The sequence below is a fragment of the Mauremys reevesii genome, linkage group 10 (genome assembly GCF_016161935.1).
Source record: "Mauremys reevesii isolate NIE-2019 linkage group 10, ASM1616193v1, whole genome shotgun sequence".
In the NCBI taxonomy this organism is placed as follows: Eukaryota; Metazoa; Chordata; order Testudines; family Geoemydidae; genus Mauremys; species Mauremys reevesii.
The window spans coordinates 55,669,812-55,892,933 of record NC_052632.1 but is presented as its reverse complement, the minus strand read 5'-3'; the positions used below and the strand labels follow the sequence as shown (position 1 = coordinate 55,892,933).

General features: G+C 52.9%; 3 protein-coding genes and 1 long non-coding RNA gene across 9 annotated transcripts; 2 read left to right on the top strand and 2 right to left on the bottom strand.

Moving 5' to 3' along the window:
* Positions 1-866: 866 nt before the first annotated feature.
* Positions 867-21,442, bottom strand: SMIM22 (small integral membrane protein 22). 3 transcript variants are annotated; one of them, XR_005585741.1, is made up of 4 exons: positions 12,327-12,943; positions 7,466-7,637; positions 5,052-5,134; positions 867-3,225 (listed from the first exon to the last, which is right to left on the bottom strand). XR_005585741.1 is itself a non-coding variant. In XM_039492751.1 (4 exons), exons 1-4 carry the CDS (start codon positions 21,085-21,087, stop codon positions 3,178-3,180), a joined length of 342 nt encoding a protein of 113 aa, XP_039348685.1. In that variant the 5' UTR covers positions 21,088-21,442; the 3' UTR covers positions 867-3,177. The 3 variants fall into 3 exon arrangements, 1 of the variants encoding a protein (XP_039348685.1); XR_005585742.1 differs by lacking the exon at positions 12,327-12,943 and adding an exon at positions 10,326-10,431; XM_039492751.1 differs by lacking the exon at positions 12,327-12,943 and adding an exon at positions 21,049-21,442.
* A 171-nt stretch (positions 21,443-21,613) lies between these two features.
* On the top strand, positions 21,614-60,560 carry LOC120373822. Its single transcript, XR_005585743.1, has 3 exons — positions 21,614-21,817; positions 57,136-57,245; positions 58,691-60,560. It is a non-coding gene; the product is annotated as an uncharacterized LOC120373822 (long non-coding RNA).
* Positions 60,561-101,452: 40,892 nt separating this feature from the next.
* On the bottom strand, positions 101,453-116,115 carry LOC120373715 (galanin receptor 2b-like). Of its 2 annotated transcripts, none has more exons than XM_039492509.1 (3): positions 116,058-116,115; positions 108,414-108,814; positions 101,453-103,446 (listed from the first exon to the last, which is right to left on the bottom strand). In XM_039492509.1, exons 2-3 carry the CDS (start codon positions 108,785-108,787, stop codon positions 102,696-102,698), a joined length of 1,125 nt encoding a protein of 374 aa, XP_039348443.1. In that variant the 5' UTR covers positions 108,788-108,814; positions 116,058-116,115; the 3' UTR covers positions 101,453-102,695. The 2 variants fall into 2 exon arrangements, with proteins under 2 accessions (XP_039348443.1, XP_039348442.1); XM_039492508.1 differs by lacking the exon at positions 116,058-116,115 and adding an exon at positions 109,087-109,100.
* Positions 116,116-130,654: 14,539 nt separating this feature from the next.
* SEPTIN12 (septin 12) lies at positions 130,655-220,596 on the top strand. 3 transcript variants are annotated; one of them, XM_039492578.1, is made up of 12 exons: positions 130,655-130,705; positions 165,171-166,520; positions 196,515-196,709; positions 211,540-211,668; positions 212,530-212,611; positions 213,139-213,276; positions 213,855-213,972; positions 215,101-215,196; positions 215,432-215,528; positions 217,579-217,611; positions 218,219-218,270; positions 218,684-220,596. In XM_039492578.1, the coding sequence occupies exons 1-12, from the start codon at positions 130,687-130,689 to the stop codon at positions 218,826-218,828; spliced, it is 2,454 nt and encodes an 817-aa protein (XP_039348512.1). In that variant the 5' UTR covers positions 130,655-130,686; the 3' UTR covers positions 218,829-220,596. The 3 variants fall into 3 exon arrangements, with proteins under 3 accessions (XP_039348512.1, XP_039348510.1, XP_039348511.1); XM_039492576.1 differs by lacking the exon at positions 130,655-130,705 and adding an exon at positions 151,708-151,988; XM_039492577.1 differs by lacking the exons at positions 130,655-130,705; positions 217,579-217,611 and adding an exon at positions 151,718-151,988 and having other exon boundaries at positions 218,684-220,593.
* The last annotated feature ends 2,526 nt before the right edge of the window (positions 220,597-223,122 follow it).

Below are 223,122 nucleotides of genomic sequence, written 5' to 3'. Positions count from 1 at the left end.
CAGCAGGGGAAATGCTGGAACCTTTCTGGCTGCTAGATCTGTACTGGGCTGTAGGAAAGCATCCCCTTCTTCGCTGCCACACGTGCACGGATAATAGGTGTTCTGACTGCACGAACGCCTAGTGCTACCAAACGTTGGCTGTCTTGCTTTTGAGTTTCCTTTCAGGCAGAGTTAAATGTAAGTTGCCCTCTCCTATCTGTGTTTGCTCCTTTCGATTACCAAGCCCTGCAGGAGGTTGTCTGTGTCACATGTAAAATATCTTCCAGCAGTGCTCCCACCCAGCATGCTCGTTCTTTCCCTTAGTAGGGCATCTCCAGTTCTTCCTCATTGTGTGTGCAGGGAGGGGTAGCGGTCTCAGAACCAGCGTGGGCTGCAGTTCTGGTTCACTGCTCCTAAATAGCTCACAATATTATAGTCCTAGCAGCCAGGTCCTTGCCGCATGGAAACTGGCAAGGTTACGATCTCCGTGGGCACTGAGCACTAGAACCTAGGCTGCTACCTTTCTAAATGACCTTGGGAAGGCTGCTGAGGGAAGTTGAGGAAGTTCCCAGCAGTGGCATTCTAGCTGGCACTAGAATCATGCACCAGTGACAGAGTTGGGCTAGCAGGAGTGCCAGGAGCAGCACCATGAATTGGTCCTAGAATGATGAGCACCAGGCAGAGAAATGTAAAGCCGTGACAGGTGTTTATTTGATGCATCTGTTGTGTGCATCTCAGCCTCAGCAGTTAGTCCAGCATCCCCCATAGAACAGGGACCGACTTCCAGCCAAATGAATACCCCACGTCCCATGCTACATGTATATGTATGTCCCTGCTCCCATATAATATCCAAGGGGTTTAATGTACAAAAACGCCTGGCCAGCTGATCTCCATCATGTGCTTTTTATTTATAATCATGAGTCTTCCTGGATTCAAAGATGAAATTAGAAAGTTTTATGAACATACAAGTCGGGGGAAACCCCAAAGGACATTGTTTGGAATGTTATTGAACTGACCCCAACACCCTCCTTTCAGCTTTCCTATGAGCCACTAGTCAGTGAATAAACAGAGCTGGGCGGGAGAAGGCAGTCACAAGCGCTGGAGCAGCTGACCAGCAGGAAGGGTGTGACACTCCCTGTGGTTGACTCTAATTAGCACACAAAGCACAGGGTTGTAAGGCACCAGTCAGTGGCTCCGCTCAGCCAGAAGCGCTGCTGAAATTGATAAATGTTCCAACCAAAGGGACTCCTGTATTTCCAGCATGCCCTGTTGCTAGCTGGGTTTGAGAGCTGCCACTGAAGTCAGTGGTCTTACTGAGCACAGGATCGAGCCCACAGGGAGAAGAGGCCTTTTCTTGTGTGTGTGTCACTCACCTCTGAGCCAAAGCGAGTGCGAAAGGGGCTGGGGAAGATGAAACCGTGTACCTTGTGGGCCTTCGCTTCTAGACACACTCCCTAGGCAGAGTGCAATACCACTGCAATGCAGAGATTATGCCATATGGAATAAGGCTCTGCAGGGGTGTTCACAGGCCAGTGGGTGCGTATGTAAAGACTGTACTGTGATGAAGGAGAATGTGCAGACTGAATAGAAGCACAGATCCATTTGAAGTCCCATGTGCTCTTTGAACACTGCTTATTTAGAGGGCTTCATGGAGGAGTCAGAAGCGGCTCTCCTGCCCAGAGCACGGCTGTCTCTGTGACTCCGGCTTCCCTTCGCAATGCCAGGCAAGCTCCTGTCTAAACTTAGTCCAGTGGCTAAGTGAGGTCTGTTCCCGAATGCCATGCTCAGGATGTTCCTGAGTACCAGAGAGGGGTGGGGGTGGCAGAGGCCAGGCACTGACAGGCCCTTTGTTCGGAGCTGGAGTGCTCAGGCCCCCTCACTTTCCATGGCTTCCAAGCCACTGACCGAGTTACTCTCTTATTTGGCTTGTCCTGCTGCAGGGAGTCAGTGTCTCAGACAGCGGATAGGCTAACTTAACCTGGTCCTGCAATACGCCTCCCCAGAGGGAGACAGCAGTGAGTTCTAACCCCTCCCCTACCTGCTGAACAAAGCGGTGTTTGTGGTAGTGTCTCAGGGAGCTGGACAGGGTCACTGGCTAATGGGACGTGCTTGCTGGCTCCGTAGGACTCGGCAGAAGGCCACTGACCATGCACTACATCCACTGAGTTCTGTGTAAAACCAGCTATGCAGAAAAGAAACGACTCTGGGCTTTCCTGAGCTCCCTTAACTAGAGCGCAGTGCCCCTGGCTGGGGACTGGCCTCGCCATTACAGACACAGTGAGCTGGGCTCTCTGAGCATCAGGCCTGCACCACCACTACCCTAGTTCAGTGGTGTTCTGCAGAGCTCTGTCCTCCTTCTGCTGGATCAATGGAGACAGCAGCACGTCAGTGCACAAGACGTGCTTCCTCCCCTGAGCCTGTTCTCCTTCAACTGGTCATATGGGTAGTTCTCTTGGCTATCAGGGACTGTGCAGGTAGCAATTTAACTCCTTAGCTGCTCCCAAAAGGACCCAAGAGCCTGTGTGAATGGGGGCTCTATAGGAAAGTGCTGCCAAGACATTTGCCTCCACTGTCTTCAGCTAAGCCAGGATGGGCTTTTAGGGGAGCTGTTCCTTCCCTTATGGTCAGTTCTGATCTGGGGCATGTTCCTTTCCAGGCTCTGGACGTGTCAGATGACAGGTACCAGCAAGGGACCTGGAAGAGTCCCTGGGGGCACTGTTTTAATTGGTGACTACACACACAGGAGTTGCCTTTCAGGACCAGCCCAATGGCCCATCTAGTTGCAATCCCTGATGCCTGTAGTGGCCTTGGAAGGTGTGAACTCCCTGTTATGTACAGTACTCTACCACAAGGGGGCAGACTTCCTCAGCTTACCCTAGGCTGATGAGCAACTTCTGCCCTGTAGTTTGAGGACCAGTGGGTCTAATTGTACAGTGTGAGATCGCTGTAGGTGCTATTCTTATTCAGCATCATGGGAGTTCCTTTTAATCTTCATCCGTTGTGCACAGAGAAGGAAGAACAAGTGCTGGAGCCAGTGCAGCACAGCTGTGTGAGGCCAGGGCCCCACCAGGCCAGCACTCAAAATTAACGCAAAGAGTTCGATCTGCAGTTGATTGCTGTGTAGCAGAAAGAAGCAAGCAAAGAAGAGTCTTTTGCCCGTTGGCTCCAGAATCAGTCTGTCCAAGGGAGGAGGCGGGACTATGGCTCCATGGCCTTGTTATCAATGCCCACTTTCTTTCTGGGGACCTAATTGTGGTTTAAAAGAAAAACGGTGAAAAGGAAGAACATGTCTATAGTCTAGTTACCACGTGATGGGAGCAGGGTTCATCTCCCAGGCTCTGCCCACACTTACAGTTTGAACCCAGTTTTGCTTGCATGGGCCTAGAAACTATGATCTGGGACAGGGATTTCTTGTCTGAGAACCATTTGACGGGAGGTGGTGTCTGCTCAGTCCTTTATGGCCCCCCATCACCATATTGCGTCTGCACATCTCCTAGTCCTTAATGCATTACAGCTCCCGTGGCGGGTAGGGTAGTGTCCCCATTTTGCAGGTGGGGAACCGAGGCACACAGAGACTCAGTGACTTGCCCAGGAATGGAACTTGTGTCCCAGATCAACCCTGTAAACACAAGGCCACCTACCCTTCTGTTCACACCACACTGTGAAAAGTGTAGGTCATGGAAAGAAATTCCTTCCCACCCCAGTCAGAGGAAGCTGCAGGAACCATGCCAGCAACCGCCATGGTTAGACAGGGCTTTCATAAAATCATAGAATATCAGGTTGGAAGGGACATCAGGAGGTATCTAGTCCAACCTCCCACTCAAAGCAGGACTAATCCCCAACTAAATCATCCAGCCAGGGCTTTGTCAAGCCTGACCTTAAAAACCTCTAAGGAAGGAGATTCCACCACCTCCCTAGGTAACCCATTCCAGTGCTTCACCACCCTCCTAGTGAAAGTGTTTCCTAATATCCAACCTAAACCTCCCCCATTACTTGAGACCATTACTCCTTGTTCTGTCGTCTGGTACCACTGAGAACAGTCTAGATCAGGGGTAGGCAACCTATGGCACACATGCCGAAGGCAGCACGTGAGCTGATTTTAAGTGGTGCTCACACTGCCCAGGTCCTAGCCACCGGTCCAGGGGGCTCTGCATTTTAATTTAATTTTAAGTGAAATTTCTTAAATATTTTGAAACCTTATTTACTTTACATACAACAATAATTTAGTTATATATTATAGACTTATTGAAAGAGACCTTCTAAAAAGTTTAAAATGTATTGCTGGCATGTGAAACCTTAAACTGGAGTGAATAAATGAAGACTCAGCACAGCACTGCTGAAAGGGTGCCGACCCCTGGTCTAGATCCATCCTCTTTGGAACCCCCTTTCTGGTAGTTGAAAGCAGCTATCAAATCCCCTCCCCCTTCTCTTCTGCAGACTAAACAATCCCCGTTTCCTCAACCTCTCTGCCTAAATCATATGCTCCAGCCCCCTAATCATTTTTGTTGCCCTCCGCTGGACTCTCCAATTTTTCCACACCCTTCTTGTAGTGTGGGGCCCAAAACTAGACAGTACTCCAGATGAGGCCTCACAAATGTCAAATAGAAGGGAATGATCACGTCTCTCGATCTGCTAGCAATGCACCTCCTTATACAGCCCAAAATGCCATTAGCCTTCTTGGCAACAAGGGCACACTGTTGACTCATATCCAGCCAAAAGGTGAAGAGCCCCCCAGTCACCCCTTTATAACCCAAGTCCACCACGTAGCACAGAAGGGACAGAGCCATGTGATATGCCAAGGCTGTAGCATGACTCAATCCTGTCTGTGCCTCAAGACTGAGCTGTGTTTTAACAGTGGGGGGACCCACTCCTCCCCAGCATGACGAGTTTGCTGGGGGGAAGGCTAATTGAACATGCAACACTTTCAATCCAGCAGAGCCGAGGAGGTTTGTGAGGAGCCAAGCTCTGCCTCTCTGCCGTAAGCTGTGGGACAGCTGGCTGCCTGAGTCCAGTGCCAGAACACCAGGCACAGGATCAGACTCCACTAGAGACAATTTTTTTTTTTTTTTAACCTTCTTGTGTGATCCCTGGGAGTCGCAGCAGCAGCAGCAGCAGCAATGGATCAGAGCCAGGAGAACCATCAACAGCACGGTACCTGGGGGAGAATCAAGCAGTCACGTCAACTTAAGGTCCCTTCCCATGCTGCTAGCACCAGGGCACCAGCAGTGACTGCACCTTCTAGAGAGTCAATCAGGCCTGTGTCTCACAGTCCCTCTCCAAGCCTCTGGCAGGATCAAATGTACATGCCCATTGCAGGTGCCCTTCCTGGACTGATGCAATACTCTGAGCAGTAGCACGAATGCCTCCTCCTTATGTTGTCACCTTGCTGACCCTTGCATGCTCCCTAGTGCTGCTGAGTCACCCAGCTGGCAGCATGCCCTGAGCACAGCAGCTGCTGAATTGCGAGCCCTAAGCATAGTTAAAGCCACTGCGCATTGCTAGAGACAGGAGATGTGGAATCCTTGGACTATAGATCACTAACCAAGGCAGTCGTCATCTCCAGGGTCCCTCAACCCCCCGCAGTAAGTGATGGAGGGCCAGGAAAACAGCCATTGGCAGAGTGGGCCAGGCGTGAATCCAGCATCTCAAGGAGCCAGGTACTGCCTGGCCTACACACACAGCTACACCAGTTTAGTTACGCTCCCGTGTGGACACTCTTATTGGGGTCCAAGAGGTGGCTTGTTTCGGTTTACCTTAAACCAGTTCCTAACTGATGTAAACTAACCTGAACCAAATCTGGTTTAAACCAAATTAAGAGTGTCCATCCAGCCTTTTACATCTGTTTAATTAAATCGGTTTAAACTGGAACGTAAAAGTTGAAACTGCTGATATAAACAAGTTCTGGGAGGTTAGGCCCTCAGGCAATAATTCCCACCCATTCCCATTCCTCCCAGAACAGACCATTGGGGAGCCCTTTGCAAACCCATGATCTGATCTGGTGCTGGCTGGATGCAGCCCCCCAGAGGAGGCTGGGATGCCACCTCTCTCGCACCTCTCCCTCAGGTTTGTGTTGACCTATTTCCTATCTCAGGGTTTTGATCACCTAGACTCTGGCCATACTCACAGGCCTTTTAGTTTTGCTGAGAATCATGCAATAAGCCATCCCTGTGATAGCTTCGCACTATGGCTTAATGAGTTGGGGGAGGAGGGATTTCTGTCTACTTTGGACAGAGAAAAAAACATGCTAGGAGGAATAGGTTTAGACACAGCTGTGGCTGGCCAAGTGGTCAGCTGGAGCATCTCCACTGCTGTCTCCCTCCTGTCACTCCTCCCCTTTCTAGCCCTGAATGGTTCATCGGTACCTAGGAGTAATGCAGCTGTCAGCACAGGGTATGTAGTTGTACGCGTTGCTACACGGTCACATACACGCTGAGGCTTTTGGCATCATGTCGGTCCTCTCTGTGCTAGAAAGTACCATGCTGGGACCTGTAACATGGTCGAGGCTAAAATACAGCTTGGACTTGGGATCAACACTTAGTCTAACTGCGTTCTTGAATGATGCTACACAGATGGACTTGCCTGAACTGCAGTCTGTTGGCTGCCATCTTGGCTAACGTACCAGGGACTGAACTGGTGACCTGCAGCACTAAACGTACAAGCTGCTGCACCTTGAGTGAAAGGTTCCTAACTGGGCTGTAACAGACTCACCTCCTCTGCTGACTGGCTCAACGGGGCCTGTGACAAACACTCACCGGGGGTTACAGCAGCACGGTTTGGCCAGTGTTTTAAAAACTGGTTCCCTTCTGTCTATTCCCCAGCGCAGACCATGCTTTAACTCAGTCTGGTGGCTGGATCCCCGGACACAGTGCTTCCTTTGGTGGAGGTAAGAACTTTCTATTGTAATAGGCAGATGACGACCCAATGGATGGAAGCTAAAGTGAGACAAATTCAGACTAGAAATAAGATGCAGATTTTTAACCGTAAGGGTGATGAGCCACTGGGACAACTTCCCTAGGGATGTGGTGGATTCTCCTTCATGTAAGTCTTTAAATCAGCACTGCAGGTCTTTCTAACAGATCTCTCTAGCTCAAACAGAGGTAGAGGTCTCTGGCTGTGATCTACAGGAGATCAGACTGGATGATCTAATGGTTCCTTCTGACCTTCAAGTGGACAGACTGTCTTACAGTCGTAGCACCTATGGGCCCCTAGTCCAGTTGTGCTAGATGCTGCACACGCTACAGACCATCTCTGCCCCCAAAGACTGGAATTTGCTGGAGGTGCCTACTGCAGTAACTCCAGCTGCTTGTGCCCAGCGTCTCTAGACGAGTTCAGAACAGCCCTACAGACCCTGCACAGATAAGGGTTGGATGGAGGGGCTGGGTTTGCAGCACACCCACAAGTATCTCGTCTGCCCTGTGTGGGAATAGAGAGCAGCCACGGGCCATGGGCTCCTAATCCTATGCCCGTTGCGTGGCCCCACACTTACCAATGAAGATGAAGAAGATGGCGAAGGCAGCAATGTCCCAGTCTGACTGGAACATCTGTTTGGTTGCCAGTCTGCTCAGGACGTCATTGAACTGGTTGTTGAACTCCTCTCCCAAGTTTTGACCTTCAGATCCCATTTTTGGTTCCTTTCCAAGTTTCCCCTGCGGTCTGATCTACAAAGGAAGAGAGGGAGGATTGGTGCTGCTAATAACCGCTTCACCCCAGCTGAATGGCCTCCCCATGCCCAAATGCTGGAGTATCACTGAGAGACACAATCGCCTTGTCCCTAGCTCTGGCTGCACTGGGCTTTACCCATATTGGCTGCTGGTTCCCTCTGATACAGGGGGGCAGAGGTGCTGTGTACAAGATGACTGCAGCAGTTCGGGCTTGCTTCCCCGCCCCACAGGCCACTGATCTTACTGCTCCAGGGCAGGAAGGGGCCAGTGCATTCTGCTTGTGGAGTTCCAGCCCCCAGAGTGGGGAGAGGAGGGTCTGACCCAGTCTGCAGCGGGGTAACCAGGGTGAAGTGGTGCCGGGTGGCCACAAAGGGTTAACAAGTAACATACCACAGCAGAAGCTGCGGAATGTCTGAGGCCTTGGCCACACAAGAAAGTTGCACCACAACCTGCCTAGAAGCAGACTGTCATGCTGTTGTGACACCCCCTCCCCACACACAGGACACGCTTGTTGCAGTTTAACACTGTCTAGCCATCCCTTTATCATGCATGGGTTAGAACGTCCCAGGAGGAGCCAGCTATGAATTTGTTGTGTGACCGTACACAAGTCACTTGTCTTTTTGTGCCTCGGTTTTCCCAGCTGTAAAACCAGCTTGCTCTGGAAGACACACAGATGCCGCAGTGACGGATGTGTTCTAAGAACCTGCACAGAACAGCCTGGAGAAACTTCAGCGCTGTTTACCAAATGCCTGCTGGTTCCTTCCAGCCAGCCAGAGCTGGGAGCACAACACATTTCAGACAATACCAGTCGTGCCAGTTAAAGATGCAGGAGCAGCTCTGCGAAAGCAAACAAACTCTTGTAACTTTGCAAGGCCTGAGTAAAGCTGAGCCCAGCCGGAGCTCACAGGGTAGTCACTCCTTTGGCTGCATGTAGGCTAAGGGGCCTGGAGGGAATTTCTCACACACTCTCCATTATGATGTTTGCAGCAGCATGGGAGCAGTGTGCTAGAGACCCAGGCAGCCTGCAGCATGAGAAACAAAGATGCAGTCATTCATATTTCCCAATCTGAACCAAAAAGCTGGCGATTCTGCATCCTGGAAGCTGCCCCTATTGCAAAACTGAAATAGGATCAATTCCATAGCGCTGGGCCAATCCCCTGCAGTACCTGTGTTATCACTCTAAGGGGGTGTGGAAGGGTGAGGGATAGAAGCAAGGAATCCTCCTCTGCTCTGCCAGTGCCATGCAGGGAAAGCCACATGGTGCAATTTGGGAAACCTGCCCAGATTTCTTAGGGATACGCCCAGCGAGTCTCAAACAAGCCCCTGTAGTTCCCAAGGCTGCAGCCTGACACCAGAGCTGCATTCTCTCTAGTGGCAGATGTGACCTGCTAGAAACATTCACACCAAATAGCAAACCACCCCTTGTGGGCTGGGCCAGGCCAGTCCCTTCCGTTTAGTAACTGACTTGTAATGTATTGTAGGGAAGGGGAAACCATTTTCACACCGCCAACTCATGAAAGTCTCCTGCTCTGTCCTTTATCAGGGATCTGTCCTGAGCCAGAGGGGGGAATCCAGAGATAACAAAGCTTAAAGGGGTACGATGCCCTCTGGAAACTATGGATAGTAGAGGGGGAAGGCTGGAGAGCAGAACAGTAGTGCTGGCCTAGTGATTAAACACTGAACTGAGGCTCTGCCACAGCCTCCCTGTGTGTCCTTGGGCAAGTCACTAGCTCAGTCTGTGCCTCAGTTTCCCCACTTGTAAAAAGAGGTCAATACTGACCCATCACCCACAGATGATGTGAGGTGTTCCGATACTACAGTGATGTGGGTGTGTATATAGATATGTGCATATATGTAGTTACTGTGAATGGTTCCTCTCTTACCTTGGCCCCAGTCAGACACTGTGTTAAAGCCAGGCACTTGAAGTGCATGGACATGGCTGAGGAAAATGGCAGCTCCCCCATCCCAGGGCAATGCCTTGAGGTAGCAGAACGTCAGTGATGGGGGAAGGAAGGTTAGTTCCTAGTTTGCCTATGGCAGCAAACCCCCTGCAGCCTGGCTTGCTGCTTCCAGTTCAGACTGAACAGCCTGCTAAATGTAGGGACAGGACCTGACTGCGGACTTTCCTCCAGACCAGCAGCAGTGGCCAAATTCCCACAGCTCCTGTGAGCCGCCGGCCAGGGGCGCTCTGTGCCTAGCCCTTTCCCTTGCAAAGCTAGTCTTGATTGAAAACAGGCTCGCAGGTTTTGGCACCCCTCCTCCAGGCTTGTCACGTTGATTAATTGGAGAGGGCAGAGGACCTAATCTAGGATTCCATAGCACGCCTCAGTCCACAGCAGAGCACCCATCAATAACGGAGGGAGGGTGCCACAAAGACTTCCCATGACAGTCAGCATCACTCAGTGGGGAAATATGGCTGCCATCAGGATCACGGTTATTTCTGCCTTTTGTTTCTCTTCCCTTCCCCTTTCTCTCCCTCTCCCGCTTCCCTGTCTTTGTGTATCTCCTCTGAACTCCTCTCCTAGCCATAACATCCAATTCCCCCAGCGCCCTGAGCTTCCCTTCCACTCCTTCCCCTTTTCCAGCTGCTACAATGATCAGCAGTGAATTAGCAAATGCTGACATGTAAAGTGTCATCATTACACTCCAGAGCTAACAGCAGACATGCTGATGACACAAACATACCCCTGCTGTAGGTGAAACTGAGACATTGCTTCAGGCAGCTTGCATGCTCAGGAAGACAGCACTGCATCAGTTCACCGCTGCCTCATTGTCTGCACGGTGAATGTTACAACCCGGAGGGCTAGAATCTCTTTTATATGTCTATAAATGGAAGCTGAATCTGGACTATGCCCTGCTGCCCCAGGGACACGTCGGAGAGGCCAGCTCTGGCCTGTGTGTTTGCAGTCACTGCCCTAGTCACTTTCAGATGGTGATGAGTGCTAAGAGGCAACAGAAATAAACCCGGCACAAAGTGCATTTCAGATCACATGCAGCTGCTGAAAGCCAGAGGCCCTCTGTACCGGTGACCAATACGTGTGCCTGCGCCCAGTGAAACTGCTTCTGGCATTGCCCAGCAGTTGTGAGGCTCAAAGTACAAGCAGAGTGTGGTTCTAGCCTCCCTGCTGAAAGCTTGCTGGGTAGCACTTGCTTCCCCTTCTAGCACTGTTGCATGGTGCTGCCGTGAGAGAGATCCAGAGTTCCACTCCAGAGGAGGCTGCATTTCAGCACAGGGGAAGTGACTGCTCTCTCTGAATGCTGATGAGCCTGGGAGAGCTGCGTGAGCCCTCTGTTAGCAGGTCCAGCCTTTGGTTCCATGAAGGAGAAGCTCAGCTTGCAGGTACAAATAATTCGCTCTCTAGCCCTTTTTCCTTGGGAAGCTCCTTGAAAAGATGACTGACTGTGATGGCAGAAAGGAACACAGCAGCTGAGCAGAGAGGAGTGGGGGAATCTAAAGATCCCCCACATACACACACAGTTTGGGGTGGTCTCCCCAGAACCATTTCACTGGCCCTCCCCTCAGCCCGGCCCTGTCTGCAGCACGGGGTGGTGGGCAGCAATCAGGCTTGCAGGCCGGGGGTAGTTGGTTCTCAGGCCCAGCTAAAGACCCCAGGCCAGCCCTGCTTAGCAGCATTTCCGGCCCTCTGGGAGGCTGGGACCAAGCAGCTGCTGCTCTCACTGCATTACCATTGTGACAGCCCCCCTTGTCTCCAGCCAGCCTCACTGGCAGTGCGTAAGGGACGCCCCGCGGAGTTCTCCCATCTCCCTTCCCGGCATCTCCCTTCCCGGGGCTGTTCCAGCAGGGGCTGGGCTCCAGCTGCTGCAGCTGGGAGTCCTGCAGGCACTGCTGCCCACCTCTCTCCCCACGCACTGCCAGGCTGGGGTGTCACAAGCCAGCATGAGGAGGGAGCCCGGAGACCTGCTCCTCCTGTCAGGGGAGACCTCCCACCCCTGGGGAGACCTGCCTGCCAAAAGAGCACTGGTTCCCTAGCTGCCAGGGCAGGGAGCCAGATGTCTGCGGGAAGCAGAGGACGGACCAGGAGGGTCTGAGCAGCTCCACTTATGTGCACCCACCTAGCCAGCCTGGCACATTTTTGGATGTGGCCCCTACTTGTGGGCACCTCAGGGCTGGGGCTCCGGACCCGAAGGCCTCCGCCAGCAGAACCTCCTTGGAGCGGTGAGATCCTGCCAGGGGTTCCTAACTCCCCAGGGACAGAGCGCCGTACAGCTATGGAGCACCCCGCAATCCCACCACGCTCTGAGGCCCTGGCCATTGCAACCCCCCGGCACTTCCTCCCCGCTGGGCCCTGCAGTGGCTCCCGCACAGAGAACCCCCTGGAAGAGGTTCCCTCATTTCCTTTTCTTTGCAGCATCAGGATTTTCCTTTAGCAGCCCCAGCCCTCTCAGCGCCTGGCCTCGTACTAACCTTGACCCTATGCCTGGGCACACCGCCGCAGCCTCTTGGCTGGCCCTGGCCCTGGCCCCCGAGGATCTGCAACCCCAGAGTAGGCTGCGGGAGCTGGCTCCTGGTAAGCAGAGAGCTCCCAGAATGAGGAAGTAACTTCAGTTCCCCAAACTCGCCTCTGAGACAGACCCAGAACTTCAGCCCTGGCTGAGCAGCACAACCCCCAGGGGGCAAATAACCCCCCTTCCCTGAGAGGGCAGTTTCCTGCGCGGAGTGTTTACCTTGGGACCACTCCGAGCGCTTCTTCCAGAGCACTTCTTCCAGCCGATCTCCTCTGCAGCAAGCTGCGCTCCCTGGCCTCCACTTCCTGGTTCCTTCTGGTGCCAGCTGCACAAGGATGTTGATTGGCATCCACCTGAGTCCAAGGTGTGGCAGACACACCTCCAGCGTCCAGCGTCCTCCCCCTTTGGGGAAGGAAAGGCTTGTGGGGGAGGGGGGTAGTGTAGGCTGCTTGTTTTGCTTCATCCTGGCAGCATCCACCTGCTGAGGGCTGCTGTTGGCAGAGCTTTCATGGAGATCCCCCTCTGCACCTTGCAACCAGGGTTGGCCCGGGGCTTCAGAAGCCCTTATGCCTTGGTTTTGGGAGCAGTGGCTTGTGAGTTGTTTGAAAACACCAGGCTGTGCTTTGTCAGACTGGGGCAGTGCCGGACTTGTAGCTTCCCTACTGCTACAAGTAGATTGTAGATTGCCCTGGTTCAGCTGAGCTAAAATCCTTGTCCCACACGGGGGACGTTATGGCCCAGGGTTAACAAGCCTGCAGGATGGAGGCCTCCCACTGCTAGGCTGGCTCATAGACAGCTCCATTCTCACTCATAATGCCACTTATTTCCCTTGCCCTGCAGCACAGCACCCAGCCTGGGACATCTGAAATGCTGCTTGCCGAGCATGCTCTATGCACCAAGCCCCCCACAGGGGTGAAGGTGGGAGGCCAGCGACACAGAGCCCTGAGAGACACCAACAGAGGGACCTGGGAGAGGAGGAGACAAAAGGAGAGGCTAGCGGAGAAGCCAGGCAGGGAGAGGCAACCAAACTACAAGGGGGGAACAATCAACAGGCTGCAGAGCGAGTGAGGGAGATGCGGACAGAGTCTGGGTCCTGGGCTCCATCCTGAAGAGGTCGCTGTGGACCTTGGGGAGCAGTCTGAGGGGGGTGGAGAGAGCGGAAGCCAGACTGGAGGGTCCCAGAGCGACGTATCACCAGCGCCAACGTCACTTAAGAAACCCATTAAAGGGAAGGAAAACAGCTTGGGTGGGAGCTGCACCTTGGCTCTCTTCTTACTTGACGGGAAGGAAAGGGAGCCACAGAGCTGACCCCCCTCATTGTCCTGGGCACAGGAGGAAGGAAGCAGTGATGCAAGGCTGGGATGGAGCAATGACTGGCTCTTATGCATCCTCTGCCCCCCTTAATAGGAACTGCCCCACTGAGCAGCTCTCTGCCCCTCCCCCCGGGTGCTCCTGATGCCCTGACTTGCAGGCTTTCCTGAGACCCGCACAGGTGGGAGCTCCGCAGGAGAACAGCTGATCAGACTGGAGAGGCGCTGGAGCCGAGTGGACCTGGCCTGCAGTCAAATAGATGCAGGGCAGGCCAAGGCAGCTGATGGGTGTGGGCTGAGCTTTGGGGGTGCGACAGAGAGCTAATCAAATGAGGCACATGGAAGTGCAGGGTGTCTTTCACACCAGGCAACCAGGCTGCTTCTTCAGGGGCCAAAATATGGGTTTAGCAGTGTAACTTCCAGACAGAAGGGGTTGTCCTGAGTCTCCAGCAGACTCAGCTGAATAACGAAAACATAGATTCACCCAGAGATGCAACTAAACAGTTGGCTTCTCCATGCTGCTGCTTGCACGAGTGTGTTATTTGGGGTGGCCAGGTGGCCGCTGGGCAGTTGAGAAAATGTTTCTGAATTGCAGAGATTTCACTGCGTTTTAAAATTCTTCCAGGAAAAAAAAAATCTTCTCAGAAATATGTTGCTCTATTTGTCACCTAAAGTAGGGTGCTGGGTGGGCCAGTGGTTAGGTCACTCCTTTGGACTATAAGAAACCAAGGATCAATTCCTGCTTTGCCACAGACTCTGAGACAGGGTGACCTTGGCCAAGTCCCTTGGTTGCTCTGTGCCTCAGTTTCCCCCTCTGTACAATGGGAATAATAGCAGTGCCCTACCTCACAGTGGTGGCATGAGGATAAATACATTAAAAATCATGACTGATGCTATGGTGATGGCCAGATCCGTACAAGAGGGAAAGCACCTCACATATGTTAATTCTCAAATCCTTGTGAGGGAGCTTCCTATTAACCCCTCCCTCTTTTGCAGAAACGGAGGCACAGCACAGGTAGGGGAGCTAGCCAAGGTGGAGCTGGGAACTGAAGCCAGGCAACTGAGGTGGTGCAGTGCCAGTGGCTGGAGAGGATTTGAAAGCTGTTGTAAAGGAAGCACATTTGGCAACAAGTGGGCTGTGGGGAGGTGACTGATGGGTCAGCCCCCGGTGGGCACCTGAGGCCAGCCTGCAGGGGAGATTGCATTAACTTTGTTGGCAACGGGAAATTCTTCTCCGTTCTCAATTGACCAGTCATTGCTGCACGGCTCCGAGGATTAATCCTGCCAAATTGGAAAGCAGGCACACACGGCAGCAAAGTCCAGTGTGACGGGGATGGTTTGACGAACCACTTTCACAGGGCTGACAGGTACATGGCTCAGCTCTACTCCTGCCTCAGGCAGCTCAAGGGAACTCAGGTGATTCTGCAAACATGAGGCCAGAAGGCAGGCCGTGAGGAAATGGAATTGGCTGGAGTGGGGCAGGCAGCCTTGGGAAGTCATTTCTCAGGTACACTGGCTACTGGAGAGATCAGCTAACCAGCTGTATGGATGTCACACTGGCTGGGAAAAGCTAAGTGAGATTATTCCTGCATCATAGGCTTCCCGGTGCGAGAGAAAATGAATGAGAGAAGCAACAGATGGAAAGGAAATGGCCTGGAGTGGGAGGAGAGAGGCAAAGCTTTGATGATAGGAATGGCAGTTTGCAGATGGCCAGGGATTTTTATAGGGATTTTTTAATGGAAAGAGCAAAGTGAATTCTGATGTGTAACAAAGGTACAGTTGGCCTGTGGAACTCACTGCCACAGGATCTCAGTGAGACCAAGAGATTAGCAGGATTCAGAAAAGGATTGGACATTTCTGTGGACATCCAGAGTAAATTCCGAACAGGATACAAACCCTCCAGCTTCAGGGCATGAGCCACGCTCTAGCAATTATGGATCAGGAGGGAACTTTCCATGGGGGTAGGGTGATCCCATAGCTGCTACTGCAGGGTTTATTGCACCTTCTCGTGAATCATCTGATAATGGCCACAGCAGAGCCAGGATACTGGGCTAGATGGACCCCAGGTCTACTCCCATCTAGCAGTTCCTGCATTCACATAACAAACGGGCAGTACAGATTGAGTGTCCTTGCAGCCAGCTTCTAATTATCCACACGTAGACCCGTGCCCTTCCTAATGCATACACAGAAATTAACTCCTGAACAACAGAGATTGGGGATCAGCCTTCTTGGGGGCCACGCTTTGTACACAGAGGTTTATTAGAAGCACTGCTTAGCAGCTTCCTCATGACCATGATCCCATGATCCCATTCCCATGATCATGCATGGGACAGTTTTGTGTGCTGACGGTGCAAGCACACCCAGCTATCCTCAGCTTAGCTAAAATGTTGGGATGTGTCTGTGAAAGAGACTGGTACGTAAGTGATCTGCCTTGGCACTCAGCTCAAAGAAACCCTGTTCTGATTGCTCGCCTTGTAGCCGCACTAAGGTGGCCTGGTGGCCTGGCTCCCTGCAGTGCGATAATAGAGGAGAGAGATGTAACCCTGCAGCCCTGCAGAGCCGCCTGACATTCTCCATAACAAGTGGGATCCCAGAGGTTGGTCTCCAGCAGATGGCCCCATTGCACCACAGTTACCAACCCTGGCAGGCTGGGCAGCGTGCACAGCATTGTATGCGCCCTGATATCCCCCTCTGCCCTGGCTAAATGGATTTGCCATCACTCTTTGGAAGGGGCCGGTCAGTGTTGCCCTGTCACCTTCCCCCTCTCGTCTCACCTGGCCCCTGTTGTCAGGAACTAATTCCTCCCTCCTTGCCCTTCTGAGCTGGAACCGCGTCCCCTTCTCGCTGTGTTCGTCTTGGCTCCAGCGCGCTGAGCCTGGGTGGGATGGAGAAGCTTGTGTCCAGCTGGTGCTAGGGCAGGCCCGTGGGACACGTGGATCCCGCGCCTGTGAAGCACGCTGAGTCCCGTGGTACATTCGGAGAGTCAGTGTGTCCCGGGAACCTGGCCCTCAGCTTGTTTCCTGGCTCTGCCGCACCCTTGGGCAAGTGCCCCAGGGCTGGCTTTAGGGCGATTCAGCCAATTCCCCGGAATCGGGCCCCACACCCCTAAGAGGGCCCTGCAATGTCCTGAAGGAGCTGCCGCCGAAGTCCCGCCACTGTCTTCGGCGGCAGCTCATTCGCTGCTGCGGAGGAAGGTCCCTCCACCGAAATGCCACCGAAGGCACCGGCAGCCAACTGAGCTGCCGCTGAAGTCCCGGCATTGTCGGCAGCGGCAGCTCAGTCGTTGCCTCTGTCTTCGGCAGCATTTCGGCAGAGGGACCTTCCTGCACGGCAGCGATTGAGCTGCCGCCGAAGACAGCGGCAGGACTTCGGCAGCAGCTCCCTCGAATCGGGCCCCGCGGTGCCTAAAGCCAGTCCTGAGTGCCTTCCCCACTGGGCCTGTTTTCCCCTCACACTCTAAACAGACGAAGGGGGAAAGCTCTCCAGGGCAGGGACTGGCTCTTGCTATGTGTGTGTTTAGCCCCAGCATGCAGGGGCAGTGGCAGGTTTACAATGGCACCAGTGGTGCCATGGAGCCAGACCTATGCTCAGAAGGGCCCCCAGCCTGCTCTGCTTGCACTGTGTCCTGTGACCCCGCAGCCCGCTGGCTCCCCGCACCCTGCCCACCACTTGCTCCTCTCGGCCTGTCCGCCTGGCCTCACCCACCAGCTTCTCTCTGCCCCCTGACAAGCCCCCAGTGCACCTCCAGCTCCAGCCAGTCTCTGCTTCCCACCACCTGTGGGGCCCCACCTGTCTCCCTGGAGCTGAACTGCCTGGGACTGGTGCAAGGCCTGGCCAGTCTTGGCCAGTTGGGGGGGACAGTGTGGGGGGCTTGACTGGGCCCCTCCAGGCAGGTGGGTCCTGAGGGAGCCCGGCTGGGGCAGGCCCTGGCCTGGCTGATTGCACCACTCCCGAGGGGCCGGTGCGATTTCCCGCCCTGGGACCAGCCCTGGCAGCTCAGCTCAGCTCAGCAGACAGTTGCCTCCCAGCAGGGCTGGTGAGTGTGGCCGGGAGGCAGGGCGTGGGGGAGTGGGTGTCTGGAGGGGGTGCTGGGCTGTGAGGGGACGGGGAAGATCTGTGTGGGGCACTAGGGAGTGGGGGTTCTGTTGGGGGGTGGGGCTGTGGGCAGAGTGGCCCTGGGCAGGGGTAGTGTTGTGCAGAGCGCTGTGCATTTGTGGCAGGGTCTGGTGGGGGCACTGGGCATAGCGGGTCCGGGGGGGCTCTGGCCATAGGGAATCGGAGGGCTGGTCTAGTGTTGGGTGGGGGGACTCTGTGGCATGGCATAGGCCTACCCCCAAGGGGAAGGAGCTTGCTGCCCCTGGCCAGCCACTCACTCCAGGGACCAACTCCCCTGCACCATGCTCCATTGCCCCCATGGGGGCCCACAAACATGTTGGGCACCGGGCCCACAAAAAGTTAATCTGGCTCTGCGCAGGGGCCCTGCTCTCGGTTGAGGCCTGCTAGGTATCGCTGTGATTTAACAAAGTCTGCCTGGAGCACCACTCATGTGTGGGTCTGAGACGTGGGACTGTGCCATGTCAGGGGGCAACCCAGCTGGGGGGACTCGAATTGACTGTGTGCAGCATCAGCAGCAGGGTTTGAATGCGGTTAGCAACCAAAGCAGCTGACGGGGTTTCCCTCCTGACAGTAGCCTGGCGCCTGGCTGCCTTCCTGTAACCAGTTTAATAAGCTGATTTCCACTCTGGCTGGGACCCTCTGATCTGCTTGGTGTAACCAGTTCAGCTGGTCTTGCTCCCACTCAGTTCATGGTGCAATAGGGCATCCCACAATGCACTGCTGCTAGTGCTGCTCTGGACTCTCTCTCATACTGGGGCACTATGGGAGAGTTGCTCAGATTTTCCCACAATGCACTGATACAAGCCTGGTTACACTGCACAGGAGGTGGGGAGGCACAAAGTCTAGTCTATCTAGCAGGGATGGGCAACTTTAAGTTAGTAGAGGGCCACAAGATCATGAAAACTCTTTGGTGGACCAGGAGTGGTGATATAGGGGTGTGATGCGGGGAGGGGAGAGTGTCAGATCCTGCCCTCAGGTGGGTGGGAGGCACTGCTGGATCGCCAGCTCTCAGCTGGTCTGGGGCAGGCCAAATAAAATAACCTGGCAGCCTGGATGTGGCCCCCGGGCCGCCAGTTGCCCATCCCCGCTATACAGGGCCTTACACAGCACTCATCATTGTAGAATCTGAACGTCTTCCAGTAGTGCATTAAATAACATGCCTACACATCTGTCCCATGTTGTGTGTTCTCTCGTCCTCTCCCCGGCGGATTCTCTCTGCTGTCTGGTTCATCCTGGCAGTGGAAGATGCTTCTGCCCTGGTGAACGTGTCCTGCAGAGAAAGCAGCCTTGGACACACTAATCACAGAAATGATTCAGAAAAACCTGCCATCCCACAGATTTCCAGGCCCGTGTCACCTGGGTCCATTCAATGCAGAGAACATGAAAAGTAGAGATTGGGGCTGATGCTGGGACATCCAGAGCTGGTCAATGGATAAGTGCTAAATTCCCAGGGGAGAACAGTGATGCAGCAATGGGTGTGTTCTTCCGCTGGCCTGCTGGACCAGACAGCTTAGAGACACAAGGCATAGAAAGTGGAAGGAGCTCCTACCTCTGCAGGTAGTTTGTCCGTGTCTCACTGCTGTAGTGTCCTTCATGAAGCCAGCAGAGAGCGTTTGGGTCCTTGGGGGCCATGCTTTTGCCCAGCATTTCCCATCGGGCATTGTAGCTTGTCCCCAGGTACAATGCTGCTATCTGAATACAGTGAATGGCTGATCCATTTGTGTGACTCCAAGTCCCCCAGCCAGAATAAACCATGAATGGATGTGCTGGCTGCAGCTGATCTTCCCCGGAGGCTGCTGCTGGCCTCTCTTTCTCTGACTCTGTTTTGCCTCCTTCGTGTCACTGAATCGCTCTCTTTTCCTAGTCCCTCAGGAACTGGATAGCGCCCCTCCAGTGCCTTCTGTGCAAGGATCTCAAAGCACTGCACAGACATTAGAGAATTCAGCCTCACCACGCCCTGGGAGGCAGGTAACATTTCCCCGATTTGACAGATGTGGACACCAAAGCACAGACAGCACCTTGCCTAAAGTCACACAGCGAGTTAGCAACCGAGGCAGAAATAAAACTCCAGATCTCCTGACTGCAAGTCCTCTGCGCTAAGACATCCTGCTTTCCTGAAAAGTCACCTGAGCCATTTCCTCCTTCGGCTGCTAGACAGAACAAACTAACCAGTTCCTAATAAAGTCTTTAGAGGAAAGATCATTTGGATCCGCAGGTGGCCTGTGCAAGATTACAAGAGTTTGCCGCACCGCCCTCAATCAGCGTGAGGCCAGGGAAATGGGCAGCAACTGCATTTGCTCTGCCTGGGAGGTGTCAGCTTGAAATCTATCCATTGCGCAGTTTCATCCCTTAGATTTAAAGAGTTGTTCAAAAAGCCATTGTTGGTTGGAGATGTTCCATCTACAACACTTACAGAGAGAGGCCTTAATTTAAACCCCTGTTGGTGGGCTCCATATACACCAGCTCCGCTGGAAACCTCAGACTTTATGTGTTGAGTGAAATCTCCCGACGTGGTTTAAAGAGCTTTAATACAGCAGCCGGAGGCAGGCTGATTCCCTGTCTCCAGAGGAAGGTGGGAAGGACACGGCACTTTCTTTACAGCACGTGTATGGCGGGAGAGTGATTCACTGTCACTGTGTCTCAGCAGCCACAGCGGGGACTGGAGCGATGCACCGGGAAGCAGTGAGAGCGTATTGCAATTAGCAGCATCAGAAGGGAAACTAAGTCACTGGTCTCTGCTAGGGAAGGTGAGTGGGGAAGAGGGCCGTGTGCAGTTGGGACATCTGTGCCGCCTCTTCATGGCTCTGAGAAAGCAATTCAAGCCCCAGCAGCCCTGGGAGCCAGTTCCTTCTCCATCGGGTCTCCAGTCAACAGGAGTATGGGGACATCTACCAGAGCACTGAGTCTCAGAGCCCAGGTCAATTGACTTGGGCTCACCTGGGTCGGGTGCTGGGTTGAAAATAGCAGTGTAGACGATACTGCTTGGCCTGGAGCCCAGGCTCTGAGGCTGTCCCCCCTTGTCGGGGTGCAGAGCCTGGGCTCCATCCCAAGACCAATGCTCTTTGCAGCCTCAGGAGCCCAAGTCAAATGACCCAAGCTCTGAGACTCAGCCCCAGGAGTCTTTTATTGCAGCGTGAGACACAACAGACAAGCCGCTGGCTGGAAAACAGCCCTGCCAAGAAGCCACTTCTCAGGCAACTGAGCGACAGTCTTCACTGCGGTGTTAGCTCAAGAGGGGAGAACTTGCTCTAACCCAGTTGGAGTGAGAGCAGTCACACTGCGACACAGCACTGGGGCAGCACAGGGGGATGGATTAGGAGCACAGTGGGTCTGTCTGCACAGCAAAGAAAAACCCACGACTGGCCCGTGCCAGCTGACTTGGGTTCATGGGGCTGTTTCACTGCTGTGTAGACTTCTGACCTTGGGCTGGAGCTCACCCCAGTGTCAGCAGTTCTCAATCATCAACACACACACCCCTGCCAGGCCAGCTAGCCGGAGTTTACAGCACCACTTACCTTAAGCTGGAGACTTGTGAGTGTGGATGGAAGTTGCATTAGGGGCAACACTCACATTATAACTCAAGCTAATGCCACAGTGAAGACAAGCCCTATGAACAACAGGCCAGATCCTCAGCTTGTGTAAATCAGTTAGCTCCACTGAAGCCAGTGGTACTTTGCCAGCTGTGGATCTGGCTCAGGAACAGTAAGAGAAGGTCTGCTTGGAGAGCAATGGCTGGCACTGGAGATGCATGCTGAATGCAGACAAGTTCACAGAGACAGCAGCAGCCAAAGAGCCTGGCTCTGCTCTGGGAAGTGGCTTTGTAATAATGGCACCTTCTCACTTGGCAGCTCTGCTCCCTGGGTGTGTCAGAGTGAAGGCTGCAGGGACAAAACTAAGTGCATCCCTTTTCTTTCCTGGTGACCCTGCTAAGGGGGTCAGCTGGGCTGTATCCTGAATCAAAATGGTTTATTAAACTCCAATCGGTTACAGCTGTGCAAACCCACTCAGGGCTGATCAGGCTGTGCAGGTGTTTTGAGGACAGGAATTGGCCTGCAGTTTCTTTATTATTGGTGAGATGTGCAGGGCTCAGTATATCTCCTACATTCTGGGCTTGGTTTGTAGTTAAAAGGGAGATTTTTTTTAATCTATAAATGGATCTCATTTGATGTGAAATTGCTGAAGGGTGATAGCCATAGGGTGCCACCATGGCATTGTTTGGACTCACAATTCAGGGCAGAACCATGCTTCAAAGAAATGTCTCTGCGTGTGGATCTCCCGACCAGGGTGAGGAAGGGTGGCTGCTCTGTAGCATTTGCACTGGGGGCTGTGATTCTCAATAGTTCAGGTGTGGTAAACAGGGCTGGTTTGGGTCAGAGCTTGTACAGGAGCCCTCTAAGAGGTGGCAATGCTCTTCCCTCTGAGTTGATGCTAAATATGTGTCTGTGCTGCTGGAGGTATCATTGCTCCAGTGGAACTAAATGGAAACTCCTCTGTCTTTAAGGTCACTAAAACTCCTGAGACATGTTGACAGGAGCAGCAGTGGGAGGCCTTAAGTGCTGGACAGCTTCCATATGGGTCATTGCACCTACCTGCCTACAACCCCCAGCCCAAGTGGTTGGGTTGTGTTGTGTTGCTGTGTGGTGGGTGTTTCACCCCTGTGGTGCTTAAAGCAATTCCTCTATGTCTCTAAAGTGCTTTGGTGGTGCAATAAATGAAGAGATTCTTCTCTGGGCCTTGGTCTCCAGCTTTCCAGTGCAGAAACTGTCATTAAACAAGCTACCCATAAATAGACAGCTCTTTAATACACATGCCTTGCGTTAGATTCCCCTCTCTTAGACAGCCTGCTGATACATTCTGTACGGAGACCCACACTCGAGGTCTGGCCTGCATTTAGAGGGCTCAAAGCTGCAAGGGCTGCTCTATTTTTTTTTTGTCCCCCCCGCCCCACTCTTGACAATGGCTTCTGCCTCTAGTGCTGTTCCACGTTGCTTTTCATTAAAAGGTGTAAAAGCAAGTTGAAAATTCAGGCCCCAGTAATTGAATCTCACACCCACGTACAGAATCTCTCCTTTTCTTTCCAAGTGTGTGTCACTCCAAAAAGCTGTGTTCCCAAGGGGACGCCACTACATAAACAGAGAAACAAACTACTGAGCGGCAATTTTTATTATTGCACAGCGGGGTGTGGGGAACCCACAGTAAGAAGTGTTTCTAAAGCACCCCAGCTACTGGAAGGAGAGTATAGCTTGGTTTCACTTCTGCGTACCATACGGAAAGTAGCTAATGCAGAGATGGGACCCGGCGTGGCATTTCAGCTCTAGCTTGGGTGGGCCTAGCTCAAGATTCGAGGCTTCATTCGGATTTGAGTTCTGATTCAATAGTACGGGAAATCTTGTGAGCATGGGACCCAAGTGTGTGACCCCAATGATCACTGGCACCAATGAGACAGCTACTCCATCTTCATAACCCTCGCGTTCTTGATAGAGTAATACAGGGTGGTGGCTGGAGTAATAGTGCTGGAGTCTTTAGATCTGATCCAAAGCCCTCGATATCACTGGACTTTGGATCAGGCACCCAGTGAACACTTTGGGCTAAATTCCGCATTCAGGATCAGAAAGTTCCATTTGTGTCAATGGGCTTGCGGTGCTGTCGCTGAGAGCGGGCTCTGGCTCTCTGTGCCCTGCACTGAATGCTGTTTGATGTGAGGTTTCTAGAATTAAATCCGTCCCTTGGAGCTGGTATTCTGGAAGAAGAGACTCACCTTAGTGCCGCTTTCTGTGTGCTGCAGACCAGAACGTAAGCAGTCATTACATACGGGCCACCTCTCCAAAGATGTAGCGGATCCTGATGTGCTGGGGTTGGGACCAGACCAAAGGGCTTTTCCCTCTAAGGATGTGATCTTGGAGATGAGCTTTCTGTTCGCATGCATCTCAGAGCTGCCAGTGCTGGGATTATCTGATCTGACAGCAGATAAGAGAATCTGACAGGCTGTTTATTGTCTCATCTGAGTGGCGTTTCACACCTGTCTGATCCCATCTCCCAAAGTTGATCAGCGGGAGGGAGGCAATGCCCCAGATGGCAGAGCATTTACACAGTGACCTGAAGAGAGGCTTCTGGTTAGAAAGGGACTTTCTCAAGGCCTTGCGTTCTTGCATCTCAAAGTTGGTAAGGCTGGAATGTCCCCACTCTGCTGCTTTCTCCTTCCTTCCCACTGCAAGGCTGAGAGTGTCCTGTTGGCACTGGCAGGAGCCATGGGAAAGGGGTGAAAAGCCAGCGCTAGTGCGCAGCAGGGTGAGGCTGTCATTTTGAGTCCTGGCACTTTGAAGCTACTGCAACACAGGATTCTGCTGAGCTAGCTTGATGTTACTCCAGCTTCCTCCATTCATTTAAGTCTAGAAACTGGCTTGCCACATTTGGACAATCTCAGATTCCATGCACAAACAACGTCCCATGGAGAGCGTCTTCTGCAGGACCGTCAAGATGCTCCTTCCTGGGGTCCTGTATCTAAATGATGCTTGGCACCAGCATGCTGGAGATCCCTGGATGAGAACGAAACACGTGGATAAAGGCTTTGTTGGCTTCTGCTTGAAACGTGCAGCCCAGCCCATTGCCCACATTCAAGTCTGCAGCCAGCCTCCAGAACATAGCCCTGCCCCCACCATATCACTGCTGCCTACTGAGCACCTAGTCACACTGCAGTATGACTGGGACAGGGGCTAGAGTGAACAAAAACCCTCGGCAGAGCAGAATGGCCACTTGCCCACTTGTTTTCTTCACGTGGTTTTACGTTCCTCCCAGCCCTCCTGGCCTCACAGCTTGGTCTCATCACCTGGTCACACCACTGCTTTTGCTGGAATATTCCAGGAAGCACCCCAGTCCTCAGCCTTTTTAATTTTTTTCCTGCTGCAACACTGCTTGCAGATTGGTCAGCTGGATGGTGGCATCACAGCATGACTGGCCAATCGGCAAGGGACACCAGAGCATGGAATTCAAACAAGGGTGTGAGTTTTGCAGGAGAATTTCCTTGCACTGGATGCAGCTGGGTTAATAGTTGTGCATCCTGCTCTGCTTAGAGAACTAGGGCATGAGTGACAGCCCCAGGATTCCACACTCGCCCTCGAGGGAATGGACGCAGGCATCCGCATGACTCCAGAAGCGGGTGCTGTGTTGCCCAAATAACTGTCAGCTGATGCAGCATTCTAAAGTTTGCTTCTTAAAGACTTGATCTTGCACTCGGAGTCAGTGGGAGTTCAGGGCTGAGTAATGAATGTGGGATTGGACTCTAAAACTGTGTTACATTGTGGGAGGAAAGCACCTAGGCAATTTAAGCATGATAATATCGTAAACAGGGTAGGATTGCCCCAAAATGAATGCTTTGGCATGATGGCTTCCAAATGGGCATCTTCTTTGCTATTAAATAAAGCAGGCCTGTTTCAGGAACAAGCCAGAGCTCAGAGGAGAATAAGTGGCACTTTCCGTCTCCAAAATGCTTTATAAATATTAATGAATCCTCCTGCGAGATAGGTCGTTATTGTCCCTATTTGATGGATCGGGAAACTGAGGCACGGTGAGGCAAAGTGATGTGTCCTTGGAGGGGGAGAGAGGTGCTGTCAGACAGGCTCAGACCTCTGGGTCTAGAGCCCATCTGGGTCTAGATCCCACCTGTGTCTAGTGAGCTGTCCATGCTGGCAATGGCCTGTTCACTGCCTGCTTGCTGATGTTGTACAACCTGCCACAAGTTATCACTACTGCACAGGAGCTGGAGAAATGGGACCAAAACATGTGGCTGCTAGGAGGGGGAAACCAAGCCCTCAGCAATGCCCATGCCGATCTCTGTGCCTCTCACCACTTCGGGCTATCTGTGCCTTGGGAGGTGTGTGAGCAGGGAGACTGGGCAGCCAAATGAATGCAACTAGCACTTGAGTTTAATTTTGCTCCTCAACCCCTAGGCATGTCTGCACACACACAGATCCAGGGCAGGGGGGCTTCTGGCACTGTTGTGGCTCCAGCTGTACTCAGAGGCAGGGGATGTAAAGCCTGACCCTGGCGGTAGCAACCCTTGTGAACTCAGCAGCTTGGGTCTGCAACTACTGGGTAGGGAGTTGCAAGTGTGAAAATCAAGACAGAAACCCTAATATCAGGATGGGGCCAATAATATTGGGACATCTGGTCACCCTACTCCTGGCACTAGTGCATTTCGTGTGGGCCCTACTGCACTGAGGGATGCTGGCTCAGCCTCCCACCCCGAAGCACCGATTTATTGCTCTGTGGACTCCCAGGCCTTAAATGCTGCTAAGGGAATGTGAGGTTGCTGTGCTTTGCTTCAAGGCTAGCAATAGCAGCTGTGTTTTGATTAGTCTGACGCCTGCAGCACAATCAATTAAGACATTTCAACAGAGAGCTCTTAGGGCCTTTCCACCAGGAAATGCTGGAGCAAGTGTTGGCCAAACAGTTAATTGTGCTTTTTGATCCCCTCCATCCTTTGTCCCAGCTCCTGCATGGGGCTGCTCTGCACAGGCCCTCGTGCATCCAAGAGATTTCTCTCTTGGAAATCTGATGGTCCGTGGGTAAGAGGAGGCAACAACTGGCCTTATCTGCATGACAAGTGTGCTCACTGCAGCATCAAACACTCAGGAATTCATCCCGCTGCACGCCCCTGTTCCGCACAGGCAACTTCTGACCCTGCCGGAGAAAGGCAGCTCTCCGCTTTAGTATGGCGGGAGGAAGGAAGGACAGAGCAGGTTTGCTCTATTGCACGTGCGGGAGGCAGGCACAGGTTTTTCAATATGTTAATGTAGGCAATTTGTGACTGTCCTGCAGCTGATGTCAGCTGTTTTCCCCCCACCTCCCCCAGCCTTCCCTTGTAGGGAGCTAAGGGCTTGATCTTGTCCTTCTTACTCTCACACCAGCAGTCCCACAGAATAAGCATCGCAGGATCAGACCCCCCAGGATTTGATCCTATAAAATGAGCTGTGGTAACGCCCGGTGCAGGCAATGGCCTTTGGGGGGTAGCAATGGTAGGAGGTGCTAATGCCGACCACACACAATGGTCTAGACCTTCCTCATAACAGGCTGAGATGGGAAGGGGCTAAAACCTCAGCAGCTGGTCTATGCTGGTGCTGTTGCTAGCAAGAAAGGGGCTGGCATGCAGGTCTAAGGGCCCCAGTACAGGGGGTCTCTGTGTCCCAGCACAGAGCCGGCTCTGCTAGCTCAGCACTAGAGTGGGGGAAATTTTTTTGGACACAGGTTATTTGCCAAAGAACTGCAGTTTTGGTCAGCCACAACTCTCTGGGACCTTTTCCCTGGGGTGGGCAAAAGAGGGAGAGAACGAAAACGAACATCCCCCTATAACCTTTAGCACAGTGGGTAGGGCACTTGGGTGGGCTGTGGGACAGCCAGGTTTGAATCTGTACTCAAGGCTTGAATAGAGAGATCCCCCCTCCCAGGTGAGCACCCTCCCCACCTGGCTATAGGTCAGTGCCTTAACAAGGGCGAGGTGAGTGAGGCACTTGCCTCAGGCACACAAAGCTGGGGGGCGCAGAAAGAGGTGGAGAGGGGGGAAAAAGCCGTTGGCACGGAGGTATTTATAACCCAGGTGATCTAACCCCCTGGCCCCACCTGCCGCCCCCCGCACGCCTCCCCCGAGTGTCTCCCGACCCTGACTTGCTTCCCCCTTCCCGGGTCCAGGAACAGAGAGTCCCTGTCTTTCCCCTGCAGCAAGTGCTGCCTCAGGGTCCTTAGTGCTCCCCATCTCACTGCCAGGGCAGACTGACTGTGAGCCTGCCCTTCCCCCTCAGACCCTTTCATTTTCCAATGGGACCCTCCAGCAGCCCAGCCCCCCCCCTCCCCGCCCACAGTCACTGCTCCTGCCCCATGCTGGGTAAGGAGGCAGCCCCATCCCTCACCCCCAGTGAGGCTACAGTCAGGGGCAACGGCAGGGGAGGAGGCGCACGCAGCGCCACACGGCACCCACCACGGGGGAGGTGAGGGAGATTCCTGGACCTGAGAGGGGCTCTGGGAGCACATGCAGTGACAGTGGTGGGGGTGAGTGTGCTGCTGGGGGGGCAGGAAAGGGGGGCTCTTCCCCCAGAGCTCGCTGCTGCTTGCAGGGAAAGGGCTGGAGGGATTCCTCCTCTCTGGCCCCTGTCCCGGAGCAGCCTGCCTGCACCCCAAACTCATCTCCAGCCCTGCCCCACTCCAGACACCCCCAGTCAGAGCTTTCACCCCCCCACCGCACCCTCTGCCCTAGCCCTGTGCCTCTCCAACACCACAAACACCTTATCCCCAGTCCCAGCCAGAGCCCTCATCCCCCCCACACTCCTACTCTTGCCCTGAGCCTCTCCCACATTCCAAACCCCTCACCTGCAGCCACAGCCCTCACCCCTGCACCCCATCCCTCTGCTCCCTTCCCATCCCCAAACTCCCTCCAAGAGCCTTGGGCGGGTGGGGGGCGGAGTTTGGGTGGGGGCAGGTTCTGGGCACCACCAAAATGTCTACAAACCTGCCACCCCTGATCCTGCCCCGCAGACCTGAACTCCCAGCATTCTCAGGACACATGCTGATCCCTAGTGGCCACTGCTGATATCCAGCACCTCCCTCTTCTCTTAACCTGTGAGTCCCTCTCTGGACTGGAACTGAACTGGAACCAAGACCATCTTGGAAGCAACATTACCAGCCCAAGCAGTCAAAAATCATGAGTTGACCCCCACAAAATCACAGGCTCTACCACCGCCCCTTCATTCATTCTTCAGCGGCAATTTGGCGGCAGGCCTTTCTCTCCGAGAGGGACTGAGGGACCCGCCGCCGAAGAGCCGGCCCTGGGGGAGTGTGCAATTTTATATTTTTGCCTCTGGTGCAAAAATACCTAGTTACGGCTCTGCTATAGGTTATTCTGCTCTCAGTCTCTCCTGTGGATGCTGTTCTGCTTTATATAGATACTTAAATAGTCATTGAACTGAAGAGAGACTGAGAAAGATCTGTAGCCCGGTGATCAAAGCACTCCACCGAGGAGATGTTGATTCAGATCTTTTCTCTTGTTCTGCCTCCATGCCAGGGCTGGGCTGAATCTGGCTCAGAGGATGAGATATAACATACCATCAATATGAATGGGCAGGAGAGAGGTTATGTGGGCTGTGTCTGAGCAAACGGCCATGTTGGCCCCAGAGGTGTTACCAGGCAGACGCATTTACGGGTTTTGCGAATGTCATTTTTATTTAATGTTGCAAAAATAAGTGTCCATAAATAATCCAGCAGACCGGGAGGAAATGAGCAACACAGACATGCCCTTAGCGTAATGCAAGGTCACTGCTGGCTCTAGCCAGCAAATCCCGAGGCATGTCTGGTACACAGACGCCTGAGTCCAGAAAGGGGAAGCCTGTGGGGTTCGGGTCACTGTGCCTCCCAAAAGGGGGAAGAACCCTGTGTGATGAGAGCAAAATCCAGCCCTGCATAGGAGGGGGGGTGTGTGCCAGTGCATGGGTGAGCTCCACCCACTTCAGCCCATAAAGGAAAGGAGATCTTTCCCCTTTCCCCTGTATTTGTCCCACCATTGTTTCCAATTGCCACTTTCCCTGTTGCTGCTGTGCTTTGTTCACTTATCCCCTTGAGTAGAGGAGTCTCGGGCCTCCATCTCCTCAGCCGGACTCTCCCGCACCACTGCACACAGCTGTCCATGGATTCCCTCTGGCAGTGGTACTCCACCAAACCCCTCGTATGCCCAGCTGAGTGACGGTTGGATGCAAAGTGCCTCGCACTGAGGCAAGAGCTCTGAATGCTCTGTTTCAATAGGTGTGCAGTTCATGGCAGGAGTGGACAGCATGGGACCAAATTGGCCTGCTGCTGCCTGCATCATCTCCAGCAGTTGCTGTCCATGCACAGGTACCACACAATGACGGTCGCGGACAGCTCTTAGCATTGTTGTTAGCTGCATTCCGGCAGCGCCCATGATGTGCCAGGATTCCACAGGAATGAATGGAGAAGTAGGAGGAGAGCCAGGACCGGCTAATAAAGAGGACAAGAGTCCCAGTAGGGACTCAAGGGCCTTCGAGAAGTGGGGTTAGCCCCCCTGTGCTGAATTAGCTGCCTCCCAGGTGATAGGACCAGGTGATCTGCAGGCTTAGATAAAAGGCCAAGAAACATTCCATGGGGGCTGGGGCTGGCTGGCTCACTCCTGCAGGTCAAGCAAAAAGAGCTGGAAGCAGGATCGGCAGCGGGGTCTTTGGATTTCCATCGGCCTGCTTTTATTTTGAGACATAAAGCCACCCCTGACGATAGGGACTGATATGCTGCTGGAGGGAGCTTTATTTGCTGCACTGGATTATTATTTATATTGTGCTGGCATCTAGGAGCCCTAGTCATGGAGTAGGCCCCCATCGTGCTAGGTGCTGTACAAACACAGGACCAAAAGATGGTCCCTGCCCCAAAGAACTTACAGTCTAAATAAGACATGTGATGATAGGTGGATACAGACAGGGGAGCACAAGGAGACCATCTTGGTCAGCATGACAGGCTGTGGTCTCAACACACCAGCAGATGAATCATTGCCAAGATTTTTGTAGGCCGCACAGCAAAGGAGAGTTGATGGGTTGGGCCCCACCGACTTCCATGGACTTAAACAAGGAAAACTCTTCCCCAGATCATCTTAAGCTGACCACCAAGGCCTTGTGCATGTGGAGTAGGTTACTTGCTCCAGCCTTGCATTAAGGCTCAGCTCTTTACCAGTCCTTGCCCAGCGGTGGATGGGGAGATGCACATCTGAATCCTGTGAGGTCTAGAGAATCTGCTTCAATTGGCCTCAGTGAGTGAAAGAAGTGATCAGCAAACCCTCCAACTGATCAGGTGTTCAACTCACTCCTATGAACCAGCCAATAACCCACAGTCCTCTAGCAAATGTAACAGCAAGACTGGCCCTTGGATAATGCTAGGAAATGGCACCAATGTTCTTCCCTCCTGCCACAGCTGGAGTGGCCCCTGAAGACATGTCTACCCCTCCTTCCCTGGGATGGAGAAGGAGAGGCAAATGAAAAGTTCTTAGATTACTAGGGATGATCACTCTGATGTTCCCATTGCAATCCTATCCAGCCAGGCTACCTGTCCAGAGCCACTTGTCAATCACAGCAGCCAATTTGACCCAGGCTTCTGCCAAGTATCTGTCAATCACAAGGCAGTACAAACACCTATCCTCTCCGATCAAACTAGAATACAAACATGCTTTAAATGCAAAATTCAGGTCAACTGTATTCAGGGCCGGCCTTAGGGAGATTGGCACCCTGGGCAAACTTGTATTTTGGTGCCCCTCACCCTCATGGACACCCCAGGCTCTCCACCCTCCTGCACCCCAACCCCTGCCCTGTTACCCCTTTGCCCCTAATCTCTACACTCCCCACCTTCACCCCAACCCCTGCATCCTCCTGCACCCTAACCTCTACACTGTGTCCTCTTAACCCCTCCTCCCCTAACCCCTGCACTGTGCCCCCTTGCCCCTACTCCCTGCACTCCCCACCTTCACCCCTAACCTCTGTACCCCCTCCTGTGCCCACGTGAGGAAACTGACCTGGATGCATGGTGCAGCTGGCACTCCTGATCATATTTCCCTTTCCCCCCCCCCCGAAACCCTGCTCCTCTGTGCACCCTGAGGGGGCTGTGAGGAGGGGAGCGAGGAGCAACATCAGGGCTCCCTTTATACAGGTCACTTTCCCCACCTGGGCTGCATAAGGGGTGGGCAGGACAGCAGCAGCTCCTGATGTTTCCCCACCTGGGCTGCGCTGGGAGGTGAAGTGACCTGATGTGCCGAGTGCGTGGTGTTGCTCAGGGCCGCCCAGAGGATTCAGGGGGCCTGGGGCAAAGCGGGGGAGCTGCGGCGCTTGTACTCATCTGGCAGTGGTCTGGGTCTTTGGCAGCATTTTGGCGTCGGGGAGGGCCCTTCAGTAGCTCCATGTCTTCGGCAGCACTGAAGGGCCCCCTGCCACCGAAATGCCACCGAAGACCCGGACCACTGCCGGGCCAGGGCTCACGGGGCCCCTGAGGGGCCTGAGGCAAATTGCCCCACTTGCCCCCACTCTGGGCAGCCCTGGGGTTGCTCCTCGATTTCCACCCCCTCACAGCCCCCTAGTGGGGCACAGAGGAATGTTGAGGGGAGAGTAGTATCTGTGTGTCACCCTTCACCCCCCTCCCCTGCATGTTCCTCCTCTGGGGGGGAGCAGGGGGAAATCTGGGTGCCCCCCCACGCAGCACTCCCCTGCCAGCTGGGAGCAGTTTCTGACGCTACACCAGCAGCAGGTACCTCTGCAGTGCCACAGGGCGCCCCCTTGACCATGGAGCCCCTGGGCGGTCGCCCAGGCAGCCCACCCCTAAGTCTGGCCCTGACCTTAATTATGGAGTTGCAACCTGTGTCTCCATAATGTGAACTGTTTTTAGAACTGTGCTACCCGTACACAGGAAGTGTGTGCGTGGCTGATGGATGGATCCTGTTCCATGAATGAATAGTAGAGCTAGTTGCAAAGCTTTTAACTAATTTTTTTGTCAAAAATACCAGCTTGTTGAAACCAAAACTCTTCACAGGGCTGGTCTTGATGAATTTCTCAACTTGAAAAATTTGAGAAAAAAGTTTCAAAATGCCCTGTTTTTACATTTTTAAAACAAAAATCAGTGTTCTGGCTTGAAATGACTTTTCTCTTTTGAAATTTAATTATAGTACATTTTGGGGGGGGGAAAAAGTCAAAATGAAACTTGTCAAGTGACCTGAACTGAAGATGTTCAGATTTTTGGTTTGTACAAATTTCAGAAATTTTGACTTTTTTTAGTCTGAAATCTCAAACTCCTGAGATAGGAAACCATTTCCCTCCCAGCTCTAATGTGCACATTTGTGTGTGTGTGTGTGTGTGTGTGTGATCGTTGTGACCAATGCTCCCTCTAATTTTTTCCATCCATCTGCAGAATAAATTGTTATGTGCACTGAGGGATGTGCACCACCAGTAGAAACACAAAATCTAGATATAATATATTTTTAAAAGTTACCATAGGGATAATTACTCCATCCAGGACAGGTTAGGCATTTTAGAACTCACTACTCAAAGAATTAAATTTAAATGTAAGAGAAATAAAACTTATGAAATTCATAAACTAGTCATAACACTAAAATAACACTTTGAAAGAATAAAATTACAGAGAATATATGTGCATTGCAGGAAGTACTTGTATTATTGTTTAACTTCTTGGTATAGGTTGGGAGGGGAGTGTGACGCACAGACTGTGTGTGCTGGCTGCTGGGGAAGTTTCTGAGGGACGCCATGCATTGTCTCTTTAGGGCACTCGGTGAAAGCTCTCCTGCTCTGTCCTGAGCCCTGTTGTCTCCCCTCCCCTGCTCTGTGGAGATGGGGTACATGGTGGGGGAGCATGGGTGGCAAGTTTGTAGAAATTTTGGTGGTGCCCAGAACCCGCCCCCCCAAACTCTGCCCCCACCTGCCTAAGGCTCTGGGTGGGGTTTTGGGGGGAGGTATGGGGTGCAGGTCCTGGGCTGGGGATTAGGGTGCAGGAGGGGTGTAGGCTCTGGGAGGGAGTTTGGGTGCAGGCTCCAGGCTGGGGCAGGGCATGGGTGTGCAGGAGGGGGTGAGGGGTGCAGGCTTTGGGACGGAGTTTGGGTGCAGGCTCTGGGCTGGGGCTGGGGGTGTAGGAAGGGGGAGGTGGTGCATGCTCTGGGAGGGAGTTTGGGGATAGGAGGGAGTGCAGGGTGAGGGCTGTGGGGCTGAGGATGAGGGGTTCATGCTGTGGGGGCCTCAGGGCTAGGGCAGAGGGGTGGGGTGAGGGCTGTGGGGCTGAGGATGAGGCGTTCATGCTGTGGGGGTGCTCAGGGCTGGGGCAGAGGATCAGGGTGCAGGGGGATGAGGGTTGGGTCAGGGGATGAGGGGTTCATGCTGTGGGGGGGCTCAGGGCTGGGGCAGAGGATTCGGCGCAGGAGGATGAGGGTTCTGGCTGGGGCTTGGGGATGAGGGGTTCATGATGCAGGAGGGGGCTCAGGGCTAGGGCAGAGATTTGGGGTGTGGGGTGAAGGCTGTGGGGCTCATGATGTGGGGGGACTCAGGGCTGGGGCTGAGGATTAGGGTGCGGGGATGAAGGCTCTGGCTGGCTGGGGCTGAGGATTAGGGTGCAGGGGGATGAGGGCTCTGGCTGGGGCTGAGGATTAGGGTGCGGGGGGATGAGGGCTCTGGCTGGGGCTGAGGGGTTTGGGGCATTGGGGAGGCTCAGGGCTAAGGCGGAAGGGCAGGGTAAGGGCAGCCTGCTTTGCCATTAGTGGAGGGCAGGCGCTAGGACCCTGCGGCAGCAGACAGCAGTTCTGCCGGGAGCAGATCAGCACAGAGCAGGCAGGGGACAGGCGCACGCTGCTTTTTGTCAGGCAGGGATGCGGCGCGGTGGGGGGGGGACACGCAGGGGGAGGGGTGGCAGGCGGGGGCTGGGACCTGCTCCAGGCAGGGACGCGGCGGGGCGGGGAGGCCCACGGGGGCTGGGGCCCGATCCAGGCAGGGCCAGGGGAGAGACCCAGCTCCAAATATTGCTGGAGCAGGGCACCCGGTCCTGAATATTCCTGGAGCCCGGGCACCGCAAATGTATATAATCTGCCACCCATGTGGGGGAGAGAAAGAGAGACTGTGAGCTGTGGAAATCTCAGAAACAGTGCGCTGTCTCTTTAAGACAGGCACTCAGCCACTCGCCATTCAGACCTCAGACTGCAGCAGCTCCCAGTTCTCCTGAGCCAGGCTGTGTCCCCTCTCCCCTGCTCTGCGGAGATGGGGTACAGGGTAAGGGGACACCCTCCCCCTGCTCTGCACAGCCTGCAGGAGGGCCCCAGGAACAGCTGCAGGACAGAGCAAGGTGGCCGCAAAGCAGCGGGGGGGAGGGGCAGCTGAACACATGCTGTGTGCACTCTGCTAATGGGCAGCACTTGAATCTCTCCTGGGCAGCTGCCCAAGCACGCAGCTTACAGGGAACACAGGTGGTGACATACTGGGTACAATCTGGACTAATAAGCAGCTGTGTCACGTCTGCCCAGTAGCCTGGGGTGCCTTTTACACTGCCTTGCTGCTGTAGCTTCCAGCTCACAAACAGCCTCCAGCAACCCAGCTATAGCTGTGTGTGTGCTGCAGCCAGCCAGCCACACCTGGGTTCTTACCAGCCTCTGTTATATTGCAGGGTGACCCCACCACACCCCTCGTCTCGGATCTTCCCCCAGAAATGTTTGTCCTGTACTGCTCAGCCCTCTTCTGAACAACAAACTTCCATAAAGTCCGTTGTAGCTTGAATAGAAATAATATGCCCATAACTTGCCATCCCAAGTGGAGTTGCCCAGACACATCAGTTTAAACAAATTGGATTAGATAAAACAGTAAAACAAGTTTATTAACTACTTGTACTCACTTAAATCTCATTCTTTGTAATGAGGCATAAAAGTCAGAAATGGTTACAAGAAAATAAAGTTAAAATACAACAGGTGCCTAACTTAAAAACTTTATGAGATTCAAGCAAAGTTTCTCACCATACACTTTCAGCAGTCTTAGGCCTTGGCTACACTTGCAAATTTGCAGTGCTGCAGCAGGGTGTGAAAACACACCCTCTCCAGCGCTGCAAATTACGGCGCTGCAAAGCCCCAGGGCTGCCCAGTGTGGTCAAAGCCCCAGCGCTGGGAGCGCGGCTCCCAGTGCTGTACGTTATTCCCCACAGGGAGGTGGAGAATGGACAGCACTGGGAGAGCTCTCTCCTAGCGCTGGCGCTTTGACTACACTTAGCGCTTCAAAGCGCTGCCGCGGCAGCGCTTTGAAGTGCAAGTGTAGCCAAAGCCTCACTGACCAAACTTCTTAAGTCAGGACCCCTTCTCTCAGTATACAACAAATGCTTCTTTTGTCTTGTTGCTTCAGGTGCCATGAATGTAATGGGCTAGGAGAGAGGGAGGGGATCCCTTGGGGGTGTTGGTTCCTCCTTTTTTTTAGCATCATTTCCCCTCGAAAAACACTTCCAGCTGAGATTCAGGATACAAAGAGTCTATAAGGAAGGATGTTCCCTGCTGCTTATCACTCACCTGTTTGAGCGTCTTTTGTTTCCCTTCCTGCTTGATGACTCTGTTTACTGCTTAAATGCAAATTAAGCAGAGCATACATTCCTTTGTTGGAGACAGACCTGTTTGCCAACCTCCGTTTGGAACATGTGTTAACAACAACATGCAGTGGAATCTTATGACTTCACATACAATGTTGCCACACACATTTTTTAGGACAATAATGATCAGCAAATTATGAGTTTTCAAATGATACCTCACATGGCATACTTTGTACAAAGATGATTGCAACAGTGTGTGTGGTGTGGACATGGGTACCATCTGTCACAATCGGACATGTCTGTGCAGTAAGGGCTGTGTCCAAGGCTGTGTGCTTGCACACAGAAGTGTGTCTCTTTGTATGTGTGTATATATAGATAGATTATATACAAGTTTGTGTGTGTGTGTGTCTACGGGTCTCTACATTGGTGTATGTCTTTGTTCTTGAATGGTTGTCACTTCCTGTGCATTCCCATGCAACGGCGTCTGTGTGTATGGATCAGCATATGAGCAAGTGTATATTTGAAGTGTGAAAGAAACTACGGTATATTACCTGCTAACCTTTCCAGAAAGAGAACTATGGCAGGAGGAAGCATTGTCTATCCCTGACTGTGGTGTACAATGGTGGGTAAGATCTGTCCCTATTTCTATGCAGCAGAATCCAATTAATAAAATAACACCATCTCCATGGGTTTGTCAGAATTCTAATATTACCCTGCTCCCACCCCGCAAAAAAGACTCCATACAGTGGTTAATTTGAGCAAATGAATCTCTTCTCACTCAGCTTCTTATCCACCAGCTAAATACTCCAATTTGGAAAGCTGAGAGGTATTTCATATTCATGCCGGCATGTTGGAAGGGTGATATTGATGTCTCACTGCTGAACTCCTGTCTCTTAACCTCCTGTGCTGATGGGCAGACGCGTTTGAGTGACTCTAGTGAAGGAGAAAAGGGTAGGAATGGATTATGGATGGATGAATTTACTCATGCAGATGGTTAAATGAAGGGGATGAAAACTTGATCTGCTACTGAACAGGTAAGTGACGAAATGATGTGATTTATTAGGTGAATGACTAGAATGGTGTGAAGATTGATGGAGATGAATAAGCAGGAATTGGAGCATAGTGCAAACACATATGGTTGGTCAGTGACGTTATTGTCTCAGTAAACTGAATGGAAATAGGGCAGGGTAAAAAGTGGCTGCTGCGGGGAGTTTGAGAACTCTGATGTGAGCTGAGCTGAGCTGCGCTACTGGACAAAATGGGCCGAGCCTGAGCCAAGATCCAGTTAGGAACCAAGAACTGGAGCTGAGGGTTAAAATGGGTCTCGTGCTGCATGTGAACAGGGCCCTGGCCAGAGTGTCTGGGGCTGGAGAAACAAAGAAGAACCCCTCTAATTGTCTGGGAAAGGAGATGCAGGGCAGAAAGTCCATTAGTGGCTGTGTGAGGCACTCGATCCTGCCCTAATGGGGGTCCTAGAAGTACCTAGGGAGAGAAATAATGTGTGGGTTGGGGGAGCTGGGTGCTCCTGGGCATGCCTTGAGAGAACCCTGAAAGGACGTGGCCTTTCCCAGCGTGCCGCAGTTCCTCTCTTGGGAAGTAACTTGGAGCAAATTTGGGGTCGAGGGCAGCTTCCTGACACTGGTAGAAAGAGACACCCCTTCCTGTCACTGGGACAAAAGGAGCTGTCACCCCCCATCTGCCTCTGGTTATAAATGGACATGGTACCATTTACTGAGCTTGTGCTGGTGTCATTGTGCCTGGGACTCTGCCTGGCTGGGCTCACCCACCAATGGCATCACCTGACCTCCCTGTTTCTCTACGTGGAAACCCTGATGCTCTATTCTCCTGAATAGCCCTAGCTCTGTAGCTTGAACACTGCAGCCCCCTCTTCCTGAAATGTGGCTAATTGGATACAGCTGGATAAGTGCAACCTCTGCCATTGTCCTGCAGTGATGCGGCTGTACCCCACTCACTGGCTTCCATGGTGTCATGTATTTGGTTGTCATGGTTTTTGTTCCTATGGCAACTGAGTTAGATTATTAGGGGATAGCCCAGCCGGTTTCGGCCGGTTGGGTGAGCTCTGTGTCTGTAAATAAAATGGTAGTTTTGTTAGCTGCCTGCTGTCTGGCCTCAAGTGATTTCTTCCTAAGCCGGCTGCCCCCCCAAGGATATAACAAGTGGCGACGAGGGTGAGATTCCAGTGCTGCTCCAGTAACAGAAGGAAGTAGAAGTCAAGGTAAAGAACAAACAAACAAAAAAGCTGCTTGTTTGCACTGACTGTGAAAGTGAAACTAAAATCATGGCTACTCTGACCAGGCCACTGGAACCTTTTGATGAGAATATAGAGCAGTGGCATGTGTATACTGAGCGTTTTGAGCTTTTTCTTATTGCAAATGACATTACAGAAGCGAAGAAGGTGCCAATATTCTTAAGTGTTGTAGGGGCTAAAACCTACTCCCTGCTACGCAGCTTACTACACCCTGTTAAGCCAGCAACTAAATCTTACAGTGACATTGTGGAAATCCTGGGGTCCCATTTTTCCCCAAAACCACTGGTAATTGCTGAAAGATATAGGTTCCACAAAAGAGACCAAAAGGAAGATGAAACAGTTGTACAATTTGTAGCCATTTTAAAAAAGCTAGCAGAACACTGTGAATTTAAAGAGATGTTAAATGATGCCCTGCGTGACAGGTTAGTGTGTGGCCTCTACAGTGAAGCTATACGGAAGCGCCTACTGACAGAGGCTCAGCTTACCTTACAGAAGGCTGTTGATATTGCTCTCTCCATGGAAGTGGCTACAAGGGAGGCGCAATACATCGGTGCATCCCCTAGGGTGCAAAAAGTGTCACAAGAACCGACCCACAAAACTGTGCAGAGTCAAGAATGTTACTGCTGTGGTAAGCCGGGTCACCAGGCATCAGAATGCTGGTGTAAGGACCTGGTGTGTCGACACTATGGCAAAAAGGGACACATTGAGTATGCCTGTAAACAAAAGAAAAAGAGGCCTGTGGTCTGGCCGACAAAAAGAGGAACCCTGCATACCCTAGAGCAGACCCAGGATGATCAAAGTGACACCTCATCGCAAGAGGAAGTGCCACTGCATGTTTTGTCTTTGGCAATGGGCTCACATGAATACTGGGTAACCCCGTTGTTGGATGGCAAACCTATACGCATGGAACTGGACACCGGTGCAGCCGTCTCGCTGGTCTCCGAGACTGTGTATAAAGAAAAGCTACAGCATCTTCCGCTTAAGGCAACAAAAACTGTTCTGAAGACGTATACGGGAGAAGTTGTGCCCATGTTGGGCACTATTGATGTTAAGGTGGAGCTCAATGGACAGGCTGCTAAATTGCCACTGTTTGTGGTGAGAGGTGACTACCCAGCCTTAATGGGTAGGTCTTGGCTTGGGAAGATTCAACTGAACTGGGCAGAAGTGCACCAGATGACTAAAGAAGAAACCAGTCTAACCCCTATACTAAGGAAATATGCTGCTGTTTTTGGAGATGATTTGAGAAGTATGAAGGGAATCACTGTGACATTGAACATTAAACCTGACAGTCCACCAAAATATCTGAAAGCCCGAACAGTGCCATATGCCATCAGGCCGAAAGTAGAAGCGGACCTGGAGCGCCTGGTCACCAATGGAGTCCTAATACCAGTTACCCATAGCTCATGGGCCACTCCGATAGTTCCAATAGTGAAGAAAGATGGCTCTCTCCGGATTTGCGGTGATTTTAAAGTCACTGTCAACCCAGTGTTGTGTTCAGAGCAATACCCGCGTCCCCGCATCGATGACCTCTTTGCAGGCCTGGCTGGGGGACAAAAGTTCAGTAAGATTGATCTGAGTCAAGCATATTTACAGATGCACGTCGATGAAAAGTCCCAAGAGCTGTTGACTATTGTGACTCATAAGGGGCTTTATCGATACTGTTGGTGTCACTAGGCCTAAGTAAACCAAAGTTGTGACTTTGGGCCTGAAGTGAACCAAAGTTCTTACATGCTGTGAACTTTAACCAGCCTGCATGCTAACAGCCTAGAAGCAGAATTTGTGAGAGTCAGCTTTTTAGCAGATAGCTGCAGTTCCGCTTAAACTAGCAATAGTAGTGAGAAGGCGGGAGAAAGAGGGGGAGAAGGCTTCATGCGTCTGTGCTGTTCTGTGAAGGCCAACAGATAAGCTTATGGATGAGAACTTTTTCTAACACGCTGAAATGTAATGTTTTAAGTAACTGCTGTTGGGAAGGGAGGGGTGAGGGGGAAAACCGAACAAAAGGCTTACACAAACAAGGGGGGTATAAATGTTGGGACCCCGCCTGTGAGCGGGCGTGCAGGATTTGAGAATGCTTTTCTCCCTGGCACCTATTTGGGCTCAAATAAACCTGGTTTTTGCTTCTCCACCCTGGTGTGATAATTAGTGCGACGCACACCGGGCAACGAACCTGCTGTTGCTCCGCCTCGGGCTCTTTGAGCCGGCAACAGTTTTGGCGTCCCTGGGTGGGCTCGAGGCAAAATTGTGCCTTGCCCGGACTCCTCCAATGGCCGGTGGACGATGGTCACAGCCGATGCCCAGCGCGCACCGGTGCCTTTACCGGGGGCCTCGGCAGAGACACGTCAGGCTGACCTTGGAGGACACAACGGTGCAACGCACTCAGATAGTGGAGAAGCAGCTGCGGGCGACGGTGAGGAACCGGTCTAATGGATAAGGTAGGAACAGTCCAGTGGTGTAGTCCAGTGGTGTGGACTTTTGCCCGAGGCTCGGGACGCCCAGCCGTTGTAATTCCCACTAGACGAGAGAGCGTCCTATAGTGGGTCAAGGGCAAGCCCATGGTATGGGGCAAGGACAGGGTAAGGTTAGTAGGGCAAGGTATACGCCCCTAGAATGCATTCTAGCAAATTGGAAGGTATTTGGTTTGGATCCAATGACTAAGAGTAAACTGAAAAGATTTTGTACAGTAGACTGGCCTCAGTATCAGTTAGAGGACCAGGAAAGGTGGCCACCAGAAGGATCACTTAATTACGACATGATCCTTCAATTACTTTTGTTTTGTCAGCAAATGGGTAGCTTCTGAAGCTGTTTGTATGTAGAGCTCTTGTAAAAATCCCTCATCATATGCCCCAGAGCTGCACTGGGAGGAGAACTGTCCGTGGGAACGTCTGTCTCTGCTGGGCTCATGCCATTTGAATTTATTGACTGTGCAGCAAGATAAGATGCATCGTGGTAATAGGAAACAATGGCCTTGGTGTGTGTGTGTGTGTGTGTGTGTATACCAGTGTGAGTGTTCGTTACTGGAAGACGCCCAGATTACCCTGTGAAGCGATTGCTAATGATCAGGAGTAGTCTAACGCAAGCCTGGTAACTAGTGGATCTTTAGGAGATCCGACCCACGGTGGGCTGACTCGGCCTGGCATCGTCCGGCGAGGAAGCTGCCTGGGTCTAGGAATGTGTGAACCCATCTTCCCTCCCCCCCCTTGCTTTCCGTGTGGGCTACTGACAGTCTGATCATCTCACTGGATGCAATCAGAGTATGCGGCGCTGTGTCTCCCAGAGACTAGTCGACGCTCTTTGCTGAAGGGAGGTGTAGGAGAGTCCGTCATCCTCGTTAGTCTCTCCTGTGTGAGTGTCTTGTAGGGAGAGATTCTTAGTTTATGAGCCGCTAGCGCGGACAGGGCACCCTCTCTGTGTGTGTAAGTGGAAAATGGGTAAAGGACAGTCTAAAAATTCTACCTCACCCCCTAAGGGTACCCCAGCATAGTACATGTATGTACATTATGGTCCTAAAACCTGCAGGTATTTAGAGAATTGGAATCTTCACATGCATGAAGATCCATCTAAACAGTGCCCATTAGAAGGTATCTTCAATCTAGATAAGATCATATATCTCAGAGGAGCTTTTAATCACAAAGAAAAGCCTCTGACACGGTGTGAGCAATTTGTCTAGGAACAGGTTAATTTGAAATTCAGCTTGTCCCAGAGATGAAAAGTTGCTTTATGTTCAAGGTCAAGAACCAGCACAGACTATGCTAAGTAAAACTGCTTTCAGCCCCAGCTGGTTGTGGAAAATAGAGACAGAGGCAAACCAAAGGCAGTACAAGTTACAGAACTGAGATTGCATTTGCAAAGCTTAATTCTCCAGTGAGATCCAACAGTGTGCTTCTGCAACCCTGTAGCTGGTATGGCTCGGTGACACTGGAAAAGCCATAGGGCAGCTGACCTGAACTGGAATCTCTGAAAGAGATGCCACAGGAGAGTCCAGGGTGTAAAAGAACAGCCATCCCAAGAGCGGAAGCATGTTGGAAATTCTGGACAAGCTGTATACAGGATAATCTCCCGTCCACCTATTTCCCTTCTTTGACCATTATACACAGACGTGGCCAGTCTGGATATGTGTAAGTATTAAAGTGGCTTAAGGCTTGGGGCATTCATATTTTTCCTGAGTGATGTGGGAGTGTTCCCAACACTCTCCATTGTTGTTTTATTATTTTTGATGAAGCTTTAAAATTTGGATATATGGTGTGCTTTCTCTATCCACCCCCCCCCACCGTCCTGCAATGTCAGTTTGATCACCTGACATGAGGGATAATTGGTAACAGAAATTTGTCAGTTTGGTGAGCAATAGAGAATGGGGGAGCCCTGCAGAATTTACACCATCTATCTGTTTTACCCTTGTCATTTTATGTTTGCTTTGTTTGGTATTGTTGGTATTATATGATAAGGATTGTATGGTTAAAGGTGAGCCCTAATAGAATAAGGAAACACTATCTGGTTTTGGTGCACTATCTGGTTCTGGTTCTATTCTGTTTAACCGGTTACTGTTGTTTTTCTGCTCTGTTCATTTGGGCGTTAGGTGTGTGGGCGGAACTGAACTTCTCGTTCGTAATTCCTCAGGGTGGAAGCCATGTGTGCGATGAAGCTCTGAGGTTGTATTGAGATAATTCTGTCCCGCCCCCCTGTGACGGACAATGTAATAGAAGTGGAAAAATCTGGCTTAGACTGTAATTTTCTCTCTCTGTGTAATTTTCTTTTCTGTTTAAGTGTCAGCAGACAAATGGGTGGGTCTCTGGGTAGACCCCCTTTAGGAGTTTGGATTGTGTGTTAAGTAAATGGCCTTTACCCAATGGCCATGTATTTTTGCCCAGGTGGCAAGCCTTACTAGGGAGGACACAAGTAGTTTTGGGAGTAAAATGTTTTAGGGAAAAGACCAGAAGGGTGGGGGCTAGTTGTGAAGCCCACCCTCCTAGCTAAACTGGTAGTGGAATAAGTTTGTGTCCAGGATAGGGCCGATTCAGCGAGAAAAGCAGGATTGGGCCCAGGTGGGCAGGCAACAGAGAGATGGGAAAACAGGTTGGAAACTTTTGAGGGTGTAGTGGAAAGAAGGAGTAAGTGAGTATAAGCATGGAAATTTCAAATACTCAGGAGGATATTTGAAATGGTGATTTGAATTGGTAAAGTGGCTGTTGAAGGGGAGAGCAAGTGATTTTTAAGGGAAAGTGAAAAGTTAACTCTTTAGTTGCTTGAGGGAACAGCAGTTGAACTTTGTAAAAATGCTAAAGAGAAAAGTTTTTGGTGTCTTTGAAATGTTTGTAAATTCAGGCAAAGAAAATATGGGGTAATTCTCCTGTTTTGCCTAAAATTAACAAGAGTATTTGTATATTTTAAGTAATGATTGACTGCCCAGAAGGGGTAGACCTCTGTTTTTGTCTTTCAGATGATCAAAGAAAACTAATGCCAGCTGAACAGTATTCAACATATCATGCATTTACTGACAGAGTAACAATTATGTTTTGTGTTCTATGTTCTGTCTTGTGGTGTTTGTCTCGTGGCCAGAATTGTTGTGTTTAATATTTTTATGGGATGGTCTAATTTAAAATCAAGTGGCAGTGTTAAATTGAAATGCAGATACTTGTTTTGTTCAATTTAGAATACAAAGTGTTTGGATATATCAGAAAAATGTGATATACTAAAGTCTTATACATTTTCTTAAGTAAGAGAAATTTCATTGGCCAAATCTTTTAATTTAGAATGGTTATTAAAATTTGCATACTAACAGTCTTTAAAAGCAAGGACATGGAAAGTTAACCCACTCCCCATATTGTACATGGGATCCTTCTGGCTACCTCAGACTTCTAGCCAGAGGGCTGGGGATGGTGGAAAGCTATTGGACTAGAGGTTGTATTGAATGAACTCATCAAAGTGGGTGTGCTTGTCTTGGCTTGTTGTTCTAAAGCTCTGTAATAAGGTTATTTTAGTGAAAGGGTATATGTGGCATACATTAAATAAGACTAATGTACTGTGTATGTGTTCATTGTTAACAAAAGGTGTATAAGTAAAAGTTTCCTTTATAGGTTAAAGAAGCCAAAAATGGGAAAAGGAAAAAGAATGAGTTAACTGAAAAAAAAAAAGAATAGTTAACATGCTAAAAATAAACTGGCCAAGATTAGTGCTGAGACAAACTTAAAGTGGCCAGATGCCCTTCCTTTGGCACTAATAAGTATAAGAACCATTACTTGGCTAAAAACCAGAAAAAGGGGGGACTTAAATTTGCCCATGCAGCTATAAAATTTGTAAAATCTGCAAAGACACTAATGCAATGTGTTAGGTTTTTTTTCTCACAGGTAAAGAAGAAACAACCCAAAGATCCTAGCAGCCCTGCCACTCCTTGGAACCAGAAGACTGGGTCTACATAAAGATCCATCAACAAAAGACTGCCTTGGCTCCACGCTGGAAAGGCCCTTTCCAAGTCCTGCTGTCTACCAACACTGCTGTGAAGTGCCAAAGACTGACTGCTTGGACCCAGGATTCTCACTGCAAAAAGACCCCTCCACATCAGAAGAATTTTCCTATTGATGATTAGCCTATTCTTTCTTCTAGTTCTACTGTGCTTCTGGACAGCAGGGAAAAAGGACAAGGTGACGTACTGGCAACCTCTCCCTTGTCCACTGACAGACCAACTGTGCCTTTAGACTTTTCTAGAAAAAGCAAAGCCATTACAGGGTGATATGTGCTGGAAACCTCTCCCCTGTAGGATGCTAAACCACAATTGTTTTGGGAAAGAAGAAGAAACACTCACTCCACTGACATTGCCAAAGTCCAGGAATTCCTGACTAGAAAGGATATTAAGAACTGACCCTGGTGAAGAAGCAAAGAATTATACACTGGCAGAAAGAAATTTGTGGAACCCATGCTTGGGAATGTGGTATTAATTGGATTTTGGGGTTTAATCTACAGGCTGTGCCTTGTGTTTTGGATAAATCCTTCAGTATGTATTGCCCTCCCTAATTGGATTTTAAATGACATTGTCCTTATCAGGTTTTCAAATCACTTCTACATACCCAGATTGCTCACAAGGGGCTGCCATTAGATTAGCGCAACAGAGGGCCTGGGTTATTTCCTCTGGAAAGAAAGAGAATTGAGCAGATCCCTGTGGGCTAGGGTCAATATCTTAAAAGACAAGAACATGATAAGAAATTGGGCCAACTAGAAAAGGCTACTAGCCTTATTCTTGAAACTCAGTTATCTTAAGTACAGGCTGGAGTTGGTAAGTTAAATGTCATTTCAGCCCTTAGTTCTATGACCCAGAAGTTACTGACAGAGATGGTATTGAATATCACTGAGGCTGGGAAGGCATCGCAGTGGGATCCAGACCAGACTTGGCCCACAGCCCTTACAGATGCATTAGGAGTACCATCTGATCTGTGGTCATGAAGACATACTTGGACACTTTCTGGATGGAAGTGTGGACATTCACAGTGCTCCTTCCAAGCATATGGACCGGTTAGGGTGGGTGTGGCTTCCACATACCGAATCCTGCTGGGTCCATGGGGAGGATGCATGTGGCACTAAATTATTCACCAAGACATCTGGGAAAATTAAACCACTTGGTATACCTACCTGATTTATAGTCAGTGCCCCAATCCCTTAGTTGTTAAATGAACATTCCCCTCTTTTGTCCATGCATTCATTCCTGGGTTGGGGGTGACTAAGCTCAAAAGAGCAGTTGTACATATATCTGTAAAGTTTTATTGTTTTTTGTTTTTAAAGTTTGAGAAAACTCGCCAAAAGTTTGAGTATTCTCAAAGGGGGGAATTGTTGGTGTCACTAGGCCTAAGTAAACCAAAGTTGTGACTTTGGGCCTGAAGTGAACCAAAGTTCTTACATGCTGTGAACTTTAACCAGCCTGCATGCTAACAGCCTAGAAGCAGAATTTGTGAGAGTCAGCTTTTTAGCAGATAGCTGCAGTTCTGCTTAAACTAGCAATAGTAGTGAGAAGGCGGGAGAAAGAGGGGGAGAAGGCTTCATGCGTCTGTGCTGTTCTGTGAAGGCCAACAGATAAGCTTATGGATGAGAACTTTTTCTAACACGCTGAAATGTAATGTTTTAAGTAACTGCTGTTGGGAAGGGAGGGGTGAGGGGGAAAACCGAACAAAAGGCTTACACAAACAAGGGGGGTATAAATGTTGGGACCCCGCCTGTGAGCGGGCGTGCAGGATTTGAGAATGCTTTTCTCCCTGGCACCTATTTGGGCTCAAATAAACCTGGTTTTTGCTTCTCCACCCTGGTGTGATAATTAGTGCGACGCACACCGGGCAACGAACCTGCTGTTGCTCCGCCTCAGGCTCTTTGAGCCGGCAACAATACTGTCGCCTACCCTTCGGAATAACGTCTGCTCCCACCCTGTTCCAGAGGGCTATGGACCAGATCTTGTGTGGCTTGTCAGGAGTTCAGTGCTATCTGGATGATATCCTGGTCACTGGAAGAAATGAAGAGGATCACTTAAAGAATTTAGAGGCTACCCTACAAAGACTGGAAGAGTATGGCCTACGAGTTCGCAAAGACAAGTGTGAATTCTTCAAGCCCTCTGTTGAATATTTGGGACACATCATTGATTCTGCAGGTCTTCATAAGGCCCCTGCAAAAGTTAAAGCTATTGTGGAGGCTCCCCCACCTCGAAATGTAAGCCAGCTGCGCTCATTTCTAGGACTACTGAACTATTATGGAAAGTTCATCTCACAGTTAGCCACACTGTTAAAACCACTTCATGAGCTCCTTGGGCAGAACAAGGCCTGGAAGTGGACTGAAGCCTGTGATATTGCATTTAAGAAAGCTAAGGATGCATTGCTAAATTCTGAAGTTCTCACGCACTTTGATCCATCCTTACCCCTACAATTGGCCTGCAATGCCTCCCCTTATGGAGTGGGAGCAGTCATGTCACACATTATGCCCACGGGAGAAGAGAGACCTATTGCTTTTGCTCCACGCACTCTAAGCAAAGCAGAAACTAACTACGCCCAAATCGAACGTGAGGCATTAGGAATTGTTTTTGGAATTCGGAAGTTTCATCAGTACCTGTTTGGGCGAAAGTTTACTCTTCTCACAGACCATCGACCTCTGACTTCAATTTTTGGACCCTACACAGGCATTTCCCCCATTAGCTGCTAGTCGTATGCAACGTTGGGCATTGTTACTTTCAGCACACACATATGAAATCAAATATCGGAAATCCACTCTGCACGGCAATGCAGATGGCCTCTCAAGGTTGCCTTTGCCAGTCAAACATCAAGATAGTGCCCAAAAGGAAATCTTCTACTTTGAGCAGGTAGAGAATACACCCATCACTGCTACTCAGATAAAGAAGGCAACCCGCGTTGACCCAGTATTGTCCCAAGTTATGGACCTGGTGATGCATGGAAAATCTCAACAAACCTCTCCGGTCTCATCCGACCTTGTTCCCTACATGTCCAGGAGGACTGAGTTATCGGTCCAATCTGGTTGTTTGTTGTGGGGGAGACGTGTCATTATTCCACCACCACTGAGATCACAGATGTTAGAACAGCTACATTCTGGTCACTGTGGAATAGTGCGCATGAAGGAAATTGCACGAAGCTATTTTTGGTGGCCTGGATTGGACAGTGCTATTGAAGAGAAGGCAAAAGCTTGTATGTCATGTCAGGGTGTGAGGAATGCACCCCAGTGGGCACCCCTACACCCATGGGACTGGCCTGAAAACCCGTGGCAACGTATTCACGTTGACTTCGCTGGCCCCCTTGAAGGAAGCATGTTCTTGGTGGCAGTAGATGCCCATTCTAAATGGCCAGAAGTCTCTATAATGCAGTCCACTATTGCAGAGAGTACTATCCAAAAACTACGAGGACTCTTTAGTCGTTTTGGTCTGCCAGAACAACTTGTGAGCGACAACGGACTGCAGTTCGTCTCTCAGGAGTTTCAAAATTTTATGAAGGCAAATGGGATACACCACATCACGTCAGCACCATATCATCCGTCCACCAACAGATTAGCTGAAAGATTTTGTGCAGACAATGAAACACGCTTTGAAATCAGCAAGGGGACAACACTCCATTCAAAAGCGTCTGGATACCTTCTTACTTTCCTACAGAAACACCTCATGCTACGACCCACGCATCTCCGGCCTTTCTAATGATGGGACGACAGCTGCGCACTTGCTTTGATCTGCTGAAACCTTCTGAACCCCGACAAATTGTGCAACATCAGCAGCAAAATCAAGTTATCAGACGAGCACCCAGAGCAAAAGAGCGAACCTTTAGCCCGGGACAGCCAGTTTTGGCTCGGAATTATACTTCCAGAGCTAAATGGGTCCCTGACACAATCATCACTCAAACAGGACCTGTTTCCTACACAGTCCGGACTGCAGAGAATCTTACCTGGCGGCGACATGTAGATCAGCTGTTGCCAGGTCATGCCGGTCCTCGGGACACATCTGCAGTTGAGGGGTCTGACTTCACCACTTCTGGTGAGACACCGAATCACAAATCATCTGTTTCTGACTGTTCTCCTCCATTACTGCTGGCGGCTGAGATACCCCTTTGCCCAGCATGAGCTGATACCACCTCCTCACCTGTTCGTGCTGCGGACCCAGAGCCCATGGTACTTTGGTGGTGTTGCACCCGAGAAGTTTGCCGTAATCCACCTAGAGACAGAAGGCCTCCTCATCGGCTGGATCTTTAGCTAGGGCGAACCGACGGTTATGGGGCAAAATAATCCCCAGGGTTTAGCCGGGAATGGAGGCAGTCTACCCTCCTTCTCTAGTCTAGTGTGTGTTTTATTTAGGGGATGTTCTTATTGGGGGGGAGGAATATGTTGTGTATTTGGTTGTCATGGTTTTTGTTCCTATGGCAACTGAGTTAGATTATTAGGGGATAGCCCGGCCGGTTGGGTGAGCTCTGTGTCTGTAAATAAAATGGTAGTTTTGTTAGCTGTCTGCTGTCTGGCCTCAAATGATTTCTTCCTAAGCCGTCTGCCCCCCCCAAGGATATAACACATGGGGGCGTCATGCATCCAGCACCCTTACAGGGGGTTATAACTTACTCCTGTGCCTGCCTGATCCATGCCTGGTTCTGCCTGGTTATTGCAAAGGTGTCTGCTCCTGCTCTGATTAGGCACATAGGGGATGAAATCAGGATGGAGTCTCTGCTTTTCCTGAGCCCTGTGGCTTCCCTTGTATTATAATCACCCCTTCAAGTCTGTCACAAGCAGGAAGCCAGCCCTCTCTCCTGTTTGCCTTCACCGCTGGGTTAATGTCCAAGCAAAGCAGCACAGCCCTTGCCTTTGAACGCAGCACTCGCCTGGGCTGGGAGGGTGGATGATTAAACAGGTTGCCAGAGTGTCTCAGAGCTGATGGAGAGCTGCTAGGCTTACCAGTCACCTGCAGGGCGACGTGAACCAGGAGTGGGTGTGATATGCTCAAATTAACCCCGGCCCCTTCCTTGCTGGGTTGTTCTGCCTGGTTAGAAGAGAGTGCGGTAGAGGTGGGAAGCTTCTGGAGTGGGCTGTTCTATCCCCCGTCAACGAGAGCACCATGCACACCGAGAATCAGAGGAGCAAGTTACGTTGTCCCACTGGGGCGGTGATGCTGTCCCATGCTGTGTATCCTGATAGTGGGGAGCAGAGGGAATCCCGGAGGAGTTGAGGCAAGTTCCGATTAAACAATCTAGGGCCAAAGAGCCAAGTCCTCCCTGGGCCAGGACACCACGGTACTAGGCTCTGTGAAAACACAACAAAAAGGCTGGTTGGTCTGCAGCTAGCTTTGGTGTGAGTGTGGGCAGTTTCAAGTGCTGTTGAGGGCTTGGCTTGGCTAAGGGAGCAGAGGTTTCTGTTAAACTCTGAGCTGATCCCACGTGTGCCATCTGCAACCCTTTTGCAATGAGAACAAAAGGGCGATGTGCGGATAAGGCTGAAATTCTGGCTTTGGGCAGGAGAACTCCCAGAAACTCCTGGATAACAGCTAGGATGTTTGCGCTACCATTCAATTGTTCAAATAAGTTCTCATACCTCATTGACAATCTCCTTCTTACACCAGCCAAAGACGCCTAGTGGCCTAGGGCAAAGGTCTGGCTTATGGTATTGGAGGAACTGGGCTCAAATCCCAAAGAGGCCTTGGTGGTAAGGTGAAATCTGTAGCAGTCTCACTTTCTCCAAAAAGTTCTTGGTGGCTAACATGCGAACTCTGTTGCACGAGAAGCCAGACATAGGTCATTTGGTTAGAGGTACAGGCCTGGGTGGGGGCGTGGCAAGCTCTGAGTTCTGTTTGTTGTGATGAGAACTCTGTGACATCTGTTACCTGACTTACAAATACAGTCCTCAAATCTAAGCATACGTTGTGTCAGGCTACTGCTGCACCTTACTTTGACACCTTGAGTTATCTGCAGAGCTAGGTTGCCTGCGCTGGGAGCTTCCTCATAGTAGTGGGGCTCTGGGGTGAAATCTTCAGACCTGGGGTGCCAAATGTTAGATCCCTAACTCTTTCTTTTTCTATCCCAACCTAAAATGTGGCCTGACTTTTCAGAGGTGCTTGACATAGGTGTGGGAAGTAGGGGTGCCAGGGATGCTGCAGCACCCCTGGGTTTTATGCAGGGTCCCGGCTGCCAGCCCCACGCCTGGGGCTCCATTCCCGGCCCCACGCCTACCCCTAGCTGTGGCCCAGCCTTGATCCCCTTACTCCTGTCCGTGCCCCCCTCCTCCCGGAAACACGGCCCTGCTCCTGGCCTCAGCTTGGGGGAGGGGTGGAGGGTAAAGGGGGCACGAGGTAAAAAGTTTGGAGATCGTTTTTTGGTTTTCAGCACTCCTACTATATAAAGCATTCCAATGCTTGATGTCTGAAAATATAGTTTCAAAATGTCTTCCACAGAAGATGTTTATTAAACTAAAGACTACAATCCCAGACATGCAGGCTTCCACTTAGCTTGAGTTCCAGCTTTATCACCTTTGTTTAACAGGGACCATTCCTTGTCTGGAAATCTTTACAGCACAGAAACCTAACGGCTAAATAATATGTTGCCAGTAAACATATCCATTGCAGTGGGGACACAATGCCGAACTGAAATCAATGGGAGCTGCAGGTGCTCAGTGCCTCTGAAAATCAGGCCATTTTTAAGGGCCTAAATATAGAACTTCAAGTTTGGAGGGGGGGGAAAAAAACCCTGAAAGCAAAGACACAAGCCAAAAGCACAGCTAAAAAGAACTAGTCAATGTTTTGTGGCACTAGTAGTTCTGGTTTGTTCTCTGGCAATGGAAGAGTCCTGTGTCAGTTAAAATGTCTGTAGGAGTGTGTAGCTTTTTATGGAATAAAGGAAATTTATGAGTATCTAATGATCAGAAAGGAAAAAGACGCAAGTCCTTCCTAATGTAGACCTAATTATCCCAATTATGATCATTAGACAAACAGACCCTGGTTTGTATGGCTGTGTAACTAGGCTAATCTCTTAGATACAGTTTGTAGCATGGCCTGAGCAATTACAGCCCATCTTCAGTGCAAATGTTTTTGATATCCAGTGTTCTAATTGCTAAAGCTCTGGGGCATGATGGGAAGGGGACTGTGAGCGCACAAACTGGCGAGGGCTGTTCAGTAACTGTTCGTGAATCGGTAACTGGTTGACAAATAGGAAACAAAGGGTAGGAATGTGTGGTCCATTTTCACAATGGAGAATGGTAAATAGCAGGATCCCCCCAAGGATCTGCACTGGGACCAGTGCTGTTCAACATGTTCATTACTGATCTGAAAAGAGGTAGCAAAACCTGCAGACCATACAAAATTACTTGAGATAGGCAAGTCCAAAGCTGATTGCTAAAGGTCACAAAGGGATCTCTGTAAACTGGGTGACAAAATGGCAGGTTGATTAAATGCAAAGTAATGCACGTTGGAAAACAAAGTCCCACTATACATACAAAATGGTGGAGTCCAAATTAGCTGTTACCACTCAAGAAAGAGATGTTGGAGTCATTGTGGATAATTCTCTGAAAACATCGGCTCAATGTGCAGCAGCAGTCAATAATAACAGGAGATATACCAATCTCCTAGAACTGGAAGGGACCTTGAAAGGTCATCAAGTCCAGCCCCCTGCCTTCACTAGCAGGACCGATTTTTGCCCCAGATCCCTAAGTGGCCCCCTCAAGGATTGAACTCATAACCCTAGGTTTAGCAGGCCAATGCTCAAACCACTGAGCTATCCCATGCCAATAGAATGTTAAGCACCATTAGAAAAGGGACAATCACACAGAAAATATCATATGCCCCTGTATAAATCCATGACTACCTTGAATACTGTGTGCAGTTCTGGTCACCCCATCTCAAAAAAAGATATATTAGAGTTGGAAAAGGTGCTGAGAAGAGCAACAAAAATGATTAGGGGTATGGAACAGAGTCCTATGACAAGCGATTAAAAAGATGGACTGCTCAGCTCAGTAGACATATGACTAGGGGGTCTATAAAATCGTGGAGAAAATGAATAGGGAAATGTTATTTACTCCTTCACATAACAAAAACAGGGGTCACCCAATGAAATGAATAGTCAGTAGGGTTAAAACAAACAAAAGGAAGTATTTTTTTCACACAATGGACAGGTGACCTGTAGAACTCATTGGCAGGGGATGTTGTGAAGGTTAAAACTATAATTGGGTTAAAAAATTAGATAAGTTGATGGAAGAGAGGTCTATCAATGGCTATTAGCCAAGATGGCTGGGGACAAAACCCATGCTCCAGGTGTCCCTAAATCTCTGATTGCCAGAAGCTGGTACTGGATAATGGGGGATGGATTACTCAATAATTACCCTGTTCTGTTCATTCCCTCTGAAGCACCTGGCATTGGCCACTGTCGGAAGACAGGATACTGGGCTAGATGAACCATTGGCCTGACCCAGTATGTCCATTCTTATGATCTTTTGTATATTTTAGCTATGGGGCTTGGAACAAACCCACAGATCCAAACACCTCAGTTTTTGGGAGCTGCATCTTGGGACTATCTCTAATTCAGGTGGTGGCTGTTGCTTTAGTGTTGCCTAGTGGAGAGAGCACTGGAGTGGGACTTGGGGTTCTATACCCAGCTGTGCCACTGGCCTGTCACCTCACTGCTCTGTGCCTCAGTGTCCCCAACTGTACAATAGGGATAATGATCCTGACATCCTCTGTGAAGTGTTCTGAGATCTGCTGATGGACCATGTAGATAAGAGCCAGGTATTATGTGGTAGGCACTGTACCAGGCAGAAAGGCTGGGGTTTTCAAAGCAGCCGAAGTGGATTAGGCACTCAATCCCCACCAAAAGTCAATGTGGTTTGGGCATCTAACCCCTTTTGGCTCCTTTGAAAAACTGAAGCAAACTCCAGGTACCCCCTGCCCCGAAGAGCTTACATTAGGATTGGAGGGGAATGTGAAAGCAGCCAGGAGCTCAGTTCCACCCTCTCATGCCCTTCTGCCACTGACCTCTCTAGGGGTTAAGTGAGCCCCCCTGAGAGCAGAGCTGGGCCTGCAGCCTAGAAGTTGCTGAGCCAGAAGTGGTGCTGGGTTCCAGCCTCTTGACCTCTTCTAACTGAACCTATTCCCACTTGGCTGGAAAGGCCCACTCCCCGCATTCAGATGGTGATCTGTACCAGAAACAGTGTCCCTGGAAAAACTCCCTGTGTAACCTGCCACAGGGACACACTGTGGGCTGAGGGACAGACAGGGCCATTGCCTCAAGAAAACAGCTGGTGCATTGCAACCCTGTCTGCTACTCTCCATGCATACGTGGCTGCAGGATGTCACTTCCTGTTTGAAGCGCAAAGGAAGCTAGATACCACAACAGACAGGTGCATTTATCTGTAATACAAAGTAAATATGTATCTTGCATTTTGCAGAGGGAAACAGTATCCTTTGTAACTGTCGGCTAAGATTAAAGGCTTGATTTGCTTTTGTCCTAAGGTAAAGATTATCTATCTGTCTCTGGGCCAGCTCCTGAGCTGGTGACCAAGACTTTCACTGTGCTATAATCGGATCCACATGGCAAGTTAGTGTGCAGGAAGTTGGTGCACTGCAGATTCACACCCTAGTGTGCCATGCATTAACTTGCTGTGTGGACTAGCCATGAGTTATATTTTGCTGTATTAAGTCTTTCCTAATAAACAAGCATGTGCCTGGTTCTTCAGGGAGCTTGTGTTGCTTGCACTAGAACCTGCATATGAAGGTCATTGGTGCAAGGAGTGGAAGGCTTTCCCTCTTCAAAGCACAGGGCAGACATCAACTCAAAACTATAATCCCCTGAAAGGTTAGGGCTTGAGTATTAAAGGGGCCATGAAGTGCACACAGACATAATGGCAATTGCTTGTCAGATCTCATGTTTGCTTACAGTCTGGATGTAAATGGAATAACCACACTGGCTAGTTAGAGGGATGAGCCAGGAACCTTTTGTGCCTCAGTCTCCCTAGCTTTAAAACAAGGTTGGATTATTTCCCACCTTTGTAACGCCCCGTCATACCATCAAAGGATATAATGGTTGCAGCAGATATTTTGTTGTGCAGGTAGAACGGTGTAGGAAAAGCGGGGCTAGCTCTGTCCTTGTTCTGTAGATAAATGTCAAAGTGGAAGTATTTCTTTGTAGTTAGTACACTGGCCTGGGATCTTGGCTCTGCCATAGGTGACCATGGACAAGTCACTTAATTTCTCTGTCTTGGGGCTCCCTCAAAAAGGAAGCATTGTCCCCATTTTACTTGTCTGTTCCGATTGTAAACTTTTAGGGTAAGGACTGTTGTGTTTGTCAGGACCGGCTCTAGGCACCAGCAAACCAAGCATGTGCTTGGGATGGCACAATTTCAGGGGGTGGCATTCCGCCCCACCACCACTTTTTTCCTTCGGTAGTTGCACTCTCAGAAGGGGTGTGTGTGTGTGGGTGGGTGTGTTTGTTTTGTTTTTTGTTTTGCTTGGGGCAGCAAAAAACCTAGAGCCAGTCCTGGTGTTTGTACAGCTCTTAGCACCATGGGGGTCAGGTGCTCAACTGCAGCCTCTGATGCTCCAGTAATCTAAAGGAGAACTACAGGGCTAATTGCTTTGGGCACGTGTGGAATACTCAGGACTGCAGGATGCTCCTCTAAGACATGGGCCACTTGCTGTACTCCTCTTGCTGCCAAGTGGCAGTGAGCACCCAAGGCTCTGTGGAAATCCTCCCAGCCTCTCTTTGGGCCTCATCCTCCCCTCTGTGTCCCCATCTCCTTTTTGTCTGCATCACAAGTTGATAGCTACGTTATTCAGCCATTTAACTGCCGGATCAGCAAGGGTAGCTAGGTGTTGCAGGCCCCCCTCCAACCTTCTGACTGTGCCCTCCTCCACCACGTTTCCCCAGCTGCATCTCTGCTCCGCAGTCATGCTGGGAACTGGGCTAAGCCAAATTTCTGCATCATGGCAGCCACTCGGCCATTCCACTCATCAGCCTGTTAAGCCCAGTCCAGGATCTCTGTCCCAGGCTGCAAACGGGTGGACGTGAGCTGGATCTTCTGAAGTTCATCAGCATGTCTGTCACTGTATGCTGGGGCTGCTGCTGCTCTGTGAGGACACAGCTGTCAGCCCTCATACACCAACGGTCTGTCCCCCTGGAAGGAGGGAACAAGAAGCCCTGGGGAGGCATGTTATGCCCACTTGGCCCTCTGGCCTTTCAAAAGCCCCTCCATGTGGGTACTGCAGGGTCAGGGCAGTGCAATGTGGCGGGGGCCAGGATATGATGGGGCAATGATGGGAGATGGCTGCTTCACGGTATCTTACCCTTCTGGAGACACACAGGGCTGTGGCTGCTAAGTTAATGCTGGGCAACTAATAGGAGCTAGCTCAGGGTTTCTCAAACTGAGGTCGCCACTTGTGTAGGGAAAGCCCCTGGCGGGCTGGGCCAGTTTGTTTACCTGCCCCGTCCACAAGTCCGGCCAATCGCAGCTCCCACTGGCCGCGAATTGCTGCTCTGGGCCAATGGGAGCTGCTGGAAGAGGCATCCATGGCCAGTGGGAGCCACTATTGGCTGGACCTGTGGATGGGGCAGGTAAACAAACCGGCCTGGCCCCCTAGGGGCTTTCCCTACACAAGTGGCAACCCCAGTTTGAGAAACCTTGAGCTAGAAACTCCCTATCTCTGGGCAGAGCTGCAGGAAGCTACAGTGTAATAGGTAATAATAATAATTGGAGACATACCAATCTCCTAGAACTGGAAGGGACCTTGAAAGGTCATTGAGTCCAGCCCCCTGCCTTCACTAGCAGGACCAATTTTTGCCCCAGATCCCTAAGTGGCCCCCTCAAGGACTGAGCTCACAACCCTGGGTTTAGCAGGCCAATGCTCAAACCACTGAGCTATCCCTCTCCCCTTATGATGCACCACCAGCCCTGGAGATGAGGCCTTGTCCATACACAAGAGGGTCAGAAGGGGCATGTCAAGGGGGCACCCCCTCGTACCCGGATATAACATTGCAGGGGACTTGGAGTCTCACACCCCTCTGCTGGCTACATTCCTGGCTGCAATGTTCTCCGCAGGGGCGGCTCCAGGCCCCAGCACGCCAAGCGTGTGCTTGGGGCAGCATGCCGTGGGGGGCGCTCTGCCGGTCGCCGGGAGGGTGGCGTGCCTGCAGGGGGTCTGCCGGTCCCGCAGCTTCGGTGGACCTCCCGCAGGCGTGCCTGCGGCGGGTCCGCTGGTCCCATAGCTTCGGTGGAGCCGCGGGACCAGCAGACCCTCCGCAGGCACGCCTGCGGGAGGTCCACTGAAGCCGTGGGACCGGCGACCGGCAGAGTGCCCCCCGCGGCATGACGCTGTGCTTGGGGCGGCAAAATGTCTAGAGCCGCCCCTGGTTCTCCGGACTTTCTCCCTGGTCTTTTGCGGCTCAGTCCTCCAGCCGAGTCCCACAACAGTTCAGTCCCCCTCCTGGTTTGACTTCTCCTCATCCCCCTTGACAGGGCTCTGGCCAGCTTCTCTCTGCTGAGAACTTCAGCACCATTTAAACTGGCTTGCACCCTTGAGGGGCTTTTCTCTCATTCCTGCTCCTCACAGACCCTTGTTCAGGGATCCTCTCCTCTCTAGGCTCCCAGGAATAAACCCTGCTCCTGTAGCTCAGCCAGTCCTGAAGTACAGGCCCTTCCCAGCCACAGAGAGCTCTCCCTAACTCCTCTCTCTCCTTCCACTGCCTAGTGCCGCCTCCTCTGGCCAGGAGGCAAGCGGCTAATCCCCTCCCAGGTGCAGAGCATAACTAATCAGGTTCTTTCCCTTGCCTTACAGGTGACGTGGAGTAATAAACGGCCATCACATTTGCTCACCACTGACTGTGTTGGACTGGAGCGTGGTTCTGAGTGCTTCTTTTCTGAGCATTGCTTCCCTGGCTAACCCTGGTGAGTCACAGGGCATGGTGCACTCATCTAGGTGTGGGTTCTGTAAATGGCATGGCATCTTGGGGTCGGTGGTTAAATGTCCAGGATCAGGAGAACTCTAAGCCAAGGTGTTGTCAGGAAGGCAGGCAGGCAGAGGCTGCTCTAGCTATAGGCACTCTACCCAGGGGCGGCTCTAGAGCCCAGCGGGGCAAGCACCCGCCTGGGGCGGCCCTTTCCCAGGGGGGCGGCAGGCTGGGCCGGTGGACCTGCCGCAGTCATGCCTGCGGGAGGTCCACCGGAGCCCCGGGACGACCGGACCTGCCGCAAGCATGCCTGCGGACGGTTCGCTGGTCCCGCGGCTCGGCTGGACCTCCCGCAGGCACGCCTGCAGCAGCTCAACCGGAGCCGCCGGACCAGCGAACCGTCCGCAGCTGCGGGAGGTCTAGCTGAGCCGCGCGACCAGCGGACCCTCCGCAGTCATGCCCGCGGCTCGGGGGCGCCTCCCGGGCATGATTGCTTGGGGCGGCCAAATTTGTAGAGCCGCCCCTGACTCTACCTAAAGTGGCAGAGTTGGCCTGGCTGCCCCTCAGTCATGAGGGAGGGGTGGCCAGGCTAAATTTGAGCAGTGGTGGGGAGGACTGAAGTATTACCTAGGGCGGCAGCCTGCCTTGAGTGGCCTCTGAGGGCCAGTTAAATGTGAGCTGGGCCTAGCTGTGCACTTTTAAGCACACGTGTGGCTTGTCAACGTGTGGAGCTGGTCCTGATTAGCTCCATGTGCGGACACTTGTATTCCACACAGTTGTTCCTGATTGACTCTGTGCATTAAACAAGCCTCTAGTGTTTAAGCAGCAGTGGTTGCGTTCTGCTTGTCAGACGGGTGTTGAGGATGGTGATGGGTGGGAGGCAGGGACTCGCTTTAGGGCTTTGGGTAAGTCACAAACCTTCTCTGTATCCTGTTTCCCTGACTCAGCGTTGGCGCAACAGTAAGGCAAACCCTGACTTTCCTGACCTCTGCTTATGTCCCACCGAGGTTGCACTGACTGAAATCCTGCTTCTGCCTAGTCCTTGCGCTCTGCAGAAGTGAGCCCATTGGCTTGAGTTCTGCTGTAACGCTGGGAGATCTGTAGACCTGACAGTCTCAGCTCTCCAACCCTTCGCTCCTTGAATGTCTGACCAGATCAGTAGTCTGTTGAATGCTGGCATCTAGCTCTCTGTGCTTAGCTGACGTAATCAGCAGGTGAAGAGCACTACAGACGTGCCACGTGGTACTATAATTTGGCCGCTGCAACATAACAGATGAAATCACTTCATAGCAGGAACTGTGGCCATTGGCAGCAGGAGGTGCCTGTGTGAGACTTTAACTAGAAACCTTAAACTACACTGGATTTGAACATTCATGGGCAGAGAGAAAAGTCAGCCCCCGACCATAGTACTGAACAAAACCGGTTCCTATTTTGCTTTCACAGACCCGGTGTTCCGCATTGCTCTGCTTCCCATGTAATTCTGATGACCTGGAAAGGAGACCTCACGTTCGTTATACCGACGATGTAGTTAATTAAGACTGTTTACGGGTGATGCTAACAAAGGGCCCGATCACTGTATTAAGATAGCAGGGGGTCAATAACAGTGTTGCCTGCCTGAGCGCTCTGGAACTGAGCTCAGAGCTAGCTGGCTGGTTTTACTGTTGCTGCTCTGGCTTTCTGCCTGATGAGGGTTGCTGGCTGTATGGGATGGGGTTTCCTCTTGGAGGAGATGCAGTGTTAAGACACTGCATGAAGTCATGTCTCCTCCTGAGCTCTCGTCTTACAGCCCTTTAAGCACACCAGCAGGAAAGTCTCAGGGAGTTCTCCGCTGTATGTGCTGTGCTCCATCCAAAGCACTCGTTGACCCAAGTATTGTCCATTAAAAGGCTCTCCCATGTTTACTGCTACTTCAAGCCCCTGATCCTTGTTCCAGATCCTTATTGTACTAGCTACTCTACACACAGTCCCTGCCCCAGACAGCTCAGCCTAGAACTTAGGCAACAGGTGTGAATAAGCTGACCCCCAGAGGAGGGTGAGTTAATGGTAGAGACAGGGGCTCTTGCATAAATCAAGTCTCAGGCAAACTCTTTCTCTTCTAAATCACTTAAACCTCGATCAAACAAGGCACTGAGAGCAGAGCTGGGCCTAAAATAATCAAAGTTGAGCAAATCCCCCAATGTTATGCATCCACAACCTAGGATAGGATATGACCCCACGGTGACCTAAGTGATGCCTTTGAGCTCTAAGATGGCTTCCACCTTTGGCCTCATTGACCTGTAAGATAATTGCTCCCACCCTATTGTTTTAGCCTTCCAAAGACCTATTTAAGGGTTGTGTGAGGTTTCTTTTGCTTGGTGTGTCTTAAATAGAGCTGGTTGGGAACTTACTGATGAGACTTTTTTTTTTTCTGATTCGTCCAAGTTGAATTCTTGCAAAGATGGGTTGGATTCCATGCAACTTTCATTGGGAAGGTCTGTCAGGTCCAGGATGGAATGTCTGCTCAAAACGAGAGCTCCGCCCTCTGCCAATTAGCCAATAGCATAGTGGTTAGAGAAACAACTTTGGAAGTCCGCTTTTTATCCTGATGTGGAATGAGACCAAATGCTGTGCTGGAACCTCTAAAGCTTTGGTGAAACACAACCCTTGTTTGCCAACCAGCCTTCTCTTTAAATGTGCCTGTAACACATTAACCTAGAAAATTCTTTTCTACAAGGCTAATAAAACACACCATCTAGAAAGCACCGGCTGTAGGAGAGAGAAGGTAATTCTATTGATTGAAGATAGTTATTAAGCGAGGCTGCAATTTGGCTCTTCAGAAGTGACAGCCAATGAACACTCTGATTGCCCAGCACCCTGCAGTTAGAAGATAGACACAGCAAATCCATTTAAGTAGTGCTAGATCTGATATTTACAAATGACTTAAATGTTACCAAGGAACTTTTCAGCCACCTGACACTCCTTTTCATTGCTCTTCTGAAAAAGTCACATAGTCCCAGTCCTTTGAGGCTGGGTGTACTGGAACCCATCATAAACCAAACTGCAAATAAAAATGTGAAGTGCTGGAGATGGCAAAGGGGAGAATGAGCCGCTCACAAAGCAAGGAGCAGAAATCAATCTGGCTTCTTCAAAGGAGAGTTGTAGCCTTGAAGGCAATTGTGCGTTAAAGCCAATAATAGATGTTTTTCTAACAGCTGTTAACAACAATAGAAGGACCTGGGAATAAATAGAGCTGGATCAATTCTTCATAGGAAATGCTTAACCTAACAAATTATGCTGCTTTTTCTGCTGACTCTTCCATGAGAAGATTGCAAACCTGTGGGATCTGTTAATTGTTCAGAATAATCTGTGAATTTCTTCAGCAAATAATTGGTCTGCAGGATGTTTGTAAGGCTTGTTGTAAATATTCAAATGTTGCATTCTGCTCATGGTGTGGTATTGGTTTTTGTTCCTGGATTGGATCACTTATCTAACCAGCATACTCATTGCATATTTCAATGTAAAATTTCCAAGTAGAAACTCTCACTACTTAGTTATTGGAAATATTTTTGGCAAACCTTAGTATATGGGCTGAATTTCCTCTTTGATTAAAGCTCACTCTTTAAAATATGCCTGGAAAAGAGGCACAAGTTGATGTAAATTCATCTGAGAAACTCCAGAGTTTGGGGGGAAGAGGGGAACTGTGAACTGAGATTGGGGCTCCATTGTGCTAGGCACTGGACAAACTTATAGGAAGAGATAATCTCTGCCCCAAAGCTTACAATCTAAATATAGTTTCTAATTCTATTGCAATGAACGGGAAGAAAATGATTAGTTGTTGTGATGGGTGCTGTGCAGAACCTGTGCTAGACAGAAATACTGGTCCAACAGATGGAGGAGCATTTCATTATAATTGGCATTAGAGCAGTATGCACATGCATGCACCTATGTGACGAATCCCTCAGGCTTTGGGCAAGTTTTCTGGTGATCTAATTTAAGGCTAAGGTTTCTCCGACAGCACTGCAGTAACCTTACAGAACAAGCATTTTACTGGTACTTGTGTGGTGATGGAGCGGAAGGAAGTGTGGCTGAACCTTTCTTAGTTTCAGGGTAACTGCACCTGTTTCCCTCCTCTATTGTTCCCCAAGAGCATCCACTTAAAGGTTTCTATTTCCCAGCTGCCACCTCTTGGGCAGAGACCTGTGTCTCTCTCTCTTGACTGGGGCTTTTGCTGGCTGCACGGTTCCCTGCCTACACTGTGATATCCCCAGCAAGCCAGACTGTCTAAACAGGCCAGCTGTCCGCACTTTGCTCTCTCTGAAGGCTATGAACAATGTAATTGCTACCACACAGCTCTTTCTAAGCAAGCACACCTATTCTTACGGTGAAAGCATTACAGAGAAAATGTATAGAAGAACCTAACCACAAATTAAAAGCTCACCAGAGGTCACCCATCAGTCTTATGGGGTCCCAGTAGGTCAAGTCCTTCCAACCCTTCCACAAAGATTGGGATGGGGAGCTTTGAATAGAACCTTCTGTTCATTGGAATGAGAGCCCTGTGTCTGTTAAACCTCAGTCTATGTATCCAAAAGGCCTTTCTTTGTCTACTGGTCTCTGGAGAATCCAGTTTAAAATAGTGTGTGTGAACTTCCCCAAGTGGTGGTACCTCTCGGGGGTGGGGGTTACAACCTGGGTGATTTTTGTTTCAATCACCACCCACTGCTTTTTTGTTCCTGGAGGAGCTGTGATAGCCATTCCTCCAGGGAGTAGAACACAACCATACAAAACCATTCAGTTAGCACAACGGATCCCAAAGATACTGCCTAGCATTGCAATATCTGTCAGATCTCCCCCCTAGAGAGAGAACCTACAATCCCATCCCCCAATACTACATAGACTTAATGCCTTAACATCTTGCAAGGATATTGCTGGATATCTGTCACACAATCCCTGAAGTATTAACTCAGATAATGAAGAATCATCCTTAATGGGAAATATTTCCCCATGCATCAAGCCCAAATATATTACATCTGCCTTTTAATGTCAAATGCCATAAGTCCCTAGATTGTAAGACTTACAGTCTAATGCCACTTAAATCCCTGACTTCCTGCTTCAGGGCCAGATCCAAAGCCCACTGAAAGGAGTGGAAAGACACCCAGTGACTTCAATGGGGTTTGGATCAGGTCCTGGGATATTATTTCATGCGGTGGTTTGAATTTCCAGTTAACCAGGCTATACAATTGCATGTCCTGCTTGGCTAGTCTGCACCACAACCATGGCCCTGAACCAAAGCCCGTTGAAGTCAATCGAAGGACTCCAGTGGGCTTTGAGCTGGGCCCAGCGTGAACCCATGAAATAGGGATAGCGTGGAATGGCTGTTGCTCTCTTTAGCAGAAGAATACAGGGTGGGGATGCCTCTGAGATCATTTGAGTTTGAGGAAAGCTGGCTCCCTCCATAGAAAATTCCAGATTGTGTTGACAGTGGCAAACTGATATTGGTGATTGGCTTGACTTTAGCTGGTCAATTTTTATGCTGCTAGATCTTGATAGAAGGCTCCAAGGGATTTTAATTGGCTTTTGGTCACACCCCCTGGCAGGGTCTGGACTTCCAAAGAGCCCCACTCCCATTTAGGTACCAAATGAAGCATCCAGACTTTCTAAAATGCTCTGCAACCTGCAGCTCCCTTTAAGAATAAGACCTGGTCTATGCTAAAAAGTTAGATCAACCCAGCTACGTCACTCAGGAGTGTGAAAAATCTGCACCTCTGAGTGACCTCTGAGTGACGTAATTAAGGCAAATTAAGGCATGTGTAGAGAGTGCTTGGTCCATGGAAGGATTCTGTCAATCTTGCTACTGCCTCTCAGGGGAGGTGAATTACCTACGCCGACTGCAGTTGTGCTACTGTAGTGTTCCAAGTGTAGACAAGCCAACAGTATCCGTACTGATGACTGACAGGATTTGGGGGCTTGAATGAGGATTACCAGCTGCCACTTTCCACCTCAGAGATGGCCGTGTTCCAGTAGTGGGGGGAGAAGCCATTTGTATATGGAGTTTGGAGTCCTGTGTCATGAAAGATGCTCTGAATACAGTCCTTTTTTCACACACACACTCATTGAAATTGCCGAGGGAGGTTGTGGAATCTCCATCTCTGGGGATATTTAAGAGTAGGTTAGATAAATGTCTATCCGGGATGGTCTAGACAGTATTTGGTCCTGCCATGAGGGCAGGGGACTGGACTTGATGACCTCTCGAGGTCCCTTCCAGCCCTAGAATCTATGAAATGCAGCCTCTTCTGGGCTAGAAGGTGGTAACTGCTTAACCCCAAACCTGCCAAGACCATAACAAAAATCCTTAGGAAAATAGATTGTAGATCATGATCTACGTGGCACATGGACACTTGGCTCCATGAATGCATCCCAGGCACGTCCCCGCTGCCTTTGATTAAAGGACAGCCGGAGCTGCGACGGTGGCTCCGAACTGTCACAGCGCTGCCCTTTGATGGCTCTGAAGTAGACAGAATGACGTTTGAAACCTCAGGGGCGATTTCTGTTGGCTTGTCTCCCACAGGAGCATCAGCACCTCGACATTTCCTCATGCTTGCAAGTTCCTCTGTCACACACAGCAGGGCTATTTACAAACTGTCTGATACAGTCTCTTCCCAGGGAGAGGAAGATGCTTCTAAACTGTGCTGTTCTCATTCAGTTGATTTAGATTCTGATCTTTCCTGTACCCAGTTCAATCCAGAGTAATTCAACTGACTTCAGGGCAGAAACTGGTTCTTGGTGAGCAAGCACTGAGGCACTGTGCTGTGCATAGACCCTGTTTACATAGAAATACAAAAACAAGGGTCTGTCTCCTTCGCACCAGTAAGCACAGCTGGCTGGATCAGCATTTACAGCTTGTTTGCTGGTGCTTTCTAAGGGGTAGTGAGACATCTGCTATAGGCTATCCTGGGATTGGAGACAGACGTGTGATACAACTTCCGGACAGCTCTGGGGCAGAGCTGTGTCTTTCCAGCACAGCAGTATTTGTGTTGGAGGCACAGCTGGTCTCTCCTACTAAAGCCACTTGTGCTGTGGGCTACACTTGACTCTGGGACATGTGTGTTCTTAGCATAGCAGCATGGGGAGTTAGAGATTTTGGGTGGAGCTGCAGGTCTGGGACAAACTGTCTTCTCCTAGGACAGCATTGTTGGGTGGATTACACCCAGCTGGATCTTCCCATAGAGCAGCATGTGGGATCTGGGATACTGGCACACAATGTGGGTTCTGCTTGGATTGATGAAACAGGTCTTCCAGTACAGTGGGATATGGTGTTGGTTGGGTTTCAGTGTGGCCCAGCTGGGGCTGAGGGCACCTGATAGAGGTTGCCTGTGGCTCTGCATCAGCACTGAAGGGACAGCATGCGATATTCCCTGTTAAGTAGTTGTAGCTGCAGCTGAATCTGGTGTGGAGCTGCAGCCTATCAATGGAAGAGGGGCATTGAGACCACACTGCTAGGAGTCCTCAGTGCCACTAAAGAGCTGCTGCTTGTGTCTCTGTTTAGTTGGAGACTTTGACTTCTGTTTCAAAAGGGGAAAGTCAGGCTAGTGCTCTGTTATCAACAGCCCAGACAGATAACCCGCCATAAGTCCCTACAGTCACTAATTTTAGCCAGTCCTGCTAATCAGTGTAAATGGAACGCCGAAGTCCTGGAGGCCAGAGGGTGGGACCTGAAATCAAGGCCAGAATACAACTGTCATATTCCCTGATTTGTGATATGCTGGGGAGGAGAGACCTTCCACTAAGCACTAAAGCTCAAGGGGTGCACACAATATGCTGCACGTGAGAAAGGATTATTGGGTAACCAGATGGACAATGGAACCCGGCAGCATGGATTGGGCTGGAGTACAGCAGCGCACCCTGGGGTGTAATGCTGGTGCCATGGGAGGTTGTGGGGGGTGGTGTCTCTGCATCTGTCTTCGAATTAGAACATCCTCCTGCACTCTGATGCTGGGGTGGGGGTGAATCCTGGTGCTAACAAGCTCTTTCTCAGCTTTCCTTGCTCCTTTCTGATCTGCGTGCAAGACAGAAACACACAACGTGAGTGTCTCTGCATGACTGGAGAGAGCTAGTGGTGAAAGCTAAGCCATACGCTAGATAACACCAGTATCAGTGCAGGCCAGTTATCCTGGATGGAGCTGCAGTTCTGCTTATTTAGTGGGGGCGGGAGGTGGGGGAGATGCTCTGTGGAATATAATGTGTGTTCCTATAGCATCTACCAGCTGAAGAACTCCCAGCAGTTTACAAACAATGAACATATTTCTCACTGCCCTGCCTGTATTAATGTGAGCCCCTTCTGCAGATGGGGGAAGAGAAGGGGGGAAGCATCCCCAAGACCTCAGTGAATCAGCAGCAGAGCAGGGGGTAGATCTCGTGTCTCCTGATGTTCAGTCCCCTGTTCTGACTACTAGACCCTGCTCCCTTCATTTCTTTGTGAGGGTGGCACTGCTATGCAACAGGAAGCACAGGGGGTCTCTGTGGAGCTCTCTAGATGTGCAGGAGGCTGGCCAGGTGGGGCAGACCCAGGACAGGCACCTGAGTTTCTGGATGGGCAATCTTCATATTCTGGTGTGCATGCTGTGGGATGGAGAGATGTGGGGACACAGTTCAGGGGGAGAAGGAGGTTCTCTCCATGCACATGGGTTGCAGCAGGGGGGAGTTGCAGATTTCTGAGGTCAGCCCCACAGCTGGTGTCAATTGGTGTAGTTCCGCTGACTGAATGATACTGATTTACAGATCCAGATGTGGTCCCTGGGCTCAGGTGCTCATGCAGGAACAGCCTGAGAGGTTTCTTTGTTTTGTTTCTGCTCCTGCTTTGCTCAAATATAAAGCAAGAGACAAATTGATTCAGTGCCGTCCTGGCCGGTTACAGAGAACACAGTGTGCGACCTAGGCAGGGGGCTGTCATTGGTTAAATTAAAGACGTCAGATAACTAGTTTCAGAAGTAAATGAATTACCTTGCATTTCATTAAAAGAAAGGGATGGGGAAGGCATCGTTAAGTGCAAAACCCACACAGCAAACCCCACAACCTGTATCAAGATTAGCTGGAGACTTAAACACACAGTGGAGTCAGTGAAGTTTGCATAAACTTACCTAAGACAGAAGGGGTGTATGAGGGGGTCAGGGGGGAGGTTGTGAGGAGCCTGGGGTTGGCTGTGAGCAGAGGCAGAGGGATGGAAGCGCTGGGTCTGGGTCTGACAGTAGTTTCATGACAGAGGTCTCTGGGCCCTAGCTCTGCTCTGCATGAGTTTCTCGGTCCCTTCTCCTGCAGTTGGGCATATCTGTGGGGTGTGAGTCCTGGCTCCTGCTTTGGTCTGGAGAGCTGCATTCCTTCACCATCGGGATTCAGCTCACGCTGGCGCCTTAAGAGTAAACCAGAACTGCCAGCTACCAAACGCCAGGGTGGCCACCAGCCGATGCCAAGGAGCCCCCGAGAGGTGGGGGAGAAACCTCAGAGCAGCTCAGCCAGCTCCATGGAATGCTAGTGCTGTGAAAGGTGGAGAGGGGGCGTGTGTGTGGATGTGGGCAGTGTAACTCATGCCTGCTCCTGGGCTAGCCCTGCCCTTTGCAGGTGTGTAGTGTATTTCTCACAGGCCTGTACGGTGCCCTGGGCTGCTCATCAATATCCAGTGAGATTGAAACTCCTCCAGGTATCCAAGTCCCCACACGGGGCAGTTCCAGGAGGTGACCAGCTCATGTGGCCTTTGGCTCCATAATAGCTCTGAGGCATGAAAAGTGTCCATGACATGTAAATACAAATGGTAGCAATGGTGCCCTCAGGTCTTCCCCATGCCCCCCACTGACTGCAGCCAGCTTCCTCCCAGCACCTCCCCAGGAGGAGCTGCATCTTCTGTCAGCCTTGCCTGCTCCAGTCTTTACTGCTCTGACACCCTCCCCCTGAGTCAGAGCTCGGCCTCCTCTCCAGAGGAGACGGTGGGAGGAATGGCAGGGGGCAGCTGTGAGAAGCTAGGGAGATGAGGCTATGGGTGGGTAGGGAGGGGCTGTGAGGAGTTGAGGAGACCAGAGTAGGGAGTGGCCATGAGGAGCTGGGGGGATGAAGCTCGGGGGGAGGGGTGGTTGTTTCCACCAATCCAGGCATTAAACAAACCAAACCTAGAGAACAAAACCAGCCCAGCTGGAGTGACGCTGTGCTAAGCAGAGCTAGCTGGGCCCCAAACCAAGCGACAGGTGGGGCGACCACCTTTGGATAGAAATGAAGGAAAACAACTGCAAAAAAATAAGCGACAATGCTTTATTTTAAGGAATGTTTTAGGGAAATGCTATTTCCCTTAGCAGATCATGTCTTCCTCTCAAGAGTGTGCTTCTGCTGCCCTTGGGTATATGATGCATGTATCATTAGCTTCAATGTAATGTATAAAATGTTTTAAAGTAAGGAATGGCTGGCACCCTAAGGGATGAAATAAGGGATGGTCCCTTGAAATAAGGGATTGGTGGTCACCCTAGACAGGGGTATTGTTTGATAAACCTTAGAGTTTTCTAAAGTCTCACTTGACTTGTGGCTCGAAAGCTGTCTCCCTCAACCAGAAATTCCTCCTGTACTATGGGAGGTCTCTATACTTGGAGGACAGGCAGTTCTCTCTGCCTGCCCCAACCCCTCCTTCTCCTCGGTACCCCAGGGCTTCCATTCCACACTGCACCACTTCCCAAGCCAGCCCAGGCCTGCCTCAGCCCCCAGCTGGCAGTCTGCTCTTGCACTGCTTCCTTCTCGCCCGGCATAGTCCTCCCACCACCAAGGGGACAGGGTCTCTTGTCTCCAACCTGTCTTTGATGAACTGTAGGGTCTCATCCAAAGCCCATTCTGGTCAATGGGCATCTTTCCAGTCCCTCCGATAGGCTTTGGATCAGACCCTTAGTGACCTTAGAACAGCAACGTGGTGATGGGTCTTTCATTAGCAGGACTCTGGTGGTCCCTTTCTGTGCACCTGTAAACAGTAATGGCAGCTTTAACCACCTCCTTTCCCCACCTCCAGCAGCTTGTGTGTGTAGAAGGCACATCATGGATTCTACAAAATAAAACCACTTCTAGGATCAGTGCAGCATCCTAGAGCCATTACGTACAAGTTCAGAAGGGTGATACAGAATGGCAGCCCAAGTGTCCCAGCGCAGCCATCCACAGACTGGGATATTAGGTGTGACTATCGAGGTTCATCTAAACATTATTTTCCTATGAAATCTGAATGCAGAGCCCCATCTGAGACGCTGGCCAGCTTGTGTGCATGGAAAGGATGGAACCTGGTGTAAGAGCAGTGGGGCTATTCCTTGCTGCTTCAAAAATGATCACCTCTAAGGTGTTGGATGAGTCATAACGAGTGCCCCTTGATATGTCATTATTGCCTCAGAGTTTCAAGTGTTCTGTTTTCATGGTAGCATTAGGTGACTCTGCACCTAGCTATGTATTTCAAATTTTCTTCCATTTCTTCACTCTGTGAGATGGGAGCCCAATGAATGCAGCCCAGCCGCTCCAATAGCTCCAAGAGATGACCCTGCCCATTTTGGAAGGGGTTTCCCTTGACACCATGAATTCGTTTTGTCGTTGGAAATAGGGTTTCCCTCGGGTTATCTGTTAAAGCAGGGGTTCTCAAACTGGGGGTTGGGAACCCTCAGGGGGTTGCGAGGTTATTACATGGGGGGTCACGAGCAGTCAGCCTCCACCCCAAGCCCCGCTTTTCCTCCAGCATTTATAATGATGATAAATATATAAAAAAGTATTTTTAATTTGTGTGTGTGGGGGGGGTCGCACTCATGCTTGCTATTTGAAAGGGGTCACCAGTACAAAAGCTTGAGAACTGCATTAACAAGGCACCTAATGCCCTCGTTCAGTACCCTCCTGGCCTCTCTGTGGGCATGGCATTGTCTTGCCCCAGGCTTGGCACAGAAAGTGCTCTGAGCCTGCAGGGTCCTTAGCTCTGTATGGGGATGGTAAAGCTAATCTGAGTGGGGTAACTTGGGTGGCAGAACATCAGGCCTTTCATTGGAGGCCTGGAGCCCAAGGCCTTGTTCAGCTGCTTTGTTCTTGGTTCATAAGGGGCCTTTCTGGGGGAATCTCAGCAATACCTATGGTTGTCAGCTGGAGGGCTGAGCTCAGGGCTGCAATCACACACAGGGAGACCAGCAATACCCCTGCTCCTAGAAATGACTCTCTTCTCATGGACTCCTGCTGGTTGAGTGCAGGCTTCCCAAGATTGGTGATTATGGGCCAACTTGCCACTTCTCCAGACTCAGCATATTCCAGCCGGGGTTATGTTGAATGTCTGAGAAGCTCAGAGTGGAGTTAACCCCAGCTGAGCTCATGGTGGAATGGAACCATGGGCCTCAGGAGCTTGCTCCTCTTCTAGCCACCACCGCCCCCTGCTTGTCTACAAGCCTACGTACTAGCTATTGTCTGCGGAAGTTCTACCAGGTCATATCAAACGCCAACCTGAGACCTTTTCAAACTATAGCTTGTTTTCATGCAAACCTAATCTAATCAGCTCTCTGCATTCACATGGTTTGCTGTTAGTGGAGAGGCATGTCATAAACAATTCTAAACAATCAAATGCCATGCATCTACCAAGCTGTAATTCACATAAGGCAAATGTGTATATATAATTTCAGTCCATCTGCTCAACAGAACAGAAACGATCACCACACTTGGTGAAGCCTGGAGAACTTGGGGGTGGGAGGAGTTAGAGAGTGTGTGCGCGTGTGCATGCATCCCACAAGGGACTGCCTTGGAGGATGTGCTACCAGGCACTAAGGAAAGGTGCAGGAGACAGTGCCACAGTGGCTAAGCCCCTCTATCTGTGCTCGGGACAAAACAGAACAGCAGTGTGCCCACCTGTCTCTGTCCTCTGCTGACTTGTCACTCTGTGCATAGTACTGGGTGGTCTCTAATATCCGTGGGGCCACCTGGAACCCCCAAACCCACCATCTCCAAAGCGAGGCAGTTCCTGCTGGTGAAGTACCCCCCACTCCATGACTGTCAGCACCTTCCTGCTCAGCCTCTCATCCTGTTTCCTTCACCATCACCCCCTTACATGTGGTGCCAACGTGCTGTACCACAGGTCTCTTGCTACCACCTCACATCCCCACTTGTGTTCCTTGAAGCCTGGCCAGGTGGGACCATAGTGGGGAGCGTCATGTGCGTTGTTGCAGCTGGAGGCCCAGCCTTGGGTGGCAAGAGAACTGGAAGGAGCCCTGTGCATCTCACTCTGCAGAAGACCCAAGCAGGGCTGTCCTTACCCATATGCAAAGTACGCAGCTGCATAGGGCACCAGGACAGTTGGGGCACCAAATTGCCCCAAATTTCCTGGTGTCTTACACAGCGGCATGCTGCTCCAGCAGCCAGCCTGATCCCCCTGGCTGGCTGAGCTGGCCAGGAAAGCTGCCCCCCCCCGTTCTGCCCCCGCCCCGCCTCTTCCCACCCCTGCTCTGCCCCAGCCCTGCCCCCACTCCACCCCTTCCCCTGAGCTACGTCCCGGGGGACTGCAGCAGGGGTTGGGCGTGCCCTGCACTCACCAGGCGGCAGGAAGTGGAGTGACCCGGCCCCAGCCCCAGCCCCAGCCCACTCCGCTCTGCAAGTTCATACTGGGGGGTGGTTTCCCTCCTGCCCCCCAAGCCTGTTCTTACCCCCCACAGACCTTGGGTGCAGTGCCTCCCCACCGTGGAGGCCTGGGGCCAGCCCCCTCCCCCCCCAAGGGGGTGCTGCATAGGGCACCACAATGTCTAGGGATGGCCCTGGACCCAACACAACCTTGGGTCACTTCAGCTGGTGGCTCCTTGGCTTCAATACAAGTTCAGCCCCTCCCTCTACCATGCAGCGGGCTCAGGGTGTAAGTCAGTGCCATAGCCCGTCCCCGTCATTCCTTTCCTCTGTTGTCTCACTCTGTCCCACTTCTCCTTCGCTGCTTCTGCTCCATTCCCCCTCTGTCTCCTCTCCACCAGGCCTCACTTTCCTCCTGCTCCTCTCTCTCCATCCCCCGTCCCTTTCTCCCTCCTCATTCGCTGTTGTCTTTCTCTGACCTCCAGCCGCAGCTGGTCTTGTCCATCTCTGTCTGACTCTGCTCTTCCAAATGCAGGCCCCTGCACCACGTCCCGAAGGCACCCGCCGGCTCTGACTGACCCTGGGTTGGAGCAGACAATGTTTGCATGTGGCTAGTGTGCTGTGTGAAATGAAATGACAGCATCCCGATGGGGCCTGCTCTCCTCTGCTAATGCAAGAAGACAAGCTGCCTCTTCAGGCAGAGCTGCCTTCTCTGGCAATTTCTCACCCACAAAAACATTCTCCTTCTGCAGTTCTTCATAGTGGTTAAGAGGCCCTGGGAAACCACTGGAGGAGAAGTGAAGTTAGCCAGTGAGGGGATGTCTACACTGCAATTAAAAACCTGCAGCTGGCCTGTGCCAGCTGCCTTGGGCTCAGACTGGGGGGCTGCTTAATTGCCATGAGCTCTGGGGGGCCCTCCCACCTTGCAGGGTCCTAGCCCCAGTCCGCTGGCATGGGCCAGCTGCAGGCTTTTAACTGCAGTGTAGACACTCTGAATGGCTTAGCACTGGTGTGCAGCTAGGAGGGCTGGAACCAGCACCTGAGTGCAGAAGGGGGTGGGGGTGGGCATTGGCTCTTTCCAAGGATACGCAGGGGAATACTAGCTATAGGGCACTCTTATCTCTGTGTAACACCGACAAACCACAGGCGTTGTTCAGGTGGGATTGAACCTGGGACCTCTGGAGCTAAATACACAAGCCTCTACTACAGAGGTGGCCAACCTGAGCCTGAGAAGGAGCCAGAATTTACCAATGTACATTGCCAAAGAGCCACAGTAATATATCAGCAGCCAGCTAGTTTACTAGGCGCTAGATATTTATGTCAATGTATTTCAGCTAGTACAGCTACATCCCAATCTAGTACGAGATAAGGTGGTTTGACGAAACAGTGAATCAGGATGTTGTGTCCAAGATATCTGTAACCTCTCCTTGTTCCTATCAGATGACATGACGTAGGTAAGGCGGTGGGGAAGTTCTGTATGTTAGCTGTTTCTTAGCCTATAAATGTTGGGGTACTTCACCTTCATTCTTTGTTTGGCGGAGGGAGCAGTGGACAGTCCCAATGCTGACTGAGCCATTATCTGCCATGGGGCACTCATGTGTTAGCAGGGGCAGCTCCAGGCACCAGCACGCCAAGCGTGTGCTTGGGGCGGCAAGCCACGGGGGGCGCTCTGCCGGTCGCCGCAAGGGCGGCAAGCAGGCTGCTTTCGGCGGCTTGCCTGTGGAGGGTCCGCTGGTCCCGCGGCTTTGGCATGCCTGTGGGAGGTCCGCCAAAGCCGCGGGACCAGCGGACCCTCCGCAGGCATGCCGCCGAAGGCAGCCTGCCTGCCGTGCTTGGGGCGGCAAAATGCCTAGAGCCGCCCCTGTGTGTTAGTGTACATGTAACCATGGAGCCAGGGTGCTAGGACTGTGTCTTGATGGCCATAAACCTGGCCGAGTGCCTTGTCACCGAACCGTGCCCGTGGTCGTCTTTATGAGTGACATCGAAGTGCAGCATGTTAATTCAGCAGACTATCTACTAATAACACTGACGCTTCAAGGACAGAAGTACTGAGCAGCCTAAGCAGTGTTACTGAGGTAACGACATCCCAGCCTTCAGCACTTAACAACACTGGGTAATACTCTTGAGGTCTGATAAACCAGATGCGTGCACAGAGCTGGACAGAACATTGAAAGAACACACACACGCATGCCAACTGACACCACACTGCAGCCATGGGACTGCTGTGCTGCACCACCTCCCCTCTGAGAGAGGAGAAAGTGGCGCAACATGGGAGATGTCATTCAACCAGGCAGCCCAGCTTAAAGAGGGGAACAGGACCATGAGGCACTGTGGTGACATTTCAGAATTTGAAATATTTCAGTTTTCAATTTTTTGCTGAAAAGTCACAATCTTCTGCCGAGGAAAACCCTGCATTCTCCAGCCAGCTCTACTGCTGTCGTGGCCTGCATTCACTCTCTGAAGATGTAATATCTCCCTATCACAATTGAATGGAATAACTTTTTCAGTGGTTGCAGTCCAAGTAGCTCTGTGGAGGCAGGAAGTGCCCTTTGCTATATATTTGGTAACGCCTAGAAACCAGTCAGGTCAGGGCCCCATACTCCTAGGCACTGTAAACGTAGAAATGTTGAGGAAGAATAATTCACAGAAACTTAGTGAAGAGCTTCAAGTAATGTGAGCTCAAGCAAATCGCCATCTTGGACAGGAAAAGACCAAATTTGGTCTTTTACTCTGTTACAGATTATCTGCCCAGCTTGGCTGCCGTGGGCCAAACATGCTGACAATGTCCCAGAAGACTGCCCATCTGCTGAGCACAGCAGGAGCTGTGCTTCCATGAAGCAGCGGGTGTATTATGACCAAGGTAGCATTGGTGGAAAGCACACGTAGCTGCCGCCGTTGGAGAATGTCAGTCCCACAACAGGAGACACAGCTGCTGTGGTGTAGAGCTTAATCAATGCTAGGGGACTCTTAAGAAACAAAGAGTTGATCTGATGAACAGTAATCTTCCTGGGCTGAAATGTTTAACCTTCAGATGATGTATAGGACCGAGCATTTGAGGCACACTCATCAGTATGGGGAGCCTGTAGCTTTGCAGAGAGCAATTCAGCCTGCAGGCCTCTTGTGAGATAAACCACTTGTCTTGCGTCTTTTCATGAAAACTAGGCCGTTATGAAGCGCTGTGTGTAGGTGACAAAGGCCCTGCAGCACACTCTTCCGCTCTGGGGTTTTGTTTGTGATGATGTCCAGAGGGGGAAATCGAGTGTGGGTTTGGCATCTAAGCGAGTACCTGGCTGAGAGAAATTGACTGACATCTGGTACATCTCTCTCTTCCCCCACCCTCTCCTCTCCCCCGGAGCAGGTTGGATGTGCCCAGGAGAGAGAGAGGACCTCCTCCTTCACTACAGTCCAAGGGGGAGTTAGGGCTATTGCAGCACTTAGACCTTGTCTACACTTAAAATTCAGATTGACATAGGTATATCCCTCACGGATGGGAGAAATTCACACCCTTGAGCACCGTAGTGATGTCAACCTAACACCTAGTGTATATGTGGCTAGGTCACCTCGGTTGGAGTAATACGCCTGACTGGAATATTGGTATAGAAGGGTGCAGCTTGCTTAGGAAGGACTAGAAGGGGGAAAAGGGAGGATTAAAAATGTATACTGGGACTGAGGCTGAGATGGAAACAGGAGACAGACTTGTCGAAAGTCTCTGGGTAAGGATAAAAGGGGTAAAAAACAAGGGTGATGTCATGGTAGGGGTCTACTACAGACCACCTAACCAGGAAGAAGAGGTGGATGAGGCTTTTTTTAAGCAACTAACAAAATCATCCAAAGCACAGGACTTGGTGGTGGTGATGGGGGACTTCAGCTACTCAGATATCTGCTGGGAAAATAACACAGCAGGGCAAAAATTTATCCAAGTTCTTGGAATGTATCGGAGACAAATTTTTATTTCAGAAGTTTGTCAAGGCTGATTTCCCCACTCTGGCACTTTGAGTGCAGAAGGTGGGGGGACCCGCAAGGATTAAAAAAAATTAATACTTGCCACTCCAGGCTTGTATTAAACTCCCAAGGTTACAGCTTTTCTCCGACCTTGGATTGGTAAACGCTGCAACCACTCAAATGCAAAACCTCTTTTGAAACCAGGAAGGCGCACTTGGGAATTCCTTCCTGTGGGGTACACTCAAGCCCTTTCTCTCTCTCTCTCTCTCTCTCTCTCTCTCACACACACACACACACACACACACACACACACACACACACACACACACACACACACACACACCCTCTCTCTCTCTCTCTCTCTCTGGGGAAGAGCTGAGAAAGAAAACAAAGGAAATTAGCTGTTGCCACCAGCTAATTAAACAACATATGCACAAACCTCTTAGGATACCAAAAATCCAATCCTGTTCTTAAAAAAAGAGCATAAGAACGGCCATACTGGATCAGACCAAAGGTCCATCTAGCCCAGTATCCTGTCCTCTGACAGTGGCCAATGGCAGGTGACCCAAAGGGAATGAACAGACAGGTTATCATCAAGTGATCCAGGCCCTGCCACCCAATCCCAGCTTCTGGCAAACAGCCGCTAGGGCAAGGGCAGGCAAACTTTTTGGCCTGAGAGCCGCATCGGGTTTCACAAATTGTATGGAGGGCCAATTAGGGGACGAGGTCATGGCCCCGCCCCCACCTCCTATCTGCCCTCCCCACCAGGACCCCTGCCCCATCCACACACCCCTGTCCCTTGACCAACCCCGGACCCCCGCTGCCCCATCTAACCCTTCCTCTCATTCCTGATGCCCCCCCCGGGATCCCTGCCCCATCCAAGTACCCCTTCTCCCTGTCCTCTGACTGCCCCCGGAACCGCTGCTCTGGACTCCCCCCGCTGCCCCATCCAACCCCCATTCCTTCCTGACTGCTCCCCTGGGGACCCCTGTCCCCCATTCAACCCCCTGTTCCCTCGCTGACCGCCCCGACCCCTATCCACACCGCTTTCCCCTGACCACCACCCTGAACTCCCCTGCCTTCTACCCCACCCTGCTCCCTGCCCTCTACCCACGCTGCCTGGAGCACCGGTGGCTGGCGGCGCTACAGCTGCGCCGCTCGGCTGGAGTCAGGCCATGCCACCACCACCACCATGCAGCTCAGAGCACCGGGTCAGGCCGGGCTCTGCAGCTGCGCTGCCCCAGGAGCTCATCACCCCACTGCCCAGAGCATTGCGCCGGTGGCAGAGCAAGCGAGCTGAGGCTGCAGGGGAGGGGAGACAGCAGGGCAGGGGCTGGGGTCTAGCCTCCCAGACCAGGAGCTTGGGGGCCAGGCAGGATGGTCCTGTGGGCCGGATGTGGCTTGCAGGCCGCAGTTTGCCCACCTCTGCGCTAGGGACACAATTCCTGCCCATCCTGGCTAATAGCCATTGACGGACCTAGCTTCCATGTGCCTATTAGCTCCCTTCTGAACCCCATTATAGTATTGGCCTTCACAACACCCTCTGGCAAGGAGTTCCAGAGGTTGACAGTGCGTTATGTGGAAAAATACTTTCTTGTGTTTGTTTTAAACCTGCTGCCTATTAATTTCATTTGGTGACCCCTTGTTCTTGTATTATGAGAAGGAGTAAATAACACTTCCTTATTTACTTTCTCCACACCAGTCATGATTTTATAGACCTCTATCATATCCCCTCTTAGTTGCCTCTTTTCCAAGCTGAAAAATCTTTTAATCTCTCCTCATACAGAAGCCGTTCTATACCCCTAATCAGTTTTGTTGCCCTTTTCTGAACCTTTTCCAATTCCAATATATCTTTTTTGAGATATAGCGACCACATCTGCACACAGTGTTCAAGGTGTGGGAGTACCATGGATTTATATAGAGGCAATATGATATTTTCTGTCTGATTATCTATCCCTTTCTTGATTATTCCCAACATTCTGTTCACTTTTTTGGCTGCCACTGCACATTGAGTGGATGATTTCAGAGAACTATCCACAATGACTCCAAAATCTCTTTCTTGAGTGTTAACAGCTAATTCAGACTCCTTCATTTTGTATGTATAGTTGAGATTGCTTTCCAATGTGCATTACTTTGCATTTATCAACATTGAATTTCATCTGCCATTTTGATGCCCAGTCACCCAGTTTTGTGAGATTCCTTTGTAACTCTTCACAGTCTGCCTGGGACTTAACTATCTTGAGTAGTTTTGTATCATCTGCAAATTTTGCCACCTCACTGTTTACCCCTTTTTCCAGATTGTTTATGAATATGTTAAATAAGACTGGGCCCAGTACAGATCCCTGGGGAACACCACTATTTACCTCTCTCCATTCTGAAAACTGACCATTTAGTCCTACCTTTTGTTTCCTATCTTTTAACCAGTTACCGATCCATGAGAGAACCTTCCCTCTTATCCCATGACTGCTTATTTTGTTTAAGAGCCTTTGGTGAGGGACCTTGTCAAAGGCTTTCTGAAAATCTAAATACACTATATCCACTGGATCACCTTTGTCCACATACTTGTTGACCCCCTCAAAGAATTCTAGTAGATTGGTGAGGCATGATTTCCCTTTACAGAAACCATGTTGACTATTTCCCAACAAATTATGTTCATCTCTGTGTCTGACAATTTTGTTCTTTATGATAGTTTCAACCAATTTGCCCAGTACTGAAGTGAGGCTTGCTGGCTTGTAGTTGCTAGGGTCACCTCTGGAGCCCTTTTTAAAAATTGGTGTCACATTAGCTATCCTCCAGTCATTTGGTACAGAAGCTGATTTAAATGATAGGTTACAGATGACAGTTAGCAGTCCTACAATTTCACATTTGAGTTCCTTCAGAACTCTTGGGTGAATACCATCAGGTCCAAAACCTCCTCTAATGACACCTCAATTTGGGACAGTTCCTCAGATCTGTCACCCAAAAAGAATGGCTCAGGTTTAGGAATCTCTCTCACATCCTCAACGGTGAAGACCGATGCAAAGAATTCATTTAGTTTCTCCGCAATGGCCTGATCGTCTTTGAGTGCTCCTTTAGCATCTCGCTCATCCAGTGGCCCCACTTTTTGTTTAGCAGGCTTCCTGCTTCTGATAAAATTGCTACACCTCTACCCCGATATAACGTGACCCGATATAACACAAATTTGGATATAACACAGGGGATGGGGCTGCACGCTCTGGCTGAGCAAAGCAAGTTCGATATAATGCGATTTCACCTATAACGCTGTAAGATTTTTTTCACTCCCGAGGACAGTGTTATGTCGGGATAGAGGTGTATTACTTTTGGAGTCTTTGGTTAGCTGTTCTTCAAATTCTTTTTTGGTCTTTCTAATTATATTTTTACACTTCCTAGGCCAGAATTTATGCGCTTTTCTATTTTCCTCATTAGGATTTATCTTCCACCTTTTCAAGGATGCCTTTTTGCCTCTCGCTGCTTCTTTTACTTTGTTGTTTGACCACAGTGGCTCTTTTTTGGTTCTCTTACTGTGTTTTTTAAATTGGGGTATTGCTTCGGCACATAAGAGAACTGCCAATTTATGGGCACTCATTGACTATTACAGGTTTTTTTGTTTTGTTTTTTAACCTGCTGTGCAACATCTGGCATGGGCCATTGTCAGAGACAGGATACTGGACTTAACAGTGCAGGTACATCCATATTAAACCATTTAGTGAACACTTCCCCACTGCGCTTGCCCAGGGGACTCTGGGTTAAAATGGCTTTCCTAGCAACCGGGGACCTGCCGCACTGTTGAGTCCAGTATTCAGTCTCTGACAATGGCCCATGCTAGATGTTGCACAGCAGGTTAAAAAACAAAATAAAACAAAAAACCCTCAAATGGTCAATGATTGCCCGTAAATTAGCAGTTCTCTTATGTGCCAAAGCAAGCAGGGTTAGATATCTTAAATTTTATCCCCTTTAATGCAACACTAGATGCTGTTATTATTCAGCTGAGTTTTCCTAACCCTTTTATGAATATTAAGATCTTCCTCTCCATCTCAGCAAGCACCTTTTTTAAAGGACCAGAGCAGCACCCACTCTTCAGATAAGATTTAATCTCTTCCTCTTCCAAACAAATGAAGACAGGGCTGAAAGGGAATTTGGTCTTTGACATTTTCTCATTGTTGCAATGCGTTCTTAGTCCTTCTCCCACTATTGTCACATCCTATAAGTGCGGGTTAGTGCCTCTGTTACAAACATTCTGCATGGGGTGATCCCACTGGCTTTTATCACAGCCCCCATACATGTGATGCACGACTGTCTGTCTAACCTGGTTACTTGTTGAGGAAGCCGTGATGGCCTGTAATGCTTCAATCCAAAGTGTGGGGGTAACTTCAGCTGTAAATCCCTACCCTGATTTGCTTTTGCTTTGTGCTATTAGATTTTGTGTAGTCTGGACCTAGATTTGTCTGTTTTTCTTCTAAAACATGGCACACAGGTTTGGTTGAGGTAATTGCACTACTCGTGTCTTTAAAAAAAACAGTCATTCTGTTGAATGCATTCTATACAGATACAATCATTTCTTCCCAGAACTGCATTTATTTCGTCTCTAGCTTTTAATTGCTTTTGCCTCGAAAGACCTTGCGCTGCTTCCCACTCTCTTCAATGATTAAACCCCCCCGTCTGTGGAGGGAAGGATGACCTTGCAGCTGAAGCACAGCACTGTGGGACAGGAGATCAGAGTGGTATTCCTGGCTCTTCTGTTGCCTTCACTGGGCCACCTTTGGCAACTCATGCAACCTTTGTGCTTCTGGTTTCTCGGCTGTAAAATGGAGATACCACCCTATGGGGTGGCTCTGAGACTGAATTCATTAGTGTCTGTAAATGACTTGGAGATCCTCCAAAGATGCCAGAGCTAGAGAAAGCTGAAGTATTGTCATAAGGATTTCCTAGGCTAGTAGTTTTCAACCTTTTTTTTCATTTGCAGACCCCCTAAAAATTTCAAAGAGAGGTGCAGACCCCTTTGGAAGTCTTAGGGTCTGCGGACCCTCAGAGGGTCCACGGACCACAGGTTGAAAGCCACTGTCCTATCATAACGACAACCTTTTCTGGACACTGTAGACATAGTCCGCAGACCCCAGGTCAGAAACCACTGACTTAGGCCAAAAATACTGGTGATAACACAGATCCATCTATCTGAGACTTCATTTGCTACAATTGGCTGAGGATATGACTCACCTGTGATCTGCCCCAGGCCAGTCAGGGTATGTCTACATTTAAACCACTACAGCAGTGTGGCTGCAGCACTTCAGTGTAGACACTACTTGCACTGATGGGAGGTTCTCCCATTGGTGTAGGTAATCCACCTGCCAGAGAGGTGGATTAGCTAGGTAGATGGAAGAATTCTTCCACTGACATACTGCTGTCTACATCAGGGGTTAGGTCAGCGTAGCTACATCTCTCAGGGGTATGGATTACGTGTAAATTCCTAGTGTAGGGTAGCTTTAAACCAGTCCCACTGATGAAAAGGCCTCCACAGTTGCCTTCGTGTGGGCATGCAAAGGGCGCCTGACAGGCATTCAACTAGGGCACTTGGAAGAGATGCCATTTCATAGGACCCATGTGCTGGCAAAGAAGCACTCAAGAGACGCACAGGTAATATCTTTGGCATGTGACAGCTGCCATCTTGGCCAGCCCACTAGGGACTGAACCATGGGCTGCTACAGCTAAAGCTGTTACAGGCGTCTAGTCTGTGGATCAGGCTCAGAGGAGGACCTGTAATACAAACTGACCAGTAGGTTACCTGTACAGAAATGGGGCTGTTCCTCTGTGGGGATTATGTGTTTGGGTGTATTTACGTATGCAGGGCTGCAGGTCCGTGTTTATGTGCCTGTGTCTATTATAATGTATCTTTCCATGCATAGGGGTGTAAGAGCCTGTTTCTACATGAAGCATGTGCAATTTGATGCGATGAATTGGTTTCCCTGCTAATTGATTTGAACTAGCTAATCTGGCAGGTTCAATTATAATGTTTGCTAGTTAATTAGGATTTCACCATGCATTTGCTAACTGAATACAATATGCAGTACTCCAGCCACACTGTGTGTGTGTGTGTGTGTGTGTGTGTGTCTCCATGGAATTATTTGTGTGTGAGGCTTAAGTATCTTTCCTCAGAATCACCGTGCCCCCATCAACGCATTCAGTCTGATCTCTTGGATTACGAGCTCTTAGTAATTATGCTATCCGGTTTTTGGAAGTGGTTTCCATCTGAGGTTCTGGTAATTGCTGTTTCACTCCATGATTTCCAGACAAAACAAATGCACCTTTCTGCAGCTGCTACTCTAGCTTTGAGTGTCAAGTACTATTTTTATTGTTTTCCTATATAGTAATGTTGTGGGGTAGGTCCACTCCATTAGGGGGTGTTGGGTTGGGGGGCAGCTGAAGTAGAACTGGGGCAGCCCAAGTGTCCTCGTCTTCCCCAGCCACCACAGCAGCTCTGTGTCCTAGGGCACTGTGGCCTCATGGTCGTGGTCAGTGCAGCAGCTCTTTGGTGAGAATCCGCAGCCTGATGGCCCAAGTCGCTAGGGCTACCCTTCTAGGTAGGGCAGTGTGACCTAGCAGCCGGAGCCAGTAGGACTACTCTCTGTGGCAGGGCAGCGTGGCCTAGTGGCCATAATTAATAGAACTTCTCCCACCTGGGAGAAGAAGTCTGCATTTTGTGTGGGCCTTCCCTGGCCCCGATGTAACACGCGAAAGTCATAGGGTTGGAGCGAGAGGTACTACCTCATGATTCAGGCGTTGGTGTCCTTCATGTGGTTAATCCATCGGAGGGGTTGCATGGTCAGTGACCAGTTGAAAGAGACTCTCCAGCAGGTAATATCTCAGGATGTCGATCACCCAGTTGACATCTAGGGCCTCCCTTTCTATAGTAAAGTAGCGGGTCTCCTGGGGGAACAGCTTGCAGCTGAGAGGAAAGGATTGGGTGCTCCTCCACGTCTACTTCTTGAGATAGTACCACTCCCAGCCCTACCTCCGAAGCATCCATTTGGAGGATGAAGGGCTTTGTGAAGCCTGGATGGGATGGGTCAGCTGCTTTTGCAGGGCCTGGAAGGCTGCCTCTCTGTCCTGTGACCACTGGACTTTCCGTGGCTGGGTGTTCTTTGTCAAGTCCAATAATGGGGTGGCCCACTTGGTGAAATAAACCCACTCTACCATCATGAGAGTAACATAGCACCTGACATCACCCCTTCTACCAAAAGCCCCAAGCAACCAATTAAAAAAGATCCTAAAAAATTACAGCAAAATGAATAACACTAAAAATCCAAACCCCCGCACCCACAAGCAAAGTTTCCCTTTTACCCCCAAAAGGGAGAAGAACCAGAGATGCCCTGAAGTCTACTAGGGACGTAGCTATTACTAACCACTTGATGTGAAAGGCCGCAGCTGCTTCGGTGATGGGGAGCGTTATAAACCCTGCTCACTACGTTCTTTCTGCTCTTCTCCTGGCCCAGGTGAAGAGCAGCACTGAGAGCCCAGGAGAAGTAATGTTGTTAAGGAAATGAAAATATCGATTTGTTCTGAGCTGAGAAAATCAAATCCTCTTTCCTACTGACTGAAGAAAGTGAGTCAAGGTGGTTGCTGATGGGACAGACCAGCTGGATGCTGGATGATCAGCTTGGCCTGCAGCGGGTGAGTTAGCAGGCAGAATAGGCGTCCTCGTTAGCACCACAGACGGGGGGAAGGGATGCAGAAGTAGCACATACGGGCGTGATGGCTATTTCCTGAATCTTCTGTACTGACGCGCGCACCTTGGTCCCAGAGCCGGAACTAGAGGGGGAGATCCACTTTCTCATCAGTAATTGGCTGAGAGAGTTGATGAGGGTGGTTAGGCAGCTGGGGTGCTGAGACCGCAGCCTACAATGCTGGCAGTATTGTTTCCTGGTGCTCCCCCTGCCCATCTACAGCGGTTGTCTTGTCTTATACTTAGATTGTAAGCTCGTCAGGGCAGGAAATGTCTTCTTGTTCTTGTATAGCACCTAGCACAATGGGATCCTTGCCCAGTGGCTGGGGACTCCCAGGTGTTACGATACTCCTAACAATGAATGAGGCAGGAGAGGCTACCGCTGCCTAGAAAAGCCAAAGAGGGCCTGGCTCTGTAAGGGGCTGAGCAGAGACTGGGGAGAGCTCCATTTTGTGCAGGATTTTGATATGCTGAGATTGGGTTTCGTGCAGAAGAAAACCCACCACTTTGGAATTCCCCAAAAAGGAGCAGAGTGGGGCAGGGACCAGAGCCAGGAAGTCAGGGGCTCCCCACCAGCCACTGGTGAGCAGGCTCCAAACCAGGCAGGTTTCTGATGGAAATCTACCCGGCAGGCAAAGCTTCCCAGGATGCCTTGCAGGCATTTTGACCGGCTCTAATGCTGATGCCGCTTGGCTCCCTACCAAGTCAATAGGAGCTATGAGTGCTCTGCTCCCAGCCACTCAAGGCCTTGGAAGCTCTTTGGTGTGAACCCTAGATAAAGGGATAGGATTCACGCACATGTTGGGGGTGTTAGGGCCTGGCTGTGCATCACCCTGCACCTGGTGGTGGTGTTTACACCCAGGCAAATTGCTACCAGGTCCCTATTCTCCACTCTCTCACGCCAGTGACCCATCCTACATTTCCTCTGCACATCCACAAGCGTGCTACACAAGAGTGTGGAGAACCAGGCTTGATGTGCACTATACATAGCTCTGGCTAGTTCCTCTTGATCTTGTTCTCGGGGATGGGGGCTGGCTTTGGGAGGATCTTTCCATCTATCTGCAGTGGCGCCTCACAGTGGTGTGGATGGTGCAGCAGAAGCGAGATGGAAGTGTGAGCCACCAGCCCAAATCCATAGCGAGGACCCCCGTGTTCATGAATCCGCAGTGTTTGAAGAGGCCACAGCCCTGAGAGTGGGGGCGGGGGGGCCTTGCAGTCACCTGGTCCCATTGTTTAGAGAGAGGATCTTGTGGGGAGAAACAGGCTGTCTGTCACTAATTACTACAGCCTGCCACGAGCCACCAGGGGATCCCTCGCCCAGTAGTAAACAAACCACTAACTAGCTTTTTTAATGTTCCCTATGAATTATGTGTGAATACTGCAGCAGCAAATCCGGAGAGGCCCAGAGCCAGACAGTTTGTTGGAAACTGTCAGGAAATTTATTCTGGGATATTAATTTGCTAGCAACTCCTTAAAGATTGATCAGTCCACAAACCCCAGCCCTGCTATTCCTTCCAGCCCGGTGGATCCTGGGAGGGGCCAACCTGCCATCGGGCGATCAGTGGGGAAAGTTCATTCAGCCCTTGGATCTGCATGTTGCACCCCTAATGCACCTGGTCTCTGGTACACCCATCCTCTCTGGGGCACTCCGTAGCCCTGTGTATCCAGGTATGTCTCTGCTTGGCCTGCCATGATCTCAGCGTCACACAATGCCAGTGCTTGTGAGTTGGGAGGGGTGGGGAGGGAGCACCACCCAGCTCCACTCCTGGCCCCACACCCAGGGCCTCAGTTGCCGGCCCCACTCCCCACCCCCAGCTATGGCCCCAGCCTTGGCCCCCTTGCCCCTGTTTGTGTCCCTCCCTCCCGGAGCCACAGCCCCACTCCCGGCCCTGTCCCCATGGGGAGAGGGGGGAGACGGATGGGGGGGCATGAGGTAAAAAGTTTGGGGACCACTGGTTTAGAAAACCTGACCTAGGAGAAAAGGTACACAAAATTGGGCATGTTTAGTCTTGAGAAAAGACTGTGTGGGGGACCTGGAAAACAATCTTCAAATATACTAGGGACTGGTATAAAAAGGATGGACATCAATTGTTCTCTGTGTCCACCGAAGGTTAGGAGAAGTAATCAGCTTAATCTGCAGCAAGGGAGAGTTAGGTTAGATATTAGGAAAAACTTTCTAATTCTCTAGACTAGGCTTCCAAGGGAGGTTGTGGAATCCCCATTGTGACGGGTTCCCTCCAGGGTGCCACCTGGAACTGGGGTACCACTGAGCCCCCGACCCACCACATGGGGGCTGCTGTGACAAGCTGCCCTTGCTTTACAGCTTGGACTCCCCAAGTGTTTCATACACCGGCTAGAAATCCCTTTAGCCTGGATCCAGCACTTCCCCCAGTTCAGTCTTTGTTCCTCGGGTGTTTGCAGGAGTCTTCTTGTCTAGAGACGTGCTCTCATCACATGTCCTTACAGACCCCTAGCAGCCATTAGCCGGCTGTAGCTGTAGCGTTCTCAGGAAGGCTCCCCAGGTGGGAGATAAGCTTCTCCTAAGGCCTATTGTTCTCCCTAATGGCTCGTTGGCCTGAATAGGCCCTTCCCAACCAGCTGTCTAGACTGAAAGCATCATGTCTAATGGGCGTTACCCAGGTGTAACTACATTTGAAATACAGCTACATAGTCAATATTCATAACTTCACATACAAAAATGACACATGCATACAAACAGGATACTCATATTCAGTAAATCGTAATTTTTCCAAAGACACCTCACATGACTTGCCTAAAATGCATCATAATTATGCTATAAACATATCATAATAAAATTACTATGAAGAATATGGGGTGCAGTGTCACACCCAGCACTGGAGGTTTTAAGAACAGGTTGGACAAACACGGTCAGGGATGATCTAGGGTTACTTGGTCCTGCCTCAGCAGAGGGAGTCGGACTAGATGACCTCTTGAGGTCCCTTCCACCCTGTAGTTCTATGATTCTGTGCTCCCAAAGGTTCTTTGCTTTGGGCTGGGTCTCCTCAGATAAATAGCAGGCTTCTTTCCTCACGGAGGATTTTCTTCTGTGCCAGCAAAACTTCGTCTGTTTGGGGGCAGGGCCGTGCTGTGTATGGTGGCCACCGTGGAATATCTATTTCCCCTTCTGTGCAGAGAGAGAACATGGAGGCATTAATTCCATGTTTGGCCCAGCAAAGACGGCTTCACCAACAGTGCTGGAAGCACAGAGGGCAGAGCAGCAACTGCTCTAGCGATCACAACCGGGCGTTCAGCAGCAAGAGCTGTTCTAGGCATTGCTGGGCCAGAGGCTGGCAAACCCCATCCATACTACAACTCCAGCTGCCCGTCCCAATCCACAGGTGTTGCCGCATTTCCTGATACTTTTACATGGGGTTGGACTGAAACCCCTAGACTACAGGGCATTCAAAATCCAGATCCAGCCTGAGCTTGTTTCTAATATTAATACAGAGGCACGTGAAGGGCCAAATTCTCCATTAATTTGCTATGGTACCATTAGAGTCAATGAATGGCCCATGCTGTGAATCAGCACAGATTTTGACCCTGTGTGACTCTCAAGGCATGACTGCGCTGACCACATGGCCTGCATGTCCCCCATGAAGCTTGGCCTTTCATGGTTTAGAGTAGGGAGATTCAGTTCCCCTCCTTGGCAACATCTAGATTAGGAGCTGCAAGCTGTGTAGGGAAATACCATGTCCCAAGCTGCTCCCTGCTCCATCCAGAAACCACCCTGCAGGGCATTAGACAGCATAGACTGGCCTGAGGGGACAAAATGTCACGTGGTTCGGGGTGCAGACCAGATCAATGAGGCTTGTGTCACTGCCTTGCTGCTGTAGCTTCCAACCTGGGATGCTCACTACCGGCCTATCAGCATACAGGTCACATGCTGAGTGTCTATGTGCTTAGACAGCCCTGGTTCAGCAACTCTGACCCCAGAGCCCCATTCTGGCTTCCACCAGCCTTGGTTATAGCCAGTGAGGGGACCCCAACACACTCGCAGTCCTAAATTTCCCAAAACCATGTGATCTGCAATGTCCAGCCCTCCCCTGGATGGTTCAGAGAAATAATAAGATTTGTTTGTTCCTCTGAAGACACACAAACACATAACTTATTCACTCAACTGGGGCAAATACACCCTTCCATTTAAACACAGCACTGAGCTGATTTATAGTAACAAAATAAAACAGACTTATTAACAATAGATCAGAGGTTAAGTGATGCCAAGTAAAAAGAATACAGTTAGAAAGGGTTATAAGCAAAAGTGAAAACACTCATCTAAAACCTAATCTAGCAAAATACAGACGCTGTTTAAGATATTTTTTTCTTTCCTACATTCAGTTCCCAGATTTCATTCCCTGCCCCACACACACACACACTTGGCTGAAGGACCCATCTTTCTCAGCTTGCAAGAGCTCTGTTCCCCTGTGTCTAGGATGTCTAGGATGACCAGATGTCCCGATGTTATCAGGACCACCCCAATATTAGGGGATTTGTCTTATATAGGCAACTATACCAACTACCCCTGGAAAAAAGTGTCCTGATTTTTCACCCTTGCTATCTGGTCACCGTACCTGTGTCTGTCTAGTGATGGATGCCAAAGATGGCTCCTGTCTTTGCTTATATCTTTCAGAGTTCAATGACTTTGTTTCAAGAGGTAGCATGACCTTGTGCTGTTCTTCCCTTCCTCTGGGCTTCCCATCCCCCTATATGTAAATGGGGCTTCCATGGTTTTGATGCCACCATGCTTAATTTACATAACAGGTCAATAGCTTCCTTCTCTTCTGTCTGGGAGGGAACCTCTTCCTTCCTGTTTCGTCACTGACTTCAAAGCATAATATCATTATGTAGCCATATTTCCTCATATAGTGTCAATACAGACATTGCACAATGATTTTAATCACCAGTGTGGTCTTAGCTTTCAGACAAGATCTCACTCTATACACTTGTAGACTACAGTGATATTGTTTACAGTCAGTGGAGTCACTTGCTTATCACTTGAGGATCAGCCCCACCTGTCTTTATAGACCAGTGAACCTTTGAAATGGATTCTTCTGAGGGTTACCCCTCAAGGTAAAGTTTATTCAAGCTGTGAGGAAGGCAACATGAAGGCTGGTGGTGAAGGAAAGTCCAGGTTTTATTCCTCCACTTGTGTTTGCTGAAAGGCAAATTGTCCTGTTTCCTGCCATCTCCTCCCCTGCTGCCTTGATGGGCCTGTTTACTGCTTATATGTAATTTGAGGCAAACACACATTCCTTCCCTTAGGATGGATCTGATTAACAACTCCCCCTGCCATACCTGGTTCAAACACACTTTAGTCATAATGCTAGCATATAGCCATAACTCTGAATACCCACTGTGTACATACATCACACAAGAATATTAATGGTCAATGAGTTACTAGTTTTCATATATCTCACAAGGCATATTGTGTACAAAGATTATTACACTAGTGTGTAGGGTGTGAATACAGGGGTGATCAGGGTCCCACAAGGGTAGCAGCAGATAGCGATGGGATTGATGTATCCAAGCATAGGAGGCTGGGGTCGTGTTCAGGCCACATCTGCTCCAGTGAAACCACACACCACTCAATGAGTTACAGCTCTGATGTGGCATGGGTATGTTTGCCACCTCTTGGTCCAAGCATGAGGATCTCGCTCTCATGGGCGATGGGCTATTGGGGGATTTTTCCATACAGCTGCTTCAATGACTCTTTTTGTTCATTTGTGTTAAGAGCTATTGGGTTGGTGCAGTGGGAAAGAAACATGAGTTATGCTAAAGCACTCTTGGTTAACAGCTGTTAATGGGCGGTTGGCTGGGAGCCCTCTCAGCTGGGAGAATGAGTGAGTGGATTTCCAAACCTCATTGTATACACTTAAAGAATAGATTTGACCTAGCTACCTTGCTCACAGCTGTGGCAAACTCTACACCCTGAGCACTATAGTTGGGGTGACCTGACCCCCGGTGTAGTCACAGCTAGATTGATGGAAGGATTCTCCATTGATTTAGCTACACCTCTTGGAAAGCCGGATTAACTACATTAACAGAAAAATCCCATCTGTTGACGTAGGAAGCGGCTACACTTCGGCACTACAGTGGCACAGCTGAGGCTCTGTAGAAGCTGTTGTGTAGATAAGCCCTTGCTTGTAGCAGAATTGATCTTCTGCATTTGGGAAATGGGAATGAAATCCCCCGAGGCACATCCGTTGCTGGCTTGAGCAGGCCACGAGTGTGCTGCAGGGAACATACTCACCAGGGGAAGGAAATCCTTCTCAACAGGCACTGCCCCCACATCTCCCATTAGCCGTAGTTTCCAGCCAATGGGAGCTGCGGAGTTGGTGCTCGAGGCAGGGGCAGTGCATGGAGATGCCCTACACACACCACTCCCCAGGGGCCACAGGGATGTGCCAGCCACTTCTAGGAGCAGTGCGGGACCAGGGCAGGCAGAGAGCCTGCCTTTGCCACACTGTGCTGCCAGCCTTTCAACACCTAAAATCTCCCGGTTTGGCTTCAGTAGCCTTCGGGAGATAGGGCTTGATTCTGGGAGACTCCCCGCAAAGCCAGGAGGGTTGGCAACCCTAGCGACTGGAGAGAGAATGAGAGCCACAGCCATGCTGTGTTGCTATGGGCTACACTTCTCTATGCCCCAGGCACTACGGAAATGGCTTGAGTGAAATCCAAGAAAGTAAGGGCCAGCGCAGGAGGGTGAACTCCAAAGCTGCCCAGCAGCCTGTGGAGAATGGTATTGTGCAATCCCAGAGACAGCTCTGCACTTCTTTATTGCTCTGCCTCTTCAGCATCTACCCCGGAGCTCTTGTGCTCTTAGTGGCAGATAGTGGTTGTGATGGGTTAGACCCCCCCCTTCTGGGATGCCACCTGATGTGCTGGGGTTCCACCCAGCCCTCCAACCTCAGTTTCCCTTGCACTGGGTTGCTGTGCCAGGCTCTCAAGCCCCTTTCCAGCACACACCCAGGCAAAACCACACCCAGCTGCAGACACAGACTGCAGTCAGATCTGTGTGAGAGGATTCACCCAGCACTCACGTGCACACCCACTGTAGAGAGGTAAACCCCAGAAAGATCTGCACAGCGCAAGCTCATAAAATTCACCCTCTTCCTCAATGTGAAGAGAGATATGCACAGCTTCCTGCCCCCCTATTCCCCAGATATGAATTGCACAAACTGGGTTATGTTATAAACAAGAAATACGTTTATTAACTACAAAAGACAGATATTAAGTGATTATAAGGGATAGCAAACAGAACAAAGCAGATTACTAAGCAAATATAACACAACACGCATACTAAGCTTAAGATCTTAAAGAACCTGGTTTCAAGAAGTAATTTCTCACCCTAAATGTTATTTTAGGCAAGTTGCAGAGTTTCTGTAGCTTAGAGTTCCAGTTATCGCTTCTTACGGACTGGACCCCTGTCTCAGTCTGGACTCATGCCTGCCTTTCCCCTCAGGTTAGTTCCTTTGTCTCTTCAAGTACTTTCAACAGTCTTTCTTCTTGGCACCCCTACCCAGCGAGTAGGCAATAGAGGCAGGGGCAGCTCCAGGCACCAGCACGCCAAGCGCGTGCTTGGGGTGGCAAGCCACTGGGAGCGCTCTGCCAGTTGCCGCAAGGGTGGCAGGCAGGCTGCCTTTGGCGGCTTGCCTGCAGAGGGTCCGCTGGTCCCGTGGCTTCGGCGGACCTCCCGCAGGCGTGCCTACAGGAGGTCCGCTCAAGCCGCAGGACCAGCAGACCCTCCGCAGGCATGCCACCAAAGGCAGCCTGCCTGCCGTGCTTGGGGCGGCAAAATGCCTAGAGCCGCCCCTGAATAGAGGAGAGTCTTGTTTGCCTTCCTCCCCAGCCTTAAATACAATTTACATAAGGCGGGAATCTCTTGTTCCCCAGCCTTGACCGCCCCCTCCTGTGAGTGGAAAATTACTAGAAGTCCAAGATAGTGTTCAGTACCAGGTGACAGGACTGCCTGACCTAGTAGTGTCACAGCTACGTCCCAGGATGACTCTCAGGAAGGAGATAGATTAGTATCTTTAAAGTCTTATTGTTTCTTCCTAATGGTCCATCAAAGCTGATGGCCTGTTGTCTGGTGGGTGTCTCCCAAATATACAAACAGTTGTAATTGTTACACAGTCAATATTCCTAACTTTAGATACAGAAATGATACATGCATACAACTAGGATAATCACATTCAGTCAATCATAACCTTTCCAGTTATACCTTACAAGACCCGTCTTGCATAAAACATATCTTAATTATGCCATATGCATATCATATCAATATTTCTATGGAGAATATGGAGTGTAACATCACAGTGGTGTTCCTTCCTCTTTTATAACTTGGGCTGTAGGACTGTGCCCTCCACAAACAGCACCATCGTGGCTGGCAGGACCGCAGCGGGGGATGCTGTAGGGAGTGGGGAGAGGGACATCCAGTGAATTTACAAACAGCTTCTAGAAAGATCCAGACAGCTGAAGGCTAATTACTTCTGTCCCCAAATCTTAAGGTGTGGTGTAAATAGGTCGGTGGTTCTAGGGGGGAGCAGTGGAGCAGCTGGGCAAACACTGTGCCCTAGAACTGAACGCACACAATAGTGGCAGTCAAATATATTGTGACAGGAATATGATCCCTGCTGGGCTTTGTTCAGTGTGGTCCTGGAAATCCGCTCAGTGTCCTTGGAACTGGAAACTATTGATCTTGGGAAGAGACTGATTATAATAATTTCAAATCAGGCTCCTGACAAGAACAGAGGCGTCCCGTGCTGTCGGCTCCAGAGTGCTCTCTGGTGTGTTGTGGGCACCACAGAGACGGTGTAAGATGAGTCACAAACTCGGACTCCAAAAAGGAGTAGCTGGCTGTAACCCTCCTGCCCATGTTAACAGGTCAGGCTGGATGGTCCAGTGGTTTCTTCTGGCCTTGGAATCTATGAAAATAGGCATCAAAGCTTCCTTTGCGCTCTCCGCTATGTTGTGTAGGGCAAGTCAATCTCTCCTACCCCTGGGAAAGTCCCCTGAGATCCATCCAGTGCATGGCGGCACCTGAGAGGAGACTGGGACCACCTCTCCGTCAGAGATGGGCTGCTTCGGCAGGAATTGCATCCAGGTTTTAAATCCTCCCCGAAGAGATAGGATGGTTGGATTTGGGGAGGGTTGTTCTAAGTGCTGCTGTCACCATTTTCCTTATTCTGAATTAAGGCTCTTTGCACTCAGTATTTCAGTGCAATACAGTACACGTGATGGAAGCTCGAGCCAGAGATGAGTTAGAATTTTGCATAATATTTCTGAACCTATTTCTATTATTTACATGGTCCGATGGGTCTCAGGTGACTGGCTGCCCAGGTTATGGGTCCAGACTTATCTTCCAATGATGTGAATTTAAAGTTAGGCAGCTGAGGTGCTGAGACCACCATCTATCATGCGGACCAGAACTGACTCACTGTTTCCTTGTGCTCCGCTGTCTGTCCTTCTGGATCCACCCATTCTGACTTCTCTTACACTTACATTGTAAGTTCTTTGGGACCTTCTTTTGGATCTGTGTTTGTACAGTGGCTAGCACAATGGGTCCATGATGGGTGCTCTGAGGTGCTACAGTAGTACAAATATTTACAAACAAAAAGCCGACCCCCCCCCGGTGCTACTGGAAGTAGATATGTATGACCAAATGCACCCTGTATTCACACCCTACACGCTATTGTAATAATCTTTGCACAAAGTTTACCTTGTAAGGTATTGTTTAAAAACTCTGTAATTCATTGGTCAATTATATCATGGTGCATCATTATATGTCAAGTTATGAAATTCCCCCTGAAATGACATTGGTGGGGCATAGAATCATAGGGTTGGAAGGGACCTCAGGAGGTCATCTAGTCCAACCCCCTGCTCAAAGCAGGACCAATCCTCAGACAGATTTTTATCCCAGTTCCCTAAATGGCCCCCCAAGGATTGAACTCACAACCCTAGGTTTAGCAGGCCAATGTGCAAACCACTGAGCTATCATGTAGCAACAGTTAGGCAAAACAGGTCAAGCTAGTCTTAAATAAAGGGATGTGTGTTTACCTCAAACGTACATGTAAACAGAGTCCTCGGACAACAAAGGGGGGAAGAGAAGGGACAAAGGAGATCCGCATTTCAGCAAACGGGTGAGAAAAAACAGCATGGGACTTTTCACCAGGAGATGCCTAGCTCTCAGCTGGAAAGAACTGTTACCTAGAACACACTCTCAAGAGCTTGCATTTCAAAGAGGAAAATGAACTATAAAAGTGAGGGGCAAACAGCCCAAGACACCTCCCCTCCTTTCTCTTTTCACCTAAGAAGACAAAAGAAACAGTCATTGGACTTCAGGGGAAGGGTCCTGACCAAAAAGACCAGTAATGCTGATGGGAGCATGTGGGTAAGAACTCTGCCTTAAGTCAAGCCTAGTTTTAGGACAGAACATGTTCTCTCTCTTTTCCTTGCGACCATGTCTAACCATCGTGCCTACACTTGAATTCACTTGATCCTGTCTTCTTTTGTTAAAACACTTGTTTTATTGTTTAATCAACTCCAGCATGTTCGTTACATTGTTTGGGTAACTCCATTTAAGGGGGTAAGCTCTTGCGTGTCGTATCATTAGAGGAACAACGGATCTAACGTCTGATCAGTCCAGGAAAGGGCTGGACAGTGCAGATTATACATTTTGGGAGGAAATTTGGGACTGGGAGTGTGTTGGGGTCATTCTGCAAATAGTAACCAAGGCCAGTGGGAGCCAGGGTGTGGCAGGTGTTTGCTGACAGGCTGTTGGGATCAGAGGTTCTGGACCAGGGCTGTGGCTGCACACAGACAACATGGGGAGTGAATTACATGCTGGCAGGCTGTTTGTGAGCAACTCAGGGGAGAGCTACAACAGCAAGGCCTTGTGAAGCACCTTAGGTTGCAGGGCAGGTGATGACATGGCACCTCACAGGTCTGAATTGCACCCTTCCATGGTCACCCAAGGATCTATAATACTAGCCAAGGATCACTAGAGTGCAGGTGGGTTTCCTCTCCCACGTGCATCCAGCATTCCCCACGGAGGGTTAGGAAATGAGTAACGCAGGGTATTCGACCACTTGTTCAGATTCAGTTTCCAGCAGGAAGGCATCATGCATAACCAGAAAGTAGCAGATGAAACTAAGAATAACATTATTTATTGCCTGTAACTTCCAGAAACCACTCCATGGGGCAGATCTTAGAGAGCTCTGATCCTGCTCAAAGTTTCCAGTTTTCAAACTGAGTAATTTCTGAGTTCTGGCACAAAAAGAGCACTGGATACTCTGTGAAAAATCTGACTCATGCCTAATAGTCATGTAAGTAGGGTCTGCATGAGCTCACCCCAACATACATCTAGTGATGAGCTGGAGGAGGAGACTTCAGGAACTGACCTTGTTTGCATAGACATGCCTGCTCTGTCTAGGATGCGCAGCAGAACTGTGCTTGGCATGCCCTGTTTGAGGGGTGCACACTCAACTGAACTGCACTCGCTGGGTAGGGGTGCCAAAGCCCAGTGGGGATGAGAGAGGAGGGGGAAAGGGCTTTTTCCTTTTGCTCTGCCTAAGGGCCCTAGACACCAGTTGACCCTCTTCCTTCTCCACTGTTTAAGGGCAGAGCTGATTAAAACTCAATTAGAGTCTTTTGCTGTGGATCAGTAGAACTGAAATCACTGATAATGAGGTCTAAGTGCCAAGCCTCAGACCTGCTTATGGGACAGTGTCCCTAGGGAAAGAGACTGCCCAGCCTGCACTAGTAATGAGGCTCCCCCACTTATAGCTGAAATCACTGAGAGTTGTGTTAAGTGGGGGGACCTCAGAACACCAGCCCAGAGGCTGCAGTAGAGGGCAATGGCAGAGTGAATGACTGCAGAGAAGCTGACAGGGAAGTAGATCTGGAGTGAGTGAAAGCAGAGCTGTCAACACAGAGAGAGTGGCGAGGCAGCAGCAGCTGAGACATTGCTCGACCCCTTTCCTACCCCCATCCTGGGGTAGGAGGTTAACTCATGTGAACGCACCTCTGAATTCTGGTTTGTCACCGACCAAGGGCAACAACTGTGAGTGGGGTGCAATGGAGGGAGAGGGGAGTGGTGTGTTAAAGGAACAGTTGTTTGTCAGACTTTTGCACCACCAGGTGAGAATCATAGAATATCAGGGTTGGAAGGGAGCTCAGGAGGTCATCTAGTCCAACCCCCTGCTCAAAGCAGGACCAATCCCCAACTAAATCATCCCAGCCAGGGCTCTGTCAAGCCTGACCTTAAAAACCTCTAAGGAAGGAGATTCCACCACCTCCCTAGGTAACCCATTCCAGTGCTTCACCACCCTCCTAGTGAAAAAGTATTTCCTAATATCCAACGTAACCCTCTCTTACTGCAACTTGAGACCATTACTCCTTGTTCTGTCATCAGGTACCACTGAGAACAGTCTAGATCCATCCTCTTTGGAACCCCCTTTCAGGTAGTTGAAAGCTGCTATCAAATCCCCCCTCATTCTTCTCTTCTGCAGACTAAACAATCCCAGTTCCTCAGCCTCTCCTCATAAGCCATGTGCTCCAGACCCCTAATCATTTTTGTTGCCCTCCACTGGACTCTTTCCAATTTTTCCACATCCTTCTTGTAGAGCCGGGCCCAAAACTGGACACAGTACTCAGATGAGGCCTCACCAATGTCGAATAGAGGGGAATGATCACGTCCCTCGATCTGCTGGCAATACCCCAACTTATACAGGCCAAAATGCCGTTAGCCTTCTTGGGCACACTGACTCGTATCCAGCTTCATAGAATCATAGAATCTCAGGGTTGGAAGGGACCTCAGGAGGTCATCTAGTCCAACCCCCTGCTCAAAGCAGGACCAAACCCAACTAAATCATCCCAGCCAGGGCTTTGTCAAGCCTGACCTTAAAAACCTCTAAGGAAGGAGATTCCACTACCTCCCTAGGTAACTCCCTAGCTTCTCATCTACTGTAACCCCTAGGTCCTTTTCCGCAGAACTGCTGCCTAGCCATTCGGTTCCTAGTCTGTAGCAGTGTGTGGGATTCTTCCGTCCTAAGTGCAGGACTCTGCACTTGTCCTTATTGAACCTCATCAGGTTTCTTTTGGCCCAATCTTCTAATTTGTCTAGGTCCCTCTGTATCCTACCCTCCAGCATATCTGCCACTCCTCCCAGTTTACTGTCATCTGCAAACTTGCTGAGGGTGCAATCCACGCCATCCTCCAGATCATTAATGAAGATATTGAACAAAACCGGCCCCAGGACCGACCCTTGGGGCACTCCGCTTGAAACCGGCTGCCAACTAGACATGGAGCCATTGATATTGGCTGCCAACTAGACATGGAGCCATTGATCACTACCCATTGAGCCCGACGATCTAGCCAGCTTTCTATCCACCTTATAGTCCATTCACCCAGCCCATACTTCTTTAACTTGTCGGCAAGAATACTGTGGGAGACTGTATCAAAAGCTTTGCTAAAGTCAAGGAATAACACCTCGGCTGGTTCCCCATCATCCGCAGCCCTAGTTGTCTCTTCATAGAAGGCAATTAGGTTAGGCAGGCATGACTTGCCTTTGCTGAATCCATGCTGACTGTTCCTGATCACTTTCCTCTCCTCTAAGTGCTTCAGAATTTATTCCTTGGGGACCTGCTCCATGATTTTTCCAGGGACTGAGGTGATGCTGACTGGCCTGTAGTTCCCCAGATCCTCCTCCTTCCCTTTTTTAAAGATGGGCACTACATTAGCCTTTTTCCAGTCATCCAGGACCTCCCCCAATCGCCATGAGTGTTCAAAGATAATGGCCAATGGCTCTGCAGTCACATCCGCCAACTCCTTTAGCACCCTCGGATGCAGCGCATCTGGCCCCGTGGACTTGTGCTAGTCCAGCTTTTCTAAATAGTCCCGAACCACTTCTTTCTCCACAGAGGGCTGGTCACCTCCTCCCCATGCTGTGCTGCAGAGTGCAGCAGTCTGGGAGCTGACCTTGTTCATGAAGACAGAGGCAAAAAAAGCCTTGAGTACATTAGCTTTTTCCACATCCTCTGTCACTAGGTTGCCTCCCTCATTCAGTAAGGGGCCCACACTTTCCTTTCTTCTTGTTGCTAACATACCTGAAGAAACCCTTCTTGTTACTCCTAACATCTCTTGCTAGCTGCAACTCTAAGTGTGATTTGGCCTTCCTGATTTCACTCCTGCATGCCTGAGCGGTATTTTTATACTCCTCCCTGGTCATTTGTCCAATCTTCCACTTCTTGTAAGCTTCTTTTTTGTGTTTAAGATCAGCAAGGATTTCACTGTTAAGCCAAGCTGGTCGCCTGCCATATTTATTATTCTTTCTACACATCAGGATGGTTTGTTCCTGCAACCTCAATAAGAATTCTTTAAAATACCGCCAGCTCTCCTGGACTCCTTTCCCCCTCATGTTATTCTCCCAGGTGTTCCTGCCCATCAGTTCCCAGAGGGAGTCAGTGTCTGCTTTTCTGAAGTCCAGGGTCTGTATTCTGCTGCTCTCCTTTCTTCCTTGTGTCAGGATCCTGAACTCAACCATCTCATGGTCACTGCATCCCAGGTTCCCATTCCACTTTTGCTCCCCCTACTAATTCTTCCCGGTTTGTGAGCGGCAGGTCAAGAAGAGCTTTTCCCCTAGTTGGTTCCTCCAGCACTTGCACCAGGAAGTTGTCCCCTACACTTTCCAAAAACTTCCTGGATTGTCTGTGCACCGCTGTATTGCTCTCCCAGCAGATATCAGGGTGATTAAAGTCTCCCATGAGAACCAGAGCCTGCGATCTAGTAATTTCTGTTAGTTGCCGGAAGAAAGTCTCATCCACATCATCCCCCTGGTCTGCTGGTCTATAGCAGACTCTCGCCTTGTGAGAGACTGAGGCAAAGGACACTGCCCCACATACTCTGAGGTGGGTGTTTTGCTCATGGTCACATGTTTTCGATTCATGCTTGTGGTGTTTTCTCAAATTAATGCCAGGCTCCTTTCCCCTTTTATTAAAAGTTTTCTTTTCCCTACACAGACTTGGTGCTTGTGAGAGGGGAAGTGTTGTTGCCGCTTGGTGGTGCCCAGGGCTGGTGTTTAGTTTTACTGGGTTGGGACTTGAACCGGTTCTGGGTTGTGTTGTCAAAAGGAATTCTTCGGTATTGAACCCGGCCCCTGTTGCTGCCAATTCCACCTGGCAGAAGGGTTCATCACTTGCCTCTGGAGTAACTTCCTCCCAGCTCTGCCCAGCAATAGTCCAATGGCGTGGGAGCGAGCCAGAACATTTATTGGGCTCAAAGGTGGGGGGTTTCATTCCCCTCCCTCCCCCACCCACCCAAGCTAGAGGGAAGTTGACTCTATAGGGCCTGGAGCGGGTTTCAGCTTTAATTAGGGAGCTTCTGAGCAGCTCAGTAATAACATGCCTCCTGAGGCACTGCTCTGTCTCTTTACCCAGCAGCTCTAGGTTGTCTCTACAAGCCGCTCATCAGTTAATTAAAGCTACTTGACTGTGCAGTTTGCTGTGGAGACACCTCTGCCTGCGGGGTGGGGGCGCATTTGTAAAAACAAAAAGGAATCTGGAGAGGTCACCATGCAGCTCTCAGTTCTGGAGCCAGGCCATTCACATCTTCTTTCCAATCCATAAAGCAGCTGACTCCTAATAAATCTCTCGGACCCAGCCGTACCCTCTCTGGGAACCTGGTGTTATTAATTATCAGCTGTTTAATTAGCCTTTCTGCCAAGAGAAGCCATAACATCTGCACCTCCCCCCGGCAGAGGTAGGTTGAGTGTCTGCCTGTGCTCATAAAGCCCTACCTTTATAACATGGGGGTGCCGAGGGCTTTGAGCACCATCTCTGAGAGCCCAGCTCAGTGGAGATTGATCTTTCCTATCCCTGTGCTCCTGGGAGGGAGAAATTGTCCCCTGGGCAGGGGCCCAGCCACATCACTGGAGTCCTGTGGTCCCAGGCCTTGTGCTGGGGTGAATCTCATACAGACCAAACACTAGCAGCTCCCATTGCTCTTCAGCACCCACTTCTCTTTGACCCTCCAAGGGGCTTTGACAAAATCTGTGGAGGTAGCAAACGGGGGAAATGAAAGGAGCGGATTTTGCAGGTGACGAGGGGTTAAATATCAGTCACTGTGCTTGTGAGGGATTCGAGTGAAACCCGCTGAGTGTTTTGAAGAGAAGGGCAAAGGAGACAGGCCAACCAAAAGAGAGCTGCTGATCAGATGGTGCAGGTGAGGGTTATCTTTTGGAGTCGGGCTGAAGCAAGGAGGCACCACTGCGACGCCCAGGAGTGTTACAAAGAGAGATGCTGAGGTCTGCAATGGGCTCCGTTTGTCCTGCATGCCTGACATCACAGGTGTGTGTCTGAGGAGCAGACTGGTGGTGGGTGTCTCCCTGTATGCTGGGGTGGGAATGGTTGACTAGCTGGAAGTACTGTACCTGCGTCGCTAAGGAGCTGGGTTTCAGTGTGGTGTGTGTGAGTAGGGTGGGGAGTGTGTGTGCGTTTCCAAGTGGTGTCTCAGGTGCCACTCTCTGCCTGGGTAGTTTTTCAGGGCGTGTTGCATATTACCTGCAGAGGTGAGGGGCAGGTTGCCTGTGGACATACATCAGGGTGTCGGCGCATGAATGGGTTTGTATAGTGTCTGTCTCCAGTGCTCATCGGTGGGTGTGTGAATATGCCTGTGTGCATAGGGGCACAGTGTATGTTTTGTCAGGCCCAGGCCCAGACCCCTCCCATGTGAAGGAGGTGAGAGCCAGGGCAGTGTTGTGCGTATGCGTTTGTCAGGGTGAAGGGGATCCAGTGTGTGTGAACACACATTGTGCGTGGTGCAGTGTGTCTTGGAGTGGGGGGGCATGCATGTAGGCTGACCAGACAGCAAGTGTCAAAAATCGGGACAGGAGGTGGGGGGTAATAGGTGCCTATGTAAGAAAAAGACCCAAAAATCAGGAATGTCCCTATAAAATCAGGTCATCTGGTCACCCTACATGCATGAGACTGTCTGGAAGGGGGGGAGGGGGAACGGGCTGTTGAAGGGCAGTGGTGCTGTGACATCCTCAGTTGAAATGTCAACAGCCCCAACTGGTTGTTGGTGGGCTCAGCTGAAGGACCCAGCACGGTGCTCGACTGGCTGCTCTGTTCCACAGCCTGTTGGGACCAGCAGCAGTGAGTGGGGCTTTGCGCTGGGGCTGGGCTGCCCTCTGAACTGCACCATGCTAGACTGTTTTAACTGGATGGTGCATTAAGACGGAGAGGCATCTGCACGCTGCCAGCAGCTCTGGCCTGATGCTGAGCGGGGACCCTGCGTCTCTCACCACTGCTGACCCAGTTACTACTGCTCTCTCCTTGAGTAGTAGTGGGGAGTGCGTGCTGCTGCTATGGGGCCTGCTTGACTGTACCAGCCAACTGGAGTAATTACTGCCCCTGCCTTTCTCTCTGCTCTCTTTCACTGAGTGCTTGCCAGCCATGTGCCTTCCATGGCACATGGCCCCTCTTGTCGGCTGGCCTAGTTCATCTGGGCCTTTCTTCTCTGCCTTCCCTTCGCAGCCTGTGACCCTGTGGAGGGGCCATGGCACTGGAGAGGCCCTGTTCTGCGGGGTGGGGGAGTGTATGGCAGTTGAATCAGCAGACGACCCATTTGCAGAAGGGAAATGGCAGGGGCGGCTCTAGGAATCCCGCCACCCCAAGCAGGGCGGCGCGCCGCGGGGTGCGCTCTGGCGGTCGCCAGTCCCGCGGCTCCGGGGGACCTCTTGCAGACATGCCTGTGGAGGTTCCGCTGGTCCTGCGGCTCCGGTGGAGCATCCGCTGGCATGACTGCGGAAGGTCCGCCGGAGCCGGGTGCCGCCCTGCCGGCAAAATGCCGTCCCAAGCGCGCGCTTGGCGCGCTGGGGTCTGGAGCCGGCCCTGGGAAATGGTCCCCTCACGGCTTTGAACGGCAGCTGGGTTAGCCCAGTATTGGGAGTTGGGAGACTTGGGTTCTAGTCCCACCTCTGCCATTGACCCTTCTCCTTTCTGGGTGTCTTTCCCCCGATTATAACATGACCCCACTTTCAGTCACTCTCAGTTACTCCACCTTAGGAGTGCCCCAGAGGCCTCTGCACCGGTTCTCACCATGCTTCACAGAAGGTGCTGCTCCAATTGGCTCTTTGAGGTATGGGGTGAGCGTGATTTATGGCATCCAAGAAACAGGGAAAGAAAGCAGCTGGCAACAACCCCTCCTGCTCCAACAACCCCTGTCCCCAACCCCCTTGAGCTTTGTGATTGCCCCCACTCCTGAGCCTGAACAGCCAGGGTCCTGCGGGAACACCTCAACCCTGGGCTCCTCTATCCTAGTGCGGGTCACTATGCTGGGAAGCTGCCTATCCCACAGACGCCTTCTCGGGATCTAGAGCCAGCTTTCCCTGGCTGCCAGCCAGGCTGTCAGCTAACTGTGCTTGTGTCAGGAAGGCAAGGGAGCTGTAGCCATAGGATGAAGGGCTGAGTGGATAGCAGAGCCAATGGGCCAGATCCTCAGCTGGTGTAGCTCGGCAGAGCTCTGATTTACACCAGGTGAGGAAGAGGCCCTGAGGGTGTCTGCTAGCTCGGTGCACTCTGCGCTTTGCACAGATGAAGGCTGGCAGGAGACTGAAAAGTCTCTGATCTGACGAAAGCACTTTGCCATGCACTGTGGGGGCCAGGGAGGGGTTGATCCACACAACATGGCATGGGCCAAGCACAGGGTTCTCACAAAGCAGTGCCATCTATTCCCTACCCCCCGGGCTACCTGCCCAGGGATCCAGCACTCCTGGGGGCTGGGTGGAGAGAAATGAGGTGGAGGGGAAGGGGCTGATTCAGTGCTCAAAGGGCCATCTCCTGTTTTCCTTTTTACCTTGCGGGAGCCAAACCCAGGTTTGGCTTTTGCAGCTGGGGCCCATCCCACAAAGAATATCGACAAAGGCCCTGTCGCTTCCCAATTTAGGAAACCATGTTTATTTGCTAGGGGTTAGAAAGACACCTCTACAGTATGTACAGCCCCGTCTCCCTCACGCAGACCCCAGCGCTCCATGTGCGAAGGAGAGCCCCTTACGCTGGAATGGTGAGCACCAGAACCAGGCTCGCACGGGCAGCTGTGCACCCATGCCGTGAATACAACATGCTTTAGGGGCACGCCGGTTATGGTGACTGTCTTGGCCAGGGCATAGTCAATAAACCAGCATAGATTCTGGCCTGTCTGCACTCTGTGGTCCCACCTGCTATGCAGAACACAAGGATTGATGAAGGTCACACAGTGAGCGCAGGGGAAACGAGCAGCTCACACACAAGGGCTGTGCTATGATGCTCCCAGCACCTAGACCTGGGACAGTGTCAAGTGGTGACCTCATGGCAGGTATTGCCAGGTGAACACCATGCATATGGTGTGTGGAGAGTAGGGGTTGTGCTGCACAGGGTGGGTGGGGGAGTAGGTGGGCAGGTATCATGGATCAAAAGATGAGCACATGGCCAAGGCCTGCGTGCAAAGGGACAAGCATGTGGCTGGTACAACGAAGTCAGTGGGGCAGTTGCAAATGCACATGGCAAATGGAGTGGTACAAACAGTGCCCCAAGCAGAGGCTGAGGGATGGGCCAGCCCTGTCTGTTCCCCCAGGGCGTGTTTGAAAGCATGGCTAGAGCAGGCCCAGGCAGCTTTGCCTGCTGCGTTTCCGTGCTCTCTCCTCGCCTGTGATAGATGGAACAGAGGGTTGGGAATCTGCCTCCAGACAGTGTCATGAGCTAGAGATGGGAGGGAATGTTTGCACCCTGAGAAGCCACATAAATGAGGCAAAAAGCAGGACTGCCTAGACGGGACTACACTAGAGCAAGACAGTGGTGGGTGTTAGTGGGTAAGGCAGGAATTAAGGAGCAGAGAGCACTGACAGCCAAACCAGATGCAATCAAAGGAGATGGGTTGGTGTTGTCAGTCTCTGCTCCATTCGCAAAGAAGGGGTCCAATGAGCTTTAGACCCCGTGACCTGCCCCAGTGTGAGCCGGGGTCTGGTCCCTCCCACGGGCAGGCCCATTCTTGGACGCTGTCTGGGGGGCTCTGATGCAGTGCTCAGGAAACGCCAGGAGAAATTTAAGTCCAGGGGTAGGAGTGGGATTCTCTGGGGCTGTCTCTCGTGTCCTCTCCATCATCCAGTGAGAAGGAGAGGCCTCTCCCTGCCACTGGCAACACAGCATGGCTGCCCAAGAGGATGGAGCCTCGCTGCTAGGAGAGGTGAAGGGGCCTGGAGGAGCCTGACTGGACCATGAGGGATCCTGCATCCAGCTCACACCCATCCTGCTGCCCGTTGTTCTCCTCGTTCATCTGGGATACCTCAGTGGAGCCTGCCTCAAAGCCAGGCACCGTGTGGGCAGCGTGCACCACATGGACCTTGTTGCGGGCCTTCTTCCTCAGGAGGCAGCTGAAGACCTTCTTGAAGCCCTTGCGGAAGTGCTTGGAGACCAGGGCGTAGACGATGGGGTTGAGGCAGGAGTTGGCGTAGGCCATGCAGTGGGAGAGCAGCCGGAAGGCGTAGGTGGCCTGGTTGAAGGGGAAGTCCCCATAGAGGTAGCGCAGGATCACCACGTGGTAGGGCAGCCAGCACAGGCAGAAGAGGATGGTCACTATGATGATCATCTTGGTCACCTTCCGCTTGGCCTTCTTGGACTCTGACATATCCTCCAGGGGGTCCACGGCCGTCCACAGGTACTTGATGGTCCTGGTGTAGGAGAGGCTGACGATCAGCACGGGGATCACGTAGCCAAAAGCAAACGTGCTGGTGTCCATGATCTTGCGCTTCCACTCCTCCCAGCCGGGCATGCAGATGTAGCTGGACTCCCACTCGATCAGGTCGTAGTAGCTCAGGTATGGACCAGCAAAGATCACAGAGAGGCCCCAGATCACAGCCAAGGCAGCAACCGCGTTGCAGGGGGTCCGCAGTTCCCGGGAGCGCAGTGGGTAGCGGATGGCCAGGTACCTGGAGATGAAACCAAACAGGCAGCGGTTAGGGGTGCAGAGGACTCTGCCTTGGACACGCAGTCGCTGTGGGATTCCTGCTGTCCTGTGGCAGTGGTTCCCTCTCTCTCCTTCTGCCTACATCCAGCCTCAGCAAATGCGTGTGACATCACTAAGGAAGGGGCCTCGCCCTGCCAAAGCCATTCAGAATACGGCCCTGTGTAGGGCAGCATTTTGATTCCTAGTGGGATTCTTCCTGGACAGCCATATTTTTCTAACCCAGGTCCCTTCCCTTTCCCTCCAGACAAAGAGGGCTCTGCCTAGTTCCCTGAGCACTAGCCGGAGAGGTGAGGTTGGGGAGGCCACTCAGGAGTCACACACGATGCTCCCTCTCCCCAGAGATAGAGCATGTTCCCTCCCTGGCTCTCTCATGCCCAGCTGGAGCAGGGGAGGGCAGGACCAAACACAGGTCCCAGCCTCAAACCCCTCACATGGCAGCCCATGCTAACACAGGGTCCCTCCTCTGCTGAAAGGAAGAGATTATGCCTCTGCCTGGCTGAGAATGAGACTGGGATCTGATCAAACTCAGGCCCAGCCCTGAGCCTTGGTTTGAGGCCTTCGGGTCCTTGCATTCTTGGACAAGTCAGGGATGAGATAGGTGTAGGGATATGGGTCGCAATCAACAGCCCTGGGAGGTCAGTGGGAGTCGTTCCATTGATTTCCATGAGGTTTGGAGCTGGCCCGGAGGTAGGCAGATCTGCTCACTGGGATCTTGACTACACTGGCCCAGAGGAGGGGAGCTGGAGGTGCCAGAAATGACGACTCTTCCTCTCAGTGTTGGGCTGGTTTCTGGGGCCGATAAATATCCTAGCGGCAGTTTGCTGCCTGTCTGTTCTCCCCTGGCACTGCGCCAGTGAACCTCCAAGTTAAACCACACAATGCAAAGTGCTGCTCCTGGCTCTCCAGCAAGCCCGGGAGGCTGAGAGAGCAGAGCGGCGTGGAGGAGGAGCGCTGCGCTCGGCTCCTGCACACACATCAGCAAGGAGAGCGGCCGAGTGGGAACATCTGTCTGCAGCACCCCAGGAGAGCTGAAACATGTTCAGTATGACAGTCCCTGCAGGGCCCTGGTGCGGGTGACAGCTAGGAAGGGAGACAGCTGGGATCCTAGCTGACTTGTGGACAGGAGACTGCGGGGAAGGGGGAGTAGATGTCAGTGCAGGCACAAGCCCTTCACTGCTCCAGTCTAAGCCTGTCCTCATCAAACTGGAACCGATGCTCATTGCCACGTGCTGTGCCTTAGGAGTTCATCCCTGGCAACAGAGCACAGCCGACAGCCAAGGACAATAACCCCACCGGCACAAAGGGTCACCCCAAGCAGTAGCGTAGCTTGTCGCTGCTGTATCGTCCATCTGGAAAGCTCCAAAACATTTCCCAGACAAGGTACAAGGATGGCTTCATCCTGCGCTGAAGTGCAGCCACCTCTAGGGTGGAACACAGCAACATTCTTCAGCAGCAACGCTATGTAGCAGGAGCCGGGGAGAATAACCTGAAACCAGGTGGGCAGAACGCTGTGCCAGGGAACATGCTGGGGAGCTGTAGGGGTTTTAAGAGACTGTCCCTGGTTCTGAGCTAGCTGAAGAGATGCTGTCTCCCACTGCAACTCCTTGAACTCTTACTTTCCATCTGCAGTGAGGTACCATGAGCCATATCCCCTCATAGGCTTCAGTCTGATCTCACAAGCTACCTGGGGTCAGCTTTGAGCCAGTACTTGGGTGGGAGACCTCCAAAGATGGCTCACAGTAAGTGCTGTGGGAAGTGGTCCTAGTGATTTATCAGTCACTATCAGATATAAAACTAAGCACCTGGCTACGTTTGATTATCAACGTTCTCTCAACTTCTTTCTCAGGAGTGCTGGGTCTGTGTCCCTGAGGTCCTGGTCCAGTTCTGGGCTATCTTAATGCCCCTTGTCTTTTCAGTTGGGGATGCTATTCCACTCTTCTTACCCCCAGACAGCACCTAGCACAATGGGATCCTGGTCCCTAGCTAGGTTCCTGGCACTACAGTAATACCAATAACTGCTGGAGACATTCCTATAGAAGGGGTGGTATTTCAGTGTTGAGTGAAGTGAACATAAGAACAGCCATACTGGGTCAGACCAATGGTCCATCTAGCCCAGTAGCCTGTCTTCTGACAGTGGCCAGTGCCAGATGCTTCTGAGGGAATGAACTGAACAGGGAAGTTCATCAAATGATCCATCCCCTATCACCCAGTCCCCTAAGTAGTCAGAGGCTTAGGGACATCCAGAGCATGGGGTTGTGTCCCTGACCATCTTGGCTAACAGTCATTGATGGACCTCTCCTCCAGGAATTTACCAAATTCTTTTTTGAATCCAATTATACTTGTGGTCTTCACAACCTCCCCTGGCAATGAGTTCCACAGGTTGATTGTGTGTTGTGTGAAGAAGTACTTCTTATGTTTGTTGTAAACCTGACTATTAATATCACTGGGTGACCCCTGGTTCTCCTACATATCCCCCCTTGGTTGTTTCTTTTCTAAGATGAAGAATCCCAGTCTTTTTAATCTCATCTCAGATGGAAACTGTTCCATACCCCTAATCATTTTGTTGCCCTTCTTTGTACTTTTTCCAATTCTAATAAATCTTTTTTGAGATGGGGCAACCAGAACTGCACAGAGTATTCAAGGTGTGGGCGTACCGTGGATTTATACAATGGCATTATGATATTTTCTGTCTTCTCTATCCCTTTCCTAAACCTCCTAACATTCCAGTAGCTTTTTCAACTGTCACTGCACATTGAGTGGATGTTTTCAGAGAACTATCCACAGTGACTCCAAGATCTCTTTCTAGAGCGGTAACAGCTAATTTAGACCCCATCATTTTGTATGTATAGTTGGGATTATGTTTTCCAATGTGCATTGCTTTGAATTTCATCTGCCATTTAGTTACCCAGTCATCCAGGTTTGTGAGATCCCTTTGTAACTCTTTCCAGTCAGCTTTGGACTTAATTATCTTGAGTGATTTTGTATTATCTGCAAACTTGTTCACCTCACTGTTCACCCGTTTTTCCAGATAGTTTATGAATATGTTGAACAGCACAGGTCCAAATACAGATCCTTGGGAGACCCCACTACTTACCTCTCTCCACTGTGAAAACTGACCCTTTGTTTCCTATCTTTTAACCAGCTACTGATCCATGAGAGGACTTTCCCTCTTATCCCATGACTGCCTACTTTGTTTAAGAGCCTTTGGTCCTTGTCAATGGCTTTCTGAAAGTCCAAGTACACTATATCCACTGAATCACCCGTGTCCACATGGTGGTTGACCCCCTCAAAGAATTCCAATTGATTAGTAATAGTGCTTCCTATATAGCTTGGGAAGTACTTTGGGCTCATTCAGAAAGAGAGGTGATATGTAAGGTAAGATAGGAATAGTCATTAATTACCTTTATATAGAATATAGCCTTGATAGAGATCAGTAGATCTCAGAGTGCTTTACAAAGAAGTTCAGTATCATTATTTCCATTTTACAGATAGGGAAACTGAGGCATGGACTAGCTCGATCGATCTGTAAGTATTTATACAGCACCAATTGATGTATTGGCTGCAGGACTCTTGACACCTTTCTATCTTCAGTCCCTGATATCAATGTGGGTTTCTTAATTACAGGGGTAATTTGCCATCCTTACCCCCACCAGCAGTGAATGTAACAAACAGGAAAAATGAGGTGATCCAACCAAGCCAAAGCATGATCCATGGAAAGAACATGTACTTACCCCCACTGTTTTGCACGTAGGGGTGAAGTCGGGGCAGTGCAGCCAAAACTGGGCAGATGCCCTCTCGCAAACCAATTGACCTGATTCTGATCTGCTACACAGGTATATATGAGGAATAGCTCAGCTACAGTCAATACAGCTATGTTGCTGAATGTCCACATGCAATCAGAATCAGGGCCCAATTCGCAGCATGAACCAAAACTTACTTTCAGAATTCTGCATTGAACGCACACACTGAATTGTATTTAAGGCAGAATGGGCCAGATCCCTAGCCAGTGCAAATCAGCATCACTCTGCTAATGTCAGGGGAGCTTGGCTGCCTTACTCCAGCTAAGGATCTGGCCTAATATTTTTGTGATATGACACTGGGTCCCTTATTAGACAGAGCTAGGGCCAGATTTGGCCCTGTTATAAGCAGGCACACCTGCACTGGAGACAACTGAATCATTGCTGATCACACCAGGAACTGAGCTTGGCCCCCAGTTTGAATGCACCGTGTGTGCAATGTATTATTGGCAGAAATCTTGGGGCTTCTAAACTGATCATCTGTCAGTGTGTTTCAGTGATGGTCTGACTGTGGTAGAAAGGCAAGTCCTCTGTTAACCCACAGAGCTAGAATCTATCTATCTTAGGCACTTTATCTGGCCCCTAATACCAGGTTAGCTGAGTACCTCGCACGCTTTCATGTATTTATCCTGTGAAGGAGGGCACTACTATTATCCCATTGCAGAGATGGGGAAACTGAGGCACAGAACGGCTAAGTGATTTGCCCAAGGTCACACATGGAGTCTGTGGCAAAGCAAGGAATTGAATCCAGTCCTCCACATGCCAGGCTAATGTCCTAATCACTAGCCCATCCTTCCTCTAGAAAAACACAGGCAGTGGCAACACAAGCTTCCCTGCCCACCTGACCTGGCAGGGCCACTTCTAGGTACAGAGTGCAGCGGCTCTCTCTCTTTGGCCTGTAAGAACGTGGGTTGTGAAGGGGACACCTAACAGGACCTGTACTAAGTCCCTCCAACCCTTTTGGCACAGACCACATAGGGACAGCGTTAGGCCATTACTGGTGCAAGCTGGGTTTGACCTGGGGGTGATGAGCCCCCTTTTCCCCATTCTCTGAGCCTCCCAGCTCCTGAGGCCAGGCACAGGGCATCTGGTAGGGCCCAGCAGCCCCATGGCAGGTTTCGGCCTTGCTTACCTGTCCACTGAGACGGCAGCCAGCGTGAAGCTGCTGGCATACATGGTGAGGTAGATGAAGAAGTGGACGGCCTTGCACATGAAGGAGCCAAAGACCCAGCCCTCCAGCGAGTAGATGGTGGCCTGGAAGGGGACGCAGAAGATGATGAAGAAGAAGTCGGCCAGGCTGAGGTTGAGGATGAAGAGGTTGGTGGTGTTGTGGCCCATCTGGCCATTGCGCAGCAGCACTGCCAGCACCAAGCTGTTGCCCACCGTGCCCAGGAGGAAGATGAGGGAGAAGACCACTGGGATGATGACACTGGCAGGGCTGAACTGAGAGCTGTCCGAGGCGTTCCAGTACCCAGCCAGGCTGGCAAAGTCCTCGTGCTCTGTCATCCTGCCTTCAGGGGAGATGCAGGACACCTGGCGGGTGCAGAGGGAGAGAAAGGGAAGAGATCTTAATGAGGAAGAGAGTAGCCAGAGCCCTTGACTCTGTCTGACCAGACTGGGAGGATGAGACCCCATTAGCAACTCTATGGCCAAGTGCTCTTCAGCAGAATCTGCTAGTTACTATTGGCTCGGGGAACACACAGCATGAGACTGAGCTCTGTCTTAACAAAGCCAGTGTCTCTGAGCCTCTGCTCTCAATTCTTTCCCCTATGCCTCTGAATCCGGGATCAAGCTGCAGCACGCACCGGGATGCGCTCCTGGAAAGACAGCGATGCCCTGCCTGCCCCCAGCACAAAGAAAGCAGGGCTCTCCTGTTCTGGAATGGAGTAGCTGGGATCTACGCACACTGGCCTCTGCAGCAGCTCTTCCTCCCAGACAGCCTGACTGATTACAGGAGAGCAGCATTCCCACTCCAGCAATGAGACTCCCGTGGTAAATCAACACACTCGCAAAGCCAGGGAGTTTTATTACACTACATAAATACACAGTGTGGTTTCCCTCCTCCCTCACCCCTGCTCTGCTAGATTAACTGTAGAACCACAAAACACAGGGCTATAAATGCCTCTCCCCGACAGTGGATGTAAAGGGGTTGGCCTGTCCGTAGGGGCAGCTCCAGCCGATGCAGTGGGTTGTAGAGGCATGGGCGCTTGCTCTCTCACACATGGCAACTTTGCTCTTCTTGTTTGTGTTTTGTGTGGTTTCCCTGCCTCTAAAACAGGTCACTTAGCCTGAAAGCGTAACATTGTGTATGGAAATTGGACCATCTAACCGGAAAAGGTGAGGACCCAGGGATTGATTCCCCTAAGACAGTGCTTCTCAAAGTGGTGGGGTCCGCGAGCCATCAGCTGACGATTCGCGGCGAGTTTCCTCATAAGAGCATCGAATAGGATAATAATATGGCACTGGTCCCTGGCACATTGGGGGAAAAAATTGCCGGTCCCCCACATCAGATAGCTTGAGAAGCACTGCCCTAAGAGATCTGACAGGTGTGTGTGGGAGTGGGGCAAAATGGAGGCCCTCTACCCTATCCCAGAGTAGGGAGATGTTTCTGCTAAAGGGATCAGCAGTGCAGTAGTCAACCATGTTGCTATTTAAAGTGATCATTAGGTTTCAGAGTTAATGGCTGCACTAAAGAGGGCAGCTCACACCTCAGAGGTTGTCTGGCTACACAGCATTGCACCAGGCTCCTTTGGAAGGGTTTCTGCACCGCCATAATGGCTGGGAAATTATTTGAGATTAAAATAAGCCCCAGACCTGCTGAGTGATGATGAGAATGGAATGTGTCCGTGCTGTGTAGACAGTACTTGGACACATGCACATGTGCTTCTGGATTAAGGTTTGGTGTTTGAGATTGAACTGGGGCTAGCATTTAAATCCAGAAGCTTGAAATCTCACAAGCTGATCTCCTATACTTATTGAAGTGGGATGCTTTCTGCAAAGAAAATGTATCCACTTGTCCTTCCTCGCTGGAGCTGGGGGAAGCCTGCAAGGATACGCTTTGCAAACAGTAATCCTTATTTCAAACCCATAAGCTCCCTCTAGCTCCTTTCTGCAAACGTTTGTACCAGTACACTTGTTTGCAGCAACAGCGTGTCTCCCACCTTCATCTCATTCCCAGTAGGTACGGTGTCCTGTCTGTCAATTCTGCAGAGAGTCAAGAGCTCTCCATTGTTTTCTCTCCCTCGCTCAGGGAATTGATGAACTCTCAAGGTTTCTTCCTGGGGAAGGCGCTAGAACTATCTGAAGTGTTGCTGCCCCCACCTGGGGAACAGAATCAGCACAGAAAAGCATAGGGCTGTATCTGCCGCTCTCACTGGCTGTGTGTGTTGAAGGAAAGGCAGATGTGGCTTTGTCTATACCAGGGGTGGCCTAACTGTGGTTTGCAAGCCACATGCAGCTCTTATAGATTCATGGACTCTAGGACTGGAAGGTACCTCGAGAGGTCATCAAGTCCAGTCCCCTGCCCTCATGGCAGGACCAAATACTGTCTAGACCATCCCGGATAGACATTTATCTAACCTACTCTTAAATATCTCCAGAGATGGAGATTCCACAACCTCCCTCGGCAATTTATTCCAGTGTTTAACCACCCTGACAGTTAGGAACTTTTTCCTAATGTCCAACCTAAACCTCCCTTGCTGCAGTTTAAGCCCATTGCTTCTTGGTCTATCCTTAGAGGCTAAGGTGAACTAGTTTTCTCCCTCCTCCTTATGGCACCCTTTTAGATACCTGAAAACTTTAGCCATTCAAGTATGGCTTGCAAGCCTCCTCCACCCCCTACCCGTCCCCCATTCTCCACCTACCAGACCGGGGGGAGGAGGAGAGATTGGAACCTCTGCCTTGCAGTGGGATGGTGGGGTAGGAGCATCTGTCCAGGGGGGAGGACGGTCTTGGGGCTTCAGCCCTACAGGACGCACCTGCCAGGGCTCGAGGCTTCAGCAGGAGTGGAGCTGGAGTCCCAACTCCTGGCGGGTGTGCTCTGGTACTCGAATTTCTGAAGATTGTTGTATGCTGCTCGGAGGGCCTGTGAGTTTGGCCACCCTGGTCTATACTGTGGATAACTGTACAGGTGTAGCCACACCAATGAAGCTGTTTGAAACCAGAGTGAGCCCCGTTTCACAACGGCACAGCACGTTTACACTGGGTTTGCAGGAATGCATCAGTGAAGTAGCTACACTGGTCCAAATCTCTCTGAGACAGAAAGGCCTAGACATAAATGTGAGCATGTCCCATGTTTGTTTGTGGCATGCACCTGTAACCTGCTCTTCAGTGAGTGATGAGTCCTTCGCTAGTGGCTGGTGCACAAAGGATAAAAGTCTAGGATATGTATTCACTAAAGGAGCTACTCCTTTAGCTCACATGCTAAAGGCTCGTGGTTTTAGCACTTGAGGTCCTGGATTCGAGCCCTTACAGTGATCCACCACGGCATCGGTGCTGACTGCGTGGGTGCTGTGCCCCCCACTCAGCATCTTCTCCACCCCCACCCCCACCCCCGAGCTCTGCCCGGAAGCCCAGCCCCCGCTCAACCTCTTCCCCCCGAGATCCTGCTCACCTCTCGTATGTGGGGGGGAGGGAAGGAAGGGGGCAGAGAAGAGCACCCACTGGCAAAAGTCAGTGCCTGTGCATGAGGGCAGTTGGGCTACACTCCTGGGCATGGGCAGATGTTCCTTTGAAATGTCAGTTGGTGCTAGAGCTATGCAAGTAACTGATTTTCTTCAATTCACTGGCAGCGCCAAAACATTGAGAGAACATTTGTTTGGGGTCAAACAAAATACTTCATTCAAACCAACACACACAAAGTTTCATGCAGTTTTTCAGGTTTTTTAACTTTAAAAAACCCCAAAATCAAAGTAAAATTCAAAACAAAATTGTTATGAATTGAAAAATCAAAATGTTCAGGTGCTATGGGAATTTTTTTTTTTTGGTCCAACAATTCAGCAAATTTGATACAAATCTGCGAAATGTTTCAGTCAACCTGAACTGGCTCTTTTTTTTGAGGGGGGTGGGGTGAGGTGGCAAAAAGTTTAGTCCAAGAAACTTCAGCCAGCTCCAGTGTGTTCATGCCAGGAATGTGTGGAGTGGGAAGAAATTTCCCAACCAGGGCTCCAGAGCTGATGATTTGAACATGGAGCTTTTCTCCCTGAGCAATTGGCTCTCATACCAAGGCACTGGGTCCATGTTCAGGCTCTTCTGGTTTTTAAAAAGGCTGAGATGAATGAATTTGAGACTGGGGGAGGCGAGATCAGCTGGAGCGAGAGACTTGCAAAGACAGGATGGCCAGTGCTAAAAACTAGGCCTCCTTATTTGTGCTCAGTGTGATCTCCCTGCATGAACAAAGCCAATTAAACTGGCAGAGTAGGAGCTTGCTACAGCTGTGGGTGCTTCCATCGCATGTACAGCCCTAGCAGAACAAGCGGGCACTGACCAGCATGAATTCACAGAGATCTCAACTGAGGGGAGATATGGTCACAGCCTGGAACACCCAGGAAGAGTTGGGCACCAGCAATCGCTATTGTCCTGGGGGTGGAGAGGTGGAGTGTGGCCCTGTCACCCTCTGGTGTAACATTCTCATCTCATGCAGGGGGAGGGGCTCATGCTGGTTTCACACTTGTCCCCAATGGAGTTTCTCCATAAAACGGTAACTCCACGGTGCCGCCGTGTGAGGGGGAGGAGCAGCCAGCTCCCTATTTCATCCTCCTCTATATTTACTTAGAATGGGTCAGCTTCTGACTGTCCTTACACCTTTGTAAATCCAGGGCCCATAGCATTCCTGTGTGTTTACATTGCAGTGACTGAGAGCCACACCTGGCCCCATAAACACTCTTCTGAGCAGGGTTATTAGCAAAATCAGAGCCCGGTTTACAGCTCTCAGCCAGAACTCCAGAAAGCAACTGTATCAGCATGTGCCCAGACATTTCATGTGTCCCCCCACCCGCCATGGCAGTGGCCATGGCTACACCCACAACCCCTTAAATCCTTTTCAATAGCCAGGTACCCTTCCTCCCTCCCTAGTCCAGTGGTTCAGATACTAGTTAGCACCTCATTTGGGGCAATACTGATCTGTCCCACCAACAAGACTAAATGACCCACCCAAGCTCCCACATGGAGTCTGTGGCAGAGCAGAGAATTAAGCCCAGGTCTCCCTCTAGCACCTCAATCCCCAGCCCATCCTTCCACATGCTGCTTCAAGGGGATTTGGGTGAAGCGGTTTCCAAGTATTTCACACCACCCACGTCTGATTAATGGCTTTAGTAGGTTGGGTGTGGCCGTGCCTGCATTGGTTCTGACAGCAAGCACAGCTATGCCTGAATGGAGAAGTGGGAGGGACGGGAGAGAAATGAACAGAGAGAAGGGGGATCTGGAGCCACAGGCAGATCCTGTCTCCATGGGGGATACTGTCCCGAGCACCTTACCGTGTTACCGGAGCCTCCAGGAGGCCCCATTGTCCCCACTGGAGGCATCAAGGGGTGACGTGACATGCCCCTGGCTGCCCACTGAGTGAATGGCAGAGTTAGGAACAGAGCCCAGGAGTCCTGACTGCCACAGTGAGGGACCAGTAGAGGAAGAGAGCGACAGGACGGGAAGGGAAAGGGTCCCTGATCTTCCTGTGCCAGCTAAGGGGCGCCTAACAGGGTGGGAGTAAAGTGCAGGGATGAACCAACCCAGGCCATTTCCTAGGGCATTTCCTGACCACTTCCTCCGAGCCCCTGACAGAACCAGGGCTCTTTCCCCTGCTTTCACAGTATCAGGGTGCTATTTTTAATGGCAATCGTACCCTAGCCCAGCCTGCTAAAGATACTGTACAGCCATATCCCACGTAACCCAGTGTAATGGTGTACCCCAGGCCACTGAGCCTTTGTCTTAGAGCAGGGGTGGGCAAACTGTGGCCTGGGAGCCGTATCCAGCCCTTCAGACGTTTTAATCTGGCCCTCAAGCTCCCGTTGGTGAGCGGGATTGGGGGCTTGCCCTGCTCCGACACTCCAGCCAGGGAGCGGGGTTGGGGGCTTGCCCCACTCCACACATGCCATGGCTCCACATGGCTCCCGGAAGCAGCAGCATGTCCCCCCTCCAGCTCCTATACGTAGGGACAGCCAGGGGCTCCACGCACTGCCCCCACCCCAAGCACCATCCCCACATCTCCCATTGGCCGGGTACCACAGCCAGTGGGAACTGCAGCGATGGTGCCTGCATATGGGGCAGCATGCAGAGCTGCCTGGCTGTGCCTCCACGTAGGAGCCGAAGGGGGGACCGCAGTCCTCTTCCATGCTCCAACCCCCTGCCCCAGCCCTAATCCTCCTCCAGCCCTCCTAACCCCTTGGTCCCAGCCCGGAGCACCCTCAGCCCCACCCCAGAGCCTCCACCCCAAGCCGGACCCCTCACCCCCCCCTGCATCCCAACCCCCTGTACCAGCCCAGAGCCCACTCCCGCACCCTCAACTCCTCATTTCTGGCCCCACTCGAGAGCCCGCACCCCCTCCCACACCCCAAGCCCAATTTCATGAGCATTCATGGCCTGACATGCAATTTCCATACCCAGATGTGGCCCTCGGGCCAAAAAGTTTGCCCACCCATGTCCTAAAGCAGGGGTCCCCAATGCGGTGCCCGCGGGCGCCATGGCGCCTGCGGGGGCATCTAAATGCGCCCGCATCCTGGCCAGCGATGGAGCATCCGCCGAAATGCCACTGAATTTCTGCAGCATTTCGGCGGCGACGCCTCTCGATGACGCCGCTTGCTGCTGACAAGTGACGTCGTCGAGAGGCGTCACCGCCAAAATGCCGCAGAAATTCGGCAGCATTTCAGCAGATGCTCCACCGCCGCCACGGTCCTTCATCTGGCGCCCGCCAGTCTAAAAGGTTGGGGATCACTGTCCTAAAGTGTACCAAGACCAGAGTCCTTCCCCAGCTAGCCAAGATCCCCCAGTCCCACCCACCCCCTGCCTGACCAGATAGCTGTCTCTTTCTCCAGCCTCCTGCGAACACCCTCAGAGGGCACCATGGCCAATCATGTGGCTCGTCATCCCAGCTCAGTGGCATCCTGTGGCCACTTCTGTCTCTTCACCCCCTATTACAGAGCTTGCAAAAATCTTGGTCTATTCCACCCAGCCCGCCTGTGCCTGTCCCTTGGAAGCAGAGCTGGCTAGCTAGCTGTCCTGGCAAGAGTCCATCCCCTGGGTCCATGGGCCATCAATGGTGCTGCCGTTGTCAGATCTCATCGGGGGTGGCAAGGGGGTGTTGTGCTGTGGGTAACCCACCCCTGGGCGGCCCCAGCAGGACCAAATAGCAGGGGGCAGGGCCGGGGCAACCTCTGGCACAAGTCAGCTGTAACGCCTCACTTCGGGCAGGGGAGGAGTGGGGGAGCGGATCTATCTACTCTGCCCCCGTCCTCCAGCCCTTGACAGCCGATCGGACACCAGCCCCGTTCTCTGTTCCCGGGGGGGAGCAGCCGGCCCCAGGCAAAGCCTGGCCCGCCCGGGGATAACTCCAGCGCCTTTCCAAGCGCGCAGCCCGGAGCCGGGGGAGGCGCGGAGCAAAGCCGGGGGCTGCGAAGGGAAGCCCCGGGCGCGGCTGGAGCCAGGGGCTGAAGGCAGCGCCCGGGGCACCTGCCAGGCAGCCCCGTCCCGCAGTGGCACAGCTGGGGAGCGGAGCCAGGCGTCCTGCCCGGCTCTCCCCGCCTGTGCCCAGCACAGACCCCGGGCTCGGACCGCCCCGCGCTCTTACCTCCTGCCGGGCAGCAGCGGCGGGCGCGGGCGGTCAGCGCTGCCTGCGCGCCTGGCACCATCCCTGGCACTGCGCGGCTGGTCCCCGCCACGCCGCTCCTGCATCGCCCTCCCCAGCCCCGCCCGTGCCGGCCTCTCGCTCCGCCCCCTCCCTCCTGCCTGCCCGGAGCCGCGGGTCCCGCCGGCTGGCCCTGCGCTGGGCATCGAGCCTCCCCTCCGCCCTGCCCCCGCGGGACAGATTCTGCTGCTGGCTCCCCCCGACCCCCGTGTAAACTCCATTCACGACAGCGGAGTCACTCCGGATTTACACCTGGGGAACTGAGACCAGAATCTCCCTCTTTTTCTCTCCAGGAGGCAAAGTCAGTTCAGGGGCTGAGCACAGGTCGATTCTGGGGGGTTGGGGGCATAGGGTTCCCAATTCTGGTTGGCCAATTCTGGTTTCTTTAATTTAAGGTTAATCTTTATTGCTGGAGGCTCCAGGACAATCCTGGAGGGTTGGCAGCCTTAGGGGCGGATTGGACCCTGGCACAGGGCTGGGCATCCCTGAGCACCCTCCTCTCCAGAGCCCCTTGCTGCGATGGCTTCTATGGGAGTTGTGGCTGCAAGAGAATTGGCAGGGCCACCCCAGCCATGCCTCCTCCAGCCCACCCCACATCCCACCCTCCCTCCCTCAAGGAGGACCTGAGGCTGGCAGAGGTGGTTCTGCACTTGGCTCTCTGTGCTGGTGCTATTCACGGAGACCCTCCTTATGGCACAGCCAGAGCAAAGGGCAGCTACAAAGCTGGCCCCAGATGTCCCTGTTCAGCTGCCAGATGTTGACAGCATATGATACCCCAGCTGGGATCTGCCCCAAACAAACTCTCTGAGAGCAGCCCCCTCCCTTTGAAACAATCCCCAGCTTGCAAGGCCTCTGTCGTCTGACTCCAGGATCCTCCCCAAAGCGAGATCACTGAGATTGAAGGCGAAGTCTAGTGCTCTTTGGAAGTACAGACAGGATAGTTGGTCATGTCAAGCCTCCTCTTGTATTTGGAGAGTGAAGGCTGGGCCAGTGCCAAGGAGAGTGGGGGCAGCACCTGGCTAGGGAGGGAGGGCAGGCGGACGCTGAGACAGGGGGAGCTGTGAGATCTGATGCTGTCCCCCTCACCGTCTCATCGCTCCATCAGACAGGAGTTGGGGGCGGGGCTTTGAGAGAAAAGCTGTTTTAGGGTGGCTGGAGATGCTGCCCTCCAACATGCCCATGGAGCATTTGCTTTCCAATGCAGAGTGATGGCATCTCAGAGGCTTCCACCACACTCTTCCCCAGCAAGACATGAAGCCAGGACTGTCCCTTGACCCAGGCTCAGAGAAACATAGAACCTGCCAGACTGGATCAGAGCCAAGATCCTTCTAATCCTATCTCCTATCTGTGACAGTGGCCAGCACCAGCTGCATCAGAGGAAGAGGTAAAACCCTGCAATGCACAATTATGGAATAGGGAATGTTTCTTCCTGTCCCCCCATCGGGTAGCTCATGCTCCAAAGCAGCAGAGTCTATAGCCTCCTTTTCCGTATCTAAGGTAACCCGGGGAGGAGGGGGTGTGGCATTCTCATTATCCATGTACATTTATAATCATAGAATCATAGAATCTCAGGGTTCGAAGGGACCTCAGGAGGTCATCTAGTCCAACCCCCTGCTCAAAGCAGGACCAAACCCAACTAAATCATCCCAGCCAGGGCTTTGTCAAGCCTGACCTTAAAAACCTCTAAGGAAGGAGATTCCACCACCTCCCTAGGTAACCCATTCCAGTTCTTCACCACCCTACTAGTGAAAAAGTTTTTCCTAATGTCCAACCTAAATCTCCCCCTCTGCAACTTGAGACCATTACTCCTTGTTCTGTCATCTTCTACCACTGAGAACAGTCTAGATCCATCCTCTTTGGAACCCCCTTTCAGGTAGTTGAAAGCAGCTATCAAATCCCCCCTCATTCTTCTCTTCTGCAGGCTAAACAATCTCAGTTCCCTCAGCCTCTCCTCAGAAGTCATGTGCTCCAGCCCCCTCATCATTTTTGTTGCCCTCCACTGGACTCTCTCCAATTTATCCACATCCTTCTTGTAGTGTGGGGCCCAAAACTGGACACAGTACTCCAAATGAGGCCTCACCAGTGCTGAATAGAGGGGAATGATCACATCCCTCGATCTGCTGGAAATGCCCCTACTTATACAACCCAAAATGCCATTAACCTTCTTGGCAACAAGGGCACACTGTTGACTCATATTCAGCTTTTCGTCCACCGTAACCCCTAAGTCCTTTTCTGCAGAACCGCTGCCCAGCCATTCGGTCCCTAGTCTGTAGCGGTGCATGGGATTCTTCCGTCCTAAGTGCAGGACTCTGCACTTGTCCTTGTTGAACCTCATCATATTTCTTTTGGCCCAATCCTCTAATTTGTCTAGGTCCCTCTGTATCCTATCCCTACCCTCCAGCATATCAACCACTCCTCCCAGTTTAGTGTCATCTGCAAACTTGCTAAGGGTGCAGTCCACACCATCCTCCAGATCGTTAATGAAGATATTGAACAAAACCGGCCCCAGCACCGATCCTTGGGGCACTCCACTTGATACCAGCTGCCAACTAGACATGGAACCATTGATCACTACCCGTTGAGCCCGACCATCTAGCCAGTTTTCTATCCACCTTACTGTCCATTCATCCAGCCCAGACTTCTTTAACTTGCTGGCAAGAATACTGTGGGAGACTGTATCAAAAGCTTTGCTAAAGTCAAGAATCCTGCTAAGCTCTTTGCCTGAGTTCTATTGTGTGGCAGTGAGTTCCACAGGTTAGTAAGGCATTGTGTTAACAGTATTCCCTTGTATCAGCTGTGAATGTGCTGCCTTTCTGTTTCATTGGCTGCCCCTTTGGGCTGGTATTAGGAGACAGGGTTCCTCCCCAGGCCTGGGCACCCGGTAAACTATCCCTTTGTCCCCGCATTCCCCAGCCCTGCCTGGCTCCCTTTCTCCCTCCTTCACTCACTCAAATAGCACAGCCCAAGCACCTCCTTTGTCGCTGTACAGTGTCACACATGGCTGCTCCTGGCGTTGGAGATGCCTCACTGTGATCAGGCCTGGTTTGGGCTGCTGAACAGCGGCCCTAATGCCAAGCCCTTTTGGTTTAAGACAGTGGCCCGCCCAGGTGCTGCCCTGCCTACAGTGGGTTTTGTTTAATGCTGGTTTTGGTTATGAGCCAGTAGCAGTAGAGCCGTTCCCTGATACCCCGCTCCCCTGCAACCATCCATAGGCTGCAGCGAAAGTTTCCTGTCTGCGGCTTTCATCTCCCCTGAGCTGCCTGTCATTCTCTTCATCTATTGGGCAAACAATGCTGTTTGTGTCTGGTTTTCCCTGTAATGAGCAGTGCTGGAGCTCGCATTCACATTCAAAGGGCTGCTTGTCAGCTCGGATAGATTTTTCCCTGGAGCTTCATTTTCTTTTCTTATTTATTTTTACCTTCTTTCTGCTGTTTGTAAAATGTGCTCACTATGGGTAAGTCTCCTGAATGTTCCCCATTTGAATCAGGGTAGCAGCCACAGCCCCCAGCTAAGCTCAGGTCCCCGTTGTGCTGGGCGCTATACAGACAAAGAGACACGACAGGCAAAGAGTGGGGACAAGGAAAGCATGTTATCCCCGTTATGACTGATGGGGAACTGAGCATTGAGGCGGGAATTTTCTGAGGAACCTAAAGGTAGGTTGGTTCGCTCTGCTCGATTTAGCACTAAACATAGCACTGTGGCTGCAATAGTATAGGTAGCAGTTTGGGCTAGCCACCCATGTACAAACCTGCCAGACCCCTTGGCTCTGTACTTGGGTGGCTAGTCCCAGCCACCACCTGTGTCGCCACAGATACACTGCTATTTTTAGCACACTAGCTCAAGGTGAGCTAGCGCGTGTCCGTCTACCACCCACTCCAGGAAGCATGCTCCCTGCTGCTGTGCAGCTGTACCCTTAGATACCCAACTTTCAGTACATGTCAATGGACTTGCACCTAACTCCCTCAGGCTGATTTGAATAGCCCACCCTAGATGATTTGGCCAAGGTTCCTCCAAATGGTAAGACCCCCTGGGTCAGGGACTTGTCTTTTCATTGTGTGTGTACAGCGCCTAGCACAGTGGGGTGTTCGTTCCTGACTGTGTCCTCTAGACTCTGCTGTAATAAGAGAGGGGAATTTTCAAAGACACCAAGGCACCGACTCCCTCTGGACTGTCATCCGAGCTCCCATTTATGCCTTTGAAAATCAGCCCCCAAATTTGTGACAGTGCCCAGAACTGAACCCAGGTCTCCTGAGTCCCAGCTTAGCGCCTCAATCACAACATCATCCTTTGTCTCTAATTAGCCTTTTCATTTGGTAGACAGTTCCCATGCACTGAATTGAAATCAGTGGGAACTGAGATTCCAAGGGGAAGATTTTCAAAGGTATTTAGGAGCCTAAATACCTTTGAAAATGTGGCCCCAAGTCCCTTCTTCAGCTTTGAAAATTGTACCCTAGGACTTTACTCCTTCCCTGTGTAGCCACAGGTCTCTGTTGCACACAACTGGCGAACAGCTTTCCATGGCATTAAATGGGAGTGCTGTCACAAGTTTGGATTGGCTGATTTCATGTTAGCTTCTCAGCACATTTCAGTGTCATTTACTCTTTGCATCAGACACATGCAAACATGGGAGTTGTCACAGGCCTATACTGCAAATATTTTTTGTTTGAAAATGGCCTGATTTGAAGCACATCTGGTGGCTTTATAAAAAGAACCATTTTGCAGATTGTAACAAACTGAACTGAATTTGGAGTCTTTTTTTGGGGGAGGGGGGTCTATTTTTCTGCCCTCAACAGGAAAGGAATCCGATAAACCTGATTAAGAATCACTGAATATAGAATGTTTATACATTTGTTATTTTGTATTATGATGTAAGTCAGGAATCCTAATTATTACTCCTTAGCTATACTCTGTATGCCATTTTCTTCTTGCATTATATAGTGTGACCTGGCTTATATTACTGCACCATATACAAATCAATAAGGATTCGACATTTTGCTTATAATCTGGAGATTTTAATGATATATTTTTCTAATTAGTTGGCCAAATTCTGTTCTCACTTACCCCCCACAATAGGGCCCAGTGTGTATAAATGTGAACAAACTAGGAGTGAATTTGGATATTTCTTCCCTTTCGCTCCCTGTTCTGAATGTTTTTGTGTCTTGGTTGCTCCAGCAGAATTCTCTGAAATCAAATCAGACCTACCTGAAAGGCTAAGGTTGTTTGGATTACGTGTTCTGGTTCCACTCGTCTAGAGAGATCTTTGAGTTACATAGTTGGAATCCAGGACCAGGAACAGAACCCAGAATACAGCAGATTTGTTAGTCTCCTCCTGTGTGGTATATTGAAAACTACTTAAAATGCAGGTGTTTTTTTTCCTGGTCCTGCTTGTAGGCAGGGGACTCTGTAGGGAAGTGTATGATCAGATGCAGTCTGCAGACTACCTAGATTAAAAGAAGGTGAGGTGAATTGTGTCACACTATTTTAAGAAGCAGCCTGTTTTGTCTCACTCTGTTTTGGGGGTTCCGGTGAATTATAAGAAATAGCACAGTGTTACGTTGTCACCGTCCAGCAAGGGTGTTTTATGTTTTATTATCTAATGTCTCTGTGTGTGCCATGAACATGATATCCCCCTCTACTCCCAGTCTGAACTCTCCTATCCCCAAATTCAGCAAAACATTTAAGAACTGACTTAAATCCATCCCTGTAGAGCAAACTACTTACGCATAGCAGTGCCTTTCTGAGTAGGGATAGACAACTGAATTGGGGCCTTACATCACAGGGGGTTTCAGACTGGGGTGGGGGGTCCACTCTGCTCCAGGGCCGCCCAGAGGATTCCGGGGGCCCGGGGTCTTCGGCGGCGGGGGGGCCTTCCGTTCCGGGACCCGCCGCCAAAGTGCCCCGAAGACCCGCGGCGGAGCCCCCGCCACGAATTACACTGGCGGGACCCGCCGCCCGGTCTTTGGCGGTAATTGGTGGGGTCCCGCCGCTGGCCTTCGGGCACTTCGGGCGGCGGGTCCCGAACAGAAGGGGCCTCAAGACCGGGCTGCACTTCGACGGCGGCGGGTCCCGCTTCTTCCCCGCCCGGCCCCGGCCGCCGCTTCTTCCCCGCCTGGCCCGGCTTCTCCCCGGCCCCGGCCTCTTACCGAGCGCGTCGCCGGCAGGGCCTGAGCTCCGTCCCGCTCAGAGCCGCGGGGTGTGGGGGGGGGGGGGGGGGCGCCACCCCGCGCGGGGGGCGCGGCCCCCCCCCCGCCCCCCCCCCCGCGGAGCGGGCGGGCTCAGGCCCCGTTGAGCTCCCAGCCCCGCCCCGCCACCACGGCCTGAGCGGGGCGGGGCTCAGGGGCTCGGCCGGAGTCTCGGCGCTTGATGCGCTGAGGCTCCAGGAGAGGGGCGGAGGCGGGAGCCTCCGCTCTTCTCTTGGGGGCCCCTGCGGGGCCCGGGGCAAATTGCCCCCTTTGCCCCCCCCCCTCTGGGCGGCCCTGCTCTGCTCCCATCTCTTGAAAACGGTAGAAGAATCTCTGTACAATATAAAACAAGCAATAGAACAAATGCTCTTTCTCTGGCACTTTTGTCACCCGCATCATACTGCTGCCTTGCCCCCCTCCCAAACTCTTAAAGTTACAATTCCATGTACCTCCTGGAGCCCAGCAGTGCATCTCAGCAGGGCTCTGTCCTGATGCTTCAATTGTGTGAACTCTGAAGGGCATTTTTAGTAGATATTCTTGTGAAATAAAGGGGCAGAGACAAGCCTTTGACATGTGTTAACACCCTGCTAATAGGATAGTCTCTGACATGTGTCTCCATGCGCCTAGGGGTGTGAAAGACATGTCAAGTGGCTAACAGCCTGAACATGTTGAGATTTACAAATGGTGTGAAGCCATGTAAGGGAGCAGGATCTTCTGGGCACATTAAGCCATCGGGGGAATTGGGGGAGTTGCAGCATTGTGACACATGACGAGTGCGTTCATGTAGATGTTTAAGCCTGACGTATTGTGCGGAGGTGTTTGCACACATAGCTAAGGAATCCCTATGGAAGTGAGTACACTGCAAAGAGAGGATGTTAAGAATATCAGTCCCTGTGGCAAAGGGTGATATGATGAGCGATTCAGAAATACAGTAACTCCTTGCTTAACGTTGTAGTTATGTTCCTGAAAAATGAAACTTTAAATGAAATGATGTTAAGTGAATCCAATTTCCCCATAAGAATTAATGTAAATAGGGGGCTTAGGTTCCAGGGAAATTTTTTTCACCAGAGAAAAGACTATATTTTATATATATATATATATATATATATATATATATATATATATATATACACACAGTATAAGTTTTAAACAAACAATTTAATACTGTACATAGCAATGATGACTGTGAAGCTTGGTTGAGGTGGTGGAGTCAGAGGGTGGGATATTTCCCAGGGAATGGCTTACTGCTAAATGATGAACTAGCACGCCGCTGAGCCCTCAAGGGTTAACACATTGTTGTTAATGTAGCCTCACACTTTACAGGGCAGCACAAATGAAGGGACGGGAGACAGCATGGCAGATAGAGACAGAGACACACACCCTGTGTGTGAGCAGGGGCAGCTCTAGCAATTTCGCCGCCCCAAGCACGGCGGCACGCTGAGGGGGGCGCTCTGGCGGTCGCCGGTCCCGTGGCTCTGGTGGACCTCCTGCAGACATGCCTGCGGAGGGTCCGCTGGTCCCGCGGCTCCGGTGGAGCATCCGCAGGCATGCCTGTGGGAGGTCCACCGAAGCCGCGGGACCAGCGGACCCTCCGCAGGCACGCCTGTGGGAGGTCCACCGGCGCCGCCTGCCGCCCTCCCGGCGACAGGCAGAGCGCCCCCCACGGCATGCTGCCCCAAGCGCATGCTTGGCGCGCTGGGGTCTGGAGCCGGCCCTGTGTGTGAGAGAGAGAGATGCATTGCCCCTTTAAGTACACTGATCCCACTCTAAGTACACTGCCTTTTTAAGTAGATCAGCAAGTTGAGACAGCAGCTGCTGCCAGCAAGCTCCCTCCATCCTGAGCCCTGTTGTGTCCCCCTCCCCTCCCCACTCAATGGAAATGGGGTAAGTGGGTGGCAGGAGCAGGGGAGAGGGGGACACCCTGACATTAATCCCCCTCTTCCCTCCCCCCACCGGCACAGCAAGCAGGATGCTCCCAGGAGCAGCTCCAAGGCAGAGGGCAGGAGCAGCACAGGCAGTGGGGGGAGGTGGGAGCTGATAGGGGGGCTGCTGGCCCACCTGGTTCCAAGCCCCCACCAGCTAGCTCCAACGGGCTGCTCTTCCTGCAAGCAGTGGACAAAGCAGGCAGCTGTCAAACAACATTATAAGGGAGCATTGCGCAACTTTAAACGAGCATGTTCTCTAACTGATCAGCAAGGTAACAACAAAACAATGTTAACCAGGACAACTTTAAGTGAGGAGTTACTGTAGGTACCAGGGAAACGAGAAGACTGCCAGCAAACCTAGGGCACTGCCTGTGGCAGGGGATCGAGACACAATGGCATTCCTTTCTAACTCACCGGGTTGCCCAAGCTGGACAGGACAAAGCTTTGGCCATCTGGTGGCTGCTCGGTATCCTATGTAGACTCAACCCAATTCCTAGGGGTAAGTTTCTACATCATAAAAAGCTCCAGTGTGATAGGCAATAGCTAGCAGGAGAGACAGCAAAGGCCACCTGGGCTAAGGGAGGTTCTGATCTCCCACGTAGCACAGGGGGTGCATTGGTGAGATGGTGCTGGGACGCTGGCCTTGCGCACACTTCACTAGTGCTGGGGAGTGCACTCACCAGGGCTAGTGCACCATTTGCCAGCATGACATTTCCTTGGCGAGAGCCTGAGAAAGGCACTAGCGATCGCGTGCTGAGAGAGCTCCGCGCGCTTCCTGTGGGAGAAACAAGCCAATTTGCACCCCTTGTTGAAGTGATGCGTCCAATCCAGGCTGGCTCGTTGCTCAGCAGCAAAAGTGACAGGTGCATATGAAAGCCAGGGTTCGGCCAGCAGCAGCTCTGCCCACACAGCGGTGACAGACGCCCGTCCTTAAGGCTGGTGGAAATGTTTCTGTCCTGTTGAAAATTGGGGTGGTGCACAGAGGCTTGATGAAGTGAAACTTGCCAGGGGAAATGCCTGGTTTCCTCTTTTTTTTTCCCCATAAAAAACTGAAATTGGGGGGGTCTTTTTTCAACAAAAAATCAAAATTTGACATTGAATTTTTGATTAAGGGATCTTCTATTGTGCTCCTGTGACAGGCCAGGCCCCCATGAAGGGAGCTCTCAGTTGTGCCAGCTGCCAAGAGCCCCAAGCAGCTGTTACAGCACCAGCAATCGCTGGGCACAGGGATGCCCCAGACGCACCCCTTTTCCCAAGCCACAACTCCCTGAACTGACCCCAGCAACAGAGGTACCCTAGAAAGCCCTGCCCTAGATGATACAGCATTCTTCCCATGGCCGGCTGAGCTGGCTTTCGGGCCACTGTGCACTAGGGGAATGATCCAAAACTGCCCTTATTTATTTGTACTACGGTAGTTCCTGAGCGGCTTAGTCATGGACCAGGACCACATCACAGCTAAGCATTTGACCCTGCATGTCTGCTATGACCTCGGAGCTACTGGCCATGGTGGGAGACAGGAAACTTACATGGGGAGCAGTGCAGGGGGCCTTCAGCCCCAGAGACCACCGGCCGTAGCGTCTCCGTTCAAGGACTGGATTCACCGGGGATGCACGGGGGTTAGTGACAGTAGGGCAGGAACCCTCTGCTTTCTGTTTGTAACTGACTGGCCTCCTTTTTTGTGATTGTCACCCCCAAGCCGCACTATATAGAAAAATTCTTGGAATTTCTGGGCCTGATTCTCCTTTCACATTGGTGTAACTGAAGTAACTCCACTGACGTCAGTAGTATAGAACTGGTGTATGCAATGAGACCTCCTGTCTCCTAACTCTCTGCAGGCCCCGAACAATCCTCCTGCAACTGACCACTCCGTTGGGGAACCAACTGGGAAGCTCTGTTGTTACAAGCACAGGAGCCTGCAGACTTGCAATCAGGTCTTGTGACCTTAGCTCCTGTTAACATGTAATTGAAACAGTCTTAGCTGCCTGTTTGACAGAGGCTGATTGTACCACCGGGAACCTGTATTCTTGGAAATACTCATTCAGAATTTTCACCTCATATTTCTGGTCTCTCCCCCACCCCTTCACCAGATGGTAGAGCCACAGTTCCGGAAGACATTTATTTTAGACAAACTACTTGATCATCAAAATCATTAGCTCAATCTGGAGGTGGTTCATTGATGCCTGAGATAAGGAGAAGTGGAGAGAGAGAGGGAGAGCAAACCGTACCCAATCAGCAAGCACTTGTTTACACTAAGCTCTGTGCTATGGGTGAGTGGGTGTTTTGCTTTTTGTTGTGTTGGTTTTTTTATATATATCCATATGGCCGCTGGATTCTCCATGGGAGCTGAAGGAAATAGCAGAGCTAATTCCTTAGCTAGGCATTCCATACAGTCCATAAATGGACTCCATGCTGTGCTAAACTCATGTGCCTTCCCCTTGTTAACATCATTCTGCTGCATTTAGCCCTGCTTTGGAATTGTGGGAGAGTCTCTTTACAGCTCTGTTTATTTGTCATTATTACTATTCAGCCTCCTAACACCTTCCAATCTGTGTAAGCCTCTTGCAGTTGGAAGACTCCCTTTCTGGCTGCACTCCCAGTATAATTCTCTTCCCTCTGCATCTGGAGGACACTGTGGTGTGGGACCTCGCACCATTGCTTCCTTAAGATGTATGGCGTTCACAGGGAATCCTGTCTGGAACATGGCTTTCCATTGTCGACTCAAGCGCTAAGTGGAGGTTTAATCACTTGCTGCAAAGTTTGTGCTGAACTGTTTTAATGGCAAGTGAGTAAAAGCAGGGGCTGGCACAGCCAAGGGCCTGGTCACATTTCCAGCCTCTTGTTTAACAGTTACAATTTATACCTAACCATCTCCCCAGATGATAATGAAGCAGTTGCGTGTCCTGTTGTGGGTAGTTCAGCCTCTGCGGATTGAATGCTGGCGTTCAGCTGCTGCTAGAGCTAGCCAACTCACCTCCTGTGAATCATGTTTGTGAATTTTGGCTGCCTTTTGGTTTGAGTTTTAATTAAACTTTGGTTTTTTGTTTCTTTAATTAAAAATAGCTTTTGGCACACAGCAGAAATTGTGATGAAAAATTGTCCTTGCGGTGCAGATGTTCAGGTTTTCATAGAAACTTTAAAACTCCCCCCATCCCCAACTGTTTGTGTGTTCAGCAACTGAGAAACCAGATTTTTCAGTTTACATTTCTAACTTTGGGTTGCTGAAAATCAAAACTTTTCTCTCTTTTTGGTCTTTCTGGGACCACCCCCCCGAAGCAGCCAAAGAAAATGGAAAAAAATAATTGAAATCTTTTGTGGGGCAATGTTCTGACCAGCTCTAAGAGTTAATCTTAAGACACTGCTCTCCAGGTGGGGGCTATCAAATCCTCATGGCCAGGCCAGTGAATAGCTTCCCCTTCCTCTTATTCACACTCCCTTTCAATTGCTACCCCACCCCCATCCCTCACTGTACCTCTACCCCCAATTCAGTGTTGCCAAGTTTTTTCTTAAATCCCCAGCTCCTGGAAGCAGGACATTGAATGAGAGCTCTCAGCTTTCCTTAAATAAAAGGTAAGCTTCTAGCCAGCATGGGGGGGAACTGGAAACGGGGGCCCTAGTGCACCCTACCAGCTCAGACACCAGAAGGAAAAGGAAAAGAACCCACAGTGTATTTTTAAATTTCCAGCTTAAAAATCATTTCTCTTGACTTTTTGTGGAGAGGGAGGAGGTTGGGCTGTCTCCTGATTTCTTCAATGACTGCAGCTGGCCAGACTGAATCCAACACTAACACATGCGACTAACCCAAGCTGCGCCAAACCTTTACTATCTTCATTTGCTCGTATGTTATATATCCCTGTCCCCTACCCTTCATCTGCTGTGCATCTTAGAGCTCGTCAACACGGCAAGTTCCGGTGAATTAACTAAAGGAGTGAAATTAATAATATATTGGTTAAAGCACATGAAGCTCTCATGTGAATGCCTCTTTAGAAGCCAAGTGACCTTAGTTGGCTGTAATTCAAGCCACAATCTTGCCTTTGAGGCTCCTACAGGCAGGTATAGCCCATGTATGTGCCTGGTTAGTCCATCTAGCCTTCCGCAACCTGGCTTATTCCCCTCCCCTTCCTATGCTTTATTTGAGATTTTTTTATTTATTTATAACACACACACACACACCACATGCCGATGTGGAGATCAGAGGTGATTTAAAATGTAAGCAGAATGGTATTTTGGGTGCCATCATCCGGAGATTGCATTCTCTGCCTATCGTTCTGCTTACAGTAATAGAGTCGAGGTGACGAATTATTTTGTTTTAATATTTTCACTGCAAGAGCAATCGCTGGGAACAAAAAATGAAATCCTTGGAGCTGTGTGTCTGCAGAGTGATTATAGCAATGCAGTCTGGGTGGGAATTTCATTACCAGTTACTTCACTGTCCTCTCAGGGCTGTCTCGCTCAATGCAGCAATAGCTCTGATCTGTAACTTCCTTCTCTGGTGGAGAAGGTGGATGATAGAGGTTCTAATATTGGTGCCCAGCATTGTTGTTTCTTGGTCTGGAAAGGTTGAATGTGTCAGCCAACCAGGATGAGGCTGGGCAGCAGGCCTAGTGGCCAGATCAGAGCCATAGTCAGTCACCAGAGCCAGGGTCAAAACCGGAGGTCAGGAATGGGATACCAGAGCCAGGGGGTCAAGCTGGAATCTGGAATCAGGAGCCTGAGCCAGGGATCAGAACCAGAGGTCAGGAACTGGAGTAAGCAGGGGATCAGGTAAGGAAGGGCTCAAGGCAGAGAGACGGGACTGAGGCAAGACTACGTGCAAGGCAAGAGTGGCAGGAACAAGGTGGCGCGGGCACAGTGATGGGCATGAGCATTGAGAAGCCAGCGAGCTGCTGCTGTTGCTGACTTATGAGCCAGAAGCTGGTCTCAGCAGCCAGTGAGGTTGCAAGGCTAACTGGGCAGCTGTATTGACGAGGCTGCCTGGACACTAGCTCTGCTGCAGGTCCTGGTTCCTGACAGAATGTTTGCTTGCAATCGACGTTGGTTACCATATCCGGGCTCATCTTATTTTCTTCATATAAAGTTTTAAAAAGACTCTTACAAAATCTTATCTGAGGGTCGCCAGTGCCTACGTGAGCTAAGGATGGTAAGGAATGTCTCACCTTGGTCTGCCGCCTCTGCCATGTGGCTGCTGTTATCCTTGCCACCCACCCAAAGTGGCTGTTAAGCCCTAGCACTGGTGTGGTAGCGTCCCGTGCTCATTTTGTGTAGGTGTCAATGACCAAACAAGCTCTGGGCAACATCCTTTTTGAACAGGTGGTTTTCTTGTGGAAAAGCGTCTGTCTTTCAACCTGGATTTTTTTTTCCACCGCAACATTTTAACTGAAATTATCAAAAATCTTCCTTTATGGTTTTTCCATTTTTGAAATAAGATATCTTCAAAAAACATTCTTAAACGTTGAAATTGTTTTTCAGAGATTAATTTTTTGGCTTCACCTGGTGGGATTTTTTGAAACATTTGTCAAAATGGAAAATGATAAACTTGAAGTGAGAAACATAATGTTTCAATAAAGAATTTGTAACAAATTGTTTTTCAAAAAATGAAATTAATCGATATTTTTGAAATGACACAATCTTGACATTTGTCATGATTCCCCCCGCCCCAGTTCTCCACCTGCTCTGAGCCCACTCTATCCTATGATCTCCCTGTAGTATGTCCCCTACACATGCATAAGAGAGGAACTTAGATCTAGCAGCTGCAATTAGCAGAAGCAGCCACCACTGGCTGCACCCACACCAGTTGCAGCACTGCAACTGCCGCTGCTTAGCTGGCTGCAACTCCCTGGCTGCATACACCGCACAGCAATGGTCTGGCATGGAATAAGGTGCTGCAGCGCAGTGCTCCAGCGCTGTGATTGGTGTCCAGCCACACCACAGTATCCCAGGTGCCCAGGGTAAGGTAAGGTCTAAGAATGCTTTTATTAAGCCTCTCTTTGTTTTTTGTTTGTTTTCTTTTTTTTTTGTTGTGAGCTCTGTTGCCTATCCAAAAAAAAAAAACTAAAAAAAAAAAACAAACTCTGTTGCTGTTGTACCTACCTGTTTGCTGCTGTACTCTGTAAAACTGAATGAACAGGCAGAGCAGGAGAAGGAAACAGGGGGGAGTGGGAGTCGTGGGCTGTTTGGCTGCAGGCAGTTTAGAATTAAGAGTTAAGTTTAAAAACATGTTCTGATTTTCAATTTTTCAACACAACACACAACACACAGTCCAAAAACTCTCTCTCTCTCTCTCCCCTCCTCCACCACACACCACCCCCCCCCCCCTCTTGAAAAGCACATTGCGGCCACTTGAATGCTGGGATAGCTGCCCATAATGCATCACTCCTAGCAGCGCCGCTAATGCTGCAAATGTGGCCAGACACCAGCGCTGGTAGCTGTGAGTGTGGCCACACACCAGCGCTGTTCCTACACAGCTGGATGACCAGCACTGCAAACCGTAAGTGTAGCCACAGATGGAAATGGAATTAACACAGCAGCAGCGGTGTCCCTACCAAAGTAACAGGGGGGTGGCCAGAGGGGTTTGTTGGGAGATAAACACTGACAGATCCATCTGGGAGAAGTAGCAGCCTGCCATAATTCCATTGTATGCATTGACTTCAGTGATTAAAGGGCTTATGTTGATCCTCTATGCAGGCATGAATTTCATCCAGGGACCACCTTCTTAACCTTCGACTTGGCAGCAGAGCCAAGCAAGTTCTCAGTAGTTGTGCTGTGAGCATCAGGCAGATCCCAGCTGGCATAGCTCTGTTGAAGTCAGCGGAGCTCTATTGAGGTCAAGGGAGCTCTGCCAATTTACACAAGCTGCAGGTTTACACCCGCTGTCCCCAATACAAATCAAAAGGAAATTCCCCATTTCCAAAACGCAAACCCACTTGTGAGAAACTGCTGTGTCTTTGGTATAGCACTTTGCAGCAGCAATTCCACCGCTATGTGGTTTATTGTTTGGGGGCAGATTCCTTTTTTAAGTTAAACTGAAATAAAGCGCGCTCTGTTTAATTTCTGAAGGAACCTGCCCAAACTATGGTCCTCTCACTGGACCTTTCCAACCTCTGTGGATGGAGAGACAACATCAGCCAAGGGTGTGCTGAGTCAATACACAGTGTGAACCTGAGAAAGCCATTCCAGAAGGTGTGTTCCACGGGAAATACATCATTCAACAGGAGGGAATTAAAATAAGAATATATTTTAATTCCCAGAAAGCTTGTTACCTGCACTCTCCATACACAAGTGTGAGGGCTGAGAGTCCTATTAGCCTTCTGTTGAATGATGTATTTCCCATGGAACATGCCTTCTGGAATGGCTTTCCCAGGTTCTCACTGTGTATTGACTCAGCACATCCTTGGTTGATGTTGTGTCTCCATCCACAGAGGTTGGTAATTAGGGTAAAGCAGGTTGCCGTGTCTTTGAAAGCACAAAACTAATATTTTTTTAAACCAGTGTGACCTCTGATGACTAAATTCGAAACTGTGTTTGGGGGAGAGTGGGACTTGCAAAACGCTATGCAGAGGAATAGGATCGATGCGTTCAATGCTGTTATTTTTAAGCGCAATTTCAGGCTTTGCCACTAGCCACACTGTACCCTCCTATGTTGTGATGTCCGCTTTCGTAAGCAAACCAATGTCAGGTGTGTTCAGTAGCTGGCTGAGTCAGAGAGAAGGATGGCCTTCTGGTCAAGGTGTTGGACTGACAGTCAGGAGGGCTTGGGTCTATTTCCAGCAGCAGGCAGTCTGTGGGAATACACATGGAAGTCAATGGCTAATTGCCTAATGATTCCACTGAACGGCGCATTGGGCTTTTAATCTCTCTGTGCTAGTTTCCCATTTGTGATGGGGCTAATACTTCCCTACTCCTGAGTGTGTTGTGAGGCTAACTGCATGACTGTGCTGCTCAGGTAGTAGGGTCATGAACACCAAGAAAAGCCAATACAACTCAGTCATTACTGAACAAAGGAAACCTTACCGGGTTCTACGGCAATGCTCCAGAACACCGCATCTCACTGTTGCGATGCTGCAGGACCTGAAGTCAGTGCTCTTGTTTTCTGATGGGACAATGTTTTTTCATGGCCAGAGGTGCGTGTTGTTAACACCATTTTTCTGGCCAAATTCCACCTAAGTGACTTCATTCTCAATACCTACATCCCTCTTGCAGTTTCAGTGAGATACTGCTCCTTCTCACTTCCCATCCGAGACTCCTGAATACTGTAGCCACTTTTGTGGGGGAACGTAGCAACGGGCTACATTTCTGCCTACATGGTGGGTCAGACCTGCGTCCAATTTGTTGTATCAAGCAGGCAAGGTACTAACAAGCTTCAACAGGACTTTATTTTTACAGTGGAAACCCCTTTACCAAGCTGCTGCTGCACACTCTGTAACTCTCACTCAGCCGCCTCCACTCCTCCCCACTCCTTCCTGTTTCCTGTCCTTTCAGACTCCCAACAGCCAGTACTCCCAGTTCTAATAAATACAAGCACATCTAAACACCACACAATTCCAGCTCTACCATGGACTTTGTTGCATAGACCCTGAGGGGTTTAGGGGCCTTCATTCCTTTGAGGATCTGGACCTCAATGTCCTCTCTCTAAAATGGAGAAAATAACTCTTCTAATTCACAGCGGTGTTGTGAGGATAAATAGGCTGGAGATGTGAGGCCCTCAAGTGCTGTAGCACTGGGGCTATATACATCTAAGAGGTTGGCTTTTGAGACCGTGCTCCTGGAGGTGGGATACCCCAGCTTGGGAAGCCAGGGTCTTTCACTGTATGTCCTAGGTCCCAGACCTTGGATGCAAATGTCTATCTGGTGGGAGCTTGAGCCAAGTGTTTCGTTCCGTGGGAAGGCTGAGTGAAAAGGAGTGTTCCTGTGGCACCTGGCCCCGCCTACCATTGAAACACATGGCAGAAAGGTCACACGTGTTAACATGCTCAGTACGGCGCACGTTGGGAGCATGTTAATGCACCAGGTCTACCTACCACTGGACTGAACCGCATGCTTCATTGGGGTCATATTCCCCTCTCACCATTGTCTGTGCCAGTGCCCTTCCCCCTCATCCGATTGCCTGTCTGGCACTGCTCAGGTGGAGAATGGTACTAGGAAGTTCTCTCAGCAATGATATTTTCTGGCTATGTTTTAATAGTCGCCATTTAACAGGGAAATCTGCCTGTGCCTAAGACATCGGACTCCTTTCCCCTTGTAAGCCAGGCAGCAGTTTGTGCTTGCAAAGAACTCGGAACAAAACCTGCTAACCAGGGCTCCATGATCTGCATAGTAGGGGTGTGCGACTCCGCTAGTAGTGACTGGAGTCACGGTGCCTGTGCAGGCTGGGAACTGCTCTTTGCAGCAGTTGTCCCAGGGCCAGTGAGCAGGTAGGGGGATTGTCGGGTTCCCTTTGGGGTGTGTGGTGCCACAGATAGCACTGTGATTTCTGTGCACCTTGCACTTAAAGGGCACATGCAGAAACATTCCGAATGCCCATGGCACAGGCACACAGGAGTTGGGGGGCTGGGCTTTACCCCAGTCTTTGTCCTCGGTGCTCAGGCTGCCGGGGTGCCAGTGGGTTGTGATTTGGACATTTTTATATCAGGCACAAGCCGAGACCACACAACACAGGGAAGCTTTTAGACCTGACTGTTCATTTGTTTACAGTGGCGTAAATCAGGAATGCCTCCACTGAACTCTATGGGCCTGATTCTCCTCCTGTAACTCTGTTGGGTTTGGTGGAGCCACTCCTGAGTTACACCCAGGTAAGTGAAAGGATTATCAGACCCATGGCATTTACTATACTGGCACCTCCATGTCATAAAGTCAGAGACATCCACTGCACACAAATGCGGGTATATTTCCCTGGCTGCATTTCTCTCTCTTGTGCAACCAGTGTCTTGCATAGCATGGGGCTGACGGAAGATACCTTGCAGTGCACACAGCTCCAGTGTCCTGTGTTATCCCACAAGCTGGTTAGATTTACTACACTCCTGTTTGCTAGAACAAGGCCTGTGCTAATGTGCATCCCCTCGGTTGTTCCCACAGTACAATATGATCAAGAATGACACAATCTCTTTATTTCAGAAACCCACACACCAGCGAGGGAGCTCAGGGCTGCTTTTGTATTTTTCTATCCAGGCAGAATTACTGTTGGGCACAGATGGAGCACACTTTCTCTGTCAGCCACGAATGATCTCTGTGTCACAAACAGGGCACTGGAGGGATTGTTTTCCAGGCTGGTTTCTCTCTCTTCTCCTACCCCTAAGCTGTGAGAGCCTGAGTCTCAGTTATGTCAAGGCCCCATTACCCCACCCTGGCAGCATAAAGGGGCCTCAGAGTGAGGGGGAAATGGGACCCTGAGAACAGCATATGCAGAAGGCCTCTCAGGCCAATGTAGAACTGGCCTAAGGACTTTCCCATGGCCCATCTGCCCTCACAGTACCGCACTACAGCTATTCTCTGTCCCCACGGCCTGCAGGGCATCATGAGAAGCAGGGTGTAAATTAGAGTAGCTGGAGCCTGGGGCAGGCTCTGTGTGGCCCCAGAATACCAGGAGCACAAAGGTGGCTTAAAGTTTGCCCCCTAGTTCCTGCTCCCGGTGCAGTTACTGAGGGTCAGGCCCCGTGTCCTCCCAGTGTCCATGTCAGGTTTGAAATCCAGGACAGCTACAATACAGTCACCATAAATCCCATCATCCTCTCCAACGGGGACTCTTGCACCATGGCTACAGGGGGGTTCTTAACCCTTTGCTCACATCAGGCTTGTCTACACTAGAACATCTCACTGGCAAAAGTCCTGCCAGCGGACTCTTACCGACACAGCTCTTTTGGCAGAGGGCTTTCACGTCTGGCTGCCTTCTTGCAGTGTCAGGTTGTACCGGCAAAAGACTGTGTGGCATGGTGGGTAGGCATCCCCCGCACCCAGGGGTGGCTCTAGCCATTTCGTCGCCCCAAGCACGGCGGCATGCCGCGGGGGGCGCTCTGCCGGTCGCCAGTCCTGCGGCTCCGGTGGACCTCCCGCAGGCGTGCTTGCGGATGCTCCACCGGAGCCGCCTGCCGCCCTCCCGGCGACTGGCAGAGCGCCCCCTGCGGCATGCCGCCCCAAGCACGTGCTTGGCGTGCTGAGGCCTGGAGCCACCCCTGCCCGCACCACTCTCCAGTGCATTGCCTTGTGGGAGATTTTTTGCTGTGCATTATGAGAGACCAGAGCCGCTCTTGGTTTGGGATCAAATTCCCACCATTCCCTCTGGTCAGTCCCATACTCTGCTTGTTTCCACACCATCTTGCCATTGGAAACAGGGATGCCGAATGGCTTGGTGGAGCGCTCTTGTCTGTTTTAGAGACAGGGCAACTCCTGCTTTTGTATTCGCGGAACCACAACAGCTACCATCCTGGCTACCCATGCAGCAGGGAAATGGCGAATGCTGAGGAGGTGTGAATGTTACAGACAGTGAATGAAAGTGGCCAGACACTGTAGGCATTCACTAACCAGATGTATCCAATGGACAGGGGCACCTGAACACGGGGGGCCGGGGGGCCTTGAGGGTGAGTGATGGGGGTCAGGGGGCAGAGAGGAGAGAGCAGTGGGCTGGGCCTCAGGGAAGAGGCGGAGTGAAGCCAGAGCCTCGGGGGAAGAGGCCGAATGGGGGCAGGAAGAGGCCAATTGAGGGCGGGGCCTCAGGGAAGAGGCCTAGTGGGGGTGGGGCCATGGTCCATGCACCGATGGCCCCCTCCTTCTATGGAGCTTCTGGCGCTCCTGACAATGGAGTGATGGTTCGGGCCCATGAAATGAGTGCCAAATGGTGGCACTGGATCATTAGGCAAATCTGGGTTGATCAGCAGAAGTTTTGTCTATGAAGGCCACGTTCCTGGCGCTGGGTGCAGCACAGGAACACCAACATAAGCACTGCTCTGACTGGAGAAATAAGTGGCCATCACGCTCTGGAAGCTGGCAACCCCAGGTTGCTATTGGTCGGTGGGCAACCAGTTTGGTACTGGAAAGTCTGCAGTGGGGGCAGTCATCATCCAAGTGTTCAAGGGCACCGAGCAGCTCCTGCTGCACAGCGTTGTGACTGGTCAGTGTGCAGGAGATAATAGGTGGAGTCACTGAGGTGGGCTTCCTGAACTTGGATGGGACAACAGATGGGAAATCCCCCTCCCCACCTTGCCTCTGGGCACATAAACAGAAGGGGAGACGTCTCCCTTTCTACGTAAGTGTTAGTGGCTCACTGGGGCTGTTTCACTGCTCTTAGCATTGGGTGGTCAGGAAAGGTCTGGGACATGCGTGTATTTAGGAACACAGGACTTTCTGACAAGCTGCACACAGGGACATTCTTCCCAGACCAGCACATTCCCATCGGTGGGGTTTCAATGCCTACTGTGATTCCCAGGGAGCCAGCCTCCCCTTTGCTTCCCTGGCTCATGGAGCCATCGACCGGGCGCCTGGACAGCAGCGAGGAAAGATATAACTGCCACCTGAGCAGGGGTGCGGAGAGTGCCTTTGGCAGACTGTAGGGCCGGTGGAGATGCCTTATGAGTAGCCTGGATCTCAGTGAGTTAAATAGTCCTGTTTTCACTGCCGCATGTTGTGTTTTGCATAACACCTGATGGTGGGATCCTCCCTCCGTGTGGCAGTGAGTGTCACGTGATAGCAGCAGGTCTGGGAGCTGGTACCAGACTTTTTGTCACTGTTCTTTGCCCTTTGATAAGCCTGACATAGCTCCTTCTCCTTTGCCCAGCAACGGGACTCGTCCTGTCATACCCCTGCTTCTGCATCTCCTTTGCAATATTGCAATAGACATCTTTATTCCTGCGTGAATCCCACAGCTGGGTCTGCACTGCTCCTTCCCCCCACAGGATGGAAACCTCCAGGGCTGCAGAATGAGGTTTAGCTGGAGTTTTGCCTGGAACCGTATCTGTGCAGTAGCAAAGGTGGGCTAGCACCGGCAGGAAAAGAGGTGTTTCCAAAACACACTGGAGGGGGAGGGGGACTTCCAGGCACTGTGACCCCTAGGCAGCCGAGTTCAAACATTTGCCCAGTGGTCCCTGCCCTGGGGACTGCAGTGGGATTGTTGCTGGAGGACTCCTTGCAGTAGTATCTGTACTTCTGTATCCACACAGGCATCATGCTGGTAGAACAGTGGTGGTAAAGGGCCTGTGTTGCCTGGGGAACTGGTCTGAATTCACCAGCAGAAGGGCAGGGTTTTATTGGCAGGACTTGTAACTGAGAGTGGATGCAGGCAAGGCTGTCCGGCAAGACAAGTCCTGCTGATAAGACTTTGAAGTGTAGCCCAGGCCCTAGGGGAAGGGTGGTGGGAGCCAGGCAAGGAAGGGGTTAACAGCTGCACAACACGGGAGAGCACCTGACCTGGAGAAATTAGGGAGGGCCAGTCTTCCAGGTGGGGCTTGTTGTGAGTTAAAGCCTTAGATCTGGCAGCTTTTCTTACCGAGCCCTCTCCTGCTTCGTCCCCTCTGGGTTTGGGCTGAGGGGGTCCCAGAAGGCTGTGAGTACTGACCGGGCTGGGGAAGAAGGCTGCCAGGGGGTTGGTCCCACATTCACCAGTGGTTGGAGGGAGGCACCTGGCCAATCCAAGCCCTGATAAACAGGTTGGCTATCTGTTAGCTGCCAACCAAGAGCTCTTTGGGTGGCCGCACACAGCAGTGGAAGATTGTCTGCAGCAATGTCTCCTGGAACCACAGCTAATCCTCCCTTCTCCAGAACAGCAGCTGAGCTGTTGTGGACAGTCCTCAAAGGCAGAGAGGAAAGTGCTATGCCCATGTGCCTGGAAATGCAAGATCCAGACCCTCTGGAATGGTAGGCCTGACTCAAGGGGTGGCAGCCCTCTGGATTTGTACCAGCTGGGAAAACTCAAGCTCTTCGGGGAGTTAGGTCAGTAATTCTACACTTGGGCTCCGTGGTGCTAGGTGCTGTATGTACATATAGTAAGAGCCAGGACTGCCCCCAAAGAGCTTACTATAGACAAAGGGAGGGGAAACTCAGGCACAGAGCAACTTTGGCACCTAAAGTCCAACATTTTGGTGCTACTGAAATTCTCAGACACCATTGCCCAGCCACCACCTGACCCTGGCTGGAGGCACCCAAGTTTCTGCTAGTGGGTGTGCACAAGGCTGCCTAAATCCTGCTGCCACCACTAATGAGTAGTTCAGCGCCCCAGCACCACCTGCAGCACAAGCTGCAGCCCAAACTCCGGGGCCCTAGCCTGTCTCATCAGCAGGGCCTGATCCTGCAGGCATGCTCTGAGCACATCTATGGCTGGAGGGCCTGATGCGGGTTGCTGAGAGATGGAGGGGCAACGCAGTGCCCCACTCAGCTTACTGGCTTCTGAGGATCCCATTCTTAGGTACCAAACTCTGCCCAGTCATTGTTTGGGGCCCTTAACTTGACACTGAGAATTCCCCTGGGTGCCCGGGGGTCAGGTGTTGCAATGTCTATGTACATTGTGAATCCGGCCCTCAAGTGACTTGGCCAAGGTCGCCTAGGGAGTCTGTGGCAGAGGTGGAATTGAACCCAGATCTCCAGCCAATACCTTAATTGCAACACCATCCCTTCTCCACTCCCATCAGCCTCTCCAACCCCGTGTGGGAAAGGTAGGAAAGGCTCCCCCTTCCAAGGACTGATCCAGTCTCCCCAACGCTGTCTTCCCCCGTGGGGTGGGGGAGGAAGTCTGGAGCATCCCCATAAGGGCTAATGAAGATTGTGTCACTACAGCCCGAACTGGAGATCTCTATCACTGTGTGAGGAAAAAACTTTTAGACCTCCCCCCTCCTCCCCCCACATACACACACTCACACTCTCCCATCCTCTGTACTCTCTGATCTCATTACTGAGGGAGACAAAAGAATTCTCAAAGCCACTCCAGTTCTGGCTGGGCAGAGCTGTCATGATCAGCTAACTGCCTTATGCAGACTCGCTAATAGGGACTTGCTGGTCATTTCAGCTTGTTAAAATGATCTCCCCTTCACCCCTCCCCGCCGTCATTGTACATGCAATATGGTTACTTAGCTGGGGACACAAGGGCTCCTTGATTCCCTCTGTCATAGCGTGGGGTCGGGAATGGAGCTTCGCTGGAATCACGGGAACAAGGAGGAACGCTGAGAGCAGCTGGCAAGACACATGACGGTCCGAGCTGGTCCCAGGGCTGGGACATGGGGATAAAAGCCATCCCTTCCTGTTGGTCAGACCGCTGTCCCGGGGAGCGGGCACCAGTCCTTATTGGCTCAGGCTTGCAATGGCAAGAGGTGGGTTTATGGCTGTTACGTGGCCATTTATACTGAATGCTCCTTTCTATCTGATTCATGGCCTGTTGCCACCAGTTGAAGCAAAGTGGCCTTTGAGGTAAAAATGGCTAAAATGAAAGCTGAGGAGTCTGACCCTGCCCATCTTTGCTGGAAACATGCTCCCAATCTTGCTTTTAAAACACTGGGGAGGGAGGGCCTGGGAAGCCCCCCCCCTTACTTTAATTTGAAATAATCTGTTTCAGCAGTGGGCCCAGCCTTTCTACAGCCGGGGGCACCAAGGAGAGCGCACTAGTTCTCTACGAAGCGCCGGGGAGCTAAGGCGAAGGTCAGGAGTTCTGGGTTCAGTTCCTGGCTCTGCCACAGACTCCCTGCATTGCCTTGACCGAGTCACTTTTGGTCTCTCAGAGCCCCAGCTGGGGAATGGGGGTGGGAATTCAGCCTTGGCTGGGTAGGATGTAAGCTGTCCGGGACAGGACCTGTGTCTCCCTGGGTGTATGTGCAGTGCCCATTGGGGTGATTGCAATTTGTTTTAATCATTAATATGGGAGGTTAATACAGGAAGCGCATGGAGGCAGGTGTCTCGGAGCAGGAGAAAAGGGTTTGGCTGTCTCTAATTCTGGGGGAATCTGTCTATGCGGGAGCCTTGGTATCTCATGCTGGGGAGAGGGTGTCAATGTCTCCAGTGGTTGGGGAGCCCTCTCCTTCAGCACCCCACACCCAAGATCCTGCTGTCCCCCCAGGGCGGGAGGGAGAGTCCACCACCCATCCTTCAATAGCACACATCATTACTTTAGAGAGCTGGCAGCAAGGCCCACTGTCCTGCCCTAGACATTCTCAGCTCTTAGTCTCACACAGGGCAACTCCCAGATCCCCCAGCATGCAGCAGAGCTCGCTTTACACCCATTGGCCCGAAATGGGCAGCTTGCCAGAATCCTAGGCATCCTTGAGCGGCCAAAGCCCTAGCTGGCCAGCGAGGGAGATGGATGCAGCAGCTGCCCCGGGGGTTGGACTGGAGCATACCTGGGCTCACTTGCTTACTGTGAGCGGTGATACTCACCAAGCTGGAACTTCTCCCTGAGTTGTTTTTCTAGTTACGCTAAGGACTTGCTAAATAGTCATTGATCTGAACCTCCACGCTGGCTCCTGGCCTGTCTTTGTTAGCCGGCCTGGAGGGATAGCAGAAAACCCACGTTTGCTGGGATGTACATTTGACCTAATAATCTACCCGAGTGGACTTCATTGCTTTACACCAGGGTCTAGTCCTCTCCGGTAACTGATACAAATGGTCAAGTGCTTGTCTGTCTGCGACACGAGTGAAATTCACATTGCTGGGAGCAGCCTGCCTGCAGCAAACACTCGGCTTATCTCTGCACACAGCACAGCCTAGCTTGCACCAGGCTTTTCACTGGTAGAGGCATGACTCAGTTGCTCCAAAGTCCCAGCCTGGATTTTACCCAGGATATTTTGGCCAAGCTGTGAGATGGTTTGTAGCACTGCCTCCCGCCTCTTGCACCTCTTTTCATTGTTCATTATATCCCTGCTGTGTGCCCCTAGTGCATTCAGCATTATGAGCGTCTTGTAGAGATTTTCAAAGCAGCTTATTTTAGCCACCCAGCAGCCTTGAGGGTCAAGGCTCCTTTCTCAGTGCTCCATGGAGTCTGGAAACCCTCCGAAGGAGAAGCAGTGTTTGCTCCCTGCAGCAGTCAGAAAGCTGAGAGCCCTTCTGCACTACCTACAAGGACATATCCCTCGAGAAGAATCGGTTTCTAGGCGTTTGTTTAACCCTCTGCCTGTAGCTGCTTTTTCTTTTTTCCCCTAACCAAGAATCCACTTTTTCCATTGTGATCTGGCCCCTCTGCACTGCTCAGGGGGTGCAAAGAGGGTGGCCTCTTTCTGTTGGAGGGGGATCTTTCTCCATCAAGCTCACAGAGCTACCACCTAGGCCATCTGCACCATACGCACATGCCTGCTGGTGTGGAGAGTGTGTCCGAGCTTTGCTATGCTGATCCTCTGCTGTAGGATCTTTTAGGAACCTTAAACCAGTGACATAAATTAGAGTGGCCCCTAGGCTGCTGTAACTTGTGCCTGAGCTAAGCCTGGCCCAAATGAATCCCCAACATCACAGAGCAGCAGCTGGCTCCCTGCTGCCATGCTGCTCATCCCCTTGGGCTGAGCAGAGCTTGGATGGAGTGGAGAGCTTAGCCAGAGGCTGTTCCCCAAGAGAACATGCCATAGAGCTTGGTAGGAGGAAGCTTAATCTCTAGCTTTCACGCAGTCAGCACCATCAGTTCCCGAAGTGCTGCATGAGTGCTGGGATTGGTTGCTTTGGAGGGTGGCACATGTTACTGCTGTAGGGGGCAAAGGAGGAGCCGAGTATCAAATGTCCTGCTTTCTTTGCCCCTCCCTCCCCAACCTCCGTACTCACGGTCCGTCCAGCCCTGTCCTTGTGAACCACAACAGCCCCTGCTTCTGCTGTCTGCTTCCCAGCCCAATGTGGTTAATGCATCTGGGTCCTGACCAGCAGCACCCCCTGCCATGCCAGTCCTCCCCAAGCCCAGTCAATGCGCCTCCCTCTTATCTTACAGCTGCACCTGCTCCCGTGGCACATGTTGCACCAGGAGGGTTTTCAGTGCTTAATTTGTGCCAGGGCTGAGCCCCGGCACCTTTGGGCCTGGCAGTTTGTAGCCCCGGCACCTCTGGGCTTGCTGCATCAGTTATGAATGTAAAAAAAATTCCTTGAGCCCTGGCACCTCTTTCATTACAAATTAAACACTGAGGGTTTTGTTGGGCCAACTTCTAATTCTTCCCCTCATGCAGGAGCCTGGCTGCTGTTGGCTCCCAGGCCAACATGGCCCTCTGAGCGGGGCGTGCCTGTGCCCTCCAGAGATGCCCTGCAGTGGGCCGTTTGCGACTGAAGGGTGAGAGTGAGCACCCCGGTCTTGCTCGTCCCCAGGGCTGCTTGCCTGCTGCCAGCGGGGGCTGGGAGAGCCCTGCGGAGGTGTGAGGAGAGGGCAGGCTTCCAGGCCCTCCAGAGGCTGCATCTCCACAGAGCACCTCACCTGAGTCGGGAGGGGAGACCAGCCCAGGGCTGAGCCCCTCCATCACCCTGCTGAGCCCTACCTGGAGCCTCCGCGGGGGCAGTGGCTTCCATATCTCATTAATGCTGCTGGAGTTTGGCCTCAGCTGGGCTTCCCAAACCTGCCGTGGTGCAGGGGCAGTGGGAGGCCTGGGGGACTCTGCTCAAGGGAGCAGGGGCCTGACCTAACACAACACTAATCACTGGGGGTCCCAGTGGAACAAAATAGTTCCAGTGCCTCCCTAGCCAGTCAGCTGTCTTGCAGTGCCACCGCCTGGCTTCCCTGGGAACTACAGGGCGAATGCTGAGGTGAGAGCCCAGCCACCCTATCTGATGAGCCGCAGTTTTATGGGAAATAAGAGGGGTTATTTTAATATAGGGGGTTGGGGGGCGGCTCTCTCAGTCTCCAGGATCTGTGGCTAGAGCTGTGATCAGTGCAGTCTCTTCACCCTGCCCTGGAAACTCCCCCGTGGCAGGGTCCCTCTCTGTGTTGCAATCCGCCCCTCAGTGACGTGTGCCGAGGAGAGAGCGCCACGCTGGTGGCGTGGTTGACAGACTGGCTATAGAGGGTTGTTACCACCTGTTCCCGTGCCTCTGTTCATGGCTGTGTCCACAGCCCTGCAGGGGCAGGGTGGCCTCGGTGCAGCCATGTCATGTGGTGTCAAATTGTGGGGTGCTGGTGGCTGTGCGTGGACCGGGGGAGGTGTCTAGAGGTGCTGCGGTGGCAGGAGGCACTCCCTGGAGAGAGCCCGTGGCTTTGGAGGCAGAGGTTGCTGAGTGTGGCTCTCTGCATTGGTCTGTATGTAGCGACACGGTGTTGGCAGGAGGAACACAGCAGCCACCTGTCGCTAGGGCGCTGCACTAGCCCCTGGAGAGCTGGGCACGGGGCCTCCAGGGATGTCACACCAGGAGACATCAGAACCCCCTAACTCCGCAAAGGCCCAGTCTCAGGATGGGTATCACGCACACTGCCAAGCTGTGGAAAAGCATCCTGCCTTCTGCAGTGATTCGGTGGAAGAGCCCCATGTGGTGCTGGCAAAGGTGCCAGCCTAGAGCCCAAAGCCACCTAGCTCCCCACCAAACTGCTACTAGCCCCCGCCGCAGAGGCCAGCTGGAGGGACCCACCTCTTGGGACAGGGGTGTTCCGGCCGCAGTCCTTGGCCTCTGAGGACTCTGGGAAGTGAAGGATAGGAACATGGAGACCTCTCCTCAGTAACCGGACTGAGCTCCCTCTGTGACTGCCAGACTCCTCCCACCAACCCCGCTGGGCTAGGGGAGCTTTATGGGGCCTGCAGATGGTAGCAGCTTTCTGGCACAGATGGCCTGAGCTGGCCAAACTGATGCCCTAAATGGGAACCGTTCTCTGTCCAGAGAGCAATCCCCCAAACCATACAGATGCTCAGCTGGCCCATGCTAGTACAGCTCCATTGACTTGCTGAAGGCGTCTGTGGATGGTGTGGCTCCATCCCGGTCGGCAGCAGTCTGACACCTTGGGTGCAGCTCTGTTTCTGCACTATGGCCTTGCCATCCTCCAGGCTTTAGGATAAGGCCAGAGCCTGGGCTCTGATGTCAGGGGAGTTGACAAGAGAGGGTTGGGAGTCAGCCTGTATTTAATGTGCTTACATCAGCAGAGGTTGGGAGCTGGGATCAATTGTCCAAGGTATCTCTACTGCCCCTCCCCATGTGCGTTGTGGGCCTGAGCTCTACTCCCCGGTGAGATCACAACACACCTCTGCTCCAGACCGGAGGGGGAAGAAGGGCTGAGTGAGAAGATTTTCCGGGTCAAAGCTCCCCTGGGATGAGGGGGATCCCAAGCCATCTTTCCATGCTGCTTCCCAACTTCTCTCTGCATGGTAGCGCTTCAGGAGCGCAGGACAAAGCCGACCCAGGCATCAGCTCGTAATGAGCAGGGCACTTGGCTGGTACCATCTTCACGAGCTTTCCCCCTCTGCGTGAACGTGGCCTGGGTATTCCTGTCAGCGAGCGGGGTGGGCAACTGATGCCTCTCCCAAGGAATGCACCAGAGCTGGACACCCCTCGCAAAGCATGCTGCTGGGCAGCTACCAGGCAATTCACCCTCACAGTGCAAACAGGGCCCTGGCTGAATCTCCTAACAGAAGTGGCTGGGAAATTCTCACTTCTGCCAACAGGGGGCAATGTGAGCTAAGTAGCAGTTCGCCCTGCTGTCCTTTGGCTTCCCCCGGCTGGTGCAGCTCCCATTCCCTGGGGCTGGGCACTGGGGAGTGTTAACAGATACCAAGGGAGAAGTCTGTCTTAACAGACCCTTCCTGGGGGCAGGGGGAGGAGGGGAACACAGTCTTGGTGACTTAGAACCTGGTGGTCTCTGGAGCCCATGGAACAGAGCTTCACCAGCCACGGTTAACGGTGGGGCTGGCGCGCGGAGCAGCCAGGAGTTTCCCAGGATGAGAGTCCCTGGCACCAGAGCCACGGTGCGGGAGCCTAGTGGGGGACTTGGTCAGTGAGTCAGTCGGGCTGTGCTGGCTTCTGGCCAGCGTGCTTAAGGGCTGTCATGCAGGCCTCTTTCAACTGCATGGAGTCAACACCAAGGTGTTTGCCCCTTAAAGTTGTGGGGGAGGCGGAATGACCAGAGATCAGCTCAGAGAGGCCTTCTGGGCTTTTCCGGACCATGTTGGGGCTTCAGGGGACCCACTCGGTTAGCGTTTGGGGCTCAGGTATAGTTCTGTCCATACCGGCCTTCGCACTGCTGCTCTACCTCCTCCTTGCTCCCAGTGACGGAGCCTTTCTCCTCCTCAGCCCCGATCCCAGCCTGCAACTAATCTGAGACTCTCCTGCCAACGGGATGATGAGCTCAACAGACTCTTCCTATCCAAACAGGAGTGTGCAGCCTCCCAGTCACTCTGATGCTCGGCCCTGAGCCGCTCCTCCCCCTCCTCACTCAGCGCTCAATGCTTCCCTCTGCTGCTGAGGGAACAAGACAAGAGGAAGGCTGGGATGGCGTTAAATGCTTGCAGATGGGCTGGTCTCTTCTCTCCCAGCTGTGGGGACATGGCCGCCAGCCGGCTCGGACTGGAGGAGTGCTGGTAGTTTTCTTCTGCCCTGAGGGCGTGGGTATATTTCAGCCCCTGGACCTGCAAAGGGGGAAGCATTTGGGTTGAGCTGTGTGGAACCTACTAGCACACCTGAGCCCGGGCGGGTGTCGCCTGGCTCTGGAGCTGGTTATGAAGCTGCACGAAGGTCAGGTTCTGAAGCTGCCATGACTAGGCTGGCAATGTGATCCAGTGGGCTGGGAACCAGGAGACCTGGCTTCTAGTCCCACCTTGGCCAAATCACTTCCCCTCCTTGTGCCTCTGTTCCTGCGTCTATAAAGTGAGGGCAATGATACATGCCTGTCATGGACACCTACCAATGGGATGAAGGCCTAGATCTTCGAAGGTAGTTCGGTGCCTAACTCCCATTGATTTGAGAAGATGGGCCTGTGCACATATGGTCTGGGGTGGAAGCCATTGCAGATGCTGGTAGTGTCAGTGGAGTTGTCCCTCTGAGGTTCGGAGTCTGCAAGTCAAAGCAAAATGCAAATGGAATGAACCCAGACAAACGGCAGGTCCATCACCTCTCCCACTTCATTTGAGCCCCGCCCCAGGGCATCTCACTTCTCTACCTTTATCCAGACTTGTCAGCCTACTCCTCGTGCGTTAACATCGGGGAGGGTTTTGCTATTGATAGGTAACCGGTTTCCTGCAGAGAAATCCTCTGCTATTGATGGGGACAGAAGGGGAAGGAGACCTTTAGCCAACAAGCCCCTATTTTCTCTCCTGTGTGAGAGGGGCATGTCTGGCTGGCCCTGCTCTTTGAGTGACAGCCAAGGAGCTATAGAGTTAGGAAATTCCTGGCTGGCCTGTGCTGACAGCTGGAGGAGAGACACCTTGTTCTGAGGCTGGCTTCTCTGGCCATTGGAAATGCTCCCTCCAGACAGACAGATGGCTATGCTGGGGTTGTGTTGCCCAAGACAATCCTTCCTGGCCTTGATGCAGAGCCTTCCTCCTTTGAACAGGCGATCACGTGGTAGTGTGAAGCAAAGGAATTGGAAATGAGGTGCTGTGGCTAAAGAGGACAAATCTTCCCAGTCTGAAAGGTATTTGGTGACGGGCCATGGAAGGACAAAACAGGGCTGAAAATCAAAATAGTTGGGGAAAATAGCTCATTAAAAAGACTTTGCAGGATTCTCCCCTCCCTCAGTGAGGCCCAGACAATGATCTGCAGCTTACAAGGCGAAAGATGCTGCCAACTCCACCTGGGATGGAAAAATTGGGCCGTGTTTCTGCCTCTTGCATCGTGGCCAGTAGCAAAGTGTCTGCAAAGAATTTTTGGGGGGGAAGATTCCCAAGGCTGAGTAAGGATCCAGCTTTCCGCTGGCTTGGTAAGGCTAGCAGGAGGAGCCATGGTTTAGTTAGGAAAGAAGCAGCTGGGCCTTGAAAACAACCAGGCAAGAGTAAAGTCCAAACCACAGCTGCCCTCCCAGCGGAAGACAACGGGCATCTGTTGGGGCTGTAACACTGGTGGAAAAAGCAGGGGCGGGATTGAGGAAATTTATTCCTCCTGGTCTTCAGACCTTGCCCCATTAATGGTCCTGCTCCTATCTGCAGATAGCTGAGCTGTACTGCCCCTCCTCACTAAGTCTATGTTCCTTTGTTCCACCCTCTTTCTAAACAGTCTCCCATCAGCACAGGACTGTCTCTAACCTGTTTATCATTGAGAATTAGCCGCCCAAGGAGATCAGTGACCAGAGACTGATGAGTGTCTATCTAGAAGTGGCGTGCGAGCAGCCGATACATGAGCTGTTCTGGCTGGACGCGTAGGTCATGTTGTGTGTTGCTTACACCCTGTTCTCTGGTGCTGATACTCACGCTGGAGTCCGAAATCAACTGCCTGGAACTGTGTGCTGACATTTCTGTAGCATTTCTGCCAGAACGCCGGTTTGCTAGAAAGCAGGCAGGAAGCAAATGCAAATGTGGCTGTAAAGCCAGTGGGAATTTCTTTGGCTTAGAATGGATATTCATGGGAAATAGTTAAAGACAGAAAGTCCTGACACCCCTTAGAAGAAAAGGGAATGTGGTACTGATCCCTGATACAAGATCTTCTGTCCCCTGTGACTCGCCTTCCCTCCGCCGTTCTACCAACTACCCCGGATTTGCCTTAGAGGGAACACCACCTAGCGTGGGTTTCCCCAGACTGCCCTTCCATCATGACGTGAAGAGGGGCCCCATCTTCTGGGAACTCAAATCAAAACTCCCCCCGCTGTCCCTTGTCTCAGCCTAAACATACAGGTCTAAATCCCGCTCTCGGTTGGCATTACCATGGCTTGCTGCCAGGGCTAGTGCAGAATTTGCCTCAAGAGCTGCAGTTCTTGCTGAGCGGGTGGCAGAGGCTGTTACCAGGCAGAGCTACTTGAGAGAGTGACCTGGGGGGTTGTCTGCTGCTCCATGGCAGGTGTCCATGGGCCTCTCCTACACGCCCTCGGAGGACATCTGCTCTGCTACCGTACCTCAGCTCAGGTGGGGAAGCAGCGTCTCTGCTGAGAGAATGGGCTGCTTTGTTCCTGCCAACAAAAGCCACAGTGGCCAGACAAGAGTAGGGCTGAAGGCTGCAGTCCCATAGCAACCAGTGCTCCTGGCCATCCAGGGCTGAGCAGGCCCTATGCTAACGAAGGAGATTTGAAACTTAAATCCTGATCTATACTTTCCTGTTGATTGTGGGCTCTTTAAACGCTGTAAGTGTCCTCTGCAGAGACCACCAGAGAGCAGCTCAGCAAGCAGCGTTGCAGTGAGTTGTAAACAGCACCTTGTGGGACAGACCCCACTCGTTGAGAAAGGGACTGTGGTGTACACCCTACAGCCAGGCTTTGCTGACCCTTTAGCTTGGTAAGAGAAGCCTTCTCCCAGACCCATCTCCCCTCCCACCACCTCTGTCCCCCTCTGTTTCATGCTGAGACCACAGTTGCAGACTTTGCTCACCTTACCCACCAAGCCACCCTCCTCTCCTCACTCAGATCCCTCCAAAGATCTCACTGCTTCTGCATCAGCTGCAAGGAGAGAATCTCCTGTACTTGAACAAATCCAAACAAGCTGTAAGTCATTCGTCCTCCTTGTGCTTCCTGGTTCGTCTGCATCCACCTCCTAGGTCCCACCAAGATCACATGTTCTCATGTAAGCTCCTTGGGGCAGAGACTGTCTGTATCGTATGTACAGGGCCAAGCACACTGTTGGTGTTAACAAATTAGAACTGTAGTCAGCCACACCAAAAGGGAGTGCTGCATCTGGCCGGAGGCCATGTTTCTGTAAGCACCATTGTACTGCTCCAGGGACCCTGCTCTGGGGGTCCTTTGAGTCCCTGTTACCTCATCAATGCACAGCTGGCTGGGGCCCTCACCCCTTCTTGGGGCATTAGCTGTGTTCTCATAGTCACATTCTCCAGTCTTTTCAGGCAAGAAAAAATCCAGTTAATTATCTGTTAGATTAGCAGGAGATGAGGCTAGAGGGAAAACCAGCAGAGCACACTGCTGAGAACTGGCAGCTCATGAGACGAGTGTCCTGACGAGCCTCAAGGGCTTAGACACATCTGGAGTTAATAAGAGGTTCTGAGTATCTGGACTTCACCCTATCACAGGAGCAGGCTGGATTCATGACAACAGTGTGAACCCGGAATCAGTGTGTTTGCTGAGCTGGGATGTGCTCAGGCCCAGCCAGCAGATCTGTTTGGGGGGCTGGCTGTAGGAGGGCTTACAGCCTCCACTCGGAGGCAGAGTGGGGCATTGCTCTCAGGAAAGAGCTTTCCTTTACTCTGGGGACAAGACCCTTTTAAATTGCGAGTTGAAAAGTCGTTTCAAACAGGAAACCCAGACGTGTTTGTGTATGAGAGGGTCAGTTTTGACAAGTTTGGAGCTTTTTCTCTCCCTACGAATGTTGAGTCAAGCGAGGTGTCGAAAGTGCCCCTTTCCCATGAGAAGGGTTGGATTGGACAAATGGATGAGAAACCAGCTAAAATGGAGAGTCCTGGACACAGCAGGTAAATGGCTCTGCCTGGTGACAGCACGAGGGCCTGAGGCAACACATGAAGGCCCTTGGGGACGTTCGCCAGGGTGTCCTGAAAGTGGCGCTGGTGATTTTGATGATGAAATCTCCCCATGCACCCTACTCCCTGCCAAAAGCCGCCCCGTCCCACAGCTCCACTCCCTGTGGATTGGAGCCTCACCTCCCAGCCCCAGTGTGGGAGGGGCCCTGGAATCCATTTAAGCCCCTGGCTGTTTACTTTCAGCTGAGCCGCTAGATTACAAGGTGTCAAGCTGGGTAGTTTGGGGAAAACATCTTGTGTTTGGAGAAGGGATTTCTCTGCCCCTCCCACATTGGCCGTGAACCCCCTCACCGACAGATACTGCACAAACCAGCAGGAGAGCTAACCCTTTTCCTGCCAGGGACACACTCACTGTGCCTTTGCTTTAGCTCTAGGGAGCAGCGGGAGGCGGGCACTGATTCCTGCTTGCAGTAGCAGCCCTAGTTAGCCTAGCATGGCCCATCTCACTTGAACCTGGTGTGGAGTAGTGTGCTAGGGTCCCTGGCGGGCTTGGCCAGGCTTCAGGGGGTGCAAGGTGCCTCTCGACCTTAGGGTAGACACTCTCTTTACTAAGACAGGAGATTCTTATGGCAAGTGCTGCTTCTCTGGGGGCATGGCCCTGCAATGGATCCCCGTGAGACCCACCATTTTAATCACCTCCTGCCAAGGCCTTTTTGTGGTAGATGCCAATATTCCTTTGGCTAATAGAAGGGAGAGGGAGCCCTTCCGGGGCTGAGAGAGAGAACGGTCCCTGGGCAAAGAGAGAGAAGGAGATGATGGGCCCCTAGGCTGAGACACAGTGAAGAAGAGCTCCGTACGCCCAAGGAGCCCAGCAGAGTGGAGTGATGCTGTGGTGTGTGTCTTCTCCACCCCACCCCACCCCCGAAAGGGCAGCCGTGCCCAGGGAGCCTGGCAGAGCACCCTCAATCCTATTTTGAGCACCTTCACAATCTACTGTGGCGGGAGCTTTGTTCGTGGGCGGAGCATGGAAGAATGCCCCTGCTGTTCCCCACCCCACTGCACCCCATGCTCTGTGCAGTGAGAGGCTAGTGGGGTGTTGTAAATCCCCAGGGAGTGGCAAAGGCTTGTCACCCCAACATCCCGCACTTCTGGTTTGCTGTCAGCTCCTGCAGCATCTATGCTAGGAGGAGGACTCCCAAACTGATGGTTACCCCAAAAATCCCCCTCGGGGATTCCAGAGAGGGGGATGTTGGGAATCCCTGATTAACATGTTTCTTCCCACGGCTGCCCCCAGGTCAGGCCCTGTAACTGATTCTGGCTCTGGGGCCATAAGGCCAGTCCTACTCCAGTCCGGCTGCAGAGGATGGGCCTGAGCTGACAACTGGTCCCTCCCTGATGGGGGTGCAGGAGGTCAAGAAACAACCTGTGGAGCTGGGAAATACCCGCCCGTCCTCTCCCTCCCTATTGTGCCCAATCTCTGCTATCCCCAAGCCCCTCTGGGACAGTGCGCCGTGGGGGCTGATTCACCTCGGAGACAGGGCGGCCGGCGGCCTCCGCTAACAGCGCAGGTGGGCGCGCAGCCTGCAATCGGTGCATTGTTGGCAGCCTCCCCAGGAGGGGCTCCAGGGGCTGATCCCCTGGGACGGCGGGGAACATGGACAGAGCCCGCTGGGAAGGGGGTGGGGCACTACCAGCCCCTATAGCCCTGCTGGGCTGGGGGCAGCAGAACTCACCCCCCCACCCCCGCTGCTGGAGCGCTCCGCAGAGCTTCCCCCGCCCCTTCTCCCTCTCTCTGACTTCTCTGTGTGCCAAGAGCTGCTCTGACTCTGGGCCCCCCACCCCTCCTTTCTCCTCCTCTTTGCTTTCCCCTCCTCTCCCTGCACAGGGCAGGGACAGGCAATCCAGTGCAGCCAATGTGATCCCAGCAAGGGCTTTGCTGGGGGTGGGCTGTAGGGGGGGGGGGGGGGTCTGTCATTCTTTCTCTGGGCAAGGGGGAGGGGATCTTCTCTCTTTCCCTTTGCTCTCCTCCGCTGCCACTCGTCCCAGAGAGCAGAAGCCCTCTGGGTTCTGGAGGGGGCTGGCTGGCTTAGAGGTGGAAGGCAGTTGGGTCAGACTCCCCTCTTTTCCCTTCCCCAGAGTCTCTCCTCTCCCTCTGGCATGGCGAAGTTCTGCCCAAGCTAGAAGACTTGGAGGGGCATCCGAGGAGCAGAGCAACAGCTGGAGGCAGAGAGGCACAGCTGGCTCTGCCGGGCTGGGCGTGAGCCACCCACCCACCCGCACTGCTGCCGGGGTGAAGTGAGCCAGGATGTCCCAGCTGTCCGTCAACGATCACCTGGAGGGGATCCTCTCTGACTTCGAAGGTAGGGCTGGGATGGGGAGCCCAGGCTCTCGACAGCCGGCTCCTGCTTTGTCCAGACTGGGCACCGCGTCCCATGCAGCACGAGCTACATACCCAGCTTTGCTCTCTTACATCCCATTTACCCGCCCTGACCATGCACGTTGTGCGGCACACAACCAGGGGGCCAACCACCTCCCTGCTGGCATCAGCAGGCACAGCCACTGAGCTTCACCTACTCCTGCCACCCTAGGTCCCTGCCCAAGGGCCTATGGAAACCAGGAAGCAATGCCCAGGAGAAGTGACTCCTGGAGTGTGACATAAAACAATAGCCAGAGGAGGTGGGGAAAGGACTGCCCCAAGCCAGGCTGCCCTCTCTAGGTTCAGGAACACTGGCTCAAGCTTTCTCTGGGACTCGGACCCAACCTGCATGAAGAGGAAATCTTATAACACATGTAAATGGCACTGATAGCACATCTGCTGTGCTGGAACGGGGCCTGGGCCTTGTGTGTGCAGGGCGGTGTGCATGTGTGCGCAGCTGTGCATGCAGGGCCGTGCACTTGTGTCAGGGAGTGTGCGTAGGTGTGCTGTGTGGAGGGGGGGCGGGATGGCAGGGGGCTCGGTCTGGGATTTGAGGCCGTCTGCAGGCCTGAAAGCACTCAGCAGTGCTCAGTGGCTGGGCTGGCTGGGGAGGGCTCAGAGCGCAGGCTGGCTCAAGCATTAGACTGAATGCAGGTAATTAAACCCAACCCGCAGTAGGAGTCAGATACAACTTGAGCTTGGAAAAACTCTGGGGCTGTGGGGGAGGTGGGGTTGGAGGGGGAGGCTCCAATAACCAGCTTGTGTCTGTTGAAACAGGAAGGGGAGCAGGGGAAAAGCTTCCAGTTACCAGCTGTTGCTGTGGCATTGATTCCGCTTCAGCATTTCACAGATTGCAATTAAGGAACGGCTCTCGCCAGCCTGCAGCGAGTGCCTGCGAGGCAGGGCTCTGCTCCTTGTTTAGATTACAAGGCAAATGTGCAGCCCAGCAAGCCGGAGAACAATCTCCCCTTTGAGAGCACACCCAGGGGCTGGAATTGGGGCCCAGGCCATCCCCGCGCCCTCTGTAGTTTCTGTTCGAGGGGGCGGAGAAGGGGCCAGTGCATTGTGGGATTGGAAAAACTTGCCCCAAGCTTTTGAGTCCAGTGGCCATGTGCTTTTGTAACTCTCGGGGTGATGTGGGGCTTGCTCAAGGCTCCGGGAGCAGCTTGTAAGGAGTTCATGGGGGGCGGGGGGAATTCTGCTTCCTAAAAGCGCATCCTAAAAGCAGTCTTGTAGCTGGCAGAGCTCGAGGGGTGGGGGATTGGGAGGGGGAGAAAAGAAGGAAAAGAGTCAAATAAGAGCTTGCTTGGCTTTATTACCTGTATTAGGGTGGTAATCGGACCCTGTTGCACTAGGTGCAACACAAAAATGTGGCCCAAAGAGCCTGCAATCTTGAGAGACAAGTTATAGGAGAAAGGAAGGACTGTTATCCCCTGTGTTGGGGAAACTGAGGCACAGAGACTAATCCCAAGGTCACCCAGGGAGTCTATGGCAGAGCTGGGAGCTCCCAGTAAATGGGAGCCAGTTAGCTCCTAAGGGCTTGTCTACATGGGAAAGCTGTAAGGTATGGCATAAGGGAGGGTGTGATACCAGTATAGCCCCGGCCCCATGTGTACAAGCTGCGCTACAAAGCTCTGCCGGCACCGCTGTGTAGTCAGGGGGACGAAGAGGTGTGAACCTGACCAACAGAGCTGTCCCAGCAAAAGCCCCTAGTGTAGGGTCCTGACACCGCTGCCAGTGTCCTGGGTCCTGGCATCACTGCCCCCCTTTCAGCTGTGTCTGTGCCAGGATCGCTGGGCCTGAGTAGCAGTGTAGTTACACCAGCACAGCCCACCTCGGGGAGACCTGGCTCCTCCTGCTCCAGGAGGGCCTTGTTTGGTGGAGCTTGTGTCCCTTTGGAAGTGGTTTAAAGCATGCTGCAAAAAGCCATTCTTAGTCTGGAACAAGTGTGTCCCGGTGCGGGGGTTAGCCTTGGGGAACTTGAGTGGCTCAGGGATACTGGTGTAACTGGAAAAGTCTCTTGTGTAGACAAGCTCTAAGCAGAATCGGTGAAAATCGCTGGACTGCAGCATCTCAGCACCTCCTCACTAGGTCAGGACCAGCCCTTGCACTTTCCTCACCCTGGGCTTTTGCTGCAGCCTCCTAGGGGACGGGATTGGGACAGTGGGAGATGCAGAAGGCAAGGACAGCATGGGCAGGGCAATGCCGCTCCTGCAGAGAATACCCCTTGGAGGAGAGAAAACAGGGCCTAGGACTCCCACTGGCTCCCTTCCCCCACAAGAAACGGAAACTGCCCCCTTCTTCCCAGGTCTCTGTTGCTCCCTCTGGCTCTCGTGGAAATTCTGAGGGCGGCTGGGGACGCAGGAGGTGTGAGAGAAAGCGGGACCCATCCTGAGTCAGAGGCGTGGGGGTTTCACACCTCTGCCCTCTCTGGACGGGGATCTGCAGCATCCTACAGGTTCCCCCTCTGCTCTTGGAGAGGATCCGAGGCTGTGCTGCTGAGGGATGAGCCAGGGAACTTCGTTCATGGGGCAGCATTGCTAGTCCACAGGAGACGCCGCTGAGCTGAGAGCAAAGCTTCCCCCATCTCTTCGGCTCTCCTTTGTTCAGGGGGGATGTGGGCGGCTGGTCTCAGATCTGACAGTCCCTGGCTGCCAATCTGCTCCTAAGAGTGGTGAGGGAACCTGAGAATCAGGAGCCCTGGGTTTGATTTCTGGCTCTGTTCCTGACCCTGGGCAAGTGACTTAGGGCTTCTTTCCATGGAGCAATTGTCTGGAATGGCTATTCCAGAATAGCTTCCCATGGGGACACTGTTCCTAAACAAAAGTCACTGCCCTCTGGAATAATTAGTGCACTTCCAAAGCTGAGTATTAGTCTGGAACAAAATCATTTTTATTCTGGAACAGAGCGTCCCCATGGGCAGCTGTTCCAGGAGAGCTGTCCTGGGCAACTTCCCCCTGCAGACAAGCCCGTGATCTCTCTGCTGCAGTTTCCCCATCTGTAAAATGGGGAGATGATGCTGATTTACCTACCTCATGGGGGCACAGGCTTAATCCATTGGTGTTTGTAAAGTGCTTTGAGAGCTGTGCGTGGGAGGCACATAAGCAGTGCCGCGCTTTCCCCCACGGCCTCGCTTTCTTGCAGAGGGTTGTTGCTGTGTTAGCAGATGCTGGGGACATTCTAGGAGACAATTCACAGCAGCGTTGCCAGTGCACAATTTCCTGTGATATTTGGGGATGATCTTAAAGCCCCAGCTCTTGGAGTCAGGTTAATATGGGAGTCTCAGCAGTGCCGTAACGAGGGCAAGGCGAGTGAGGCACTTGCCTCGGGCGCGGAAGGTGAGGGGCGCAGAAAGTCTCTCATTCGGTGGCAATTCAGTGGCAAGTCCTTCCCTCCGAGAGGGACTGAGGGACCCGCTGCTGAATTACCACCGGTTGTCGGCAAAGGAGAGGGGCAGCACGTCCGGCTCTGCAGCAGCAGGTCCCTCAGTCCCTCTCGGAGGGAAGGACCTGCTGCCGAATTGCCGCTGAAGAACAGTGGCAATTCAGCGGCAGGTCCTTCCCTCCGAGAGGAACCCGCCACTGAAGAGCCGGATGTGCCGCCCCTGTCCCTTGCCTTGGGTGCAAAAATCCCTAGTTACGGCTCTGTCTCGGCTTCCATTTCTTTGAAGACAGTTTCTGACCCTTCTGGTTAGAGATAAAAATGAGGAGCAGCTAGTGCAGCCCGTGCAGTGCTCCATGGGTACCTACTCTCTGGGGTAGGGGTCCATAGAGGGGTTGGAGGCTGGCACCTATGGGGCTGGCAGTGAGGTCCCTGGCAATTCAGGTGGTGGTCAGTGCCTCTCCCGCAAAGTCCCTCCCCGGGTGGGGATCACATGACCTGGCCTGGCTGAGAGTGGAAATGGAGCATCAGGCTGGAGGGGTTGGATCTGCTCAGCCCCTGCAGGCAGCCAGTGGGTGGGAGGGGGAGGATTTCCCCCCTCTAATTATCTTTTGCTCTTTCCTGGAGCCAGTGGCCGCTGGGATCCTGGAGGTGGCTCGGGAGTGGGGCAGGGCAGGTAGGATCAGAGAGTAACCTGACGCCTGGCTCCTGGAAAGCTGCAGCCTGTTATTGCCTGGAAAAGAATGTGCATACCTAGGATGGCCTGCGTTAACCCTTCTGCTCCCAGGGAGCCCCCAGCGCCAGGGGTCATGGTCCTGCCACAGGCATCTGGTATTGGGCGCAGATTGCAGTCTGGGCCCAGCTCTGGTCCAAGCTCTGCTAATAATGCAAAGTAAGCAGTACCCAGCGTTGCAAGCTGTGTCCCATGCCGCCATCCCTCCATCTCCTGGCACCTTCTCCCCTCTCCTGCCACCATCCGCAACCTCCTCTCTTCCCCCTTCCTCACCATGTGTCTTCATCCCCATTCCTCACCCCTTTCCTCTCCAACCTTCCGATTCGTGCCATTGACCTCATGCTCCCCTGCCCACGGCCATAACCTTTGCTCTTTGCTGGCGCCCTGCTCACCCTGCTGCCCCTGCCAAGGTGCCATGGCAGCCCCTCCCCCAGCCCGCTCATTAGTTGCTTGGGGACTGATCCCCTCTGTCCTCCCATGGGCAATGCTGCCTGCCAGTCTGCTGAGGGCGCAGGCTCGGATCTGCCTCCTGGAGAACTACCTGCACAGCATTGCTTAGACATTTTGCTCATGTGTCTGCCGTCGGAAGCTCTCCGAGCACTGTGCACACTAGCTAGGTCTCCTGTTATCCCTCTGGGAGGGGAAAGTAGCAGTGTCCCTACTTTGTCCATGGGCAAAGTGAGGCACAGAGAGGCCAGAGGTGACACCATGAGTCTGAGCCAGGAAGAGAGGCGAGCTCCCCATGCCTGCCGATCCATGGTGATCACCACTGGACCGTGCTGCGGGTCAGTGTCCTGGGTACGGACTGTGCCCGTGGGTCGCTCCACGTGTGCTATATCTTTCGTGTGTGTGAGTGCACTCGGGGCTGGTTTCAGCCTGTGGGTTCACCTCTCCCCTGCTCTGTGAAGTTCTGTTGGAAGGTGCCCCAAACGCACCCCATCCCCTTCGCATTTGATTCCTCACATGGTGCAGCCTCATCAAGTACTGACCCACTCCCCGTCTGTCACGGTACCAAAAGCCCTCCGTGCACTCAGGCCTTTTTGAAGAAGGCAGCAGCATGGCCTAGTGTGTAGATCGAAGGGTGGAGTTGGGAGAACTGAGTTCTGTTTCTCACCCTGCCGCTTTCCAGCTATGTGACCTTGGGTGAGTCCCTTTAGCCCTCAGTGTATCTGTTACATTGTTTGTTATATGTGAATAATGAAGGTTGCCCACCTTTAGTGTGGGGCTTTGCAATCCTCCGCTGAAAGCAAAACATTAATACTTCGTGTCGTTAGTTGCCTGGTTATGTGCAACCCAGTCCTAGCTCTGGTGGATCTGTGGGTGCAGAGGACATGCGTAAAGCCAGCCCTGAGGGTGCTGCAGGCCCCCAGTGAATTGAAGGAGCTCCGTGAGCGCCCCATGCCCTGGGTCTGTGAAGCTGTAGGATGCATGGCAAAGGGGGCAAGCCAGCCACCTGCTGACCCTGATACATCCCTGCCCTGCCGGAGAGTGCGTGATAAATGAGCTGGGCCTGTGGGCCCCTGACCTCAGTTGAGCACTGGCCAGAGCTAAGGGAAGTCTACAGACCAGGCTCTCCAGGGCTAATAGCAAAGGGTGACCACGACAAGGGAATTAATGACAGGCACCCACCTCTGGGCTGGGTGGGGAGCATGTCTCCTGCATGGAGAGACCTCCTGTCCCCATCCCTACTCCACTGCTGGCAGACTTTCTCCTGCTGTACACCCTCCACCAGCTTGGCTCTTTAGGGCTGGCCAGGATTGGACATGACCTAGGTAGAGGTGGACCCAGGAGTTAACCATATGGCATTAGCATGTTCCCCCTCCCCCGGTGCTGCTGCTCCGAGAGGAGCATCTGTGTAGCAGGTCTGCAGCGTCTCTCTGCTGGCCTTGTTCTTACCGTAGCTGTGGTAGCAGTGCTGCTGCCTCCACCCCTGGGCCTGGGGCAGCACCCATCTGGGCCATAGAGGAAAAGGCCAAGGTGGAGAGCGCAGACATAGCATGGTAGTACTGCGCAGCGGAACACCAGGCCGGCCTCCAAGCAGTGCCCAGGGGAAGTCACTGACATCACTGTTACCACAGCGCACCTCCGAGACTGAAATAACAGACAAGGTGCAGAGAGGTGGGAATTTGGGTCTGTAAAGGGGCAGCCAGCAGCAGGTGTGGCTGGGCGGAGAGGAGGAGAACTGGGGTCTGCAATGAGGGGTGGATCACCTCGTTCTGACAGCACAGCAACCAGGAACCTCCGCCATCAAGACCCAGCTGAGTGGGCTTTGCTATGCTACAGGGAACCTCCAGCCCTGAGGCACAGCTGGATCATCTCCTCTTACAGCAATTCTAGCCTTAGGCTATAACAGCGTCCCCTCAGATGTACTGAGTGCACTTGGGGCCGGCCACCTTGCAATACAAGTGCATCGCTTCCCTATAGCCCATCCCCAAGACATGACTGCATCGTCTCTGCCCTAGCACGCAGGAGCCCACTGCACCCAGGGATCTGCCTGCTTCACCTTCCCTCTATCGCAGGACAGTATCCGCCATGCTGGGACCTAATCTGCATCAACTCTGCTCTACTGTAGCCCTCCCTGGGCTCTGCATGGCTTCCTGCTGGAAATGCTGTTCGCTTCTGACTCAGCAACATCGGTCGTAGATGCTCCCTCTGCCACGACGGTGGCTTTAGCTTCTTCCTTCTGTTAGGAAACCAAAAGTCCCTCTCCCCTCGTCTTCTGCAGACGGGGCAAGTATTCTAACCAGGGTTCATGTATGGAGCACACAGCTGCAAGAGCCTCTGCGTTTCAGAGCCATGATCCCCCCAGGCAGATCTCCCTTCTATGCCAATTCTCAGAGAGCAGCACTCTGATGGCAGGAGAGCCATCCTAGTGGTTCAGAAAGTAGCTCAGAAGGAGGAGGGGGGATATGAGTCTAATTTCTGTCTTCCCCCAGGCGAGCGTAGTCCCTCAAGCCAGGGTTATGGTCTGTGTCCAAACACTGAGGGGCTCAATGAACCAGCACTGTGTTCCCAGCCCCTTCCGGGGAGCAGCTGATTAAAATACTGTTGGGCTCCCCTGGCCCCGCTTGCCTTCCAGCTATCCCGTCTGTTGGAGTGTCTCTAGCACTGTGGCTGAGAGCGGGCCAGGGGCAAAGCTCCGCTGTGTTCAGCACATGCTGGCATGCAGCACTGGATGGGAGGAGATGTGTTATTGAGGGCTGGCTGGCTCCGATAAACATTAATATGAGCTGGCGCCGTTCATCTCTTAAGTCACTGATCGGCTGTGCCACAGGTTAGCAGTGAGGGGAATTACGCTTCGGTGGCCTTTGTGAAATGAACTGGTGGTTCAGGCAAGTTCCTAGTGCAAAGGTGGCCACATCACAATAACCACCTTAGCACCCTTGTGGGCATTCTCTGTGCCTGCAGGTGCTGCCACCAGATCAGACTTGAGCCTCATTGATGTGGCGCTGTCAGGGTAAGGAGATTGCCCTATGTCACTCCAAGTTTTGGGAGCTTTTGGTATCTGGATACCTACCAGAGTAGGCAGAAGAGACTTCAGTGTAAAATCTCATGCAGGGGGACCACCCCTCTAATAAAGCAGCAGTTGCCTGAGCAGGGGTGAATGGCAAAAGGTGAAACAACCGAAGGTTTGGAAGCCGATTGAAATGATTCTCTGAGCCGTGGGAGTCTGCAGAACTGGGCTGTCGGTTTCAGGAGCACAGACTGCCTGCTACTGCTTGCTCCACGTACCATGGGTGAAATCCTGCCCCACCGAAATCAACAGCAAAACTCCCCTTGACTTCCTCAGGGCCAGGATTTCACCCCAGATGAAGAGCCTTCCTTTCCCTGGCTGACAAGTTCTGCAGCTGGTCCTAGCTGGAAGGGGAGGGCAGTGGCCTTGGTCAGGCAGCTTCTCATGCTTGGGTGGTTTCAAGGGGAAACCCCTCTCACCTCCATCCTTTTGAGTTTAGTCTCCTCTGGTTTCCTAGGACCCTCTGAGAGTCGGGCGGGGGAGGTGAAGGGTGAACTGCCTTTCCCACACCTGTCTGCATCTCGGGGACCCTCGTTCGGCAGCTAGCATGAGCCATCACACAGCATTGAACCTGGAGGGTTCTCAGGAAGGGGCACTCTGTCCCCTTGCTCCGAGTGGGTACACAGTGTGATGCCAGGATGGGGGCTGGCAGTGCACCTGCCCTTCTTGCTCAGCACTGGACAATGCACAGCTGGGAATCCTGGGGCCCAACCTCACCGAGCCCCATAGTTTGCCAAGGTCTTCACAGACTGTCCAGCTGGGGAAGAGGTTGGATCTCCTTTGTAACCCATGGCACCATGCTTCTGTCCCGTGATTCCCTGCTCTGCATTATCCATTACAGGGCCGGAGGAGGTCATGCTCGCCCAGCATATACCGGTGCCTGGGCCTCGTGCTGAGCACCAGGGGAGAGCCTGGGAGGATCACAAGACCCAGTAAACCTCTTAAGTGCTGCCCCAGAGCAATGACACCAGTTCAGAGTGTGGAGCCAGGAGCACGGCCCCACATTCACCCACCCACCCAGTCTTCCCTCGCTGGGCTCGAACACAGGCCTCCTGGGGCTTGGCCCTTCATGGGAAGGAGGCCCAGACCCCAGCACTTTGAAACTGTTAAGTCAGGGGGAGCTTTTCCATCAGCTTTAACGGGAACCCTGCCATGTGGGCACAGAAAGCGCTAAACCCAGCACGTGGTTTGCCACAGTAACGCGGATAGTCACCAATACCAGCAAGCAGAGCCGACTGGGTCCTTCTGAGGGTCAGTCACTGCCTGCACTCCCTCATCCCTGCAGGGCTGAGAATGGGGCCCCCCAGCTCAGATTGGGGGGGCGCTATTGGCAGATCCGTGGGAAGGGAGAAATGAGAATCAAAGAACCCTTCGGTCTAATCACAGAAACAGCTGAACCCCCCGGAGGTGTGTGGAGTGAGGCGCGGGATGGGGGAATGGGGAAATAGCAAATGGCAGGCAACACGCTGGGGAGTGCGGAGATCAGGGCACCAAATGGATCTGTGCTCAGCGGAGCATGTGTGTGTTGGGGGATGGGGGAGAGCTGATGAGCCTGTATCTTGGGGAGGCCCCCTCGGAGCAGCTCCATTTGGCGTAGTGGGAGGCTGAGGCTCCACTAATGTGTTTCCTGACCAGATGTGTTTACAAAGGGGTTCCAGCTGTGCGTGCCTGCCAAGACAGAGTCAACCCTGTGACCAGTGCCCTGGGCTGATCACCACAATCTTTACCGTGCAAGTGCCCCAAAGGATCCTGATTCTGATCCAAAGGGAATGGCCCTCTTCTGCGAGAGGCCCTCTGCGCTGGTTTTCTGATGACATGCAATGACTGCAAATAACCTCCCCCTCTTAGCGATTCTCACAAGAAGTTTACTAGCTGGCAGACCTCTTCCAGCCCTCCTAAATCTCCAGCATCTCAGCGCCTTCAGCTGTTAAACAATGGGATGTTTTCTCTGGCCCTCTGGCAGCGAGGGAGAATGCCCTTTGGGGAGGGAAGGGACTTACCTGCCAACCGATACCCCAATTTTCACAACACTCAAAGGATTACAAATGAACTGCAGGTTTTCTGGGCCACTCGAGAGGTGGTAAATCCATGTCTCGCCTGGGAAAGAATGAGATAATTTTAGGAAAATAACTGTGTGTCTCAATAGCAGAGCAGCCTCTGGAGGCTCAATATAAGCATGTCAATTATTATTATAATTTTCTATTCACTAACACCTAATGCGCTCAGCTTGTGCTGGGCACTGTCCAAACACACAACAGAAGACGGTCCCTGCCTCAGAAAAGTTACTGTCTAAAAACCACACAGGTGACCAGCTCTAGATGTCAAATAGGGTTTTTTTCAGAATACAGAACTTGTTAGTTACAATTGGAATTGGCTGGAGAGCAGAATGTTAATTTCACAAAAAAGCAATTGTTGCGATTGGTTTCATTCCAGACCAGAATGAAATGGCAAGAGTTGGACACTGTCAGTGCAACAACAATTTCAGAGTGTTTCCGATCTAATCCTGGAAAATGTCGACATTTTAAAAATCAAAACAAACAACATTTTTCAAGGGCGTGAGAGCAGGTGGCGGGGTTTCCGTTTTTGTTGCTGTTGTTGAGGCAAAGGAGAATTGCAAAGAAATCTAACTGTTTTCATGAAACATTCTGCATTCTTTGAAATGCCCCTTTTTGTCAAAATTCGCTGTCTCTGGAAATATTTCACCCAGTTCCGATCACAGTGTCTCCTGACTTTGCTCTTCACTTCTTTGCTCCAGCATCTCCTCCATCAGCTGTCCTAGCCAGTGTCCTCTGCCGTGATGCACCCTCAATGCCCTACTTCCACTCTGCTCCGAGAGGAAATAGTAAGCCCCTGCCTTTATTGGCCCTCATGTCAGGTACAGTCCAATAGCTCCTGGGAGGAGCAGGGCATCTTAGCCACATCTGCTTAGCTGCTCCCAGACCACACTGCTTTTCAGGACGTGACCAAGCACAGTCCCCATGTGGCTGTAGATCTGTGTCCGTTAGCTCAGAACAGCTTGCCTTCCTGGGCATTAGGAGAGTAGGAAACCAAGCAGGGTGTCTCTTGCCATGGGCAATGTGAATCACGAGAAAATGCTCTGGGCCATCGCTAAGGAAGTTGTAGTTGTGGGACTCCTCTGGTAGCTGGGCATAGAGCTGAGGTCAGTTGTGTACACATGCCACCCACACCCCTTTCCTGGACTTTGCTGAGGAGCCATCTTCCTATCTAGCTGTTTGTTACACGTGCTTGTTGTATTGCCTCTTAAATTAATGGCAAGCTCTTTGGGACAAGGATTGTCTCTTACTATGTACTTGTAGGGTGCCCAGCACAAATGGGTCCCCAGGCCTGACTGGGGCCTGCAGTGACATTATAATACAAACAATAAGATTTCTGCTGGAATGATCTGCAAAGTCGTTTAACAAGTTGACTCTGTGCTGTCATCTTTAGGTTTCAGAGTTAACACCCCAATAATACAAATGAGGCAGTCAACAGCTCTCGAAGCTATTGTTTCAGGCTCTCTGCAGACTCAGGCAAACATCCCTGCATTAGTTACATTCAGGTCATCTTTTCAAGCTTGTCTTCACATCCATGAGAGTTGGAAACATTTTTTTAAATGAAAGCTTAGATGTGGGGGAAGAGAAGAAGTCTGTGCTGCTGTGAAGTTGGAGAATATAAAGAGGGTCTTGCTTATCTGGGTCTTTCTGTGTGTTTGTAACAGCACCTAGACCAATGGGAGCTGATTCTGATTGGGGCAGCTGCTTGTTTCCGTAACTGGAATAAAGCATGTGCAATGGACTATATTCCTGCCGGGTGGGAATTCACTGGTGCTGGCCAAAGAAGAGAGAGAATCTGGCCTGTTGTGACTGTGTGGTCTGCGTATTTGTTGACTTACTTATGCTCTTCTTCAAGAGGGGCCAGACCAACCCAAGCAAACGTGCGCACCCCGGAACATTTTGGTGTTCTCACTCCAACCCGTCTCCTTCACATGTTTACATCTATTGGAAGTACCTGACAGCTGAGACAGGTCTAGCTGCATTCCCCACAGCCCCTCTGGAAGATGCCCGGCCACACTCTGAGGGGCTAATTTTGCTCTGTGGATCGCTTTGTCCTCTTCAGCCATTAGTTAGGCAGAGTGACTGCTGCCTCCTGCCTCAAACAGCTGCAGCCCACCCCCCACCAGCTCCTCCTTTGGCTAGGACTTCACACAGCCCAGCAGTGAGGCCATCCTCATTTCACAAGCTGTCGGTGGTGGTGACTGATGGCTGGCTCACTACAGAACACTGACAACAGCCTGTCTGGGGCTCCACTCCCAGTCTATCCCATTGGGGGGGGAGGGCTGTAAGGAATGGGGTAGGAGCGCTGGCTGTGCAGTAGGGAATGGGGTAGGAGCGCTGGCTGTAGGGGAGCTCCCCTCCACTCCAATCCCAGGCTCTGCCAGCAAGGGGTGCTCGTAGGGAATGTGCCAGCAGCTGTGGACTCAAATTCAGCCCTGAACTCCCTTTGCAATATTTGATTTGGCTTGGATGACTGTTAGGGTGGGCAGTGCCCTGCGTTCTCCACGCCGTAGCCCAGACGTAGCCTGTTGAAGCAAAGGGAGGGTGCAGGAGTGGCGCAGGGAGCAGATCTGATTACCCAGGATGCCCCAGGCAGGATCCTTTACATGTGCTGGTTGGAGGTGAAGAAAGCAGTTAGTGTAGTGTGCTGCCCCGGAGGGGGCATGTTTAGAGCGCATGACACTGATACAATCCAGTGAAGAGAGAGAGGTGAGAGATTATAGACCTCAGGAGGGGAGCGAAGCGCACGGCTCCAGTTTCCCATCGGGGACCTGCTAACAAAACCCTCTGTTCCATGCAGGCTGCAAAGGGGGAGTCAGGCCGACTGTCTGCCTCCCCTCCCCAGCCCTGCCCTAGCCCCTCCACCCCACTCAGTCCAGAGCTGGGGAGCGCTTTGCCTGTGCTGTGCCTCATGGGGAGGGCTTGCTGGGTGGGGGATTTGAAAGGCAATGCAGCAGAATGCACCATGTAGCTACCACGGATGCTATGGGGAGTGGTGCCGGGTTGATTTCCCAGACTGGGGGTTGTGCTAATCTTTCCCCAATTTGGGGCCAGGTGGGCTTCATACCCTCAGAGTTCCACTTTGGATCTGGGCTCAAATCTACCATATTTCCCCTAGTGCCGGCTCAGACCCAGACTTCTCCAAAACCCAGAGGCTGTTTGTGGCATGCAGCCCCAGCTTGGACGGCGGGCGAGTTTTCTGTGCTTCCAGCTCTCATTGGGATGCAGAGATGGGCCCAGACCTGATCCCCAGGGGCCCCAACGTTCAGGGAGGGTTTGAGCCCAAGGGGAGTCATGTGGGCCCTTCACTGTGATTTCTTTGCACAACTCTAGACCCTGCTAGAAGGGCCGGTGGGACTGAACGGGAGGAGGCTGCATGGCCCTGCTATGTGTGAGCTGGGGAGTCCTGCTCTAACTCTCCCACCCCCTCCTCTCTCCCGGCAGCGCTGAAGAGGTCGTTCGATATGGAGGATGCTGAAGAGGCTCCAGCCGTTCTGCCTTCCTGCCCATTTGGCCCCAGCACACCCACAGACAGCCTAGCCGCGGGCAATGGGGAAAATGGCCGGCTGGCCAGCCTCATGCCACCCACCTATCAATCCCACATCAGCCTCAGCTCGAGCCCCAGCCCTGCCCACAGCCCTGTGCTGAAGACCAGGGTTAGCACCAGCTTCTCCTTCAACAGAGGCACCATCCAGCTGGCCAGGGCCAACGGTGCCGTGAGCTCCAGCCTGACCCGTGTCGCCTCTTTCCAAGCCAGGCTTGATCCCAACGGCTTCTCCTCCTCCTCGGGCCCGGGCAGCGAGAGCCTCCACAGCTCCTCCTCCAGCTTGGAGTGCCCACCACCGCCCAGCACGCCCCAGAGTGCTGCCAGGCAGCCAGAGCCTCGGGTCCTCAAGGCCGCCCCGGTTGCCAGCCTGGCACTGAAGAAATTCTCTTCCCACAGTAATGTCTTCCATTCCGAGGCGGAACGGCCCATCCAGCTGGTGTCCAAGGCCAGAGTGAACCATGGCTCGCTGCCCTCTCTGGACCTGCACATTGCCGAAGATCGGGGCTCCCCCATCCCACTCGCCCCTGCCCTGGCTTTTCACTCTGCTGGAGCCTGGAGCAGCGGCAGCCAGAACTGCACCTTGCTCCGAGGGAAGAGCAGCACACCCATCAGCAGGGAGCCTTCCTTCTCCTCCTCTTCCTCCTCTTCCTCCTCCTCCCCACTCTCCGATGCAGCCCAGCGGCCCAGTCTGAGCCCCCCTCCTCCACCCTTCAGGCAGCCGACAAAGCTGCAGAAATTCCCCATCAGCCTGGATGGTTTGGTGGGGAAGCCTCTGAACGGCTCTGATCCAGCGCCGAGTGCTGACTCTGCGTCCAGACCGCTGCCAAGGAAGCAGCTCCAGCTCAGCCTCAGCCCCAGCCTGTCCCGGCAGCCCCTGGGTAGGGCCAAGGAGGGTGCAGCCGCAGCGCCCTCTCCGGGGAAGTGCCCAGGTGCCCAGGTCAATGAGAGCCCTTGGCCACCGTCTCTGTCTCCTGCTCAAGCTGCTCCCTTCAGGCTCATGTCTCGGCCTCAGATAATGCAAGTGACTTCTCAACCCTCCTTCCTTGGGGGCCCAGCAGCATGTCCAAGGGAACATGTCCGCTCCACGGCTGAAAGAGTCAACTCCTTCTCCAGCTCCGAGGTCTCAGGCCTCGGGGCTCCTGCTCCCAGTTCCTACCCAAGGGAAGCCCCCTACGTGGGCCCGACAGGTTCTCCAAGGGTCTCTCCTGTGAGCGAGGGGAAGCAGGGCCGAGAGAAGACAAAGGAAGGTAGGACTTTTCTCTTTCTTATCTCTCTGGCTGTATTCTGCCCAACAATGAGAGCTGAGTATGAGCATCCAGGGCATAGCATTGCCCTGTGTGTTCAAGGCTGCCCTGTCAGGTGTCTCTTCTCCTAACTCTGCTGGTGTCGATGAAAGAAACTGACACCGCATGAGCTGGGATCTGCAGCTGGGAAGCACTGCCAGGCTTGCCGGGCCCAAACAGTCGTTCTCTCTCTTTCCTCGCTTTCTCCAGCTGATGGAGGCCTCCGTGCTCGGGGGTAGCAGGCCTCAGCCAGGGAATGAGACGTTGCCGAGGCATTTGCCAGGCTGGTGCGGCGTACTCTCTGAGCCAGCCCTCACTTCCCTGGATCAGCTGTTCCTCGGCTATGGGGGCCAGTCCTGGGGAGAGGTAGATGTGGGGCCAGATGAAGGGGCGTAGAGGGGGTTACACATGGATGAGTGGAGTCTGAGTGGGTGTAAGTTACTATCACATTCTGGGGTGAAATCCAGACCAGTAAGAGGCTGTGTCACCCCATCCCACAACCTGGGGTACCTCACAATGCCTTGCTGCAGTAGATCCCCTGGAGTCCGCTTACAAACAGCCTGCCAGCATGCAAGTCACGCCCTGAGTGTCTGTGTGCAGCTGAATCCTGCCAGCCACACTGGGGCTTTCACCAGCCTTGGTTACCACATGCAGGGTGACCCCAATGTACTCCCAGTCCTGGATTTCCCCCCCACAATGTGTGTTCTGTACTGCACTGCCCAGCCCTTTCCTGGACAGTTCACATAACAAACGTCCGTTGTCTCTGTAAGGGAACAATATACAGCAACTTGCGACCTTAAATAGAGTTGCCCACATAGTTCACAACACTGGATTAATTTTGATTAAAGAACAAAAAATGTTTATTTACTACAAAGAGAGAGGTTTTAGGTGAGAATGAATCATAGGGCTTTAACGTTAGAAATGGTTACAAGGAAAATAACGATGCAACGCTTTCTAAACTTAACAAACTAGACTTGATTGAAGGAGAAGGTCTTACTGCAGGTTGCCAGTATCATTGCTGACCAAGTTTCAGGTCAGGTTCTACAGTCAGAGTCCACAGGCTGTCTTTGGTGGAAAGGGAGCGAGAACTTGGGGTGTTTAGTTCAGTCGCCCTTTGAAATGTATTTCCCTGAGAATGACCCCTAGGCAAAGTTCTTTCCAGCTGAGAGCAAAGAGACATGGAGTCTCATGCGGGGAGAGGTTTGCTAAATTGTTTGCTAAGCTGCAGATCTGCTTGTTCCTTCCTGGCCAAAGAAGGGCCACTTGATGATTGCCCATCAGCTTCCACCCCTGGCCAGGTGTCAATTTGTCCTTTGTCTTTGAGAAACAGGTACCGGCACTGCCCCGGGCTTGTCTAGTAAACACACTTGAGTCATTATTTCAGCTTCTGTTCATAACTTTACATTGCTGGCCAGTGAGTTACTAGTTTTCCAGTGAGGCCTCACAAGGCGTATTTTGCACAAAGATTATTACACTAGTGTACAGGGTGTGAATACAGAGGTGTGTTCCGTTGCACTTACACACCGTGGAACTAGGAGAAGGTGTGGCCTAGAGTACGGCTGCACACGGTGATGGCTCACAGCCATGTTCTGATTGGCCGATCAGGCTTTTCTGATGATGTGACAGCTCCCAGCACTGCCCGCTGGGTCCTCATCATGAGTCACAAACCCAAACCCTGTAGGTGGAAGGAGGCAAAAGGAGGAGATATGTGGGTGGGGAGCACCCGGGCTGGGTGCTGGCTGATGAGAGGCAGGAAGGTGAGGAGACAGAGCGGCTGAAGTAGGGAACAACAGGCCGGAGTGTCAGGCTGCCCTTGCATCAGCAACGTGTGGCTCCTGCTGCCATGGTTCACTCCAGTCCAGGTGGAAGAGCTAAGCTGGGGTGTTCTACAAACCGCCTTTTTCTGGAAGAAAATCAGTTCAAATAGCTGCTGGGCCACCAAGAGCTGGTGAACATGAGGCTGGGGAGAGTGACTGGGGCACTTTACCCCAACGCTGGCCTCTTGGTAACTCCCTTCAGCCTCCAAGATCTCAGGCCTCGGGGCTCCAACTCGCCCAGACTCAGTGGGCCCAGTTGGGAAAGGGCATCTGTAAGTGGTGTTGTGAGGGGTGATTGTCCAGTGGCTCTTATTTCTGGGACTGAGAAGAGGGCCAGGCTAGAAAACTGCAGTGGGCCGGATGCGATGGGGGACTGAGAGGAGACTGTGCCTGCTGCATATACCCCAAATCCCACATGCTGGGGGGAATTAGATCCTGGGTTTCACACTACAGGCTCTGTTGAACTACAGCCAGTCTCTTGTCAGTAACCCTGTCCTGGGAACCAAAGCAGACTTAATCTAGGCAGGCAGCCAAGCCAACAGCCGGGGTGTGAACACCCCTGAACTGGATCTGTAGTCAAATATGAGCAGGGCCCAGTCTCCAGGATGAGCCAAACCAGCCTCTCTGACCCACATCTGCCAAGTTCTGAGGAGCTCACCCCAGATCTTGGTGCATATTGTGGAGACCCCAGTCAGGGCCCCTCCTCGCCGGTTGCTGTCTGCACCCCTCATGAAAGACAGCCCTGGCCCCAAGGACCTTACAGCCTGAGTATATAACATGAGACAACCAGTGGGTACAATAGACAGGGAGCACAAGGTGACCACAAGACCATTCTGATTCAAATAAGTGTTGGGGAAAGGGGTGGGGGAAGATCGAGAGCTCTGTGTGGGCCATGTTGGTCTGGTCTGCCCTGACCTGGTCACAGACATCCCAGCTTGCACCTACATCTCATCTGTCTCCCATTTCCCTTCTCTCTGCCCCCTGGTGATGGCCAGTCCTCCTGGGGCCATTTCTGCTGAGAAGGCAGGTCAGGACACATGTGCTTTACCTCCAGCAGAACCCATGCCAGGGCCACATTTGTAATGTAACGCAGGGAACTCGCACCGAAGCTTGACACAAGGACAGGAGCTTAACTCCTCCAGCATGTTGCCTCATTTTCCTCCTCAGCCCTGGGGCTGGAGAAGGTGGCAGGTGGCCAAACTGTGCCGTGCCATATTTCACACCTCCCCGAGCAAGCAGCGAGCAGCTGGTGGGGGTGCGGGGAGCTGAGGCCGAACAGTTCTCTTGGCAGCAGTCTCTTTCAAACAGATCCCTGAAGGGTGACCCTCGGAGAAGACTACTTCCTGTAGAGGCCACCTGTCCCTAGACACTCCCTACTCTGCAATGCCGTTGGCTCTGTAGATCTGCTCACCTCTTCTGCTGGTCCCACTTGCCCCCGGGTTATGCTGCTTTGTACACTTACAAGCTAGTACATTTGCTGGAAAAGCATTTTGGGGCCCTGTGTGACACTGAGTATCTATACCGCAGTGATGGGACGATTTCTGTCTTTCCATCCTGTAGTGTCCTATCTATCCATCTAGGGGACTATCTGGCCACCATTACCCCTCAGGTCAAAGTGCCTGACAATCATATAAGGCAGTGGTCCCCAGCCTTTTTGGCTGGTGGGCGCCAGCCTAAGGACCACTGCAGCGGTGGAGCACCCGCCGAAATGCCGCCGAATTTCGGTGGCATTTCGGCGGCGACGCCTCTCGATGACATCACTTGTCGACGGCAAGCGGCATCATTGAGAGGCGTCCCCGCCGAAATTCGGGGGTGACGCCTCTCGATGACGTCACTTGTCGACGGCAAGCAGCGTCAGCGAGAGGCGTCCCTGCTGAAATTCGGGAGCGACACCGCTCGATGACATCACTTGTCGGCGACAAACGTCATCATCGAGAGGCTTCCCCGCCAAAATGCCGCTGCGGCATTTCGGTGGGTGCTCTCCCAGGGGCCAGGACGCGGGCGCATTAAGATGCCCCCGCGGGTGCCATGGCGCCCGCGGGCACTGTGTTGGGGACCCCTGATATAAGGTGTCCAACACATCTGCAACAGAGGGAAGTGCTGATATTCCCATTTTACAGCTGGGGAACTGAGGCCCAGATCCTCAAAGGCATTTAGGCACCTAACTCCTCTGGATTTCAATGGAAGTTAGGCACCTAAATACCTTTGAGGATCAGTGCCTAAGTGACTTGCCCAAGGGCATGCAGGGAGTGTGTAGCAGAGCCGAGAATTGAACCTACGTCTCCTGAGTCTGGCTCCTTCACTGCAAAGATTCCCTTCATCTTGGCATGGTGGTGTCGTCTCCTCCTGAACCTGGTGCCTGAGCAGTAAGAGCATAACACAAGGATGCCCCTCCTCCCGCACTGCAGGGAAAGCTTTTAAATGTGCCAGCCACACACCCACGGTGGCTTTCTAGCCAAGCCCCCCGTGACATGTTCCAAGCAAGACCAGCAGAGGGGACCATACCCGGGTTTAAAAGAGCTGGCAAATCTCAGCCCATGCCCTTGTCACCAGCAGGGTCAGAGTTCGCCGTTACCTGGAGCCTTCCACTCCCTTTGCTTATCACCCTTTGTAAACCTGCCACTCACTCTTATCAGCTGGAGACTGGGAAGGTTTGTGGTTCCCACTGGAGAGCTCAGCTCTGGCTCTGCTGGGACAAATCCTGAGCAAATCAACCCAGCAAAGCACAGTGGTTCCCAGGGCCTCTGCATCCCCACTGGAGATGGAGCCTGCCCTGCCCCCCCCCCACCCCCAATGGCAGTAACCGGATCTCGGCCTGCAGACTAGGGGGAGAGCGCTGTGTTTGCTCAGAGTAAGGAATGGACTGGCCCAGGAGGTTGCTGATAACGCTGTGCAGTTTGAGCTCATCTCCAAGCCTGCATGTCCTGGGAAAGCTCCCTCTGGGAACAGGGGGCGTGGGGAACGTGCACAGGCTGCGTGCTCGCGGTTTGGGGCGACAGGCACTGCACAGCGCTGAGTGTGAACTCTGGTGGACAGGCCGTGGAAGAGCCCTGCGGGTATCCCAGAGCTCCCATGGCTGGCGTCCCAGCTGGCACTGACAGGGCAGTCCTGGGGGAAGCTCACGCTGCCAAGTTCCTGGCTTGCACTGGGGATCAGCCCTCCAGGGTATGTGACTGAAGGGTCCCATCTCCCAGTAGTGGATACAAAAGTGGGCAGAATGAGCAGGTTTGCAGGGTGTTCTGCCCATCCCTCCAGCTGGCTTTCAGTGTAACAGACACTTGTAAAGAGTCCTGCTGTAAGGCTGAGCCCAGTATACGTGTCTGGGGCACAATCACTCACTCATAGACATTACTGCCCAGGTCGCTTACTGAAGGCAGCAGGACTGTGTGCTGAGTATAAGCAAAGCCGTGGTTTATGGGGGAACTGGCTGAGGCTGATGAGCAGTCCTGGCTGTCTGCCTTTGTATTAAATCAGTTCTTTACTCCACACTTCGGCACGGGAAGATTTGATCCCAGACCCCAGTTCTCTCCGTTTATTTCCTTCTGGACAGTTTGTTGGCCCCTGGGTAAAGATCCCGATTCAGCAAGATGCTTAAGTCATGAGCAGCCCCACTGCCTGCAGCACGATTCCTTGCTGAGTTCAGCAGAACCACGCAGGTGATTTGTGTAAGGGCCTTGCTGAAGCGGGGCCAGTAGCCATTGTCCTGCTTTTATTGTACTGAAGATTCCATGAAAGCTTGTTTCAAAGGCAGCAAGTCCCTGGGCTCCTCTGGAGTCTGTGAAACACTAAATAAACTCCTGATAAGGGACAACCCCTGATTTTGAAGAAAAGCAAATCCCAGCTGCCTGAACCCTGGAGATAAACAACCCCACACAATGCCACATGGGCTGCATTTGCTCTACAGCAGATTCCTTAAACCTGGGACTGGGTCCAGTTCAAATGAGGAATGAGCTTGTTCCTCTCTCGCCAGCTCTCCTGGTCCCTGAGCATACGTGTTCCTGCTCTCTCCCAAGCACAGGGCTCCCCTCAGGACTTTGCAGAGGGAGAGCCTCCACTCCAGGCATGGTAAATGCACATGGCTCAGTGCATACGCTGGGACTGCCTCTTCCGATTCCTCTGGGGTTGGAACAAGCCGGCTTTGCACTTCAGCAGGAACCGTAGCCCTTCTTTGCATGCGCGGGGAACCTCCACCTGTCTAGCTTAGGTATTGGTAAACCGTCCATGAATTTGGCAAGACGATTTGGTGTCTTCTGCAATCTACACATTTTTATTTATTTATTTTTGCCAAAAAAGATTTGTCCTTTTGCCCGGCTGTCTGGGAGTGTGTGGGGCTGGAAGTGTGTCCACTCCGCTTGGGCCAGGTGTGCTGTTTCCTGCCCTGGTGCTGCTCATTGTCCTTTGTGATGGCTGATTGACGTAGCCCTTGCTGCTAACATGTCTCAGGGATGCTCCGGGGTTTCTTTGATCAGTTGTTGATGAATAACAATTATCTTCTGTCCTCTCTTGGTCCTCCAAGCAGGGGATGCCAACATTGCAAGCGCCTTACACTTCCTTTCCAAGGTGCCTCAGACCCACCCCAGAGGGCCCTCCTCTACGAGAGAGAGAATAGTGCAGTCTCCCTGGCCCATTCCATCCTTAGCCTCCCCCAATTAGTGAAAGTGAGGATGGTTTTTGTCATGTGGACACGTCTGCTGAGAATTGGAAGGAGACAAACAAGCTCATGTCATCCAGGCCACCAGACAGCCACCATATGTTTAAAAGGGGACTGGATAAATTCATGGTGGCTAAGTCCATAAATGGCTATTAGCCAGGATGGGTAAGAATGGTGTCCCTAGCCTCTGTTCGTCAGAGGATGGAGATGGATGGCAGGAGAGAGATCACTTGATCATTGCCTGTTAGGTTCACTCCCTCTGGGGCACCTGGTATTGGCCACTGTCGGTAGGCAGATACTGGGCTAGATGGACCTTTGGTCTGACCCGGTACGACCGTTCTTATGTTCATATGAAAGCAACAGTCAGTGACTATCACACCTGGATCCCATCCATGCCAAGCTAGCATCCTAGATGAGAGAGACTCTCCAGTCCATTCTGATCCTCCAGGCCACTCAGGTTTCCTGGGCCTTTCAGTTCCCCTGAGACATCTGAAGGAATCTGGTTTCCCAGTAGCCAGGTTCTAGGCACTACAAAGCTGCTCAGGATGCAGGCTTGGGCCTGCTCATCTCCCCAGGAAGCTAGCACACCGAGCAACGGAGCAGCAGGCCATGTTTCATTTCCAGTTCTTGTGTCAGGGTTGCCCTCAAAGATCCTGGGGCTCCCGCGACAGCGGGGGAGGAGGACAAGCAGCTCAGGGCTGGAATTTCTGCTCCCCTCTTGGGAAAACAGCTTCATAGAATCATAGAATCTCAGGGTTGGAAGGGACCTCAGGAGGTCATCTAGTCCAACCCCCTGCTCAAAGCAGGACCAAACCCAACTAAATCATCCCAGCCAGGGCTTTGTCAAGCCTGACCTTAAAAACCTCTAAGGAAGGAGATTCCACCACCTCCCTAGGTAACCCATTCCAGTGCTTCACCACCCTACTAGTGAAAAAGTTTTTCCTAATGTCCAACCTAAACCTCCCCCTCTGCAACTTGAGACCATTACTCCTTGTTGGCCAAAGCCCCCGTTTTACCCAGTAGACATGAAAGCCCTAACTGCTGAGCTCAGAGCTCCTGGGCTGTCTGCGGTAGAGGACGATGCCTGCTTCTGCAGTGAAGTGGGGCCATGCTGAGCAGTGGGGGTGGGGCTATGTTCATGGAAGGGGGTGATAAGATGAGGATGGGACCGAAGGGTTATTTGTATGTCGTTCCTTGGTTCTCCAGTACTGATTCCAACCTCGGATCTTCAATCTACCCCCCCCCCCCACCCCCGATAGCAGGGTCTGGAAGGGGATTGCTAATGGCTTGCATCCCATGAAGCTGAAGTCTCTCCTGGCCATCTGAAGTAGCTATCCCATTGGAAGGGTGGAAATCTCCGGGCAAGAAAGGGGACAGTACAGGAGCCCGGTACTTGACTCCCATGAGTTTTCTCATGCTCCTGCCAGGCCAGCACTGCTTCAAGTGCGGCAGTTTTCACTTCTGCTTCTGCTCCCATCCAGTCCTGCAAAGAGCAGAGTTGCTCAACTGTGAAAAGGGGTGGCGGGGAAGGGAGGGAGGTGAGCTAAAAACTTTATCAAACCTCTCAAGAGTTCTCTATTTCTCCCAGTGCATGCAGAGAGCCATGGTTCTAATACCTCTGTGCATACCAGTGCTTGGAGCCTCTAATAAATTCCCCTGCATTGTCTCTGCACTACCAAAAAATCTTCCTCTTGTGCCAAAATGCTGAGCCGGTCACCGTTTCCCTTCTAAACATATGGGAGTTGTCAGCCGCTTTCCCCTGGCTCAGGTTACAAAACCAAGAAAGGCCCAATTATTCCTGGGCTGATGTGGGTGGCTTTGTCCAGCTCCTCACATGCATAAACGGACACTGCAGAGCTCAGAGCAGCGAGAAAATAGACTAGAACTGACGGGCAGGCATGGAGCAGTCCCTGCCCCCGCGTGAGTGGGAGGATAGAAGGGAGGTGGCTGTTGGTCACAGATCAGGCCCGGTGGGGTGTGTAAAGGGGACCCCTCCTCTCAGTTTACTTAGGCTTGACTGAAGCAGTTTAGGAATGCTTTCTGCTCCTTAGAGGCACCCAGAGGAAGTGGACCCTCAGAGGAGTATACTTAGCTATTTTGGTGTTTCTTTTCTTCTTTGCCTCCGCTCCGCCTTTCTTCCTCTGACCTTCCAATGGCCTCACTTATGGAGCTGGGTGAGCCCTTCTGAAAATGCTGGCCTCTGCCTCCTGGATTCGGAACCAGGCCATGCAGGGTGGCTGGATTCTGTGCCAGGCCACTGGCTGGCATCTGTGCCAGGCTGTGCAGGGTGGCTGGATTCTGTGCCAGGCCATGCAGGGTGACTGGATTCAGTGCCGTGCTGCATGGAATGGCTGGCATCTGTGCCAGGCCATGCAGGGTGACTGGATTCAGTGCCAGGCCACTGGCTGGCATCTGTGCCAGGCTGTGCAGGGTGGCTGGCATCTGTGCCAGGCTGTGCAGGGTGGCTGGATTCAGTGCGGTGCTGCATGGGATGGCTGGGATTTCTGCCAGGCCGTGCAGGGTGGCTGGATTCTGTGCTGTGCTGCATGGAATGGCTGGCATTTGTGCCCGGCCGTGCAGGGTGGCTGGATTCTGTGCTGGGCTGCATGGGATGGCTGCCATCTGTACCAGGCCATGAAGGATGGCTGGTTTCTGACTTATTGATCCTATAACATACAAAGCATCTCACCTTTTCAAAGTGCTTTACAAACAGCATGTGATAAAAGTTAATATAATGAGACAGGGGCCGGGGGCGGGGGGGGCCCAGGGGCTGCGGCTAGGGCAGCCCCTGCGGCGCGGCGGAGAGGGCTCCGCAGGGAGGGGGTTTGGGCGGGCGGCGTGCGCCGGCGGCAGGTCGGGCGGGCCCCGGGAGGCCGGTGCGGCGGGTGCCGTGGTGTGGGGCTCCGCTCCTCCCGCAGTGATGCCTGCGGCAGTCGCGGGGAGCGGCCGCGCGGCCCGCGCCGCGCGCGCCCCTCGCAGTCATGTCCGCCGTCCCGCCGGGCTCGGACCGCCTCGCGCGACCCTGGCTGCGCTCAACCGAACCGGGGGGGCCCCAGAAAACAAAGTGGGGGCCTGCAGCAGGCAGGGGGCCGGGGCAAATTGCCCCTCTTGCCCCCCCCTCTGGGCGGCCCTGTAATGAGAAGAAAAGAGACTTCAGCTAATTGGAAAGCAGCTTGATTGCTGTGATCATCTAAGCCATTGTTATTTATTAGTAGTATTGCAGTACCACCTAGCCCATCATGGACCCATTGTGCTAGATGCTGCACAAACAGTTCCTTGCCCCAAAGACCTTACAATCTAAAACATGCGACAACTGATGGATACAGTCAGGGGAGCACAAGGAAACAATGAGACAACACAGGTCAGCATGACAGGCAGGGGTATTAGCACCTAAGCACTGGCCAGTTTTGTGTTGGCATCATGGCAAAGGAGAGTTTTAAGGAGGGATTTGCAAGAGGCCAATGAGAGAGCTCTGTGGATGCTAACGGGGAGCTCCTCAAAGTGCTTTGCACACACTAATGGAGCAGTCAGGCCCTGTGACGCTGCTAGGGAAGGAGTCGTCTTCTCATTTTACAGTGAATGAAACTGACGCGCCAATGCTGAGAGATTGACTGGCACAGGGCCGCCCGGGGGCAGGGGCAAGCGGGGCAATTTGCCCCGGGCCCCACAGGGGCCCCGCGAGCCGCTCCAGGTTTTCGGCGGCACTTCAGTGGCAGACCCTTCACTCGCTCTGGGTCTTCAGCGGCGGGTCCTTCAGTGCAGCCGAAGACTCGGAGCGAGTGAAGGACCCGCCGCTGAAGTGCTGCCGAAGCCTCAGAGCGCCGCCCGGTGAGTACAAGCACCGCAAGTGGCAAAGAAAAAAAACAAACAACTGCAATTGGCGGCACTTAGGCAGCTCTACCGCCGCCGTTTCATTCTTCGGCGGCAATTCAGCGGTGGGTCCTTCCCTCTGAGAGGGACCCGCCGCTGAATTGCCACCGAAGACCCGGCCCTGCCCCAGGCCCCCTGAATCCTCTGGGAGGCCCTGGACTGGCAGAGGATCTGAGTCCCTGCAGCACATATTGACTTTAATTGGTGCCATGGATGCTTAGCACTTCTGAGGATCAGGCCCCTGGTGAAGGTCACCCAAGGTGAGCCAGATCTTCTGGCTCCCTGTCCTGTGCTCTGACCACTAGACAGTGCTAGGACACCGGATATGGAACAGCAGTAAGGACGGTGGGCTAAACACCCATTTGTGTCCATATAATCTTAGGGCTTCCATAGATCACACGCTGATTAAACCTTCATCAGTAATTAAATCATTGTAATAGAACGTGGCCCTGGGATTACTCACCTCCTGCCTGGAAAATAAAACAGCTCGAATTAGTCCCTGAACGGGTCTGTCCAAAGGGAACCATTATCTTGCGACATTAGCTCTTAATGAGCAGCTTTTGAAAGGATTTGTGTGGGTTGCACAGCTGTTACTCCTTAGTCGTGGTGCTCGTACGAATCAGTTGGGGCTTGGTTTTCCGAGCAGCAATGATTGTGGTGAGCCAGGAGAGTGAGGGGAGAGGTCGCCTGTAGCGGAATAACTAGCCATGTGTTTAGCGCCGGGATGGGATGGGCAGGAGCAGGAGTACATGGCACTAGCTACAACCAGGGAAAGAGAGTCACCAGTGGTGGCCCCAGTTTTGCAGGAGTTCTTCCGCTGAGTTACCACACCTGTGGAGAGCTCACTCACCCCCCAGCAGCAGGGTGACAGGGGGCTGAAGCTGTGATCAGCTCTGGCATCCCATGTTCCTCTCTGAGCCACGGCTGCCCCTTGCCCCAAACTGGCAACTTGCACATCAGCTTGCTTAAAACAGCCGCTCTCCAGCCTGGTGGGGCGGGGGGCAAAGGAGCCTCCTCAGCCCCATGGCTGCCTTCGTTCTCAGCTCCACTGCCTTTAAGAAGCCATCGTTGGAGCTCCGCTGCTCCTGAAGGGTCACCTCACAGTCCATGGTCTCAGACATGCACCGTTATACAAACTAACACTCCTTTTTGCCAGGGCTCAGCTTTCCCGACAGGCCCCGCCTGCCGTAAAGGGCAGAGCCCCCTAGGGTGCAGCCTCATGCGGCTGTGGCTTCCCGCCTGGCACACCAACAAAGGGGACACGCTTCCCATTTTCCAGACTGCCATGTGATTGGCCCAGGTGCCACCTGGCCAGTCCTGGGAATTCTTTTCCCAAGCAACCTGGTTTCCGGGGGATCCAGACAGCCTTTTGGCAAGGGCCCGTCTTCAGGGGAGGATGGTGTCGGTGGTTGGTGTAGAGTACCAGGAGTCACAAGCCAGAACTCCTGGGTTCCATTCCTAGCTCCACCGCTGACCGTGGGCAAGTCACTTAGGCTAAACCTTTTCGGGTATCTCCATTTTGTGGAGCTCAGTACTTCTGAAAATCAGACTTCAGTTGTCTCAGTTCAAACAACCAGTCAATGTCCTCTCTTGGAAAAGGTGGGCTTGAGCGCTCCGTGCCTCGGTTTTCCCAGCTGTAAAATGGGGATGATGGGAGCCTCACGTAGGAGCTGTGAGGAGTAATCAATTAGGACACGTAAAGAGATCTGGGTGTGGCAGCCAGAACACGCTGGGTTTTCCCCTTCCCTACAAACCCTGAGCCACAACCTCCTTCCCCCATCCTCCTCAGCCATCGATCCTCGGGACATATCATGCACCCTGCTTGGGAAAGTTATAGACACAGAGTTTAAGGCCGTCATCCTGTCTGTCACAGGCCTCTGAACCCCACACACATGCCCAGCAACCAGACGTAGAAAAGAGTATTACAGCCCCCAGCAGACTGCACTGTTGTGTTCGAATAACATGCTGTAGGTGTCAAAGAAGCTGATCCGGGCCCATAGGGGATGTGGTGGTCTGGGTGGCCAATGACCATCAGGTGAATGGACTGAGGGCAAGGAGGACAGTTGCTGGCAGAGTGTCATTAGCGGAGTTTGTCTCCCTCACATACTCCAAGGAGCCCTGTGGGCTATGAACACTGACTTCCCCTCTCACCCCAACACAAAGTGGTCCCTATGGACAGGCCCAAAGGCTGCTGGTTGGGCAATATGGGGAAACCTAGGGCAGAATGGATGGAGAGGGCCTCAAATTCCCCTCCCAGGCTCCCAGAGGTGGAGGAAGGTCGTGATGGAACTCACCAGCGCAGTGGGGAACTCCCTCCTCCACCAGCCCCTCTGGCTAGTTCTCATCACCTCTGACTTGTCAGCAGGAGGAGGCTGTTTCTGTGCTGGGATTTACCTGACATGGGGAAGTTCGGCTGGAGAATTGAGAGTCATGAGTAGCATCAAATGAGAATTCAGCACAGTCCAGTGAGGTGGGGCAAGTGAGTCCGAGGCCTGGAATGCAGACCTGGGCACACCTGTGCAAAGCACAGAGCCCAGCACCCAGTTACCAGTGGTGGTCCCAAATGGGCACCCTTCCCCACTCGGCTCCCCTAGTGCGTCAGAGACGATCCACCCCAGGGGTGCTTTCCCTAGAAGGGTAATGTGAGAGGACTGTGTGAAATGCCAGCTTCTCACACCACTTTTACACCTGTCTCACTCCATGGTCTGCAATGGAGTCACTCCTGAATTGCACCGGTTTGAAAAGAGAATCAGCCCCAATGTCTTTCCAGCCTGAGGGATCGCTGTTCACAAGGAGAAAGGGAACAGTTCTGCCACACTGATCTGGGGCAAAATGTCACCATTTTCAAGCCATCAGCTGGAGAAGATCCCCCAACACACACACAACACACACTCACAGCTACACACATGCACCCAACACACACACAAGCGCACCCAACACACAAAGTTACACACACACACCCAACACACACACACACAGCTACACACACACACCCAACAAGCACACAAAGCTACACAAATGCACCCAACACACACACAGCTACACACACACACACACCCCTCCACACACACACAGCTACACACGTGCACCCAACATACACACACAGCTACACACACCCAACACATACACGGCACACACCTCATTTCCTGGCCAAATTGGGCACTTTCAGGACTTTCCCCTGAGCCATGTCTGCAGAGTGCTTAGATGTGAAGCGCCATTAGATGCTAAGGGTCACCATCATCTGTCTGTGTTCAGAGCGCGTCCAGATCCTCTCTCTCTACACAAAACTGACCAAAGCAGGGTCCTTTCTTTGTGGAACATAGTGAATGAAAGCAGGATTTTCCACGCAGGTCTCACAGGGCCGGGTGACATTTACGAGCTGACCAGAAGGTTTTGTTACCTATAACAACCCTCCTTCCTTTGCTCCCATTTCTCACCTCACACTTCAAACTGAGCTTCTCTGCGCAGTGGAGCTGCCTGTGTCTGCCATGTGCTGGATTCTCACAAAGGGTCAATCTCCAGAAGCTCAGAAACTGCTTCCTCTCGGGTTTCTGCCATTGACCATTGTTGAAGACGGGTTACAGCACTAGGTGGCTGGGCTGAGCCGATATGGTAATTGCCATTGGCCTCAACCCATGGGCCGGGATCCAAATTGGGTCGCCAGAATCCTTCAAAGGGTCGCGTGCCAGCAGCTCCTGTGGCTCCTGCCTCACAGGGCTGACTGGGCTCCCCTCCCTGCTCCAGGCACTGCAGCCTCTGGGTTCCCAGCACCACTCAGGTTTGGCCCCGCCGTCACGACAACAGGAGTCCAGGTAGGCCAAATCTGAGTGAGTGGCACTGTAACCTCAGGAGCCAGGTCACAACTCCACTCTCACCAACTTGGTCCAGTCGGGGGGGTGGGGCCAAACCTGAGCATTGCTGCAACCCCAGAGTTGCAATACCCAGAGGGGAGAGCCAAGCCCAGCCAGCCCCACAGCACAGGAGCTGCCGCTGTGGGGTGAGTGCCAGGCAGGACAAGACCAAAACTGCCCCAGGGCCTCCACCCACAGACAATTGACGGGGTCGCGACAGGCCATAACCATTTACAAATGGGTCCTGAGCCCAGAAGGGTTGAGAACCACTGGTCTAGAAGATGAGCAAAGAGGCATACGTAAAGATTTACGTTGTGTTTATGTCTCAAGTTGGGCACCCAAAATCAGCAGCCACATCTGACTGTGTACGGTCACAAAGCAAGCGGCTGGGCTGAGAAGCCACATCTCCTACTTCCCAGCCCTGTGATAGTGTGTTATTAACCATGGAGCAGTGCTACCCGCAGTAGGCTTAGCCACTGCTTTTGTCAGGGAGAGGGTGGGGCGGGTAGCCAGTGTTTCCCCATTCTAAACAGGTTGGAATAGAAAGAGACCAACCAGCTTGAGAGAGAGAATTGCTGTTTACTCGGTCCTGGTTCAGATAAAGAGGCTTGCCAGAGCATGTCCTGCTTGCAGATTAGCCCTCCACTACCCGTAATCAACACTTAGCTGATGGGGACCAAACAGCAAGTAGGGCACCAAATTCCTGATGCCAACATGGTACCCCGTGCCCACCAAAAACCTGCCTGTGCACCAGACCCCAGAAGCAAGAACCTCTAACAGTCACACGGTTCTGGGCAGTGTCAGTTACACTGGCACATAACTGACGTTTACCCTGATCGCAGACCCCTTGCAGCCAGTGGGCCTGGTTAAGGCATTTGGAAACTGAAATGGCGACTGAAGGAGGCATCAGTACAATGGCAGGGAAAGGGAAGGTGGATATTCCTCTCTCACACCCACACGCACTCAGGCATGCGTGCATTTAATTATCCCGTTGCTGCAACTGCAGGACTCCTGCATTTTTACTTCTCAGTCAGTACCGCAAGTTTTTTAACACCCTTAAACCTTTGCAAGGTAGTGTCTCCCTTCCCCTGCCCATGGCTGTTTCATCACATTGGTGGTGACAGGTGCTTGGATGCAGCAGAGGAACTGGAGGGGGAGAGAGAGGAGTCCCTGGCGGCACTTGCTGTACAAAGCATTGCACGCGGGCCCTGCGTGGGACCGTTGTGCTTGCAATTTCTTGGGACTTGGCAGTATCCCTTTAAGAGACTCCAACCTGACTACACTGCTTCTTAGCAACCGTTGCATCACCTGTGCTCTGGTCCCGCCCCGGCACCATCTCCAGCCTCCCTGTGTTCAGTTAGCACCAGCTGGGCCCGAGGTTCCATGGCTGTTTGGGCAAGGAAGGGTGCCACGTGTGGCTTGTGACATAACGTAAGAGAGCAGGGGGAAGAACAGCCCTCTGGTCCTGGGAGCGAGTGTGGGGAAGGGGCTCTGCGGGGGGACAGGGCAGGGACACCCATCCCTGGGGGGGAGAGGGGAGTGAGAGGGGGCACAAACAACCCTCCAGGCTGGGGGCAGAGGGGCGCTGGGGGAGAGAGTGGGCACGGGCACCCCTCCTAGCTGGGGGCAGAGGGGTGAGGGGGGAGAGAGGGGACACAGGCACCCCTCCCAGCTGGGGGCAGAGGGGCTCTGGGGGAGAAAGGGAACCAGGCATCCCTCCCAGCTGGGGGTAGAGGGGCTCTGGGGGAGAGAGGGGACACAGGCACCCCTCCCAGCTGGGGGCAGAGGGGTGAGGGGGCAGAGATGGGGCACAGGCACCCCTCCCAGCTGGGGGCAGAAGGGCTTGGGGAGACAGACAGGCAGAAAGTCAATTCCCCCCAGGTAGGATAGAGGGGCATGCTGAAGGATAATCTGCCCTGATGTGACTAAGAGGGGTTCTCAGGGGATTAGAGAAGAATTGCCCCTCCCCAGGCTGGGATGAGGGAAGCCCCAGAGATCGCCGGTCCCCTCCCTGTGTGGCCCTGCAGGGGTTCTCATTCAGCTGCTGGCACTGGCCTCACCCCAATACTCCATTTGAACAGTGTCAGTGATTAACCACCTTGAGGACTGAGCAAAGGTTGGGGGCTTTCCCATTGCCACACCCACCTCCTCTAAGGTCACAGCCCGGAGGAGCGAGCTGCCCTCCCACACTGGTGGGTTGGGGTGTCACCCTGCTGACTCACTGCAGCAGAGGAGTTGTGTCCCGCACCCAGGACCCCAGCAGACCGAAGGGGCTAATTAAGCCCCTTACTGGGAGTGGTGCATTCAGAAAGGATCTATGACCTTTAGCTCCTCCATCCCCTCCTCTTCATGCTCTAGGTGAGACTGGGATTTGCTCTTTGCTTGGATTCTCCCTTCCCTCCCTCCCCCCATTGCTGACACCTGTAGAGTCTGGGGCTGGGTTGTTTTGTTACCATCAGCAATTGGCTGTTGGGGGCAAAGGGTGTTGTTGCAGCCTGCACAGGTGCTGCAATCTGTGAGCTCCTTGGGTGAGTTGCTCCATGGGCATGAGCGAGTGGGAGTGGTTGGGCTCAATGTCTTTCCCCCTTCATCATCCTCCCCTATCCTTTGCCCTCTCCCAGTCTTTTCCCCACCTCTGATTTCTCTGCCCTTCTCTCTTGTCACCCCCCTCCCTGATTCTCTCTCCTTGTGACTATTTAGTCCATCCCAGGACTCGGAAATATGTACAGTGATACTGGGCGGTGGAGTAGGTGGGAAGTCCAGGAGAACCACCTGGGGTATAAAGTAGGGCTGTCAAGCGATTTAAAAAAAATAACCACGATTAATCGCACTGTTAAACAATAATAGAATACCATTTATTTAAATATTTTTGGATGTTTTCTACATTTTCAAATATATTGATTTTAATTACAACACAGAATACAAATTGTGCAGGGCTCACTTTATTTTCTATTACAAGTGTCTCCACTGTAAAAAGACAAAAGAAATAGTATTTTTCAATTCACACAATACAAGTACTGTAGTGCAATCTCTTCATCATGAAAGTTGAACTTCCAAATATAAGATTAGGTACAAAAATACTGCATTCAAAAATAAAACAATGTAAAATTTTAGACCTTACAAGTCACTCAGTCCTACTTCTTGTTCAGTCAATTGCTAAGACAAACAAGTTTGCTTACATTTACGGGAGATAATGCTGCCTGCTTTTTGTTTACAATGTCACCTGAAAGTGAGAACAGATGTTCTCATGGCACTGTTGTAGCCGGTGTCGCAAGATATTTATGTGCCAGATGTGCATGCTTCAGCCACCATTCCAGGGGACATGTGTCCATGTTGATGACAGGTTCTGTTCCAAAACCATCCAAAGCAGTGCGGACTGACGCATGTTCATTTTCATTATCTGAGTCAGATGCCACCAGCAGAAGGTTGATTTTCTTTTTTGGTGGTTCGGGTTCTGTAGTTTCTGCATCAGTGTTGCTCTTTTAAGACTTCTGAAAGCATGCTCTATACCTCGTCCCTCTCAGATTTTGGAAGGCACTTCAGATTCTTAAATCTTGGGTCGAGTGCTGTAGCTATCTTTAGAAATCTCATATTGGTACCTTTTTTGCGTTTTGTGAAATCTGCAGTGAAAGTGTTCTTAAAATGAACAACATGTGCTGGGTCATCATCCGAGACTGCTATAACATGAAATATATGGCAGAATGTGGGTAAAACAGAGCACGGGACATACAATTTTCCCCCAAGGAGTTCAGTCAGAAATTAAATTAGCGCATTATTTTTTTAACTAGCATCGTCAGCATGGAAGCATATCCTCTGGAATGGTGGCCAAAGCATAAAAGGGCATATGAATGTTTAGCATATCTGGCACGTAAATACCTTGCAATGCCAGCTACAAAAGTGCCATGGAAATGCCTGTTCTCACTTTCTGGTGACACTGTAAATAAGAAGAGGGCAGCATTATCTTCCATAAATGTAAACAAACTTGTTTGTCTTAGCAATTGGCTGAACAAGAAGTAGGACTGAGTGGACTTGTAGCCTCTTAAGTTTTATATTGTTTTGTTTTTGAGTGCAGTTATGTAACAAAAAAAATCTACATTTGTAAGTTACACTTTCAGGACAAAAATTGCACTACAGTACTTGCATGAGGTGAATTGAAAAATACTATTTCTTCTGTTTATCATTTTTACAGTGCAAATATTTGTAATCAAAATATACACTTTGATTTCAATTACACCACAGCATACAAGATATATATGAAAATGTAGAAAAACATCCAAAATATTTAATGAATTTCAATTGGTAGTCTCTTGTTTAACAATGCAGTTAAAACTGCAATTAATCGCGATTAATTTTTTTGAGTTAATTGCATGAGTTAACTGCGATTAATCAACAGCCCTAGTAAAAGACTCTCCTTGGTGTTCCTTCCAGGTTCCATCATCTCTGTACCAACAGAATCTCTACTCCTCTGCCCTCATTCCTTCCCCATCTGGCTCCTGGGGTGGTTGACGCTTGCTGCTGCACGTGATGGTTTCTGTATTGATGGAGCGGGAGTGGGTAGGGGAGTGCGGGTTAGACAGTCCCAGTTTCCTTCAGTGTTGTCACAGCTGGTAGCAGTTACTGCCAGAAGGCACTAGGATGTTTCAACACTTCCTGGAAAGGCCACCTTATCCTATCAAGAAGACAGAGGGCACAGGCTTGCTGGATGGTATCCTGCGTGCACATGGATGTGTGTGAAATAGTCACAACAGCATTCCATTCAGCTTCCAGTTTGTGAAAATGGCCAGATTGTCAGTAACCCAGTCCTAATTCTGAGGGAAACCCCGCTTTCTCTGAGCGACAGTGAGACATTTTCCCCCACTCAACCATTGCCTTGGCTTCTTCATCTTTGACTGTCAGCATTAGAAATTACACTTGCCCAAAGATTGCCGGCTGCATCGATGTACGGGAACATTTGTGTCTTTGCATGTGTTGGTGCAAAATCCCCTTCCCTCCCTCCTGTTCCTGGTCATTGCGTGAACAGTGACACAGCCTCTGGCAGTGCAAAGATGGAACTTCTCGCACAACATAACTCCCTGCACACATGCTGAGGCTACCCACTGGCCGTGCTCGACAGCCCACCACCTCTAGCTTGTTTGCTGTCGTACTGCATACATGGCTGTCCCTGTCTTGCACTGTACCTCTGCTCTTACTGCTTTTCCAAGAGTCTCATGAGAGAAAAAGCACCTGAATCTACAGGAGGGGGCGGGTGAGGACTGGGAGACTGGGCAAGCACCCGCAGCCCAGGGTAAATACCCATCAGCATGATGCCCTGTCTGAAGTGCTCTGCTTTGTGTTCCAGGGCTGTAATGTTTGCTTGGAGCTGTGAGAAAGTGGAGAACTGGGAGCCGTGAGCAAACAGGGCCTTGGAGGAGTGGAATTCCCCTCCTCATGGCCGGGTCTCTCAGCACCCGTGGCACAATGGCAGGAATGCAGCCCGTTCCTCTGTTGCGCCTTCCATGCCAGGAGACGCCAGCGGGTGGCTGAACTTGCCTGCCATTCGCTCGCCAGCTCCCGCCCTCATCCCCAGGTCCGACTCTCTTTCTTTAAACCTTTTCTTTGCTCTTTTCTTTCCTTGCCCCTCCCAAAGGCCCTTCCGCACGCTCTCTCCCTTTGCTGCTGCTCATGGAGATGTGTGGCAGGGGCCGAAGTGGGGTGAGCTGCGGTTTAGAGGTTCAGAGGCAGGATACTGTGGGTTGCAGCTGCAGGGTTTCTGTGTGTGTCGGGGCGGGGTGGGTTAGTGGTTATTGTTGTCTGAAAAAGTCACCGAGTCCAAGCCCAGCCAGGCAAATGTCAGGCTATAAACACATTCTGCAGAAAGCTTCCTGCACAGAGACCAAACCCGGGCTCTCCCTGCTGCGGTGGTAGGAAGGAAAGGGCCTCAGAAGTCTGACAGAGCAGCTGGGAGAGGCCTAGTGTCTGCCTAGGAGAGGACTTTCCTTCTGCAGGGTGCGCCATCTTCCCCCGGGTGTTGATCCTGAAGAGCTCAGCAGCCTGTTTTCAAACGCAGCTGCCATGGCACGTCGGCGTGCCAAGCTCCAAACCAGGCTCTTCGGGCTGGAGAAGAGGCTCCTGGTGGGATGATCTCGGAAGCACCTTGGTCGGACGCAGGCTTGGTGCTGGTCTCTCATCCTGCCTTGCCTGGCCCTATCCTTGCACCCCTCGCTGCCCTGCCGCTTCCACCATTCGCCAGCCCACCTTGGAACCCCTCCTGGTGCCAGTGACGTTCCCCTCCACCCTAGGCTCTCGTTCCTATGGCAACGAGCTCAGTACAGCTCAGCACTCTTGATAGGAAGCTGAAACCACAAAGCAGGAAGCGCAGCATCGGTTTTGCCAGCACCCACTCTGGCCTGAGCGTCATACGCGCGAGAAGCGGACGGCTCCCTGGAGCAGCCCACGCGTGCACGGGGGGCTGGAGAGACTGCCCTGCTCTGCCTAGGAGGTAACCATCCTCGTCCTCTTTCTAACCCCGCTGCCTCGGGGGGGTCGGGGTGGAGGCGGTTGTGGACCGTGTGAAACTGGACTTACGATGAACTGCATTGGGTTCCCCCCGAGGCCTCTGCAGGGCTCTGGGGGGTTGGCCCATCTCTGTTTGTGGCATTTCTCCCTCATGCGGTGGCAAGCTGAAAATTTGGTCTAGGCTACCCCAGCCAAGAAGGCTCTGAGGCATGAAGCCCAGTCAGCAAAGAGACCCGTTGACTGCGGGTTGCTGCTCGCTTCCTGCAGCCCTGGCTGGCGTACAGTGTGATTTCCGTGTGGTCTGAGATCCCTATAGGACTGTATAGGTAATTCAGGCCTGCTGCTACCTAGCTGTGAACCTGTGCCCTTCATTCTCCTCTCCTCTACCCAGACCCATCTGCCCTCCACTGAGCTCATGCAGCCAGTTGTGCCTTACTGGGTCTGCACAGGTGCAGTGCATCTTACCTGGCATGGTACTTCCTGGTACATGCAATGTCCAGGTGCAGTGAGCCTGCCATGCAGCTGGAGAAGACAGTGCACCCAGGTGCAGTTTGCCTGCTGTGCTGCCAGGTACACCCACCAAGCGATCTGTCCTACCATACTCTGCACACACAGGTGCAATGTACTCCTGCATGACGCAGGTATGTCCTAACATTGCATTCACTCCAGTGAAACACGGCAGCCATTGGCAGAGCAAGTGGCATTCTAGAACTGTCTGTAGGTCGTCGGGGTGGTGGAGGACCAGCGGTGATGGGTCAAACACATGCCACTTCGGGGTGAAGGTGGCACTTGCTGGGGTTTCCTGTTTCCTCAAGTCACTAGAGAGCAGCTCAGCCTTTGATTCTCCAAGTTCCCGCCGCCAAGCCAGCCCCACTGTGTGCTGCTCGCCGGCGGCGCTGGGGGACTCTCTGGCAAGTGTTGTTTCCTTGTTCTTACCTCTTTCACACTGTCACTTTGCTGGCATGTCCTCATCAGTCTTGCCTCCTGCAGCCGAATCCCTATAGCATGTCCTGCTCGTGCCCCGTATTTCCGGGATGTGGCTGGGACTGGGGTGTGGTTGTTTACACAGAAGGTTCACGCTGTTGGAACCAACTGCAGATAGAGGTCCTTAACATCAGCTCCTGCGCACATGCTCCCCTCCCCCATGCCATCACCAGCCCTACCAGCACGGGGGAGGCTGGGATATAGGCAGCTTGCTGGGTGTTTGGGGTGGGAGAAGTGCTTCTGGCTGACAGCTACTCCGGGGATGCCAACAATGAGCCGCCAGAGTCGAGCGCCCTTATTAAAAGGGATCAGGGAACTTGGGCTGGTGCGGGGGGAGCTGATGCAGCAGGGAAGGGGCAGAGCAGGACTCTGACTTTCCCCAGTGGCCTCACGCGGGACCCTTGAGCCGAAGCAGGTGAGGAGCTGAGCCTCAGCCAGTCGGCCATCGAAGTGCGCTGCAGTCTGAGCTCCACAGTAGGAGCCGACATAGGGTGACCAGACAGCAAATGTGAAAAACCGGGACAGGGGTGGGAGGTAATAGGAGTCTATATAAGAAAAAGACCCCAAAATCGGGACTGTCCCTATAAAATCGGGACATCTGGTCACCCTAGGCCGACATGGTCCATGTGCTTCTTTGTTGTGGCACCAAAGCTACAGGGCAGCCCAGGGGCTGTTTTCTAGTCCAAAGCTCACCTGTCGACATCCTGTATCAGAGAGCATGGGAAGCCACCGAGACTGGATTCCCCCTCGGGAGGAAGAGGGTGGCTGGAAACTTGTGCCCTGCATGGACAGAACTGACATGCCTCCCTGTGAGCAGCCATGCCAGGAGCGGGCCCTCCCTGGAGTGTCAGCTCTTCTCTAAGCCCAGCCACGCTGCCGCTCCCAGCCAGGCTGGCTCTGTACACTGAGCATGCCCGGGCAGTGGGGCAAACTTCTTGAATGGGTTTGTTGCTGAAGGAGGGAATCCCGGGGGAGGGGGCGGGGAGGATTATTACCATGCGGGTCATGTGTGACAGCCTTGATCCCTGTGGGGGAGCAGGCAGAGGGGAGGGGACTGTTCTGTGCACTGACACAGACCAGATTGGAGCCCCGCTGCTGCACTCCCGAACCCGCAGGAGAGGGACTGTCCATGCCCCGCGCTGCCCATGGAGCTGGGGAGCGGAGAGCGCCCTGCACTGGCTGCCTTGTAGCCCTGGGCTGGGGATCTCTGCACCTCACAGACGAGGTAGGACTCAGACAATGGAAATGTTGGGGGAGGAACTATGGAGGTGGTAGACAAAGAGCTCAGGGAGGAGGAAAGATGCTGAATCTTCTCTCTGTGCTGCTCACCAGCCCCTTTGTCTCTGCCTCCAAGCAGGCGGGAGTCCTGGGCCCTTCCCTGCTGTGGGTGAGGGGCAACCCTGCTCCATGGGCTGCTGGGGTCTAACGGGCAGCCCTTGAGTAGCTCTGGAGCCATGATCTCCCGCATGCTGCTACCCTTGGAGTCACAGCTGGGAGATAGGTCCAGTGGGGGGCAAGCGGGGCTGAAGCCTAGCTTGTAGAGGGGTTACATTGTGGAAATCTCTGTGCCCCTGTGTGCATGCCCAGACAGGTGCCTATGTGAGGTGTGCATTGTGCACAGGTGGCTGATTACATGGCTGGGGATGCTCCCTCACCAGGCCTTGGAATCGTAGAGCAGCCTAGTGGGGGCCCCATGCTGCCTGCCATCTGGTGTCCTCAGTGTCCTCTCGGGGCTGTCAGGTCTCTGAATCCCGTGATTGGTGTCAGGGTGCAGGGAACGCGTCTGCCCACTCCTGCTGCAGTGTGGTTCCCAGCCTCCCCCAGGGCCTGGGACACTGGCCTCTCTCCCTTTGGAGATGCTCATTTAAGATGGCTCCACAGCTCGGTCCTTACTGCTATGAATGCCCGTCTGTCCTTCTACTGCCTGAAGATCCATGGAGGGGGGGAGTCAGAACAAGTCCTGCCTGATCTGCAGGTGCGAGCAAGTGAACGGAGCATCCTGTAGTTTTCCCACAGCCACCTGGCATCCTAGTAATCTAGCCTGCCCCTGGAGACTATGCACTGAGATGCATGCTTGGAATTTTGGTGTATGGGTCTTAAGATGAGGACAGGGGACAACATGTTTAGGTAGAGCAAGAAACCCAGACCCTGGGCTGGAATTCTCGCCTGGATTGATGACCTGTGCTGGTCTGCCATGCTAGGACTATGGAGCCACCAGGCATTGTGGGCTGGCCTGGTCCTTATTGTCTTTAAGGCAAAACTCAGCAGCCCTTTGGGTAGCCCCTCTAACAGGACTGTTTGGCTGAGATCAGAGTATTGGGGGAGTGGCTGCTGGGGCTAGCGCGAGACCCCCAGAAGTGGAGCTGGGCACTCATGGGGGTGAGAGACCAGCAGGTTGCCTGGGTGCGGGTTGGGATGGATGGATTATTTACTTATTTCTTCTTCTTATCCTTGATGGTGAGTGCGGGGCCATGCTGGGCACTGGTCTGCATGGAGAATGTTGGGCAGGACAGTTGTGGGACTGGTGGCTTCTTATGATGGACATTGTTGGGGGGTTCTTATTCAGGCCCCTAGCTGCCACCCCCCCAGTGAGCACCTTTGGGCAGTGGAGAAGGTTGAACAAGGCTGCTCTGCACTGGCATATGGAGGACCCAAGGGAATAGTTGGTGTGATGGCTTGTGCCCCTCACCCCTGTGGTGTGCAGAGGAGGGGAGACAGGAGGAAACTATCACACTTGTCAGTGCAAGAGGTGTAAATCAAAGGAAAGACATTTGGACTCAATTCCTTTGGCGTATCAATTCCCAGGAGTGCAAGGTGCTGGCGAGCAAGGCTCTGGTTCGCTGTTTGGGCTGTTGAATGCTGAGTTGCTGGCTAGTCCAGTTAACGCCATCCTTGATTCGATAAAGGATGAGGCCCCGTCTTTGTGTGCATAACCAAGATGACCCTGCAGGCACCTCGTTGGGGCTGTAGTCTCTGGCTGGCTACTATGGTAGCAATGAAATAGGCGAGGGCTAGCAGTGCTTGATGATTGTAATGTCCAGGTAGATGACAATTCGGGCATGGTTCAGATTTCCGTGACTGCCAGGACAGCGATTCGACTGCTTTGAGTGGCTGTCAGCTCCTTTGAAAGACTGGCTATGTGTTGGGTCTGGTTTTGAATTGGGAGCGCATGTTGGAGGAGGCATGGACACTACCCTCTGGCATGGACCATCCGTGGCCTCTTAGTTTTGAGGTTGGGGCACACCACTGACCGATGGTACATCTCCTATATTTAAACAAGGCGATCGAGCAGATGTGTGCGTTGGGATAACTCTGGTGGCTTCTTGATATCTGACTTGCTGGCCTCAGTTAATCAAGGTATGGGATAGGAACTGAATCAGTTGAATTCACTGATCTCCTCGTAGCAATGGAGGAAGACAAGTTGTCTGTGCCAGTTCTCTCAGCCTTGTTGTCAGCCTTTGATGCCATTGATAATGAGGTTTTTGCTGATGTACTTGCAGATCTGAGGGAGAGGATCCATCATTACCTTTCAGAATAGCAGTGGGAAGTCATTCCTCTGCCCATGAGGTTCTCTTGTGAGGGATCCCAGTGACCAATGTTGTCACTGCTTCTGCTCCCTGTGTATATGAGGCTGCTGGGAGAGTTAATGAACAGGCCTCAGATTGCTGATGACCCCTAGCGCTGCATCTCTCACCTCTGAGCTGAGCAGAGCAGAAGAATGAAATGCCCAATGGCTAGATGAGCTTGGGACTTAGAGCTTCTCTAAATACAGAAATTGTTCTGACTTAAACTAAAGTTGTGATGATAAACTGAGTTAGTTAAACCCACAGGTGCGAGCTAACACAACGTAAACCAAGTGTAGACTAACATGAGTGTCCACACACAGTGATGTACCCATTGAAAGTAGCGCCTTGTAGTTAAACCAGAGCAACCCTTCTGTAGGCCAGGCCTTTGATGGAGGCTTACCGGCTGTGACGCAGTCCAGAGAAGAGAAGCTTGGCCTGGGTGAGGGACCGTGTCTGTCAAACAGGTGCCTGAGTTTTGCGCAGTGTTAGATCCTGGGCCATGCCTGGATGTGCCTTTGGCCAAGAGTTCTGGTATTTTCCTCTGCACCTGGCTAAGTGAATGTGACCTCTTGTCTCTGAAGCAGAGTCCTTGCCACTAGTATCCACACCCTTGTCACCTTGAGGCAAGACTGCTGTAATGTGCTCTGCATGGGGCTGCACCCCAAGACCATCCAGAACTTGAAGTTAGTGCAGAATTCTGCAGCCTGCTCCGTACTTTCATAAGTCGGTGCTCTGGGATGTGTACTGGCTTCCAGGTGGAATTCAAGGCATTGGGCTTAACCTAGGAAGCACTATATGGTCTAGGACCTGGAAACCATGTACTGCCATAGCTGAGATCTGCTGTGGTGCTTGAACAAGTATAAACGAGGGAGCTACCAACAGGATGTTGCCCAAGAGGTGTCCTCACTTTTGGAATCCGCTCCTTGGACCTGCCAGAGCAAGGGCTCTAAATCCCAGGCACTCAGCCAAGCCCATCTTTGTTTTGGGAGGGCGTGGGCTGAGGTTTGGAGGGGCTTCGTGGCTGCATATGTCTGCCCAGCATTTTGTATTGTGTGGTTTGACTTGTGGTAGGCACCCAGAATGTAGGCTGGGTATTCAAAGGTCTTAATTCTCTGGCAGGTGTGTTCCCAGCACAAAGTGCCACCCATGATGATGGGTTAAGTGGCCCTTGTTGGCACAGGGACTGACTGGCCCAGAGTTGAGGCCCATCGATGAGATGAGGAGGAAGCGTGTGCTGCTTTTGCCCATGCTGCACCTTTTCTGAAGGTTGTGGACAGGTTCAGAGCTGTTAATTTAGCCTGTTCCAGGGAGCTCCCAATGCTCCATGCCAACGTCTTAGAAGTTTGGTGGCTCCTATGCATATGTTTCCCTTCCCCACATGCCGGCCATCTGGTTTCAGTCTGACTCTGAAATCCAGTGCAAGCAGCTTTTCACACAGCATTTGCATCTGAGCCTGAACCAAGCTGTTTAAAAAATCCTGACCCTGCCTCAGTGTGAAATCTCTCCTGACTCCTGCACCAGAGTGCCTGGGCTAAGCTTGCAAGCTCCTGGGCATGCCCCAAACCCCTAGACACATCTTGCGAGCTTGTCACTATTCAAGAAGCATGTGTTGATGAACTCTGAGCCATTGTCCCAGCCTTGGCTGTGTCTGAGAGGTTGCCAGGGCAGTTGGAAAGAGGCGCTTCTCTGTCCACATCCCCTCTTTCTCCCACTGTGTACAACCCATCTTCTGGGAGGGAGCCAGATCCCACGCTACAACTGGATAACAGGGCAAAGGCTCAGGAGTAAAACTGCAAACGCCGCTCAGTCAACCCTGTCCCTTTCCCCCTCTGCTGCAGCAAACAGCAAAAACTGTGCCAAGTAACTGGGGCCACCGCTGTCCTGTGGCATGATCCCTTTGCTGTGTGGTCAGTGGTGGTGCCACATTTGTGCGATGGCTGCTACTCTCTCTCCTTATTCTGTATCTGACCCATGCATCATTGTAGATAGAAGGCCGGTGTTTGTAGAATCAAATGTTCACTTGCTATGGCTTGGCATCCTGGGTATAAATTAAAGCTGGGGGTGTCTTCTAAAGCAACTCTGAAGCAAAAGCAGGGACTGTCTCTTTGAGTCTACGAAGTGGGGAAGGGAAGGTTGGGCCCAGGGTTAGGGTGCTAGCCCAGCAGTTGGCAAACTGGGATTCAATGTTGTGTTCTGCCACAGGCTCCATGTGTGACCTCGGTCAAGTCCCTTGGCCCCTCTGTGACTCAGTTTCCCCATCTGTCGAATGGGGATAAGAGTAGTGCCCTACTCACAGGGTAATACATTAAAGATTGTGAGGTGCTCAGATACTATGGTGAGGGGGGCATATTAGTGCCTTTGGTAGTCAGACACAGCACCTAGCACAATGCGAGTATATTGAAGGCATCTCGGTACTACCGTAATAAAAGTAATATAAGCTTCTCCGGAATCCAGTGGTGACACGTTGTACAGATTACAGGCGCATTCCTGTGTGCCATTGATGGGAAACCTTTATTGGTCCTGCCAACAACCATCACAACCCTTCTGCTGGTCACAGAGCCACAGGGGTCTGAGCTTGGGGCAGAGTGTGGGAGGTGTGCTCTCTAGTCCGTCCTCTGGCCCCAGAGGAACTAGCTGCTGCCTAAGCCTCTGTTTCCACTTGGACTTGATGATAGAGTCTGGGACATTCGCCCTCCCCCTTTGTGTATGTTACCATGGTACGTCCGTTCTCCTTAATGTGACTAGAATGCTGAATCTGCGAACCCAGCTGTGGCTGTGTGGCCAGCTGGCCATGTGCCCTGGCAGGGTGAACTCATTCAGACCCTGACCTACATGTGTTTGTACAGCACCTAGCGCAGCAGGGCTCCAATCTTGGTTGGCAGCCCCTACGTGCTACCATAACGCATGTAATAAATGAGTCAGGTTGTGCTTGCTGCCCGGTAGCAATGGAAAGGCCCAGGTGAGAATACCAGTCTGCCATGTCAATGTCAGAGCAATCTGTGATTGGATCCTCCTGGGCTTCCACCAGCCCCCTTCCACCCTTTAACCCAGTCTGCTCCCCTCGCAGTAGCCAATCAGATTACACTGCTGACACCCCATTATCGCCAAGTTGCAAAGTGGGTTCCTGTGGCTTTTGCACCCCCTGGAGAATCCACCCTTGAGCATCTCCCACCCACCCTGTAACTGCTGCTGCACTCAGTGGGCTGGGCTGCTTGCACGTGCTGTGGAGTCCTATCAGGATAATCATGCCAAATTCCAGCACTGCCCGCGTGTTGGAACAATCGTGTGCCGCCTGCCCAAGCGCTTTGGGATGCAGCCTGTGGTGGGATCGTTGGAACTAGACTGAGCACAGCCCTAGTAAGTCATAGTGGGGAGAATGATCGAGGGTCTCCCATCTAATGCAGAAGCCGCGCACAACGGAAAGGGTTTATGGCAGGGTGTATTTTGGGCCCCTTTGTGGGGGTGGTGACAGAAGCAGAGCCTCGTGATTTGACGTAGTTCTTCTCACCCCAAGCCTCAGACCCCAACCTCTAGATTTACCTGCTAACCCCTGTCTTTAGCTCCAGATATGTAAATACATGCTGGCCCCAGAGACTGTCTCCAACCAGCCAGGCCCTGCAGAAAGCGTAAACGGGAGTTTCACTTCCTCAGCGATTTTTGCAAAATGAATGTTTTCAGACTCCTGAGCTGCAAGCTGGAGCAAGGCCTGAACCGGGGCAGTCTCTGACCCTCTGCACTTACAGGGTGCTTTGCGATGCCCCATTTGTTCTAGCGTGCCAGTGGCAGGGCACGGTGCATGGAACTAAGAGGATCCTGCCAGACACCGCTGCCTGTTTCTCTGGCTGGGGCTGAGCTCAGGTGGATTCCGAGCAGGCGGGAGACTGACAGAGCAAACACACAGGCTGCGGTCAGACCTGTACCCCCTTCAGGGTGGGTATCTCCTGGAAGCCTTCTGCAGCTTCGGCCTTCTCGTCAGGGGACTCTTTGCTGTACTGTAGGATCCCAGATGGTGCAGCACAGCCCCCCTGCTCTGCCATCCTCTCCTTCACTCTTGGAAGCATGGTAGATGGGGGGCAGCTGTACAGCTCCTGGAGGACAGACGGGGAAACTAGCTGCAAAGGTCCAGGTCATGAGCTCATCAGGAGAGGTGCCCGTGGAATTCCCTTCTCCAGTGGTGCTAGACCAGGGTGAATTTCATAGCCCAGGCCAGGAGAATGGCTGTGACTTTGAGCTCCCCGTCCAGTCTGGAAGCCTGATGGCTTTCTTTATTTAGGGAACTGAAATATGTTTGCAGCTGAGCATGCTCTAGAACAGTGGTTCTCAACCTTTCCAGACTACTGTAGCCCTGAAGCCCGAGCCCGGGGCTGCAGCATGTGACTTACCTTTTGAGGGCCCCTTGTGGTGTGGGGCCCCGGATGATTGCCCTGCATGCCACCCCCTAATGCCGGCCTTGCACTTGCCCTGCACCCCCCTAAACCCATCCTATGGCCCCCCCAGATTGAGAAGCACTAATCTAGTTGAGTTGAGTTCCCCCCCGGGATACGTGTGCCCCTGGGGGAGAAGCACTGCTCTAGAATGCTTATTAACTCATTGATTTTTGGGTGCGGGGGTTGGCTCTAATGATCTTCAGATGATTTCTAACCTCAGCACATTTGTTTGTTTTTGTTTTTATCACTTGGTGAAGCCGCCAAGTATCTAACTCAGGAATCTCCTTCCCCTACCAGGGAGTAGCCCGGAGCCAGGGTGTATCAGCATGGAGGGGCAGCCAGTCCAGCCAGCGCCCGAGGAGACGCCCCGCGACGCTAATCCAGCCAACGTGGGGCTGGAGCTCTTTGGCTACGTGGGCATCGAGGCAGTGCTGGATCAGATGAGGATCAAGACCATGAAAACAGGCTTCGAATTCAACCTCATGGTTGTAGGTGAGCGCTGGGTTTAACTCCCCCTGGTGGACTGCTCCCCCTCTCCCTGGGCTTTGCAGAGGGATGCTGATGGGGGTGCTGTGGTGGGGAAACCCACACTGCTCGAGTCCCAGCTGGTGCTGTCACCCGGTGCCCAACCAGGATCTAACACCATTGCTGTGCTCTGCAAACATGAACCATGGCTCTGTTTGAGGGAGGGAAGCACAGGCAGCTGACAAGCATTCCTGGCCTGTGTCACATGGTGCCACGCAGCCCCCAGCTTAGAGCAGCAGTTCTGATGATCCTGCGAAGCTGGCCAAGGGCAGAGAGGATGCCTGGGATGTGGTGTTAACACCTTCACGGTAAATAAAGGGCCCTGGCCCAGCTCAGGTGCTTCCTCCTGGACTGAAGGCTGCAGCTTTGCGTGTGGTGGGGCGCTCATTCTTCTCTCTCTGCTGGGAGATGTGTACATCCCTTGCACCCGCTGTCTGTGGGGGTCATTCTCTGGAGGGTCTCCTCTCTGCTGTCTCCTTCTTTCAGCTGCTGGGATGTCGGGTGCTAGTTACCCTCTCCCTCTGCATCCATCACAACGTGACATCCTCTGTCCCTTTCCACCTAGCAGGGACACTTCCTACTAGTTCCTACCCCCGTCCAGGACTTCAGGGTTCCCAGGCCTTTTCTGGACTCACGAGGCTGATAAAAACACCCGCCACTGTGCCAGGCCCTGCTCAGCTGTTGTCTCATTGTCAGCTGAGCCATGTTCATGTGGTCTTATTTCAGCTTGCATCGAAATTGGAAGGGGAGCAAAGGCGTAGGAGAGGAATGATCAGTTTTTTCAGACACGCAGAGAAATCGGAGCTCAGGGGGCTGGGAGGGGAGAGGAACTTAGACACGGTGGTGGGGTGGTGGTAACCAGGTTGCAGCAGCCTTCCCAGGACAGCAAGTTGTATTTTCATCTTGTTTCCTTAATACTGAGGTGGGGTTTGGGGGCGGGGTAGGAGTGGGGAAGAGTGAGGGGGCGGGCTTGGGTAAGGTGCCCATGGGAAAGGTGTCTATCTTGAGAGGAAAACCACAATGTGAAATGCTCTGCCTGTCCCCGGCTTCCTTAAAGTGCGGCTCGCAGACAGAGAACCGAGAGGGAGCAAGCTGGGATTACTGAGTTACTGTCTCAGCTCGGATAGTCACGAATGTGCACGTTGTGCTATGAACTGAATGCCCAGCTAGTGAGCTCCAGGGATGCTGGCCCTTGTGCATGCATGGCGAGTCCTGTTCAGGCTGCCACGGGGAGTTGCCCTGCCCGCCGGTGGTGCACAGTGTGGGGGGAGGCCAGTGAACTTGAGGACGGTAATGTGGTGGTGTCAGAATGAAAGAAATAGCTGAAATCCTGCTGCCTAACTGCAAACTCAACGCGAGCCCTGATGGCTTGACCTGGTTGGCTCTGGTATCTCAGGGTTTTGCTCTCTGCCTACGACAGGCCATGAAAAAGGGAAGCGAGAGTGGGCAGAGTGAAAGCAAATACCCAGCGTGGGGAAGATGGCAGAGGGGTGGTCCCATTTCCTGGATTATGAACTCTGCCGGGTATGGGCTGTGCAGTTGTGTAGCACCTAGCCCAGAAGGCCTTTGGGTCCTAGTGCAGTACAAATTAATAGCTTTGGGGAGCTTCTGGCCCAGTGCCTGGCACTCCACTGATTTCAGCCTAGCTTTGACTTGACTTGCTGTAGCTCCATTGATTTCAGTAAGTCACTGTCGCTTTACCCCGGCTGAGGATCTTGCCCTCAGCAAAGAGAACCCTGGGTGTGCTCCGCAGCTGGAAAAAACATGTCAAGAAAGAATCAGCCGGGGGAAGGGCTGGGATTGGTTAGATAACAAAAGTGTGTGCACGCAGCGGGAGCGGGGAGAAGGGCTGGGAACCCGAAAAGCAGTTCAAAGCGTTCTCAAGGCTACGAAATTACATGCGGATTTCTTCCCCGGGAGAGAAGGGCACTTGTATGGAATTCCTGTGGTGCCTGCGTACTCGGAGAGAGACTGCCAGGGGCCAGAGGGGAAGCCAGAAGCATTCACATATCATGGGCTTAAACCAGGGTCAGCGGGCTGCACTTTCCAACGAGGCGTCTGGATGAAATGGAGCTGGGGATGAGCAGGCTGGGAGCCAGAACAGCTCTCTCCGGGCGGGGCGGAGGGAGCGTTACAGCTCAGCAAATGGATCCTAATAACGGGGGAGTGTGACCATCTGGCTAGAGAGATAGTGAGGCTGGAAATGAGAAGGAAGGGCTATGAATAGAGCAAGCAATGGGAGAGTCAGATCCCAGGATGGGCCCTGGGTCACTGCATCAAGGATGGCTGTAGAAAGTCCAGCTGCGGGCTAACTGCAGCCTGCACTGCTTGTCTTTAATCCGGAGCTGAGGTCTATAGAGAGTACTGGTCTGAGCGGGCATTGCTTCCGCAACCCACCTGGCTGCGCCGTATGCTAATCAGGAGTCTGGGCAGGCCACGCCTCTGGAGTAAAGATGAGGCGACTGCAACAGGCTGTCATGGGAATGAGGTGCAGCCCTCACGCTCCCCGCAAGGTATCAGTTTGCCCCTCAGCTGGCCGAAGGTTGACTCTGACTTTAGGAGGGAGGACAAAAAGGCTTCCCCCGGCCAGGCGCTGAGCATCCTTCTGTAAATTGCCACGGGCACGCAGGGGCGAAAGAAAATGCAGGCCTGTTATTTACCAGGCTGCACGTGGCAACAGACTATATTGGTAAGGGATGCAAGGAGAGTATGGGTCACGATGCAAACTGCAGACACACACACAACTAAAATTAATCAATTTAAAGTTTTATTGGGGATAATTACAAGGGGTAAGGGAGCAGCGTATGATTAGCTAATAGAGTTAATAAAACTTAAAACACACAATGACTAAAATATCTATTAACAATATTTATAAACAAAGATGCAGCATTTAGTAATAACCGATACTTACAAATACAAACCAACGCATAACGACCGGCAAACGTAGAAACTCTGTTTGATACACGTGAGCTGAGAGAGAGGCTTCGAGGTGATCAGGCTCGGTTACGGGTGTACACAGGATACACAGGATTCGTTTTTCTTTCTCCTCTCCCTGCCTGCACATGGCAGGCAGGCCTAAAGTACCAACTATGACATCATAGAAGTGTCATAGGGGACGGGGCCCAAAACCTGTTTGTGTTCGTTTCTGATTGGCACAAGCAAAGTTTACCCCAAGTAGGGGAGCAGGTGCCTTAAAGTCTGGCTTCGCCCCCAAAAGGTGAGGAAATGCATATTGTGTTAGAATGCGTTCAACACTGAATGACAAAAGAAGAGGCCAGGGCAATACCGGTATGGGCAAGTTTTACAGGATGCAGACAGGAACTCATCTCAACACCTTCCTCCCCTTCCCATCAGCGAGAGCATGCGGCATATGGCTGTGGTAATGTCGGGCCCAGACGATAGGCTATTAATACTTAATATCTGTATTGTGCTAGCACTCCGAGGGCCTAGATTGGCCCTGTTGTGCTTGGCGCTAGATTTGAGGACCTGGGACAGAGACGCTCTGTTTTTTTCTGACCTGTGAAAGGGAGAGGCAGAGTAGAAACAGGTCAGCCCCACATGCCAAAATCACCAGTCAGGCCTTGAAAATCATGAGATTTCAAAATAATATATTTAGGGAGGGTATTTGCCGTCTGGCTTTTGAGCCTTTAGGGGTCACTTTTTCAAGCTTTTCTCTGCTGCCATGAGGTCTAGGAACTTAGTTTTTAATGACAGCTGGGATTCCCATGTGATCACATGGCTCCAGGAGCTGGAGCTTTAAGAAAAATGAGACTTGTGATAAAATCATGTGTGTTGACAACACAGGGCCATAGCTGTTGATTTTTGACACCTGGTAGGAGGCAGAGGCAATGACTATAATCCACAGATGTGGATACTCAGCACCCGAGTGAGACCAGTCGAGGGCCTGATCATTAGGATTCAGCAGAGCCAGTTTTGGACAAATGTGGGGAAATGCAGGGTGAAATCCAACTGGATAAAGCAACAGAATGGGGAGGACGTAGGGGAGATGAGGCCAGAGAATTGTGTTCAGATCAATTCTGTCAGTCCCTGGTATGGAACGGCTTTAAGATTCTAGAGTTTGGCACATGGAACAGTTGTTTGACAGCTTGTGAAATCTGTATTTAAAGGGGAAAGAACATTAAAATGACCATATTTAAAAAACGAAACCTCTTCACTTTGTTACTATTAACACCTTAAGATGATTCTAAGAGCAGCAATTGACAAACCCCTATTTATTCTTCACGTAGTTTGCTTCTTGCATTCTACTCACCTCTGACAATGGAACTAATCCATTTCACTCTCAGGCAGTGGGGAATGCAACGGGATGCTGCAGTATCTCTATGAGGCATGTTCAAATCCACCCCAGCGTTTAATGAAAATGTAACAACCATGAAGCAGTTAGGTTTTATTTCATCTTGTTTTTCCAAAACCTAAATGCTGACCTGAGTGTCCCTTCAATTAACAGGGCCAAATCCCCAGCCCGTGTAAATCAGCAGTGCTCCGTTGACTTTAGTGAAGCCACGTTAGTTTAACTCATCTGCTGAGCTGAGCCAAAAGATCTGTTTTCATTGGCGTTCAAGTTTTGAAAATTTGTTCACACTAGGCCGGCCTTTTAATTGAAAACAACCTCTAGTGCGGGGCTACAGTTAGATGAATTTGACTAACTGCAAACTTACCATCAGCCCTCTTGGCTCTTTCATCTCTGCCCCATATTTCACTGATTGTTTTTCTCCAGTGGCACAGTGTTGGACCAGCTCCAGCCTCCAGAGCCAAACTTCCCCAAAGCTCTGAGGCATTTGGATCTGGAGTCTTGCTTTGCCCACAGTGCTGCCAACCCTTTGCGGTGCTTCGTTTCCATTCCCACCCCCAACATACCTAGAATCTTTTCTCTTTGGCCCCAGCTTGGCACTGTACCTGGCCAAATCTGTATGGAGCTTTTTCTAAAGCCTTGGGTATGTGCTCTGTCCAGCAATAAATACTCCCAGATCAAGAGAAACAAGCCAACCTGGAGCTGTCAGAAAGTAATCCAGGGGAAGAAAGATGGTTCTGTGGATCATAAACTATCAGTTAGTGTGGAGGATGGGGAAGATTACGGGATAATGGTTTGAAGAGAGCTAAGCAATGATAAGAAAAGCAGAGAGAACCGAGCCCAAGGGAGTCAGATAAATCACTACGGATTTCTCCAAGCACTGGAGGAGCCGAGAGGCAGGTGAAGGAGACAGTGATAACTTCAGGAGAATTGAACAGAATTTACTATTTAGCAAAAGAGCTGGGCCCTACGCGGTGACCTCTGGGCCGGGCAGCGGAGAGCCTGCCGGGCAGGAAGAGTGAGAGAGAGACATGCTGCCTTAGGATCTCTGCCTCCCAGTCACTGGAGGGGATAATATTGCTGGGCTTCATCTGATACTCTGGAGGGGGAGGGGAAGGGGGCCCACTGAGCCCACCTCCGCATTGAATCCCATGCATCTCAGAGACCCCCCTCTGCAGGCCCAGGCCATGTTCCCCACAGCGGGGAGGGGAGGGCGGAAGCAGATGCAGAGGGCAGATCCCAGAGGAGCTGGAGAGTGAAATCGGAGCAGTGAATGGAAAGGGGGTGGGGCACCCCGCCAGAGGAGAGGCAGGTTTGCACTCTCCTACACATCAAACAGCCCCTGCTCTTAGCCCCCACCCCACCCCCTGGTCTGAGGGGCCCCAGGGCTATTGGAGGTGCCAGAAGAGGGAGAAATCTGCCCTTTCTCCCAGCGAGAGCGCACCCCCGGCTTCTAACCATGACGGCTCTGTGGCCTGCAGCTGAATGGCGAGCCAGTGTGCATCTGCAAGCATGCCCTGGCTTGCCCGGGAGGGCGGCAGCATCAGGGCCCAGCAGGGCGTGTAGAGGGACCCAGGAGGCCAGGCCAGGCCAAGCCAGCCAATTGCAAATAGGAGCATACGAGCTAAGGGCTTCCAGCTGTGAGCTGGGGCTCCGCACATCTGCTTCTCATCAGCCCAGGGAATTTTTCATATGGACAAATTTGACATTTTGATTTAAAAGGGAGAGGGAGGGAGATTGGAGCTGCCTGGGACAGGGAGAGGAAACCCCCTTCAGCCAGATAAACCCTTCCGCGGGAGAGCATGTGCTGAACTAGCAGGCGGCTGGTGGGGCGAGGGGGAAGATGTCTATCACCAGGCCCCATGGCTGTCCCATGACCACAGAGCTACTGCGTAGCAAGGGTGGCTCCATGCCTGCTGTTGCCTGCGGCTGCTGCCTCCCTCTGGCAAAGAAAGGGGCATTTTCAAGTGAACTGCAGCTGGCCAGCTTCCAGCCCTGAGTATCTGCAGCCCCCACCCACCCTGAACCTCCTCTAATAGAACAAGCACCTCCAAGTTCCTGGGCACTGCGGACTGCAGGACTCTTTAATTAAAGTAGCAAAGAGTTCTGTGGCACCTTAAAAGCTCATGCTCCAATATCTCTGTTAGTCTATAAGGTGCCACAGGACTCTTTGCTGCTTTTACAGAGCCAGACTAACATGTCTACCCCTCTGATACTTTAATTAAAGTGTTTTTGATGATGCCGAGAACCAGAGAGCATGGCTGGGTTCCCTCTTTGCATCTTGCTGGGGGCCTCCTGTCAGCCCCAGGCTTTCTGTGATGCTCCCAAAGGGCTGCTCCACTCTTTCTGCTGTGGTCAAACCCTTCACGGCTCACACCCACGCAGTGACGCTGGCCGCACACAACAGTAGTGCCAATGAAACTTGTTTTTCTGGTCCAGCCTCCCATGGGGCGCTGTGGGGGCAAACCACTTACTTAGTGTGGAGACAGCTGGACAAAGTGACAAGCGGCATTGCATGACGGGGTTACTTGTGGTGGTGAGGGGCTGGGCTTGGCAGCCCGGAGGGTCCCTTCCGCTTCATGTCTTATGTTCCTAAGGTGGCATGCTTCAGGGTTGCAGCTGGCCACCTGCAGGGTCAGGAAGGGATCTTCCCCCCTCGTTGTAGCTGGTTTTTGTTGGTTGTTTCTAACTCCTTCCTCTGAAACATCGGAGATGGCCACAGGCGCTGTGGTGAGCTTGGCAGTCAGATTGGCAGTGACCTTGGGGGATTTTTGCCTTCCCCTGCAGGGTGGGGACAGGTTACTTGCAGGAGTATCTGGGTCTAGCTCATTCAATCAGTTCCCTGCCATTGCCTCAGGGGCCTCAGGCACTGCACCTCAGTCCCTCCTGTTCTCTGCCTGTGACACACCGTCGTTGAGCCTCCCGAGGGGCAGAGTGCCTTGGCCTGATTCCAGTTGTTGGGTTTTGCGGGCAGGTTCTGGGGGTTGGGAATGGCCTGTGGTAGCCAGGAGGTGAAGCGAGATGATCTGGTGGCCCCTTCTGGCTTTGGACTCTGTGGCTACGCTTGTCTCGTTAGTGTGGTGTCAGCTGCCTGTGTGGGTGCAGTGATTGGATAAAGGTGCTTCCACCGGTGTAGCTGTTCCCCCCCAGGAAGGGGAATAAGCTCTAGAGGTGTAAGGCTCCTCTTCTCACTGCATGCGCACTAGTGGCTGTTCCGGCACAAAATGAACAGCTGTGTGGGGAGCAGGCTCCAGGCCCTGCCCCGCTCAGTGGGTTGCCTCTCCACCCCTCTCCCGTCCCTGGCTCCCTCTCTCCGCAGAAGCCAGTGCAGAGCCATATATCGCAGCTGCCCCTCCTGCCTGCCAATCCGCCTCCCCGTGTCAGACCCACACTCGCCTTCGCCCTGCCCAGCTCTGCTGCTGCTGCCCGTTCACTGCTGGGAAGCTGAGCCCCGTGTGCTCTGGTGCTGCCAGCGCACACCAACGCGCTGCATGTTTCACCACAGGCCCTGCCCCAGCAGCAGGACAACCGGTGCCGCTGCTTGTCTGCCACGCTGCTGGGAGGGGCCCGGGCACAGTCAGACTGCTGGGGAATAACCCCCATTGACTGGAGATGCCACCTGCCCGTCTCCGGTGCTTGCTGCAGAGCTGTAATGCCTCCGAGGCTGGACTTAGGTGGGGTTATTCCTCTCGCCTCTCCCTCATTCGCTTTCTCCCAGAGCCAGGCTTAGCATGGCACCTCGGCCCGTGCCCGGCTAGCTCAGGCAGGGAGCTGAGGAGCGTTAGGGTTAGGGTTAGGGTGCTCTTTCAGCCGTGGGGTAGGGATTAGTGAGTCGGGTGCCAGTGATATAGGCACATTGCTAGCGGGGCCCTCCTTGGCAGGCAGGCACTGCCTTCGCCAGTGGCATTGCACCTGGGTGCGGTATGGCCACAGGGTTCAGGCTTTGGTGCCGCCGCCTACTGCTCGTCTGCTGGCGACCCCTGGCGGGAGCGAGCAGAGAGGCCAACCGCCCACTGAGAGGAAGCCAGGGGTGGGAGAAGGGCTGCTTTGTTCTGGATCTGGGAATCCTGCGTCGGGCTGACCAGTGCGCTGCCTCCTGCAGAGGGAAGGAGACACCCATCTCACGCTCAGAGCCAGAGGCTGAATTTCCCCGTGGCTCATGGTGATGTAAAACTGCCCCCTCCCCCAGCTTTGTGAGCTTTGATCCCCACCCTCGAGTGGCACCCCGCCTCCCCCAGTGGTGCTGCTGTGACCTCACTGAGGGCAGAGGTCAAGAGGTGACCTGCCCCGAGGAAGGTGATCTCCTCCTAGCACAGATCTGGGGCTGGGAAGCGGAGCTCAAAGCATTCTCAAGCCAGAAGTGCCTCAGGATACCAGCGTGGAGAGGGGGTTTCATTGCAAACTTGCCATGTGGAGCCGCCTTAGTGCTGAGAGACCTCGGATCGCTGTCGAACCCAGCCACGTCGCACCTTACAAAATGGGGTGATGATCTCACCCTCCCCCAAAGCTGCCCCACTTTTGTGGATAGGGGAGTAGGGAGTTCAGTGTCCTCACAGGGTCTGAGTTCCTTGCCTAGGTAGATAACCCAGCCCTGTACATCTGTCTTCAAGATCTCGTCATTTCCCTGCATGGCTCAGCTGGCTTTAAGCCATTCACACAGAAATGCAGTGTTCCCCCAGGCCCCAGTCTGAACTGGTGCTGTGAGTGCCACAGACCAGGCACGGCCAGTTCAGGGTGTTGTCTTTGCAAAAAACCTCCATGTCAGTGCAACCCAGGACCCTCAAATCTCAAGAACTGCCCTGCGTTAAGGCTGCTCCTGCAATGTTAGCCAAGCTGTGTTATGCATCCCATGTGTTTTACTCCCTGATGGCCCATAGGGGTGCTATGTGGCAGATAGGAGCAAAGCGAACTTGTGGACCTTTCCCGTTGTATTGTGCCGCAGTAGCTTTATCCCAGTGGAGTATGTGTCATGCCTAGGGTCCAGCCAGCCCCCAGCAGGAGTGTTAGTACTGCCTTCCCCTCTAGAGCCCTCAGGGAGAGCATTTCCTTTGCCCATCAGAAGCAGCGCTTGCTGGCAGGAGACTCACAAGTCCACATAATGGTGTCTTGATCCTGCTTGGGATGGAGGCAGGCTAATGCAATAGCTTGGGCAGGAGAAGGGAGGGCCTGGAGGCCTGATCCTCTGGGTGAAATAGCTAAACTCCCTACAGGCCTGAGTTAGGTTGCAGCAGGGGGACTGGAGTGCATCTGCATTAGTGACAGAAGCTGGGCCTGGCGTAAGTGTCCCCAGGGCTGCCCGCGCTGCTCCAGGGAGCTTTGCCCCATGGCTGCATTTGTGCTGCACTGCTCCATTGCAGTTGCCCTCTCTTGGTAACTGTCCCATGGCTCCCAGCCCAGCCCCCCAAATGGTGGCTTGAAGGCGATTGGGCAAAGCTTCAGGGGGAGCATGGGGAGAAGAGGCCAAGCTCCTTAGAACACACTTTGGCAAAACAGCCCCCACCCGGGCTCCCCGGGGCTACATAGAACAGTCAGTGGCAGCTGCCAGCCTTGCTCCCTGTGCAGTCCAATAGTCGACTAAGCTGGCCCCGTCTGCGGTGACCTGAGGAGTATTTGCACCATGGGGACTATTGCACCAGTGCTTCCTGCCCAAGCTCCAGGAGTCCTGGGCACCGCAGAGGGCCTGGGAGTTAGCCTGGTTTGCAGCACGTCTAACCCAGCCTGTGCTGTGCCTGACTTGCACCTTGGGAGAGGACACTAGGTGTGTTACTGGCATGGGGAGGCAGGGTTACCACTTCAGCTATCTGTAGCATGGGATGGGTGTGCTTTGGGCAGAGGGGAGGGTGCCACTGTTTCATCCTGGCTACTAGGCTTTGTCTTTTGGCTACTAGCTGTCAGCTAATCGAGTCAAGCCCTGGTCAACTTGATACGGTACCAGCCTGGCCCTGGCTTGCCGACCGATGAGCAGTGCACTCTGTACAGGACAGAGTGACTCAAGACTGGACTATTGGTGGGAGTTGCAGGTCTCCGTTCCTTGGCCAAGCTGGGGGAGTGGCGGGGCTGGGATGGCAGGGCAGTTGCTGGACAAGGTGGAGCTGCATTGGCCGAGCTGGGGGAGTGGCGGGGCTGGGATGCCAGGGGAGTAGCTGGACAAGGTGGAGCTGCATTGGCCGAGCTGGGGGAGTGGCGGGGCTGGGATGCCAGGGGAGTAGCTGGACAAGGTGGAGCTGCATTGGCCGAGCTGGGGGAGTGGCGGGGCTGGGATGCCAGGGGAGTTGCTGGACAAGGTGGAGCTGCATTGGCCGAGCTGGGGGAGTGGCGGGGCTGGGATGCCAGGGGAGTAGCTGGACAAGGTGGAGCTGCATTGGCCGAGCTGGGGGAGTGGCGGGGCTGGGATGCCAGGGGAGTAGCTGGACAAGGTGGAGCTGCATTGGCCGAGCTGGGGGAGTGGCGGGGCTGGGATGCCAGGGGAGTAGCTGGACAAGGTGGAGCTGCATTGGCCGAGCTGGGGAGTGGCGGGGCTGGGATGCCAGGGGAGTAGCTGGACAAGGTGGAGCTGCATTGGCCGAGCTGGGGGAGTGGCGGGGCTGGGATGCCAGGGGAGTTGCTGGACAAGGTGGAGCTGCATTGGCCGAGCTGGGGGAGTCACAGGGCTGGGCTAGCGGATGGGGCAGCAGATCAGGCTTGAGGGGCTTTGGCAGAGGCATGTGGAGGAAGCTTGTTTGCTCCCCGCAGAGCCCTAGTCTCAGACACCACCATCCGGATCCATTAGCAGCTTCCTTGCCTGCAGGGCTGTCTCAGTGCAGCCAGTGTGTTTTGACCAGGGAAGGTAAATCATGCTGAGGAACTTCTGCGCTCCGCAGCGCCATGCAGCAGGCTGGGGGTTGCGTTCCTCCCTTAGCCGGGCTGGGGTGAAGGGAGCTGTGCAGGGCAAAGCTGCCTCATGCCACGAAGCTCTAGGAAGGCAGGAAAGTGTCCGGCGTTCCTGCTGCTCTTGCCAGGCGGGGCCTGCAGCGTCAGGGAGCCAGGGGCTTATTATGGGCCTGGGGGAGACAGGAGCTCAGCCTGGGCGATCAGGGAGGGCCCGTCTGGCCTGGGAGTCTGCGACTCATCCCCCGAAGCCCGGCAGGGGTGGAAGTGACCCTGGTCAGTCGTGCTGTGTCGAGTCCTGGGCCAGCGCTGCAATAGCCCTGCAAGGCCTGCATGTGAAGGGCTGGCGTCCCGCACCCCTCCAGAGCTCGAAAAGCAGAGTAGACGCAGGCAGAGAGGTGGGTGCTCTAGTTACCCAGCAGGGTGTAGCCTGCATGTGTGGGCCGGGGGGGCCCTGCACATCAGAGCCCTCTGAGCGCCATTCAGCCTCCCAGCCGCACGGTGCTGCCTGGAGCAAGAACAAATACTCAGCCCCGTCTGAGAGCAACTTTGAATCCGCCCACCCCCCTGAGTGCAAACGCCCGCCCTACTGCACACCCACCCCGCCTCCATCTGCAAATCCCGCCCCTTCGTCCCTGTACACACCCACCCCACCTCCATCTGCAAACCCCACCCTGTCCCACCCCGCCCCTTCCTCCCTGTGCACACCCACCCCACCTCCATCTGCAAATCCCACCCTGTACCCACCCTCCCCTTCTTCCCTGTGCACACCACCCCGCCTCCATCTGCAAATCCACCCTGTACCCACCCCGCCCCTTCTTCCCTGTGCACACCCCCCCTGCCTCCATCTGCAAATCCCACCCTGTCCCACCCCGCCCCTTCCTCCCTGTGCACACCCACCCCGCCTCCCTCTGCAAACCCCACCCTGTACCCACACTCACCCCATCCTCCCTGTGCACACCCACCCCGCCTCCATCTGCAAACCCCACCCTGTACCCACCCTCGCCCCTTCCTCCGTGTACACACCCACCCCGCCTCCATCTGCAAATCCCGCCCCTTCGTCCCTGTGCACACCCACCCCGCCTCTATCTGCATACCCCACCCTGTACCCACCCTCGCCCCTTCCTCCCTGTGCACACCCACCCCGCCTCCATCTGCAAACCCCACCCTGTACACATCCTCACCCCTTCCTCCCTGTGCAAACGCCCGGCCCCCATGCACACCCACCCTCCTCCATCTGAAAACCCCTCCCTGTACACAACCCTACCCCTTCCTCCATGTGCAAACGCCTGCCCTGTGTGAACACCCACCCCTCCTTCATCTGCCACCCTGTATACACCCCCGCCCCTTCCTCCCTGTGGAAACCCCAGTCCTGTGTGCACACCCACCCCTCCTCCATCTGCAAACCACACCCTGTACACAACCCCACCCCTTCCTCTGTGTGCACACCCACCCCTCCTCTGCCATCCTGTACACACCACCGCCCCTTCTTCCCTGTGCACATCCACCCCTCCTCCATCTGCAAACCCCATCCTGTACGCCCCCGCCCCTTCCTCCCTGTGCAAACGCCCGACCCCCATGCACACCTACCCCTCCTCCATCTGCAAACCCCTCCCTGTACACAACCCTACCCCTTCCTCTGTGTGCACACCCACCCCTCCTCTGCCATCCTGTACACACCACCGCCCCTTCTTCCATGTGCAAATGCCTGCCCTCCATGCACACCCACCCCCTCCTCCATCTGCAAACCCCACCCTGTACACACCCCCGCCCCTTCCTCCCTGTACAAATCCCACCATGGGTGCACACCATCTGCTGTCCCATGAATGCAAACCCCGCCCTGTATGTGCACACATGCCCCATGCATACAGATCCCACCCTTCATGCATGCCTGTCCCCTGTGTGTACAAACCCCACCCGTGTGCAGGCTCATTCCTGCTCTCCTCACACACACCCCATGTGTGTCGAGTGCCCCTAGTAAAGCGCATCAGCAATGGAATCTCCCTCCCATCTGCACTCAGCTGGGGCAGGGGGAGGAATCCTGCCAGGAGGCACTGCCTGCAGTTGTGTCTTGGGGGTGAGACGTGATGGCAGCGCATGGTTCCCCACCATGCCCTCTGGTTGCAGTGTTAGCTCTGCGTAAGGGCTGAGCCAGCTGGGAAAGGGGCCCGGCTATAGCTGGGGAAAGCCGGGCTGGCCTGCGGGTTCAGGTGGTGCCGGGGGCTCAGTGAGCACTGGTGCTGGCACACTGATCTCCTGTGCCGATGTGTTTGTTTATGGTGAACGACCAGCTCTGGAAGAAGCAGCCCCACTGCTCGTGTGGGCTTCATCCCTTCAGGCTAACTCCCCCTGCACCTGCAATCCAACAGCTGCCCCAGCACCGGAGCACGTGACTGACTCCAGTCCCCTCCTGGGCCCCCACTCTGGAAGGGTCACAAAGACGAGACCTGGAGCCTCGGGGGAAAGCTGTAGCCAGGGAAAGAGGGGGGCGCAGGGCTGGTCGAAGGGTCCTGCTCAGGGAGGCAATGGTGGGGTGTAGGACGGGGACTGGACACCTGCTGGGCTGTCCTAAGCCCTGGGAGGAACGTACAGTGGGCCCGAGAGTCAAGCGGGCAGGTGGGTGGGTGGCCAGCTGGGGCACTGGGAACATCAGCTCCTGCCGTTCTCAGGACCCCAACCACAGAAGCAGAAGAGTGAGAGGTGGATACAGTGGCTGGGGCTAGATGAACTCTTGCAATGACTCCCCTTCTGTCTGCTGGTCACTTTCACTTCTCCTTCCCAGGGGTCCGGCTGCGAGCCCCGCCCTCCCGCGCAGAATCCCCCGGCCTGCTCCCTCCTGCTCTGTGTTACTGACGCTCCGGGGAAGAATGTTCCTTAAACCACCTGTGACCCCGAGAGCGGCAGGATCCGGGCACTGGGGCTGCGCCAGTGCAGCCTGGACTGTCCGCTAGCCACCACCCCGGGTTAGATTTCCTGCCTGCAGTGACATACAGGGCCAGCTGGGGTCACTGGTCGCCCCATGAGGGTCTCCACCAGGGAAGAGATCCTAGACCGCAGTGACGGGGGGGGGGGGGGGCACACCTGCCATCTGCATTTGCTAACACATGGGGAGTCTAAGAAAACAGCAATAAAACCGCCCAGGTGGGAGTGCTGGGACATCTGGATTTTTGGATGCCTGGGGGTATGTGGGGCTGTCGAGGGAGGTGGGGGCTAGGCTACCTTAGACACCAGGACATCTTGCGGGGCATGGGGTGCTACTGAGCTAATCGCTGAAGGGCTGCAGCACAAAGCCAAGGCAGGGGAAGCGAGCAGTGGCTGGTGCTTTCTGAACCGGGACCTGGGGAGGGGATGGGGCAGGCTGGTCGTGGCGTCCCCCCCATTACTGAGTGAACCAAGCTTGTGCCCTGCCGACCCTGCAGCCCCATGTCTGGGGACCAGAGACCCCTCCACCTCCTCCTGCCTGCTGTCCATTGCCTCTTCTGCCGCTCAGCAATGCTCCAGAAGCTCAGCAGAGAGATGGGGTGGGGTGGAGGAGACGGAGTGGCCAGTTTGGCCAGGCAGGGGAGTGTGTCCTGGATCCCACGTGCCCATCCGCCTGGCTCTCTCTCTATCCCTGTGCAGGGCAGAGCGGCCTGGGGAAGTCGACAATGGTGAACACCCTCTTCAAGTCGAAGGTGAGCCGGAAACCCACAGGCTCCAGCTATGAGGAGCGCATCCCAAAGACAGTGCAGCTGCAGTCCGTCACCCACGGTAAGGTCCCCTGCTCCTCAGCTGTCCAGGAGCTGCGGGAAGGACCCCTTCCTCACCCCCCAGGTCTGTTCCTCTGGGAGCCCCCATGACATCCAGCTCTCCAGGAGTCCTTGTGCAGCCCCCCCCCCACCCAGATGCCCCACCATGACCCCCTCCCCCATCCTTCTGGCAGTCCTGGCATCGCCTTGGATCCTTCCCCCCATGAGCCGCAGAGTGGACTCTTGGGGCCCACCAAGGCCCTGCCCTCCCCCCATGGGCCCCATCCCCGGCCGGCTGGCGCTCGCTAGTCTCTTCCCGACAATTTCAGAAGCACCTGCTGCCCTGGGAAACAGAGGGTCCTTTGCAAGCCTCTGGCTTGGCCGCCTCCTGTCCCGAGAGCGCCCCCCCCCTCCCCCCCCGGGGAAGCCCAGCCTGCCCGTGGCTCCTGCCCCTCTGCTCCAGGCAGGGGAGTGAGAGCTCAGCAAGCATGGGGGCAATTCCCTGACCACTCAGAGCTTCCATTGACTTCACTGGGGGCAGGATCCGGCCCCATCGTCCCCGTCCTCCCAGCCTGGCCTGCCAGGGCACCCGTGGGGACGTTGCTGCTGCCCCCTGGCCTGAGCGAGCCTAGTGGATGGATTCCCCACACTGTGCCTCAGGTGCTAGGCAGTCCCCAAGGTCCCTCCCCAGCCCCCACAGCTGCTAGTTCCAGGCCTGGACCACTCTCCTGCGTGTGTCCGGGCAAATGCCCGAGCAGAGTGTGCCCAGAGAGCCGTGGGAAGCCAGCGGGAGCTGGGGAGGGGCTATGCGAGAGATGCCCAGCAGGGAGTCAGGGGACTCCTGGAGCCCCCCCCGTGACCTTGCACCCTCTGCCCCCGCTAGTTATTGAAGAGAAGGGCGTGAAGATGAAGCTGACTGTGACAGACACGCCGGGGTTCGGCGACCAGATCAACAATGAAAACTGGTAGGTTCTCGCCCGGTTCTGGGGCCCCCAAGGGCAATGTGAGTGGGGCGGGAGGGAGCCCAGCGTTGCTGGCCGGGGGCGGGCCATAGAAGGAGGGGCACCAGGGAAGGCTTAGTCTGAGCAGCTGGTTGGTAATAACATGACACCCTGGCACCAGAGGGTCACACCCTGGCACTGCAGACTCTGCCTTTCAGCTGCGTGAGCTAGAGCCATTGAGCTCCAGGCAGTTACTGTGGGGGGGTTCAGAGGAGACCCTAAAACCCAGCTCTTCTTTGCTCTGCGGGGACACCAAAGCTCTTGGGACACTTCTGTAAGAGTTAGGGAGTTGGTTAAAACACCACCCCCTTCCTCCAACCCCACCTCGCCGAAGGGTTTATGCCACACTGTCAGATCTGAGCGCCTTCTGCTGTGTGCTGGTCTCCTCCCCAGAGGTGGCTGCCTTTCAGTGGTGGGTGGGACAGTTCCTGTGCGCACAGTGCCTCAGGGATGCGGGTGATCAGTCTCTTGCCTCCTCTCCCATCACCCAGCTGGGACCCCATCATCAAGTACATCAATGAGCAGTACGAGAAGTACCTGAGAGAGGAGATCCTCATCAGCCGCAAACGGAAGATCCCAGACACCAGGGTCCACAGCTGTGTGTACTTCGTGCCACCCACTGGCCACTGGTGAGCTGTGATCAGTCTCTGCCCGCTCCTGAGTGCCCAGTGCCCTGCCTGGCTACCCAAATGCCCTGCTAGGCTGACCTCTCCCGGGGGTGGAGAGGGGCAGCCTGAGCCCTTTGCAAGGGATTGGCTGGCTCAAGGAGCTGCTAGTGGGATGAGGAAGCCAGCTTGCCTCTGGCTGGGGCAGCAACCAGCTCAGCGGGCTGGGGGCCGGTGTGCACCGTGTGAATCCGTCTTGGGCCAGTTCCTAGCGAAGGAGAGTCCACATCCCGGCTGGCCCCCAGCTACCCATCTCAACGGGCCCCACAGCTAGGGCTGTGTGGGTGAACTCACCTCGCTGCTGCTGCTGCTCAGTCGCTAGAGGACTTGACTCTCCATTCCCATTGGCCTCTCTGCTCTGGACACCTGATGGTGCCACTGGTCTGAGGGCAGTGGCTGGCCGTCTCTGCCCCAGTCTGCCAGGGTGGGGCCGATGTCTGGGGGAAGGCGGGGAAAGCAGCATGAGCATGGAGGGTTTCCAATCTTGTTGTGCCAGCGCCCCCCTCTGGCCATGCTGAACACCCGGGGCTTTTCCCTCTCAGGCTGCGTCCCTTGGATCTGGAGTTCATGAGGCGGCTCAGTAAGATCGTCAATGTGGTGCCAGTGATCGCCAAGGCAGACACCCTGACCCTGGAGGAACGGGCCGAGTTCAAGAAAAGGGTGAGGGGCCTCGGAAGGGAGAGATGGAGCTCTTACCTCACCTGGGAAGAGGGCAGGCCAGTGCAGCTGTGCACGGGAACCCCAGAGCCCTTGGGGGCCAGGCAGCATGGCTTGAGGTGCCTCTCAGGTGGGCTGGGGGCTGAGCGATGTTAAAGGGACTGGGCATGGCCCCAGCACCGAGGGCCAGGCTGGATAAGATTCCCCCAAGCAGCTGGGTGGTCTCCAATAGGGCCAGGGCAGCCCAAGAGCCCACGGGTCTCTTGCGGTAAGACAGAGGCGTCTGTGTCTCTTCTCCCCCCAGCTGAGCGGAGGCACATCAGGGACAGAGAGGAAAGCAGGAGGAGGCAGGAGCTTATGGTCACTGTCACGGGGTGTGGGGGAGTCAGGGCCCTGCATCCCCCACTTCCTGCGATTCACCGTGACTCTCAGCCAGCCAGTAAAACAGAAGGTTTATTAGACGACAGGAACACGGTCCCAAGCAGGGCCTGTAGGTACAACCAGGACCCCCCAGCCAGGTCCCTCTGGGGGGCAAGGATCTTAGACCCCAGACTTGGGGTTCCCTGCCTCTTCCCAGCCAACCCAAAACTGAAACCAAACACCCCTCCAGCAGGCTCTCCCCCCCTTCTCTCCCCCTCTCCCTTTGTCCAGTTTCCCTGGCAAAGGTGTTGACTCGCCCCACCCCCCTTCCTGGCTCAGGTTACAGGCTCAGGTACCCTCCCTCACCTAAAGTCATCCCCTGCTCTCCCATCCCCCATGTAGACAGTCCCAGTAAAACTAAACAACATTCCCAGGTCAATCCACCCCACTCCCTACTGCATCACAGTCATGGCATCTGACACCCGAGTAAGGTGTGTACCAGCCAAATATAACCTCAGTGTCCCAGCCAAATATCAGCTCCTGCAATGACCCCTGCCCACCTGAAATCCCCCCATGCGAGTCAATTGGATACAGGATTCTAAGCACATAGGTAGTGTTGCTGCATGCTGTTTAACAGGTGCCCGCTCCACCCCAGAGATGGCCACATTTCAGCGGTAGGAGAGATTATATACTCTCTTGAGGGCTTTAGGATGAACAGTAGCCAACTCCATTGCTAGCACAGAGCGATTTCACAGGCGCTGTCTCCTGCAGATCCAGAAGGACTTGAAGGCCCATGGCATCAGCGTCTATCCCCAGGAGGATTTTGATGACAACTCAGACGACAGGATATTGAATAATAAAATTCGAGTGAGTGCTGGGAGGCTGGGTGTGTGTGGGGAAGAGCTGAGCTGGGCTGTAACCAGCTGCCGTGGGATGCTCTGTGTCCCTCTCTGGCTGGGACAGGCGGATGGGCAGCTGTGCTGAGCAGTGACAGCAGTGCTGAGGAGGGAGCCTGCCCCCGAGTGGTGGTGTCAGGGCTCGCTGATTGGAGAGGTGGGCCTGTCCCAGTTCTACAGTGACTCTGCCCCCTCTTCCCATCCAGGACAAAATCCCCTTTGCGGTGGTGGGAGCGGACAAGGAGCATCAGGTGAACGGGAAGAGGGTCCTGGGCCGCAAGACCAAGTGGGGGATCATTGAAGGTAACAGGTCCCTCGAACGTGGGTGGGGTGCAGCTCCGGGTTCCCCATCCTGAGCAGAGACAGCAGCTGGGTGCTCCTAGTGTTGAGATGGATCCTGTCCCCCAGCTCCCAGTAGACCCCCACTACCACTGGCTCTGTTCCCCTGTAGTGGCTGGTCTGTGGACGGAGGGTTTGGAGGGTAGATCCACTGCCCCTCGCAGATGCGCCCCAGCCAGGGGCCTGCTTGCACCCTGGTGGAATTGGGTTTCCCGGCATTCTGCTCTGCTTGCATCTGCGCTCCCAGCCCCTGCTGTTTTCGACAGGCTTCTGGAGCCCTGAGCCCAGTGGTGCCCTCGTGTCCAAAGCCAGCTCCGGCTGTCCTCCCAGCTCCTTCCCGGGCCCACTGAACGGGCCGCCTTTCCAGGCCAGCTCCTCCTCCAGGCCAGGTGGTTTCCTTTGGCCCTGAGAGTAGGCTGCGACCCAGCAGTGAGCAAGGGCTCAGGTTGGGGGCACTCAGCAGCAAGCCTGGCTCTTGGTATTGAGGGTTTCTGGTCCTGCCCTCCCCCGGGGCTGGCATTGGGGCGGAAGGAGTGGCAGAGGGTTAAGGAAAGGTGCTCAAACTTCTTAGACTCCCAAAGTGTGGGGCGAAGGTTCGCACTGGCCCATCCTGCCTGCCCATCGCTAGTCAGCCCCCGCCCTGGGGCCTGCGTGTGTGTGTGTTGGGGCAGTGGGCAGAGTGCCAGGCAGCCGGGACCCTCCCCAGAGCTCTGACACTCCATGCTTGCTCTAGGAACGCTCCTGTGCTGAGCCCCCTTCCACTCCTGTAACGCTGGAGTCCCCAGCACTGGCTCTGCCCAGCATCTGCAATCGCGCCACTGCCTTCACCTCTCGCTCCCAGCGATCTGCCAGGCTGCTGTGATACCTGGCTCCTGCAGCAAGCACCCCTCCCGGCATCACACCTGGGCTGCAATAAACCTGACACGCAGGGCCTGGGAAGTGCAGCAAGCAGGCATCCTCCTGAGCCAGCCGTCCCCTGAGCACTGCTGCAGCCAGTGCAGCTGGGAGCTCCTCCCCAAGAGACCCACAGGCCCAGTAGGGAGCTGGAGCTTGTCTGGGTCCTGCCTACACTACTCTGGAGCTGTGCTGCTCCCTGAGCACCGGGGATCCGCAGGCTCTGCTGAGAGCCTGTTGGCAGAGCTGGGGTGAAGCGTGTGCAGCACCAAGCCCATCCCTCGCACTCAGGACAGCCAGGACATATGTTGCACTCGGGTCGCCCCGCTGAACTAGTCAGAATGACGCTAGCACAGAACGTGGCCCATTATATCTTAGCTTTCCTCCAGCACTGCGCGAAGAGTCACCACTGGAGATGCAGCCTTCTTCCCAGACCCCCAACCTCCTGGGTGTGCAGGGATCCATGGGCCTCGTCCCCAGGCAGGGACGCTGTGGTGCTCTGCCATGCCCGTGTTCCTGCAGTCTGAGCAACGGGCCTACCCATCCTCCCCCACATCCCAAGCAGTTGCTGTAGCCTCAAGCCCTTTCCCCCTGTGAGCCCTTGCACCTGCGCCTGGCTGGTGCTGGGGGTCAGCTGGGGCCTAGGAAAAGCCTCTCTGGAGCGCGTTACCAGGGGCCTCTTCATTTATCAAAGGCGGCCATGGCGCTGCGAGGTAACCCGTCCGAATGCTGGCTGAAGGCTCCCAGCTGCTGCCTGGCTGTGCTCCGTGCCAGAGGGAGACTCACCAGCATCTCACCGTGCGTGGAGGGGACTGGCGCGGCTGCAGGGGGGCAGCTGGAGCTGGCCTGGCGCTCCCACACCCATGCAAAGCCAGGCTGACACACACGAACCCCTAGGCACGCGCTCTGCGTGTGGAACTGCACGGGGACGCACACGGAATATGACCGACATGGGCTGGAAGGGAACTCGAGCGGTAGATTAGTCCAGCCCCCTGCGCTGAGGCAGGACCAAGTAAACCTAGATTCCCTGATAGGTGTTTGTCAGCAGGGATTCCAAGCCTGTATACCCCTGTGCAGCCATCATACGTGTGCTAATGTGTATTTATTTGTATTATCACAGGGCTCCCCCCACAACCCCGTACGTGCACACACGGTGAGCGCTCCCTGGCACTCACATACCCAGACTCTCACTGCACATGCGACGTCTCTGAACACCACTGGACACATAGCTGCCCCCGGGAGCAGCCCCACCGCCACGCCTCCATGTACGCACACACGTGCCACCCCCAGACACGTGCAAACCAGGGCTGTTCCTGGGTCCCCCTGCAGCACTCGTTGGGGTCCCGTTGCTGTGTCCACTCCATCGGGGCAGGCCTCGTGGAGCACCACGCTTAGGCCGCTGCCTGGATGCTGTGCCCTGGAGTTGGGCTGCTCTTTTGAACAGGGGGTGCTGCTGTTCTGTTGAGACTGCAGCTGCCCGCATGTTCCCCCTGCCATTTACCCAGTGCACATACATGGGAGCCTGCTGCCCCCTAGTGACCACCTGCCTCCTTGCAGCTCCCCAGCAGGAGTGAAAGGCTCCTGGATCCTCCTAGGGCAGGATCTAGTCTCCCAGTAGAAGACAGAGCGGACAAGATGCAGTTAAAAGCCAGGGTGGCAGGACATGGGGTGCTGCTCTGACCAGAGTGGCTTTGACTGCATTTCTTATGCATCTGAATCCCTCCAGTAGGGCTACACCTCGTCTGTGTCTTGTTTTTCAGTGGAGAACCCAGCACACTGCGAATTCCCCCTGCTCCGAGACCTGCTCATCCGGTGAGATGCCCGGCTGGGCCCGCCCCCCTCGCGCGCAGGGAGAGGGGTACAGCCCCAGGCACGCAGGGTGGGGTTGGGGAGGGCCTGGCCCCTGCTTGGAGCCCATCCCTGTGCAGGGCTCAGCACCCTCCGCTGCCAGGGAAAGCCACTCAGCAGGGAGTGCAGGATTGGGCTGGGGTCCTGGCGGGGAAGCCATGGCACAGTGAGGGCAGCCCTTGGGGGACTGGCAGCGGGGGTGGTGCTTCTGGAGGGAGGGAGGGGGATGGCAGCAAGGCTCTGCCCCTCATAGTGGGATGGCTTTTACAGCACACGCGTAGCCTATTTGGGGGCCTCTGGCTGCAGGGCCCAGGGCCTGGCTGAAGCTGTTCTTCCTGCCTCTTTACCCCCTGCCCCTCGCTCTCCACCTGCCCCAGGTCCCACCTGCAGGATCTCAAGGACATCACCCACAACGTGCATTACGAGAGCTACCGCGTGCAGCGGCTCAACGAGAGCAACCGGCTGGCGCTGAGCCCCATCAACGGGCTGCAGGGGAAGGACGAGGTGGAGAGCGACCTCTGAGCAGGGAAAGCAGGGTGTCCTCCTCCCAGACAGCACCCACAGACTGGCTGAGGGGGGGAGGAGCTGAGATCCCCACCCCCTGGACAGAGCTCCTCTGTTCTCACTGCCCTGCCCTAGTGCTGGGCCAGGCGCCATCTCTGCCGATGCACCAAAACCTTCCTGCCGTGCAACAGCCTTAAGCAAAGAATGACTCCTGGGGGGCTATGCCAGGTGTTGCCTCAAGGGCCCCCACTGCTCCCCATCCATTCCTCCGGCTTCCCCCATGCCCATCCCCCTTGGTGACTTTTCACAGAGCTCAGAGGTTCCTGGCACACGCACCCCCTGCACCGCTGCTCCCCGACAAGCACACCCCAGTTCTGGAGAGAGCCCCGCCCTACCACAGAGGCACAGTCTGGAGCCAGTGGGCCTGACCCCCCGAGACCCGAGCAGCACCCACGGGAAGGCGTGGAGGCGCAGGCCTTTCCCACTTCATGCCATTGCCCCCGGGACGGGGGCAGCCTCAGGCCTGCGCTGCTGAGAACAGCCTCACCTCCTGATCTTCCCCACCTGGACTGCTGCCCTGAGCCTCCAGCGCCTGTATCTCCCACGAGGGGGAACTGGCGTAGAACACCGCCCTGTGTGCAGTGGGGCAGAGGGGGCCCTTCCTGCTGTGGGGTGGAGGGACTGGGGCTGGCGAGGCAGAGCCAGCCCTTCCTGCTGGGGGATGAGTGAAGCTCTGGGAGGTGGAGGTACCCAGCCAGCCTCTCCCATGCCCTTAGGGGACAGCCCAGTGGAGTTCCCCTAAGGGTTCTGACCCATCCTACAGAGGGCTAGAGCCTGTAGCTGCCCATGGGGGCAGCGAAAAGGTGGGATGGGCAGTGCCAAGGGTTGGGGGATAGCAGAGGGGGACGGAGGCCCAACCGACTGCCCGTTGGGCAGAGCCGCCAGCAGTGTGTCCCCAAACCACACGTGGGCTGGGAAAAGCCGGGGGTGGGGGCGAGGAGATGGATGCAGGCTGCCCCAGCCAGGGGAGAGGCATTGGTGGGAGGGCCAGGGCTGGGGCTGAGCGCTGGGCAGTGGGAGGAGCGAGGGGTGTCATGGGGCAATCCCCCCCAGCCCACAGGGCAGGGCTTGGCCATTTACTGTCCTCTGTACAGCTGGGGCTGGGGCTGGGGCTCGTTCTCTCGCTGGAGGCTCTGGTCACACATTAAAGATCCCCTTGCAGCCTTGGCCTGGTGCCTGTTCATCCTCTCACAGGGAAGGGGTGGTGCAGAGTTGTTCCCACCTGGGCCCCATGTACAGCACTTCAGCCAGTGTCCCCTTCCTGCAGCCGCCTGGTGCATCTACGCCTGACCCATCCCTGTTTGGAGCCCCCTCCCTGTCAGGACCCTTGGCCTCCCCGCAGATGGGGGCTAGTGGCTAAAAAGGCCTGGGGGTCCTGAGCCATTGCCACTGACAGGGAATGAGCAATGGGGCTATGAGGCTCCTTCCAGCAGGGAGTCCCCTCCCCCCCAAACCCGGCTGTGCTCTGCCTGGGGCATCAGCCCAGACTAAGCTCCCCGAGAAGCCAAGTGCCTGGAGACTGAGCCTGGAGCCCGACAGGGAAGGCTGCAGCCAGCCCCTCGCAGGGGTGGAGGAATCAGCAGCAGTCAGCTGGGGCTGTGCCCTGGCCAGCCCAGAGCAGCCCACCCTGCCAGCCCCTTCTCCACCGGGCCCTCCAGCCAGCTCCCCTCCGCCACTCCCCCACCCTGCCATCCCCTTCTCCACCGGGCCCTCCAGCCAGCTCCCCTCCGCCACTCCCCCACCCTGCCAGCCCCTTCTCCACCGGGCCTCCAGCCAGCTCCCCTCACTCCCCACCCTGCCAGCCCCTTCTCCACCGGGCCCTCCAGCCAGCTCCTCTGCCACTCCCCCCCCCTGCCATCCCCTTCTCCACCGGGCCCTCCAGCCAGCTCCCCTCCGCCACTCCCCCACCCTGCCAGCCCCTTCTCCACCGGGCCCTCCAGCCAGCTCCCCTCCGCCACTCCCCCACCCTGCCAGCCCCTTCTCCACCGGGCCCTCCAGCCAGCTCCCCTCTGCCACTCCCCCACCCTGCCAGCCCCTTCTCCACAGGGCCCGCCAGCCAGCTCCCCTCCGCCCCTCCCCACCCTGCCAGCCCCTTCTCCACCGGGCCTCCAGCCAGCTCCTCCGCCACTCCCACCCTGCCAGCCCCTTCTCCACAGGGCCCTCCAGCCAGCTCCCTCCGCCACCCCACCCTGCCAGCCCCTTCTCCACAGGGCCTCCAGCCAGCTCCTCTGCCACTCCCCACCCTGCCAGCCCCTTCTCCACAGGGCCCTCCAGCCAGCTCCCCTCCGCCACTCCCCCACCCTGCCAGCTGCATTCACAGGACTCTCCAGCCAGCTCCCCTCCCACACCCTGCCAGCCCCTTCTCCACAGGACTCTCCAGCCAGCGTCGCTGGGCCACTCCCCCACCCTGCTCCCTAGCCCCACCCTCCTAGAGGTCTGCTCGGCACCCAGCCTAAGAGTGAGTCGAGTCCTTTTCACACCTGGCCCTGACCCTCTCACTGCACCGCCTCTGCCCCTTTGTCCTTGGGGCTCAGCCCAGTGGGGGCTCCCCCCCCCCCCGTACCCATGAACCATCCCCAGCTGCCTTGCCCGTGGGGTCGGTGCAGCAGGCTGCTGCATGCCCCCCTTCTGCCAGTCACCCCCTGCTGCACTGTGGGTGCTGCGGGCTCCTCAGCACACTCACTCCGCAGGGCACCGGCGCAGCGAGTTGGTGGCAGCTGGCAGGAGCGGGACACGCAGCTGCCGCCGCCCCGACCCCCCGGGCAGGAGGAGTGAGCAGACCCGATCGGAACCCAACCCTTGCAGGCTGGCCCCTCGGGCTGCAAGGCTCTGCTCTCCGCCCCCTGCCAGCGGGGGCCAATGCACCTGTAATTGGGGGCTAGCGGCTAGTAAGGGAAGCAGGTCGAAAGCATTGGCTCTGGGATAATTGCCCTAAAGTCTCCAGCTGAGAGCAGAGCCCTTGTGGTGGGTACTGGCTAGCTGGCCTGGTACATTAAGCCGGCAATGCAGAGCTCCACGCAGGGCCTGTTTGTCTAGGGCTGGGATGGAGGGCAGCTCCCTGCATTGCCTGGCAGCTCTTAATATGCTCCCATGGGGCTCTGCAGAGCCTGCCCCCAAACCCCCTGTCCGTTTAGGGCTGGCCAGGAGCTGGGACTGAATGGTGCTGCAGGGGCGTGTGCTGTGAGCTTCCCCAAGTGGTCCCACCACTCCTTTGCCAGCGCTCCTCTTTGCTCATGCTACAGGCTCATTTCACTGCCGATCACTGGTTGCTAAAGACTATAAAATACTGCAGACTAGTTGCCAGGGCATAAAAACACCAGCTCAGCCTCTGCGGCTCCCCCTGAGTGCAAGGGTGGCACAGGGTCACTGGGAGCATGGTAGGGGATCTCCTGCCCCAGCCACTTCGCAGCCTGCTGTGGGGAACGGGCTGGGCTTCCAACAGGGGCCATAGCCCTGTATGGCAAGGGACCGCCCCAGGGCTAGAGGAGATCCCCAGGAGGGAGGGTGTAAGACCCTGCACCACCATTCGCAGGTGAAGATGGCCTGGGATCCCCGCTCTGGGCTGGGTCCTAGCATGGGGCTGGCCCACAATGCTGATAAGCCAGTTAACGCGCAGACCAGTGCGAAGTCTGCCCCTGCACAGCTTGTTTGCTCACTGGGGAGAGGAAAACCCCAGCTCAGTCTGACACCAAGCAACAGTCCCTGGCTTGGCCTCAGCCCGGCTGGGTGGCCTTAGCAAGGGGCTTCGTCCCCTGGGACCTGGGTTCTCTATCTGGAAAATTGGGCTACCCCTTCCCAGGGGCTGAATCCACTAGCAAGCGGGAGGTAGGACAGGGACAGGGACAAGCCAGGCCTAGCTCCTGCCATTCCCTTCATCCAGTGCAGTGGGGCCCTTTACAGAGCTGAACTCCTCCACATTCTCAGCTCTGGGTGTAGCACCGACCTCTTCTCTCCAATCACCGCACTGTCCGGCCTCCAGGGACTCTGGCAGGCCCCAGGGACTCTGGCAGGCCCCATTAATCATTTGCAAACAGCTGAGAAAGAGTCTGGCCCTGCGCCCCCCACCTGGCCTGCTCCTCATTCCCAGCAGTGTGCCAGCTGGGGACTAGCACTGCTTATCAAGGCCCCCGCTGAGGAGAGGGAGCTGGTCTGTCTGCCCTAGCTCTGGGGGTAAGGAGAGGTGCTATGAGCCAGTGGGCCCCTCTGCTCACTAGCTGTCTCCATCTCCCCTAGCCAGAGAGAGCTCCCACCC

Excerpts from the sequence above, each read along its gene's own strand:
- SEPTIN12 (XM_039492576.1), top strand. The coding sequence starts at position 151,934 with ATGTCCCAGCTGTCCGTCAACGATCACCTGGAGGGGATCCTCTCTGAC. Across the intron at positions 211,669-212,529 it reads GCTGCAGTCCGTCACCCACG|TTATTGAAGAGAAGGGCGTG; the intron begins GTAAGGTCCCCT and ends TGCCCCCGCTAG. Across the intron at positions 215,197-215,431 it reads TATTGAATAATAAAATTCGA|GACAAAATCCCCTTTGCGGT; the intron begins GTGAGTGCTGGG and ends CTTCCCATCCAG.
- LOC120373715 (XM_039492509.1), bottom strand. The coding sequence starts at position 108,787 with ATGACAGAGCACGAGGACTTTGCCAGCCTGGCTGGGTACTGGAACGCC. Across the intron at positions 103,447-108,413 it reads GCTGCCGTCTCAGTGGACAG|GTACCTGGCCATCCGCTACC; the intron begins GTAAGCAAGGCC and ends TTTCATCTCCAG.
- SMIM22 (XM_039492751.1), bottom strand. The coding sequence starts at position 21,087 with ATGCAACTTCCATCCACACTCACAAGTCTCCAGCTTAAG. Across the intron at positions 5,135-7,465 it reads CATCTTCTTCATCTTCATTG|GTACCGTGCTGTTGATGGTT; the intron begins GTAAGTGTGGGG and ends ATTCTCCCCCAG. Across the intron at positions 3,226-5,051 it reads CCCAGGGATCACACAAGAAG|GTCCCCAGAAAGAAAGTGGG; the intron begins GTTAAAAAAAAA and ends AACCACAATTAG.